The sequence below is a fragment of the Lissotriton helveticus genome, chromosome 3_2 (assembly GCF_964261635.1).
Source record: "Lissotriton helveticus chromosome 3_2, aLisHel1.1, whole genome shotgun sequence".
NCBI classification, from domain to species: domain Eukaryota; kingdom Metazoa; phylum Chordata; class Amphibia; order Caudata; family Salamandridae; genus Lissotriton; species Lissotriton helveticus.
In genome coordinates this window covers 439036881-439325238 of record NC_136062.1, presented here as the reverse complement: position 1 = coordinate 439325238, position 288358 = coordinate 439036881, and positions in this window count along the sequence as shown.

The window sequence follows — 288358 nt, the reverse complement described above, 5'->3', positions numbered from 1 at the left end:
ACATCTGAGGTCTGGTCTAGCCTTGGAAGTGATAGCAAAGCTGATTCACAGAGAGTACCGAGGTCAATATTTTTAGTGTCATGGAACCAGGAGGTAGCCCTCTTAGGTTGGCCGAGAGTCTTAGAATGTGATAGGTGAAGAGAGAATGGGATGAGGAGGTGGTCAGACCAGTCTACATGAATAGGGGCAGCGATAGTAAGTATGCATGCTTTAGAAATAACAAGGTCCAGGATTGAGCCCTTAGAGTGTGTTGTTTCTGTGCAGTATTGGATAAGATCGTTAGCAGAGAGGAAGGTGGCCAGCAGATTCACAGAAGAGTCTTGAGCCGAGCCCCAGTGGAGATTGAAGTCACCCACGAAGATCTGATTGTCAATTTGCCAGTGTTGGTCGCTACTGAAGTCAGTGAGTTCCTCCATGAACGAAGGGCCGCTACAAGGCGGGCAGTAAATGGCATGGAATCTGAGGGGTGAGCGGTGGTGCAGTTGAAGCTCAAAAGAAAGGCATTCAAAAGTGCGGAAGGAGCTGTTAGGAAACGCCTTAAGTTGAAGGGAGTTTCTAAATATAACTGCAACACCTCCCCCAACTTTGTTAATTCTGTCATTTCTAAATATAGAATAGCCTGTGGGTAATAGGAGGTCAAACATGGAGTGAGAGGTATATTTGAACCAGGTCTCTGTGAGGAAGAGTATGTCAATATTGTGAAGGATGATGGTATCGGAGATTTCAAGTTTGTGTTTTATTGCAGATCTGCAGTTGTGGAGCAGACAGCGCAGTTCTGTCAAGACTGTTTTGGTGACGGGGGCACTTGGGCTATGAGGGGTGATAGGGATATTGTACTTATACGTGGGTGCTCGGGAGGGTTTAGGTGGATGAGCGGTTCTGACAGAGGAGATGGTCGGAATAGTGTAGATAGTAGGGTTACTTGGAGGTGAAAGTGGAAGAAGGGTGGCGTTTGAGGGCTGGTGTGAATCTGCGATGTTTGCAGATGACAGGTTATGCTTGGCTATTATGGGGTGTAGGGGCGAGGTGCATCTTGTGGAAAGGTGAGTGTTTTCCAAAGGAATGGAGGTGTATGGAAAAGTGGAAATCTTGGAGCATAAAAGTGAAATGTTAGCTTCAAGTTGGGAGATGGAGGTGATTAGAGAGCCTAGCTTATTTTCCAGAGAGAGAGGTTGGGTGGCTCGATGGAGACTGGAGGGGGTGCAATTGGCAGTGGAAGGCAGGGAGAGGTGGGGGAAGGGAGTTGGGGTATAGGGTTCAGAGGTGGGGAAGGATGGTAGTTGACAGCGAGTGTTGGTGCATCAGAGGTGAAAGGAGAGTTGACTTTGTTGGCGTTGCAAGAAGGATAGGAATTAAGGACATAATTAGGGGGAGGTAAGTGAGGAGCGAGGCGGTGGGGTGGAAGGAGAGGGGAGGGATGTGCGGAGTCATAGGAATGAAGGAGATTTGGGAGGAAAAGAGGGGAGGTGGTTGAAGAGGTCCTGTCAGCTAGGAGAGGTGGCTGTGAGGGAATGGGCATCTGGCAGAGTGAGGGGGGTTGGGAGATAGAGAAGTTGAAGAAACGAAGTGGTTCTGCTGGGCCCGAAGGAGGGAAATGGAAAGGGTTTCCAAGGAGGGAAATGGGGTAGCACAGCATTGGCGGAAGGAGAGGGATGCAATGGGTTTGTAGAGAAATCGAGGTACATAGCGAGGAGGGGAGGGGGTAGAGACGAGGAGAAGAGGAGGGAATAAGGGGAACGTAAGGAAAGTTAACTAGGGGAGAAGGTTGGAGGAGGGATGGACAAAAAAGGGGGTGGCAGGTAGGGATATGGGGGAGGAGATGAGAAGTGATGAAGGGGGGGCAAACTGTGAGGGGGGAAGAATGGGAGAGGAGGGCACAGGGAAGGGGGAGGGAAGAGGGCCGAACTGTGCTTCTCGAGGGTGCAGCCTATTGGAGTGAAGGGGGGTCAGGGGAGGAGAAAGGGAGTAATGGGTGGAGCTAGATGAAGAATCAAGGGACAAACTGGTCGTAGGGGAGGGGAGTAGGGAGGGGAAGAGGTGGTCAAAGAGAGAGAGAGACAGGTGTCTTTGGCTTCGATTATGACAGCACCGTTGTTATAGAGTGAGATAGTGAGGGAGCCGTTGAAACAGAGGGGGACATTTTTAGCAGTTTCCCATGAGGGATAGAGGAGGAGGAGGTGACGTTGAGGGAATTATATAAGCTGGTGGACCAAGAGGGGAAAAAATGAAATAGTTTTTGAGCCTCCCATAACGACCGTTGTGAAATTGATCAACAAAAAGGGAATCAGGGAAACATTCAATGGTGTTATGCTTGAATCGTTTTGCAGGAGCTTTAGTCAGGTTAGGAGGATAAATGATTTTGTAGCAATTGATTCCAGACTTAACACGAGTGGTGGCCATGTTGGAAAAATGTGGAGGAGGAGGGTGGTGGGGATATGAGAAGGGGGTTACTAGGAAAGTGGTGGTGAGGAGAAGTATAAGGACAAAATGGGGGCTCATATTCCAGACGTCGGGTGAAGATATCGGAACTAATGTGCAGTCCGGGAAGTGATGCGATTAGGAACAGGTTGTTACTTCAGAGCAGGAGAAGATAGGGGCACAGATCCCAGTAGTTGAGAAAGCTATACTGCTTGGGAGTCTCTATGATTCCGCTAGTATTCGATGGGCCCTTTACCTAGGTAATCACATAATATACATGATGCCGCCTGGCACTAGATCATATTTACAAGGGAATTGTTTACACATAACAGGGCCAACTGGACCGCTGTCAGAACCATCACAAAGCGAACTTAGTAAAAGTAAAACAGATCATAAACGTACAACCAGTAACCACTGGTAATCACTGTACTTAGCATCAGCCTGAAACATAAACCACATAATGCACAGCATCACATTAGGTGGCAAACGCATTGTACGCCCATAATCTCAACAGTCTAATATTAGACCCTAACCTCCTAAGTAACAATAACATTAGGGGCATAAAGCACGGGGTGGAACATAATCTCATTAACATAAACCATAATATTGAAGACAGTCTCATACACATAAAAAACACATTTAGAGGTAACCAGGACAGGGTGCGTAAACATACTACATGAAATACATTTCCTAGCACCACATAATCACATTGGGGCCTGGCGCCTAGCAAACCTCCCAGTCCCCCTGGCCAACTGGTCATCTCAAAGGGGCTCACATGCCCTGTATCCAGAATGTCAGGGCTGCTGCCAATGCAGCGATAGTCCAGGGTGCGCACTTGCGCAAACCTAAACGTGGAAGTTGGCACTACGTGCGCAGCTGTGAAGGGATGAGGTAAAGGAGTGCATCTCACTCCTAATTCAATCAGGACTGCCCCTAAGGATTAAATGGCCTAAAAGGTGCAGCTGGCACTACTTGCTGCGCAGCTGTAAATGCGGGCAAGGCCTGGGCACTCAATGTGCCCTTTGAATAGATAGGTAAAAGTGTTGCAGATGCTCACGCTGGTATGGCGCAGCTGGGAATAGAACAAATGGGCCCTGGCACAACTGTGCCCTTTGGGCCTTGCTGGGGCTCTTAAAACAATATTGCCCCTGTTGGAGCCACACGGAGCTCTAAAATAATTATGCCCCTGCGTTGCAGCCACCTAGGCTCTAAAAACAAAGCTGTTTACTGTGGTTTTTGCTGTGGGACCTCTGTTGGGTAGGCTATGTCTGCTGCTGTTGTGGCCCACCACAAGCTCGGGGTGGAAAGCTGAAGCATAGTGCAGACTAACTGCCTCACGCTGTGTGTAGTCGGCGCCATTTTGAAGTCAGGCAGTGACCAGTCTGGGGGTCAGGTGACCTGATCAGGAGCCCTCCCACTATTCCAATCAGGGGGGGTTCTCCCCTCCTACCGATCCGACGGGCTGCAGGCTCCTGCGCTGGTTCTGTAGGCAGTATCTTCTTCGCCTGGGTGTTGAGGCTATAACTGCTGCCTGTGGGACGGCCACGTGATGCGCCGGGAAGCTGCTCCAGGGGGGCTGCTTCCAAGATGCCCCCTGTTTGCGGTCCTCTGGGTTCAAATGCAGCTTAGGCGAAGCGCTTCCTCAGCCCCTGAGCGGCCGCGGGCTCGCTCAGCAGCCGGCCGCCATTTTGGGGAAAGCTCATGGGTGAGCAGGGAATGGCCAAAGCTTGCCTACTATTCACCATTAGTATCTTTCATGGGTGTCCGGGCCGCACGTTTTGCAAGTGCACCCTCAGCTATTTGCTTACCTTGCTGCCGCTTGTTAGGGATCTCACTGCAAAGGTGCCGTATTGTCATAGGATGAGTCTGCCACTTAATACCCGTGTCCGTATCTGCTCCGGTTACCCGCTATGTTGCCTATGTGCTCATCTCCGCAGGGATCGGACGGTTCCCACAGCGTTATTTCAGCCGCTTGATGTTCCACACCGCCATCTTGACTTTTTCGGGCGAGTTCTGATCCCTGTGTGTTTCCGTTGATATTTCACCGAGAGCAGCGTCTCTGCATATCCATTGTTTGGTTAGATGCGGCATATGCATGCTCGGGGAAATGACAAACTTTCTTGCCTTATTACGGCCACCATTGGTAGGTCAGGCAAGCCAACGCTGGTATATAAATCCTTATTAATGTTGTCAAAAATGCTCTAAATACCTTCTAGGTTGTGAGGGACCTTCAGGTTCACTGTAGAGGGGTGAGTTCGATTATTTTTGACGGGCCCCATCTGCCGTTTAGATCCTTCATGTTATGTATGCCGAGCAGCCGCCATTTTGAATCACTGATCTCCCGATCACGTCGGAGAAGCAAACATCATTTTCTCCCCAATTAAGGCAGCACCGACCACTGTGAAGGCATCTCCTTGAGCGGTATATCTTCGTTAACTGCGGCCATTATGTCTGACCTTTGTTCCGTTCCTTCTTCCCTCAGGACTCCTCCTGATCGTTTTTCTCTTTTTGCTGGACGGCCTTAAATATATATGTATATGTAAATATGTATTATATAATTGTCCAAGCCTAATTGCTGTTAAAATGTAATCCTGTGTAAATTTACTATTTGTATATTTAGAACTCTAACCACTAGTATATGTAGTAGACTTTTGTACTTACTACCATTCCTATGTGATTTTAGAGTTTATCTGTTTGTATCTCTTCCTTGAGTGACTTTCAACTTGTACATGTGCTGTTTTGATTTGCGCCTAATACCTTTTGTCTATCACTGATTTCGCCTGCCACTTTGTCCACGCACTCCCATCTCCCCGACAGCCACTCCTACCTCCCAGGACTATTTATGCAAGACCGTCTGCGCCTTGATCGTACCCAGCGCCAGGGACCCTGGCTCTTCCTCCAACATAGCTACACCACCGCAGTCCACTGAGCCCTTGACCCCAGATGTGCCAACAAGAACTGCTGATGCATGTCCCCTTGCACCACCAGAAGACCTTCCTCCTGCCGACACTGCCACCTCACCATTAGCACCAAAGCTACTGACGACACTAGAAACAACACCTACACAGACACCACGCCAACCAATATCATCATGACAAAACTTCAGTGCATCCTTCTCAATGCACGATGGCTTGGCAACCATGCCAGGGAAATCTGGGACATGATCTCATCCCTCTCCCTGGACAATGTCTTCCTCACAGAGACCTGGCTGAACCCCGCTTCCACACCGGACTTTGCAACCACCATCCATGGAGGCTACAAAATAACTCACTGAGACCAAACCAACAAACATGGAGGTGGAATCGCCATATCTACAAGGACACCATCCACTACATGACATCCCCAGACAAACCAACCCCACAAATGGAACACCTCAACTTCCAACTCCACAACAGAAATTAAAAGCAGCATTATAGGCACCCATGGCTACAGACTAACTGGATCATGCACCAGCTTTTGCAATGCCATCCCGGACCTCATCACCCCGATCGCCATCGACTCCGATCACTACATCTTACTAGGGCACCTCAACTTTCACCTCAAAGAACTTAACAACGCCAACACCACTGACCTCCTGTAAAGTTTGAGCAACATCGGCCTCAAGAAACTGGTCACCGACCCCACCCACATCGCCGGACACACGCTGTTCCCCATCTTCACCTCCAGCAACAGAATTAAATACACCCACGCCACACACCTCACGTAGTCTGACCACCGAAGCATCCACTTTACCATCACAGGAGCTATAATGGCAGGCATCACATCCCCAGATTCACACGCAGAGACTGGTGAAAGATATCAGCAAAATAGTGGAACAACACTCTTTGCTCACACATACCAGAATTCACGTCTGACCCAGATCAAACAGCAAAAAGACCTCTCCCAGTAGATCACCGAAGGCACCAACAGAATCGCCCCCGCCAAGACTGCGAATGTCAGAAGATTAACAAAAAGAGGCAGCTGTTTCACCGAGGAACTGCAAGCCAACAATTCCAACTGCTGACAACTAGAAAGAAAGTGTCAGCTCAGCAGTTGGAACACCGCGTCACCTTCAGGACAGCAAAGAACGAGTACCACCTCCTCCTGAAGGAAACCAAGAAGAACACCCTGGCTGACCACATTGAAGCCAGCATGAAACAGCACGGAACTCTGATATTTTAAATGAGTTCTCCAACCCAGCAGCCACCAAGAACCATCACTCTCTCCCACGCAATAATTTTAGAGGTGCTCAAAGTCGCAACAGAGCCAAATGATTCAAAACATACACCAAAATACTCTTAATCATAATGCAATACATGTAATTTAATTTTAAAAAGTCAATGTTTAATACACTTCATTCCAAATAAATCCATTTGTACATAACATCAAATGAGACATGAACATGAATATTCACAAAAACAATAAAAAACACTTTCTCCTTGAAGTCCTCCAGGCGCTCTACCCCTCCATCACAATCATACTCATCATCCTACTGCAACTGTATCATTCACTCCACATACATCCTTTTCCTAAATACATGCTCCAGACAGCAATAAAACCAAAAGTAACAATGATTTTAAGCAAAACAAGGACCGCAAAAACAATCTCTACACTCTTAAATTCATGAGTACTTTTCAGAGATATGATAGAGTTGATATAATTCATATGTCTTGATTAATCAATATATTCATATCAGGTTATAAATGTTCTGGTCCTCATATTTCAGTTCCGAATATGCACGCGTTTCGGTGAATACCACAATTTCAATCGCACCTTCCTCATGGCGCAAAAACATTAAAAAACCAACTAACAGATGGAGGAGCTGAGGTAATTCCCAGAGCAAGTACTTAGGAAAAACATAACAAATCACATACAAAAGCTCCAAATAATTCTATAAATCTATGTGCACATGTTCACGAAGTGACATACTAGAGCAAGTAAAACCCAAAACTAATACACCACAGTGTAAAGGAAGATTATTAAATAGACCAGCTCCAGAATACACTTATACTTATTTCAAGTATCCAACAGATAAGTGAAGTGGCACAGGCCGAAAAGGACAGAGAGTGCATATCTCATCTATCACCAATAAACAAGAGAACCCAACAGACAGAAAACCCAATAGAATTGTGTGAAAATTCAAACCAAGTGCAAATTAAGACCTGACAGCATGTGAGCAGTGATTTATAACCAAGTTTCAATCAATCAATCAGGTTTGGCTAATCACCCATTAGGGTCTCAACTTGCTGGGGGGAGTGGTTCTGAAGTTCAGTCGAAGAACCAGGTCTTGAGGTCCTTCCTGAATTGAGGCAGTGAGGATGATTACCTGAGAGGAAGAGAGTTCCCGGTCTTTGTGGCAAGGCAGGAGATGGATCTTCCTCTGGCCGTGGTCTTGTGGTGCCAAGTTGGCGGAGTGGAGGTGTCTGGTGGGAGTGTAGAAGGAGAAGTAGTGGTTGAGGTATGCAGGTCCAATGTTGTGGAAGGCACTGTAGGCATGCGTGAGGAGCTTAAAGATAATTCTTTTGTTGATCAGGAGTCAGTTGAGGTTTCTCAGGTGCAAGCAATGTGGCTGAAGCGGGGCAATGTGGCTGCTGCGTTCTGGATTCTTAGCAATTTCTTTTGGAACTTCTTGGTGGTGCTGGCATGGAGTGCTTTGCAATAGTAGGATTTGCTTCTGACATGTGCCTGGGTGACCATTCTTCTGTACTCGGTTGGAATCAAATTAAAAACCTTCAAAGCGGGTTGAGCGTGTGAAAGCAGGAGCCTGAGACGGACGTTGATTTGGCAGTTAATTGAGAGAGAGGATTCAAGGATGTTGCCAAGGTTATGTGCGTGGTCGATGGGTGTGGGGGGCTCCAAGCACGGCGGGCCACCAGGAGTTGTCCCAGGCAGCCGGGTTGTTGCCAGGATGAGGACTTCAGTTTTGTCGGAGTTAATTTTGAGGCAGCTGCCCTTCATCCAGGTGGGGAAGTTGTTCTTTGCGGCTGTAGATTCATCAGTGAGGGAGAGAATCAGCTGTGTGTCGTCGGCGTAGGAGACGATGTTTCATCCGTGGTTTAGTCACTATACACTACAAAATGAGAGGTTCAGACGTCAGGGAATAATAAGGTCTGTAAACAAGAGGCATTATCCTAAAATGAGAGCAGCCAATATACTATAAGGTCAATGACCTAACTCATTGTATCCAATGGATTAAACCCAGATCGGTGACTGGGGTGAGTGTCTGAAAAGTTTCAGCGCTCAGTCCATCATCTACTTGTGTTTGCTTTGTTCACCCTAAGTTGGCAGGGTATGCCCAGACATGGGTCCCTTGCTCACTTTGCCCCTGGATTCAAGCTAGCCTGGCTGATGAAGGGTTTTACCCTGAAACCGGTCCCAGGATTCTTGTTTCCAGTCCAGGGAAGACATTGCCTGGCGGTTCAGGCTGGACTGTTCCCATGAGGCACAGGGTCAAGACTGAATTGCATATAGCTGGGTCTGAACTGAGGTGGCGAAGTGAGCTAAAGAACGATGATGGATTCAACCCAGATTGGCGACTCGGGTGAGTGTCTGAAAAGTTTCAGCGCTCCGTCCATCATCTCCATGTGTTTGCTTCAATGTAAGTAGTTAACATAAGTCCCTCTCATGAAAGGGCTGCAACGAATGAAGAGCCTCATACTTTCAAAGGCTCGACTACGTCTTCATAGTGACATCAGACGTCAGCAAGTAGTAGGTCGTACAGAAGGCACAATCTCCAAAGGGTAAACAGATAGCAAAATCTCACCATAACAAAATCGTAAGTAATCTCTTAGACCTCCAGATGCAGGCTGGGTACAGTATGTTTGAGTCTGAGAGATAAAGGACACATCTAAGAATAAGAAAACAATAGGTAACCTATGTGGGGTCTAAAATATCAGAGCAATTATGTCAAAAGCGTTCAGAGAAGTGTATATATAATACCGTGCTAGCTGTCAACTTTCTCTTTAAGTTTAACTTCCGAGTCTATGTATCCCTGTATATGAAGTCCCAAACATACTATCATGTATGTAAACTTACAGCTTTCTACGAGTCAAATACTAGTCGTAGAGAATCTTGAAAAAAACAAATTTCAACCACTATCTTTGGAGGGCTCTAAGTGCTAGAAAAGCAAGGAAACCCTTTCCTCTGGAGCATAAGTCTCCCGCAGAAATCATTGCAGTGAAGCAACTCCAAAGCCGCAAATATTGTTGGGTAGGGGACTGTAGTACTACCAACTGATGCCGCAAAGAGTACCGGAGGCAATGTGTCAGTTGTCAGTAATCCGCAGAAGGCAGACTGAGTTCCACCAAATCCACCTGGCAGGATTTGAGAATGCCATCCTGGTATAACTGATCTACACATAATATCCCTTAGGCATGCCTGGATGCCAAATAGCTGGATTCATTGGAAGTGCAAAGGGCAGTGTTGTGCCATAATGGAGCTTTGCTATGCAGGAGTGGAGACACTGCTAAGTGCTTATGGTAAGCACTTCATGCAGCTGCAAACGCACTGGGAATAGGGTGCTGTGCTGTGATAGTGTGCAAAGAAAAGAGGTACACAGGGAGGTAACAATCAGGATAGCCCAGGAAGTGTCACTCAATGTGTATCCACATAGGGGTTTCCCTAGGTTTGCACATATAGAGGGCTAACTGTGATAGGTGGAAGGCCAGGCTGTACAGGCCCATGTTGGGCAGGTCAAGGCCACCTTCAGTGGTATCTCTGCACAACCTAGAGGCATGAAGTCTAAGCCTTCTCCAGAATTCTGTGAAAGGAACAATTAGAAACTAGCTTTAGTCGTGCCTCATGGAGACCGTAGGGAAGGGCGCTGGCTCTAGTCACAATTACGCCAAACCATGCCACTCGCATTCAAACCTGGATGTTCGTCCTATACGGAGACTCCTACGGTCTCCATGAGGCACGACTAAAGCTAGTTTCTAATTGTTCCTTACACAGAAGGCTGGAAGGTTGCCACACTGTAAGTACGCGGTGTGGTTCTTGATTGACCCAGAGCAGGGTGCATCTTAGCATGTGCATACCTCTCGGGCCATTGTAATAGGTCCTGATTAAAACCTGGTAATATCACGCACAGGTTGAAACATGTAGACCACCACGATCACTATTTGAGACATAGACACCACAGGTCAATTTAACCTAACTTGGTGTCCCACTTTGTTTTTAACCATTGTCTTATTGCTCCATATTAAACTTTTAGGGAGTTAAATAAAGATCATTTTTAACCCCATTTTTTCACTCACTTGCACCACTGTTGTGAATAATCCTGCTCCACTATAAACAGGTGTTGAAGCACACCCGGATAGCATTCGGCTACTCGGGTGGGACCCCGATGATGAAGCATGTCACCAACTAGGTTAGTGAGTGAGGGGTCTTTTTAGAAAAGGAACTCTTTCCTTTTCTTCCATGTTTACCTCCCCATCTCGTTGATATTCTATATCCGCGGGTTTACTCCTTTATTTGTTTTTGGTTCATATACCAGGGGGACTGGGAGAATCCCTTGTAAAAACCCTCACTCTCTATTTGTTAGACAGTAGAGAGAATAACTAAACCACTACTACCTCCTTGTTTTTGTTAGTGGTAAAACATTTTACCATGGCAAAATTGTCTCCTCAGGCCCATCCTCGTAATTATCCAGAAGAGGTAGGGCCATTCAACATAGTCAAATGTCTTTTTGGCAAGTAAAGAAAGTGCCAACATGTCTACCATGTCGTCCTTTGTATGCCATACACATGCGCTAGCGTCTGAAGGTGATTACATTAGCATCTGGCTAGGGCAAAGCCCACTTATGACATAAGAATAAGGTGTGGAATCACCCTGGTCACTCTGTTTCCAGTCCACATCGATTAGCAAGAACAGGCGGTAACTCGTACGATCCAGATTCCCATGTTCTTTGAGGAAAAGAGCGATAGTGGCCTGATTAGAAAGAAGTCATAAGAAACCAGCTGTGTTAGCTTCTTGGAAGGCCTTCATTCAAAGCGGCACCAAAAGGGGCTTCTCTGCCTTGTAACACTCCCCCCCCCCACAGGGATGCCATCCTCCCTGGGTGACTTCAGGTCGCCAAGGCTGAAATGGTTACAACCACCTCGTCTTTGTGACAGGCGCCCTCTCTATACCTCTGTCCCTCAGCATTAAGAGATGGGAGGTGTAGTGGTTTCAGGAAGGCACCTATTTGTGCTCAGGCGCGCAACACCCGTTGGACTTACCGGGCTTCAGCCCCCCCCCCCGCCCCCGTCGTGTGCGGCAGCTCTGGATGAGACAGGTCCCGGGCACACAGACAGCCACACCCGAACGTTTCACAGGTCTTTAAAAGACCATTTGAATGTTAATTAGGCCTTGCTGTTGTTTCACCGTGTTGGAGGCCCTGCAGCTCCACTCTGCCTACTGATTAAAGGTTCAACCCCCACCCGAAATGTTTTCTTAGCCCCCCCCCCCCCCGAAATTTGGCTCTAGTAGCGCCTCTGTTTGTGCTCATGAGTGGCGTGGGACTCCGAAGTATAGATTTCAGAGTAATACGAGGCAAAACGATCTGCATCATGTTTCTCCGGGATAGTCGTCTGCCATTTTCTCTAAAGCTGCGGTGCAGCCAGGAAGCTGTTCGCTTGCTCACCATGATTGTATTTATGTCTCTTGGGCATTACTAGAGGTTTGTCCCCCTCTGCGATGAAGTGCAAGTTGAGGCATATTTTTGATAATTTGAGTTTTGTCTAGATCATGGGGGATAATACATAACAGCCTTAGAGATCCTGGATCTCTCTTGTGTTATCCACGTATCTCGGCTTGTTAGTTGCTTTCACCGTGGCACATATGGTCCTATGGGATACCACCCACCTCTCCTTGTAAAGAATGCAAAATTGACACATTTACTTTACTTGTACGTCCCTAGTAAATACTACTACAGGTACCCAGGGTCTATAAATTAAATGCTACTAGTGTGCCAGAAGCACTGCTTGTGCCATCTACTAAAGTAGATTGAAAACATGTCTCAGGCCTGCCACTGCAGCTTGTAGTGTACTATATCATGGGCCCGCGCTGGCGGTGGGCCCCTCTCGCGACCAGGCCCGTGATATAGCCAGATTATTTATTTATTTTTTATTTATTTATTTTGTCAATTTATAGGGCGCAACAGCTACCCAAGAAGGGTTTCCCGGCGCCTAGACACAGCTAGAGATGAAAAGACAGAATCGGAGGGAGACTTTGAGGGATTATTGTTCGTACAGCCAGGTCTTTACAAGCTTTCTGAAATTGTGGTAGTTATCTTCCTTCCGAATGCTTGGAGGAAGCGTGTTCCACAGCGACGGTCCGAGATAGGCAAAAGATCTGCCCCCTGATCTTGTACGTTTAAATCTTGGTATGCAGAACCATGCTGCTGTCTGGGACCGGAGGTTTCTCTTTGGTGTATAGAGGCAAGCAAGGGATTGGAGGTATTTAGGGGCTCCTCCTGTTTTTATTTTGAACATGTAGTTCAAAGCCTTGAAACGAACTCTGTTCTCTATCCTGAGCCAATGAAGGTCCCGGCGATAGTTCGAGACTCCAGCGTTTCTGGGAATCTTACACAGGAGTCTGACCGCAGCGTTTTGTGCCACTTGTAGTCGTCCAATGACGGACTTATTTGCGCCTAAGTATAGGATGTTGCCGTAGTCAAGCCTTGATGTGATAAGGGCATTGACTACGGTCTTCTGTGTTGACATAGGCAACATCCATAGGATTTTCTTCAACCATCTAGTTATGGTGAGACATAATCCCGTAACTTTGCTGGCCTGCTTATCCATGGATAAGGCGTTGTCTAGTATAAAGCCCAGATTTCGAGCGTGGGACACCGGGGTCGGCAGGATGCCCATCTGTTCTGGCCAATGCGCGGGGTTCCAGAGTTCTTTGTCTTTTCCCAAGATCAGAATTTCCGTCTTATCCCCGTTCAGTTTTAACTGGTTTGTTGTCATCCAGTTCAGTATTTTTAGCAATCCTTCCTTGAGTAGCGACGGGGAGTGGGGACAAGAATTAGATAGGGAAAAAATGATTTGGGTGTCGTCGGCGTAGTTCATGAGTGTTAGCCCTAGTTTCTCAACAAGTTCTACCAGCGGTTTGAGATAGATATTAAAAAACAGGGGGCTCAGGATGGACCCCTGTGGCACTCCATGAGCAGCAGGTAAGGTGTCTGACTCGGCCTGTGCTGATGCGATCTGAAAGGTTCTGTTTGCCAGAAAGGATTTAATCCATTCCAGAGCCTTTCCTCTTATGCCATTTGTGTGGAGTTCTCTAAGGAGCGTTTCGTGGGAGATGGTATCGAACGCCGCACTTAGGTCCAATAGCACAAGTGCTACCGTTTGGCCTTGGTCAAGAAGTTGTCGGATATTTTCAGTGACACCTAACAGGGCGGTCTCCGTCGAGAACCCAGCCCTGAAACCAGATTGCGAAGGGTGGAGTAGGAAATTTTCTTCTGCATAAGTGGCTAGCGTGGAGTGTACGTGTCTCTCGAGGCACTTAGAAAAAGCAGGAAGCAGAGATATAGGCCTATAGTTGGCCAGTATTTCTGGGTTAGCATTTGGCTTTTTCAAGAGGGGTGTCACCATGGCATGCTTCCATAGGGCCGGGACAGTGGCGAGGTCGAGGGACAAGTTTAAGAGGTTGGCAATGATATTCAGGGACTGATCGTCCAATTGCTTTATAATTTTAATAGGGATGGGGTCCCTAGGGGAACCGGATTTGACAGATTTTAGGATTCCTTTGAGATTCTCTAATGAGAGATTCGGCCAGGATTCCAGCTGATTTTTGTCAGCAACAGTGGGTTGAGGTAGGCAGGGGTTGGATGGAGGGGGTGGATCAGCGTTTGATATTTTAGTGTTGATGTCTGAGATGATTTTGTCAATTTTCTCAGTAAAGAAGCAAGCTAATGCCTGACATTGTTTAGCGCTTAGGGGGGGTGCAGCGGCTGTAGTGTGTGCGCCCGCCAATTCCTTAACTTTAGCAAAAAGAGTTTTGGGCATGTTAGTTGCTTCGGTGATTGTTTTTGAGACGAATGCAGCTCTTGCCTTTGTACACGCTACGTGATAAAGGTTTCTGGCTTCCTGATAGCATTTTTTGGCATAGGGGTCGTACTTTTTACGCCATTTTCGTTCTAGTACTTTGCATCTTGACTTTTCGGTTTTTAGGCTGTCGTTAAACCATGGAGCCGGGGGACGAAGCCTACTCCCTTTGGTGTGTATAGGAGGCAGGCAGCTATTAGCGGCATTAGTTAGCCAAATTTGTGTCTCAATTGCTACGTTGTCCATGTTGGAGATTGGCGTTATCTCCACATCAGGAGCAACGAGCGAGGCAGCAGCTGGTTAAATGGACAACAGAGGGAAGCGGTTGGTTCTTTAACCCACTAGGGTGTTTTATTTTATTGAACTGCATTTCACCGCATTGCATTCACTGGAGCAAGCATTCAACTGTCACTACTGGGACCAGAATGCCATTGGTTTGGCTCCGCCCATTGGGGCCGTCCTAGGAATATATAGGGTGGCTATTGAGCAAGATGGTGATTGCGGGACTGAGCGGTCATTGAAGAAGTGAACCGTTGTTCGCGAAACGTGTCTGACCAAGCCCATGCATCAAGATAAAACTTACCTGCACTTCTGTATGCCACAGCTGTTGCCATAAAATTTGCTGTTCACTCGTTCCTGAGGCCTCTCTTACAAGGGTGCTCTTTGTGTTTTGAAAATTAAAGCGGCCGTGCCCGGTTGCGAGAGGGGACCACCGCCAGCGCGGGCCCGTGATATAGCCAGATTGCCGTTATCTCCACATCGGGATCAACAAGCGAGGCAGCAGCTGGTTAAATGGACAACAGAGGGAAGCAGTTGGTTCTTTAACCCACTGGGGTGTTTTATTTTATTAAACTGCATTTCATCGCATTGCGCTCACTCGAGAAAGCATCCAACTGTCACTACTGGGACTAGAATGCCATTGGTTTGGCTCCGCCCACTGGGGCCGTCCTAGGAATATATAGGGTGGCTGTTGAGCAAGATGGTGATTGCGGGACTGAGCGGTCATTGAAGAAGGGAACCGTTGTTCCCGAAACGCATCTGACCAAGCCCATGCATCAAGATAGAACTTACCTGCACTTCTGTATGCCCCAGCTGTTGCCATTAAATTTGCTGTTCACACGTTCCTGCATCCTCTCTTACAAGGGTGCTCTTTGTGTATCACACAAGCAAATAATAATTAAACACTCACAAAATAATAAAATGCATGGGATAAAACACAAGCAGATAATAATGGTAAAACACACTCAAAAATTAATAATAATGAAACACTTACAAGTCAGATAATAATGGAACATTCACGAGTGAAATACAAGGGAGGAACACCTAAGCAGATAATTATAATGGAATACTCATAAATCAAATGCAAGAGAGCAAATCAAATAATAATGGACGTTCAATGCAAGAAACAAGCATTGTCAAATGTCAGAAATAAGCACTGTCAGACGAGAGAATCAAAAAGCACTGTAAAGTCAGAAATAAGCACTGTCAAATGAGAGAATCAGTTATAAATAGCACAACATGAAACAATCACAGAGCAATGAAACTCATAACTCATGCATCACCATTTGAGTCCACATCATTCTGGTTAGCTCAACTGGGAAGCCCTTTCAGTCGTCCAGAAGCCTCAATGAAAACAAAACATTCTTGTGATGATGGAGTGAGCTTCTGTAGGTGCGCAAATCAATCAATCAATCAATCAATCATATAATTTGTAAAGCGGACTACTCACCCGTGAGGGTCTCAAGGCGCTGGGGTGGGGGATGCTGCTACTGTTCGAAAAGCCAGGTCTTGAGGAGTTTTCTGAAGGTGAACAGGTCTTGGGTCTGCCGTAGGTGGATGGGGAGGGTGTTCCAGATCTTGGTGGCGAGGTATGAGAATGATCTGCCACCGGAGGTCACTCTTTGGAAGCGGGGGACTGTGGCAAGGGCGAGGTCGGCGGAGTGGAGCTGGTGGGTGGGGCTGTAGAAGCAGAGTCGTCTGTTGAGGTACGTTGGTCCGGTGTTGTGGAGTGCCTTGTGTGCGTGGGTGAGGAGCTTGAAGGTTATCCTCTTGTTGACCGGGAGCCAGTGCAGGTCTCTCAGGTGGGGTGTGATGTGGCTGTGGTGAGGGATGTCGAGGATCAGGCGTGCACAGACGTTCTGGATGCGTTGGAACCGTCTCAGGAGTTTGGCCGAGGCTCCTGCATAGAGGGCGTTTCCGTAGTCCAACCTACTGCTGACGAGGGCCTGGGTGACTGTTATTCTCGTTTCAGTGGATCCACTTGAAGAGCCTGCGGCGCATGCGGAGGGTGTGGAAGCAGGAGGAGACGGCGTTTATCTGTTTAGTCATGGAGAGGGTGGAGTCGAGGATGACCCCTAGGTTGCGTGCGTGGTCGGTGGGTGTTGGAGCGGTTCCCAGTGCGGTCGGCCACCAGGAGTCATCCAAGGCTGAAGGGGTGGATCCGGGGATGAGGACCTCCAAGACGTCAGAGTTCAGCTTCAGTCGGCTGTTCCTCATCCATTCAGTGACAGCCTTCATTTCTGCAAAAACTTCCTGTCTTTCATACGTTTTACTAACACGGAGAGAGCCTTCTAGAAACTCCCCCTCCTTTCATCTATTGCAAAGCCGAAGCTGACCGTACTGTCAGTGCCAAAGTCAAAACTCTGTGTTTTAACTCCGCTATAGAAAAGCATATTCCACACATTTCTCTCTCATGCTTTCAAATGCACATCTCACACGTTCTGTTCCAAGCAAGGCTGTTTTGCCCTGTGCTGAAAGGAAAGTAAACAATTCTACTCTGAAGTGACAAGGAGACATGAAATGAAATCACAAGTCAAAATGCAAGAGCTCAAAAAATCATGTAGTAGATTCAAGATGGAGTAAAGTAAAACATAAAGTCAATTAAAACACTAGTGTCAAAGGTCATCACATGATCCCAATACATAGGAGTGCATATAGCACTACAATAACACAGCAAAACATAGAATAGCATAACAAAACAAACCATAGCATAGCATAACAAAGAATAGCAAAACAAAGCATAGCATAGTAAAACATAGCATAGCATAACATAACACAACAAAACAGCAGAACAAAATAGCATAACATAACAAAACATAGCATAACATAACATAAAACAAAGCATAGCATAACAAAACATAGCAAAACACAACAAAATATAGCATAGCATAACTAAACACAACAAAACATAGCATATATAACAAAACACAGCATTGCAAAGCATAGCAAAGCATAGCATAGCATAGCATAAGAAAACACAACAAAACATAGCATAGCATAACAAAACACAACATAGCACAGCATAACAAAACAAAGCTTAGCATAACAAAACATAGTATAACAAAGCATAGCATATCATAACAAAACATAGCATAGCAAAGCAAAGCATAGCATAATAAAACACAACAAAACATAGCATAGCATAACAAATCATAGCAAAACACAACAAAGCATAGCATAACAAAACAAAGCATAGGATAGCAAAACTAAACATAGCATAGCATAACATGACAAAACAAAGCATAGGATAGCAAAACAAAACATAGCATAGCATAACAAAACATAGCATAACAAAACAAAACATAGCATAACAAAACACAACACATAGCAGAACAAAACATAGCATAACATAACTTAAAACAAAGCATAGCTTAACAAAACAGCAAAACACAACAAAACATAGCATAGCATAGCATAACAACACACAACAAAGCATAGCATACATAACAAAACATCGCATTGCAAAGCATAGCAAAACCTAGCATAGCATAACAAAACACAACAAAACATAGCATAGCATAACAAAATACAACATAGCATAGCATAACAAAACAAAACATAGCATAGCCTAACAAAAAACGCTTGGCATAGCATAACAAAACATAGCATAACAAAGCATAGCATAACAAAGCATAGCATAACAAAACATAGCATAGCAAAACAAAGCATAGCATAATAAAACACAACAAAACATAGCATAGCATAAAAAAATAGCATAACAAAGCATAGCATATCAAAACACAACAAAACATAGCATAGCATAACAAAACACAACAAAACATAGCATAGCATAACAAAACAAAGCATAGGATAGCACAACTAAACAGAGCATAGCATAACAAAACAAAGCATAGCATAGCAAAACAAAACATAGCATAGCATAACAAAACATTGCTTAACATGACAAAACATAGCATAACAAAACATAGCAAAACACAACAAAACATAGCATAGCTTAACAAAACATATAATAGCATAGCAAAACATAGCATATCAAACACAACAAAACATAGCATAGCATAACAAAACATAGCATAGCAAAAAAGCATAGCATAATAAAACACAACATATAGCATAGCATAACAAAACATAGCAAAGCATAACAAAGCATAGCATAGATAAAACATAGCATAGCATAACAAAACATAGCATAACAAAACATAGCATAGCAAAACAAAGCATAGCATAGCAAAACACAACATAACATAGCATAGCATAACAAAGCATAGCATAGCATAACAAACACAACAAAACATAGCATAGCATAGTAAAACAAAGCATACCAAAACATTGCATAGCATAACAAAACATAGCATAACATAACAAGACATAGCATAGCAAAACAAAACACAACAACACATAGCATAACAAAACATAGCAAAACACAACAAAACATAGCATAGCTTAACAAAACACAACAAAGCATTGCATAGCATAACAAAACAAAGCATAGGATAGCAAAAAAACATAGCATAGCATAACAAAACAAAGCATAGAATAGCAAAACAAAACATTGCATAGCATAACAAAACATAGCATAAGATAACAAAATATAGCATAGCATAACAAAACACAACACATAGCATAACAAAACATAGCAAAACACAACAAAACATAACATAGCTTAACAAAACACAACAAAACATAGCATAACATAACAAAACAAAGCATAAGATAGCAAAACAAAACATAGCATAGCATAACAAAACATAGCATAACAAAACACAATAACACATAGCAGAACAAAACATAGCATAACATAACTTAAAACAAAGCATAGCATAACAAAACAGCAAAACACAACAAAACATAGCATAGCATAGCATAACAACACACAACAAAACAAAGCATACATAACAAAACATCACATTGCAAAGCATAGTAAAACCTAGCATAGCATAACAAAACATAGCATAGCATAACAAAATACAACATAGCATAGCATAACAAAACACAACATAGCATAGCCTAACAAAACAACGCTTGGCATAGCATAACAAAACATAGCATAACAAAGCATAGCATAACAAAGCACAGCATAACAAAGCATAGCATAACAAAACATAGTATAGCAAAACAAAGCATACCATAATAAAACACAACAAAACATAGCATAGCATAAAAAAGTAGCATAACAAAGCATAGCATATCAAAACACAACAAAACATAGCATAGCATAACAAAACACAACAAAACATAGCATAGCATAACAAAACAAAGCATAGGATAGCAAAACTAAACAGAGCATAGCATACCAAACAAAGCATAGGATAGCAGAACAAAGCATAACAAAACACAACAACACATAGCATAACAAAACATAGCAAAACACAACAAAACATAGCATAGCTTAACAAAACACAACAAAACATAGCACAGCAAAACAAAACATAATAGCGTAGCAAAACATAGCATATCGAACACAACAAAACATAGCATAGCATAACAAAACATAGCATAGCAAAACAAAGCATAGCATAATACAACACAACATATAGCATAGCATAACAAAACATAGCATAGCATAACAAAGCATAGCATAGCAAAACATAGCATAGCATAACAAAGCATAGCATAGCATAACAAAACATAGCATAACAAAACATAGCATAGCAAAACAAAGCATAGCATAGCAAAACACAACATAACATAGCATAGCATAACAAAGCATAGCATAGCATAACAAAACATAGCATAACAAAACATAGCATAGCAAAACAAAGCATAGCATAGCAAAACACAACATAACATAGCATAGCATAACAAAGCATAGCATAGCATAACAAACACAACAAAACATAACATAGCATAACAAAACAAAGCATAGGATAGCAAAACATAGCATAGCATAATAAAACAAAGCATAATAAAACATTGCATAGCATAACAAAACATAGCATAACATAACAAAACATAGCATAGCAAAACAAAACACAACACATAGCATAACAAAACATAGCAAAACACAACAAAACATAGCATAGCTTAACAAAACACAACAAAGCATTGCATAGCATACCAAAACAAAGCATAGGATAGCAAAAAAACATAGCATAGCATAACAAAACAAAGCATAGAATAGCAAAACAAAACATTGCATAGCATAACAAAACATAGCATAACATAACAAAACATAGCATAGCATAACAAAACACAACACATAGCATAACAAAACATAGCAAAACACAACAAAACATAGCATAGCTTAACAAAACACAACAAAACATAGCATAACAAAACAAAACATATCATAGCCTAGCAAAACATAGCATATCATACCAAACACAACAAAACATAGCATAGCATAACAAAACATAGCATAGCAAAACAAAGCATAACACACACAACCACACACACAACCACAACCACACACACAACCACACACACAACTATCTATCTATCTATTAATCTATCTATCTATCTATCTATTGATCTATTGCCCTCACTCTATCTATCTATCTATCTATCTATCTATCTATCTATCTATCTATCTATCTATCTATCTATCTATCTATCTATCTATCTATCTATCTGTCTATCTATCGCCCTCACTCTATCTGTTTATCTATCTATCGCCCTCACTCTATCTGTCTATCTATCGCTCTCACTCTATCTATCTATCTATCTATTGATCTATTGCCCTCACTCTATCTATCTATCTATCTATCTATCTATCTATCTATCTATCTATCTATCTATCTATCTATCTATCTATCGCCCTCACTCTATCTGTCTATCTATCGCTCTCACTCTATCTATCTATCTATCTATTGATCTATCGCCCTCACTCTATCTATCTATCGCCCTCACTCTCTCTTGCTATTGCCCTCACTCTATCTATCTATTGCCCTCACTATCTATCTATCGCCCTCACTCTATCTATCTATCTATCTCCCTCGCTCTATCTATCTATCGATCTATCTATCTTTCTATCTATCTATCGATCTATCTAACACCTTCACTCTATCTATCGCCCTCACTCTATCTATCTGTCGCCCTCACTCCATCTCCCTCACTCTATCTATCTATCTATTGCCCTCACACTATCTCCCTCACTCTATCTATCTAGCTATTGCCCTCACGCTATCTATCTATCGCCCTCACACTATCTACCTATTGGCCTCACTCTATCTATCTATCGCCCTCACTCAATCTACCTATCGCCCTCACTCTATCTGTCTATCTATCGCCCTCACTCTATCTATCTATCTATCTATCTATCTATCTATCTATCTATCTATCTATCTATCTATCTATCTATCTATCTATCGCCTTCACTCTATCTATCGCCTTCACTCTATCTATCGCCCTCACTCTATCTATCTATCTATCGCCCTCACTCTATCTATCTATCTATCGCCCTCACTCTATCTATCTATCTATCGCCCTCATTCTATCTATCTATCTATCTATCTATCTATCTATCTATCTATCTATCTATCTATCTATCTATCTATCTATCTATCTATCTATCTATCTATCTATCGGCCTCACTCTATCTATCGCCCTCACTCTATCTATCTATCGCCCTCACTCTCTCTTGCTATTGCCCTCACTCTATCTAGCTATCTATTGCCCTCACTATCTATCTATCGCCCTCACTCTATCTATCTATCTATCTCCCTCGCTCTATCTATCTATCGATCTATCTATCTATCTATCTTTCTATCTATCTATCGATCTATCTAACACCTTCACTCTATCTATCGCCCTCACTCTATCTATCTATCTATCTATCTATCTATCTATCTATCTATCTATCTATCTATCTATCTATCTATCTATCTATATATCTATCTATTTATCTATCTATCTATCTATCTATCGCCCTCACTCTATCTATCTATCTATCTATCTATCTATCTATCTATCTATCTATCTATCTATCTATCTATCTATCTATCTATCTATCTATCTATCTATCTATCTATCTATCTATCTATCTATCTATCTATCGGCCTCACTCTATCTATCAATCTATCTATTTTTTGCCCTCACTGTATCTATCGCCCTCACTCTATCTATCTATCGCCCTCACTCTATCTTGCTATCGCCCTCACTCTATCTATCTATCTATTGCCCTCACTATCTATCTATCACCCTCACTCTATCTATCTATCTATCTATCTATCTATCTATCTATCTATCTATCTATCTATCTATCGCCCTCACTCTATCGCCCTCACTCTATCTATCGCCCTCACTCTATCTATCTGTCGCCCTCACTCCATCTCCCTCACTCTATCTATCTATCTATTGCCCTCACACTATCTCCCTCACTCTATCTATCTAGCTATTGCCCTCACGCTATCTATCTATCGCCCTCACACTATCTACCTATTGGCCTCACTCTATCTATCTATCGCCCTCACTCAATCTGCCTATCGCCCTCACTCTATCTGTCTATCTATCGCCCTCACTCTATCTATCTATCTATCTATCTATCTATCTATCTATCTATCTATCTATCTATCTATCTATCTATCTATCTATCTATCTATCTATCTATCTATCTATCTATCTATCTATCTATCTATCGCCTTCACTCTATCTATCGCCCTCACTCTATCTATCGCCCTAACTCTATCTATCTATCTATCGCCCTCACTCTATCTATCTATCTATCTATCTATCTATAGCCTTCACTCTATCTATCGCCCTCACTCTATCTATCGCCCTCACTCTATCTATCGCCCTCACTCTATCTATCTATCTATCGCCCTCACTCTATCTATCAATGTATCTATCTATCTATCAGCCTCACTCTATCAATCTATCTATCGCCCTCACTCTATCTATCGCCCTCACTCTATCTATCATTCTATCTATTGCCCTCACTTTATCTATCGCCCTCTATCTATCTATCTATTGCCCTCACTATCTATCTATCTCCCTCCCTCCCTCCCTCTATCTATCTATCTATCTATCTATCTATCTATCTATCTATCTATCTATCTATCTATCTATCTATCTATCTATCTATCTATCTATCTATCTATCTATCTATCTATCTATCTATCTATCTATCGCCCGCTCTCAACCTACCGCCCTCACTCAACCTATCACCCTAACTCTATCTATCGCCCTCACTCTATCTATCGCCCTCACTCTATCTATATATCACCCTCACTCTATCGCCTTCACTCTATCTATCTATCTATCGCCCTCACTCTATCTTGCTATCGCCCTCACTCTATCTATCTATTGCACTAACTATCTATCTATCACCCTCACTCTATTCATCTATCTATTGCCCTCACTATCTATCTATCACCCTCACTCTATCTATCTATCTATTGCCCTCACTATCTATCGCCCTCACTCTATCTATCTATCTATCTATCTATCTATCTATCTATCTATCTATCTATCTATCTATCTATCTATCTATCTATCTATCTATCTATCTATCTATCTATCTATCTATCTATCTATCGCCTTCACTCTATCTATCGCCCTAAATCTATCTATCTATCTATGGCCCTCACTCTATCTAATCACCCTCACTCTATCTATCTATCTACCTATCTATCTCCCTCACTCTATCTATCTATCTATCTATCTATCTATCTATCTATCTATCTATCTATCTATCTATCTATCTATCTATCTATCTATCTATCTATCTATCGCCCTCACTCTATCTATCGCCCTCACTCTATCGCCCTCACTCTATCTCTCTTTCTATCTATCGCCCTCACTCTATCTCTCTTTCTATCTATCGCCCTCACTCTATCTATCTATCTATTGCCCTCACGCTATCTATCTATCGCCCACACTCTATCTACCTATCACCCTCACTCTATCTATCTATCTATCTATCTATCTATCTATCTATCTATCTATCTATCTATCTATCTATCTATCTATCTATCTATCTATCTATCTATCTCCCTCATTCTATCTATCTATTTATCTAGATACTGATCGCCATCACTCTATCTATCTGTCTAGCTATCTATCGCCCTCGCTCTATCTATCTATCTATCTATCTATCTATCTATCTATCTATCTATCTATCTATCTATCTATCTCGCTCACTCAATCTCCCTATCGCCCTCACTCTATCTATTGCCCTCCCTCTATCTGTCGCCCTCACTCTATCTATCTATCGCCCTCACTCTATGTATCCCACTCACTCTATCTATCGCATCACCACAGCATCACTCAGCACCACCACAGCATCACGAAGGGGCACAACAACATCACTATGCGCTACCACAGGATCATTGAATGCCACAGCATCACTAGTCGCCACCACAACATCACTCAGCGCCACCACAGCATCAATCTGTGCAACCATTCAACAGCAACTGGGTCAAATATGTTCTCTCAATGTTTCAAGCTTTATTACAAATGTCACAAAAAGAGGTTAGTATTTCACTTCTGTTCTTGGATTTTCGTCACAATAAAATACACTGAACATATTCTTCACAAAAGTTATTTACAAAAGTTTAAGCTATTGCCATTATAAATTACAATAACTTTTATTTAAGTATTAATTATTAAAAAAATTAAAAGCCATTGTTATTTTTATATCAATACATCTAAGTCACGTGAATACAACACATATTGCATTACAAATGCTATAGGTGTCACAAGTTGTAACTATTGGCATTGTAAATGACAAAGCTATTATTTTTGCTATTTTCAAAACCAACACATAAATAAAAAATGTGTCATTTACAATACCAATAGCTCAAACTTTCCTAATGCGAGACCTTATGCATTGCAAGTGCTTGTTTATAACTACTGCTCACTTTAAAGTGGGAGAAGCTTCTGGAGGCTTTGACTCCCAGAACTGTGTGTAATTTTCTGTTTCCCAGCCCTGGTGTCAGCTTGGCTACAGGCAAAATAGGCTAGTGGGAAGTCCTTTGTAGGTGCACTGAGGCAGCAGCATTAAATTGCAATGTGGCAGGTTTAGGAAGTTGGCTCTGTATACAATATACCAAAGTGAGGTATAGTGTGCATAGTGTCCAGGGAGTCCCCAGAGGTATAGCAGAGGCTAAATTAGTTATGTACTAACAGCTCTCTTTGTAGACGTTTGGGTGACTAGTTAGGCTTAGCCAGAGGGTGTGCGACAACATTTATTGTATTCATTCACCCAAGACTGATGTACACTCGGACACTGAATCTAGACTAATTAGGTAAGTATAAAAAGGTATAATTATGTTTTAGGTTAGGAACCAAGCAGTTCTTGGCACAGGTAATTAAAATATACTCTCAAATGCACAACTTCACAAGGAAATGCAGTTGTGGTTGAATTTGCAATAGTTACAGGTTGGTTTTGGTTCAAAAGGTAGTTTACATTACACAATAATTACTTTTATAATACTTTTGGATTCGTTTTGATTTCTTTGACTACTGAGAGTGGTATTCCTAGATACCACACTGAGGGATCTCACAATACAAGGTAAGTAAGACTTTTCTTGGCTTAAGTTATGCTGACATTTTTCTCCATACAAAACAACAGGTCAACACATAGAAGATGTTATTCCCAAAATCTCATAACATGGGTTCCTATGGAAGAAAAATGGTTATTGGTTTCACAGGTAAGTCAACGTCTTGCAAGTGTGAAATGATGCCCGGAACACAAATGCAGGTAGGACCTACTTTATTCAGCCATCAGTTCTCCATCTCAGGCAGCAACTGCTGCCCGCAGAATCCCCCGCTCCCAACATTTCCATTCCATTCCAAACTGAACAAACTGTGAGTTTCAGGGGGTTAGGACCAAGGTTCCCCAAGGTCTAGTGTTATATTTCCGAGCTAGGGCCATATAGCGAAGCACCTTATTCCTTACATTGTCCTAGAAAATACAATTTCAGCAGTGAACCTTTGCACACATTTGCATGCACAACAATGTTGGATTAGTTTCTCTGAAACTACTTTGTTTCCACATCCAGCTTCACCCAACATTATCGCAATGCCTTGAGCTCATGTACTAGGCCTCTCTGCCCACTAAGTACAAACGTCGTCCTATTTTCATCCACGGGGCGACAACACTATCTACATATTCATAACATAACTAATCTAGCACGTACATCGCGAAGGCTACTTTTTAAAAATAAATAATAGGCATCCCAATAGATTGGTGGAGGAGGCACTTCTACTGACACGTAAGGTCCCTGAATGCTGAGAAATCACCACTGACATTCCATGAGGGGTGTCAAACTCGAGACGAAGACGGAGTACTTCACTTTTCCTAGCAGGTAATAGGGTTGTATCGTACCTTGGGGGGATTCTTGGCTCTACACCCATACACACTTTAGGCACACTTAGTGTAGGCTTTGCACCGTAGGAGTACGTTAGATTATCATACTGCATATATACCTGCATATATTCATTACTTCAGCACCATGGTAGAAATGTATCTATTGTTCACTCTTTTGGTGCTTGCAATCTCCTTTATTTGCTTCTGTCTCCTAATCATTGCAGCACATGTATTTTATACAAGAATAACATTGGTTTTATAAACGTTTTGGAAACATCCCACTGTGTATTCTGTATACTTCTCTGGGAGAAAGTCAGCACGAGTGCCAGAGTGAAAGATTCTGTACTGATTCCATGATCCCGAGTGATCAGGGTTGACATGTTCAGTGGTTTCCAGAAACTGTGCGCTCCCTGGAAGGTTAGGGGGGTTTACAGTGGCACTGTGAGCTAGCTGGCCTATAGGCCAACATATCCTGCGGGAGTGTCTGGAACCAGTGTAGGCACTTAGGGCCAGATGTAGGTAACTTCCATTTAGCGAGTCCTTAATAGGGATTTTTACCGAAACGCTAGTAAGGACTCGCTAAATTGAATGTAGGTAGGAATCGCTAAAATATTAGCGATTACTTAATATTCCTTAATAACGAATCGGTAATTGAGATTCGTTATTAAGGAATACCTAGCCATTCATTCCTATGGGATAGGAGGCCCGTAGGAATGAATGGGAAGATATTCACTATTAGCGATTCGATATCACAGAATCGCGAATATTGGGAGCTATTTCATGGGTGCCAGGGTGTCCAAAGGACACCCTGTTGCACCCCTGAAATGTGCATTTGTGCACATGTGGCGCACATACATGCCCTAAGGGCATGGATGTGTGCCACATGGCACATTTAAAAAAGCAAAAAAGTGCTTTTTTCAAGGAAATCGCTACTTACCACCAACTTAAAGTTGGTGGTAATTAGCGTTTCCTTAAGGCTGAAGTGTACTTTTTTTAGTGCTACATACATTGCATTTAAGGAATCGGTATTTCTATTCCTTAAATGCAAGAGCAAAATAAGGAATCGCTATTTTGCGATTCCTTATTTTGCCAGTAGGTTTAAACTCACCTACATTGCACTCAGCCAAATACTGGTCGGTAAGGCATAAATTCTATGAATTTCTGCATTACCGCTCGATATTTGGCCACCTACATCTGGCCCTTAGTCCTTAGTTTATGTTGTCCAAAAAATGCGCAGATCCTACAGATTAGTAGGAACTACTCGACATGGCACCATCAACGTTGGTTAGGCACTTATTCAACAGTCAAATCTGAGTATGTTCTGTCGTGCTTTCTCAGAGACCCCTACTTACATTAAACAGGAGACGTCCGTAGTGGAAAATGGAATCTGCCTCCACTGAGTAGGTACTTCCTATGAATTGGCTGTAGGGTTTATCAAGCTTGAAGGATTAAAGACTATTCCTATATTGTACAATCTGAATCTCAATAAATTCATTTTTTCATAAAATAATTTTTCACTTTTTACATTGTCCGAACAAGGAGAGGACATTGAGCTACTCAAAATATTTCCGAAAATTGCAGACAGGTAGTTACTGTGAAATTATTACAACATGGCTTCCCGGCAATGCGTGGAGATGTGACCTTCGTGGTGGAGGCACACAAGGCATTCAGGACAGAGGTATTCTATTCTTGGGTTAGATTCCCAGATGCACGCACAACATTGTTTCAAACTTACATTGAAGAACAGACACCAGATGAATGCTTTCCATACGTGGACATAGAAGTCCACTTAACTTACCAAGAGAATATAAATTGGTTTAAAGGCGCCCTCCCCCCACACCAAAGAAAATGTGAGACCCGGTCTGCTCAGTAAGAAAGGAGTGACCTGGCCGGTCTAAGCTTCGTCTACACCACACCCAGACATTCACTGGTTACCAGCAGCAGAAATGCACACATTATACGAAGATTTAGTAAACCGTTACAGAAATCTTGGACAGTTCATTATGCAAACACTTATAATTCAACCTGTGAGGCTGTACAACCTCAATTGGTTACTACATGTATCAGCCCTCAAACGCTGAATAAGGTAATAGAAAAGATTTCCACCAGTCTGGTGCAAGTACCGTTCTGGATAGCACAAAAACAGAACAGCTTGAAGCGGTTTCTCCTCATACGGCCCCACAGGAAAACACAGGATTCTAACAATTTGTTTGCCAATGGGGATGGCTCCCCCGATAGAAGATTGTGCCAATTAGGGTACAGTCTTCGCTGCCGTTTACACCAGAACTCATGTTACTATTGAAACAAATCCAGAATGAGTACAGAACAGAACCTGCCCTGGACTTAGGGATGAAACTAATGGGCAATTTTGGCAAAGTTTGAGCAATTATGTTAAGCATCATAAAAGGGGAGGCACCCGCGATGGCTGTATGCCAATGCCGGAGGGAATTCACTCCTATACAACAGGAGAGGGAGTTACCTAAGATTATTGCAGAAACATACACTTCTCTGGGAAGAGATAATCTGGGAGCCAGGCTTAGGAAACTGGGGGTCAAGGGTAATTCTGAAAAAGGTAACTCTAAGCAAGCACCCGATTCTTCCAAAAAGAAATAGGACAATAAACCAAAAAATAATAAACAGAACAAACAACTAGCACGAAGTGGGTCTCCTCAAGAGGAACACACTGAAAAGAGATGCAATCCCAGGAATCGTGTTAATATTAGAAAGCCTGACAGATATCAGGATACTGATACACGTTCTTCTAATTCCTTTCAGGATCAATCAGAGCAAACATCAGAAGAGCTAGTCAAGCCTCAAAGGGAGACATTTCGCACTTCATACTACATCATCAAACAAGAAGATAAACGAAAATCGACGAAACCCCAATTAAAAAATAAAAAGGTTGCAGGGATTAAGATCAGAAATGCACTGGTTGCCGAGGACACTGCTTCTGAATGGAGACTCGGCGATGACGATGCTGGAAAGCACAGCAGAAATCACAATAGCTCGCAAGAGCATGATGGATTTTCTGGAAGTAGTAGCGCTGAGTGCGTAGATTACGGTGGAAACACCTGTTACAAGAGTAATTGTCCCACATCTTTTATACAAAATAACGCTCAAAATAGAAGGGCACATACAAAGACAAGTGAAGGGTCTTTTGACAGATGGTTATGAGATTCTTTTGGCTGAAAAGGATTGGTCAGCTGAGTTCGTAATAGATTGCCCAATGGGGGTAGAAGTAATTTAACTGTTTTCACCGACCTCATAGCAGAATCAGTTGAAAACGTATACGTGCAGGAGTGGGCATCAGCTTTAGCACCTGCTCTACACCATAATGATGTTGGGTGGGATGATGAGTCTCCTCATCACAGATCCCGTTAAGAATGATCCTTCAACCACAGAGACAGTACTCAATGAAACATAAAGCAAAGGAACAAGTAAGAAAGATCTTAGATCAACTTGTGTACCAAGGTGTAATAGAGAATTACACCTCATCTATGAACAAACCTTTGTTTCCCGTAATGAAACCTGGCAAGTCATATGGTTTAGTCTTAGATTACAGACATTTAAATGCATCCACATGCACATTTGCAGTACAGAATGCACAGTGCTGCACTGATAAATAACATTGTGTGGAAGAAATACAAAGCACTAGACATCTCAAATGTTTTTTTCTGCCGTAATAGAGCACCTGGAAGTAGATATTTGACTGCATTCTTGGCACTAGGGCCTCACCGGCAATGTTATCGTTTACCACAAGTGTATAAGAATAGCCCTGCACTGTTTTCAGACAGAGTAACAGAGTTACTTCAAAGTATTAATGAGGAGGCAGTGTCCTATGTAGATGATATTTATCTGACGGATGATGAATTAATGGAACATTTGGCTAGAGTGAACAACATAATAGTGGGGTTTGCTTACCTGGGCTACAAATTTAATTTCAAGAAATCAAAAATAGCCCAACACAGTGTCCTGTTTCTGGGATATGAGTTATCAAGTGAATGCAAAAGCCTGGCAACACATGTGCACTGCTCCATCCTCCAAGAACTCTGAAGAGGCTACAATCCATTTTTAGGATTTTTGAATGTTGGCAGAACTTACATTTTTGATAACGCAGAAAGAGTAAAACCATTCTACGACTTAATTAGACCCGACTTTCAGTGCAACACTGGACAAGAACACACTGATATTTTGCATTCCGTACAAGCTGACATGCTAGCTTTCAGGTATTTACAACCATGTCAACACAACTCTCTGGATGATCTCCGTAGTCTGTGGACCAACCGGGTACACCTACATCACGTTCAATGAAGGTGATATGGTGCCTATAGCATACAAATCACATTTGTGCACAAAAGATGAAATTCGTTTTGTACCCACTGAGAAAATTCTCACAGCTGTACAGACTGCTGTAATGAGAGAGAGAGAGAGAGCGCTAGCTCAGGGAAAACGCATAATTGTTGTTACCCCAGTACCGACCCTAGAGGCCGTTTCAAAAGCAAGCATGCTAAGTCTCTACATCTGAGATGGATTCAATGGGCTAACTCTATCATTGCAACAGATGTAGACTAGAGATTTGCCACTACATTACAAACACAAACGTTACTGCAGTACGAACAAGAATATACTCTGCCGAATTAACTTATGCCTCCAGATCAATATGAATGTATCATTTACATTGATGGGTTTGCTGAGGGATTGAAACAGCAGTATTCCGCGGCATGCACAATAGTAAAAGGATACATGCAAGATGGAAAGTTTCTATCTGAAAAAACACACACACAGTCCTTAAGTGAATGTACAGCGCAGCAAGCATAACTAAAAGCCCTGATACTGGCACTACGGATCGTGAATTCCCCACACTTATTGTGTGTGATTCATTTTACTGTGTTCAGTCTTACAATAAATACCTTCGCTATTGGGGCCAAAATGGGTTTCGATATTCGAAGGGTTGCACAATCAAGAACAAGATGCTTTGAGAACAAGTGGCAAAGCTGAAAGGCGTCCTGCCACGGGCTCATGTTATCCATACTTTGAGTCATCAGTGTGTTGGCGTTCACGTTGAAGGGAATTCGATGGCAAATGAAGCCGCAAAGGCAACAGTTAGTACTGCTGCTGTTGCTGCAATCACTTGTTCTAGTATGAGGATAGAAGGAACAACTATGATAGCTGTCAATCCCACGTGCAACAGCTCAGCACCGCCGAAAGGCTTTCCCCTCAAGTACTCCTACAAGTTAAATGCACAAAACAGTCTGTATGCTCATATTCCAGTATTGGAGGATAGAGTAATACCAAACAGATCACAGATTGGGATTGATACTAGCTGAACATGAGGGTTTGAGTTCAATTCATGCAGGGATTACTGCTACAGTTTCACTACTAAAGCAGCGCTACTGGGGCCAGGTCTCTCTAAACAGACCAAGGACTTCGTCCCTAAATGCAAAATATACCAGCAGATGAAAGGCTCCACCGTAGCACGTCCACCACAAACCCCTTTATTGATCTCAGACAGACCTCTCTCATGTGTCTATTTGGATCACTGCGGCTCCATACATTCTGATAGGCTTACAAGTACATCTCCATAACAGTGGATTCATGCTCTAGATTCATATGCTTTTAGCTCCAGCTCTCGGCTGACGCCCAAACTGTTATAAAAGATTTGTGAGTCTTTATCAGGACATACACAATTGGCACACTACATTCCGACCACAGTCTGGTGTTTAGCTCTCGAGCTTACAAAGGAGCCATGGGAAGTTTGGGTTTGGCTTTAGGGTACTCCTCCCCCACCATCCAGTGGAAAATTTGGTAGTAGAAAGGAAAAAACGGGCTTTAAGGTAATCCTTAACAGCTCGGGTACTGGGCTCAGGTGGCTGTTGGGTCAATCACCTATACGTGATCCAGAGAGCACTTAATAACATGCTAAGTAAATCCATTGGGAGTCGTACACCCTATGAGCTCCTATTTGGGGTGAGAATGTGGATACCAGTCTTCGATAGTGTCAGCGCAGTGACGGCTGAAATACCATTTGACCTCAATGGTAGTTGGGATGTTTTACAGGACCTGAAAGAATTCACAGCTTCAAGAAACAAAGTCAGAGTGAAAAGCATCTCCACTGGGGAAGTGAAAGCAGTATCAGCAAGACGTGCCTGGATCCTGAAGATTAGGGACCTGGTCAGAGGATAAAAAGGGGACAAGAAAGAATTTGGACCATCTTACAGACAGCCTGTACCTATCCTGGCTGTTTAAGGTACCAGAATTATACTTCTTCTGCCTCTTGCCCCGCCTCTTGCCGGTCGCTGAGACAAAAGGTTTGTATCCATCGATCTGATCAAACGACACTATGTGACCGATTCTCAACAGTAGGCTGTGTGGGCTCCTGGATAGCTGCTGATCTCTTCTCGCTACCATACAGGAAGTACAAATGGAAGCTTTAATATCAAAGGAAGACTCCTCTTTCCAAAGAGAAGCAGTAAACAACAATGAATACTTCTCCCTATTGAAACAACTATAGCTGTACGGTCAACAAGAACAGAAATTTCAATCCAAAAAATTGACGACGTCTTTGTGAACATGCCACATCTCCCAGTTCTACAAAACCTGCTGAGCTGCCATAAATAGACCAAAAGTCATTGGTATACATGGTGCATTATGACGACTTTCATCGGATCCAGGTGAACCTGAATTGCCAACACCACCACTCTATCTTTGGCTAAAAAAGACATACCTTCTTGCTCCCTGGATACATCTCTGGGTTACAATTGGATTATTTTTCCTGATACTGTGAATTGGTTTGGTGACTGTCTTTTTTCTACTTCTGGATGGACATTATCTACCAGAATGCTCTGCAGTCCAACATGTAAACTTGGTTCTAAAACCACATGCATCATCGCATCGTGAATTGAGAGAGCTGTCCCTGATGAACATTACAGCAACTCTAGTTCTGGAAGGAATAGTGTGGGAAAGGGTATCGTATGATGTGTATGGTTATACTGAACCATTTCAAATTCCATATTCGTTTAAAATTTCTTTAAATTATATCATCACTTCTAGTACATCCTCTGATGAATGGGACATTGAAACAGTGCATAATTTGCTTTCAGACCTTGAGCAATCAGCAGCATTCTCTAATGATGAATTGTATGATGTTACGAGTAATTTTGGAGACATGTTCTGTATGGTCAACTTTTTTTTTTACACAAAGCTAGTATCACACGTGCTGTTTACAATTACTGCCCAACACTGGCGAAAGGTAGTTCAAATACATTTGCAAGAAAGTTTACATATTCTTCTTGTTTTGACACATCACACGGAACCTCTTATTACTATAGGCGTGCATCTACATCTGCAAAGAAGAATATGCTCACAAACACGAAGCTGATTTACTCTGCTTCCTTTATTTATCTATACAGGGTTTCGACTTTTGGAAAGACACGATAGACACAAAATCTGTTTGGGGAACAAGAGATTCGCAGGTTCAGGGACAAGAGACATTATTTAGAGCATAATACCACAACAAATGATGACAACAAATGATGTTCCAGAATAAAACAGTGCAACAGACTTCCTGTCTTGGTTTAGTTAAGGCAAAAGATTGGAACACACCGCACATTCCCACATTTGCATGCTTTGAACATTGGCAACTATACACAAAGAATAGTGAGCATACATTAGATGCCATGCTCCGCAGTGTATAATACAATACATCAGACCCCAATCAGCAGGTTTGGCCCCTATACATAGATGCATGTCAGTATAGATTACTGGGTAACTCAGGAGGGTTTAAGATCAACAGGCCTGTCCTACGCTATGTACAAACAGAACATGTGACATCATATAATGTTGGAAAGTTATGCCTAGATTGTCAAAAGACCTCAACACTTTTCCAGATGAACCTACACTTGTCTCTTCTTTCTGATGACCTGGATCTCTGGGATTTTTTACTAGGTCCCAGAAATCCTCGTCAAAAGTGTTTTTTGTATGGAATATACAACAAGCTATGGAAGATTTCTCAGCAGGAAACTAGGGAGAGATTGAGCGAGATTGACAGTGTAAATATGGAAAATTGCTTTGGCTGTGGTTGACAATGGTATGACCACATTATCATCTAGAATGTATTTACTGGGCAACAATGTGTCTTCTGCAATCAACTTAATTTAGCAGGACATGTCTTTTTTACAACATGGACAGTCATATTCCATCGTAATACTGAGCTGGACATTACAAACACTACTTTCTGGCCACGTGCCGTGGCGTTACATCCACACTACCAGTCTGTTTTCTGAATATGATCTGACGGAAAGACAGATAACAATGGCATGCAGAGATGTGAAAAACACCATGTTGCACATTGAAAAATTAGACCAATTACCTTTTACTGTGGCAGAGACACCATCCAAAGACAGGATTACCCATGGATATTTCACCCTACTGTTCACAACTTTCCAATTCCAATATTGTCTCCAATACCAACAGGTAGGCAGATACGAAGCGTTAGGGGAAGGTTATGTACATGAGTATTGGGAATTACCTTTCAGGGTTCAATGCAAGAAAGGGGACACAGAAGTTTTTCTGAGTGGTTCTGACTGTGAAGAAGCCTTAAGCGGGTCCTCAGTTTGCAAAGACCTTTCTCTTCACGGGGCATGCAATGCTTCTGTTGCAAACTTATCCTGTTATCTGAGGGGTTCCCCAGCTGCCGTGATACGTTCGTTGTTCAAACTGCTCTCGAATGGGAGCTACATGTTGCTGAATGATCAAGGATGCTGTGGAATGGAACCGGGCATCGCTCATCTGGGGACGGTTAATTCCTTAGTCACTTGATGTACACAAGTACTGTTTCCACCTGCCCGCAAAATTAGGGAGGCAATGCTGCGGCCTTCAATAAATGTTTCCCACATATGCTCTGATTCCCTTAGCAGACTGACAACCATGCTTTTTCAACAGGATGCGGCCTTAACTTCGGCCAGCGAGACGTTTGATCTCCAGTTTGCAAGGTCATCATCTGGGAAATGGACACTTCTCCACACTAACTTCCTGCTGCATTTTGGGAAGCTAGTCCATCGTATCTTTAATATTTCTGATACTAGAGGAATAGTGCATTTTTTTAATGTATCGCTCTGAACCGATTAGCACCTTTCAAACAATCTTCTGAGTTATTCCTTAATTCATACACTCCGTGCTGGAAAGCATTTTTGGAAGGCTCCCGCTTGTCCTGCTACTTTTGGCAGGAATCCTGATTTAAATTTTTCTGATCTGCAATGGACATCCAAGTTCGATTCGGAATTGGGACAGTATTGCTTGTGCTGCGAAGCTGTGAGCACATGTTCACACATTTGGCACACTTCAACTTCGAGAACTGGACAAGCACTGGCTCTTGTCATTCAGGCCTGTTTGGCTTAACTGAACACAACCTGTATTCAACTGCCTGCTTTGCGGCTATGAATGCGTATTGGACTTATACCTAGGATCACAATTGGTTGTGCTATTGGACATTGATGTACTGCTGGACCCGTTAACGGCCCATAGGTATTTTTGTCCCCAGCGTCTTCCATTGCTAATGAATGCATTTCTTGAGCCACCCTGGGATGCTTCAGCTCCTTGTGACTTCGACAACTGCTCTATGATGCGCATGCAGGATGCAGTCATTCCATCATCGGCTGCTGTGGGAATTGGATGGATTCACCTCTACTCCATAAATCTGCTTTGAGGTGCCCAGCTGGGATCGTTGTCTGCGGTCATTGACAACAATTATGCTGGGTCGGCCACTCGAAACACATGAACTAACTGGCCTTTTTCCATGTGGGAACAATTAGGCTTGTTTTTATAAACAAAATTTGTCCTAAACAGTTTTGTTTTATTTTCATTTTTCTATGCACCATGGCTTTCGGAGTCCTTAGGATTTCAGAAAGTATAATCACTTTAAGGCTTTTTATAAATATTTTAAAGGGAAGCTTGCTTTTTGATGATGTTAAGAGTATTTTTTACCTCTTATTTCATTTTTATGATATGCTAATATATTGGCTTTTTAGATAGCTTTTGTATATCGACCCTCAGGATGAGGAGTGGGTGCTATATTCCCGAGCTAGGCCCATGTAGCGAAACAGTTTATACCTTACATTGTCCTAGAAAATAACATTTCAGTGGTGTACTTTTGCCCACATTTGTATGCACAACAATGGTGAATCAGTTTCTCTGAAACTACTTTGTTCACACATCCAGCTGCGCACAACATTATCACGACGCCTTGAGCATCATGTACTAGGCCTCTCTATGCACTAGGTACAAAAGTCATCCTATCTTCATCCATAGGGCGATAGCACTAGCTACATATCCATAAAATCACTAATCTAGCATGCACATCGTGAAGGCTGCTTTTTGTCATAAATAATAAGCATCTCAATAGATTGGTACAAGAGGCACTTCTGCTGACACTGAAGGTCCCTGCATGCTGAGAAATCACAGCACACCGGTCTGACATTCCGTGAGAGGTGTCCAACTTGAGACCAAGATGGGGTCCTTAACTCTCTCCTATTAGGTAATGGGGTTGGAGTGTCTCTTGGGGGGATTCTTGGCTCGACACCCATACAAACTCTATCTAGGTACACTTAGTGTAGGGTTCACATTGTGAGCAAATTTGCTCTCAGTAGACAGAGTCAGTAAGGTGAGTGCAGTGCAGGTCCTCCGGTCTCTGGTGGGCTGCTGGACACACTGGTTTTATCACGGTATGCAGGTCGTAGTCGGGACAGGCGGGTAGGGCTGGGGCCAAAGCAGGAGGTGTCCTCTTCTTCCTGGGTCAGACGAGCTCTCCGGTCCTCCTTTCTTCCATGAATCTGAGTAGGCAAGGTTCGAGGTTGCCCCTAGATTCTAGATTTAGGGGTGTTTAAACGGGTGTGCAGGTCGGGACCACGGGGTCCCTTCCTTGGGGTGAGTACACCCCCTATTATGCCCACCCCCTTATTATGCCACAGTGCAGTGGGGGGGCATGAGCCTCTCCCTAATTGGCTGAGTCCCTTCATCTTCAAGATGGAGAAACTGAAACGTGTGCTTCACCTCGCCTCCCCACCTGAGGGGTGGGGTTGGCAGAGAAGGGCACACCTCTCTTCCTATCTCAGCGTTCCCGCCGACTCTCCTACCCAAAGTGGGGAGCAGAACAGGTGGGAGCCAGTTTCTAGGGGGCAGCAAAAGGCATGGACAGCTTCCAAAGTGGCAGGCCTTTGAAGCTTCCTCTTCATGGACCCAGCCCATCCTGGAGAGGAGGTATGACACCTCTGCCCAGGATGGGATTTGTCTCTGGACCCAGAGAACGGAGGCTCTCTACCCAGGGGTCCAGAAACATGTCTGGTGGTGGCAAATGGCAGGCAGCCATTCAGGAACCGCACTAGGGCTGGGCAATTCGCACAAGCTGGCTGGACCTATAGATACTAAACGAGTGTCAACGTATCGGGTTTCAGTTAGCATATTGCTGTTTACAAATGTGTATTCCTGAATGACAAATTGTACTGTCTTTTCTTCTCTCTCTTATTATTTGTGTTATTAATATTTATCATGTTTCACTTATTAGTATAATGGTAGAGTGTTTATGAATTGTTTTTCTTGTTATAATTTTTTTAATGAAATGTCTTATACTGTTAAGAACTTTGAATTGTTTTTGACAGTTTAAAAAAAACATATTTTTATTCATAAACAATTGTACAAATTTCTACTCCTGACGTATTTTTAGTTTACTGTTTTGGGCCTTTTGAAATATTCTCACCTGGTGTATTTGAGATGATGCGTGTGAGAGAGTAGAGGTGCATGTTGTTGATCTTGCAGAACCAATGGAAAAACTTTTTTTTTACTTGTCAAAAGGTTTTTACTATACATCATAAATTCGGACTTTTGATTGGTGAAATGACGTACTAGGCCCTCCTTTTGCACTTTTGTACCTCCCATACGGAATGCCCCGTTACATGTGCTCTTATGCTTCATGTTATTTATGATACTTTCAAAGAGCTCTATTTTTTTGGGCTCACCTCTCCTTGTGTAGTGAGACGGGTTTGTGTTCCTGTTCCGACAAAGCCCTGCCTCCTGCCACTGGTTGGTTCATGGAAACAACCCTCTGCTCTATTTACAATCACTTTTTTGCAGTTGTTTCCTATTTCGAAGATAATCAGCTTAAAAAAATACAAGCACTAGCAAAAAGCATTAAAAAAGCATTCAAACACTCTGATCGAGTGCTGACTCAGCAGCCCCGCCTGGGCACAAGTGCTGCCTCGTAACTACAAAAAGCATGTGTGAATTATGTGTCACTAGGGCTGAGAGGTTTATTTTTGTACCTAATAATAGTAATGCACACAATGTTCCTTATTTAACAAGCGTTTACATTTTTTTATGTGGGGTTTTGAAAAATGCTACAAGCAATAAAAAAAGCATTAAAAAAGCATTCATATGCTCCGATTGAGCATGCACTCAGCAGTCCCCTCGGGGCACAACCAAGCATCCACTTCTGTACTGCCTCATAATTTCAAAAAGCATGTGTGAATTATTTGTCACTAGAGCAAAAGAGGTTTAATTTTGTACCCACGAATGGAAATGCACACAATTTTAAAACAATGGGGCATATTATCAAGAAACAGCATTAAGATTATCGCCACTTTAGCAGCAGGAAACTGCTGCCAAAGCGGCAATAATGGGCTTGATAATATGCCCTTTTGAATTTCTATAGAAGCCCATGTTCTGGTGTGAACATGGGCTTCTATTGGAATTCTCTACAGCATATTATCAAGCCCATTATCGCCGCTTTTGCAGCAGTTTCCTGCTGCTAAAGCGGGGTCGTATGAATGAAGAGAACTCTATGCAAATATGATCGCTCCACTGCAAACAAAACAACAAAAGTAAAAAACATTGTCATTTACAATGCCAATAGGTCTAGGTTTCACAAATGTAAGACCTATTGCATTACAAGTGCTTGTTCTTACTTCTATGTCACCAAGAAGATAGGCCCTAAAGTCTCATAGGGCAGGGTACTGTATTTAAAAAGTAGGACATGGTATACATGTCCTGGTAGTGAAAAACTCCTAAAACATTTATTCACTGTTGTAAGGCCAATCTTTTCTATTGACTAACACTGGGTGACTATGCTTTACATTTAATAAGCGCTAACCTTGGATTGGTAGCAGATAGAGATATGATTTTTACACTTCTGTGAAATGTAATTGAAAATCTTCTTTAATGTTAAAGTTTGGGTATTAAGTCACAATTCCAAAAATGCCACTTTTAGAAGGTTTGCATTTTGTTGTCCCAACCATTTGTGCCTTCAGTCAGCGTCTTGGGTCACATAACTGGTAATGGCTCTGCTGTTGGTGTTTGTGTATTGCTTCCTGACAGTAACAGAAAAGGGTCATAGTTGTGGACAGGATGGGCCATCTTGGCAGATTGACTAGTGAGGTCTGCACTCAGCCCCACTTACATTTCAAAGGACATTGCATCCTGCACACACAAATAAACTTGACACCAGGCCTGCCATGCTTTTTGTCACCCCAGATAGTATGAAGCCTTGACAGGGGAAGGGAAATAATTTTCCAGAACCAAATATGGGAGTAGGACAGAGAGTCCCCCCACACAAAGGCTGGCACCAGGTATAATATTGGACCTCTAGAGCAACATTAGAACACTCCTGGACTTGTGCCATTTACATATGAAGGACTGCCCTGCTACCTGGGGACTGGCCTGCTGCGTGAAGTATTTACTTTGTCTCTGAGAAGGATAACTGGCTCTGCTTGCCTTCATCCCAGGCTAACTAGAATGACTTCACAGGGCATTGAATTAACTCTGTGCGAGCTACAGGAGCACACCAAACGTCAGAGGCCTTAATGCAACCGCCCAGCTGACCTGCTGCAACTGAACTTGCTTGGACATGCCTAGCCTTGCAGTGGAGGACAGTTCGCGTCAAGACTCTGCTGCCCACGATAAAAAGCAATGCGAAGCTCTGGTGAGACCAACTATTTATGGTGACAGCAACCTCTAGCGATGACCGGCAATGTGAGACCTGCACCTCGCACTACATGACTACCACTGAAAAGCTACAGCAACAACTATTCATGGCACTCGACCGGCTCTTCGCACTACAGCGACGACCGTTTGTAGAATCAGCCTCCTCCCTGCGGCCTCCTCCAACGCAAGTAGGACCCTTTGTGCCGGACTTTGTAACTTTTCAGCGGGACTAACCTAGTTCCTTTACACGGCATTCTTCAACCAGATGACCGCGAGTGGCACTTTGTACTTTTTAAGCGTTATTTTTACTAAAAACGTTTAAACAGAATATCTCCAGTCTATTTTTTTGTTCTGGTTTCATTATATTTATTAAAATAAACTCTATTTTTCGAAATTGGTTTGAGATTTTTCTTGTGTTGTATTTTCAGTCTATTATTGTTGTTGTACCGCATAAATACTTTACACATTGCCTCTAAGTTAAGCCCAATTACTTTGTGCTACATTAGCAAGGGGATATGCACAGGGTAATTTAGTGGCTTTTGTGGTTCACCTTGAAAAGCATTGTGGTTGTTGCCTTAGTGGGGCTTTCAATCCCTTCAACCAATAACTTAACTTCTTACAAGAACTAGGTTGTTCCTTCTTCTAAGTCAGTTTGTTCGTGAATGCCTTCATCCTCCATTGGAGAGGTGGAGGAGCCACCAGACCCTCTCTAAGGTTTGCAAACCTCCAATACATCACAGCCTTCGACATTCAGCAGTAGCCGACACTGCATGAGGTACAAATTATGCTGTGGGGCAGGAGAAGGATAAGTCTTTCAGCGAAGGATGAAGAAGGTGCCACACAACTAAAAGTTGCAGTCAGTCAAAAAGTCATATGAAAAGGACATCTGCCCTCTCCCTAAGAGCTCGAGTTATATGGAAACCAGACAGTCAAAAATTATTGGTGCCTACAGGTTCTTCTTGCGACGCAGCTGCCACTCGCCTACCCATTCAACTGTCGCTTGATATTACTCGTACTTTAAATGTCGGCTAACTCCGCCCGTCTATCCCCCTAGCTCGTGGACACAGCAGGCTATACTGTGTGACTATAGTCCCCCAAGTCGACAACGAAGGAAGAAATACTTTTACCACAGAGGCCACCTGACCCCAAAATGGCCGCTCCGCCCGGACATCTACCCTGCCCTAAGGAGCGCGAAACCTATTGAGGCCCTTCACAAAGGTGGAGGCCTGGAGCAACCCCCTCCCCCGGACTGGGGCAGCCCCCTCTCGTGGGATCGGAATCCCCCCCCCCTCCCACCACCCCCCCCAGGACCTAAAAAGAATAGCCCAACCGAGCCTACGTCCCGGCTAGAAGGGAGCCTGACCCTAAAATAACCGATGCGCCCAGTCACCAGCAGAATCAACTATGAGTCAAATATGAAGCTCTTGAAGCCCACGGAGATCCAGCATGCCTAGGTCAGAGAAGCCCAGCACCTTGCGTCTCTCCCTCATTTGAATAGAACCAAGGGTTCGACACCGCATGCTCCCTAGCACCTTGCCCTTGGAGAGGCCTCTTCCTAGCACTTGATCTAACTGCACGCCCCTCCCTTCACCCCTCCCTCTCCCCCTCCCCTCAGAGCATACAGATCGCGCCATTAGAGAGTTCTCTGAGCGCTCGAACACACTAAACACCCCCGAAGAACCCTTCCACCACCTGTCCCATTATTCCCCAACCCCCATTCCTGACTACCGCCTCTTCCCCCTGTCCTATAAAGATGCCTCCGGCCTCGCATTTGGTCATGCACACATGCCCCACCCCCAACTTCCTGACACCTCACGGACCAAACTCCTTTGCGATATCTTTCCCCCACACTCTCTCCTTTAAAGTAAAAAAACTAATCAAGTTCAAACTAATTAGACGACATCCCGAAACACTAGTTGTTGACATCTATCACTGCTCATCTAAAGGGCAGCGAAAAATGGACTTCATCTTCCACACTGACAGGATTAACATCTGGGTCACTATCTTCAACTCTCACCTCCCCATCTCTAAAACTACCATCACATCCCACAGCCGCAAACTAACCTTCTCCCTATTAAAACACCAGTCCCTAAGTGGAGACATCTCGATTACCATCTTTGAGAACGGCACCATACTAATTCAGGCCAAGGACGAAAACCTTGAATTCTTCGACTCCATCTTCCCTGCTCTAAAGAAAGCAACATCACAAAACGCACAACAGGCAAGGCTCACCCCCTCAAGCAACCCAATTCAAGCACTAAACCTCCTGCTCCCGCACGGGCCCGACCCAAAGACCACCCCTTCTTGGTACGAGATCTCCCTAGCCTAGCCTCCTCCACAACCGCAGCCCCTCTGACCACCTTCCCCTGCCCCCTCACCCTCCCAACCCAACCTCCAGAGCCCCCCTCTCATCCACTACTGCTCCACAGCCCCTCTCCCCCCACTAACTAGTTTGCGCCCAGTTCTCTTCACCCGCCTAAGGGGGAATCCGACCTCTAAGCCATCCCTCCTCCCAACCCGTCCCCCCGCCAACCCCTAATCAATCAGAACAGAAGGGGACCTTGTCCCACATCCTCAACTAGGCCTCCTCCCCCTCCCCCTTGTCTCACCGCAGTTGGGCGACTTCCCAGAATCAGCTCCCCAGCCACCTCCGAACCCCCCTAGAATCGACACGGTCAGCAGCCTCTCGACCACAGGGCTCAACCCCTCCCTCCCCCTCCCCCCGCCCCTCCAGACAAGCTGATGCAACGCCTTGACTTGCTAGAAGCACAGCTAGGGATCCTAGTTCACGGCCTAAAGGAAACTCTTTCCACCCTAGGTAAAATACAGCTGTCAACCCCAGTCTTGGCTACCCCCCCTCTCCTTCGCTAACAAACAGAATTGACTCACCACCCACCACCCAGACCATGGCTCATGAAGGCCCCCGGCCCCCACTTACAAAACCCTGGGTGGATTCACGAACAGAGAGACCCAGAAGAACTAATCCCAACCTTTCCCACCAGGAAGCGACCATACTCGCCTCATCTTACGACCACCCTACCATCCCCCTCCACAAGCTAGCTCCCGACCTACAGATACCGACTTCGCCCACCTTAGTGCAAACCCTGTCTCTAATATCTTCACCCAAATCCGCAATCCAAGTTATTACTCGTATGGGTAGGGACCCTCCCCAATGTAGACCCCCCAGACCGCCAGAGCACCTAACCTCTATACCCAGGGCCCTCCCTGACACTCAGAAGCCAAAAGAAGAACCACACATTAACTGTATGCTCATCAACAGCAGATCCGCTGCCAAACACGCTACTGAAATAGCGGAAGCCATCATCTCACATGACCTGGATGTAGCCTTCATCACTGAAACCTGGTTTAATACCCTGTCTCTCCCCAACATGGATATGCTGGTGCCTCCAGGTTTCTCAATCATCCATAAAGACAGACCTGAGCACAGAGGGGGTGGTGTAGCCATCATTCACAAGAGCGACCTCTCCATTTCAGAACATCCCTCGTGCCTTTATAATTCCTTCGAATGCCTATCGGTCATCATCAAATCGCGTACTAATAGCCCACTACACTGCCATCTCCTGTACCACCCTTGTGAGAAATTGGCCTGATATACGATGTTTCCAATTCTGGAACCACCTTGTATCAGTCCAAGCTTTCCCTTATGGTGTCTGGTTGTAAGTCAACCTTGTATACAAGCTATCTTAATGGTAGCATAGACTAAGCAGCCTTAAAGGCTTAACTCAAGAGGTCGTGTTAAGCGAGCTGTTTTACCAATCACAGTCCTGTAATATCAAATGAAAGGACACCACACAAGTATATATTATAAAAATATATGTATTTATTACTCAAAATAATCCCCAGTATTCTTTATGAACAAAGGGGCACAAGCGTTAAATCAAAAGCACAGTATAACATACAAAGTTGCACAATTATGGATGAGGGCGGGTGGCCACTCAAACCATATATTAAGAAAGTGGTATAAGAGATACCAATCGAACTGTGGTTAGGCCTAGGGCCTAGGGAATCGCTGGGAGCAGTCGGGACAAGCAATGCTGAAGTCGGGAAAAGCCTGCGGGATTCGGGTGCAGTGCTGAAAGCACACGCATGCACCAATGCAAGTCAATGGTGCGTAAAAGTTACAGAAATAGAGTTTAGGGATACTTCCGCTGAACCTAGAAGGACACAGACCCTAGAGGTGTGTACCAGTATGGGAACACCGGCATTGCAATGTTACCTCACCCACAGGAAGCGGGTGCATAGGGTCGAAGTGGCGTCGGGTTTCGTCGTGCAGGTTCTGTGCGCTTGGAGCTGAAGATGCTGCAGGCGATGGGAAAAAGAAGTGTCCGGTGGGATCCAAGGGTGGATCCGGATAGAAAAGTACCTGAAAGCAGAGGGGACAGAGTCTGGGTCACTCAGCAGTGACCAGGGTGGAACCAGGACGGAACCAGGCAATGTCGGGCGCAATCAGGTCGTTGTCGAGGAGCTTCTCTCTGCTGTCACGTGGGCTCTGGGGCATCTGTGACGTCCAGGAGCGGGTCACGATCTGTCCCACAAAGGTTCTTGCCGTCGGCGCTGTCGGCTTCAAGATTGGAGCAAACAACACTTGGCAAAAGCAATCCACTCGGAACTGGGAGATTGCTTCTCACTCGGACCAGGAAGGTCAGAGTGGGGGCTCCTTTTCAGGGGAGCTGGTGCACATCTGGAGCAACCAGAATCACAAGTCGTATTTTGGGTTTCATCGGCACAGGGGCCACAAGCCAGCTAGCAAGTGACCAGGCCAACGCGTTGAGCCAAAAGAAGCAGAAGGGCCCCACGCAGCACTCGTTGAGTGTGGAGGGCTGAACTTCAGTGCAAGAGTGGCTCAGGGTTGGGGCTTCTCAAACCCCGGTGTACAGCTTCGAGGGTCACTCGTGGGCTGCACGGTCAGCGTCTCGTGGTCTTTCCAAGATGGCGTGCCCCACGCTTCCGGTCGCCTCCACGGGTCTCAGCTCTGCAGGGACTATGGATCAGGCTGTTAGAAGGCAGGCAAGCTTGATCTCGTCAATCTCTGTTGCTCGAGTTCCAGCGGGAACTGCAACAAAGCAGATGTCGAGGTGCTGGATGGTGCCTGTTTGCACAGGGTGGTCACTCCTTGACCACAAGGGAGATTCTTCAGTCTTCTACGTTGAGTAGGATGTCGAAGGGTCCAGAGTTACGTTTCTTATGTTTCATCAGGATAATCTGAGGTGCATTGGCACTGCTCCCACTCTTATTCGAATCTGGGGGGCTGGATTACCTGCTAGGTCCCCTCCTATGGGTGGGACCCATCAAGGGGGTGGATACACCCCTTTCCTTTGATCCAGGTGGGACTGGGGCTTTTCTGCCCCAGAACCGGTTTGACCGGATTATGCAAGGGGCAGCCTTGTGCTCCCCATGCAGTGTCTGGTTTCTTTCAAACCTCCCTGCTACAATCCACTATCTCCTGTCTGGGGGTGTGTGACACCTCCCTGCGACAGGAAAACCCTTTGTCCAGGCCCCCTTGGCTGAGTTTCGGTCAGCTTCAGGGGGTCAGACTTGTGTCGGTGACAGAAGCATCCATTTTGTGGATCTGAGGCCCTTTTAGAAATTAACCGCATTTCAGTAAAGTAACATGTCTTTCCCCTCTAGAGGGGTGGAATGCTATCCCCGTCGCCAGAACTGGCGAGGGGATAGTATTCCAAATCGTATGACACCTTACATGACATGTTTTGATAAAGCCAAACCAAAGTTGCTATATAACCGCGAGGATTATAATGCACTTAATAGTATATGGTATGGCATTATTCTGAAACAGCTTAGGGATTTGTTCCCGACGGCTGCAGACAGGCTCAGCTCATGCTAGAGCTCCATCTCACATTAAACCACGCACTCTGCCTCCAGGATTGATAAGGCCTTCCATAGGAGTGACTCACAGGTTTATATGTGTCCAGATATAGGTTTAGATATAGGTATACTATATCTAAGCAAGAGGTGATTACACCATCTTGCCCCAGCTGAGTGATCAGCCAGTTGTGTCAATTTAAGAACCAGCCAGGGGTGGCAAAAGATATGCTGCAGCCCCTGGTAGGCCTTGCTGGCACCTATGCCCTGAGCACCTATAGTGCATGGTACAGGGGCTAACAAGGAGTCCATTTCCAATTGTGGTATGTACCTATAGCACATGTATTAATAATTTAGAGAGAGAACAGCAGGCTGGGGGTCTGATTAGCAGGCCCACAGCCTCAGTAGTCGAAAACCAGTGAAGCAAAAAGCAAATATTTGGGGTGACCATAGGATAGCAGACCCTACTCTCCTACACAACCCCCACCCAACGCAGGGACATTAAACTAACCTTGACCAGATAAGTCTTCATGTTCTAAGTGGAAGTACCTGGAGAGACCATCTGCATTACCATGGTCAGTCCCTGGGCAGTGCTCCACTGTAAAGTCCATCCCCTGTAGGGAAATGGACCACCTGAGCAGTTTGGGATTTTCACCCTTCATCTGATTTAGCCACAAGAGGGGCTTATGGTCTGCCTTAATTAGGAAGTGAGTTCCAAACAAGTATTGCCTCAACTTCTTCAGGGCCCAAACCACAGCAAAGGCCTCCCTCTCAATAGCTGACCAACGTTTCTCCCTGGGGGTCAGCCTTCTGCTAATGAAAGCAATGGGCTGGTCTTGACCATCTTGATTAAGTTGTGAAAGCACAGCTCCCACCCCCAACTCAGAAGCATCTGTCTGTACAATGAACTGTTTGGAGTAGTCAGGACTCTTCAGGATAGGTGCAGAGCACATGGCCTTCTTCAGGTCATCAAATGCCTTTTGACAGCTAACTGTCTACTGAACCTTTTTTGCCATCTTCTTGGATGTCAAGTCATTTAATGGTGTCACAATGGACCTATAGTTTTTCACAAACTTTCTGTAGTACCCAGTCAGGCCCAAGAAGGCTCTGACTTGTGTCTGGGTAGTTGGAGGAGCCCAGTCCTGTATGGTCTGGATCTTGCTCTCCAGTGGCTGAACCTGACCCCCACCTACTAGGTGGCCCAGGTATACAACCTTGCTCTGCCTTATCTGGCACTTGGTAGCCTTGATAGTCAGGCCTGCCTTTTGCAGGGCCTCCAGAACTTTCTTCAGGTGGATCAGGTGATCCTCCCAGGTGGAGCTAAAGACAGCAATATCATCTAGATATGCTGCACAAAAGTCATCCAACCCAGCAAGGACTTGGTTCATCAACCTTTGGAAAGTGGCAGGTGCATTCTTCAGACCAAAGGGCATTACCACAACTGATAATGTTCACTAGGGGTAGAGAATGCTGTCTTGGCTTTTGACTCTTCAGCTAGTCTGATCTGCCAGTAGCCAGCTGTCAAATCAAATGTGCTCAGAAACTTGGCAGAAGCCAATTTATCAATGAGCTCATCTGCTCTTGGAATGGAATGTGCATCTGTCCTAGTGACAGCATTGAGACCTCTGTAGTCCACACAAAATCTCATTTCTCTCTTTCCATCCTGGGTATGAGGTTTTGGCAAAAGGACCACTGGGCTAGCCCATGGGCTCTCTGATGGCTCAATCACTCCAAGTTCCAACATCTTTTGCACCTCAGCCTTTATACAATCCCTGACATGGTCAGGTTGCCTGTAGATCTTATTCTTCACAGGCAGACTGTCACCAGTGTCCACCTCATGGGTGCACCAGTTAGTTTGACTGGGTGTGAGTGAAAACAAGTGTCTGTGGGCTTGCAAAACTTGTCTGCAGTCCATCTGCTGCTGGTCAGTGAGGCTGCCTGCCAAGGCTACTCCATCAACTGAACCATCATCAGGGTTCTGGGAAAGCAGGTCTGGGAGATGGTCACTCTCTTCCTCCTGTTCCCCATCTGTGGCCATGAGCAAGCTCATGTCCTCCCTGTCCACAAATGCTTTCAAACGATTTACATGAAGCACCCTGTGGGGGCTCCTAGGGGTTCCAAAGTCAACCAAGTAGGTGACTTCTCCCTTTTTCTCAATGATAGGGTAGGGTCCAGTCCATTTGTCCTGGAGTGCTGCTGGGGCCACTGGCTCCAACACCCACACCTTCTGCCCTGGCTGGAACTCGACCAGAACAGCCTTTTGGTCATGCCAAGCTTTCTGCAGTTCTTGACTTGCCTCCAGGTTTTTGGATGCTATCTCCATATACTCAGCCATCCTGGAGCGGAGACCAAGTACATAGTCCACAACATCTAGCTTAGGCTTTTTGAGAGGTAACTCCCATCCTTCCTTCACCAAACATAGTGGACCCCTCACAGGGTGGCCAAACAAAAGTTCAAAAGGGCTGTAGCCAACCCCCTTCTGTGGGACCTCTCTGTAAGCAAAGAGCAAGCAGGGTAAAAGGATGTCCCATTTCCGCCTAAGCTTCTCTGGTAACCCTTTTATCATTCCCTTGAGGGTCTTGTTGAATCTCTCCACAAGCCCATTGCACTGTGGGTGATAGGGTGTGGTAAACTTGTAGTTTACTCAACACTCCTTCCACATTGCTTTTAAATATCCAGACATGAAGTTTGTACCTCTGTCTGAAAGTACCTCCCTTGGAAAGCCCACTCTTGAGAAAACTGCAATGAGGGCGTTTGCCACCACAGGTGCTGTGGTGGTCCTTAGGGGAATTGCCTCTGGGTACCTGGTGGCATGATCCACTACCACCAGTATAAATCTGTGCCAAGATGCTGTTTGAGGATCCATGGGACCCACAATATCTATTCCAACTCTTTCAAAGGGTACCCCCACCACAGGTAGTGGTATGAGGGGGGCCTTTGTTGTGCCACCTGACTTACCACTGGCTTGGCAAGTGACACAGGAGCGACAAAACTCCTTGACATTTTCTGACATATGAGGCCAGTGAAAGTGTGGAACAAGCCTGTCCCAAGTCTTGTTCTGGCCTAAGTGTCCTGCAAGGGGAATATCATGGGCCAAGGTGAGAAGGAAACCCCTAAACTGCAAAGGTATGACCAACCTCCTGGTTGTACCAGGCTTGGGGTCTCTAGCCTCTGAGTAAAGGAGTCCATCATCCCAATAAACTTTATGGGCACCTTGGGCATTCCCTGCAGCCTCAGCAGCAGCTTGCTGTCTGAGGGGTTCAAGTGAAGGGCAATCTAATTGGGCCTGCCCCAGGTCTGCCCTTGAGGGTCCCCCTGTCCCCAGAAACTGAACCTGGTCAGGTTCAAGTTCCTCAGAGACAGTCTCCTCTTGGACTGCAGAATCAGCTTCCTGTGAAATCTGATCCTCAACCTGGGGCAAGGGGGAAGACATAGCCTTTACCCTCTTGCTCCTTCTCTTGGGTTGTGGTTGGTCTATTGTTCCAAGATCCACCACTGGTTCAGGAAGGCACTTCTTAGCCTGAGTCCTTGTCACTGCAAGGACATGTGCTGAAATCCCTAGCATTTCTGCATGAGTCCTCTACTCCACTTCTGACCAAACTGAGCTTTCAAGATCATTGCCTAACAGACAGTCTACTGGGAGATCTGCACTCACAACAACTTTCTTTAGGCCATCTACCCCTCCCCAGGAGAAGTTCACAACAGCCACACTATGGGAAGTAGTGGAGTTGCTTGCATTGGTCACTAGGTAACTTTCACCTAGTACAATCTGCCCAGGGTCCACAAAGTCAGGTGTCACTATAGTGACACTGGCACATGTGTCCCTGTAGGCCTGAGCCAGTTTCTCATTTATCAAAGGCGTCTGCCTATATTTGCCCAGGTTACTGGGACTCACTGTAGTGGACAAAGCTAAGTCCACATCATATAGGAGAACTGCCTGAGTAGGGATTCTGACTAGGCCAGATTCCATCTCAGTACCCAAGGTTAACCCTACTATACCCTTTGGTTGTGTACCACCACTGTTAACTGTACTAGGGGGTGCAGGTGCTTTAGGAGCTACAGTGGTGGGGACTGGATTTTTCTTGGTGCATTCACTGCCCCAGTGTGAAACTGATTTGCAGGTATTACACCAAGGTTTCTTTGGGCCATCATTCTTCTTTTTCTTGTTTCCATTTTGGGAACCACCCTCCTTATTATTAGTTTGGGGGCCTGAAGACTTCTGGTCCTTTTCTTTATCTTTCTGATTCCCACCCTTCTGGTCTGTTTTCTTCTGGTCACCACCTTGGTTCTGGGGTGTCTGCTTAATCCTTGTTCTGACCCATTTGTCTGCCTTTTTTCCCAATTCTTAGGGAGAGGTCAGATCAGAGTCAATAAGGTATTGATGCAACAGCTGGTTCTGACAGTTATTAAGGATCTGCTCTCTCATTATAAGATTGTACAATCCTGTATAGTCTGAGACTTTACTTCCCTGCAGCCAACCCTCCAGAGCCTTAGTGGCACAATCAACAAAATCAGTCCAGTCCTGAGTCTGTGCTTTTTGGGTGTCTCTGAACAACAACCTGTATTGCTCAGTGGTTAGGCCAAACCCTTCAATAAGAGCACTCTTCAGGACAGAGTAGTGTCATATAGCTACTATATATCTTTATAATGCGTTAAGTTAGCATAGGAACATTACATGTTTAAACGCGATTTTTCCTTTTGCTGCTTCTGCACACGACACTTAATTGTTGATTTAGCTTTCAACCTAGTAGTTCGTTGTGATTTACATGAGAATAATATGTTATTACTCTGATATCAGCTTTGCTCAATAAACTATGTCTGTACAGAGAGTGCTGAAGCTTCAGGAACAACAAGATACTGAATTGTTATGAGGTCTGATCTTCGCGCCTTCATAGACATAACATAAGTGCAGCTTCTGCCAACTTTGGCTTTAAGGCGGGTTTTATATTGCTTTGCTGGACACACACAAACACACTTGATGCTGTTCGCATGCAGAGAGAGCTGTTGTATGCTGATGTGATCTCTTCATTCTAGGATCCTGAGGTATGGGCCCGCCCTAATTCAACCCAAAGAGACCTTCTTAGCTATTAATATAATATGTGAGTTAGGGAGGGTGAGAAATAAGTGTTGTTAACTCTTATTCATTTACAGCATGTTAACATGCTGTCACCATTCACTTTTTATGGACTAGTAACTATGCTGATAGCTTTGCTTTTGATAATATGTTTCCTTGTATTATCTAAGATACTGCGCCTGAGAAGACGACATTAGTAAATAAATATTTCAAATGTTCACGTGTTCTTCTTTACTCCACGTTCTGGTTTGAAATGATTGTATAACGAAAGAGTGCTCATGTGTTCCACGTAACCTGAGGTATTGTAAGCTCATGTTCTGGTTTGTCTAAACATTGGGAGTTTGTTATGACCAATGAGACACTGTAGCTAGCTCGGTAAGGGGTTTGTTGGGTACTAAGGTGAGTTTTGGGTCACCCTAATTCGCTGAGGTTCCAATCCTCTGTGCACAGTTCTTTGGGAGAACAGAAACCCTGCTACATGGCGCCTGTACGTTGGTGGTCTTATATCATGACACTCGAGTAGTATATCGTTCAAACCTTAAACCCTTCACTATCGTGTCCGGAAAACGGTGGTGTCGGTGAAACCTACCTATTTTTTGAAATAGGTCTTTTCAAGCTTGAATCTATCTAAAACGGTTTCCTTGACTTACTACCCAGTTGTGCTACACAGTTTTCTTTGCTATTCAGTAGTTCTGGCGATATCATGGCTGTGGCCATTACGCAGCATAGTCGCATTGCGGTGCGCAACCATTTACAAACTTACCAAGTCCCTTTGGAAGGCATGGCTGTGATTTTGGTGGTGTGTGCAGATCCGGCGTACCCTTTCGAGCTATTTTACTCGTGGGTCACATTTCCGGAGGTGGACGCGAATTCTCAAGTGTTCCTCCACTACACATCCTCCCCTGTACCGGCTGAATATACACCGTACAGGGCACTGGAAATACCTATTGATCATTGGCAGCATCGGGTTTGGTTTGATGGCGCCCTCCCCCACTCTTTGTCAGCTGCGAGGTTAGGTCCACTTTCATTCCAGGTACAAATTGGCCTGCTTTGGGTGGATTAACCCCGCACCCGAATCACGGCGCTTGTCCCCTTGTGGATATTCGTAGACTACACGTTGTCTCGATTGCTGTGATTCGTGCATTAGTGCAATACATAGGTCGTCATCTCCCGGGTGGTCCCCCCGGGGGTGCGGGCGTTCAAACGGAACGTGGCGGTTTACGCCTAAATCCGGTTATGGTCAATTCGGTTTTTGGTCAGCGTCCCATTGATAACGATGACTTCCCTTTCTGGCTTGCCGAGAAGTTTGACCAACTGGAGGCTGTGTTTCCGAATTCTACTCCTGCTGATAAACATAAAATGTTGACGATCACTTTACCAAAGGATTTAACTCCTGAACTTGTTGACTGTGAAAGCTGGGGAAAAACTTTTGCGGCCGTTTATACGAGGTGTTTCGGCACCCCGTCTATGACCGCACTGCCTGAGATCGTTAAACGTGTTCAGGATGATCACGGACCGGAGGCAGCGGTTGAATTGGGTATGCGCCTGTGTGGTTCGTTTGAGATAGTAAGCGATCTCATACTCTCCAATATTAAAGGAGATGCGGTGAACTTTCAGGTGTCAAATGCTTTGGCTGCTCTGCCCGATGCCGATAAACCCCGACAGTTAGCGAAGATAGTTGTGGCCGCATATAAGACGATTGGCCGCACAAGTAGAGGTCTGAAATATTTTCCTGTCAAGGAGAAAAAACAACCACAAGGACAGTCTGCTGCGGCAGATGTCCAACCCAAGTCCAAAAAACAAAATTGGCCTAAAAGACAGACACAGGGGAAGCAACAAAAGCAGACTCAGGATTCTTATCCTGCAACACAAGTTCCTGCGCCGACTGAAAAAGTTTATGATTTGCGCGATCGCGCGATGATTAAATCGCCTGATCGATTTCAGGTTTCTGATCAACGCTCTCCTTGTTCCTTTCAGGACTCATCGGCCCCGAAAACCGGTGAAGGAGGAGGCGGTAGGGGACGTGGTGGCCAACAGGGACGTGGCCAGCCCCGCCAGATTGAAGGCGCAGCGAAGCAGGAGGATTCTACGCCGAAAAGACCGCAGTTTGCGAAAAAGAGAGTCGCAGCCTTAACAGCGCATCGATATGCCACAGATAGTGAGAACGCGGCTTCGGAATCTGACGTGGGCTCTGACCTTGCTGGACAGCGCGGCGGAGATTACCATAGTCAGAGAGGCGCTGCGTCCACTACTGAGGGTGACAGCGACTGATGTCTACGTTGTGATTAAAACAGCCGATACGAGACTTGCTCCCCCTGAAAGACTTTATGAAATTGTCCTGTATATTGAAGGTGACATACAGCGTACCGTAAAAGGGGTGTTGTGGGAAAATCTGTCTTCTACGTATGATATTTTGCTTTCGGAGGGTGACTGGCCCCCACCTTTTGTGCTCGCGGCGCCGCGAGGGGAGGAGGTAATCCTCCCCAGTTTCACGAACACTGTCTCGAAAGAGCATGCGCAGCATTTTGCAGAAGAGTGGGCTCGGGCTCTCGCACCGGCTCTGTACCGTAACCAATGTGGTTGGGACAAATTATCCCCTTGCCACGGAATTCCGTTGCGGTCTCAGCCGCAGCCTCAACCTCAATATCCCATTCGGCGTGAAGCCAAAGCTTCCGTCGCGGAAATCCTTGAACAATTAGAATATCAGGGAGTTATTGAAACGTGTGTGTCACCGATGAATAATCCTCTTTTTACTGTGACCAAGTCTGACGGATCATATCGTTTGGTATTGGATTACCGGCATTTGAACTCGCATTGCCGTAACTGTGCAGTACAGAATACTCACGGCTCTGCCCTAGTGGATAGTCTCGTGCGTAAGCGTTTTAAGACAACGCTTGACATATCCAACGGTTTCTATGCCCACAGATTGGACAGCTTTAGCTCCCAATGGACCAGTTTTACATGCGCTGGGGTCCAAAAACAATTCCGGCGTCTCCCAATGGGCTATAAAAATAGTCCTGGTATATTTACCGCACGCATTGTCTCTATTCTGGAGGCACTCGACCCAGATGCTTGTTCGTATGTGGATGACATATATCTCACAGACGACGATATTTGGGAGCATCTGTGTCGTGTAAATTCTGTTATTTGTAACTTTGCAGACATGGGTTACAAATTTTACTTCGCTAAATCGCACATTGCTGAACACACGGTGTTGTTTCTGGGCTATGAGCTCAACAATGAAGGTAGAGGTTTGGCTCCTCACTTCTTGGAGAAATGCGCACAGCTGCGCGCTCCAACTACACTGAAAAAATTACAGTCTTTGCTGGGCTTTTTAAATTTCGGGAGGACATACATTCCGGAATATGCCCAGCGTATCAAGCCTTTGTATGCTTTGATACAACCAAATTTTTCAAAATCATGCTGGCTGCCTGAGCATTCAGCCATTTTGCAATCCTTGCAGGTTGATCTGCTCGCTTCTAAGTTCTTACTGACTCGTGACAACCATACCAACCTGGTGATAAGAATAATACCAGGGACGGTGGGTTTCACGTACCTCACTTTTAATGAAGGAGACACAGTTCCTATTGCTTACAAGTCACACTTGTACACTTCGGCTGAGATGCGGTTTCCCACTGTGGAAAAGGTTTTAACAGCTGTGCAGATGGCTATTCTTAAGGAACGAGCTCTGTCACAGGGGAAACGCATGTTGGTTGTAACACCCTGTCCTCATTTGGAGGCAGTCACGAAAGCCAGTGTACCAAATTCAAAAGCTTTGCACCCTCGGTGGATTCAGTGGGCTGCGTCCTTGACGTCCACGGATGTCACGTTTATTTTTTACGCCTCGTTGCGGTCGCAGGAGTACTTGCAGTATGAGTTTGTTCATCCTGCTCCTCTAGCTATGCGACCTTTGGAGGACTTCCATTGCATCATTTACACTGATGGTTCGGCGCAGGTTGCGCATGGCTCTAAACATGCCTACGTTTCCGCATGCGCCATTGTGGTAGGTGCTATGTTGAACGATGAGTTCAGATCCAGGGAAGTGCACACGTTGCCACTGGGAGATTGCACCGCACAATTGGCAGAGCTTCGTGCTCTCTTACTAGCGTTGGAGTACGCAGATCCTAGTGTTACTACTCTTATTGTAAGTGATTCTTTCTACTGTGTCCAGTCTTACAATGAAAACTTGTTCTTTTGGATTCAGAATGACTTTCGTGATTCCAAGGGTAGCACAATAAAACATAAAATGATCTGGGTTCGAGTGGCAGAGCTTAAGGCTTCGTTGCCGCTCGTTTTTGTAATTCATACTCTTGGCCACCAGCGTGTGGGAGTCCGCGCTGTCGGTAACTCGCTTGCTGATGAAGCAGCGAAATCAGCAGTGTCTACATACTTAGTTGCAGCAGTTACACGGTCCAAAAGTAAGATTGATAGTGACATCTTGGCAGCTGTTGCTGCCACTGAGAAGGGAGGTAAACATCCTTCGGGGTTCCCTTCGAAGTACACATACCACTTAAGTCCCGAAAAGGTTCCTTTTGTGAAAATTCCTGATGTTGGTGAACGTTTGATTCCCAACACGGATCGCAGGGCAGACTTGATTACTGCGGCTCATGAAGGTGTGGAGTCTGCGCATGCGGGCGTCTCAGCCACTGTAACTCAATTACAACAACGTTTCTGGTGGCGGGGACTGTACAAACAGACGCGTGATTATGTCCTTCTTTGTGACATATGTCAGCAGATTAAACCTTCGACTGCTGCGCGTCCTCCACAGACTCAGTTGTACATATCTAATAAACCACTAGGTTGTGTTTATTTAGATCACTGCGGTCCTTTTTCATCTGACACTGCGTATAAGTACATCTTAGTTGCAGTTGATTCATGCACACGCTTTGTGTGGGTCTGGCCCCATCGCAGCGCTGATTCACGGACTGTCATTAGAGATTTGCGCATCTTTGTAGGGATTTTTGCCTGTGGTACCTTCCATTCAGATCAGGGTCCGGCTTTCGCCTCTAAGGCGTATAAGGATGCCATGCATTCGATGGGGGTCCAAGTCAAGTTTTCGTCTCCCTACAGACCTGAGGGTAGCAGTGTAGTGGAGCGAATGAACCGTGATTTAAAGCAATCTTTGACAGCCCGAGTTATAGGCACTGGCAGAAACTGGCTAGCCCACCTCTATGGCGTGCAGCGTGCTCTTAATAATCTCCCTAGAAGGTCTCTGGGTGGGCGGACCCCATACGAAATGCTCTTTGGCATCAAGATGTTCGTCCCTGACCTTGACGGTGTAGACTACGTGGCTCGCGCCACGACCTTTGACGTAGATGAACATTGTACTGTTTTACAGAATCTACAAAAGACCAGAGACAGTCTTGCAAAGGAACATTTGCCCTCCACGTCGGATGTTGTGTTGCAGATCCCGGTAGTCGGCTGGCTACCCCAAGTTGGAGAACTGGTTTGAGTGAAGATCGATAACAAGAAAGAATTTGGTCCTTTCTATCGAGCTCCGGTTCCAGTCCTTGGAGTGAAGGGCACAAGAACAGTAATTTTACCACCACTTCCTGGTCGTAAGGAAAACAGGTTTATCTCAATTGACAATGTCAAGATACACAGAGTGGCCGATTCTTCTTAGCATGACACCGGCTGTTTCCTGTCCTTCCATTGTGAGAAATTCAGTTTTGCCCACTGCTTCTAATCATGAAACTGAAGTGGCAATCGAGTTGCCTGCTATTTCCAGTCCTTTATTAAGTACTTTGCCTGGTACAGACCTTGCTGAAATAGACTATACTTACCCCACTGACTTGTCCATGCCTGACCTGCAAGCCCGTTTGGCCACAGAATCCAGATTTTCATTTGACTCTGTTTCCATTGCCTCGAAGAAACCCTCACGTTTTGCAGTTTATGCCAGCTTGTTTAAAAAACATTTTTAATTCCGCCTTGGACATATATTTGGCTGGTGCTTTTTTCAATTTACCTTTTTATGTCAATTGGGTTTGTGTTTTATTTTTTCCGTCTTATGAATGGACACTATGTCGAAGAAAGAACTTGCATTCGACATCTAAATGGAACTTTGGCCCCCCTTTCCTCATCGCATTCTGCACACAGATTGAAAAGAGACTTGACATTTGTTAACATCACTGCTTGGCCTGTCCTTGATGGGATAGTGTGGGATGCCGTTAGGTTTCAAATTCATGGCCCTACCGAGGTTGTTAATGTCCCCAATGTGCTTAGGGTTAACATGGGGGATGTTGTGAAACAAAACATTCGTTCTGATGATTGGGATGTTCAGGCCGTAGAGTCTTTGTTTTCTGAATTGAAATACTATGCTGCCTTTGATGCGGAAGATTTGTACTTAGAATCTGCTAATTATGGTGATTTGTTTTGCTTTCAACATTTTGGCAATCACTTCTTACATAAAACAGCGTCCAGAAGGAATACTGTAAATTATACACAATGGGAGCATTGCCCAGCTCCTAAACAAGGCAGTTCGAGTACTTTTCTGAAAAGGTACACTTATTTTACTGACTTCAATCAGTCTAATCCCGAGTCCTTTTATTTTAAAATGACACAGAAGCCTATGTCCAAGGTTAGACTTACCGATACAAAATTGTTGTATTCGAGATCCTTTCTTGATCAGCTGGCTGTAGGTGGCTATGAATTATGGAAGGAGACTATTGACTTAAAATCAGTTTGGGGTTCTAGGAACTGGCAGGTACAAGGCACTGAGGCTTTGCACCGTGCTTGTCTCATCCCGAATCAGATGTTGTTTTTGAATTCTTCTATTTCACAGACAACTTGCTTTGGATTGGCTACATCTAAAAAATTTAATTCTCCGACCATCCCAGAGTTAGAAGAATATTCTGGCTGGAGTAATTATACTCAGTTTTCGATTAGGGACTTACAAACCCTATTGCTGAATTCATCATTTAACATATCCAGTATGGATCCTAAAGGTTGGCTAGTGTGGCACAGAAGTGCAGATTCATGCCAGCACCGTTTTCTGGGTTTATCTGATGGCTTTACACAGGTCAGACCTGATCCACGTTTTGAAACTGAGCATTCTGTCACAACTTACTCTGTGGGCAAATTGTGTCAGAATTGGCTGAAACATTCAACATTGTCTGCAGTTAAATTACATCTTGCAAAGCTGAATGATGATATAGATTTAAATGATTTCATAAAGGGCCCGGCTAGTGGTAGATCAAAAAGATGGATATATGCTGTTTACAATGAAATCTGGAAGACATCACAGATTGAGGCTGCGACACGCCTTAGAGCTATAGATCAGGCAAATTTAGAAAAGGTGCTTGCTGTGGTAGATAATAGTATTAACATGCTTTCTTCCCGCATTTACACTTTGGATAATATTGTGTCTTCTGTAGTGGATATTGTGCATGATGAAGTGTCTGTGTTGTACCATGGTCAAAATCAATTACGTTCTGTCATGTAATTTGCATGGACCCTTCAAACGTTGAAGGCTGGCAAGGTGCCATGGACCTACATGAATGTTTCTTCTCTCTTTGCTCCCTTTAATTTGACTGACAAGCAGCGCTTGCTTTCCATGCAAGATGCTTCATTTTCTATGTTACATATTGAGAAATTGGAGTCCTTGCCTTTCTCTGTGGCAGAGGCCAACGATGCAACGTGGCTTATCCACGGTTTAATAACTTTGCCTTTTGCACTGTATAAATTTACAAATTGTATGCGATATGTTGCCATAGGTCGCTATGAGCCCTTAGGTAGTGCATTTCTCCATGAAGTCTGGTCCCTTCCTTTCACTTATAGATGTTTGAAAGACGGCCAGGAAGTTTATCTAAATGGGGAGGAGTGTACAGAAACACCAGATCATTCGCTAATGTGTAGGCATATACAATTGCACGGTTCCTGTAACCAAGACCGGCCGAACTTGGCCTGTGTTTTAAAAGGGACTCCGGTTCCTGCAATCACACAGACTTTTACCTTACTAGGGAACGGAAGTTATTTACTTTTAAATAATGAAGATTGTTGCGGGTTAATTAAAGGTGTAGCTTATGTGGTAACCGTAACTGAGCGTGTCGTTTGCTGCAGGAATGTCCTGTACCCACCCACACATGAGAATAGGGAGGTTTCCATTTGGCCACGCATCCCAACCTTGAAAGCAGAATTCAGCGGCATGAACAGAATAAGGGCGCTATTGTCCCAGAAAGAAGTGGCCTTGAATTCGGCTAGGGAAACTTTCGTTCTTCACATTGCTAATACACGGACAGAAGTTCAGGCCCTTTTAAATACTGATTTACCGTTACATTTCAGCGAGATGGTACATTCTATCTTCAACGCGTCCTCCACAAATGGGCTGGCGCATTTTTTTAAGTCTGTTAGCAGTGGTCTTGTAACTTCATTTGAAAAAATCTTTGGAGTCATCCCTGCTTTCTTCCATTCCATTTTTTCGAGTTTATTTGGTGGATTCCCGGTTATCCTGGCACTAGCGGCAGCCGTTCTAGTGGTTGTTTGCTTCCTTAAATATGGATGCCCCACGTGTGGAAGGAGCAGCCCAGCCCCTCCTAGCGCTTTTTCGTGACCGAATGCTTGAATATTATGGCACGCTGCCGCTTGCGATTTTAAGCACGGCATATGGATTATCGTTTTGATTTTCCTACTTCACCTGTGTCCAGCCTGTATTTCACTGCCTAAGCTGTGACTTCGATTGGGCCATTGATTTGTGTCGCTGCGGACCGGTTTCTCCTGAAGTCGACTTTAATCAGCTGATGAGTCCCATCGTTACTCACGAGTTGGTTTGCACTGGCGACAGGATTATGGCCTTAGCAGCGATGCATGGACTAATGGGTCCTTGGAACGTTCTTACAGCAGCGCAGGATTTCTTGGCAATGAGCTTTCTTGAAAACCCTCCGAGTTGTCCTCTGATGGTAATAGAGGCTCCAGTGTTGGGAGAACACGTTTGCTCTTTTCCTCTTTTGAATTGGATGGCTGAACTGTTTTCGGATGAAGACGGTGATTTCCTGTTGGAAGCTGTAGCTGCATATTTTGCATATTCGGTCTTGCCTTGAAAAGACTTCCTGGTTTTTGATGATGCCCGATTTTTTTGCATTTTTTCACCTCCCAGTCCTATTGGCTTGAGTGCTTGTGACATTTTTTATATTTTGATTTGGTTACTGCAGTTTTTTATACTTATAAGGTTGTTCATGGTTGTTTAACTCTGCTTTCATGAAGTTGCCCTTATCTTATCTTATCTTATCCGTCCTCGGATCATGGGGGGGTGTCATATAGCTACTATATATCTTTATAATGCGTTAAGTTAGCATAGGCACATTACATGTTTAAACGCCATTTTTCCTTTTGCTGCTTCTGCACACGACACTTAATTGTTGATTTAGCTTTCAACCTAGTAGTTCGTTGTGATTTACATGAGAATAATATGTTATTACTCTGATATCAGCTTTGCTCAATAAACTATGTCTGTACAGAGAGTGCTGAAGCTTCAGGAACAACAAGATACTGAATTGTTATGAGGTCTGATCTTCGCGCCTTCATAGACATAACATAAGTGCAGCTTCTGCCAACTTTGGCTTTAAGGCGAGTTTTATATTGCTTTGCTGGACACACACAAACACACTTGATGCTGTTCGCATGCAGAGAGAGCTGTTGTATGCTGATGTGATCTCTTCATTCTAGGATCCTGAGGTATGGGCCCGCAAAGAGACCTTCTTAGCTATTAATATAATATGTGAGTTAGGGAGGGTGAGAAATAAGTGTTGTTAACTCTTATTCATTTACAGCATGTTAACATGCTGTCACCATTCGCTTTTTATGGACTAGTAACTATGCTGATAGCTTTGCTTTTGATAATATGTTTCCTTGTATTATCTAAGATACTGCGCCTGAGAAGACGACATTAGTAAATAAATATTTCAAATGTTCACGTGTTCTTCTTTACTCCACGTTCTGGTTTGAAATGATTGTATAACGAAAGAGTGCTCATGTGTTCCACGTAACCTGAGGTATTGTAAGCTCATGTTCTGGTTTGTCTAAACATTGGGAGTTTGTTATGACCAATGAGACACTGTAGCTAGCTCGGTAAGGGGTTTGTTGGGTACTAAGGTGAGTTTTGGGTCACCCTAATTCGCTGAGGTTCCAATCCTCTGTGCACAGTTCTGTGGGAGAACAGAAACCCTGCTACAGTAGTTTTTGGCATCCTCAGGTCTAACTGTGAGGAGCCTGTCCCTCCCTTTCTCAGAAAAGGAGTACCATAAAATTGCAGCCCACTGATCCTGAGGAACCTGATGTACCATGCAGGCTCTCTCAAGAGCAGTCATCCATTTGTGGATGTCATCCCCTTCCTTGTAGGGGGGCACAATTTTTGTCAGGTTTCTATTATCATAGCTCCTGTCTTTCTCTCTAGGAATTATGCTGCCACCAGTGGCATCTAAGCCAAGCAATTTCTGCTCTCTTGCCAAAGCAAGTCTAGCTTGAGCCAGGGCTACCTCCTCTCTCTCTATCTGGAGTTTGACAGCCCTCATCCTGGCTCTATGCTCTATCTTCTGAGAGGAAGTCACCCCTCTCTGAGATTCTCTTGAGGCACTAGAAATATGAGAGTCCCCTGATGGAGATCTCACTCTTCTGTTGCCTGGGAGAATGATATTTTGGGATCTGGGGAGGTGCTGGCCCTCTCCATTCCCCAGTAGGTTTAAGTTGGCCTGTTTAAGCCTGGCAACTATAACCTGGCTACCCCTCCGATCCTGATTTTCAGGGTCCTCTACATCTGAGTCCTCCTCCTCTTCCTCCTCTTATTCTTCCTCCTCTTCTTCTTCCTCCTCTGGAGTGGTATCAGTTACAGGGGGTTCACTCCATCTCCTGAATCTAGGGGAGCTGCACTCGCCTTAGCTAAGTCATCCTGTTATAGAATGGCTATCAGGGTAGGAATGGTGGGACCTCTGCCTTTTTTTAGCCCTCTTGATATGCACAAGGCACACAAGTCTTTGTGGCTAAGTTTGTCATAGCTGGAAGTTGCCTGGGTAAGGTCAACTGTCACAGGCAGAGAGCTTGGAGCTTCACCTGTGCCAGACATGACTGCTAGTGAGGTGTAAGTGGTGCACTTACCTACACTAAGTGTTTTCCTACTGTACCTTGCTAGTGAGTTGTAGTCAGGGTGTGCTAATCCCTTTTATCTACAACTACTAAGTTCAGTAGAACTTAATATGCTAAGCTTTTGACTTATATGTACCTAAGGTACTTGATGTGATCTTTCAATTTGATAAAAAGTTTGCAATGGTAAAACAACAGCAAGCTCAAATCCGCACCGCTGCTCACCAATGTGAGAAGTTGGCCTGATATATGATGTTTCCAATTCTGGAAACACCTTGTATCAGTCCAAGCTTTCCCTTATGGTGTCTGGTTGTAAGTCAACCTTGTAGACAAGCTATCTTAATGGTAGCATAGACTAAGCAGCCTTAAAGGCTTAACTCAAGAGGTCGTGTTAAGCGAGCTGTTTTACCAATCACAGTCCTGTAATATCAAATGAAAGGACACCACACAAGTATATATTATAAAAATATATGTATTTATCACTCAAAATAATCCCCAGTATTCTTTATGAACAAAGGGGCACAAGCGTTAAATCAAAAGCACAGTATAACATACAAAGTTGCACAATTATGGATGAGGGCGGGTGGCCACTCAAACCATATATTAAGAAAGTGGTATAAGAGATACCAATCGAACAGTGGTTAGGCCTAGGGCCTAGGGAATCGCTGGGAGCAGTCGGGACAAGCAATGCTGAAGTTGGGAAAAGCCCGCGGGATTCGGGTGCAGTGCTGAAAGCACACGCATGCACCAATGCAAGTCAATGGTGCGTAAAAGTTACAGAAATAGAGTTTAAGGATACTTCCGCTGAACCTAGAAGGACAAAACTTTAGACAGAGACCCTAGAGGTGTGTACCAGTGTGGGAACACCGGCGTTGCAATGTTACCTCACCCACAGGAAGCGGGTGCATAGGGTCAAAGTGGCGTCGGGTTTCGTCGTGCAGGTTCTGTGCGCTTGGAGCTGAAGATGCTGCAGGCGATGGGAAAAAGAAGTGTCCGGTGGGATCCAAGGGTGGATCCGGATAGAAAAGTACCTGAAAGCAGAGGGGACAGAGTCTGGGTCACTCAGCAGTGACCAGGGTGGAACCAGGACGGAACCAGGCAATGTCGGGCGCAATCAGGTCGTTGTCGAGGAGCTTCTCTCCGCTGTCACGTGGGCTCTGGGGCATCTGCGACATCCAGGAGCGGGTCACAATCTGTCCCACAAAGGCTCTCGCCGTCGGCGCTGTCGGCTTCAAGATTGGAGCAAACAACACTTGGCAAAAGCAATCCACGCGGAACTGGGAGATTGCTTTTCACTCGGGTCAGAGTGGGGGCTCCTTTTTAGGGGAGCTGGTGCAAATCTGGAGCAACCAGAATCACAAGTCGTATTTTGGTTTTCATTGGCACAGGGGCCACAAGCCAGCTAGCAAGTGACCGGGCCAATGCGTTGAGCCAAAAGAAGCAGAAGGGCCCCACGCAGCACTCGTTAAGTGTGGAGGGCTGAACTTCGGTGCAAGAGTGGCTCAGGGTTGGGGCTTCTTAAACCCCGGTGTACAGCTTCGAGGGTCACTTGTGGGCTGCACGGTCAGCATCTCGTGGTCTTTCCAAGATGGTGTGCCCCACGCTTCCGGTCACCTCCACGGGTCTCAGCTCTGCAGGGACTGTGGATCGGGCTGTTAGAAGGCAGGCAAGATTGATCTCGTTGATCTCTGTCGCTTGAGTTCCGGCGGGAACGGCAACAAAGCAGACGTCGAGGTGCTGGATGGTGCCTGTTTGCACAGGGTGGTCACTCCTTGACCACAAGGGAGATTCTTCAGTCTTCTACATTGAGTAGGATGTCGAAGGGTCCAGAGTTTTATTTCTTATGTTTCATCAGGATAATCTGAAGTGCATTGGCACAGCTCCCACTCTTATTCGAATCTGGGGGGCTGGATTACCTGCTAGGTCCCCTCCTATGGGTGGGACCCAGGAAGGGGGTGGATAAACCCCTTTCCTTTGATCCAGGCCGCGCTGGGACTGGGGCTGGTGTGCCCCAGAATTGGTTTGACCGGATTATGCAAGGGGCAGCCTTGTGCTCCCCATGCAGTGTCTGGTTTCTTTCAAACCTCCCTGCTACAATCCACTATCTCCTGTCTGGGGGGTTGTGACACCTCCCTGCGACAGGAAACCCTTTGTCCAGGCCCCCTTGGCTGAGTTTCGGTCAGCTTCAGGGGGTCAGACTTGTGTCGGTGGCAGAAATATCCATTTTGTGGATCTGAGGCCCTTTTAGAAATTACCCGCATTTCAGTAAAGTAACATGTCTTCCCCCTCTAGAGGGGTGGAATGCTATCCCCGTCGCCAGGACTGGCAAGGGGATAGTATTCCAAATCGTATGACACCTTACACGACATGTTTTGATAAAGCCAAACCAAAGTTGCTATATAACCGCAAGGATTATAATGCACTTAATAGTATATGGTATGGCATTATCCTGAAACAGCTTAGGGATTGGTTCCCGATGGCTGCAGACAGGCTCAGCTCATGCTAGAGCTCCATCTCACATTAAACCACGCACTCTGCCTCCAGGATTGATAAAGCCTTCCATAGGAGTGACTCACAGGTTTATATGTGTCCAGATATAGGTTTAGATATAGGTATACTATATCTAAGCAAGAGGTGATTACACTATCTTGCCCCAGCTGAGTGATCAGCCAGTTGTGTCAATTTAAGAACCAGCCAGGGGTGGCAAAAGATATGCTGCAGCCCCTGGTAGGCCTTGGTGGCACCTATGCCGTGAGCACCTATAGTGCATGGTACAGGGGCTAACAAGGAGTCCATTTCCAATTGTGGTATGTACCTATAGCACATGTATTAATAGTTTAGAGAGAGAACAGCAGGCTGGGGGTCTGATTAGCAGGCCCACAGCCTCAGTAGTCGAAAACCAGTGAAGCAAAAAGCAAACATTTGGGGTGACCATAGGATAGCAGACCCTACTCTCCTACAACCCTCCTGGTAACCACAACGAATTTGGAACACAGCTCTCGGACTTGATCACCCAATGCGCTCTCAGCAACGATAGTAGCTTAATTCTGGGGGACCTCAACCTAAGATGCAACGAATCAAAAAACCCACTCATCCAATCTCTGAATGGACTCCTGCTAGATAACGGTCTGTTCCAACACTGCCTAGAAGAAACACACCACAGAGGAGCGATCCTAGATGCAATCATCTCGGACAAGAAATCAATCACTATTGACTACATCATTCCTGTCGACTGGTCCGACCACCACATTATTCTTTTTCATATCAACCATCCGACCCTTCCCAAACCCCCCACTCTGGCTCCTCCGAAATGGGCCAGGAATACATCCAGAGTCCCTCGAGACAAACTAGAAGAAGGGCTTAGCTCGCTCCTTCCAATCGAAGTTGAGCACCTCTCAACCTCTGAACTAACCTCACTCTACCACTCTAACCTGACACTCTCCTTGGACAGGCTGGCTCCCCTGAAACAAAAAAAACCCAGAAAACCCCCTCAAGGACTTGGTTCACCACTGACATCAATGAGGAAAGAAGACACCTTAGAACTATTGAAAGAACCTGGAGGAATAATCCCTCCTCCCTCCATCGCCATCAACTCAAGGCAGCACGCAGAAACTACAATAAGCACATCATGAACAAAAAGTAATCGTTCTTCTGCCTTGCCCTAAACAACGCTAAAAATCACCCCAACGAACTCTTTAACATCATTAGGAGCCAAACATCCAAACCGTCAACATCCAATATGACGGCGTAAAAATCGCTTTGTAACAACTTTGCTAGCTTTTTCACGGATAAAATCGCCAAAATTGATCTGGCTCTCAGCACGGACCCCCTGTCTCTCCCATGGGGACCTCGACACTAGCAACATTAAGCAACCCCCTAGTGAGTCCTCCTACGCTTTGGTCCTCCTTCCGCCCCATCCAGGAAGACGAGATAATCAAGCTGATAGCCGCCACTAAACCCTCATCCCACTCCCTAGACCAGCTATCCTCGAACCTGATGAAAGACATGAAGCTCACCCTAGCCCCAATTTGGTGCAAGATAATCAATAGTTCACTGAGCACGGGACTCATTCCTGACTGCCTCAAAGTAGGCCAAGTCACGCCGTTACTAAAAAAACCTGGTCTGGACATTGAGGACATGAACAACTTCAGACCGGTCTAACCTTCCGCTCCTATCTAAAATTCTCGAAAGATGTGTTCTCCCTCAGTTAACCCAACACCTAGAGAACATCAATCTACTTGACCCTCTCCAATCAGGATTCAGAAAAGGATGAAGCACCGAAACCGCAATCTTAAACGTCCTAGACGATCTTCACATGTCTCTCGACTCGGACCAATGCAGCCTTCTCATCCTACTTGACCTATCAGCCGCGTTCGATACAGTTGACCACTCCCTGCTCCTCAAAGCCCTCCTAGAGCGAGCTGGCATCGAAAGGACGGAACTTAAATGGTTCTCCTCCTTCTTTCACAACCGCTCACGAAGAATAAAAATCAACAACTTCGAGTCCGACCCCCGACCCGTCAGTAGAGGAGTCCCACAAGGGTCAGTTCTCTCTCCTCAACTCTTCAACGTATATATGGAACACCTTACCACACTTCTAAGGAAATCTAACATTCCCTTCCACCTCTACGCGGATGATACACAACTCTACCTGAAAACCACCTCAATTGAAGACATCCACAGACTAAACGCCACGCTCAAAGAGGTCCAGCAATGGCTCTCAATGAACCACCTCAAACTCAACCAAGAGAAAACAGAAGTTCTCCTCATCTCAAACAGAGACAAAAACCCTCACATCGAAGAATAGCTCAAAGCCTTAGACACCCTTAATGGGGCTCTCACGCCAACGGACTCTGTGAAATCCCTAGGGATTACCCTCGACTCCAAGCTGGACATGAAAAAACACAACTCAAAAGCCACAAAATCTGCATTCCTAAACCTGAAGCTCCTGTACAGAATAACACCCTTCCTACCTCCAAAAGATCTCAAAAAGGCCACACAGGCGTTGGTGCTTTCCAGAATCGATTATGGAATCGCAACCATGACCAGTTCTGCAAGATCTCACTTAGGTCCCCTGTCCACGACCCTCAATGCAGCAGCAAGAATGGTCACAGGAACGAAAAAGTTTGAGCACATCTCTCTGGTACTTAGGGAACTGAAGTGGCTTCCTATTGACCAACGAGCCAGCTTTCGCACAGCCTGTCTCACCCATAAAGCCCTGCACACAGGCAAACCTGAATATCTGGCCGCCAAACTCAAAAGGGCCGGTCAGTCCAGGAGCCTCAGAAGCTCCAACACGCTCCTACTCATCCCACTAAGAGCTCAGAAACAAAAAAACTGAACTAAATCCTTCGCGGGTAATGCGTCCAAAATTTGGAACTCCATCCCTCCCCATATCAGACTGACCCCCTCCTTCCCGAAATTCAAGATACTTCTAAAAGCCCTCTTCCTAGAGCGCTATCGACCGTAAAGGGGAACCCAGAAAGGACTGAAGAAGGCTTCTATCGAAATCCCACCACCGGGAGTCATGCTCCGTTACTGTTGTCATTCTGCCGCTGAGTTGGTTGACTAAAGATGTTCTGTTTGTATTTTCTTCTTTGCTCTCATTTTCCGTTCAGATCTTGTTTGCGCACAATTTGTACATGTTGTGAAGCGCTCTGATACCTTTGGGTCCCGCTAGCGTTATACAAAACTTCAATAAATAAATAAATAAATAAAAGGTTCCTCTAACCTGTTATGACAATCAGATCATGTAGTATGACCCGGAATAGAATCTGGGAAGAGATTCCAGTACCCACCCAATAGTAAGGGTGTATGGCCACAGGAGAGCGAGAGTCGGGAGAGGTGGGCCTGGAAGTGTGTCTTATCTGCATTAAGAATCAGGTAAGTATGCCTACAAGAGAATTTATTTTTCACTATATCTTAATCATTCTTATATTTGCGAAGTCCAGAATAGTGACTTCAAAGTAACAAATCTTTAAAATCAATCATATTTTTTCAACATGAATGTATCTCAGAAGAAAACAAGGCGGGTGTATACTTTTTTTGAAAAATATAAATTTATATAGAAAAATTCATTCATGGTACAAAAAAACCAAATCACAAGTATACAAACGTGAATGAGAAAAACACAGTAGATAAACACAGCAGTTTGTTTCTCATTAACACTTTTGTTGACACCAATTCCAGATCTTTAACAGCATGGAAGACATTTTTGGAGATACCATGAACAGTGTTTAGCAATTAATGTGTATGCGTTTCGGTCTATTTGTTTTCATCTCTTACACCATCTTCAGGACGAGATGTTCTTGTTGTGAACTGAAGACCCCTAAGTTAAATGAATAATCTAATGAATTATGTGTGACAATTGAGTACTATTAGTAAAAAAAGTTCTACACCTGTGAAAAGGAAAGAGTATAAGTGAAGGTAAGTATTTCCCAGATTTGAATCTGAACAACTTGATGATAGGAATTTAGGAATTTAGATAATAGTTTTAATCAAAGGAGATTTCCATTTTTCGGCTAAAACAGGATATGCACCAGCCTCCGTGTTAAGTGCAAAAAATGTGGTCAAGGGCTAGTAGATAACTTAATATCCATAAGATAGTGGACTTACTGGATTCATAGCACAAATATATTCTGATGCTGTTTAAAATTGTAAAGCGATCAATTTTATCGAGTCTGTTGAAAAAAAACAGATAAACTCTTCATGCCTAGACTTTCATTTTAAAAACATGTACAATTTAAGAGTCGATTATGATATGCTGCCTAAATTCGAATAAATCTAATATAAGTATTGACATTGAAAACTTCCCAACACATCCATCCGTGTTGAGTTGGATCAGATTGATAGAAAACGTCTATTCTAAATCTGACAATTACTATTCTTGCTTCTTTGGTGATGCTAACCACAGGAGCAGAAAATGAATAGTTATTAATGACTTGATAAGTATCAATATTGTAGTTAATTTTAGGGAAAGTCTACTTTTGTGAAATCTCACTTGAATTTTCAGAGTTGCACACTCATGCCATGCAAAGGTGGTACATCAACTCACCAATTTGGTATACGCTGCACTCGTAATGACTTGCATTTAACAAGTCATGACATAACCACACTACAGAGTTCTCGGATGTGGTGTCAGGGCTGGTTAATGGACTGCACTAGAAATAAAGAGGGAGGTTTTTGCCCAAAAATTAATTCATTAATAAAATATAACAATCTAGCATTGGTCCAAAGGCCTGGACTCTCGCTGGTACTTACTTTGTTGTTTAGAATATTTTTGCCAAATGGAGAAACCGTTACGGATCGCGCCTAGCTAATGAGAGCAGACGTTTGGACGCATTTTTATGACATCACTGCGTGTGTGCGTCGATTAGAAAGGTTATCCGAACACTGAGACTCAACAACTTTTTTGCTTCTCGCTAAACCCTACGACATACTGACACTACAGGATTACACGCTCCATCGACGTTTTTTCCTGTTAATTCTATGATATCTAAGGAAATTGTTACCTTTGAAAGTGCAACAATGACAGAAATTGACAATCTATTTAAGGAATCACAGTTCGTGAAATATAATTTCTCGAGAGATGAACATAAACATTACAAAATCTGCAAGCACTTGATAATACCATTATAAAGCCTGCAGACAAAGGAGGGGGAATTGTCCTTTGGGACAAAGATTCATACAGATCTGAAGTACTAAAACAACTTTCAGTAGAGGATCATTATAAAAAAAACTCTCTAATTACCCTACACCTGATTTAGTGAAAATCATTTCTGAATTTAGCAAGGAAAGTTTTGATGGAGGCAGGCTTAGTGAAAAAGAAGCAGCTTTTCTAGTGAACAAAACACCTATGATCCCGGTGATATATGTTCTACCAAAGATTCATAAGGACTCAACTACACCACCAGGGCGTCTTATAGTTTCTGGATGCAATTCAATTTTAAAAACTCTTGCACAGTATGCAGACTTTTTTATACGACCGTTTGCTAGTGATAATCCAACCTATATTAGAGGCACCACTGCGGTTATCAATTTAGTAGAAAGACATCCATTTGAACCTACACAAGATTGGTTGTTGATATTGAGAGCTTATATACCAACATACCTCAAAACGAGGTGCTTGAAATCCTTACTGAACTTTTAGAATCCAGACCAAGACCCCACAACGTACCCACATTGTTTGCCATGACGTGTTGAGATAGCGTTATGTTACAATTTCTTTACATTCATTTTATCAGCGAATAAAGGGAGTGGCCATGGGCGCCGTTCATGCCCTCAATATAGCGAATATTTATGTCATAAGTTGGGAGAAAAAACACATAGAAAGTATGACTAATCCATTAATTTTGCACATTGTTAAATGGCTCAGGTACATCGACGATGTTTTTATAATCTGGAAGGGTAACGGAGAATGTTTGGATGTTTTTCACCAATGGATAAATTCTTTGAACCCGAACTTTAGATCCACTATTGAATGTGACCAGCATGCTATGAACTTTTTAGATATAACAGTTAAAGTAGACAATGGCAATCACCTCTACACCACACTGTTTACAAAACCCACAGCAAGGCACACACTGTTCAATATAAGAATCACCATCCGCAGGCATTAAAAGATTGCTTTGGGCAGTTTTTTGCGACTTCGTAGAAACTTCTCCAAGAAGGAGTGTTTCACCGGTGTATAACTTTTTCACTAATAGTACTCAATTGTCACACATAATTTATTAGATTATTCAATTAACTTAGGGGTCTTCACAACATGAACATCTTGTCCTGAAGATGGTCTAAGAGATGAGAACAAATTGACCGAAACGTTGACAAGCTCACCCAATTCCATTTACAAATGAATTGCTAAACAATGTTTATGGTATCTCCAACAATGTCTTCCATGCTGTTAATGATCTGAAATTGGTGTCAACAAAAGTGTTAATGAGAAAAAAACTAGTGTGTAAAGAATTTCTCATTCACAATTTATATTTTTCTAAAAAAGTATACACCCGCCTTCTTTTCTTTTGAGATATATATTCATGTTGAAAAAATATGTTTGATTCTAAAGATTTATTACTTTGAAGTCCCTATTAAGAACTTCACAAATATAAGAATGATTAAGATTTAGTGAAATAAAATCCCTGTAGGCATACTTACCTGATTCTGAGATCTACCCAAGCCTTCAAGTGTATATTGGGTTGCCCAATCTTGTTGTATTGTCTGCATTTAGGGCATAGATGGAACCAAATATCAGCATCCTTCCCTTAAGGCAAAGTTTGGCAAAGACCCTTCTGCAATCCTCGTCTGTCCAGGTCTTAAGAACCCAACAGGGAAGCCTCTGTCCGATCAGAATAGCCACCCCAAATTTCTTGGATACTCTACGGACGAGGAAGGTTACAGTATTAGCTCCCTCAGTTCTACTCCTACTCGTCTGGGGAGAGATAAGATTTTTGAACGAGGACGAAGTCTATATGTTTTGTGTAGAGGTAATGCAGGATCGTCTTGCATTTAATATAATTTGACAGGACATTGACATTCAAGTGAGTAGTGATAGAGGTCTGGGCATCCTCAGGATGTGGTCAGAGGGCAACTCAGTAGTCCCAGAGAAGACCTCAGGCAATGAATAAAAAAAGGTGAAGGAAGACATCTGGTTGTCATACACCAGGCATCCTGTACCGTCGCTGACTCTCACATTAACCCGCATCTAGCAACATTATAAAGTGTAGGTACATTTAGCCTGCTTTCCAGTACCATAGCACTTACTATTCGTTGTGTCCCCAAAAACTCCTCAAATGGCTTGTTTCTGGCACTAAATTAATTCTCCTGCAGTAGAAAGCAATAAGCGTCAGCAGTGCAGAGGAGGAGTTTGCCTGCCGTATAGGGTTGGAGGACCACACCCCCGTATTACGTCAAACAAGTCAATTACTGATCTTAGCTCCGCTCCAGCTGGGAGGCAGACAACCCTTTTCCCTGCAGTGTTCTTCTGGAGACATGTTTCCTGATTGTCACCCCTTCATTTTTCAAGAGAGGCTGTTGCCTCTACCTGGTTTCGTCCTCAGTTTACTGGAGTGCGCTCGCCTGCTGAGACTTTACGTCGCTTCACCGGTGAGAGGTGGGTGCCTCTACTTCAGCTCAGCTAATTATCGAGCACATACGCTTGTTTAGAGTTTCTTTTCCTTTACTTACCAGTAAGAGGCAGCTGCCTCAAATGGACTCTTCAGCGGAGTACCGAGCGCAAACGCTCGTCCTGATTTTCGATGCCTCTTTCTTTCTACTTGTCATAATTGGTGTATTTCATCATCTCTACACAAAACAGCATCAATATGCGGTTACAGTGAGCCGGTGCTACAAAGCCACATAGCTTTAAAGTGGCTCAATTATGTTTTCTATATATGTTATTTAACCCTAATGTTTCTGATTAACTACAACTATAACAATTACTGTGATTCAGGGTTTAAGAGCCTCACAGGTTCATGACTTTGTGTTGTCATTTATTAATAGTCCTGGATGGACGAAGAATACATTTTGAATCCCTTTAGTTTCTCTGAAGAGGAAGGGCCTTATCCTTTGATTTCTTTTCTGGGTTTCAAACTGATTTTGTGTGCATTAATAGCATCATTGAGACACAAAGAATGTTTCACTACTCCTGTTTTGTATACACCATATGATAGAAAGGTTAAAACGCCATTTCTTATCTTTCCTTTTCTCTCTTTTTGTAATTTTTATAAATCCGTTATGGACCCTAATGCACCACAACACATCAGGCTGGGTCAATACTGTATCTTGAGCCATCCCAAGTGAGAGATACTTCAGGACCTAACGTCTCTTCAAAGCTGTGGTGGTCTTTCCAAAATCTGCTTCCTTCTGGCTCCCCTGGGGGAATCGCTGGTGCTGGTATATTATTCCCTTGACCTCACAGACGATCCTCTTTGAGAGACAAGAGGGCCATCTTCGCTCCCGTGGATCATAGGAAAACCGCGCTGGAATTTATCAACTCTGTGGTTGGATTAGATGAGACTGGTCACTCTCACAAATAGGGAAAAACCCTGCAGGCAGTCACAGGGGGCAGGAACACCCTTGCAGTAGCCGACCACCAGAAAATAAACACCCAGAACGGAAAGAGGTGCCAAGGAAGAGGAAAAAAAAAGAAAGGGAAAATTACATTTGAATGAATGAGCTAGTCCTTGCTCTGTTAAGATAGGCTCAAACGAAACCCGGCCTGAATATAGGGGGGACAATAAGCCCCAGAGTGAGTAAACAACATTTCTTGGGACAAACACCTACAGCAGGGAGGCCACCCATATAGAGCACTACAGGATAGGGAGTCAGAGGATGCAAGAGCGATAGCGGGGGATCAGAGAGTGCATATCGATATAGCCATTCTCTGAAAGTGTGTCCAGAAGGCCAGAGGGACACAGGGAAATTTCTATGCAGTGGGCAATTTTTTGGTTGTTGTTGTTTATTTAGAGTTTTCTATAGTGCGAACAAGACCCAGCGTAGGGTGTCAGAGCGCTTTACAGTAGAGTTTCATCAGTTGTTAATGTTTCATACTTCAGTTTAGCATATAGCCATATATACATTCAATAATACAGTTGTCGGGCACAGTTAAAATACATGAACATCTTTATTCATGATCCAGTGTGGAGTGACATAGCTTATACAATATTGTTTAATCCGTCATAACGAAAGCACTTCGGTATAGTATATAGATATATATACATTCAGTAATAACTTTGGCAGTTAGGGATAGCAGGCCTCCCCTAAGGTCCTTATGGAAGAAATGTGCTCATATAGAACGATTTTGCTTCCTTTTTGAAGGTTGCAATGGATGTAATTCTTCTGATGTTTGGTGGGAGTGCATTCCAGATTCTCGGTGCTGCTCCTGAGAATGCTCGGTCATATGTCTTTTTCTAGCAGAAGCGAGCTGGTTTCAAAAGAAAGTCTGATTTGCTCCTGCTCCTGGAAGGTCTGTTACCTCCTGATGGTATAAGTTTCTGGGCCAGGTAACCTGGACTTTTGTGGTGAATTGCATTGTGAGTGATACAAGCCAATTTGAATTGTATTCTTGCTTCTAATGGGAACCAGTTTAGCATTTTCAGGTGAGGTGAGATGTGGTCGAATTTTTTTGAACCTGCTATCAGTCTTGTGGCTGCCTTAAGACAAGCTTTAAATGGAGCAGTAGCGATCTTCCGGAGACCAGCCAGGGTCGTGCACCCATATTCGATCCTTGAAATGACCAGTGCTTGTACTGCTGTTTTAAGATCTGTTTTGCTCAGGAAAGGTTTAAGTTTTCGCAAGTAGCTCAGGTGGAACCTGGCGGTTTTTGCCATTGCATTAATATGTGCTAACATATTCAGGTTTTTATTTGGGGTTATTCCCAGTGACTTGGTGGAATCTACAATCTTTGGGGTACAGTTTAGAGCAGTGATAAGTTTGGTCCATTCTGTTACGTTTTGATTGCTTTTATGTGGTGTTATTAGTAAGAATTCTGTTTTCTGTGGGTTTAGTTTCAGATGATTCTTGGTTAGCCATTTGAGGGTTCTTGATAGTGCATGGTTCATGGTCTTAATTTCTTCTGTTGAAGCCACCTTGATGTACAGCTGGGTGTCATCTGCATACATGTGGAAAGCTATGTTTGCTTTTTGTAGTATTTCTGTTAGTGGTTCCATGTAAAGATTAAATTATGGAAGGGGTGCATGGCTAAGTCCAGGAGCCCATCAAACTAAGGGCAGGGCACAGACAATAAAGCAGGAGAAGGAGGGGGGAGCACCCTCCCCAGTCACAGAGGTGTAAGGGAGTAGAGAGCAAAGCACATACCAACCTCAAAAAACAGAATTATTGATATTTCCATCCTGCTTCTCCCTTAAAACAACAAGACTTGGTCAGGTGCAATCAGTCCTCCTGTGTATCAAATGTGCTGTCCAATGGAGGTGGCTTGAGAGATGATCTAGACATGTCCCTATATCTGTCCTTGTGAAGAGAGTCCACCACCAGTTGAAGACCTGCTCGGCCTAATTCTCTAAGTGGCCAAGGCAGTGATCTCTGTAGTTTGGGCTGGTGCCGGGGATCGTCCAGAGGGCAGCTGGCAACCATAGCAGAGAAATTGTTCCTAGAATCATTCAGAGCAGAGGCATCCACATTGGATCCAGCGAGTAAGTCCAGAAATTCCATGGCTTAGAAAAGCCTCTGGTCTTGCAGTCCAAGGTCACAAGAGTCCAGGAGGCCGAGATCCCAGCGGAGGGCCAGATATTTCTTTTCATCTAATGCTAGTAACAGAGGGGTCGTCAGTGAAGAAGGAGGTGCGATTCCCCTAGAGGACCAGTAGGTCCTTGAAACTCCACGCCCCTGTGAATAGCCGGAGTATATAAATATCGAAGAACGCAGGCAAAGATCAGCTGTGGAGAGGCAAGGTGGGTGAAAGAATGGATGTGAACACAGTGGGCTCTTGAGACTTAAGTGGTTCAGAGACGTTGAGACTGAGACATTTTGGGAGCATGTCCAGTAGAAAAAGTGCCATGTCCTCCTCCTCCAGCCCCTCTAGCATTTTGAAGACAAAGAAATTATTATGCCGCGATCTGTCTTTGAGGCTAGCAACCTTGTTTAGTAGAAAGGCAATATCACTACCAAGGTCACGCAGTGCTTCGCAGCGAGACTCCATGTCACTGAGTCGCTGAACCACAGCATCCAGCCATGACTGGAAGCCCAGAGCTGACAGTGTTGATTCAGTCACCTAGATATCCTTTGAAAATGCATCCATTTCCAAGTTTGTCAGTGTAACTGCAGGTGCCGCCTGAGCTGGTTGACTGTGGCTGACCACTTCAGAAAATAACAGTTATCAGACTGCGGTTTTGCAGGAAGACATAGGGTATCCACAAGCAACGTCTGGGTGGCGGTATAGAGGGTGGGTAGTTGGCTGAGGAATGAGGTTGCCAATATCAACTGGAGCTGTAAGAGCGAATAGTCCTGAAAAGGAAAGGACGTAGGACCAGGACCTGGTACTCACTTGGGGGAGGCCCAACAAAATGTATGAGTGATGATCAGTGAGGTCTCATCAGTATAGAGGTCATTGCCTCTGGATCCGACCACCAGTGAGTGATAGGGCATTCGCAAACAGGAAACAAAATCCAGAGTCCATAAAATCCTCTAAATTGCTGTGAATGTATGGCAGGAGCCTTGTTGGCCCAGGAAGGCCGCAGTGGCAGGACAGATGCCCAACACTGGGTATGGAATGAGGCAGGCAAGTGGCAGCGGGAGGTAGTTAGGTAGTAATTGCAAATTTGTATCTAAATGGTGGACACGTACACCAATAAGGCTATGAAAGGCTACCTGAAAAACTATTTTTCAAGACACAATGCAGGCTGTTTTGATGTGGGTGGACTATGCGGAACATGGAAACACCATTGAACTTATCAGGCATGATGGTTCTGCACCTATTACAGAGAGTTGTTAGCCAATATCGTCTATGTCTGGCCCGCTTTGAAGCAGAAAGTAGTCAGCGTCTCCCATTGACGTTTCAAGAAGCAAATGCTGAAACTTGCCCCAGTAAAATTTCTCTGTGTTTTTGTAACAAAGACGTCTCGCTTATCAGCAGATTTATAAAGTTTATGAATATTTCCTTGAAACACACAGGCTGCTGTCAGTAAACATAGTACTAGATAGAAACTTCCACCATGGCCACCCATTGTAGCGACAGATTTGCATGACACCAAATGGTTATTTTTGATAGAACATTCTCCACCGCTTGTAAATGAATTGGAACTGGCTGGAACTGGTGGAATTTGGCAACTGTAGTTCATGTCCAGCTGTGGTTCCTTTTTTATAGTGAATGGTTTTGATTAACTGGCAATAAAGCATTTTCATATCAAATTAACCCAGCGTATTTCACATTTCATGTAATTTCTCTCTCACTATCTATAGTCTTCCTTATTCCCGCCCTTCTAATTTTTACTGTCCCTCGATTTTTTTTTTTTTTTCTTTTATATTATTTTACTCATTCATTTCTCATAGTATTTCTCTTTTTGCTGGCCAGAGCTTTGTTTCTTACTTTTCACCTTCTCTTCCTTGCTTTTTGTCTTCATCCTCCCTCAAATCCTCCACTTGTCTTTCTCTCTCTACTTTCTTGCATTCTAGTTCCTCTCTTCCTCCACTCCCCGCTCTGTAGTCTTTTTTGTTGGTACACTCTTTTTTATCTCACTCATGTCTCCAGTGGCTCACATTATCAGTCTTATGTTGCCAATATGAATATTGTTTCTTACCCTCTCCGGTATCACCTTTTCTTGACCCATATCCACCATGCCTTTCTTCTCCTCTCTCTGGTGTGTCTCTTTCTCACTTCTTTTCCGTACCTCTTTTTTTGTGTTTTCCTATCTTCAGTAATTTTTCCTTAAGCTTCAGAGTGTGGTGAAGAGCTTGATGTGAGATATAGAGGGTTCCCACAGTAAAGGAATTTGCACTGATTAAATGTGGCCTCCCCAATTAGTTACCCTTTTCTTCAAACTCATCTATAACAATTCTGGGGATTATGGAACACGTGTAAGCAAGATTTGTGTGTCTGGAGTTAAAAAAGAAATAACTACTGATGCTCACTGTCTGACAAATGAACATTTCAGTATCCAATCCAATCCAAAAAGCTTTTTTCGACAGTTAAGCCATAAAAGCACAATACACAGGGTAAAAATATTTCATAACACACTACACAGTAGGCAAAATGTTTAAAACCTTCTTAAATATACACAATAACTGTCGTAGCAAATATTATCAAGCAGTCCTGTGGGTTAAAAACCGGGAGAAATTAGATTGATAATATTATTACGGAACATAGGAATGAATATGGAACTATTACATATGTTACTTTCAAGGTCCATACATATTGTCAAAGAGCCAGACTTTGATTTGTTACGAAATAAGGAAATAGCCAGCTTCATTTATACAGTCACCAGGATGACTTTTAAAACATTCTTCAGATTGCGAGGGTTAATCATGATCTAATAATCCATGGCCAGCTCAAGAATTTAGCAATTGCAATAGAAATACACTGTGATGTTTCTGTGCCCAATATTCTTAATGCATTGGGGCACCTTCTGAATCCCAGAGACCTAAAAATTGGCTTAAGCCACACATGACGGGGGCAGCATATGCTGAACAAAGAAACAATAGATGAGCCAGGGTCTCCTGCTGGTCCAGACACAAGGGGCACTTGCTGTTTCCAGATGGGACCCATTCTGCAGTATACAATCTCATTGGCAGTGTGCCAACCCTGAATTGAAAGTACAACTTCCGATCAGACGGTTTGGTTATTAAATCCCACAATACTCTAGATTTGGCCGGAATTTGACTTCCCAAAAACTTCCTGTTGGCGTGCATGTATCACTGTTTCGGCGGATATTGAGGAACACCATTTCCCAATATTTTTCTTTCAAAAACTCCTTAGGAGGGAAAGTAGCGTTGGAGGGATTTTCCCACCACGTGACCATACTAATCTTGACTAGTAAGGTTCTTATCTCCCGTAACCACTTAATTTTGTGATAGCAATCTGCCCGGAGAAGATCATTGTGGCCAGAAGTATAAGATGCCAGTTCTGGCGTGCAGCAAATTGTTCGCCAGTAGAGTAATGGGCGTAATCTGGCAATATCAACCAGGGTTTTTCTGCCCAATTCGTACAGCAATGGACACACTGGGGTGCTTTGCGGGAGACAGGTAATTCTGCGTAGGAACCTGTTTTCTGCAACGGCTAGCTGGGATAAGTTCTCGAAACCCCAGAGCTTGGCCAAGTATAAGGCAGAGCTCACAACTTTCATACGATAAATCTGAAGTACAGGGCTAATTGGCTATGTAAGGGAGGTTTTAAGCTCAGTTAGCGCCCCAGATAGTTGCCGATGTTTTAAAGTAGCCGTGTCAAGTTGGCAATTCCACCTCAGGTCATTCTGCAAGGTAACCCCCTGATAGGTAAAAGCCCTAACTTGTTCCAGGTGACGGTTATTCATGCATACGCCACCTTTAAATGTTTTATGCTGATTAAAGGTCATACATTTTGTTTTGGCTACATTAATTTTCAAGGAGAGAGGTGTGGCGCCGCGACCAGGGCGACTGACGCTGGAATCTGGGGACCACGGTTCGATCCCCGGCTCCGGCGGCAGGTTAGCCCAGCACCATGCGACTCTGGGCAATAGCTTGCTTAATCTTCCCGACGGCCCCCAGCGCCTAGAGACCCTAACGGGTGATTGTGCGCTATACAAATGTGGATTATTATTATAACCCCAAAGGTGGCAAAACTCCTCAAAAAGTAACAAGGCACTCTGGAGACCGCTGGGAGTGTTTGAGATGTGCAACGTGTCATCCGTGAACATTAAAATGGGATATGAGTTCTCACTAATACTGGGGCATCCGTGGGAGTACAAAATAAAAACTTGCCGATCCCATTGATAAAGAGAGAGAATAATGTAGGAACTGTAACACAGCCTTGGCGCACACCGTTATCAATGGCAAAAGGTTTGGTGACATTGCTCTGCGACCTCCGCCGTATTTGGGTGAAATTACCCTCATGCAAGTGAGTGATGAGAGATAGCAACTCTGGTGCCAACCCTAGCTCCTGTAGCACTGCCCAGAGTTTACTGCGGGAAACAAGATCGAATGCTGACTAAAGGTCAACGAAGGCAGCATACAAGCAACCCTTACCTAGAACCACTGTCCGCTAGTATATTAGTGTAAACCAAAAAACCTGATCAATAGTGCTGGTATGGGCCCGGTAGCCTGCCTGTAATGGTGAAAGAATGTCATACTCATCAATCCAATATTGGGCCTTGTTCAATACTAACCGGCCCATCACCTTTTACAGGGAGTCTTTGAGGCTTATGGGCCTATAATTTCCTGGGTGGGATTTATCCACTTTTTTATATACCGGGATGATCTTGGCCCCTATCCAGGAATCAGGCACTGGTGCTCCTAGGGCAACGGCATAAGCCAGTAATGTAATATACCAGCACCATTTGGGTTTATCATACAAAAAAATGTCGGCCGGAATGCCATCTAAACCAGTGCTCTACCCCCTGTTACGGCTCTGAGGGCAATATTGATGTCAGCCAGTGTGAAGGCAGTGTCTTGATAGAACATGTGTAAAGGCGCGACAGGGTCCCCCTCGTCAGCACTATGAGCATATTAGGGTTTGAAATGGTTGACCCATTGATCCTGGGCTACATGGTTGTGTGACTGTACTGGCTGTCCCCCGATGTCCCATTTAACAAAGTTCCAAAACTGTTTGGAACTATTGCTGGTGTATGCCAGTCTCAAGTCCTGCCATCTACTGTTGCCCCATTGCTTCTTAACCTTCTTCTTGATCTTCCTGTAGTTACTCCTGGCTGCCCGTACTTAGTCTGGTGCCCCTGATTTAAGTGCATCACCCAGTATTCTACGTGCCATCCTACAATCCTCGTTAAACCATAAGCTTAGTTTCTTTCTTTGGATATTCTTATCTGTATGCTGATTGAAGAAATATGATCTTCAATGAGAAAAAAATGTGTTATGAGTGGCAGTAATTATCTTGGAAAACTCTGGGTGGTCAAGACAGGCCTCTAGGTCGACTATAGTGAGGTTGATATCCCTAGTATTAGTGTCTAGGAGATCGGGGTTCTCTACTAGCTTAGCCCATTTTAGTCAACGCATATCGTTAGTCGGAATCAGATCAAGGGTATGTAATCCTAGAGCTGGCTGAACCAATGCTCTCTGTACTTGGAGATCTTGAGTTGAGCATAAAGGATTATGATCACTCTCTAGGCGATTCCTCACAGTCATATCCCCTAAGGGGTGCCATAGCTTTATGGTAGGCTATACTGCTAGCGCTATTGCCGTTATCAAAAGTATTAGCCCCATGCCTATCAGAGGCAGTATGCCCATTTGCTGCCCCCAACCGTTTTTTTGAGGCAGAATGCTTTGATTTGAATTGCTACATCCGTCCCTTTTTTAAGGGGGACTAGTTCCAATTTTGGGATGCCCCACCGAGCATCTTCCTCTCCTGTAAGGTTGTGGTCCTCAATGGCAGGGGCTCAAAGGTCGAGGTAAAATCTTCAGCCATCATCGAGGGCCGCTATAACCTCTGACTTCTTCCCCCACTTAGAACCCTCGAATAAACATTATAAATGTTGATGCTACATTGGGGACTTATTTTCACCTGTATTGCGAGGACATCATTACTTTGGGTTGGGAGTATCTGGAATTTACAGCTGATCTCTTGGCGCCCTTAGATGGTGAGGACCCCTGCAGGTTGACCTTTACCCCCTTAATGGCTGGAATGTTGTAGTTCAAATAACCTACTCGATAGGGAGGGTCCACCAACCATGTCTCCTGAAAAAGGCAGATGTCATACTGCTCAATAAATGTTAGCCAATCAGGCGATGTTCCATGACAATACGGCTAACCTAAGTGGAGTAGGACCATATGAAATCCCCCAGACACACCCGTTGGTAGGTATTATTTTGCTATCCCTCTCTCCTGCTAGTGACGGGACTGCGTCAGATGTCTTTCTCGGTACTATAGATGATGAATTTAGCATCTCGGGGACTTCACACACACTGGAAGATAGTTGTGTTATGTTTGCTGGAAGTTCACAAGCGAGTGGGAATAACCTTCAATCTATCTCCCTTGGTGGTGACATGCTGGGGGTCGGGACCAGCTCAGGGGGGTTGTATTTTAATCTGATATTAGAACGGGTGAGATGTTGCGTGCGTATGTCAAAGTGTACGAGGATTTTCAACAGGTAGTGGTGAGAAAGTGTCAGGGCAATGTAGTCTGATGTAGCATGGGGGCATGAGTGTCTTTTAGCTGCAACAATGTTGTCCCTTATTAGGGACCAACAGCTCCTGCCATGACGAATCCACAGGGTACACTTATTTATAAGCGATCCCTCGTCTTCTCTGAAGGATACACCCGAAAGTTTAGGGACGTTTATCGTATATACCTTATTTATTGTGCCTGGCGTGCTACTCCTTTTTCTTACCACTCTCTGACCATCATATCTGTTAGAATTAGCGATGGAGCGTGAGGCAATAGCCTTGGCAAGGGGCAACATAGATCTAAGGGTGGGCGTCTAATAACCTCTCCTCACAGGGTGCACAGAATTCTTACTAATAGTATCCATGTTTGGGGACCGAGTAACTCCACTAGCTCTTAAACTTTGGGATGTCTGGACTACGCTTTCTACCAATGGATGATTGCTAGCACCCCTTTCCTTTTGTGTAGGTGGAGTGCGACCCAGGTATGTTCCCATTGACGATTTAACCAGCTCCACAGCTAGGTGCACCTTGCTTAGGGAGTCACTAAGATTGCAAACTGACACTTTGAGGGCTCTAATTTTGTTCATCAGTGTTACCTATTGTGCTAACAACAGATGCTGTGCTATCCTTGTAACTACATTTTGGTCACACAAGCCCCTGGAATTATTGCTACTCACTGTGTTTTTCATGCCCATGATACGTCCCTCAAACCCATTATAGGGGGTGATTGCTAGCGACTCAGACAGGTCAGCCAGGGTAGAAAATCTATTACTGCATGAAAAAATGGCAAGAGCTTCTCGAGTGTCTGGCTGGCACTGGGGGGGCCTCTACTGTGATGTTTACTTCAGATGCACTCAGAGAATCTGGTAATAGTGAGTTTTTAGCTGACTTGTTAAACTTATCAGGTAGGCGCCCCTTTGGATGGTTTACTACTCTGGATTTGTTGAATAAATGAATTTATACTTGTAAAGCGCACTGCTGCCCCAGCAACGGGGCGTCCTGGTGCTGTTCTCATACCGCTGTGGAACCCTTCCTGGCTTTTCCCTGTGAAATGTCTACTCCTGGGCTCCCCCAAGGTGAAGCCAGGCATCCCAGCGCTGTTGGGGCTGTTGTGGAGATTAGGCAAGCTATTGCCCAGAGTTGCAGAGTGGGACCCATGATTAGAATAGGCACCGAGGCGAGAATTATCAGGTCCGGGGAAATTGAGCCCAAGACCCGTCGAGGCAGGAATTGAACCCTGGTCCCGGGCCAGACCTCTGCATCAGGGTCTCCCGCTCTAACCATTGAGCCACACTTCTCCACATATACTACATGAAAACACATAAACTGAGAGAGGCATTGTTACAAAGACAAAAATTCATAAGGGTTTAAATCCCACAGATGATGAAGGACAGCAATGAGGGAAATGGTCAGTCGTTCACTAAATGGTTTAGTAGATCCTGTTATTCATTATTAAATACACAACAGCCAACGCGTTTCCTCTTGCGGGCATCTTCAGGGCAAATAAATAGTCCACACAGTCCAGAAAGGGAATTCCCACGGTGTAAGCCCAATTCGGTCGGCACTTTCTTAAGTGTTTTATCTCAATCGCAGAGTCTGAAGTTTTTTTTTCCCTGTGTGCAATGGTCCTTAATCACTATCCCATTCAGGGACCAGGGTGTATGAGGTATTGCGTGCTCAATCGCCGGCCATTTCACGCGGCCATCGGGCAGACTCGTGTCACTTCAAATGTTTCAGGAAAGTTTGGGATAGTTATGGGGAGCGCATGATCACTGTGTGTACTGTGTGTGCTGTGCTCTGATTGTCTGAGTGTGCCTAACTTCATTTGGCATCTAACTTTATGGTGTTTTAGGAATGTGCGCAAAGCATCTTGCCATATGTGCCAGTCTCCTAGGAGCATTGTGGTTTTGCTGCCTATCTGTGGGACTAATCTGGGTCGTGTGTTCATCTGGCTGGTTACATACCACCCCACCCGCAATCTGTCAATCAGTAGCCTAAGGCCTAGGCCACAGGGCATGCCTGACCATGTATTTCTTACTCTGGGATGATGGAGAGGCCATCTTAGGAGATTTCACCAACAGTGACTTGTTATTGTTTTTAAATATACAAGTATTATTGCATAGATTGACATCAATACTAACATTCCTCCCTTTAGTTGAATTTTCAACTAAATCATTTATACCACACTTCATGACAGTCCCATTGTGTGGGGCTTGTTGTGTTACAGTTTTGATTACTTCTACTTCTCTATTTATTTGCATTCCACCCACTTTGAAGACAGTGTTTTTACATCAGGAAACCCCCAATTGAAGGAAACCATACAAAAACACTACAAGAATAAGAACCGGCAGCAATGATGTACACAGTCCTGCAAACCACCGGGGAAGCCAGGCAAACCAGCCTTCATACCATTCCTGCTATGGGGCACCTCCTCCCTCCTTATGCATGTCCATTTGCAATTGATGCAGTGTTTGGATTTTCAAGAGTGATATTTCAGTTATCCATGTTTGCTTTGAATGAAAGTGCAGCAGGATTCACCAATCTTGGCACATACTTCTCAGTCCATTGTGGGCATAAAGTCCAATACATATCAGTGTTGCATCACCATGAGGCGGGTGGATCTTAGCTCATCTGTGATTGTATTAAGACCGAGCTCAGTACTGTTCATAATTCTCAGCAGCTCCCAGCTCGTTATTTGTAACCAGAAGGTGTTTACTTTTGTCTGCGCGGTGAAAAAGGGTAGAGACCTTCCTGCATTTACTTGTCAGTAAACAGTCTGAATTCTTCCAGAATGTCCTTGTACTGAGCCCAACCAAAATAATCGGCAGTTCTTTTTTCACAAGTCTGATGCAATAGAGTTGTTTTCTTCTATAGCGGATGTTGATACAACTCTGATAGATCTTCTCCAGAGATGCACAGGATCAGGGTGTGTATGGTGATGAGGGAGCAAAGGCCATGCCATCTGGGGATGAGCTGAGCATATGAAAATTCTCTACACTGCCAGTACAGATCCATCAGCGTAGAGGTGCCCCATTGCATGTCCGGTATGTGCCTCTGAAACACAAGGAATACAGTGGAAGTTTCTGTACAACTTGCCGTTGCTCCTTCCCCTCATTCCCCTCTAACCATGTGTACCTATCTACATCAGTGTCCCAAATTTCCCGACAGGGGTTAGCTAAGCTGGAATATAGCCCTCCCCTGTGTGACTCATTTCCCTTGGTATCATCGAGGTGGATGGCCCTACTGTAGTGTAGTTCCTATATTCCCAATAGGCTCTGCGCATTGGAATAATATATCCTATAGATTTGAGGTAGGTCTTAGGTCAGTAGGTCTCTATTGAGTATACTAAACTTAATTGTGAGTGCCAGCTAGCTCAGAGGTCACTAGAAGCTTTCTCGAATTCACAAGAAGGCATTAGTTACTGGCAACTGCATAAACATGACAACTTTGTTTCCCTAGGACTGGAAAATATCTTCAGAGTCGTAGAAACAATAGATAAGTATTTCACCTAGTCAATCGTGCATGCTTTGTTTCTACAGAGTTGCAGAGACGTAGTGAAATGGACGTTTTCAATAAAAGGTTTATTGAACAGTCTTCTTTCTCATGCAAGAGAGGTTAATTGCTGCAATCGATAGACAGAATGCAAAGTATAATGCGTACAGCAAGAATAGTATTATAAAATAATACTGTAATAGCATTGTATGGTTTCTAAGCCATATAAAAATACATACATAAATAACACGGTTAAAACTCAACTGGTGTTTCTAAAATACGCCTACTCCAATGTACCTAACCTAGGTCTAATGCGAGGGAAGAAGTAAGTATGGTCTTTAGCATAGGTTTAGTTTTTGCCAAGAATCTACCAAAGGTTTCTCTAGGTTCTAATTAGCTCCATACCTTAGAATGAAGGAGGTCTGGTATCTCTGTCTCGGGACTCGATTTCCCAAAACCCCGCAAGGAAAGTCAGAAACACTGGAGCTGGATTTCTCAGCAGAGGAGGGCAGCTTCCTGATCAGTTCGTCAGCTGGAGAGTCGGCTTCCTTCGGCACTTGCTGTAGTGAGCTGCGTCGGGCAAGTAGGTCGCCAAACTGCTCCAAACCACCGTGCTTTAACATAGCAAGTGAAGGTATATTTATACCTTGAAGGTGTTTAGGAATGCCATTTTTGAAGTAAAGTCGGGCATATGAACGTCATGAATGAACCCTTAAGGAATAGATGTTCATTGTAAAACTAACTGAGTTCTTGGAGAAATCAATATTCAAGCAAGGGGAAGTCCTCAACGGCTTAAGCTGGTTTTCCAAGAAATCGTTGTGACGTTTGGTGAATGGTGTATTTGGGTTGCATGGGCTATGCCTAAATAAGGGCTTGATTTCTATGCCTATATAAGGGCAACGTGAATTGTACCTATATAAGGGCATGAATTGGGGAAATCCAGTCGGAATCTAAAACGTCATACAACACTACACCGGAACTTCATGTTTGGTGTCTATTTATTATTGACAAAGACTGCCGCTCGTAGTCGGTTTCAAGGACTTTGTATCTTTGCCTTGTTGTTCGTCGCTGGAGTTGAGCTGCCCTTGTTCTTAAAAGCCTAATTGCACGTGAGGACTCTGCCAGCAGGAGACCGGGACTGCGAGGCCCATCAGGCAGTGCGTTCCTTCCATCGCGCACACCTGCCACCTCTTCCCGAGTCCCCTCCCCTCTACTGTTCCTGTTACCTGGCGCTTTAAAAGACAACTCGCGGCCCCCGCTCCGCGGGAGCCGCTCGTAGTCAGTTTCAAGGACTTTGGATCTTTGCCTTGTTGTTCGTCGCTGGAGTTGAGCTGCCCTTGTTCTTAAAAGCTTGATTGCACGTGAGGACTCTGCCAGCAGGAGACCGGGACTGCGAGGCCCATCAGGCAGTGCGTTCCTTCCATCGCGCACACCTGCCGCCTCTTCCCGAGTCCCCTCCCCTCTACTGTTCCTGTTACCTGGCGCTTTAAAAGACGACTCGCGGCCCCCGCTCCGCGGGAGCCGCTCGTAGTCAGTTTCAAGGACTTTGGATCTTTGCCTTGTTGTTCGTCGCTGGAGTTGAGCTGCCCTTGTTCTTAAAAGCCTGATTGCACGTGAGGACTCTGCCAGCAGGAGACCGGGACTACGAGGCCCATCAGGCAGTGCGTTCCTTCCATCGCGCACACCTGCCGCCTCTTCCCGAGTCCCCTCCCCTCTACTGTTCCTGTTACCTGGCGCTTTAAAAGACGACTCGCGGCCCCCGCTCCGCGGGTGCTGCTCGTAGTCAGTTTCAAGGACTTTGGATCTTTGCCTTGTTGTTCGTCGCTGAAGTTGAGCTGCCCTTGTTCTTAAAAGCCTGATTGCACATGAGGACTCTGCCAGCAGGAGACCGGGACTGCGAGGCCCATCAGGCAGTGCGTTCCTTCCATCGCGCACACCTGCCACCTCTTCCCGAGTCCCCTCCCCTCTACTGTTCCTGTTACCTGGCGCTTTAAAAGACGACTCGCGGCCCCCGCTCTGCGGGAGCCGCTCGTAGTCAGTTTCAAGGACTTTGGATCTTTGCCTTGTTGTTCGTCGCTGGAGTTGAGCTGCCCTTGTTCTTAAAAGCCTGATTGCACGTGAGGACTCTGCCAGCAGGAGACCGGGACTGCGAGGCCCATCAGGCAGTGCGTTCCTTCCATCGTGCACACCTGCCACCTCTTCCCGTGTCCCCTCCCCTTCAGACCACATCCTGCATAATAGGTGGGCCCATTGCGCGTAAGCGGGACGCGTGTGCGGGACGTAGCGCGGGACGAAGCCCGTACAAAGGGCGGACAGTCTAAGACAGTCCGAGACAGAACGAGACTGGACTGGGCACGACATACTGCCCGTGCTGCCGCCAAGAAACCTCCGTTAAAGTAAGACATTCTGTGTATGGATATTGCTGATCCGAGTAATAACATTTAGCTTTAATTCTCCATATTGCATATTACTACTGTTTGGACTAGAAATCGTGCTATAACAAACATCATATAGCATGCCAAAAAAGATACCGGCCATAGTGTCTAACACTATGGATAACTATCTGGTCCAAGTAGTATCCCAAATCAACAGTGAAAGAAGACAGTCATTAGGACTAAGTCATTCCCCCACTCTTCATCCCTTATGCCAACAACCAAACTCCCCATGGGTTGATATTCCATTCCAGATCGTTGAAAATGAAACTCCTGACACTGAGTTACGTGATAGTGAGATCCATAATCACAGTGTACTTGTAGAGATCGATCAAGAAGCCGATGATGAATATGACCCCGAGTTCCAGGTTACTGCTACAGCAGAGGTTTCCTCTATACAGGTGGATTCACAGATTGTTACAACTGCAGAGAAACCTCCTATTCTCGTGCCCGTCACTCGGGCGGTCAGAACTTGTAGAAAAGTTCAGTCAAATCGTGGAGGGTCACGACCCGGGAGAAAAAGGGCTACATCACCAGTGAAAACAAGGGAAAAAAATAGGGGGTATGAGGAAGATGGTGGAAAACAAAATATGGATGAAGAGCTATTTAATAGGATAGCGGCCATGATTGATAGTAAGTTTAAGGCCATCATTAAACCATTGGTGGCTAAACTAGACAAACTTACCGCCGAAGTAAAGAAATTGGGTGGGACACAGAATAAGATAGCGGATGAGGTGGCAAACACATTAACCATGGTAACTAATTTATCCAATATAAACGAAGAGTCCACCCTAAATAGGGCAGGAGGAGGTGAAAATGAAGTACTGATTATTCCCCCTGAACAGATACCAACAATAGAACATAGCCAGCTAGAGACAAGAAATGACCCTATACAAAGACCACCTTTAGCGACCACACTATGTGTAGAAAAAGAACCACTACAATTTATAGAGGAAGCTTCCCCCCTAGTGTTGGTATTAGCAAATGTACCCCCTCTGACTCCTGGTCAATCAGAATCTCCAACATCTTTGACAAGTAAGGCCCTGCATTGGCTGTCTGGTAATATGCAGATGGCTCCCTGGGGGGAAACAACAATTAGCAGGAGAGGTCAAGTCGGCTAGAAGGGTACCATGGATAGGGCACACCCCAAAAAAATTTAAAGGAGACTGTATAGTCCTAAATTTCTCCAACTCAGCTGTACTTCCCAACGTCCTGTCAAATATACTACCCCCACAACGTAGAAGTGGTACTATCGTTCCACTCACCTTAGAATTCTTTAATGGAAAACATCGAAGTATGTCATATCCCAAATCATTCCCTAATCTTACAAGACCAGAGTGGAATGTAATGACAAATGGATGGGGTATGGGTGCCCCTGTAAACGATTGGGGGAGTAGACTAGAGAGGCAAATAGGACCAAATCACTTATACCAATACAAGCATCATTATCCAACCCATTTTAATAACCAGTACAGTGTTCCAATTTCAAATAGGTTTGATGCTCTTTACGGTCAGGGAGGTTTGGAAGGGGTAGAATGACTACCTAGAACAATTTTCCAGCTTGATTACACTGATTACATAGACTTAGGTGTCGATGATAATATAAAGGTGTTATATGGATCTACCTCGGCTGAAAATTCCGAATTAAACAACTTCACAGCTGAGGTAATGGGATATTTAACTGTGGTAGAGGCGTCATCAGCCCGGACAAACCAACCCACTAACTTAATAAATGAGTATAATTCTGTCCCAACACAAGTTGATCAAATATATAATACTCTAGAAGAGCTGGCTTTAAGAGGTACAGAGTTATCGAACGCTACCCCATTTGAAATGGTTAATATAGATACAGACAGTAACAGTTTGTGTTCACAAACTCTTTGCAGTGCAAGCCTAGTATCTTGGAACACCGCAGGGCTGGTTGATAAAGCTTGTGACATTACTTGGCTGTCCTTTGTTAAACAGTATGCAGTGATATGCCTTCAAGAAACTTGGATGGTGGAAACAAATGTTCATATTGAGGGGTACCAAAGTTTTTTTATTCCAGCTGAACCATCGAATAGTGGAAGAGCAAAGGGGGGCCTGGCCATTTATGTTAATTTGGCTTTTATATGTCATAAAGTTACGCGCGATTCTGGAAATAGAAACATTCAGGTTTTAGAGCTAAAGAGGGGAAAAACTACTTTCGCCCTGATTAACTTTTATAACGCAGTGAAGCAGAATGGTGATTGTAATATACTATCTCTGGGTGATTTTTTGAGAGAAAACGCGAGGAGCTTGCCGCGACAAATGTTGATTGCAGGGGATTTTAATACCCGTCCATGTGGAAGCCCAGGAGAGACTGTTATTGATCAATTGGGATGTAACAGCTTGGAAGGCTTCCACTTTGATCACTCATGGCGTGGAACACAATTAAACGCGCTAATGAATGAAAATAATCTAATCACAGCTATGACCATGGTGGCGGGCCAAACTCTTTTCTCCGTTCCCACGTACAAGGGTCACACAAACGGATCGTACATAGATCACATACTATTGTCAGCAGACCTTGCCAACACAGTCCTGGATTTCTCCATACAAATGAGCATATATAGTGATTATAATCCTATTTGTATTAAAATGGATGGGGGAATCTTCGAACAGCGAAAGCCACGTGGATCTATAAAATGTATAAATGGAAAACGTCGCGTAAAATGGACAATGGTGAATAGTGAAGATTTGTATACCTCTATTAATAATCTGTGTAGCTCTGAACTTTCCTTATGCATGTCATCAGTTTCATCATCACAACAAATCTTGGCAGCTTTTGAGGGTGTTGTATCAACAGTAGGAGCATTGTTAATGGTGCCAGTCAAAGGGAATACCAGTAATAATCCAAGGTGGTTTGACAGCTCGTGCTCCAAGGCTAGCCGAGATCTTAAGTTGGCATTGAAAACCAAACCCAGAGACCCGAATCACATTAAGGCCATGCGTGGCAGGTACAAAAAATCCCTCGCTACACGAAAGAAAAAGGTAAAGAAAAGTGTATCGGAGACCCTTTTAGATCCCAAAAGTTTGAAAAATAGTGCCAAGTTTTGGGAAATTATAAATAAACCCTTATTTGATCACCCAAATAACTCCACCATTGGTACAAATATCCCAGAGGAAGAGTGGGTTAATCACTTTAGCTCAATTTTTAAATGTAATGAGTCCCAAGCAGAATACAGTCCGGGCATATTTAGGGAAAATTCTCTCCTCTTCTATAGTAAGTGAAGTTGAAAAAGGAATTGAAGGGCTAACAAGTAACAAGGCCCCAGGCCCGGATGGTATTCCACCGGACCTTTTTAAATCTTGCATATTGCTATGGGCGCCTGTCCTCACAGCCGTACTTAACGCGGCTGTAGCTTCTGGTTGCCCAAAGTCGTGGGGGGAGTCTACCATCGTACCCGTCTTCAAGAAGGGTGAACGTAACAGCCCCCTCTGCTACAGACCAATATCTTTAATTAATTCGGTGGCCAAAGTAGTGGTGGGAGTAATTTTAAATAGGATAGTTGAATGGGCAGACGAAAATAAAGTAATATCCCCAATTCAATACGGCTTTAGGCCCGGTCACTCAACGATCACCCAGTGTTTGAATTTGTACATGATTATAGGGAAATATACCATGGCCCGACAAGGTACAATTCACATGGAGTTCATGGACCTATCGTCGGCATTCGATTGTGTAAGCCGAAGAAGGCTCTGGGACGCCATGGCGAAAATGGGTGTAGAGCAGAATTTAATCAATTTATTAGCAGATATGCATTCTGACACGAGAGCAAATGTCCGGTACACACAAGATCTAAAGGTGACAAGAGATTTTGGTGTGCAGCGGGGTGTCAGACAAGGCTGTATTTTAGCCCCGTTCCTCTTCAACCTATATATAAATGATTTGGAAGAGCATCTTTTAAGTACAGGTGCAGATTATCCTTATGTTGGATGGAAGGGACTGCCGGTTCTGCTTTATGCGGATGACACAGTCCTTTTATCCAGGACTGCAATTGGCCTTCAAACACTGTTAAACTCCTTCTTTGCTTTTATGAAATCCCGAGACCTGAGCATAAATAACTCCAAATCTTTCGTAATGAAGGTAGGCCAAGGTAATAAAAAGCCAAACTACCTAAATTTTAATGGGGAAACAATCCCAATAACAAAAACATTCTCTTACCTCGGAGTCCTGTTCGACCACCAACTGAACTGGGGCCCCGCGGTACAGAAGAAAAAGGGAGATGTAACCCGGACAAATGCAGCAATACTTGATTTTGCAAGAAAAATGGGTAATAGCCCAGTGGCTGCATTGCTTCAACTTTACCAGGCCAAGAGTTTTGCCATCGCATGTTATGGCAGTGAGTTATGGGGATATGCCTCAATAGGTGCCCTGGAGGTGGTAGAAAACAACTTCTTAAAACAGATATTGAGGGTACCTAGGGGAACAGCCAACTTCTCTGTACATGAAGAGCTGGGTATGTCATACTTAAGTGATAAGATAGCAGTAAATCCCTTACTGTGTTGGCTAAACTGTTGGTTAAACAGTGATGTACCCCTTACTCAGCTCATATTGAGGGAAGCGCTAACGTGGGAAAACAGGTTAAAGGTACCATGGATAAAATACCTAAGCACTTGCTTCAATGAATTAGGGCGCCCCAAACTCTTTTTAACTCCTGAATCCATTACGAAATTGGATGTTATTACAGTAAAGAAGGTTTTTATCTCCTCTAGGTACTCAGCCAGGGAGGATAGTGAACTTATGAAAGGAAGTGTACGGAAATATGTGCTATTAAAAACATCTATGCTCATGGAACCGTACCTGTCATGGCCCATGTCAAATTACGATCGCTTCCTATTGACGAGGTTCCGTATGGATTTATTCCACTTACTACTGGCCGTGCCTAGGGGGACTTACCGCAGTCAAGTGTTGCCGGCTTGCGGCTGCGACGAAAAGTCTCCGCAAGACCTGGCACACTTTTTCTTTATTTGCCCTTTTTATATTATACCACGGAGGCAATTCTTAAAACCTTGCCTCAAAAAACTGAACTTCACACAAATTAGACCAGCACTTTACTACCTCCAGTTATTAAGTTGCGATTGCACTTTATTTGTATGTAACTTTTTAAAATTAGCTCCAAGTTCAGGAAAAGTATGGAGGGGTAATAGTGCTACTGACAGTCAGATATATTTTTAGCCAATAACAAAAAAAAAATTAATATCCCGAGAGAATGTTCTGCTTGTGACTTTTTTTTGATTAATGTTGTCTTTTAACAATTTTTCTGCAAATATGAGTGGCCAGAGACTTCCAATCCAGGGACACGCTACCTTTGATGTTTTGGAGGGACATGACAAGACGAGCAGGCTTTGGGTGTTTTGGAAAACTTTGAGGGAAAGAAGAAGGCAGAATGTTGCTTAATGGAGAGTCTGGTGCAAGGCCCGAACTTCATCAGATTTCACCCGATGTGGGTAATGGATTAGGATAATCAATTGTTCTGAAAAGCTACCTACTGACTTGGCGCCATGCAGTGGTTTGTGATTGGTTGAAGTTTTTATAGCTGGCACTCTTATCCCAAGCGCGTGGAAAATCTGACACCCGCCACTGGAACATTGCCTCGTTTTGGACCAGAAATGGGCTTCCATTGGCCCGGAGGCAGTTGAAAGTGGTCGCAACTGCATGCTAGGAGGGAATTTTGGTCCCAGGCCAGAGGCCCGAATATGGGGACCCATTGATCTCGTGATAGGAACACGTCCCAGCTGGACTTGGATGAGGGGACCTGGGTGCCTGTTTTTGTGCGCTGGTCTGGGGAGCTGCGCTGTCCCCTCATCAGACTGCCCTCACCCCAGGCATGGCCAACCAATACCACCCTAGGGGGATCAGCAGCAGAGTGGAGCCTAGGCCCCACAGGTACCCGAATGGCAGACTCTAGCACGGAGGCTACCATTATGCATATTTCTTTTAATGCTAACTCCAAGCAGCCACTTAGAAGCAATACATCATGAAGTGAAACGGTTCTAGAATAGAATCTTCCAGATGTACAATAGCCATGCACACAGGATAGTCTGCCTCTTTTAAATGCGGCTCCAGGCAAGTAAGTACATTTTCTCTTCACTTTCATGTATGACCTGTATCTTCCAGAATGGGCAACTACATGTGCCTGCATGTTTTCTCAACTTAGTTTGTAAACCTTTCTGAATATACGTGTGCCCTTTTCAACTTAATTTGTATACCTTTCTGAATAAATATGTGCCTCTTTGACCCCAAATTCATCCTAAATCTTGACTCACACCTAACCGATTCCCAATTTACAGAAATCCTGCTTCCGCCCCCACTACGCCCTCACCCTGGATGTCACCCTGTATTTCCACCCTATCATGGGCTACCCCGAATTACAGACAAGTCCGGAACTCCAATAACAAAAATCAATAATTGAAATAAAAAAAATTAAAAACCTTTACCCCTGTTGCGGGTCAGAGTACTTGTTCTGGTTCAGCAAACAGCATTTAACCGGGTCACGTCCCAGCATTTCAACAACGATAAGTCAGGAGGAAACCTGAGGAAAGTACCTTAGCAATAGTCACACATGCAGCGCATGGAGAACGCTGCTGTCAAAGCCGACGCAAGCAACATCTTGGGACACTGAAAAAAGACCCTCATCAATGCCCTAATTTCACTACTGACGCAGCCCGAGGAGACCACAACATAAAAGTGTCCCAGGCAACGCCTCTATCACTACAAGGCTTCCCTGGGCGTGAATTAAATCCATTCCCGGGCAACCCCCTAGAGTTGAGGAGCTACCTGAGCAACGCAGTGAATCATCAGCTGATCGCTCGTGATTATATCCGATGTCAATTAGTTTGGTAGTTGGAAGCTCCTATGATCAGCTGCTGACTGCGACCGCAAGTATCCAAATGCTATTTTTACACCAGAACATCACTTTACAGTAAAGGAGCATAAAATGTAAAAGATCTGATGTAACAAAGTCTTGATTTACATAAGCTCCTCTAACAAAGCCTTAATTTACATAAGCTCCTCTGAACCTTACTAATAAGCGAGGTTGCCTTCCTTCTGAGCCATCTATATATATATATTAATAAGTACTACCACCCTTAAAGGAATGTAAAAAAGGGGGCAAAGGATAAACAAAAAACAACAACATTGAAAGAACAAGCTCCATAATCACATTGGGAGGTCTAAGCACCCCAATAATTTGGCAGGTCTATGCACCTCATCATATAAAGGAGGTTTAAGCACATCACACTTTAATGGGACGACTAAGCACCTCAAAAGTATCAGGTCTTCTAAGGGACACAACTTATCAAGGTGTCCAAAGTGGCACATAATATCTGAGTGCCTGTCATGATACATAAGATCTTGAAATTAAACCACAAGGGGAACAAAACATGAACCCGTTGGATGAATATATCCTTGACCTAGACCAAGATGATCTAGACTTCGAGTTTCCCCCATCAGAGGAAGAGTTCCCTTCATCCTTTAAAGAAATTATAACCAACCCACTGGGTGAGGAGATGTTCTCTCCACATAATATCAGACATCTGAGGAGCTCAGAATGGTGGCCCCAATATCACGTAGCCAAATTCATAAAAAGATGGATTAGGAATCCCCTAGAAAGAGAAACACAAAATATCCTAAGGGCAGAATGTCCCAGACCAGTGGTTCAAGAAAAGGTATGCCTGACACCCAACCGTGACCCATATTTGAACAAATTCCTATTCAAACTGAGTAGAGACCACAGGAAGGACATGGAAAGGTCACTGAAGGCCTGCCAGGATCGAATGCTATATATTTCAGGCCGTTTTACTAGAATAATTGATATGGCAGAAGACAGCCACATTAACGGTACACCGTTAGATTTAGATCTACTAAGAGGATGGAGTCAGAGAACCCTGATCCTATTAGGGAACGTGAATGCAGGGATAAATGCAAGCGAGGAAGAGTAGTCCGTACCAAGATGAACCCTAAGCTGAGTGATACGGCTGACAAAAAACCCTCAGTAAGCCCCAAAGGATCCCTATTTGGAGAGGACATGATAAAGACCTTAGGCTAATACGTTGCAACCTTCACAGCCCTAGACAAGGCTCAGAACAACATGAGTCGAGTATTCAACCCTAGTGTTTTTGCCTGGTTTTGCTACCGGCCGTGCCTTCCAAAGGCCCCACTACTGACAATGAGGATTAGGTTGACTCAGATTCTTTTTTCAGACTTGGAAAACAATTAAACAAGACCCCTGGTTTTAGAAACCATTCAAGGCTTTAAAATATAAATTTCAAAAACACCAACACAATCCTCACCCCTAAGAAACCTAGTACTTACAGCAGAACAACAGAAAATAGTGGAGGAAAAAGTAATGTCCATGATAGAGAAAGGAGCAATTATAGAAGTACTATGGGTTCATATGATAATAGAGAAAAAAGAAAGGGTTGAAGACCAGTCATAAACCTGAGAGAATTAAACAAATCTCTCATCTACAGACACTTCAAAATGGAGGGTATCCACCTCCCGAGAGACATGCTTCTAGAAAAGGACTGGCTAGTGAAGTTGGACTAGAAAGATGCCTACTTCACAATCCCCATGGCCCCGGAGTTCCAACCATACCTCAAAGTTACATGGAACTGTTGTCTATTCCAATTCCAAGTGTTCCCCTTGGGCTTTCCCCTGCTCCCTGGTGTTTCACCAAGGTAATGAGAGCTATAGCATCCTTCTTGAGAGAAAGAGGGATACGACTGATTGTCAATCTCAACGACATTCTTATTATGTCCCAGCACCACTCTCAGATTCTTCAAGACCTAAATACAGCAGTAAATCTTTTAGAGAGCCTAGACTTCATAATAAACAAGACACATCTATCATGACTCCCTTACAATCTCTGGAATTAATGGGATTTATTTTCAGTAGACACAGTAAAATCACTTTTGCTTCTACCCAAGAAGAAAATCAAGAAAACATCCAAAGAAATATGACTTGTAATAAAACGAGAACTCTTTTCCCTAAGAGAATGAGCAGGACTCCTGGGCCTCCTATCTTCCTCTATCCAAACGATCTTTCTGGGACCTTTACATTATCGAGCCCTTCAAAGAGCGAAGGAGAAAGCCCTTCATGATGGACCATGGTATAAAGACAAAATAACACAAGACCACAAAGCCAAATCGGAACTGGTGGTTAGAGAATCTCGTTGCCTGGAATGGCTAAGCTATTTTCGGAATCACCCCAGAATTCATTCTAGAGTCAGATGCGAGCCTTCATGGCTGGGGAGGGTACCTACAGAATAAGAACACGGGCGGTCTATGGTCCTATACATAGAGCTTGCACCACATAAAGTACCTAGAATTAACTATTGCCCTTTGCACTCAGATGAGCCTTAAACAATCCTTACAAAGCAGATCAGTTATTCTTAAAATGGACAACATATCAGCTGTGGCATAAATAAATCGCTTAGTGGGTATAAAATCCTCAGACCTATCAAACTTAGCCAAGAAACTCTGGATGTTCTGTCTAGAACACAAGATAGCCCTAAAAGCAGAATACTTACTGGGAAAAAGCAGCATCACTGCAATACTGGAATTTGAGATTCCTCCTAGCCACAGGGACTGGAAACTCAATGTGAAAGCCTTCAGAACTATAAATCAGTTCAGGGACACTCTGGAAGTAGATCTTTTCACAAGCAACAACAGAAATATTTGAGCTGGATGCCAGAACATGGTGCTTAAGCAGTCAATGTATTTCTCCAATGATGAAAAGGAATTTGAGCATACACATTTCCCCCATATGCAATGATCCAGACAGTACTCCAGAAAGAGCTTGGAATTAGCCTGGAAAATACCCTTTCTACTTCCAACCGTGGAAGGCCTTTCAAGAGACATAGACGGAAGGGAACATCGCCTAGTCCAGACAGGGACTTTGAACGTCTTGCCTGGAAAGTGTCAGGAAATCAAATGAAATCACAGATCTTTCAAGACAAGATACTAAACTCTTCCAAGAGTCATGGGCTCCTGGAAACCACTATAGATGCAATGGCATCTGGAGAGCTTGGGTACGCTGGGGCTTGGAGAGGAACCTGGATTCCGTGGATGTAGCAAACATTTTAGTGCAACAATATGAGAGAGGGCTTACTTAGATATCAATTAATTGCAACAGATCAGCTATTTCAATTGGCCACGCTCTAATAAATGGCAAAACCATAGGGAAAATGCCATAATATGTAGAATTATGAAAAGTATCAGACTAAGGAGACCACCTAAATCTAAATACGAAACCCTATGGGTAATAAGTTACTACTAGACCCTTTCACTACCTGGCATGAGAACAGACAGCTAGATAAGAAGAGACTTTCCATAAAACTAGCCTCTCTACTCTGCCTAATCTCCTGCGGTAGAGTATCAGACATTAATGCACTAGAAGTAACTAATAGAGTCTATGACACCTTTGGTGTCAACATCGAGATTATTAAGAGAACTAAGACTATGTCAGATACAATTTTCTACCCAAAATTAATGCATGCCAAAAACTTTGTGTGGCAGATTGTATGAAAGAATATGATGCAAGAATGAGCGAACATCGTGTGAATGGTGTTAACCAATTACTTATCTCTTTTGTGAAACCCTTCAAACCCATTACATCAGCTTGTATAGCAAGATCGGTTAAATATGCAATTCAATCGGCTGATATTGACCTAAAAAGGTTACAGGAGGACTCAATAAGGGCTCTATGACCAGCGAATCATTTTGCAAAAGGGGGTAAACTAGATGACATTCTTAAAGCAACTGATTAGTCAAATTCTAACACTTTTGCTAAACACTATTGTGAACCTATTGAACATATGTCAGATGTAGTGTTACTAAACTACCGACATGCATAATGGTAGCCTCTGGTCTTGTAATGAAATTGCGATTCTCCTAATAACATGACAAGAGAATCTGGATTTCATTAAAAACACAGAGGCTAACATTATCCCACCCTTCCCCTCCTGTGGGTGGATAAATAAATTACTGAACAATAGATGCATAATTTATGATACAACCTCTATTCAATGTAGTGTTGAAAATTTCATACAACCTTTATTCAATGTATTGTTGAAAGTTTTTTCAATGGATTGGTAAAAATGACATATAACTTGCCAGCTCTGATATTACACCTTTCTCAGTTACATGACAACAGAGCACTTATACTCTTTCTTATTTCAGCTAACTCAACATAACTGACTCATCTATACTGCTGTTTCCGCAAGGAAGATGTTCAGAAAGAACTAACTCTGTGTCCCCTTCATTCAATCTTCATTGTTTCTATCCATTTGGAATGCATACAAATAGAAACAGAAAAAAAAGAAAATGTTATACAGAAGAAGACTTACCTTATTACCACGCTTTTAAAAGAGGCAGACTATACTATGTGCATTGCTATTGTACATATGGAAGCTTCTATTCTAGATCAGTTTCACTTTATGAAGTATTGCTTCGAAGTGGCTACTTGGAGTTAGCATTAAAAGAAATATACATAATGCTAACCTCCGTGTCTTTTATGAAATCCAGTTTCTCTTGTCATGTTATTAGGAGAATCGGAATTCCCTATCGACACAACATATGGCATCCTTGAGTTTCCCGAACGCAAGTAAAGACTTGAAATTCCTAATTTTGTCTTACTAGTCTTTATTCTGAAATGTGTATTGAGGTGTGGTGAAGTGAATGTTCTGCATTGGGGGTTTGAATCTATTGTGTACTTGAGTTTTGTGTTGTTGCTAAGGTATTGCCTCCCCAGACAGTTACCACTACCTTTGTGGTTGCGGCCCCTCTATCTGTTGGGCCGGGTTCCCTACCTGATGCTGCTCTGTTCGGCCAACTACCCGGTTCTTGCTGCGGTGGTCTGTTCGCTTACTGATTTTGCTGTGACTGAATGTAAGGTGTATTCGGTTTGGTCTGGGCTTGATTGCGTGGATAGGGATTTTGCAGAGACTTGCCTAGACTTATTGATCGTAGTTGATGATACGCCTTTAACTGGCATCGGTGTGCCATGTGGCCCATTCTGCGGCAATAGAAACATTCTCTGAGGTCGGGCTGCTGCCCGCCTCCCTGACCTCTGTCATTAGGACGGGGTTGAAATCATCTGGGGTTCTGAAGTGGTGCTCCCTTCAAGACCGGTGCCATTTCATGCTTGTGGCCAAAGCGGTCCCTCCAGGGTGGTCATTTTCATTTTGTGTTGGACCAGCTTAGTGGTGGCTCGTTGGGCTTGATCCTTATTTCCCTGTCCTTTTCCTGTTTCTTTCTGTCGTATTGCAATGCGTAGGTCTGTATTTCTCACCAGGGTTGGGTGTCTAATCCTACTACGGTGTCCAGCCCACTCTGAATTTCGGTGGGCAGCCCCCTTTTGAGAATGTTATAGAAGAATGTGACCTGGGGGCCTGTGTCTGCCCATGGCTGTCCTTCTCCTGTTCCCACCGTTCCCTCATTCTGTCCAAAAAGGCAGTTACGGTCTCCCCATGTTTCATGCTTTTTGCCATCAAATTTACATTCAAATTCAATTTGTCTTTATTCGATCATAATCAATCATAAAAGACACATATAAACAGTACAACCTGATATAAAAGACATAAAATATCATACAAAAATATTTTTTTAAAAGAGCATATCATTTTGAAATCCCAAATCTATTTAAAACCATGATTATGTTTAAAAAGGGAGACTTCAAAATCAAAGGGTGTTAAGGCAGAATTACACAGGGCTTAATTATAGTCTCCAGTATTAAAAATTCAATTCAATTCAAAAAGACTTTATTTCGGTCAGATTGACCTAAAAAGTACAAGACACAACAAACAATCATTTCTAAAATTACATCGTACAGCCACTCAGAATTAAAAAAGGATAGGATTATTTTACACATATTGTACAAGTTAAAATGCATTAAATTTTTGGTGTGATGTTTCTAGGCGAAAGTTACACAATTAATTCCGGAAAGTGCATAGTGCAAGAATAAATACATAAATTAGCTAAAAAATACTTGTTAAGAGAAAGAAGCGCAAGCTCTTACATATAAAACTGAACAAAACAGTGCAAATTAATTAAGCCAAAGTACTATGCTAACACTATTGATTCACCATGGCAGGATCGATACCTCATTTCATGATTTCATCAGAACCCGTCTAGTGCACCACATGGAGAACAGGAACTCTGCGACAGAATAAACTATTGGGATACTAGAATCAGACTTCAGTATCCTGAATGCTTCCAGACAGCGCCTATTACCAAGATTCCTACAAATCTGGACCAACCATCGTTTACTTGCTTTATAATCAGCTGGGCAGCTAAAAAAAACATGAAGCTCTGTTTTTTCAGGGTGGTCACACACCGGGAACCGAATAATTTGCTGGTCTCTCCACTTAGATGTAAAATAGCGGAGAGGGAGTACCCCATATCTAAACTGTAGATAGAGCTTCCTTGCCGCCGGCGGGTTAATAAGATCTATTACCAACTCAAAGCAAGGAATGTCTTTTATTTCTAGAAAGGCTCTAGTCAGTTTCCCTATTCTATGAGAAGTGTGAAGTTGGGCCAGTCTATGCTCTTTATAGAGTATCTTCATTTGATTCCTGGATATTAGAGGACAGGCTGACTCAGGTTCAGACCAACAATCCCCTAAACCCATACTAATTAGCAAGGATTTAATATGGTCGAACCATGGGAACCCTACAGCACCCCGAACCCTCATTACCTCTAACAATTCCTCCCTGTAGGATAAAAGTTCTGGGGTAGTCCACAGGCAGCACCAATACAATTATAGGTTTGAGGCTCGCCACTCCGGCAATTGATGTTATTCCCATATCCAAACGTAGTGGGATTAACGGAGTGCCGCGTGGCAATCTAAATAATTGTCTTAAGTATTGGTTCTCCACCTGCGTTAGATTCTCAAGCTTATAGAGCCCGGCCTCTAGCCTGTGCCCTATAGATTTCTAGCGCAGGGCTAACTTTTCTTTTGCTAGACTTGTTGAAAATCTTCATGATGCCACCTGAAGATTGCGTTAATTTTAACGTAGATTTCGTAATATGAGCCTCCCATTCCATAGACTCGGTAATGGTTATATCTAAATGCACAAAAGATGACACTCTCTCAAGAGGTTTACCATTGAGAGACGGGTTTGGGCGAGTACTTTTTGGACAATTGACCGCCATAAATTTGGTTTTCTGTAGATTTATTTCTTACCCCCTTTCCCTACAGAATATCTTAAATTTATCCAACACCCTTTGTAACCCTATAGGTGATTTAGCTACCAGTAGAGTGTCATCCGCGAACATCATTGCCGATATCCTACGGGAGGCTAACTTAGGGGCATCTAGATCTTTTTCTAGTAGCAGGGCATCAATCAAACCATTAAAGTAAAGGCTGAATAAGGTTGGCGCAAGCACACATCCCTGGCGTACGCCACGATTAATGGATATAGATGCTGTGAGATTACCATCCTTACCATGCCTAATTTGTGCATAGTTGCACTCATGTAAGCGTTTAAAAAGACAAATTAAATATTCAGGGACCCCCATCTCTCCAAGGACCTGCCACAGTTTTTCCCTAGTGACTAAATCAAATGCAGACCGCAGGTCTACAAAGATTAAGTAGAAGCTTCCCCCCTGCAGGCTAACGTATTTCTAGTACAGCAATTGTAATCTTAGTACTTGGGCCAGGGTTGACAGCTTTTCCCTGAACCCGCCTGCAGGGAGGACAATACCCCCCTCACTTCCATCCATGACTGAAGCCTGAGGACTAAAACCTGTGCAAATATTTTTTGCGAGATATCAATTAAGCTAATAGGTCAATAGTTAATTGGGAGAAGTGGGGAGCCTTTTTTAAAAATCGGAATTAATTCAGCACCAAGCCAACTTGATGGGATCTTCATGCCTTGCATTATTGCATTGAAAAACATCCAAAAGTATGGGGCCCAGATAACTGGTTCACTCCTAAAGAGATCCCCAGGTAGCTTATCAATGCCTGGAGCTTTACCCGGGGCTATTTTTGCCAGCACGACCTTAATTTCATTTAAACTTATGCTTGGTCCCACAGCGTCATCAGGTAAAGGGGTAGGAACCCGAATTATTGTGGGACAAACCACTGGTGAATCACAGCCCAAAATAGAACCAACACCAGGCGATCGCTCTTTTGTATAGAGGGTTTCAAAGTGTTCCCGCCAGACCTCTTCATCCAGGTTTGGATCGGCCGTACTTTGGGGGGTAGACGTTCCTATATTTACCACTCCCCAAAAGGTCCTCATATCTCTATCCCCTAGTGCAATTTTCAGAGTGGCCCAATTTTCCTCTTCCCACCTTTTCTTTGCTTTTAGAATGACCGATTTGTAATCTGCTCTTGCTGTCCTTATTAAGAGGCGGTCATTAGCTTTTATAGATGTTACTAGTGCCTTTTTGGCCTTACTGCAAGAGGCATTATACCAGGGGCGGGAGGGCGGTCTATCCTGCTTTATAGTTTAGTTTGAATAGAAGAAATCAAGAGTTGCTTTTCCTAGTTTGCATGATTCATCTCGGCCAACTGTAGATCTATACCATCCGTACTTTGGCCACATAAAGTAGACGCCTCTACAAGAACAGGTAACAAGGCGTCATATAAGCTGCCCAGTTTGTCCTCTGACTAAAATGTGTCCATCTCACTCTCCTCCTGCAATTGGAGACCACTCCCTGGGATCAATAGGGTTATCTGGGAGGGACGTGCTTCCCATGTTTAAAGTTTTAAGTTCTACTACTAGCGCTTGATGATCGCTATCTAAACGTGGGATAATTTTAAAATCCATCATCCTGTCCCAGGAGTGAGAATTAATAAAAATGTAGTCTAATTTAAAGTAAATATTTTGGGGGAGACTTGGGAACACCAACATATAAGCAAACAGGTTACATGCTGCTTCGCAAATTCTTTCTTCTAAGGACCCAAGTCCAGCTCAGGAACTTAGCCATGGCAATGACCATGACTTCAGTAGTTCCGGTTTTATGAATACGCAGAGCTGTTGGACAAGATCTTGTACCAAGCATTCTACAAACCGGCTTGAGCCATTTCTGTTGAGGGCCCTTGTAAGCAGGGCACACAAACAGGACATGCAATAAAGTCTCATCCTCTGTTAAACAAGTATAACATTTTGTATCCCTGGCATCCCCCTACTTATTAGTGAAAGATTTTAGGGGGAGTGTTCCCACTCTAAATTGGTGGAAGAGTTTTCTATCACCAGGACATGTGATGATGTCCCAATAGGCCTCAAACGTATACTCACACTTAAAATCTAGAAAGAGACATGTTAGGGAACCACTAGCAACTGTGGACAGAGACTTTACATAAACCTTGTCCTTATATAAGGCTTTCAAATCTTTTTTGGACAGGAATAAATTCCCTTCCGGGTCCTCCCACAGGTGAATGAGGCCCATATCTAATAACAATGCCTTAATCTTTAATAACCAAGAGATGTTATTTGACTTGTCCGCTTCTCTAGTAAACTTAACAGCTCTTGCATAGGGTGCAAGCTTCGGGGTAGTCCAAAGTCTTCGCCAATAGGCAAGTGATCTAAAACCCGCAGCCTCCTCAAAGGAAATACATCCTAAATCTAAAAGTAGGGGCCTAAGAGGCAAAGATTGAGGAAGGCCGGTCAGTGCCCTCAGAAACTTATTCTGGGCTAAGACTAATATAGCTAGATTTTCAAACCCCCAGAGTTCTGCCCCATAAATTATTGAAGCTCTAACCTTCCCTTGGTAAATGGATAGAGCCGGTCCCACTGGTTTGGCTTGCGACAAACCGGAATTCTTTTAAGAGGGCCCCTGCTGATTGATTATGCCTTAAGACTAATAAATCTACCTGTGGCTTCCAGTTCAAACATTTGCCCAAAGTAACGCCCAAATATGCAAAGGAGTCAGTTTGTTCCAGGGGCACAATATTAATTTCCACTCTAGCTTTCACTACTTTGTGTTTGTGCAAGACCAAGAACTTCTTTATCGACGTTAACTACAAAATCACGGTCATTGCAGAACAAGATGAATCGATCAAGGGCACGTTGCAGACCAGATTGCGTCTTGGACAAAATTAGATTGTCGTCTGCAAACATTAAAAGCGGAACCCTGGGTCCAGCAAGAGTAGGTGCGTCCGTGGGCTATTCAGTGTAGTATGAGATAACATTATTTATGAACAAAGAGAAAAGGGTAGGGGCCAAAACTCACCCCTGCCTTACTCCCTTGCTCACAGAAAAGTGGTCTGTTAACAAACCCTGCTGACCCCAACGTACTTGGGCGTATGTTGATTCATGTAGTTTTACAATAAAAGATAAGATCTCAGCAGGCATCCCTGCTTCCCTCAGGGTATCCCACATCTTAGGGCGGGGAACTAAGTCAAAAGCAGATTTAAGATCTACGAATGCTGCATAGAGTATCCCCCCTGCTAAGACCACTGTGTTCCAGTATATCAACATGAATCTAAAGACTTGGTCGATAGAGCTAACATGGGAACGAAATCCTGCTTGATAAGTGGATAGTATTTTGTTCTCATTTATCCACCTGTTTACCCTACTTAGCACTAATCTCGCCACAATTTTTTGAAGAGTGTCTATAAGGCTTATGGGCCTGTAATCAGATGGACAGGCGTGATACCCCTTTTTATAAATGGGGATTATTTCAGCCCCACGCCAGGATTCTGGAATGGGGGAGCATCTAGCCAGACCATTTACAAGGACATGGATATATTTTAGCCAGTTCTCCCGATCTGAATATATATATCCGCCGGAATAGGTGCTCTGCCTGCAGCTACTCTATCAAGAGCTTTCTCAATTTCCCCTAGTGTAAAGGATAGGACTGAGTCCGTCTCTGCACAGGGCTGGTGCCCAGTACTTTCTTCGGGCGATGAAAATTGGGCCTGATAGTGTGCGACCCATACTTCTGGGGGAACGTTATTAACAGGAGCCGGGCCAGCACTACCATTGCCCCATTTTATTAAGTGCCAGAACCGATACCAATTTTTCCCATTGGTTGCGTCTAGGAGGTCCCTCAATCTATTTTCATCATAGGCCTTCTTTGCCCTTAATTGAGTGGCCTTGTAATCTGCCCTAAGTTCCCTTATCTCCTGCGTAGATTCCACCCTTATTGCTTGGGACAATTGTCTGAAACAAACCTGAATGCCCCATCATACCATTTTGCGGTTTTATGGATGAGGAGCACACTAGATCTTTTTATATTTTTTGTGAAATAGCTTTTCAGCTTAATAAACAGGGACTCATGGGCTTCTGTAAGGGTTGTAAGGCTATCCTCACTGGAGTCTAGAAGGGATAGGGCTACAAGAGACTCTTCAAGAGTGGACCTTATCTGTGCCATAGTGCCCTCATCCTCAGATACCCGTGCCCATTTTAGTCTTCGGCAGTCGAGAGACATAACAACATCTGCCGTAGCAATCTCCGAAACCGCCCCTCCCCAGTGGGGGACCCTTATCCTCTAGAGTCAATGACAATGGGTCGTGATCACTCTCTGGTCTATTTAAAACCTCCATATCCTTTAATCTAAAGTTAATAAGAAATAACTCAATCCTGCTGCTACTTCTCGCATAATTAAAGGTGGGATTACCTTTACCATCCGATTTGGCTCTCCCATTGACAGCCCGGAGCCCACCCTCCATTGTCAAACTTTTTAATTCTAATACTGCCTCCGTCCATTTATTGATTGGGGGGAGTGTTAAAGACGGAACACCCCAACTCGCATCCTCATCGCTAATAAGACTAGCGTCTTCAAGACCAAGGGGCTGAAACGTACAATTAAAATCCCCCACAATAACCCAGTTACTTGTCCCTTCCATTGACTTAATAAAATGATCTAGGCTAGAGATGGTCGGTGAGGCTTTCCCTCTGGCCATGCCGCAGGTGTAGACATTAACCTGTATAAGACCAGGGTCATATTCACATTTTTTTAAAGAACCTGGTTGTCTGGGTTATCAATCCCAAGTTCTTCAACCTGGAGGCCCACCTGCTGTCTTACCCAAACTGTTAATCCTCCCAAAGGGCGCCCCTTAGAGTTTGCAATAATGGGTTTACCGAAGGCCAAATAACCTGGTCGAAAAATAGTACTCAAGGACCAGGTCTCCTGAAAGGCAATAATATCATAAAACTCAATAAAAGTGGACCAATCAGAAGAAGTAGTCTTCGGTAATAAGCCAGCAATGTTCCATGATAACATGCTTAGTGTACTTGTATCAATACCTTCTCCCCGATCTAACAGTATCAGGGCCTCAGAATGCTCAGATCCCCCGGATGTACCCAGCTGAGGGCTTAAGGCGATCACAGGAGGGGGTGCAGGTAGGCTAGTTTGAGCCTCTGTCACAGGTAAGACTACAGGAGACAGTCAATCGCAGGGAGCAAATCTATTAGCAAGGTTTAGATCAAAGTGGCCACCTATGGGTCTTTGTGGTGCGAAGCTGCTTCCGCCCCCTTGTGGAAAAAGGTGATTCGGTCTATAGAAAAAACCCAAAGGCAAAAGAGAAGTTTTCCCGGATGGACGCCATTGATTTCTACTCCCCAAGTGACCCAATAGGAATCTAACGACATGGGCGTTATTGAAGTTGGCAACTACACAGTCACCCCACCCTTCCTTGGTGGAGTGTCCAACCCAGGATGCATGTCTAGCCATAATCATTTGGTTGCAGATATCCCACCCCGGTAACCCATCTACCTTCAATTGAGCACTAAGCCCTTGCATAGTTTTAGCCATTAACTGCTCAGTGGATTCTGTTTGCCCCTCTTGTAGAAGCGGTACATTCTCTAGGACCACCACCAGGGGAGCAGCGGCCGGTGGGAGGTGTAAAATCTTACAGCCATCGCTGCGACCCAAAGAATTATGTACTGCTAGGAGGGCACGATTAGTATGCCCATAGCCGGGGTTGGGCTGGTTTCCAGTCCCACAGTTAGAATGATGTTGGTTGGGGTTACTTGGGGGCCTGCCCTGAGATCTACTATACTCGGAATAAGCTGAGCAAATTCACTTGACAGGTTTCCTATCTCTGCCTCCTGTCCACCCAATGGAACAAGATCATCCTTAGGGACACTGCCCTCCCAACCGTGCCTACAAATCGAGCAGAGGATTAGATGAAAGAGGTATGACGGGAGGGGATATGTGATTAACAGGGACACACAAGCCATTTGTTACAGTTTCGGATGGCCGATTAATTTTCCAAAAAATGTCCTCAGTGGTAGAAAAATTAGATGCTACACGCATTTCAAAGTTGATTAGTCTTTCCTCTATCAAGGACAGTCTATCGAGGATTGGCAATAAAGATGATGTAAGAAGAGCACCAACTTTAGCCAACAAAACCTCATGGGCATTGGACAGGGGGACACCCAATAAGTCGGCATCCATAACAGCAGAAGTAGAGGTTACAGGCAAAGACCCTGGTGACAATGGGGGTACTGTCCTGCCATTCCTATTAGTCTTTTGCATTTTAGGATTTTTCTGACTTTGAGGACCTCCTCCCCTCTTCCTCTTTGTGGCCGACTCCGGTGTTGGGACCGTGGTCAAAGTAGATAGTTTAGGCGCTGATCTTGTGGCAATGCGTGGATATATACCACTGGGCGTGCCTTCTAAGGCCGTCTCCACAGGTAGTGAGCTAGTTGGAGCCTCCATTATTGAGGAATCTTCCGGTCGCGCCTGCAAAGACTGGCTAGTGTCTCTTGTTGGATCAGGGGAGTCAATCACTGTAGCCAAGGGGCGTTCCGGGAAGCGTGCGGATACCAAGCCACCTAACGACAAACTTTGGTTTGGAGGGGATCTAGGGAGAGTTGACGCTCAGTCAGAGCAATCTCATGAGCTAAGAAAGAGCTGGCTCTAATTAGAAATTGATCCAAGGTCCCAACAACACTTCCCCCAGTCAATGCTGATCTGCCTTTCCCCTCACGAATATTCATTTTGGCAGGAAGCAGAAAAATGTCTTGCTGCCATCAATCCTCCTACATCTGGGCAGTCGGGGAATATTTCCCTCAGAGCTATCCATATCTGGTGCCTGAAAGAATTGAATGTGGCCCGTCATGCTCAGTGTTGGGCAGCGTGACTGCTGGGATGCGGGCAACTGTGTTGGTCTGCCCCCGATGAGGCTGCTGAGCAAACTCTTGACATCGCCTAGTGCTAGATTAATTCCTGCTGTGTTTTTTCAAAACACAATATCCATTTTCCTGCTCCGTCCATCAATTGGGGCAGTTTAGCCCTGAGCCCTGCTTTCTCCATCTGACCCCATGGCACATAGATGGCTCCTGATATGCCTTTCTGCAATAACTGTCATATTTTGGCTTCGGCTGGCTTCTCCCCAATTGAGCTCTCCCTTCTTTGCAGGCAATCCTACATGTAGGGGAAAGTTTCATTTGGGATACCCCTTCCATGCTTGATGCAATCGTTCACAATGGCCATGTCCTCTGGTTCTAGGATCCCTCCTCCAGACAGGGTCTATCATATTGACCCTTCATTTTGGTTCAATGGGCTAGCAGGTGTCAAAATGATCACACAAAGACCTCGCCTTATTCTCTAGTCACTATCTCTCTGGGGGTCTGTTTGTCTGACCAGCAGGTTCAGGGGGAGTGGCGGACGTCTTCGTTGCTGTTCTCCTGGAGTGCATGTAGAGGGGCCATGTTCCTTCTCCTACGTCTTAATTGGGTTTGAACTAGGCTACCTTAATCTCTTTTTTCCTGGACGAACCCTCTCTTACGCTGACTATCTGATGAGATTCGGGTTACCATTAGGGGCCTCCCTTAGGTTCTACTTCTGACTCCTTTCCACGTGGAACCCAGGGGCCGGCCCCACTCTCCCCTAGTGGGGGGTTTCCTGCACTGTTCTCTCTTGGCGCTCCCACAATGAGAGCTCTCTATCTTCTATCCCTTAACTTGCCCCTCTCCTCTAACTCACGCCTGGGCTGTCTCCTTCGTTTTGTACCGTGCACTGTTCTTCTTGGTAGGAATCTGCCCTCATACTCCATGATTTTGTTGGGAACTTTTCAAGGAAACGGTATACTGTAACTTATCGGGTCAAAATACTCCTAAATTTCCACTCTGATGGTGGGAAAATATGTACCAAGAATTGTGCTGGCAATAACTACATACCATGATCTTAGCTCTAGACAAAGATGCATCAAAGATGCAACAGACTTTTCACAAAAAACAAAACAACAATGTGTATTAAGGGTCACAACCTGAAAGAAAGTGCAATGGTTACATTCAAAACACTGTGAATTTTTAGCAGTGGAATAGCAGATATGAAACAACAGTTTACGGGAATGGCAACTTCTTCATACGTACATTAAGTCATTAACAAGAGACAACGTTCAACATAAAACATAGTTGCAATAATTTACCAGCAACACTACATAAAGAATATCCAAAACATCGAGAATGTAACCTCTGAACACTGAAATGATAAAAAAGAGCGAGAGAGAGAGAGAGAGAGAGAGCAATAGAGAAATCAAAGAAAAAAATGGTGACTTTAAAAAGGAAAACCTTAGCCCGCTCCTACCGCACGCTGCCCGATGTCGAGGGGAGACTCTGTGCAGTACAAGGGACTAAGTAAGCCCAACAGTCTGTCGATATTGGCTCTTGGACAACGATATCAACAATTTACACAGAGAAGAAGGTACAACTTGACAATCACAGGTCCTCCTTGGCCAAACACAAGCTACACCTAGTCTTCAGGATCCACATTTTCCCTAACGTTTGAATCATCCTGTGTCACACCCAGTATCTTGCAACCTTCTGTGGCATGTTCAGTGGTCCAAGCGAATAACGCCTCTCACTTCTTTCAGATACTACAGCACTAAGAAAACCCTTTAGACAAAAAAATAGGATTATGATGTTGGCCCTATATCACACCCAGAGCCTATGCGTACCTTCTGTGTTATGCCCAGTGGTCCAAGCGGTGAGGTCTCAACTCGTAATCACACCCAGGGGACAAGCGTTCTATCTGTGTCACGCTCAGCGGCCAAAGCGACTAACAACCTTCAGCTTTCCTAGGGTGCTGACTATCGAAAAAAGGTGACCTCCATGGGATCGCCTCCGAGGCCGCCTTGCAACTATTCAGTTCTGACACATGAAGTGGGCAACATGTCAGATTTATGTTAGTGGCAGGTTGCTCAGATTACGTTATTGCACTTCTTTCTAGTTTGCCGGGACTAAGGATCAGATTATGGTGCACATGCATCAAACTCCCCATTTGCGATGACCAAAAAGCGTTTTTTAAGGAATCGCTATTTTGTAATCGCAAATGCGTATGCATGTAGGAATCGCAAACATTTTGTGATTCCTTATCATTAGCTAATAGTGATTGTGAAATTGCGAATCGCTATTAGCTAATGTGACTCCATTCACCATAGGAATGAATAGTAATGCATTTGTAATTTGCGATTACCAAATCAGTAATCGCAAATTGCAAATGCAAATCCAAAGGTTGCCAGGGGCCGAAGACCCCCCTGAAGCATCCGCCCAAAAAAGGTAAGTGTGCACATGTGTAGCACACATATGCCCTAAGGGCACTACATGGCACTTTGAATAATGCATGTTTGTGTATTTTACAAAGCATGCACAAATTACCATCAGGTTCAAGTTGATGGTAATTAACGTTTCCTAAATGTACATTCGCATTTAGGAAAGGCTACATGCATCGGCAATTACGGAATCGCAAATTGCGATTCCCTAAATGCATTTGCAATTTAGGTTCTCACAAATAATTGTGATGACCTGAATTGTGAATGTCAAGCCATTGATGCATTACAAAATAGCCTCTTTCCGTTCGTAAATGGGTCTATTCGCAACAGAAAATGGCTTGATGCATGTGCCCCATAGTCTCTTACCCACTGCAGGAGGCGTCAGGAGGAATCTCCATCCTCCAGATTCAGCAGAACTTTCAATCAATTGCGGTGTCTGCTCACCTTCCCTGCTGCGCATATGTGAACAATCCCTCCTGGCAATCTCAACATGTTTTGCTGGAATATGAACTAACCTTGAAAAAACAAAAGACAAAAGGCATTTGGCAAAACAGGAACAGTTATATTATTTAAATGTATAAGGCGCACAGCTACCCCAATGGGTTTCCGGGTGCCAGCCTGGTAGGAAAGGGAGAAACAAGGAAATTACTGATTAAATAGCCAAGTCTTAAATCTTCTACGAAAGCTGCCGTAAATGGTTTCCTCCCTTAGTGCGATAGGAAGAGAGTTCCATAGGGATTGACCAAGAAAAGAGAAGGACCTACCACGCATCCGAGTGGGTTTAACTCTAGGAATAGTGAATTTCGATTGTCCGGCAGAGGCCGATAAAGTATATAGAGTTGGGCTAAAGATTGCAAGTATTGTGGGGCCGTTCCAGATTTAATTTTGAACATATAGCTCAAGGCTATGAATTTGACTCGATTCTCCACTTTTAGCCAATGAAGATCACGAAAGCCGGAAACTGACAAAGCCTTCGGGACCTGACAAAACAGCCAGGCAGCCCCATTTTGCCCCACCTGCAGTCTTTGCACCGTAGCTTTGTTAGAGTCTAAATATAGAACATTGCCGTAGTCTAGCCTGGATGTAATCAGGGCATGGAATACCGTTCTTTGAGCAAAGAGGGGAATCATCCACAGAATTTTCTTTAACCATTTTAGAATGGTAAAACAGGTTGAGGCCACCTTAGGGACTTGTTGTTTCATAGACAATTGGTCATCAATGATGAATCCCAGGTTGCAAACTTGATATACAGGCTGAGGTAAGGCACCCATTTCAGAGGGCCAGTGTTGAGATCCCCAGAGATCTTGTTCTTTCCCAAGGATCATGACTTCGGTTTTGTCACCATTTAATTTGAGCAAGTTATTTTGCATCCAAGACGCGATTTTTCTCAGACCAGCCTGAAGAACAGATGAATCAGATCCCTTAGATGATGTGAGGGAAAAATGATCTGCATGTCATCAGTGTAGGAAAACAGGGACCACCCCGCCTCTTCGGTAACATCTGCCAGAGAACAAACGTAAAACATTAAACAACAGAGGACTCAACACCGAGCCTTGAGGAACTCCATAGGGTGATAGATGGATTTAGAACTTGCCGAGGTAGAAAAAACCTGATAAGTACGGTCAGTTAAAAAAGAGCAGAGCCACTGTAGGGCTGAGCCCCCAAGGCCCAAGGACTGCAGGACTCTAAGCAGAACAGTGTGAGACACAGTACCAAAAGCGGCGCTGAAGTCGAGTAAGATGAGGGCCATTGTGTCGCCTTGGTCCAACCGATGCCTCACCATTTTGATAACTCCAAATAGAGTAGATTTAGTAAGAAATCCAGCTCTGAATCCCGACTGAGAGGTGGGAAGAAAGTTCTGAGACTCGACAAATGATGTAGGCTGGGAATTAACATGTTTTTTGAGGATCTTAGAATGGGCCAGAAGTTTGATGGCGTAGTTGGATCAGCTTTGGATTTCTTTAAAAGAGGGAGCACCATGGCATGCTTCCATTTCGAAGGAACAAAACCTTCCTGTAAAGAGGCATTGAGGAGGTCCATGATCACCAAGAGAGTGGAGGTGTCGAGTTGTTTCATCACAGAAATAGGAAGAAGGTCACAAAGGGAGCCCGATTTGATGCTTGCCAGAAATCGGTTGAAAGCGCTAACTTCCATGAGCGACCACGCTACAAGCTTATCGGTGAATTTGACATTACTGTGGATTTGAGTCACCCTGACACTGGTAGCAGAAAGGGTGGTATCGATAGTGTGTAAAGTATTTAGCAAATTTTCACTGGCCAATGCAGAATATATTTTTTCGACTTTATCCCCATGAAGAGGGCAAGGTTCTCACATTGTGTTCTAGTTAGAGCAAGAGGGGTGGTCTGAGTATTAGACCTAGATAGTTCTTTAACCACCTTAAAAAGAGTTTATGAACAGTTTTGAGCTTAAGAAATGCTTTGCACAGAATATGATAGTCACTTTTTATAGGCCTTCTTGGCATCTGTCTGGTAGTGTTTCCTCCATTGCCTTTCCAGGGTTTTGCATCTTGGTTTTTCAGTCTTGAGCCTCTCAGTAAACCAAGGAGCTGGCGACCGATGGTTATCGAAACATTTGTTTGAAAAAGAAAGGCAGATATCTACTGCCTGTGAGATCCAGCTTTGAATAGAGCCAAGATCTGAAGTAGCAATATGTTTAATAGCTGGTCTGGTGTCGGCTCAAAGATTTTTTAAACCTCCTACATCAAGCTTCGCCCCAATGTCAGACTTTTGGTTTTCGGTCCAGTGGCAACTACCGGGGGGCAGGCTGCAACTGTCAACAGAAGGGTAACAGCAAAAGATCGGACCAGCACAGGGGGAAGTAGGGGCACAGCTAAGATCTGACAAATTAGAGAAAATAGGGTCAAGCAAGTGACCTTCTGCATGGGTGAGACCTGAATTACACAGTTGTATATTCATTGCTTCAAGGTCAGCAATGGATGCCACACTTTTAGTACCCGCAGAATCGTCTAAGTGAAGGTTCAGGTTACCCAAGATGGTAAAATTGGCAGCATTCAAAACATGAGGGGTTATTAGGTCGGGGAAGGACAGTGCCCAAGGTCCAGCCGGGGCTAGTATACCAGAAAAAGTGAACTTAGGTGTGAGCGTAATTTTAAATAATAAGGCTTCGCAGTCATTGGCAGATAAAGCTTCATAATTGCATTCAATAGAGCTTTTGTGGATAATAGCAATGCCACCCCCCAGCTTTAATTTTCTATCCTTTCTGGAGATAGAGTGATTAGTAGAGAGTGCTACTGCCACGTCAAGCCCTGAACTAACATGTAGCCAGGTCTCTGTTAGAAAGACGCATCAGGTTGGGTATTGAATAAGAGATCAAAGATGTCAGCTTTATGCTTTGGGAGCGATCGACAATTAATGCTGTAGAATGTAAAGTCTTGCTGTAAGTTTAAGTTTAAAATATTTATCAAGCGCAACGTACACCTGGGCGGTTTCTTGGCGCTAAAGTAGGAGGCAACCAACTGAGCTAGAACGGTAACTAAGGCGACAACTGGAAGACAGGCAATTTACTAAAGAAGAGCCTGAGAAAATAAAAAGGTCTTCAGGGCTTTGCGGAAACTGGAGTACTCGGTGAGGGACCTAAGATGAAAGGGGAGAGAGTTCCAGAACATGGGGGCAAGAGTGGAAAATTTTGAGCCACCCTGTTTTTTTTTCCGGTAACGGGGTACAGCTAAAAGGAGTTGTGCCGAAGAGCGGAGGTCTCTGCCAGGGACGTAAGCCTTGATGGCTGAAGATATGAATAGGGGGGCCAGGCCAGTCCTGGCCTGAAACGCCATGCAGCCTAGTTTAAACAGGGCGCGTTCCCGCACAGGGAGCCAGTGAAGAGTTTTCAGGAGGGGGGAAGTGTGATGGAATTTAGGAAGACCGAAAGCAAGGCGGGCAGCCTGGTTCTGCACTAATTGCAGTTTACGGAGGCTGTACTGAGGGATGCCATTGTACAAAATGTTCCCGTAGTCCAGGCGGGACAGGACCAGTGCGGACATAATTAGCTTAAGTGCAGGGAAAGAAAAGAAACGGGAGATAGAACAGATAGTACGGAGAGTAAGAAAGCAAGAGGAAACCACAGAACCAATCTGGGAGTGCATAGTAAGTTGATTATTTAGCTTAATACCAAGAGTCTTAACAGAGGAAACAGGGGTAGGAGGAGAACCAAAGGAGGGGGGCCAGAAGAGAGAATTCCAGGGACTGGAGCAACCACCCGTCACCACAAGTTCTGTTTTATCGGGATTGAGTTTCAGGTGGTTGAAGTTCATCCAGTCCCTGATGAAAGATAGAATGGATTGGAAATTAGAAATAGAGTCAGGAGTAGAAGAAAGATTAAAGATGAGCTGTAATAAGGGTGTACCTTTGTGCATAGTCTTCCCTGATAAATGAGTGCGCTTGGAAATCCCTGGTTCATTGCTTATGGGTCGGATCCTACCATTGTAGTCAATGCTTGATGGGTAGGTGAGTGAAAGAGAACCTGCAGTGCTGGCAGACCAAGGGGGTCTTTGTCTAATTCAATCATTTGACATTTGGGAGAGGGGGTACGACGAAGTTCTAGCAATTGTTTTGCGGCATAGGTTAGTCTCATTGTATTAGATTGTTCAGGGCTCGTGGCCCCTGGTCCCTGTTGGGCGCGGACGGGCACAAACAGGCTTGCATTTGGCACGCCATCGGTGCGCCCGCTGCGCGCCTGCTCCCGGGCCATTAAGTAGTGGTCGGAGGCGAAACACCGTGTAAAAGCTGGTTCGCTAACTGGCGAGGAACGTGAGGCCCAACAACATGGCCTCCTAGGGGGAGGAGCCCCGTCATCTAAAGTGTGAGTGCAAAAAGTTTAAAATATACACACAGATCAATTCACAATTAAAAAACATCGAGTATAACACACTTAGAAGCAGGACATAATAAAAACAAGGATTAAAACATAAAAACTAGATAGTCAGATTTCCAGTCGATTCAATCGCTTCAAATGAGCAAAGAAAGCAGTCAGATAGGAGAGAAGTCTACCAAGCGCAGCGCGTCCGCTCCCGTGCCATTAAGTAGTGGTCTGAGGCGAGATGCCGCGTAAAATCCGTACCTCAAACTGGTGAGGAGCGTGAGGCACAACAACATGGCCTCCTAGGGGGAGAAGCCCCATTGTCTAAAGTGCAAGGACAAAAAGTTTATAATATACATACAGATCAAGTCACAATTAAAAAATATGAAGCATAACACACTGAGAAGCAGTACATAGTAAAAACAAGGTTTAAAACATAAAACAAGATAGTCAGAACAGTTGATTTAATTAAACACATCGGCCGGGAAACATCCACAGAAACAGGTCTGACGACTGGCTCAACAAGCATTTGTTCTGAGTGCCAATATATATAATCTTTGGAGCATCATAAAATACTTAAGATCTTATTTTAGAGAAAGGAATGCGTGCCTAGTCATGGGGTTTTAAATTCGGCCACCTGATAGTGATCGCAGGCGGGTATTCACAAAGAGAGCCAGTGGGTGAAGTGTCCAGATGTCTGGTATGGGGAGCGCGTGATCGCTGCATGTACTGTGTGTGCTCTGCTCTGATTGGGTAGGTGTTCCAAACTTCATGTGGCATCTAACGTTATGGTGTTTTTGGAACACGCACACTACTCCGGCCGTATGTGCTTTATCCTGGGGCCATTGTGGTGTTGCTGCCTATCTGTGGGACTAATCTGGGTTTTCCCTGTTCGTGTGTTTCTCTGGCTGTTTACCTGCCATCCCACCCATGATCTGTCAATCAGTAGCCTCATGCCTAGGCCACAGGGCCTGCCTGACCACATATTTCTTGCTCTGGGTTGATGGAGAGGTCATTTTTGGGAGATTTCGACAACAGAGACTTGATCTCGTTTTAGAATATATATGTATTGTTGCAGTGATTGACAACAATGTTAACAGCCAACCACAGATATTTGGTTGGCCTAGACCAGGTCAAAGTCAAACGTAAAGGCTGACAGGGCAAGATTTGGTCCAGTGGTAGTTTTACTTCTGTATTTGAAACGTTTTTGGAAGTAAAAAATCCTCAGGGGGGCAAGTTAGCAGGCAGTGGTCGAGATCGGTTCTAAGAACCTGAATGGCCATCGAAAGAAGTCCCAGTGAAGCAATTGACTATTGGCGGAAAGCTAGAAGCAGGTGAAATTTGAAATTTGTGCCCAGGAAAGGTCCTTGCTGGCTGAATTCTTTCAAAATACTACAACGAACAGAGGAAGGAGGGCCGTAAGGAAAATTAAAGACCTGCCCTGATTCACATCCCCTTGTACAACATGTAAACCAAAAAATGAATCGGGGGTCTATAGGCCACACAGTCTAGCCAGCTATCCTTAACTTCACTGTATTTAAGGAAATGCCCAAGTCAATATAAGAAGAAACTAAAGAAAAGAAGAAACTAGTGTATGAGAACAGAAAGGTGCCGTGCAAGAAACAAGATCCAAACCACCAATATGTGGATTGCCATCAAATGGACTCAGTGATCAGTCATATCATATGGTCCTCCAGCTCATGATATGGTAAGTCCCTTGATCATCGGGACCAATAACCATTCAGTTGTATATGGACTGGATCTTGTCCACTAGCACATATGGACCGCCATAAAACAGCTAATCATTGATGGCTATATAGAGTAAAAAAGCTGTGCAAAAGAAAAAGACAATGTGGTGAATTAATAAAATAGAGTGATGTGTCCAAAAGCTACTATTTTTATTCAGGAAATAGACACCTCCCCTAACTAAAAACAGAACAGTGCAAGTGACAGTCAAACCAAATAGCTGTCGGAAAAGAAGGCCAACATGTTTCTGCCTAACGGGCTATCAGTCCCTCGGCTTTCGTCTGGGCCTCTGCTCTCAAAGTGCTGCTACTGCCAAAAATGTGATAAATAATAAAATAATGGTTGGAATAAATACAACCTTAGAAATGTTACTCCTCCGAATCGGTGGATGTAGAGTGACATCTACAACAAATGTAATGTAATGTAAAAATTATTTATATAGCGCACAGACACCAAACGGTTTCATGGCGCTGTGGACGGATGGGCAAAAGGGGGAGACGGTATGCAGATGTTATTCATAGGCTTGACGGAACAGATGAGTTTTTAAAGTTTTCCTAAAGGAGGAGTAGCAGGAAATAGACCTGAGTCCAAGTGGAAAAGAATTCCATAGTTTAGGTGCCAGAAATGAAAACCTGAGGCCACCATGTTTTTTCCGTTTAAAAGAAGGGATGGAAAGAAGGTTGTGGTGTAAGGAGCGGAGGTTACGAGATGGAGCGTAACGATGAATCCTAGATGGAATAAAAGCAGAACCATGGCCGGTTAGTGACTTGAAGATGGTACAGCCAAGTTTGAAAATACAGCGTTTTGCCACTGGGAGCCAATGAAGTCTCTCCATCAAAGGGGTGACATGTTGATGTTTAGGTTGATGGAAAATAAGTCTTGCTGCTTGATTCTGAACCAGTTGAAGCTGGCGAAGCTGGTAGGCTGGAATGCCAACTTAGAGAACGTTGGCATAGTCAAGGTGGGAGGTTACCAATGCCATGATGACTAATATGAGGGCCTCAGTGGTCAGGAATCTGCAAATTTTTCAGATTCTCCGGAGATGAAAGAAACATGAGGAAGTGACTGCGTTAATCTGAGGTTTTAAGGAAAGATCCTTGCTGATGATCACCCCTAGACTCTTCACGGAGTCTGCAGGGGAGGGGGGGGAGCCCCAGGAAGATGGCCAAAAACTGGGGTTCCAGGGATTGAGAGACCCTCCAGTTAAAACAAGCTCCGTTTTGTCAGGGTTAAGTTTCAATTGGCTTTGACACATCCATTTGCCAATGAAGATCATAATGGACTGGAAATTGGTGATAGATGTTGGAGAGGAGTCAAGATTAAAAACCATTTGAATATCATCAGCGTATTTGAGGATAGCGGCTGGGCTATTGCATAGGGAACGGATCAGGGGTTGCATATACAAATTAAATAAAAGTGGCGATAGGGCAGATCCCTGGGGAACCCCACAGGTCAGTTTCCTGGGTGTGGCTGAGAAGGTGGATAGATGGACAGCCTGGGAACGATGATGTAAGAAGGATCTAATCCATTCGAGAGCCCCGCCTTGGATGCCGGCGCCGTTGACACGGTCGATCAGAAGATCATGATCAACCGTATCAAAAGCAGCCGATAAATCCAAAAGCACAAGTGCCTGGGCGATGTTATTATCGGCTCCCCTCCTGAGCTCGTCCATCACAGCCACAATGACCGCCTCAGTGGAATGTGCCGGCCTGAAACCTGCCTGCTGGGGTCTAAGAATTGGGATGATTCAATGAATGAACTGAGACAGTTAGTCACATGAGCCTCCAAAATTTTACTGAGGAACAGGAGCAAGGTAATAGGGCGGAAATTACTCAACACCAGGGGATCGGCAATGGGTTTTTTCAAAATGGGTACCAATCCAATCCAAAATTCTTTATTTCGGCCATATAGACCATAAAAGATGCAGTACAAAACACAATACATACATTTAAAATACAATTTTTTTTTTGTTGAAAAGTACAATATGTATAAGTCTCTTCTCATCCAGCGAGGAATAGGGAGTGACATGACAGTACCATGGTTCAGAGGGCTGTTTTCTTTCTGATTAGCCATACTGCCATTAGAAATTTGGATAAGGCGAACACAATGTGACCCGAAGTGCTAGTTTTCATTACTCTGAATGCCTGTGTATACTTCCTAAACCCCAGGTTTCTACAGAGCGGCGCTATCCAATATTTTCTTGGTCTATAGTAGGCAGAGCATACAAACATGATGTGGAGGTCATCTTCCTCATAGATGTTACAACATGGACACATTTTGTCACCCCCCTTGGTCCATTTACAAGTAAAAGTTTTGGTAGGGAGTGTACCTAGCCTCCATTGTACAAACAATTTCCTCGCCAGGATAGGAAAAATAAAATCCATAAAAGGTTCAAATACATAAGAATTTTTGGATTCCAGAAATCGCGCAGTAAGGGTGCCGCTATTTTGAGCATTCATCAAAAGTGAAAGGCTCCTGTCTTTGTAGATTTGGGTCAAAGCTTTGCGTGAGATCCTTTGGCAACCTCGCGCGGGATCTTCCCATAGCTCCGACAGGTTCATAGTGAGCAGTTCGTTTTTTACGAAAGCAAGCCAGGGGATTTTACTATTGCGGTTCAGGCTCATGACATGGATACGGTCCTGCCTGTAATGGTGTAGTTCGTTTGTGGACCAGAGCCTGTGCCAAAACTTCACTGGCTTTGACACAAGCTCCTCAGCAATAGAGGGGAGACCCATGTCTAATCTCAGTGGCAGGAGTGGCGTGCCTTGTGGAAGACCTAGTAGGCGCCTTAAAAAGCTGTTTTCCACTCTTGCCAAGTCTTTACCTGCTTTATACCCCCATAGCTCACTGCCATACATGGCCGCTGCCTTAGCTTGGGTCCTATAAGTTTCAAGGGCCGGGCTTATGGGCTTGAAGGTGGAAGTATTTACCACCTTCAGAATTGCACCCGAGAGCTGGGACAGTTTGACCCTTGATCTAGCTATCTGACGGTCCCATGATAGGTTTTCCTGCAATGTTACCCCCAGATATATAAAGGTAGAAACCCTCTTGAGGCTAACAGTACCCAGGGTGGGATTGGGTCTGGCTTTGTTTGGTGGATTAAAAATCATAAACTTAGTCTTCTCTGTGTTCACCTCCAACCCGTGCTGTCGACAGAAGAGACCAAATCGGATTTAATTTTCCTACAAGAGGAGGTGTACCAAGTAGAGGTACGAGTCTTTTTCCTTCGTGATTGTACCACCGGATGGAAAACCTCTGCAAGGTCCCTCACTAGTTCCTGGTGAATGCTGGCTAATCTCTCATTATAATCCGGGGGTCTTGATTGATTTATGAGAGCATCCACCTCCTTGAACCTGGGGAGTGCTAGGCCATATAACTTGTTTATGGCATCTTCTGTGTTGAGCAGCTTTCCCCATTTAACACGGCGCCTATTTGTAGAGAGAAGCATGTCTCCCTGATCATCACCGCAGGCGGCAGCAGGCGACCCTGCTGGGGGAACGGGATGCTGGATCTCCAATTGGAGAGCATTATGGTCACTATCTGACCTTTGTAACACCCTGAAGTCGAGAACTTTGGGCCACATAGTGATATCTATTAGAATGTAATCCAGCCTTGACTCATGGTCCCTTCTATTGAAAGTACACAGCGAGGGGGTATCAGATGGGGTACGTCCATTGCATGCCCTCAATGCGAAGTTCAAGGTAAGGGACGTGAGTTGTACTGCCAGCGGGGACCAAGCTTTGGGGTGAGGTGAAGACGGGGGAGGGACTCCCCAATAATCATCCTCAGCGGTAAGAACACCCTCCTTTAGTCCTTCTAGGGGTTCGAAGTGGCAGTTAAGTCCCCTCCCATCACTATCTTGTGGTCACCTGACAATTGACCTAGGAAGGAAGACAATTCATCTAAGGTGGGGGGCAGCGCATTTAAAGGTATCAGGGACAATGCCTATAATTAAAGAGTTGTTGAGAAATGAGAGTGGAGGATCGGGACAGGCTAGAAAAGCTTCTTTTAAAATGTGGGGAGGGAAGCAATCATTTGGGGAGCCTGAGCTTACTCTGTTCAGGAGGGTCAGGAACTCTGCCTTAGAAATCAAAGGAATGTGGTCTAACAGAAAGGAATTTTTACAGATAGTGATGGGAGTCATAGAGGGAGAGGGGAGAGAGATGTTGTTTTTAATAGTCGTAATTTTGTCATTAAAAAAAGTATTCAATGAGTCACACAAGGTCTGTGAGGGGATCGGTTTGGCCAGTACCCGATCTGGGTGTGTGAGCTCATTACCGATAGAGAAAACATCTTTAGATTTAGACAATGAGTTAATAATTTTTTGAGAGAAGTATGCCGTTTTAGTTTGGAGAATGGAATTTTTGTAGTGTTTTATCAGGGTGACATAAGTGGTTTTCTCCTCACAGGTATACTGACGCCGCCAGCGGCGTTCAGCCTTCCGAAGGGCTAGTTTTTCCCTTTTTAATTCTTCCGTGGACCACTGCTGAGCATCGTGAAGGCGCTTAGTTTTAATTATTTTCAAGGGAGCGACCTTGTCGCTGGCTGATTCCAACCAGCCAGCTATGCTGGATGCTTGGTCAGGGATGGAAGCCTGTTCCTTGGGAGCGGAGGAGATCAGAAGCCTATGAAATTCGTCCTGGTCAGGCTGCTTCTTGTTTCGGGCTAAAAGATTATTAACAGGAATCGGTGGAACATAGGGGGTCTGAGTGATGGTAAAAAAGATGAAAGAATGATCAGACCAAGGACAAGGGGAAATTGTGGGAGGAGTAATTGCGGTATTGGTAGTCCAAACTTGATCCAGGATGTGCCCCTTGATGTGAGTAGCTTTATTAATATGTTGGGAGAAATTCAGGCCAGTTAGGAGGTCCGAGAATTCAACCGACTAGTTGCTTTCGCATGGGTCTGAAGTCCAGTAATTAAAGTCGCCAATGATAATGACCCTGGCATGATTGATGACGAGTTTGGAAATCAATTCTCCAAAGAGCTTCAGCACGTAAGCATGAAAGTAGTTCCCGGAGGCATATATGGTGATTGATGCCGTAACCCAAGCGAACTACGGAATGTGTTCTCCGCATATCAGTTAATTCCAAAAAAGGGCAACTCATTATCAAAGAGACTGATTAGGTGTGTATATGTTCCCTCATGTAAGTAAGATGGTCAATACTATTGTGTTTGTGGAAGCTGTCGAAACTGTGGGACAGTAAATGCTCCGCATAAGAATCCTACTTGATAGACCAAAAAGGGCAGGTAGCCTGTTAGTAAGTCAAAAGATGATTTAACTAGATTCAAAATGCTCACTCTTGATATGCCAAATGATTTTTAAGGGGGACGCACAATCTGTGTATTCATCTTTATGCCTGTTCAATGTGTAATACAGAGACCCACAAGGTGTAGGATGTGCAGCTCCCTACCCGGAACATAGCTGTGAGCTTGGAAGTACATACCATAAGCATATTACACCTCACTATGAGATGTAGAAAATGCCAGCTGGCATTTGATGTACAACCTCTCATAGTGTAAGAGATTGGTTACCCTAATCAATAGGTACCTCTCAACAGACATATATAAGGACCTGGAAACCAAGGCGGCATCCTACAGAGATACCCATGGTATATCATCGTTGAGCCCTGAAATATTGGTTTGGAGCTTATAGATCCATTTCTGTTCTTTAACGAACAGGTATCTGAAAACATTGGTGATGTGTGATGGTATGTATGGTTTCTCTAAAACTGTCCATTGAAAATCATCTGGCCCATGTTGTCTGTCTACAAAGTGTTTTGTCAAACCAGTGATTGTTTTTTTGCAACGAAATGAGGTCTTATGCTCCAGCATTCGTGTGCGCACCTTACGGGTCGTCATACCCACATATCGGGTCAAACACGGACAGGTGAGGAGATAAATCAAGTTCTCACTGTTGCAATTGGTGAATTGCACTTGTTCCCAGGGGCGATCTGTCCCTATGTCTACAAAAGTCGAATGTTTCGTCTGAGGACAGATCGAGCAGCTACCACAAGGATGGTGTCCTCCTATTGGTGGTAAATTCCACAGTGTGCCTATCGCTCTATTTGGTGGGTCTTTGGGGCGTGTATGCACCAGACAGTCACGAATACTACATGACCTTTTGAACGCAAAGAGAGGTAGATTGATTTTGTCATTGCTGTGAATCAAAATGCACCAATTACGACGGACTATTTTCTGGATGTTGTTGCTTCTGGTGTTAAATGCGATTACGAAAGTCAATCTATCCAGTGAAGGTTTTGGGACTGGAGGTTCCAAAAGAGCTTCCCGATTGTTGTTAGCTGCTCGTTTACAGGATTTTTAACATGGTTCTCAAAATCTCCTGTAGTGGAACAGTTTCTCCGCAAACGGAGAAACTGGCCATAGGGTAAATTGTCCATTAGTGCCTTTGGGTGTTGGCTATCATACTGGAGCAATGAATTCCTCGCTATTGGCTTCCGATAAAGTTCACTCTGTAAACCTACTGGAGTAACATAGATCGAAAGGTCCAGGAATGCCAGTCTCTCTTTGTGAGATTCCAAAAATGTATTTCTTGTGTTCAACCATCTGTGGAATTCCATGATGGATTCATGGTCAATCAATCAATCAATCAATCAAGGACATTTATAGAGCGCACTACTTACCCGGAGGGTCTCAAGGCGCTTGGGGGGGGGGGGTGCTGCTACTGCTCGAACAGCCAGGTCTTGAGCTTCTTCCTGAAGGAGAGGTGGTCTTGGGTCAGGCGCAGGTCGGTCGGGAGGGAGTTCCAGGTCTTGGCGGCCAGGTGGGAGAAGGACCTTCCTCCTGTTGTCGTTCTTCGGATGCGGGGGACGGCGGCGAGGGCGTGACTGGCTGATCGGAGGTGGCGTTTGGGAGCGTAGAAGTTGATGCGGTTGTTGAGGTAGCTCGGGCCTTGATCGTGTAGGGCTTTGTGTGCGTGGGTGAGGAGATGGAAGGTGATTCTCTTGTTGACGGGGAGCCAGTGCAGGTCTCTCAGATGTCCGGAGATGTGGCTGCGTCGGGGGATGTCGAGGATGAGTCTGGCTGAGGCGTTCTGGATCCGCTGGAGTCTCTTCTGGAGCTTGGCGGTGGTTCCGGCGTAGAGGGCGTTGCCGTAGTCCAGTCGGCTGGTGACGAGGGCCTAGTTGACCGTCTTCCTGGTCTCGGTGGGGATCCACCGGAAGATCTTCCGTAGCATGCGCAGGATGTTGAAGCATGACGAGGAGACGGCGTTGACTTGTCTGGTCATGGAGAGGGAGGAGTCCAGGATGAAGCCCAGGTTGCGTGCGTGGTCTGTCGGTGTGGGTGCGGTGCCCAGGGCGGGGGGCCACCAGGAGTCGTCCCAGGCGGAGGGCGAGGAGCCCAGGATGAGGACTTCCGTCTTGTCTGAGTTCAGTTTCAGGCGGCTGGTCGTCATCCACTCGGCTACATCTTTCATCCCTTCGTGAAGGTTGGCTCTGGAAGCGGCGGGGTCGTTGGTCAGTGAGAGGATCAGCTGGGTGTCATCGGCGTAGGAGATGATGTTCAGGTTGTGTTGGCGTGCGATGGGCGCGAGGGGGCTCATGTAGACGTTGAAGAGGGTGGGGCTCAGCGAGGATCCTTGAGGGACGCCGCAGATGACTTCGGTGGCCTCTGACTTGTACGGTGGTAGACGGACTCTCTGTGTTCTTCCGTCGAGGAAGGAGACGATCCATTCCAGTGCCTTCTCCTGAATTCCGACGTTGCTGAGGCGCTGCACTAGGGTGCGGTGGCAGACAGTGTCGAATGCCGCGGAGAGGTCTAGGAGGATGAGGGCCGCTGTTTCTCCGTTGTCCATCAGGGCTCGGATGTCATCGGTGGCAGCGATGAGGGCGGTCTCGGTGCTGTGGTTGGCTCGGAAGCCAGACTGTGAGGGGTCGAGGGATCCATTCGTCTCGAGGAAGGCGGCCAGCTGTTTGTTGACGGTCTTCTCGATGACTTTGGCTGGAAACGGGAGGAGCGAGATGGGGCGGTAGTTCTTGAGTTCGGTGGGGTCCGCTGTTGGTTTCTTTAGTAGAGCGCTGAGTTCGGCGTGCTTCCAGCTCTCCGGGAAGGTGGCGGTGTCGAAGGAGGTGTTGACGATGTCCCGCAGGTGGGGTGCGATGACAGCGTCGGCCTTGTTGAAGACGTGGTGAGGGCAGGGGTCGGTCGGAGATCCGGAGTGGATGGAGTTCATCATGCGGACGGTGTCATCGGTGCTGATCGGAGTCCAGGCGCGGAGGGTGGTGGTGGGCGGCGTTGCTGCGGTCGTTGTGTGCGATGGTTGAATGCTGAAGCTGTTGTGTATGTCCGCGATCTTGTTGTGGAAGTAGGAGGCGAGGGAGTTGCAGAGGTCTTGCGATGGGGTGATGTCGTTGTTTCCGGCGTTGGGGTTGGAGAGCTCTTTCACGATGTTGAAGAGTTCCTTGCAGTTGTGTGCGTTGTTGTCCAGTCGGTCCTTGAATGCAGTTTTCTTGGTGGCGCGGATCAGTTGGTGGTGCTTCCGGGTGGCAAGCTTGAGGGTGGTCATGTTGTCCGGTGTTGGTTCCCTTCTCCAGACTTTCTCGAGGGCTCGGCAGTTCTTCTTGGAGCTCTTGAGTTCGTCGGTGAACCATGGGGCTTTCTTGCTGCCGGGTCTGCTGGGCGGGGTCCTCAGAGGGGCGAGTTCGTCCGCGCAGTTGCTGATCCACTTCGTGAGGTTGTCGGCGGCCTGGCTGGGGTTCGCTGAGCTGGCGGGAGGGTGCTGACTCAGGGAAGCGGCGAGCTGGTCGGCTGTGATCTTGTTCCAGCTTCTTCGGGCAACCCCTCCAAACTACTAATACATCATCGATGTATCTTTTCCACCATCTGATGGACATATAGAACGGATTAGTTGGTGTCAATACTTGCTGCTGTTCGAACTGATGTACGTACAGGTTAACTAGGCTAGGCGCAAAAATGCTGCCCATGCTAGTCCCTGATACTTGAAGATAGATAGTGTCTTCGAATTGAAAGAAATTATCTTTCATAGCCAAACTAGCTAAAGCCATTATAAAGGGTACCGGTGTGATAGTATCCAAAGTTGTCTCCCCCAGGATGGATGTCACGACTTCAAGAGTCTCATCCTGGGGGATGGAAGTGTACAACGACTCCATATCGAAAGAGACTAACAAGTCTCTTTCGGCATTGAATTCAATCTCTGGTAGGACTCTCAGCACATCCTTGGTGTCCTGCAGATATGTGGGCATCTTCTGCACAATCTGCCTTAAAAAGTGATCTACAAAGGTAGATAGAGGCTCGAGACCAGACCCTTGTCCCGAGATGATAGGTCTCCCTGGTTGAGGCCTCTGTGGCTTGTGTACTTTGGGAAGGATGTAAAAGTATGGCATGACTGGATGTTCCGTTTGTAAGAATAATGCCTCTTTGTTAGTGATCCATCCTTCCGCAAGGGCCTCCTCCACTAGGTTACTGATTTGTCTCTGGAGACCCTCTGTGGGATCTTGTTCAAGTGGCATGTACGCACCTCTGTCGCTTAGCTGCCGCAAACACTCTGTTCTACAGTCACTGGAATCTAAAATGACAATAGAGACGCCCTTGTCGGCTGGCTTTATTATGATGGAATGATCTTTGGATAGAGAGTTCAATGCCTGGTGTTCCTCTCTCGATAGGTTTTTATAAGTACCGTGCTGTGTCTCTCACAATTTTGAGATGTCATCTACTACTGCTTTCTCGAAAGCCAGGACCTGTGGAGGAACCACATTAGCAGGGGGAAGAAACTTGGATTTAGGTTTCAATCCTGTATTATCATCCAAGGTGGGTTCCAAATCCGTCTCTTTGTCTTTAAAAAACTAGTGAAGCCTCAGTTTCCGGAACAATTGGCTTAATTCACAGTGAAACGTGAAGGGATCTCCATTGTCAGTCATTACAAACCTGAGACCTCTGTTCAAAACACTCTCTTCCATCCGACTGAGTGTTCTAGTCGATAGATTGACTATGAGGGTTGATTCCTTGGAGGTTCTTGCTGGTTTGACTGCAAGTTCCTGCATGAGGGCCCGTTTGATCCTCCCAGTGAACCCCTGTTTGTTGTGGTTGTCTTCTGCCTCGCGACCTGCGCGGGCAAAATCCTAAAAAAGTCTGCTGTTGGAAATCATTCGGGAAACCTTGATAAGGACTAGAATGGGCAGCGTTTTTGCGCCTAGCCTAGCTAACCTGTACGTACATCAGTTCGAACAGCAACAAGTGTTGACACCGACTAATCCGTTCTATATTTCCATAAGATGGTGGAAAAGATACATCGATGATGTATTAGTAGTTTGGAGGGGGGACCATGAATCCATCATGGAATTCCACAGATGGTTGAACATAAGAAATCAATTTTTGAAATTCACTGTGGAATCTCACAAATCTCACAAAGGTTTACAGAGTGAACTTTATTTGAAGCCAATGGCGAGGAATTCATTGCTCCAGTATGATAGCCAACACCCAAAGGCACTAAGGGACAATTTACCCTATGGTCAGTTTCTCCGTTTGCGGAGAAACTGTTCCACCACAGGAAATTTTGAGAACCATGCTAAAAATCTAACTGGACAATTGCTAGAAAGACACTATCCTCACTCACTCATTAAGAGATCTTGTAAACAGGCAGCTAACAACAATCGGGAAGGTCTTTTGGAACCTCCAGTCCCAAAACCTTCACTGGATAGATTGACTATGTAACACATTTAACACCAGAAGCAACAACATCCAGAAAATAGTCTGTCGTCATTGGTGCATTTTGAATCACAGCAATGACAAAATCAATCTACCTCTCTTTGCATTCAAAAGGTCATGTAGTATTTGTCACCGTCTGGTGCATACACGCCCCAAAGACCCACCTAGAAGAGCGCTAGGCACACTGTGGAATTTACCACCAATAGGAGGACACCATCCTTGCGGTAGCTGCTCGATCTGTCCTCAGACGAAACATTCGACTTTTGTAGACATAGGGACAGATCGCCCCTGGGAACAAGTGCAATTCACCAATTGCAACAGTGAGAATATGATTTATCTCCTCACCTGCCCGTGTTTGACCCGATATGTGGGTATGACGACCCGTAAGGTGCGCACCCGAATGCTGGAGCATAAGAGCTAATTTCGTTGCAAAAAAACAATCACTGGTTTGACAAAACACTTTGTAGACAGACAACATGGGGCAGATGTTTTTCAATGGACGGTTTTAGAGAAACCATACATACCATCACACATCAAACCATACATACCATCACACATCTCCAATGTTTCCAGATACCTGTTTGTTAAAGAACAGAAATGGATCTATAAGCTCCAAACCAATATTTCAGGGCTCAACAATGATATACCATGGGTATCTCTGTAGGATGACACCTTGGTTTCCAGGTCCTTATATATGTCTGTTAAGAGGAACCTATTGATTAGGGTTACCAATCTCTTACACTATGGGAGGTTTTACATCGAATGCCAGCTGGCATTTTCTACATCGCATAGTGAGGTGTAATATGCTTATGGTATGTACTTCCAAGCTCACAGCTATGTTCCGGGTTGGGAGCTGCACATCCTACACCTTGTGGGTCTCTGTATTACACATTGAACAGGCATAAAGATGAATACACAGATTGTGCGTCCCCCTTAAAATCATTTGGAATATCAAGAGTGAGCATTTTGAATCTAGTTAAATCATCTTTTGACTTACTTACAGGCTACCTGCCCTTTTTGGTCTATCAAGTAGGATTCTTATGCGGAGCATTTACTGTCCCACAGATTCGACAGCTTCCACAAACACGATAGTATTGACCATCTTACTTAAATGAGGGAACATATACACACCTAATAAGTCTCTTTGATAAAGAGTTGCCCTTTTTTGGAACTAACTGATATGTGGAGAACACATTCCGTAGTTCGCTTGGGTTACGGCATCAATCACCATATATGCATCCCGGACCTACTTTGAGGCTTACGCGCTGAAGCTAATCTTTATTGTTAAATACTAAGCGCGCTTGAGATACAGCCGATTTTGCATCTATATGAATCTGGGGAGAACTATATTGAGGGGCTTCTCAGTTTGTAATAAACAATATCGCAATAAGGGGAGCTGTTTGTTACTTTACATTCTCTTGGGCTATCACTGAATGTTTGTGGTGAGGCTCCTTTGAGAACTACAGATTAGCTCGTGCTTACGTCATTCTGTAGTTTGATACTACAAGCGTGCACGTGACGGAGTGTTTTTTTGTTGCCCTAGACGACCTCTGACTTATGTGCCACAATAATTCTGCAAACTTCAACATGAACGAGTGGCTCTACGAATTCTGTATACTTTAACATGAACGAGTGGCTCTACGAATTCTGTATACTTTAACATGAACGAGTGGCTCTACGAATTCTGTATACTTTAACATGAACGAGTGGCTCTACGAATTCTGTATACTTTAACATGAACAAGTGGCTCGATGACTGGGTGCCTGTATTCGAGAACTACAAACAAGCGTGAGTTGACGCCATTCTGTAGTTTGGAACTACAAGTGTACACGTGATTATGTATTTTGGTAGTTTAAGATGAGCTCCGACAAAAGTACAACGGTCATTCAGTTCCTTAAATTTAGGCGATTTGAGATGGTTATATTTAATAAACCAAGCCTGGGTCACACTTTTTTTCAGTTTCTGAGCAATTGTGAAGGGTTTTTGCAGGCTGAAAACGTGCAAGGATTTAGAGTGTGACAAAAAGTCCCAGTGCTTGTATGGTATAAATACGCTTTACGGACAATGGCAGGTGCCTCCCCCAAGACTCAGATGCAGTCTTGAGGCACCGACGGATAGGTAAGGGGACATTCAGAATTCTGTAAACCTTAACACAAACGAGTGGCTCTACTACTGGGTGCCTGTATTTTATCTTTCCTATACCTAGTATACTGTGCGATCTAGAGTAACATTAGGTGCTTATGAGGGCTCAGGAGCGTTGTTAGCTTTGTGGCACATATTGAACATGCCTAAAATCAGATACATATGAGCGCCAAGGTTGCTTGTCTGCTTTACAGTATAAACAGATCGTGCATATTTAATAAGCTGGTGCTCTCCATGTAACTGCACTTTCTTCACTAGTCTGTAGGCTTAAGTTAACAGAATGTTTGTCTATTATTTTATTATTATTTTTATTATAGAGTTTTGTATAGCGCGAACAAGACCCGTGGGTATCAGAGCGCTTAACATCGAGGTAGGTTACATATTAACAGTCCAATATCAGATTCTAAAAACAAACAGATGTAAGGTAAAAGGCGCAGTGGCTATAAGGGGTGCCTAAATAAACCTTTTACAAACATATGTGCAGTTAGTAATACAAGGTGAGAGAGGCCTAGTACATAACTTGGTCCATATCAGTAGATAAGGTGGGCCTTGCGAGACCCCGATTGCATGAGGACAAGGGGTTGAGATTGCTTAGTAACTTGGACTCGTTGAGTTCTATTGCATAGGAATGGCTTAAACCATCTCCGCACATTACATCACAATTACATCGAGGTAGGTTACACATTGACAGTCATATATCCATTCTAACAACCAACAGATATAAGGTAGAAGAGGTTGTGGCTATAACGGATGCCTAAATAAATAAGTATATATCAAATACATGTGCAAATAGTAATAAAGGTGAGAGAGGCTTAGCTTATAGCACCGTCCATATCAGTAGCTAAGGTGAGGTAGAGGTTATATAGTTTGGCTCAGAGACCAGCAATTGGTTCACACACAGGGCTGTGGTATTGATAAGGGTACAGCCGAGGCTAGTGAGTGGAGTCAGTTTCTTGATAAAGATAGTAATCATGAAGAGGGATCACTCTTCAGCTGATGTAGTAGATCATACTGGCGATCCGTCGGCTTCCCTATGCCAAGTATTTACTCATCATATAGCTTTTCAATTCCCGTTTGAATGTTGCGATATTTTGGATCTTCCTAATGCTAGGAGGGAGTGAGTTCCAAAATCTGGGGGCAGCTCCAGTGAATGCTCGATCATATTTCTTTTTCTTTCGAAAAAAGGCCGGCCTCAACAGCAGCTCCTTGGTGCTTCTCGTTGGTCTGTTTCCTCCCGATAGCTTTATTTTCTTGCTTAGGTATCTTGGCGTGTTATAGTGCACCGCTTTGTGAGTGATACATGCTGTCTTCATTTGAATTCTGGCCTCATAAGGTAGCCAGTTTAGTGCTTTCAGGTGAGGAGATATATGATCAAATTTCCTCGATCCAGTGATAAGTCTTGCCGCAGCATTGAGACAGGCTTTTAGCGGTGCTGTAGATGTTTTAGGTAGACCAGTTAATGTAGAGCAACCATATTCGATCCTGGATATGACTAGGGACTGTATAGCCAATTTTAAGTCTGCTTTTGAGATGAATGGTTTTAATTTTCTAAGGTAGCTCAGATGGAAGCGGGCACTTTTGGCCATTGAATTGATGTGGGCTTTCATGTCGAGGTTCTCATCTAATATGATTCCCAATGATTTCGCTGAGTTGACGAGGGTTGGTGTGCAGTTAAGCGCAGTCACCAATTTGGTCCATTCCTTTACTTCCGGGTGGCTCCTTGGAGGTGCAATTAGCATGAATTCTGTTTTCTGGGCATTTAATTTCAGATGGTTCGTCGTTAACCATTGCATAGACATCTTTAGTGTCTTATTCATTAGATCAATGTCATCAAGGGAGGCGATCTTTAAGTATATTTGCGTGTCGTCAGCATACATGTGGTAGGATATCGTTGATTTCCGAAGGATGTCTGTAAGAGGTTCGACATACAAGTTGAATAGATCTGGGGATAGAGTTGAGCCTTGCGGGACCCCAATTGCATTAGGACACGGGGTTGAAATTGCTTGGTTAACCCGGAATCGTTGAGTTCTGTTGCTTAAGAACGATTGGAACCATCTCAGTACATTGCCTGTCAATCCCATCCTGTCCTGTAGCCTGCAGAGTAGAGTTTCGTGGTTTACCGTGTCAAAAGCAGATGACAGATCTAGGAGAATCAATAGGCATGCTTGATTTTGGTCTAGTGCTTGAAGCGCGTCATCAACGATATGCAGGATCGCTGTTTCTGTGCTGTGCCCAGCTCTGAACCCTGATTGGCATTCGTCTAGTAGGGAGAACTTGGTGATGTGTTGCTTCAGTTGGCTCTGCACGCATTTCTCAATTAGTTTGGCCAGTAAAGGGATGTTGGTTACTGGTCGATAGTTATTCGGATCTGATGCGTCCGCTGTCGGTTTTTTGATTATTGGCACTACTTGTCCTGTTTTTAGGCAGTCAGGGAGGATCCCTTGAGTAAGTGAAGCGTTTATGATTTCGGTCCATATTGGAACCACAATGTGGCTGATTCCTCTTACACATTTTGCAGGTAAAGGGTCTTGATAGTGGTTGTTTGGTCTGATTTCTGACAGTGTTTTGGCGATCTTGACCTGGTCGTATAATTCAAATGTGTCCCAGATTGCTTCATTCTTTGTTTTAATACTCTCTGTTGACACACCGGCCTCGCTCCTCGGCAGGGTTTGGGTCGGGAGGATAACCGCAGCGCTAGAGAGCTCAACCTCTAGTGATTTTGTTTTCTCGCAGAAGAATGTAGAGAATTCCTCACAGCTTAGAGGAGTTTTTGAGTTTTCTTGGGTTGATTTGGCTAGTTTATCTGATTGCTGTTTTAGTATCTCGAAGAGTTTTCGTGGTCTATTTTTGGCATTGTCTAGTTCTGCTCTTATAAATTCTTTTTTGGAGTTGATTACCTTTTTGTTATAATCGTTTCTGATTTTTCTGAGGGCTTCCAACTCAGGTGAGGAAGGGTGTTGTCTCCATTTTCTTTCAGCTGTTCTCAGTTTGCGCCTGTCCTCATTCAGTGATCCGCTAAACCACGGATTCTTTGGCTTGTCGGTAACTTTTTTCATTCTTAGAGGCATGGTGTCATTGACTATATTTCCTATTGAGGTTATGTAGTGCTCGGTCAGCTCATTTACATCCTGCATGCAGTTAGGTGGCTTTAAGTCTCTCTCACAGCTCTCAACCAGTAGCTCAATGTTCGCCTCTTTTATTTTTCTGACCAATTTTGTGGACTTGGGGGGTTGTACGGTTCTACCTTTTTTCACTGTGGGAATCATATATGTTATAGCGTGATGGTCAGACCAGTCGCATGGATCTATGGCGCAGATCACTGTCTCTTTGTTTCTGGAGATGATCCAATCTAAGGTCGCTCCTTGCACATGGGTAGGTTGGGTACATGCTTGTATGAGGTTTATTTCGGCGAGGAACTCTTTTAGCGAATTAACCAGTTTGTCATTGTCGTCGTCCCAGTGTAGGTTAAAGTCCCCCAGGAATATGTTGTTGGCATCCGGATTGGAGTTGGCAGTTATGATCTCTATTAGTTGCTCTGAGAACTTTGTGTTATCTCCTGGTGGATGGTAGAATGCATGTAAATTGCATTTTTGTTTATTTGAAGATCTTATATTCAGACCGAGGTATTCACAAGATTCCATGGGGTCGGCTTGAATCATGTTGACCTCTATCTCTGATCGATGAATACATGCTATACCTCCTCCTGTTTTCCTTGGCCTATCTAATCTCATAATGTTATAATGAGGTGGTACCAAGAGATCAATGGCGGGGGAGGATGATTCCTTTAGCCACGTTTCCGTAAGGATTGCCAGGTCGATTTCGTTATTGATGATGAGTGCTGCTATGCCTGATGCATGTTTGGATGCCGAACGACAATTGAGAAGAAGGCATTTTAAGGGATTATCAGGGTTAAGGATGTTCCCTATTTCGGATTCATATGCTGATAACTGAATATGTTGTAGGTTGAGGTGACTTGCTTTCCTGTCATTCTTTCTGGAAGTTCTATTGGAATCAATTGGTACTGTTCTGATTCTCTCCACCCTCTCCTGGGCCGGTTGTTCATAGGTTCGGAGTAAGGCCTGAGTATCTTCGTTTGACAAAGGATTTATCCTGTCTGGTCTATTGGGCCTATTTCTTAGGGACAGGGCCATCTCGTCATTCCTTTTTTGTGCGGCGAGTACTAGATTCTGGATATCAGAGACCTTGGAGTGTGTGCTTGCCGTCAACTCCCACATTTTTTCGAATGCCTGCGAAATTATCATCGAGCCTTGTGCTAGGTTGCCTACTATTTTCTGGAGCTTCTTAATTTCTTTCTGGCTTCGCTGTGTTTTCTTAGGGAGGATTGCCCTGCCACTTCGGGTTGTGCATTTTGCTCTCTTCCGTAGTTGTTCTGTTCTCATTTTCAAAGTTCTATCCTTTGTTTGCTTGGGTGGGTTGTCGCTTCCAAATTTGTTTGGGATGTCGAGTGTGTTATTTGTGTTGTGTAGTGCAGGTATTGAGTTTGTGGGTGGTGATCTTTCCCACTCTGGTATGCAATTCGGGAGAGGTATCGAGTCATTTGGTGACTCGCTAGGAGCTGAGGTATTCACTTCAAGTAGATTCGCACTGACTGGTGGGACCTGCTCTTCATTTGTCAGATTGGAAGATCTCTCTGTTCTTTCCGGCTCTTTCTCAGGGGTTGCCATCTCCCTTTCTGGCTCGTACTCTGGGGTTGCCATCTCCCTTTCAGTTATGTCTCCCGAGCTGGAAGTTTGGCTGTTATGGTCATTGGTTCGGTTGGAATCTCTGGTTGTAGTATCAGTGTTGACGAGAGTGACTATATGTGAGGTCATGGGTAGTTGGTGTCTTGGTCTCTCCAGAGTTTCTTTTATTGTTAGGAAAGACTTTTCAAACTCTTCCAGGTCCCTATTAGGTGCTTGTATCGGCACTATTCCTGTTTTATATAGCGTGATGCATAATTCTGCATTGCATCTCATTGTCGGGGAGGACATTATTTTTGTGCCATGAGGGATGTTCCTCATACTTTTTATGAGTAACCTTTCTGTGAGGGCATTGCGCCATTTCGCTGTTTTATTTGTGTAGAAAATCAAGTCATTCATTATGGTGCCTTTGACTCCATCAAAGAATGGGTCTGCGAACAGTATGTCTGGGTTCTTTCTCAGTGTGTTATGTTTAAACTTTTTGGCAGCATTTTTAGATAGCGAAGGAGGATATTTTATACTCTCTGCTTTGAAGCTGGCCATCGTCTGGTATCTATTATCCATATTCATTTCCCGTTGTAAATCTTCTGTTGATTAGTTCTGAATTGATCGTTTGCAATTGTGCAGTGGTAGTCGGTGGATTAGAAATAGTTCTGGTACCAATATTTGTGGTAAGTAAATTTCCTCTGCTGTCCTCTAATTATATCCTATGGCTGGGTTACCAAGCAGTAGGAGTTAGTTTAGCTGTCCCTTATTAAGTTGAGTTAATTTACGATAAGTTGAGAGAGGACTCGAGTTGAGCTAGCCATTGCAAGATGTCCCCGGTTCATTCCCTGTTGTTCTGGGGAGATTGCACTTCCTTACTTTCCACTCCTGTAGTTGGTCCTTTTTTTTTTTTTCCTTTGGTCCTTTTTTCCTTTTCACTTACAAGATGTCCGCCGTTTCTTTTTGCTTGCATTCAAGAATGTGTCTGGATGATTGCAAGTAGTAACAAGGGTGGTGGTGTATGGTACAGTCATACACAGTTATCAATATATTTGAATTGTTAAGTTTAAGTTTTGCCAGTGGGTTCTAGGCGCAGAGGGCTCCGGACAGGTATTGTCAAGTTCAACCTGAGAATGAAGGGAATTGAGTTACATGATTTAAGGTTGTTCTGGGATAATGGATTTAATGAGTAGTAGCCCCGCAACTCTCCTTTGTCTGCCTTTTCCCTTCACAGAGCGGGGCCTCGATATCCTGAGCACGGTCCAGGTGAGGTGAGGTCCAGTCCCCCGCACAGCTGGGTGAGAAGAATTTAGATTTAATTTTGGAATTGACAGGATGCATTCAGGAGACAGTGGTGTTTTGGGCAGATTGGTTCAGTGCATTGTGTTAATTATGTTTTGCTTTACATTTGTTGTAGATGTCACTCTACATCCACTGATTCGGAGGAGTAGCATTTCTAAGGTTGTATTTATTCCAACCATTATTTTATTATTTATCACATTTTTGGCAGTAGCAGCACTTTGAGAGCAGAGGCCCTGACGAAATCCGAGGGACTGATAGCCCGTTAGGCAGAAACATGTTGGCCTTCTTTTCCGACAGCTATTTGGTTTGACTGTCGCTTGCACTGTTCTGTTTTTAGTTAGGGGAGGTGTCTATTTCCTGAATAAAAATAGTAGCTTTTGACACCTCACTCTATTTTAATTCACCACATTATCTTTTTCTTTTGCACTGCTTTTTCACTCAATATAGCCATCAATGATTAGCTGTTTTATGGTGGTCCATATGTGCTAGTGGACAAGATCCAGTCCATATACAACTGAATGGTTATTAGTCCCGATGATCAAGGAACTTACCATATCATGAGCTGGAGGAGCATATGATATGACTGATCACTGAGTCCATTTGATGGCAATCCACATATTGGTAGTTTGGATCTTGTTTAACTTGCACGGCACCTTTTTGTTCTCATACACTAGTTTATTCTTTTCTTTGGTTTCTTCTTATATTGACTTGGGCATTTCCTTAAATACAGTGAAGTTAAGGATAGCTGGCTAGACTGTGTGGCCTATAGACCCCCGGTTCATTTTGTGGTTTACATGGATTCTTTCAAAACCTTCTCTCAGTGAAGAGTTCAACCTTTGGACTTAGAAACTTGTTTTGGAAGTCAAGCTTGTTTCAATGGGGCAAACCAGCAAGTTGCACCTGACCGGCGATGCTTTGTTAGTGGCTCCAGCTCAGTGGCAGGCTGGTGGTAGCCTCTGGTTCTGTTAGGGAAAAGCTTTGAAAATGTTTTTAAGTGTCCACTTTTTCAGTTCTTGGTGGGGAAAGAGTCTAATCTTCACCAGCCAAGGGACCAGGAACATGTGAACACCACTTGAGGGTTAGGACTTAATCTCCCAGTAGCCACCTGCAGGGTCTAGAGCAAATTGAGTTGGAACTGATCATGTGGATTCACCAGAGTTTTGGGCTTATTGCAACTTTTGTGTTCCTGGAGCGTAACAGGAGGCTAGCCAACCAGCTCTTTGAGGCCACTCTACAGCCCTGAGTACAAGGGGAAGCAGGTTCAGCCCCAAAGGTCTCTCTCCACTGGTTACAGTAGGTGTAATCCTCTCTCTGAAGTAGGAGTCTAGCAGGTCCTTTGTCTTTTATTTTCCACAGATCCAGATGTGTGCTGAAGAAGGTATCCAGGGTGCCGCTTTTATGCTTGGCACTCGTTTGGAGATGGGGGAACTGCGTGACTAATAGGTGAAAAATTCCCAAGTGTAACCCTACCCAAATTTTCCATCATTTTCTGGGGGTATGTCCCTAAACAATCCTTCAGTGGCCTGCTCTGCCAAAATCCAATATTCCAGAATCTTTCTTCCCTTAGTTGGAGCTCTTGGCACACCCCAGAGGTATGTCTAGGTAAACGAGGAACCCCCCGACTCCTGCAAAAACAGTTCTGGGACAGGTTTTCCCACCTCGGGGATTGGTGTCACTCGGGTTACTGAGCAATGGCAGGGATTGGCTGACGTGTGAGTTAAAGCAGACTGTGACTGGCGCCTGCCCCTCTGAAGCTTGCACAGTTGGTGGCCACCTCCCTTAGGCCATCCAAACAGAAGGACGCCTCACCTCCTCTCTGCAAAGGCCCTTCTGTTCCCTTTCCTGAGAGCAATTCACACCTACCAGCAGGCTGCCAGGTGACAACTGGGGATTATCTCTGAAAGGGGTACTAGAGGCTTTAGGCAGGAAATCCCAACTTTCTGAAAGTGACATTTTAAAAATAATCATTTAATCCCACTGTACCATCAGGTTGGATTTTAAATTCCTATTAATTTGAGTCCTTGAATCATGGTTCTCGCTTTTCACAAACTGAAGTTATATATTATAGGGTGTTCTAATGGAACCCAGTGCTGTTCTATGGGAAAACCTGCCTTGCCACAGTGAAAAACAACGTTAGAGACATGAAAAACGTAAGTACATATGTCTGTGATTTGTAAATACATGCACCCTGCCCTATGGTCCTTTAGGCCATCCTTTAGAGGTGACCTATAAATATTAAAAAGGAAGGTGTGTGCCTGGCAAAGTGTTTATTTTGAAACAATGTTGCCTGTGCGCACTCGAAGCTTGGTGAGATAATCACAAGTTAAATCGAATGTTATTGTAATATTGTGTGCATCCACGCTGGGTGTCTGGTCCCTGGACACCTGATACAGTACTATATACAAGGCTGTGAGAGGAGCACCTTCTCACTGGCGGGAGCACAACTTTAGCAACAGAAAGTTGCTTTCCTCCAATTATGATCCAATGTTGACACTCAATAAATCCTGTTCAATAATGATAAATCTTGATTCTTTTCATGAATTATTTTACTCTTGATCTCCATTCCTTAGTCATAGCAGTAAATGATAGATCAGTTCCATAAACATTCAATCATGTTGAATCCGCAACCCAATGCATTTCGGGTCGATATCACGACCCTTCATCAGGGCTCCCGATTCAAGTTCGTATCAACAGCGGTTCCTCTCCCGAACCATCTGTGGATTCAACATGATCGAATGTTTATGGAACTGATCTATCATTTACTGCTATGACCAAGGAATGGAGATCAAGAATAAAATAATTAATGAAAAGAATCAAGATTTATCAATATTGAACAGGATTTATTGAGTGTTCAACATTGGATCATAATTGGAGAAAAGCAACTTTCGGTTCCTAAAGTTGTGCTCCCGCCAGTGAGAAGGTGCTCCTTTCACAGCCTTGTATATAAAGTGTTTATTTTACCAGATCAAACTGGCATTTTTAAACCTGCACACTCCGGCTGCTGGGCAGGCTTGAAGGTATGCTTTGCATTGCCACTTGGTAAACAAATGACATTTAATTTAGAGGCACTAGGTAGCATGGACTAGTGACTTATAGGTAAGTTAAATATACCAATCAGAGATTAGCCAATTGTACATACACTGGGTGCCGGACGGCAGCGCCCCAGTGTTCAGAATCCACACACCAGTAATAAAACCCAGCACAAATAGGGGGCAAAAAGTGGGCGTGACCATGCAAAAGAAGCATTTCCTTCACAGTTATAAATATTGTGCTACAAATATATTGTAGCTGGAATATCGACTTCCAAAACAGTGCCATGGTAGGTACATAAGGGTACGTATACATTTACTATTCTTAGTTCCACGCCTCCATACATTGAAGACGTCAGTAGTTTGAAGTACATATATGACATATATATGAAGCAATATCAATCAATCAATCATTAGAAAACTTTATTCTGTATTTTACAACCATAAAAGTACAAATAGGCAACATAGCAATCATTGAAATAAGTATATAAGAATTTTAAAATAATTTTCACATTCTTAAAGCCAGTAACCCTCAGGTCTTTTTTAAAAATTATTTTAAAATTTCAAAAACACACATTTTTAGTTTAATCTCAATTAACATCGTATATTTACCACATATATTTTACCCTTTTATGGCTCATTTTTCTCGTAAGCTTAACACCCAGGGCACAAGTCCTAAACAAAAAAGTGGGGGCCGCTGACGTCACAACAGGAAGTGACGTCACGAAAGGTGGCTTGCACAATCAGACTCATCGCCTCCCCTCGCTCACCCCTTGTATGCGATTGAATTACAGAAGCCAGCGATTGAGCAGCGTTCTGAATAAGATCCGATCTCGCCCCAAAGAGGCCAAATAGTGAAGGTGTGGCTCCATTTGCTTCACTTATCGAGCTCGCGGTAAAATAAGTGGGTGGACGCCGTCCACCCCCGTGGTACCCCGACTCGAGCCCTGTTACACCAGATCACTCAGTACTCATTACAATTAAGGAACTCTAACTTTCACATATATTTTCCCATGGCGCAAACTATGTCTAAATTATTCGAATTAATATGAAGCAGTATAGTAAACCCATTCTTATGTTTTACAGACTTACAATGACGACATGTTGATACTCACTGTTTGACTGCAATATTCTGAAGCCCGGTCTTCATTCCACGGTATCCTGGCGCTGCGCCTCCTTTCTTGTCCCTCGTGCTCTCAGCTCGCCCGTGGTGCACCCAGCAGGGCTGTGGCGGAGAGGCCAGAGCCTGGGAGTGCACCTTTTAAGACCATATCCGGGCCGGGATGGAGCGGCTTGGAGAGAATCAGGCAGATGGAGAGAGGAGAGGCCAGAGGGCGAAAGGAAGAGCGCGGAGTGAAAAGAGAGCACACAGGGAAAGTGATAGGAGACAGGGGGAAATGAAGATAGATAGATAGATAGGAAAAGAGCAGAGAGTGAAGGAGAAGACAGATAAAAAGGAGTGAGATGGAAGTGGGTCAGACAAACTAAGGAAAGGGATAGAGGTGCGAGAGAGGAAGGCGTCCCGCTCATGACCCCGGCCGCATATGCGAATCGTAGAGTTATAGCAGCAAGTTTACTGCAGCATCAGGACCTTCCGTCATCTGAGACACTACTTCTGGGGCAGAGCACATCCCCCTCGGCAGTTAGGGAAAGGACTGGGCAGTGAGGGCGATCAAGACATGTCTTAGCATCACTTTGACTGCAGCATCAGGACCCCCGGCGCGTCAGCACCACTGTTCACGTAGGGCCCACCCTCGTCGCCAGTGGGGGCATCAGGTTTATATCAGCATCAGGACCCCCGGCGCATCAGCACCACTGTTGACGTAGGGCCCACCCTCGTCGTCAGTGGGGGCATCAGGTTTATATCAGCATCAGGACCCCCGGCGCATCAGCACCACTGTTGACGTAGGGCCCACCCTCGTCGTCAGTGGGGGCATCAGGTTTATATCAGCATCAGGACCCCCGCCGCATCAACCCCACTGTTGACGTAGGCCACATCCTCGTCGCCAGTGGGGGCATCAGGTTTATATCAGCATCAGGACCCCCGCACATCACCTCCACTTCACACAAAGGGCACAACCTCGTGACCAGTGGGGTGAAACATTGCGCAAGGTGCGGTGAAGACAAGTCTTAGCATCAGGTTTACGGTACACCAGGCTGTCCCGTGCATCGCCGCCGTTTCTTAGATTGGGCACCATCTCGTGGCCAGTGAGGGGAAACATTGCGCGGTGAGTGCGGTGAAGACAGCCTTAGCGTCCAGGGCAGCAGCGCGAGATCTGCAGCGGAGAAGAGGGGTTCGTACGGGCCTCCCCCATAACCTTCCAGATCCCAGAGTGGAGCTGCACCCCCACACCAACACTCTAACTTAATTCAGACAAACAAAGGGAGGGCGAAAGGAAGAGGGCGGAGTGAAAAGAGAGGACACAGGGAAAGAGTTAGGAGACAGAGGGAAAACAATAAAGAAGAAAGACAGTGGGGAAAAGAGCAGAGAGAGAAGGAGAAGACAGAAAAAAGCCAGATAAAAAGGAGTGAGGTGGAAGTGGGTCAGACAAACAAAGGAAAGGGATAGAGGTGAGAGAGAGGAAGGCGTCCTGATCATGACCCCGGCCGCATATGCGAATCGTAGAGTTATAGCAGCCAGTTTACTGCAGCATCGGGACCTTCCGTCATCTGAGACACTACTTCTGGGGCAGAGCACATCCCCCTCGGCAGTTAGGGAAAGGACTGGGCAGTGAGGGCGATCAAGACATGTCTTAGCATCACTTTGACTGCAGCATCAGGACCCCCGGCGCGTCAGCACCACTGTTCACGTAGGGCCCACCCTCGTCGCCAGTGGGGGCATCAGGTTTATATCAGCATCAGGACCCCCGCCGCATCAACCCCACTGTTGACGTAGGCCGCATCCTCGTCGCCAGTGGGGGCATCAGGTTTATATCAGCATCAGGACCCCCGCCGCATCAACCCCACTGTTGACGTAGGCCACATCCTCGTCGCCAGTGGGGGCATCAGGTTTATATCAGCATCAGGACCCCCGCCGCATCAACCCCACTGTTGACGTAGGCCACATCCTCGTCGCCAGTGGGGGCATCAGGTTTATATCAGCATCAGGACCCCCGCACATCACCTCCACTTCACACAAAGGGCACAACCTCGTGACCAGTGGGGTGAAACATTGCGCAAGGTGCGGTGAAGACAAGTCTTAGCATCAGGTTTACGGTACACCAGGCTGTCCCGTGCATCGCCGCCGTTTCTCAGATTGGGCGCCATCTCGTGGCCAGTGAGGGGAAGGGGTGCGCAGGGAGGCGACGAAGACATATCTTAGCGTCCAGGGCAGCAGCGCTATATCTGGTGCAAGAGGAGCAGCGCAGAAGAGGTGTTCGTACCGGCGCCCCTCGTCACCCTCCAGGCCCCAGCGGGGAGCTGCACCCCCACACCAACACTCTAACTTTATTCAGATGATCCCCAAATTCCAGATATCGAGGACAGCAGAGAGGGGACAGCAGGACACCGCAACAAACAAAAACTCTACGACAGGGCTTTAAGTGGGCCGGGTCCTGCCGGTAGTCACCACCAGCAGTTCTTAAAAGCAGGTGCAGAGAAGCGTCTCTCTATTTTTACCTTCAGGGTGGGAAGAAAAAAAAAGTTTAACTTTGCAATAGGACCATCCATGACGTCTACTGAAGAAGAGGCCCGGCCGAGCAGGACAAGGAGCGGTGACCTCGACCAAAGGAAGCCTGCCTCCACTGTTAGAGAAGCACGGCAGAGCAGGGTAAGGAGCGGTGGCCTCGACCAAAGGAAGCCGGCCACCCCTGAGAGAAGCACGGCTGAGCAGGGTAAGAGCGGTGGCCTCGACCAAAGGAAGCCTGCCTCCACTGATAGAGAAGCACGGCAGAGCAGGGTAAGGAGCGGTGGCCTCCCTCCACTGTTAGAGAAGCACGGCTGAGCAGGGTAAGGAGCGGTAATAAGGGTGAGATAACTCTGGCAGTTAAAGTTAATGCACTTGATCTGTGTTTTGTGATTTGAATCAAAGTAGCAGAGAAGGTAAATGTGTCTCCTGCAAAGCACGTCATCTAACACGCAGATGACAGCTCTTTATTTTATGTAGATAGTAAAGTGGGTTACTGCTTTTAACACAGAGATCCTTTTGTAATCTGCAGTTCATTCATAGTAATCCTTGTAATAGACCACAGTGAGGTATGAAGGACATGTGACTCCTACACCTTGTAACCCTCACTGTCTCATGTAACTCATCTCGTACATTGATTTACAACTGTACATGATTTATTGTCAACATATAATGTGTATGTTACGTAGAGCTCTGACAGCCTGCACTGAGCTGCATAACACCATAAAAGAAATAAAATAGTGCTATTGAAATGGTCATTTGTGTAAATTCTGGGACAGACTAACACACCTGACATTCTTACTGTGCATGCCTCTCTTATATACAGGGGCTGAACAAAGGTAAAAGCTGCCTCTCTTAAGTACTTGTGAAGATATAAAAAGCTGTGTGTCTTTGTTTCTCCTCTGTGGTATTTACATTTAGGTGTGAGGTTCGAGGAGGCCTGACGGCCCCTTACCTTCAGCCCCGCCCTCGCTGCCTGCACGTTACTGCTGGGAATGGAAAGCAGACAACGTGTAGGCGCTGTTGATCATGTCCGGTGTCTGAAAATTACACCAGGACATGGTCAGCATATTTCTTTGGGCCCCAACTTCTTGGCTGGGGGGGACGGCGTCCACCCTGTAAAAAGAGTGGGTGGACGCCGTGTACCTGTGTGTACACCTGACTTATGCCCTGCTGAGGGGGGTCATGAGCAGTGGCCTTGACCACAGGGGGCCTGCCTCCACTGATGGAGAGGCACGGCTCAGCGGTGGCCTCGATCAAAGGTGACCTCCCTTTATTGATGGACAGGCATGAGCGGGGTAAGTTTGGCCGGCCTTGACCAAAGGAAGCCTGCCTTCACTAATGGAGGGGCACGGATGAGCAGGGTAATGAGCGGTGGCCTCGTCCACAGAGGGCCTGCCTCCACTGATGGAGAGGCACTGCTGAGCGGGGTAAGACGCGGTGGCCTCGATCAAAGGGGGCCTGCCTCCACTGATAGAGAGGCACGGCTGAGCGGGGTAAGAACCAAAGGCCTCGAACAGAGGTGACCTGCTTCCACTGATGGAGAGGCATGGCTAAGCAAAGTAATGCTGGTGGCTTCGACCCAAGAGGCCTTCCTCCACTGATAGAGAGGCACTGCTGAGTGGGATAAGGAGCATTGACCTTGACCATAGGTGGCCTGCCTCTACTGACACAATGGGTCTCCCTGCAGGTGGTAGGGTGCCCTTGTGAATTTTTGGCAAGGTGTAGAAGTACGGGATACGGGGGTTGTCGGTTATGAGGAATTCTGATTCATTTTTTGTTATCCATCCTTGTGTGATTAATCAGAATCAGAATTCCTCATGAACGACAACTCCCGTATCCCGTACTTCTAAACCTTGCCAACAATTCACAAGGGCACCCTACCACCTCCAGGGAGACCCATTGTGTCGGGGATCGGGTCGGGGTTGGAGCGCCTGTCGCGGTTCTGCAACCATTTCCTCAGGCCTCTAGTAAAGAAGACGCCAACATTTTTACACGATACAAGAGATGTTCTAAACATCATAGAACTTCAAAACAAAGAGGGCCCCCATCTGGATGCTTTAGTCACTCTGGATGTGGAGGCCTTCTACACTAACATCCCACAACTGGCCACATTAGAGGTAGTAGAAGATACACTATGCTCTACCGAATGGACAGCCCCAACACCTATCTCCTTCTTTATGGAATATGCACATGTTGCACTTACTGAAAACTACTTTCAATTTGAGGAAACAAAATACCATCCAGCCCAAGGGACTTCCATGGGGAGCACGTTCACCCCCAGTCTGGCATGTCTCTACATGTCGGACTTTGAGGCCAATTACATTTAGCCTGCGACCAACATGTACAAAGACCATGTTATCCTCTGGCGACACTATGTTGACAAAATCTTGGTCTTCTGGAGAGGAGACCTAAATATAATACCCTTGTTCGTGCATTGGGTCAACAGCTTGAACCCCTTCTTACACTTCACTGCCAATATCTCAGAACAAGAAATACCCTTTTTGGATCTCTTAATAAGTCGCTCCACAACAGGGTTGGAAACAAAGACTTATAAAAACCCACTGACAGTCACAGTCCGATACTTTTCAGTAGTTTTCATCCCACAGCACTATGTGACAACCTGCCCTATGGGCAATATTAGAGACTCAGACGCAACTGTAGTAAATTGAAAGATTTCAAAACACAGGCCTCTGGAGCTCACAACACACTTGGAAAAACGAGAATATCCCAGCAACACCATAAAAACTGCATGCAAGAGGGCTCGCAATACAAACAGGGAGACACTGTTACAGACGAGAGAGAAAACTGACACTAAACTAATAACACGTGTCACAACTTATACTCCTGAGTCTAATATGATCATGAAGATCTTAAAAAACAAGCATTGGAAAATCCTTAACATGGCCGACTCCACAGTAGAACCCCCCAGATTCTCCTTCAAGAGAACTCACAATCTAAAAGACCTTCTAATCAGAACCAGACCAAAAAAAGAGCCCCCGTGAGGAACCAACTCTGGGGTTTACCACCGGTCACTGGCCATTATCCATGTGGTCAATGCACCGCCTGCGCTTTTACAAAAACAAGTAAACCCGTCATTCTAATTGACACAGTCACCTGGTCTCAAAGGACTCAAACTAATTGCAACACTCGCAATTGTGTATATTTAATCACCTGTCCTTGTAACCTCATTGATGTGGCCATGACTATTCAACCTGCAAAAATCAGAATCTCGGAGCATTGTAGCAATATTTGGTGCAAAAAACAAAATACTAAGATGTGCACCCACTGTACAAAGGCTGAAAACACAGCCAACGACATCTGTTGGACCATTCTTGAATCATACCCCCTGATCAGCAAGGAAGCCCTATTCAGGAAGGAGCAAAAATTGATTTTTAGAATTCCCAGCAACACTAGGGGCCTTAACAATGACATCCATTGGGTCTTATTGAATAACCCTTAATAACCATGAGCCTCCCTACCCTTCACTATACTGAGTGGGTCTGGATTTCAATTGATGTATATAGTTGGGGTCTATTACATCTAGCTAGACTGCACCACAATTTTGTTCATGCCAGAACCCAATTTTTCCAGACCTTAAAGTTATGTAAAAAAACTCTACCTTACAGATACCCAGCGATCTGTCTACCGTCATAAGCAACCCTATATAGTTGTTGGCAAAGAGATGCATTAATGTATAATCGACTTGCACTTCAGCTTCAGAAGAACCACGACCCACCACCGCCCGCAACAGGTTCCTCGCCGGAGCTGGAGCAAGATCACCGCCGAGCAGCTCACCGCCTCCCTCAGCCAGAACCCTCCCACCAGCACAACGGACCCCAACGAAGCAGCCAGCAACCTCACCAAGTGGCTGACCGCCTGCGCCGATGACCTCGCACCACTAAAGAACCCTCCCAGCAGACCCGGCAGCAAGAAAAACCCCTGGTTCATCGACGAACTCAAGGACTCCAAGAAAAACTGCTGCACCCTCGAGAAAGCCTGGCGGCTCGACCAGACCACAGACAACAGGACCGCCCTCAAGCACGCCACCCGCAAACACCAGCAGCTGATCCGCGCTACCAAGAAGACAGCACTCAAAGAACGACTGCACAACAATGCCCACGACAGCAAGGAACTCTTCAGCATCGTCAAAGAGTTCTCCAACCCCAGCGCCGGAAAGAATGACATCACTCCCTCGCAAGACCTCTGCAACTCACTCGCCTCGTTCTTCCACCGCAAGATCGCCGACATACACAACAGCTTCGACGCACAGACCACGCACCCTACCACCGAACCAACGCCTGCCACCACCACCCTCTGCAACTGGACCCCGATCAGCACCGAAGACGCCACCCGCACGATGAACACCATCCACTCCGGATTCCACACCGACCCCTGCCCCCACCACGTCTTCAACAAGGCCGACGCCATCATCACACCCCATCTCCGGGACATCATCAATCAATCAATCAATCAATCATAACACTTGTATAGCGCGCTACTCACCCGGAAGGGTCTCAAGGCGCTTGGGGAGGGGGTCCGCTACTGCTCGAACAGCCAGGTCTTGAGTTGTTTCCTGAAGGCGAGGTGGTCCTGGGTCAGCCGAAGGTGGATGGGGAGGGAGTTCCATGTCTTAGGTAGGAGAAGGATCTGCCTCCGGTGGTGGCTCTTCGGATACGTGGTACGGCGGCGAGGGCGAGGCTGGCAGACCGTAGCTGGCGGGTGGCCGTGTGGAAGGTCAGGCGGTCGTTGAGGTACTTGGGGCCCAGGTCGTGGAGAGACTTGTGTGCATGGGTGAGGAGCCTGAACGTGATCCTCTTGTTGACGGGGAGCCAGTGCAGGTCCCTCAGGTGGCCGGAGATGTGGATGCGTCGGGGGATGTCCAGGATGAGTCGGGCGGAGGCGTTCTGGATGCGTTGGAGTCTTTTCTGTAGCTTGGCTGTGGTTCCGGCGTAGAGGGTGTTTCCGTAGTCCAGTCGGCTGGTGACGAGGGCCTGGGTGACCGTATTCCTGGTTTTGGTCGGGATCCATCGGAAGATCTTGCGGAGCATGCGGAGGGTGTGAAAGCATGAAGAGCAGACGGCGTTGACTTGTCTGGTCATCGAGAGGGAGGAGTCCAGGATGAAGCCCAGGTTGCGTGCGTGGTCTGTAGGCTTGGGGGCGGTGCCCAGGGCTGGAGGCCACCAGGAGTCGTCCCAGGCGGAGGGTGATGGTCCCAGGATGAGGACTTCCATCTTGTCTGAGTTCAGTTTCAGGCGGCTGTTCTTCATCCATTCGGCGATGTCTTTCATCCCTTTGTGGAGGCTGGTTCTGGCGGTGTTGGGGTCTCTGGTGAGGGAGAGGATCAGCTGGGTGTCGTCGGCGTAGGAGATGATGTTGAGGTTGTGTTGGCGTGCGATGGTGGCGAGAGGTCTCATGTAGACGTTGAAGAGGGTGGGGCTGAGTGATGATCCTTGCGGGACACCGCAGATGACTTCGGTGGCCTCGGATCGAAACGGGGGGAGGCGGACTGTCTGTGTTCTTCCGGCGAGGAACGAGATGATCCACTCCAGTGCCTTCTCTTGGACGCCGGGTTTTGCTGAGGCGTTGGGCTAGGGTGCGGTGGCAGACAGTGTCGAACGCTGCGGAGAGGTCCAGGAGGATGAGTGCCGCTGTTTCCCCGTTGTCGAGGAGGGCACGGATGTCGTCGGTGGCTGCGATGAGGGCGGTCTCGGTGCTGTGGTTGGCTCTGAAACCGGACTGCGAGGGGTCGAGGGATCCATTCGTCTCGAGGAAGGCGGCAAGTTGTTTGTTGACGGTCTTCTCGATGACCTTGGCAGGAAAAGGAAGGAGCGAGATGGGACGGTAGTTCTTGAGGTCGGTGGGGTCCGCTGTTGGTTTCTTCAGTAGGGCGCTGAGCTCGGCGTGTTTCCAGCTCTCCGGGAAGGTGGCGGTGTCGAAGGAGGTGTTGATGACGTCTCGGAGTTGGGGCGCAATGGTGGAGTTGGCCTTGTTGAAGATGTGGTGGGGGCAGGGGTCAGTCGGAGATCCGGAGTGGATGGTGTTCATCACGCGGGCTGTGCCTTCGGTGGTCACAGTGGTCCAGGTGCGGAGGGTGGCGGTGGGGTGCGTTGGTTCAACGGTTGGGTGCGTGGAAGGGGCGCCAACGCTGTTGTGGATGTCGGCAATCTTGCGGTGGAAGAATGAGGTGAGGGAGTCGCAGAGATCTTGTGAAGGGGTGATGTCGTTGTCGAGACCGCCCTGATCGCAGCCACCGACGACATCAGATTCCTGATCGACAACGGGGAAACAGCGGCCCTCATCCTCCTAGAACTCTCTGCTGCGTTCGACACTGTCTGCCACCGCACCCTAGTGCAGCGCCTCAGCAACATCGGAATCCAAGAGAAGACACTGGAGTGGATCATCTCGTTCCTCGCTGGAAGAACCCATAGAGTACGCCTCCCCCCGTTCAGATCCGAGGCCATCGAAGTCATCTGCGGCGTACCACAAGGATCATCACTCAGCCCAACCCTCTTCAACGTCTACATGAGCCCCCTGCCAGCCATCGCACGCCAACACAACCTCAACATCATCTCCTACGCCGACGACACCCAACTGATCCTCTCCCTCACCAACGACCCCGCCACCGCCAGAGCCAGCCTACACGAAGGGATGAAAGACGTCGCCGAGTGGATGAAGAACAGCCGCCTGAAACTGAACTCAGACAAGATGGAAGTCTTCATCCTGTGATCATCCCCCACCGCCTGGGACGATTCCTGGTGGCCCCCTGCCCTGGGCACCACTCCCAAACCAACGGATCACGCACGGAACCTGGGCTTCATCCTGGACTCCTCCCTCTCGATGACCAGACAAGTCAACGCCGTCTCCTCATCATGCTTCAACACCCTGCGCATGCTCCGCAAGATCTTCAGATGGATCCCCACCGAAACCAGGAAGACCGTTACCCAGGCACTCGTCACCAGCCGACTGGACTATGGGAACACCCTCTACGCCGGAACCACAGCCAAACTTCAAAAAAGACTCCAACGCATCCAGAACGCCTGCGCACGACTCATCCTGGACATCCCCCGACACAGCCACATAACCGGCACCTAAGAGACCTGCACTGGCTCCCCGTCAGCAAGAGAATCACGTTCAGACTCCTCACCCACGCACACAAGGCTCTCCACGACCTGGGCCCCAAGTACCTCAACGACCGCCTGACCTTCTACACGCCCACCCGCCAGCTACGATCGACCAGCCACGCCCTCGCCCCTGTAGCACGCATCCGCAGAGCCACCGCCAGAGGAAGATCCTTCTCCTACCTGGCAGCCAAGACTTGGAACTCCCTCCCCATCCACCTTCGGCTGACCCAAGACCACCTCTCCTTCAGGAAGCAGCTCAAGACCTGGCTGTTCGAGCAGTAACGTACCCCTCCCCCAGCGCCTTGAGACCCTTCCGGGTGCGTAGCGCGCTATACAAATGTCATGATTGATTGATTGATATTAGCAGCTCTCCTTTGTATGCATTAGCAACTAACACCTCCTAAAGAAAAACATACCACCATTCCCATATTTGATAACCTTTTATGCGATAGGACAGGCATCTCACAAGGTTACAATAAAGTTTTATTGAAAACGAAAATCCGCTTGAAATTACTCCCAAAATGCCCGCCGGCACCCGCGGTCGAGTTTTTTGAACCACACGTATGACACATCACTTTTAAACACCACGCGCTAAAGGGTAGAGCCACGGGAGCCAGAGCAGGGGTAGGAGACTCGCAAGTTGCGCGTCCACCATTGTGAGTAGTTTTCCAGCGCCACGCGAAATGACCAAAAGCCCTGTCAAGATACCGGTAAGACTTTAACTTGGTTCTAAATACTTGCGGCCACCCGCCAGTATCTTTTATTTGTTCTTTCAGATTGGAGCAATAAAGTGCTCTTAAGGCATCAACGTCCGTGGGTACGTTCCTTACCAGGGGTGAGTTATTGTAATACACTTGGGCATGTAAGTGAAATGTATACTTGACATGAACATGGATAACCCTATACCCAGGGGCGATTCACTACACAAAAAATGTTAATATGCACTTAAAACCTTTACTTTGTAAAGAATACGTTATTGAAATTTAGCCACAACGTCCCTGAACGCACAGGAGGGTTAACAACAGTGAAATATCAGGCACCGATTATGCTGGAAGCTCATAGCATTCTACAACGAACACCTTAAGCAATGAGAAACTTTATTAATTAGCTGCTAGACTATGGCTATGTTGTAAAAAAAAAAGCTAGATCGTGTCTCATCAACTTATTACCATCACTTTATGTCCACATCAAGCTTGGATGGTGTGTTCCCTTTTAATGTGACTTGATGTGCACTGAGTCAAAAGTGGTGTTGTTTTTATCTTTACCACAATTATGATCCCACTTGGCATATTAAGCTCTTGCATGTAAATCACTGCATCACAGGTGGTGATTATAGGCTTCCAGACCAAGTTCTGGAACTGATTTGTTTGTATCTCTTTCAGGTCTCTCATATCTAGGACATACCCCCTGGAACTTGGCATACTACGCTGGTGACAAAATACAGTATTCAGTGTGAGAAGGTGGCCTGGCATATGCTGTCCAATATTCTAGTGGGCACCTTGCACCAGTCCAAATGACCCTTATTGATGGTAGGTTTAAAGACAACCTATATAGAATGCTGTCCTAGTGGTAGCTGTGGAGAGCAGCCTTCAGGCTAAGTCTTGAAGGAATGTAAAGCAGCTTGTTTTACCAGTCCATAATCTCATGAATGACCAATTGAAAGGAGAAACACACCAGGTATATATATAAAATACATGTATTTATTCTAAAAACATCCCTCTAGTCTCTTTATGAGGCTATAGGCAAAAGTACATAAAGTAAACTTATTTAGCACACAGTAAATTAGCACAATATACGTTGAGCCTTAGGTGCGTACCAAACCATATATTAAGAAAGTGGTATAAGAACCACGACTGTCATAGATACAAAGTCTAGAGCCTTTAGAACCGCTAGGGCCACCAGGAACCACCCAAGGTAGTGACACAGGGGACCCACGGGGACGCGTGCAGTGTCTAAACACAGCCGCAAATCACCATTAACTTCTATGGGGAAAGTCGTGGTTGGAAAATTACAGATTAAGGACACTTGGAAGAGGACTTGGAGCAAACCCCTTTAGAACTAGGAGGTTCTAGAGTCATCATCCACGGGAGCACCGGAGTACTTGAGTTACCTCAGCCAGGGAAGCTGGGTGCATAGGTGTCTTTTCGTGTCAGGTTTTGTCGTCGATGTCAATGAAGAGCTGCTGCAGAATGCTGTTGGCGTCCAAGTGGAATGTGTCGGGTGGATCCAAGCCTGGATCGGAGTAGTGAAGACCCTGAAAGCAGAGGGGGGCAGAGTCTGTGTCACTAGCCAGTGACCAGGAAGACGATGAGCAGATGCCCACAGGTGTTGGGTGATTTCAGGTGAAGCTTGACTCTTAGCTACGAGGACCAGGAGGCGTCGATGACAACCTCAGGAGCTGGATTCGAGCTGTCCCACAAAGGATGTTGAGTGCTGCAGGGTCAGTATCCGGATTGGACCCAACAAGCCCTGGCAACAGCAACCCACGCAGAAAGCAAAGATTGACTTCAGTGCAGACCAGCAAGGCCTGAGGGACTCACCCTTTGGAGGGGAGTCAGGGCACGTCTGGACAACCAGGAAAACCCAAGAAACAGAAGAGTTACCTTCAAAGGAACCCATCAGTCAACAGAATTGGGATCGCAAAGAGCCTCAAGCGGAAATGCAAGAAGCAGGCCAACGGAACACTCGTGGAGTCTTCGGTGCAGATGATGCTCGAGGTTGGGCTACATGTAACCTAAAGCACAACTTCAGAAAATCTTGGGAAGTCAATGCAATTAGAAAATGTGCACGGTGCTAGGAGTTCCAGTTTTATGTCATTTGTTCGGGCAGCGGGTCTTAGGGCTGCTGGTACTTCGGGATCCGGCGGGAGCGTCAAAGATGCAGATCGGCAATTGCTTTGTTGATGCCTGTTTGAACAGGGGAGTCACTCCTTGACCCCAAGGGTGATTCTTCCATCTTCTAGTCGAAATAGAATGTCGAAGTTCCAGGATATATGTTGCAGAGTTTCATCTAGGTGTAATCCGTTGGACATACTCTAGGGACCCACCTATTGGAGGATCCAGGGAGGGGTGGTTACACCCCTTTCCCTTTGTTTGAGCACCCCTGCAATCGGTTTGAACTGGGGTATGCACAGGGACACCAAGTGTGCCCCCAGCACTGTCTGAAAAGCATTCTATGAATGTCCCCACCCTGCCCCAATACACTAAAGCCTGTCTGGGAGGTGGTTACACCTCCCTGTGACAGGAAACCTATTGTTCAGGCCTCCCCTGCCGGAGTTTCATCCAGCAGCAGGAGGTCAGACTCGTGTCTGTGGCTGCAGCATCCATTTTGTGATGCTGGGGCTCTTTTAAACTATTACCGGTTAGGTAGTGTGTACATGTCTTCTCCCTCTAGAAGGGTGGAATTCTACCCTCGCTGCCAGGACTGGCAGGGGGGAAGGAGGGGGGGGGGGATTCCAAAGTGTTTGACACCAAACACGACATGTTTCCATGCAGTCATTCCAAATTAACCATTTACCGCGAGGTTATAATGCACTTCAGAGTATATGGTCTGGCTGCATCACAGAACAGCATCACAGAATAGATTCCGAACACTGCAGAGGGGTCCTGCTCAAGCATGGGCACCCTCTCACACAAAACCAAGCACTCAGCCTTCAGGATTGATAAGGCCTGTCAAAGGAGTGACTTATAGGTTTATATGTGTCAGTGATTAAAGGTAGATGTAGGTAACCTATTTCTTAGTAAGGGGTGCATGCACCACCTTACCCAGGCTGCAGTAGCAGACCTGTGGTGGCATTTTGGAAGGCTTCCCAGGGGTGGCATAATACATGCTTCAGCCCCTGGTAGGCCTCTGGGGTACCTATGCCCTTAGTACATAAGGTACTATATGCTAGGGACTCACAAGGGTAACCCAGTAACCAATCTGGATTGTACCTAAAGTACATGCAATCAATTTAGAGAGAAAGCAGCTAGGCTGGGGTCCTGGATAGCAGGGCCCCGGCCAGACTAAAGTCGAAAAACAGTGAAACACCAGCAAAAAGTGGGGGTAACCATAGTAAGCAGATCCTACTCTCCTACCTTCAGCACCTGTGCTTGGTAGTATGTGAGTTAGGAGAATCTACTCCTGAAAACATAGGTCCTGAAGAATTACCGTTTGACCAGTTAGGGGCTGCAGGCAAGAAACATGTCGACCGCATATACACACCAGACTCTGTAAGATCATCAAATCCAGACAGGGCTCACGTATTTTAGCTAGGTCAGTACACCCCTGAATAAAATTGGTTCTATTGGGCAGTACACAACCTATTTTAACTCACAGCTCTCACTCACACCACTACCTTGACCACTCACCCTCACTCACCATGCTGTCTCTATAAAGATCTCCGGCAAAGAGCCCCTCAGCGGGAACCCGTCAGGCATTGCAGCGCCGGCCCGACGAGGAGCACAGCCCAAATGATGAAGCATGACATCCTTCGGGGTGTGTGAGGGCAATCAATAGGAGACCTGTTCACTCTCCCACCCTAGTTTCTCCCCCCCAGGAACTGCACATTTCTTTGATTTACTTAATGTTTAGGAGCATTATGCAGGACCTCATCAAAAGCTCCTGGTTCCCCCTTTGTTAAAAGTACTTGACCAAAGGAGGCCTGCTTACACTGATAGACAGGTCCGGCTCTGCACAGAAAAGAGCGGTGGCCTTGGTCGAGCCTCGACCAAAGGAGGTCTGTCTCTATTCATGTAGAGGCACAGTTGATCGGGATAAGAAGCAACAGCTTTGATTAAAAGAGGCCTGCCTCCACTGATAGAGAGGCACTGCTGAGCGGGGTAAGGCTTGTAGCTTCCACTGTAGGAGGCCTTCCTCCGTGATGGGGGCAAAGTTTAGCGGGGTAAGGGATCAGGGGATAGAGGGACAATAGTTTGGGGACATAGCTTCTGTTGGATCCACCCAACTCCACGCTTGTATTTCATCTTCCCTTCCTCAGCCCCCACCAGGTGACTGTTGTACACCACTTGAACTCAGATTTGCATATCTCACAGAAATTAAAAAGACCTAGAGCCACCTTAGAGATGGGCCCTTGGGTGTGCCTATCTGTTAGTCCAATGTTATCCTATGGAGAGATAAGGCAGCCTTTAGGCATTAGTTTCTGGAAACGCAAAATGACTGCAAAAGGCCTTAAAATGTATTTTTTAGGCATCTAGTGTATAGGCGTTTGCGCCATTCATGGCGAGCATATTGTGTAGTATATATATTCTAAGGGGTCTTGGTTCAGCCTTCTTCTGCCATTCAGCCAGACACTTCAGCCATAGGCTTGAGATATGTCAATCACAAACCACAGGAGTAATGTTGTCACCTTCTTTCTATTGGCTGTTTGAGGGTATACTGAAAAATGGCCTACTTAATATGAAGGAAAGTTTCAATCATATTAAGGATGCGGAGGCAATGATTATGCATATCTTTCCTCACTCTTTATTACTAGCAAGTTTAAAGGTAAAAATAACACAACACCTTCACAATACTACAACTCCGATGAACCATAGGGAGCAACCATGGTAACCAATAGTCAAATCCAATACCAGTCCAACAGTCTATAAATCACATCATGTAACGTAGTCCTTCCTCATCTTCACTGACGGAAGTTAAGCCTGTTGTCCTTCATTCCGTCTTTGATTCCGAGCCTAAGAGGATACGGGGAGAAAGTGTTAGAGTTCCACGAATATACACCAAAAAATCAGGTATGGGTAACATGTTACAGTGTTACAATGTATATAAGAACATACCTACAGTAATCATAACAGTAGTTAAGTAACTTCTACAAACAAAGTATTGTAGTCAAAAAACATTTACATATTGCAACAGATGCCATATAAATGGAATGCATTACATTTCATGTCATAATATCAGGTATTACATTTGTAGTTAAGTAAGATCCAGAATACTTCTCTGTACAACAGTCTCCAGTTCATTAGGAAGCAGCCTTGTGTTGTATTTTTTTTTTAAATGATATTTGTTGAGCGCACGAATACCCGGGAGTGTCTTGGTGCTGTTGATGCTTGTAAATCCTCCTGTTTACTCAGCTCTGGAAAAGCCAGGTTTTCAACTTTCTCCTGAAAATTGTAAGAGAGAAACTACTGCTCTCAACTCGGCTGGAAGTGTGCTCCACAGCTTTGCAGTGCCATAAGAGAGACTCCGACCACCCAAACCCGAAGTGCGTATTCTAGGTACATTCATCATTTCGGTCCCTGAGGTCTGCATCTGTCTGGCCAGATGATACCAAACAAATAGCTTTTTGAGCAACAAAGGTCCTGTGTCGTTCAAAGCCTTGAACGCTAAACATAGGGCCTTAAACTTAACTCGTTTGGCCACTGGAAGCTAATGAAGTCGGCGAATTTCCTTGGTAATAGAATCATATTTGGGGATATTGCTCAACAATCGAGCAGCCGTGTTTTGGATAGATTGAAGTTTTTTGAGAAAATGCTTACACATTCCAAAATAAAGACTATTACAATAGTCCAATTTGGTCTGTACCAGCGCGGTAACCACCAACTTTCTAGAATCGGTAGGGATATAAGGAATGATTTTCCTAAAATTTTTAATCATGAAATGGGAGGCGGTGACAATAGCATTGGTCTGATGAGATAATGCTAAATTGTTGTCAATCCACACACCTACATTTTTTGCCCTTGTTGCAGGTTTAGGTGCCTCACCCATCTCTGCTGGCCACCAGAGATGGTACCATCCGGGTTCTAACTCCCCAAAGATAATGACATCGTTCTTTTGGGAGTTAGAGTGTAGAGTTAAACACCCTTTTTTATATCTCAGGCTGGGAAGCATGGAAATGCATGCCAGGGGTGGATAATCCTCACCTCCGCGTCCTTAATAGTATTGAAACGTTCCTTCATGTTAAGTAGGACATTTTTCATTCTATGTCAGGACCGGAGTGAGCATTATGCATGTTCAAGCTTACTTACCACCAGTGTGGTGTTAAGTAAGCTGTGTGGCTGTGTCATGGATTGGTTTGAAATAAAACCTCTTAAAGGTAGAATCCGAGGACAAATCTGCTGCAGTCATGATATCCTTTAGTCTGTCCCCTGCCTGGACAGCTTTGGAGGCCATAGCTCCACTGGAGGAGTAAGATCCAAAATTACTGATATCAATACGGGCTTCTGCTATAACCCATATCACCCATATAGAAATGATCGGATATGACAAGGCCAAGTAAAGCTTTTTGATGGCAATCAGGAGTTTCCGTTCTCCTAGAGGGCGAACCTCCAATGTCATATCTTCATATGCCTTAAGGCATCTGACCACACACAGTTTTTGGGTTATCAAGAGAGGCTGGATAAGATATCGACCTGGTACTTGTCTTTGTTCTCCTGGAGGTGCTGAAGGTGACCCCTTCAGGGGTAAATATTCTAGCTGAGAGGTCTAGAGCTTTTACGTCCGAAGCTCTCTTGCAAGAGATGAGGCAGAGTAACATTGCCAGTTTCGCTGAGACCTCCTTCCTAGATAGGTATTGATTGTACTGCCAGGAGTTTACTTCCCCATGGGTGTTCACCCACTAGAACATTGTTCACTGGAGAATGGCCCGCCAAGATAGCCGACCTGAAGGAATTGATGGTACAATATGCCAAGCCTTCGTGAAATTGTTCTGCCAGGAAGTTCACGACATCGGTAACACTGGTGCCCACGGGATCCAAGTGTTTCACCACACACCAACGAACCCATCGTCTGCAAGCCGATTTGTACCTCTTGGTAGTTCCTAGGGCCCACGTCTGCTAGATGAGGAATTCAGCTCCTTGCAAAAGCCTGAGGTCTTGTCAGCGTCGCCTGAAATCCACCATGCCATGAGGTGAAGATGGCCCTGGAGGACCAGGGGATGGGGCTGGCCCAAGGGGTCTGTCAAGATCTCGGCAAAGATTGGGAGCCATATTGGTAAGGTGCATGCAAGTTCTAGAAGAGAAGGGAACCACGCTTGTGATTGCCAGATTGGGTTGGGTAGCACTAAGGAGGCCAGTTGACACCAGACTTGGGCCGCCACTCACTCGATAAACAGGACAGGGGAAAAGCATAGGCCTGATTTTCTGAGCAGTCTTGTAGGAAGGCGTCCATTGCTTCCTCCCCCGGATCCGGTATCCAGCTCACATAGCGCGGGAGCCGAGAGTTCCATCTGGATGCAAAGAGGTCGATCTTGCAAGAACCCCAAAGTGACATGAGAGCTTGAAATACTCTCGGACACAGCCTCCAATCGCAGGCGTACCTGAGGAATCTGGAGTTCCAGTCTGCCACCGAGTTCATCATCCCTGGGAGATATTCCACCATCCCCAATATCTGTCGTTGGAGGCAATAGCACTGGAAGTCTTTGGCCTGTTCCTGCAGGACTCGAGAGCGGGTCCCCCAACTGGTTGACATACTACACTGCTGTGGTGTTGCCCATCCTCAATAGAACACAGTAGAAGATCCTGTCGCTTGTAAGTGCTCGAATAGCAAACAAGCCCGACAAGAAGTTCCAGTCAGTTGATGTGCAGAGAGAGGTCCTCTTCTGTCCACCTTTTTCCCATGGAGATCGAGCCGCAGCTGCCTCTCTAGCCCAGATGGCTGTTGTGTGACTCTATCACCAGATTTGGACTGGGTCCCAATATTGCTCTCCCGTGCCATGCCTCCATGTGGTCTATCCACCATTTAATCTCTGTCTTGGCTTCCGATGTCAGAGTCACAAGCACTGAATAGGCAAGGCCCCTGCAAAGGTGGGCTGCCTTCAGTCTCTGGAGATCATGGTAGTGCAATAGGCCCAGGAAGATAGCTTTTATTGAGGACAATAATAAGCCAACAATCCTGGCTATCTGGCACAGAGATATCCTGTCCTTCCGAAGGACCTTCCTCAATTCTTTTTTGATATTGTTGGTCTTCTGTCCTGGTAAGCTCAGGGTCGCTGGCCTGGAGTCTATACTGAAGCCCAGAAAGGTAATGGTTTGTTGAGGCGTCAAATTCGACTTTTGTTGATTTATGACAAATCCCAAGTCTTGAAGGAGGTGTATGGTGGTGTTCAGATGGGCCAATAGGTGACTCAGTGACTGATTCATCAGCAGGATATCGTCCAGATAGTTGATCAACCTGATGCTCAGATTCCAAAGGTACACCACTACTGACTTGAGTAGCTTCGTGAAGCACCACGGTGCCGAAGACAGGCCAAATGGGAGATTTCGGAACTTGAACATTTTCCCTCTCCATTCAAACTGGAGGTACCTGTGGTGAGGTGCAAAGATGGGGACTGTCAGGTAGGCACCCTGGAGAGCTAGGCACGCCAGCCAGTCGTCCAGAAGCAGCATTTCCCTGAGGAGGTGAATGCCCTCCATCTTGAAGTGGCTATACACCAGCCACTCGTTGAAGGACCTGAGGTTGATCACTGGGCGGAAGCCCCCCGTCCCTCTTCTCTACCAGAAACAAGTTCCTGAGGAAACCCCTGGGTGAAGATCGGAGAGGCATAACACATTGTTGGCAATAAGGTCCTGTAACTCCTGGCCAATTAGGGACATCTCTCGTGAGGAAAAAATTAGAGGACGGGGCCTTACCACTTGTGACGGGGTTCTGTAGAATTCTATGTGGAACCCTTGGACGGTCTCCATTACCCATGGGTCTGCCGTTATCTCTGCCCATTTGTTAGTGAAAAAGCGTAACCTCCAACCAAAATGGAGAGGTGTTGACAGAACAGGTGTTACTGTTATATCCATTGCTGTTGGATCCTCGTCGAGGACGGTTGTGTTATCCTCGACCGCTGCTGCGGTAGGGATAGAAGGATCAGTGATGGCCGCCGTGCTAGCCATTATTCCTCCTCACCTGTGCTCTGTAAGCGCCTTGGTAAGACTGGCGGCAGGAAGTGTGACCCCTGCCTCTTCTGGCCTCTCCAAAAATCATCCCAGGGAATATCTTTTTCACGGACGACTGGGCCTTGTCAAGAGCTGAGAATTTGGCGACAAACTTCCTGAGTTCTTTAGCAAAAGGTTCGCCGAATAGGGAACCTTGGGCTACTGGGCCTGTCTCCGAGGAGGAGAGTTCCCCCAGCTTGGGTTCGAGTTTGATCAATAGAGATCGCCAATACTCTGCCGAGAGGACGCAGTTGACGTTACCGAGAAGGCAGATCACCCTCTGTGGCCAGCCAGCGATGTCATTCGTGGGGAGGGAAGTCCCTGACTGTCTGGCCTGCTCCGCTAACTCGATGATCTTAGTCAATGGGCCTACCACATCCAGGAGTTTTTCCTGGCACTCTCGACAAGACCCGTCTTCCCTTTTTTGGGTCTGTCATGTACTGAGAGAAGAATGTACATAACTTAGGGTCGTTCTCTGTGGTCACTGTCATTCTTTTGCCAGGGGAAGGTCGGGGGCATTCCACCCATAGGTATGCTCTAACATCTTTACTGAAGGTCTGATGGATCTTGCTCGCCATGCATTCCACCACCTTCTTATCCGGTATCCACTCTGCGGAGCATGGGCGATAGATTCCCTTTGGGCCGAACATGTCACTAGGGGAAGGGTCTCCCTCAAATGAGTCTGAACCATTGGACCAGAATCTGCCTGAGTCTTGGGCCTCATCGGAGGAGGCTTTATCATCCTCAACATCACCCTCCCCCAGGTCAGGGAACTCCTCTTTGGGGTCGAAGTTCGTCGCAATGTCATCGCCCATTAGCCCAGGTGTATCCTCCTCCCGGTAGGGTGCATCTTTTAACATGCGCGCACTCTTATGGAAGACTGCAGCCGGATGGCTAAAGCCTTCCAGGTATGTGTGAGGACTGAAGTCACCCCACTAGGCCCAGCCCCCCATCCTCCAGTATACCAGTGCCCTTGTATACGTGGGCCGACAGCTTGTCCACACTCTTCTGCTGAGGGCAAGCGCCTCGGATATGGCTTGGTTAAGGAACTTGTCAACCTCTGCAGGAAAGCGTCGATGGCGGGGGCCAAACCTCCTCAAAGGTACAAGAGGGTGCTTAGTCATGGTACTTTTGTGACTGCAAGGGTGAGGGCACCAGAAAAAACGCCCGAGATAATATAAAATTGGGCAGCCTCCTCGCTGGTGCTCTGAATTGGTTGTCAAGGCAGTACACCTGAAGGAGTGAATTCACTCGCTAAACCGCACTCACATGTTTCTCATGCCAGGAAGAAAAAAATCCTAGTTGACTTACCGCTGTTGCGGTGCCAGGCAAGGGTTGGAGAGAGGAAGCACACAGCGGGAGACCGCTAATCTTCTCTTCGGCGCACATGGCTCAAGGAGCTGCTCCATAGCATGAGGATTGCGTTAAAAGGCGCAAAAGAGTGCCATGTCGTGCACCTGTACGGAACACAAAAGACGTGCTTGGGGGTTTGCCTGCCGTGCGGGGAGCATGAAACATGCCAGCCAGATAGAGTAGACAGCAATTAATATCAAGCTCTAATATCTAGGCAATAACAATATCGCAAATATCAAGAATAGTACGTCAGAAAAACTCCCACTATCCCACTAACTATGTCAGGAAGGAAAAGTACGGTGACCTAACTGACGGAGTAGCAGTGAAGAAAGAGGAAGGACTAAGTTACATGATGTGATTTATAGACTGTCGGACTGTTATTGGGTTGGACTATTGGTTACCATGGTTGCTCTCTACGTTTGAACTTGCTAGTAATAAGGAGTGAAGAAAGAAATGCATAATCCTCGCCTCTGGTCATGACATCGAATTTTACCTCCAGTGGAATACATAAGGACTATTTTACATTTGTAAAAGCACACTTTCATCCTACATTTAATATTTTGTGTCATGTCTGCATTGTATACACAAAGAAGGCTTATTTTGCTAACTCGAACTATAGAAGGTATTTTTCCATTGCTGTGCTGGAGTGCCGGCGCCAAAGCAGTTGGCTTTCCCAATGCTCGTTTAAATGTTTGGTAACCAAGTTGATCCTGCAGTACTGAAAATCTTTGCAGAAATCTTTGCACTTTTCGTGTTGTCTCTGCTCTTTCATGTAAGATAGGAGCAAACTGACCTGTAGAGCTATCGGGGCAGTTGTGTCTCTGAAATGGCCGGCGCAGATTCAGTGACGTCGAGCACAAAGCACGTGTCAGGCCTGAAGGATGCTGGGTGTTTTCGAGGCATGCTGGTGCCTCTGAGAAAGCAAGCAGGTCTGCTGAAGAGTGTGTCACATGCAAGGGCAGATAAGTGTCCGACTTAAAAGTGATACAAAGAGGTTTCACAGCAGGTCAGCAACTCTCAATGGTCAGTTGGAGTCTGCAGGTCAGGTCGAGAGAGATATGAAGAGTGTCCCACAGGCCTACACCTCTGAAAGCACAGTAGGGCTGGAGAGATAATCATATGTCAATCCTGGGCTGTTTCTTGCGACTAGTTTTATTTGAGGCATGCCTAGTGCCACATTAGGGCAGTAGTGGTCAGTCGCCTTAGGGTACCACAATATCAGAGTGCAAATTCTCAAGTACAATATAGCCGCGTTGCTAGGGCAGGGGAAAGGACCAAAACTGCGAAATATAATTTTTCATGTGCTTCGAAATGCCATAAGCTTTATTATTGTGACCCCCAGAAGGTCCTGATCTGGAAACTAGTACTACCTGGGTTGTTTTTAGAGACATGTCCACCTCTCTTGTGATGATGAACTTAAAAAGGTACCTAGCACTGTATTGTGAATGATGGTAAATCACAACAGCGGCCTTATGTCTAGCGCAAAACACAAGCTGCGATGTACCTTGGCGTTCACATTACCGGTCTCATGATCACCCACTTAATACTAGGCATAAGCTGGGTTTTCTATAGTGCCAACCTAGGAGTCAAAGGGGACGAGGCTCGTCAATACATTGTATACAGGCACACCAGTAGGGAAGGAAGGGGATGCTAATCCATGGTGGATGAGGCGCTCCTTAAAAAGATGCATTTTCAGGTCAAATCTGAAATTAAAAATCAAAGGACTGAAATATTCCGTAGACTTGGGGGCCTATTTACAAGCCCATGAGCGCGGACGGAATGCAACTTTTCTTTAACGCTTCGGCGGGGCATAGTGCAGACCCATATCTACGAGGCCATGAAAAGCCCCATTCACTGTGTTGCCTCACACTGCCTCAGGGAGGCGTGCCATGGACATTGCGGTGGGTGTACAGTCCCACATTTACAACATAGCAGAAATCTGGGATGCGTCAAGACCCTGAGCCTCCCCAGAGGTAGGGTAACAGTTGTTTTTGTGAAGGAAGGTGTCCCTTCCTGGACAAAAACAACATGATTTCAATGCAGGGACCCTGGAAGGGTGTCTGCATTAGTGCTGGGCTGCCATTTGTGCACCAGTGCACTGTAAGAGGACAGGAATGCTCTGTATGTCAGAGGTACAGCGCATTTCTGCCCTTTTCTTTTGATGCAGGGCAGAGCAGCCAAGTGATTTGAAGTGCTGCCATGTGACAAAAGTTGTAAATGATGCCCTTGTGTTTTTATTTATTGCACTTTATGATCTCCAGCCTGGAGAGTTGGAGTCTCGAGAGCCTGAGTTTTTCAGCCAGGTAGGTTAGTGTCCGCTGTCACAACTTTGTTTGTGATGACGGAAATAGTGACCTTTCCTAGGCTTTTAATGAGTTGGCATGTGGTGTGCACAACAATATTCAATGGAGTAAGGTGGGTATTGTAGGTTAAAGCAAATAGTATTTTCCCATATTAAAGTTAGGGGAAGACCACTGCAGTGCTCAATTTGTGCCATTGTTTACCGACGCTGAGCTTCAGCACTTCTTAGTGAACACTGGACACTTGTGCTCATATTTACTAAAATTAGCATCGTGTTTACACCACACAAGTGATGCAAATTGACACAAGCCTCTCACAAGCTCAGGTGGAGCCAGCCTATCGTTACATAGAGAGTGCCCATGGATAAAAAAACTTCTAGATAACGCGTCAAGAATTTTCAATTCTATTAAGGACTCAGAGGTGAGGATTATGCTTCTTTTTCTTTACTGAAGCATAACAGCAGCCAATAAAACTTTAAACTCCTTAACCCATCAAGCATAGCTTGCCATCTCTCCACCAATCAACTTTCGCCTTGCTGTGTATATACAGTAAGGCAACCATGGTCCGTCCTCTTTCTTTGCCAGATAATCCATAATCATGAACATAAACTCCACAACTTCTGGTCTTCCAACTGCTCTTCTTCACCGCGTCCTCCAACCAAAGGAGTCTTCCCATCTTCTCCGAAACTAGGTTTCTTCTTCCTCAAGACCTCTCAGGTCGTCTTGCTCTCTCTGTACCTGAAACTAAATGAACTGAAAGCCATAATATCTGCTGTCTAACAAGATGTGACCCACATTGGGTGAGAAGGACAGGCGATGCCACTTGTGACAACACTTCTGCTGAGGAACTGAATGAAGGTCTCTCACGGGCAAAGCCCTGCTCACCCAACCCAACAGTGCATTCTGAACTGAGGATTCCCCTAAAGGGGTTCCCAATACGCCCTTACCATAATTTATGTAGGGTTTGGTAAAGGTTTGTTGTCGCACTTCGCCTGAGAATTCAAATAGGCTCATGGACACCGGGGTGCTTGGCAAAGCGGGTTTTATTAATTTGTACAAACGCCTCTTCTGCGCTGGTAGGCGGTAGAATGGGAGGGGGTCTTCGATCTCCTCTGTCACGCTTTTCGAGGTTCCCAGTCTCCGCTCCCGGTGTCTCCTGGGAATCGTAGGCCGATCTTCCGCCGTTGTCCTCGCCGGTTCAGCAGCCGCCAGGAAGAAAAAGGACACCAGCGTTAGTGTGGCGCCCTCTTGCCGGTTGAAAAGGGAAGGGGTAGTGAGGACACACACGTGCTATTTACGAACCCTGTCTCAGTGCCGGTACCTGAAGGGGGGGGGGGGGTTTAACACTAGGTGTGCCGATTTCACCTCAGGGAGGCTTACTCCACCTCCGTCCCGCCCAGCCCGTGAAGCGAGCCCGTACCTGTTCTAGCCACACTTCTCGGGATGTGTGGCTGGGTGCTGCACCGTCCCGTTGGCCTCCCGGCTTGTCGTTGGAGTCTCGGTCTCCGCCTCCAGCTCCTTCCGGGCTCCGCTCTTCCTCGCTTGATGTCTCCGTCCTCCGCTCTCCCGGAGTCGCCTCCTCCGTCCTCGGCTCTCGTCGCGCCTCCTCCGACCGTCGCTCTTCCTGACTCTCCTCCGCAGTCCACCAGTCTCCCTCTCTCCTCAATCTCCAGTCCGCTCCTTCCGCTCCGTCTTCTCGCCAACACTCTCCTTCTCCGCCTCCGGGTGTATCACACACCTGAGCAGAGTCTGGGTTGGGCTTTACCTGCAGTAGGTGGGCGGTGTCTGGCTCCAGCTCCGCCCAATTAAAGAAACATGGGTCCGTTGTATACATCCCTGGGTCATAGGTCGTGTCCACTGGCTTCTTCCAGGTGTCTGTATGCTGCGCAAAAAGAGGGGAGATATGAACAGGTAGGCCAGGAGGGCCCGAGTCCGGGTCCTCCTCGTCACACCTGTAAAGCCCTAATCAATGCCCTGTTGAGTGAATCCTGCACATGTGAGTCCAGGACTTCTACAAGTTGCTCCTCTATTTGGTGCTCGTAAGGCACCCCTTCGAATTCTGAATAATCATTGTTCTCACCAACCTCCTTCGTGAAGTACACCATCTGTCTAGTGAAGGTGCAGAGGAGCTTCAGGGGGAGTGAAACCCAGGGGTGATTGACAGGGACTATCACAGGCCTAGAACCTCCAGTCAGCAGGCCCTTTTAATACATCTTAACACTGCAACCAATTATATTTATTTATTTACTGTGGAGAGAGCCACCCCAAAGTCTCCTATGGCAGGGCGCTATGCCATTATTTGCGCCCCATTGGATGTTCCAGGTACCAAGGAGATACCAGCAGGCGTGCACTATAGCGAGGAGCTGATTAGAGAATAAGTACCTCCAATTGCCTACCCGCGCATGCACACGCCGATCAGCAGTGAAAAGGGACTGCCTCCTCTCTGCCGCGCAAATTGCGCGTCTGTCCCGCTCCTGCTCCACTTACTGAAAGTCTCAATAACAATGGCTTACCTTGCGCGAACCTAAGCTCAGCGGCAATAAAGTCTGTTTTCCTCACCATGCGCAGTAAATGGATATCGTAATTAAAATAAATGTGTACTTATCTTACTGCTGCAGCAGCAAAGAAAGAGGACGGACTCTGATGAACTTATGTTATACACCCAGCAGGGTGCATGTTGATTGGTGGAGAGATAGCAAGCTATGCCTGATGGGTCATGTAGTTTAAAGTTTAATTGGTAGCTGTTTTGCTTGAGTAAAGAAAGAGAAGCATAATCATAAGCCTCCATTTCCTGACATAGAACCCCAGCGGCACTGAACTAACTCGCCCATGCCCGCCTGAGAGCCTTTGACTGGCGGATACATTTAGCTAGTTGGGCTCACTTGTGATGAGCCACGCATGCGCTTCTCTATGTTCACCTATCCCCCTGCCTAGTTTACCCTCCACCCTAATGAACATCCTGCACCCCAAATTGGTTCCCGATGGTGTGCTCTACTACGTCCCCTTAAAACAGCAGTGTGCCCAAGCAGTACACAGCAGCGGGCTGCAACCGCCTTGCCCAGAAGCAACACTGCAAGCAGATGGCAACTGCAGAACCCAAGCACAGATGGGCAGGCAGTGTGACCCAGTATACTGCTGAGTCACCACACCAATCACGATTCAGGTCAGGCAGAGTGGCAATTAGCCATGGCACCCAACTTCATCCACATGCTGACTAGGCTCTTGTGAAACCCCAACCAGAGTGTTGTTACCATTACTAGGTAGAGGACAGACTTCCTTATTCACAATGTAAGACAATACACAGATTTATTTCCACTAAGAAGAAAGTTCCTCCTTACGCTGCCTGTCTCTTTGCTGAACATTCTCTCGGGTGCACATTTTATCTCTCAGAAGAATGAACAATTATAAATCAGATGCACAGATTTGCCCTAGTATGGGCCAGGAGAGAACGCCACTGGAACACATTTTGATAGTGCTTGTCAATAGCCTACAAAATCCGAATTGCAACACACATTACCAACCTCGTCCGCCTCCCTCGTCACAGTAACCATGGAGCACCCCGTGATCCGGACACAGCATTCACCCAATCAAAAAGGTCCTCACCCAAGATGGTCACCCGGCAGGAAGTATATGTCACCTGACCTATAAGGGTTCATTGTCTACAATGTGGTAATAATGTGACAATGTTAAATAGGCCTGCATAGCCAGATAACAGAAAACAAGGCACACAGCAAAGTCCAAAAGATATAGATGTAGATATAAATGTAGATACAACTATAGAAAAGACAATCAATTTGTTCTCAGATGGTGCTTGCCATGTGCAAGAGGTTCAGCAAGTCCTGGGCTGGCTGCCATCATCTACTCTGCCACTTACAGGGCTATACTTTGGATGAAAAAAGCAAAACTGCAAATCTGGGATGCAAAGTGCAGGTGGCTTAAATCCTGGTAAGTTTGATGTCCCACTTTACATAGGGCTGAAGTCACAAATGTCTGTGTGGACAGGGCTGTCACAAGTGGAGGGAAGGCAGGGCTCTTTTTGCTTTTTTGAGGCCCGCGCTCTTTTGTTGCAAGATGTTTTAAAATAAAAAAGAAGCAGACATGACATGGCTTTTATAAGGCACCTATGGCGGCCAAATCACTAGCTGGTGTCAAATAGTTTCTTTCCGTAGCTAGCCTTTTGTTCTAAATATAAGGTGGGAGAACTAACCAGAGTGGGTCCACACAGAGTTCGATCAATGCTTCTGATAAGCCTGTGTGTGGCAGGTGTTATGTGGTGTCAGAGGTAATCTACAGGCACTGGAGGGTCCAATGTATTGGCAAGCAGTGCAGTACAAAGTGCACAATCATACACACAACATCTAGTGTTTGCTCTTCACATTTTGGTCTTGTTTTTGCTGTACTGCAAAGGTGCCCACTGGTTTTTGTTGGTTTGGTGAGATCAGGCACTTTTACTGGGTGTCTAAAGAGGGAGCAGCGATAACGTTAAGCAATGCAAAGTGTAGGCTGTAATAACCACAACACTTTTAACAGCGTGCAATAAGCACTGAACCAGTTTGGGGAGCTTACAGCATATAATGATGCATTCGGCTGTGTTTAATATTTCAGAGTGACCAACAGTGTAAGATGCATTTGTTTACATTCATGTCAGCTTTTTGGTCATAATAATAAAAGAAAGTAAATGGAGATTATACGGAGAGGAACTTTGTAATGTTGATTACCATTTTTACAGGAGCTGTTGATTTGATTGGCCATTAGTTGTAAGAGGTCACCGAAGAAGTGAGGCTAGCTTTTTTGGTCTTGCTGAAGACAAATTTGGCTGACTGCCAGTATTTGAAAATGGCCCTCTCTAAAGGGTCACTACAAACTTTCTGCCTTCCTCCTCTTTTTATGACCTTTTTTTTGGCTTTAGGGCTCTAAGCACTTTACCACTGTTGACCAATGCTAACGTGTATGTGCTTCTCCCCTAAAACATGGTGACATTGGTGTATACATGATTGGCATATTTGGTTTACCTGTAGGTCCCTTGTAAAGCGGTATACCATGTACCCAGGACCTGTAATCTAAATGCTACTAGTGGGCCTGCAGCACTGAGTGAGCCACTCACATGAGTAGCCTTTCAAACCTGTTTCAGGTCTGCCATTGAAGGCCCTGTGTGTGCAGTTTACTTCCACTTCGACTTTACATTTAGAACCACTTGCCAAGCCCTAAACTCCCTTTTTATTAAGCTTAGGTCACCCCTAAGGTAGGCCCTAGGTAACCCTGTGGGCAAGGTGCTGTGCGACTAAAAGGTAGGACATGTACTTTTATGTTTTACGTGTCCTGGTAGTGAAAGACAGCTAAATCAATTTTTCACTGCTATGAACCTTACTTCTCTTATAGGATTGCATTGAGAATTACTCGAAGCACCTGTAAGCTGTAATTCCTGATTAGAAAGGAGTAGCTAAATCATTTTTCTTATCTTTGGAATGGTAATGATAAGTCCTCTTTAGTTGTAAAGTTGGATTTGGCATTACTATTTTAGGAATGCCACTTTTAGAAAGTGTACATTTCTCTGCTCTTCACTTTGCTCTGTGTGCCTACAGCCTGTCTCCAATATGGGCTGGGTGACAGCTACACTTTGTACATTCCCTCTAGACAGGCACAAACATAGGAAGGGTGGGTGTGACAGAGGACTCATCTGCATTCTGAAAGCCTTCCTTCCTGAGGAAATGGAGCTTACACGTACATCTGAATGCGCAGTGTCCTGTCCCCACACAAAGGACTTATTACCCCCCACAGATAGCCTGGCAGACAGGCTGAAAGGCTGGGATGGAAGGGACTCGTACACTTCAAGGACCTGCTATGAAGTCACCCCCCACCCCACTTCAAAGGAATATTTGCGTATAAGTACTGGGTCTCTGACCCTACCAAGTCAGTACACTACTGTACCTGGGAAGAACTCTGCTGGAGTAAAGACTGCTGTGCTCTAGGGATTGCCACTTTGCTTTGACGGACTGTTCTGAGGAACTGCTTCTCTTATCTCTGCCCTGATGACAAGGATTGGGGTAACAGTCAAAAACACACGAGGGTCCCTGAAAATAATTGTTAGGGGGAGGAGGCAGGGAAAATACTGTAGTCAAACACAAGAGAACCCCCCCTAAAACTAATTCTATTAAGAGGCGCACACTCTAATCCATAAAAAGCATCATTGTAGTCCCACACAGAGAGTATTTATTTGAAAAACATATCTATTTATTATTGTTTTCTGAAGTTTTCATTTATAGATCCAACAGCAAAAGAGACATAATTGTATATACAAAACCTATTTACATATCAAAATATATGCGACATATGCCCTCTCACAACTTCATAGCAACCACCAATCACACCCATACAAGCCATCATCAGTCATACCAATCAACAGTATATACAAAAAATACAAACAATTTACAAAACTGTACACCATTAGAAACTAACATAGAAAAATAAAACACAACAAAACAGAGGCGCCAAAGGACAAGTATTGGACCAGTCTCGCTTGAATCCAGAGTGAGTCCAAGGGCTTGCCTTCTGTTTTCTGAAGTCTCAGTGCCATAACAGACTACCTGCAATGCTGCTGCTGCTTTGCTCTGCCATCTGTGAGTACTCCCATGCATGAGGTACCTATCCAGTCCTGGGCCTCAGATGTTGGTTTTCTGTGCCGCAGCTCCTTGAATCACTATTGCGGGCTCTTTGCGACCACAAACTGGTCCGTTTGCTCTAGGACTGTGTGGCTCACTCGAAGGATCAGCGCAAGCAGGCACAACTTTGTTTCTTTGCACAGCAGCATCATCGCCCGCGACCACGAGGCCCCTGCCCATTTGTCTGCAATGCCCGGTGGCTCTTTGCGCCCCGTGGACCACTGTCAATGATGCTCACCCTACTTCCGGTGAACCTCTTACCTGCGAACATGACTCTTGGCTCAACTTGAGAAGGTAAAACTTCAGCGGGGCCTGTGCTCCATCGGGGTCAGCTTCACTACAGATTTATCCTGGTTGAGCGTGACCTCAAGCTCCCTTTTAGTGCTACTGACTTTTAAGTACCGTTTTTGCATTTATTCTTTAAAAATACATATCTCAACTTCTATTGATAGTATTTAAGTTTCTGTGATCTTGTTTTACTCATTGTGCTACAGTGTGTGTGTTTCACAAATACTTAACACATTGCATCTTATGTAAAGACTTCCTGCTCTGTGCCAATATACCAGAGGGTGAGCACAGTTTATTTTAAAGTGTGTATCTGGCTAACCCTAACTGGGATTGTGTTCCCTACTTGGACATGGTGCAAAGCTCTGCCAAGTAGAGAAATAGACTGAACATGTCTTGTGGTCAGCCTCTTTCACCCTCACAGCAGCACCCATAGTTGCAATTACAGCATAGAAGAAAAGCAGTGGCCACAGTTAGTTGCTACCACAGCAGAGACCAGAGAAGTAACTACAATGCCAGCCACAGCAGAGTCCACAGTAGTGACCGTACCTTCCACAAAAATAGGGACAATATCAGTGCCCACAACAGGGATCACAGCAGTGAAGTGATCACAACTGCAACCACATCAAGAAAAACAGCAGTGACAATAGATTATATTTAATCAGGAACCACAAGAATAGGTGATCCAATAGAAGCATCAGAAGCTGCAACCTCAGTCACCACACAATGGCTACAACAGTATCAACAAGCAGAACAGGGGGTACAGAAGCAACACTTCCACCACAGCTGTAACCACATCAGGGAGCACAGTAGTCAAAATAGTATACATCATCAGCAAGCACAGGAATAGGTGCTCCAATAGAAGCATCAGAAGCTGCAACCTCAGTCACCACACCATGGCTACAACAGTTTCAACTGGCAGAACAGGCGGTACTGAATCAACACTTCCACCACAGCTGTAACCACATCAGGGAGCACAGTAGTGAACATAGTATACATCATCAGCAACCACAGGAATAGGTGCTCCAATAGAAGCATCAGAAGCTGAAACATCAACTACCACCACCACAATCATAGCTACAACAGTTTCAACAAGCAGAACAGATGCCACAGAAGCAACACTTCCAACACCTCTGTAACCAGATCAGGGAGCACAGTAGTGACCAATCTGCTATCAAAAAAGGCACAACAGCAGGAACTTTTCTCATAACAATCTGAAACAACAATCCCAACTAAAGCTGCCCACAACCCCTGTCACATTAGGTCCAATAGCAGTACCAAAGCAATGACCAACACTTTCACCACTGTGGCCACGAGGGAGCCTAAAAAATGTAACCCCAAAATTTTACCTCAGCAGAACTCCCATGGGATGACTAACCGGAGACGGTGTTAAACTCTGTTTTATGAGGCAATGTGTCTCCAAGTTAGGGCACCTCCTGATTAATCAAAATACAGTCAATAAAATAAAGGGCCACTCTATTATTGAGTTCTAGATCAGGAAAATACATTAAAAAGTTTTATTTCAAAACTCAAAAGATGCGGTACAGTCATCAATAAGGCTTTCAGCAAAAAAGACATAACAGAGTAGTGCACAATCAAAAACATATTCTAAGCCCAAGTGAGCAGAAAAACTAATAGAGAAACGTCTAGCAGCATCCCTAGCAATATCGAAAGGTCTTGGGAGTCTTCGGGCTCACGACCAAAATCGAGGGTTTTTTATACACAATGATTGCATATTAAATTACGAAAACTGCAAGCAACACTTTGGTATGATTAAAAGTGTTACTTCCTTAGCAAATAACAGTTTTATTAAATGTCATATTGCCTTAGCACCTGAGCATAATCCCACTTCATGAATATTGATTCTGCCCACTCTTTGCTAAAGAAATCCGGAGATGGCAGGGAAAATTAGTTACATGGACAACAGCAAATGCAATGAATTAATAGGGTACAGTGAGCTAGCTGAAGGACCTTGAGAAAGTAAAGGTTTGTGATCAAGCTAGGAAAGTTTTTTTATTGAGAACAGTAAGAGCATCAGTCATTGGAAATAAACAAACATGCCTCTGCTTGACTCTGTGCTGCATAAATAATGAACAGTGAAACGTGCAGGGAGAAGACATCCATTTTGGTGACTGGGCCTAAATTGAGGCTTATTTAACAAGAGCTAAGAAAACACACTTCTACATGACATAGGAAATTTGTTTCAAAGACAATAGCAGTTTATCAGTGTATACATATCAGTGTAAGAGTAAAATTACATTCTGCATTTTGATAAAGATACACAAAAACACCAACACCACATCAGGGATGACAGAATTGACCACAGGTGCCACTGCAATAGAGATAACAAGAGTAACAGTTGCCAGCATTACAGGGATACAAGTGCAGAAAAGACCACAACAGCAGGTACAAGAGCAGCAAACTTAGCCATAACCATAGCAGAAACACAGCAGTGACGACAGGTGCTACAACAGCAGGAACCACGTGAGAAACAACAGCTCTCAGCTAGGCAGTAACCACAGCTTTTGGAACAGAAGAAACCACAGCAGCAACCATATCTACAATCACTACACCGGCAATAGCAACCACAGCGGTCACAACAGCAATGAATACAGCTAAAGTGGCAGGGGCTGTAGTGAATCTCCAAAGTCCAGATTACTTTAAAACAGGATTTATTTCAAGTAATATAAAACCCAGCAGAGGAAGCAGCATCATACATGGACCATTACAGCCACCAGCATCAGCATGAATGACAAGTTCACATTGCATACACATCATGCAGTTGTAATCAATTATTGTGCTATGGAAAACCAAGAGGGACAAACTATGGTAAAAGGCACACTAACCCTAATATATAATATAGCATACTAAGGGCAACACAATACAACACATCTTTCTCCTTCAAAACAACAAAACAAAATTTAAAAAAGCAATAAGAATAAAGGAAAAAAATGACACAAATATTAATACAGTAATAATAAACGTTCAATTGCATATGTACTCTTGAAACCTCTTTGGTTTCTTGATCATGCGCCGAGATGTTCCCCTTCTGGCCTCACCATGTACGGACAGGAAAGCTGAGGAACTTTGGCCAAGTATTCAACACTGTTCGCGTCCATTGACCCCAGCAACTTCAATTTCACCAACCACACCACTTCCAGTGACACCAGAACACTCTCCCTATAACCAATCTGACTTATTTTTATATAGTTTTGAGGGCACACTCCAAAAGTATTATAAGGATTTTTCTTCTATTCCTTGTATAGCGAAAAGCTGCTCAAATGCCACACCTTGCCATCACTCAGCTGGACTGAGTTACATAAGAGTGTAACCACTTGTAAAGGATGAAATGTTTCCTATAAACACCTGGTTTTGTAACTCTCACCCAATCACCTATTCCCAACTCTACCTGCTTGAATCTATGCTTTTTGTCGTGGTATTTCTTACTCTAGTCTTGAGTCTTGCCAACCCTTTGCTTAACCTCATCAGGAGTCCACTCGCTCCTCTTGGAACAATGCATCCATACTACATTGCCCTTCATAGTTGGCACTCTGCCCTTCATAATTTCAAAAGGGCTAAACCCAATAGAACAGCAGGTGTGGCCCTGTAAGCCCAAACTGTGCGCCATATATCCTTAACCCAGAATAATTTGGCTCTTTAGCTAACTGGATGGTGTTTGTCAGCTCTCTGTTAAAGCGCTGCACAGAACCATTATCAGCAGATGGTAAATAGAAGTTGTTTTGTGCATTATGCTGTTCCTTTTCAGGAAAGCATTAAATGCTTCTGAACAAAATTAGGGGCCCATTATCACTCAAAATAACTTTGGGCAAACGTTCAATCAAAAATACTTTGCCTAACAAGCATGCTATGGATTAGGTATCCACTTTACTAACTAACTTTTTATCAGACCATCTAAAGGCCTCCACCAAAAGTGCTTTGGATTCCACACCCTTCTCACTAATTCCATGGCCTAAATACGTGACTGACTTTTTTGCAAACTTACACTTGGAATATTGGGCTGTTAGACTTTTTTCACATTGAATATACAGGACCTCCCTAAGTTTTTTATCGTGCTGCCTCTTTGTCTCACCCAGGATATCATCCTGGAAAAATACCACTTTTTAACTTTTTGAAAAGTTTAAACATTAATCGCTGGAAAATGGCAGCTGCAGATGCTAACCCAAACGGAACTCTCAAAAACTGAAAGTACCCAAAGGATGTAATAAATGCTGTCAATCTGTGACTGTCAGAATGCAAAAGGACTTGGTGGTACAAGGACGTGAGATCAATTGTGGTGCACCATTTGGCACCCTTTGTGATAGACAACCTTTGGTTAATTTTGGGAAGGGGAAATTGATCCACCAGTAAGCTTTTTTCATTAATCTCTAAGGTTTTCACACAACCTGAGTTTACTGTTGGCTTGTCGAGTGACAACTAATGATGCAACCCAATCTGAAGCTTCCACGGATTTAATTATACCCGCTTCAAGTAGTTTGTCAAATTCCTTTGAAACATCATCTCCGATGCTCATAGGAATGCTCCTAGCTTTGTTTATGCTTTTGACAACATTGTCTTTCCGTGCGTAATCCCTCGAGTCCTCCAACTTTATCCAAAAACACAACAGGGTATGCCATTCAAATATTTGCACATTCACTTGCTACACATTGCACCCCAATGACAGGTTCCTCTTTATTGGAATTCCAAAATGATTCCAAGTTCTCCTTGGTCCCATCAACCGATAACAGATGAAGCAGCCTTTGAAATGTACAATTTGCACTCAGCCTTTTGTCCCTTAAATCTTAACTTCATTTTTCTAAAAGCAACCAGAGGTATAGGATCTCTTGTGAACCTTTTCGGAGAGATGTCTGGAAACTCCAATTCTTCACCTTCCACCCTTCTCATCTCATACAGCTTCATCTACAATAGTGCAAGGAGAACCGGAATATGCAATGAGGATTATTGATACACCACCAATCTCAATACAACCCTTGGGCTTTTTCTATTGGTGGCAATGCCCAGCATGTCCGACATTGACTCTAAACCCAATACACACGTTGTTGTTGCCTTCATCTGAGTCTTGAGTGTCTGAGTCCGACTCCTCCTCTAAAAGTTTAACAGCAGAATATCTATTACTTTTTTTCTGGCCCAGCTTAAGAAAATGGCCCGTTATACCACACCCAGAACACCTATCATTCCGGGCTGGGAATTTTTTATTGTTGGCCAAACGACCTGAAAACCCACATCTGTCACATTTTATATCTTTGTTATACTCCTGTTGCTTTTTCTGTAGCCTATTTAGAGATTCTTTTATTTGAGAATACCTGTTTCTTACCCAATTTTATTTAATTTACTACCTCACTAGTTTGCCCTTTATTGTGCAAATCATTTGTAATGTTAGTGTCAGCCAAAACCCGCTTTTGCACAGCTGACAGTAAGCTCAGCTCTTTTTACGATTTTTCGACTTCTTGAAGTTGCGCATCCCTCTTAGTCCACAGACTTCTTTTAACTTTTTTCTATGGTAAAACAAATAGCTGTCTATACCAACATAAACAGTGGGTGCATAGTATGCATCGGGATCTTCCAGGGGAGGCACGAAAACATTTACTCCAGAACGTGTTTTTGTGTAATTCGATCATAAATCCTCAAACCAATAGGACCCAAGGGATGCAGTAAGATTTTCTTTTGCTCGTCAGGTGTAAAATCGTCCTCTTCATGCAAGGTGGAAATGTAGTTCATGAAATACTCTTTCAGTTCTTGCCACTTCTTTAACACATTTACTCCAGAGGAACGCGCATAAGGTTGTGGAGGAGTAAGATTTAAAGTAGTACCCGATGCCATGCTATGTGGAATAGCAGTACCTGTAGGTAGTTAAAAAAAAAAAACAACATTTCCAGATACTTGAAAGTGTAGATTACAGATGGAATAAACAGGTATGCATATTATTGGTGTAAACGCTTAGAAGGCAATAGTTATATTGGCTAGATGGCTTATGTAAATGGAAGATAGGTAAAAGGCAATAAATACTGTTACTAATGGCACTCCCCAGATAGAAGACAAACCAACAAAAAAGTAAACATGTGCCCAATACCACACAAGAATTATCATTGTTCCGATGCTCAGCACGCTGGTATGTGTGCGTGCCACCACTAGAATCACTGCGCTGTGGACGCACCATGTGGGAATGCGTGCGTCATAGAAGAGCTCAGTGCACACACCTAGCAGAATGGCATGTGTATCGCAGAAGGATAGTTGACTGGAAAGCGTGCGTATGTGCGCACTCCAATGATGCGTGCGTCTGTGCGCACTCCAATGATGCGTGCGTCTGTGCGCACTCCACTGATGCGTGCGTATGGCATTGAACATTAGGATGCAGCCCAATCAAAGATGCGCTTGTGTCTGAAGTCAGGGCGCTGGTGTCCGAGTGGCCGCCAGGTAAAGTTCCGGTCCTGGAATGCCTCCAGAATGCGGTGAAGGCCGCCGCTGCAGCACTTCAATGGAATCCAGGCACTTTAAACAATGCGGTAAGAGGGATTCCGCATAATTGAAAAGATGCGGACGGCGCTTACAGAGCTAAGACAAGTCTGAGCAGCGCCCTTTACATAAAAATCTCACCTCGAAATACTGGTGTCGAGATTTGCTCCTGGAAGTTCGTCTGTGCAGCACACAAGTAAGAGGAGCACTTTAACGAACTACAACTTCAAAGTAGAGCGAAATGGCAATAGACGTTGCCAGCGTAGGTGGTTCTGCTGGCGCTAATCGTCGCTACAAATTGTAGTAAATCTCCAGAGTCTAGATTAGTTTAAAACTGGATGTATTCCAAGTCATATAAGCCCCAGCAGCAGAAGCAGCATCATACATGGAGCAGTACAGCCGCCAGCATCTGTATGAATGTCAGGGTTTCATTCCATCCACATCATGCAGTTCTAATTCCATTAATGCACTAAGGAAAACTAAGAGGGACAAACTATGGGAAAAGGCACACTAACCCTAATACATAATATAACATACTAAGGGCAATACAGAATGGACAATAACCAACACGATGCTTTCAACAAGGCAGGAAAGACAGCAGTCACAACAAGAGCTGCCAGAACAGCAGGAAGCACAGCACTGAGGACAGTTGCCCCTATTGCAGGGACTATGGGGGAACAATAGCTGTCGTCAGCACAGTCACAACAGCTGCCACAATAGTGACACCACAGGCGGAGCAGTTGCCACAGCAGCAGCAGTAGGAACAGCACAACTACCAATATAGAAGCAACAAAACTTCAACAATAGTAGGAAGTACCAAAGCAGTGACAACACTTTCCACCCCAGCTGTAACCACAGCAGTGACCATAGCTACAACCACAGCAGGGGCAACAGCAGAACCACAACTGTAATGACAGGAAGAGCCAGAGCCACAGCACGGCTGGATCAATAGTAGCATCCGCAGTAGGGACCACAGCAACAACCATGTCTAAACCTACCACAGGGACCACATCAGTTCCAGCTGTCGTGACGTCTCATCAGCAGCCACAATCACTTCCACCGTGGCAAGAACAACTGCATCAAAAGCTCCAGCAATGCCCGGGCGACCACAGTGACCACAGTTAAAGTACTTTAGTCCTTGCAAGGTGTATGGAATACCCTGTTTAAATGCCAATGCAATACAATACACAGTTGTAAATACAGCAGGGCCGACAACAGCTGCCACAATAATATCTGCCACCACTGCAGTGAACACATCAGCTTCCACAATAGCCACCATAGAAGCAGCAATAACAGCTTTCACAATGACAAAAAACAGCTGCAAGCTCAGCGTGGCCTTCAGAAGTGACCTCAGCTTTACTAATAGCAGGGAGCAAAACATTGAACACAGCTGCTATCACAACAGTGCCTGAACATTGAACGTAGCAGGGAAAACATCATAAATGTAGCTGCCATCAGTATAGTAACAAAGGAAAAAAATGTTTTTTATCACTGCAAGGTACAAGATTAACAAAAGGAGGAGACACAACTCGAGCCACAAAACTGCCACACCAGTTACCACCACTGGAGCAACAACGGTTGCAACAATAAATGCAAGTACTGCAGGGACAACAGCGGTGATGAATGCTTCCAACTCAGCTGTAAATGCAACATTAACCACAGTAGCAACTGTGTGCGCCATCACAACAGGGACAATAGCAGCAAACTCAGCTGTTACCAGTGCATGGGAAGCCACTGCTACCATGGCATGGACAACCATAGCCACAACAGCAGGGACCACAGAAGAAGCCACAGTCACTGCAGGGTCTGCAACAGTATGCACATCTACCAGGACAGCAGGGATCACAGCAGCAACAACTGCAGTCGCCCCAAAGGCAGAGAGAACAGCCACCACAAATGGTTTCTCCCAAGCAGTGACCATAGCAGCTACCAAGGCTGCCAGTATTCCATGGATTACAATAGCAAAACGAACTTCTACAATTGCATGCACCATAGCAGCAGTCACAATTATAACCTCAGCAAAGACCATGGCATATGCAACAACTATCTCCACTGCAGGAACAACAGCAACAACAGCTCCAACAACACGAGGAACCGTGCAGTGGCAACAGCAGCCACTACAGCAGAGCCAACAATCCCAACTACAGCTGCCTGGAAAATATAGACAGCAGAATGGACAACTGTAAACACAATGAAAAAAAAGTGAAATACTTGAACTAATAGGAGGCTTTGTTAATTACTCTGGGCCACATTCCAGACAACAGTTTTGTTTGACTCACTATGGTCCTTGTTAGATTTGGGGGTCTTTAGTTGGCAGAGGTAGGTACCTTTAACCAAATAGGGAACCTTGCGTCTAGTATGGGTAAGGGGCTACAGTGGCACGAGCAGACAGGCTTATCTCAGAGGCAATGAGTAAAGCATTTGTGAACACATACAGTAATACAGTGACAACACTACAGATGGACACCACACAGGTTGTATTATAACAAGCATTTGCAATGCAATAGGTCTCGCATTATTTAAATTTGAGCTATTAGCATTGTAAATGGCAATTGTTTTTTGCTTTGTGCTATAGTTTTTTTTTTACATAAAAAGCTACATATAAAATATGTTTTATTAAAGTTATTTATGCAGTATCTAAATTTTGTTTGCATAAAGGAGTACAATAATATCTTAGTAAAAAAGTCAAATATTTTAATGGTAATTCACCAAATGTTCATTTATGTGTTGGTTTTGAAAATAGCTAAATTAATAGCTTTGTCATTTACAATGCCAATAGTTATAACTTTCGCAAATGTGACACCTATAGCATTTGTAATGCAACATTTGTATTTACGTGCACATTAGGCTAAAAGTTTGCCCTGGTACCGTCTGCGCTTTTACGATTGTGTTTATTCATTGGATGTACTCATTCTGAGTAAACTTTTAAGTTTGCCTTGTATATTTTTTATTATGAATTACAAACTCACGTGTCGCCGAATGCAGTAAAACACCCACGCTGGTAACTACCACGCAGGCTGGTGGAAGCCACGCTCCGTCTGGGGTGAGACACGACCAGTACTGAGAGCCAGGTGTTCAGGTCTTCATTCTTTCTTCACCAGGGAGTGGAAGAACAGATTCTGTTAAGCACCGAGATAAAGCGGCAAACTCTGACCCATGGTGGTTGATACGTCTACTGGGAAAAGTACCGAAGATTGCTCGCCTCATCGGCGTAAATCAATTGTTGGGCTGCCAAGGTTTCAGATTGCTTATGTGTGTCATTTTCATAATTTCATCGTAATTATGAGTGACATTCAATGACTATGAGTGACATTTTCTCGCGAGCAAAATCAAGAAATGAAGAGAAGGGAAACATAAATATCAACTATCGCAACCATTTGAGCAACGAAAAACTCTAAATCCTAAAACTGCTCAAAGCACCAGAAATGAATTGGCACTAACTTAGTAAAAAACAGTAATTGACAGCTAATCCACATTAAATACAGTTTTGATAATATGCGTGGTTCATGTTCTTTCGTGAAAACTCACTAAACAAAACGTTATTCTTGCTCCAGTCAGAACTCCATTATTCACAAGAGTGATTTTGTCATTTTCATTGGTGCATGACAACTCTTGGACACACAAAGAATTCAGCCCCAGAATTGTCACACTTTGAGTGTGATGGTCAGTAGTTGCGTTGCTACTCATTGGCAGTATGGCAGGGGAACGTGTAGTGCAATATGCTGTTGTCTCCTGACGAGAGCTCTGATGCAGTACCAAAAGGGACTGTCCAGACCGAACTGCTACCCTGCGAACCCTCTCCTCTAAAAGGCAACAAAAGCAACCCCAGACCGGCTTCAATGAAGGGGCCGGCTTGAAGTGCAGAGGGGACTGGGTCCCCCCCAAAGGGCTGGAGAGCAAGCATGTTTACTAGCCTCAAATTAGTGTTAAAAAAGTTCTCCACAACAGATCTCCAGTACTGTAATAACTGCGACGGGACAGCAGCAAACAATGCGACTACTACGTCTGCATGTCCTTTACATTTAAAGAGCAAAAGGAAAGTCGTTTGCAACCTTAACTCAATTCTCTTTTAGAAGCTCAATATCATCTTTTTATGGAGTTTTTGTCAACGCGCAGTCTGTGCAAAACACAACAGAGTACTAAGAAACAAGACCGCATCGTCTATGGATTTGTACATGGATGCAGGGAAAGCGAGGCTCTGGGCTCTCGATTAGCCAAGACCCAAGGCATAGATCAGAAGTGTGTGTTTTAGAGAGCAATGTGTTGCAACAGAGGGCGATGGGTCGCATGTAGCCGTTCCCAGCAGTTTTTAGGCTGCACCTTTCGTGTAGAAACACATACAGCAATTATACGTGGGTGCCCTTCAGCAGGCATCCCTCTGGGTACACATTTGTCGGTTGGGTAACCTCGAATATCATCGGGGCCTAGTCCCTGCGTGTGAATAGGACACTCCCACCCCCTAAATACGGCTATTCAACGGCTAGAATCCGTTTCTTTAGGTCCAGTATTTTTGTTTTGTTTTTACAAAACACGTTTTTCATAATCTCCTTTACACTGGGTGCAGGGCTGGCTCTTAGTTGCTTTCGCGATTTATAGTTTTCGTTGTGATAAATGTGGACAGTCAGACGAGCCAAGCATGTAACTTATAGGGTTACAGAGTAGATATAAATAGGTTCGAGATTTGCACTAGGCGGATCCTTGTGGCGACAGACAGCGCAAGTGCCATGTTCATAGGTCAGTCACATCAGTAAACGTCTCCACCCCAAGATCGCTGTTACATATACGCTAACTCACACCTGCTATTACTGATCTCTTATCACGAATGTGTAGGCCCTTGACACATCCCCGTGGAAAACAGAGAAGTAATGCATGGAATTGGGTAAAGTCGAAAAACGAGGCCAATACAGCCAGAAGATCGACAGAGCTACGTGATAACCAAACACTCATTACTTCCAATATGGGAGGGTATGCAAAACAGAACTAGAAACCGCGTCATCACTCATAATTCGTCTGCGAATTTCAGCGGTTCTATGCAGCTTTTACTTCACCTAGAGGCAGGGTATACAATGCTTGTGCAGAAGAGGAGTGGGAGGTGCGGACAAACCTCCCCAATTTTGCTTTTTTATAGCATATCTATCAATTCTTCCACGCTGTTACTATTTGTGCCATCTAATCTACCATTTTACTTTTGGGTGACTTTTTATGGTAGCAATCCATGGTTTAGTATTTCTTCAGTTTCAGTGTAAAGAGGTTTCCTGCTCTCCTATGCTGTTTTTACTTGTAAAGTGCTCAGACACTCATTCGGAATTGAGTAGGGCTATGAACTAAATGCGGTCTAAACAAGCAGGGGGCATTGTAAGGGAGAGGGAATCAGGCACACGCAGAGAGTGGGTACAGAGATGTTAGAGGCAAAGCAAGAAAGCATTCGGGGTCAGAAAACCCCTGTGTCATTGATCTGTCCTTGCGCCTAGTTTTAGACTTTATGATGGTCTTGGCTCAACTGAGGGGTAAATGGTCCTACTGGGAAGTACTGAAGGCCAGGTACGAGTCACAAGACTCCCTTTGTCCACATAGGCTAGCACTCCCCAGATGAAGTTTTTGCCACACTTTGCCGCAGGGACCTACAGTCCTACAATGGAGAACAGAGGACATTTTCTCTTAGCTGATGAGTAGGAAGACCCAGGGAATTTAAAGACATAACCGAATGAAGTGCACTATGTATAGCTGGTTCATTCTCATTTGTCACAGACTCACCAAGTGTTGTGAAAAACAGATGGTCATGCTGATGATGTCAAATACGATGAAACTCCAATGTTGGTTGGAAGGGAGAAGACCAGCAAAATGAAAGCAATACTCACATGGGCTCCCACGTCCACACTCTACAGCTGCTCTCCTCAAAACCTGCATGCGCTTGGCGCGGGCGCACTCTGGAAGTCAGGCAGCCTTTGTTTGGACGTGGGCGGGGCTCGTCAAAGAAACAGGAAGTAACCGCCGAGGAGGACGTCGGAAACATGCAGGCTCCACGCTGAAGTCCCGGGGCGCTTCAGAGAGACCGGGCGAAAGAGCGAGGGCAGACTGCATGGCAACAGAGGCAACACGGGGCTCCCGAGTGGTGAGGAGACCCCTGCGGCGTGCCAAAAGACGGCCCAGGAACCTGCACACCGAGCCGGTAAGTGAGAGCTTGCAGGCGGGGCGGGGCGCAGGAGGGGGGGGGGGGATTGTCTGTGCGTGTACTCTCGTGTGTGGGCGGCGGCGGCGGCGGCGGCGGGGGGGGCCTGGGGAGGTGTAGTGTGTGTCTGTATGTGTGCGCTCGTGTCTGCCTGCGTGTGCATGTGTTGTGAACAGCCTGCTCTGTGTGTGTGTGTAGGTGCGGCGGCGAAGGGGGGGGGGGAGGGAGGAGGTGTGACTGTGATGTGCGCGGCTGTGATGTGCGCATGCGTGAGTGTGCGCGTGCAAGCAGCTGAATCCAGCCGGGGAGAAGCGCGTGACAGTTTTTTGTCCGTCATTCCCCCGTGTCAGCTCGCTATAAGTCTCCAGCCTGACGCATCCTTCGGATGCGATTTACAGGCCGAGACCTAAAAATAAGTATTTTTATATAGACTTAACACAAGACCAAACCACAAAAATCTACCATACTGTACTCAAGATTTGCTTAAAACTAGGTTGTTCACTTAAAATCAGCCTGTAGTCGCAGATAACTCCAATGTGAGTTATCACAACATTGTGACAGGAGAAATCCCAAAGTACGGGGCCGACCGCGAGGTGCCCGGCATCGGGCCCAGAGTCAAACAGACCCCAAAGGAACAGTACCTTGGAAAAGCGAAGAAAAACAAGGACAGCTTCGTACGCGGCGTCGGTTCCTTACGACCCCAGGGTAGGTGTAGACTCAGTTCCTTACTGCAGCGCAGGGGAGGTGAGATGATGGTTTCTGACATAATTGAACTATCAATTCAATATAAGACCACTACCGGATGGTGGAGGCCCTCACTATTCTGAGCGCCAACAATACGTTTGTTGTATATAACCCCTGAAACCGTGAATTGCGCGCATCCCTTGAGCATCAAAGCAAGTATATTTTGATCTTCAATCTTCCGACACTCTGCGGAACCAACCCTATGAAGATATATTGCCTCTGTACGAATCTATTATTTAGATTAAACATTTCTTTGTGTGTCCACTTCGCTCTTTATAGCGAAGTGGACACCCTCAGTGGACACTGATGAAGACCTGCATTGACGCTGTACACTCTGTGCTGTTCTAAGGGAAGAAATGTCAACGTTAATGTTACCCATGTCCACACAGTCTCCTCGACCCCAACTTTCTAATCCGCATTGGGTTTAGGACTCATGACAATAATTGTATACATTAGACAGGATGCCTGAACTAATGTAAATTCATGTCACTTATGTTTGTCCTGTATATCATCCACTAATGATATTACTTGTCACACTTTTTTCACTATACGTCACAACAATCACTGTTTGGTTATTGCAATACTTCTATGCAATTTGACAGCCATATTTGTTTCTCTTTTTGTAAAAAGAAGGAAAGGAGTAAATAACATATGTTTTGGAAAATCTTTTATTCTTGTTGTGTTCTTATTGTCTGTTTTCAAAAAGTCTTTGTAAAACTTTTGATAGCATTTTGATTACTTCAGTTGCTTTGATATAGATTTTTCACTGCAGTAATCATGCGATCGATACATTACAAATGTTGTGGACTACTAAGAAGCCAGATCCATAATATGGCCACATCTTATAAGTGGATCAACATACTGCAAGCTCCCAAGATAAATTCTGATGATTGAAGAGTTAGAATCCTCACACTGACATAATCCATTCACACAAGTATACAAGACAAAGGTAGACAACACAGCAGATCAGGAGAGGCTTCTACAAGTGTGGTGACTGTAGCGTGTGTCAGTATACAGAAACTGACATTTCAATATAATACAACCATCACAAACAAAATACCCACAATGATAGCTAGTTCTACCAAATATGTTGTGTACATTACTATATGCAAGTGTGGCCTTGTGTATATTGGTAGAACCATTAGGTCATTGTATGAATAGATTTTGGAAAATATCAGGGCAATTAGATGCAAGCATTACAGTATTGTGTCTGCAAAGGTAACACACAAAACCTGGAAAAATATTATGGTATACAGTATATTCCAATTTACCCAGGGCATGGGAATAGGGAACTTGCCCTCCGTAGAGCAGAAACTATGTGGATTTCGAGACTGAAAGAGATTAAGAAAGGTTTTAACAGTGACCATGAATTACAGGCCTTTTGTGTGACTGAAATATTTCATTTTATCTAGTTGAAAGCATATATTGTATTAGATCTTACAAGTATTAATTAGAGACCTCATTATTTGCAGTTGTTTGTGAACATGTACTGTGGTAATTGGTATGTCTTGCTGTTAGAGGTATCTGATCATCAGGATCCTGTAGACACACAAATAGGTGCTGTTGGCAGGGAGACAACATTGATGAATGTGTGACTACTTGGCTCCCTTCGTTCCAGTCCACCTTAAAGTTTATCTGTACCAAAATTAGGAACCCTATCATTGACAGTGACCAGCCTTTAGGAACTGGTACAGTATGTAAGCAAGTGCACTGAGTGTGTCTTGACGCTTGTGACAAGGAATTAAAAAGAGATATACAGTATCCTAATCCTGAAGAAATCCCCAGACCCATCTGTCGGCCCTTGATGGGCTGAACTATGTCGATCTAGATAGGACACAAGTCGCATAATGGTGTCTCACGTGCCCAATACTTATTTTTAATCACCCCACCACCACCCGTTAATAAATGATGTAATTTAAAAGATGGGTAGGTGTACGGGGTTTTTAGCTATTAGGATCCCACACTCTTCACGAACATCCTTGAACAGTCCTTCTTTTTACAATGAGGGCCGACTGCCACTAGAGAATCCCCTGGTGAGCCTGGGATGGCCAATGATGAATATGACACCTAGGGGGTATGTGAGGCCATCCTGTTCTTTTTTGGGAAATCCCTACTCCAGTTATTAGGATGCAGATCATCCTAAAAGTAGTAAAATGGCTCATTAATGTAGATGCCTGGTTCCCATATTTGAGAGCCTTTCCAGGGTACACATGCTTGATTGTGGTCACGTATATGATAACATGTCACTTATAGGCAAATGCCATGATAATCCAGTTTATTTTTAAGTCTGGGTGGAGTTCGCTGAGTTCCGCGCAGCAGAATTCCACGAAGTGCAAAAGAAACCCGTGCCGTGCTATGCGGAGCTCTGCCAGCGGCGGAGTGCATTAGATAAATGCCTTTTGCAGTGATTTTCAGCGCTGGGTGTTTTTCCATCTTGTGCAATCAACGCAAACGGCACCATGCACAGTGTAAGTGTGTGCTGCTTCCTTTCTGCTGCTCAAGTAAATTTTTCACTTGAGCTGTAGCTTTCTCAATGTGAACGGACAGTTTTCAACATGAGCGGTCGCAATCATACTTGAGCACTCGCAATTAGAAATCCGACCGCCTACGTTGAGAAACCTCGCCGGGAGGTTGACTTTCCACGCTCCCCAACTTGATGTTGACAATCGCGAATGAGGAAACATTTTGCCAGGAGGTGAATTTTCCTCCCTTTCCAACTTGACGTTAATGAGTGCAAGCACTCCACGTGCTCCGCGTAACGTGGAGTGTGGAAAATTCTGCAAACTCCGCGAGCGGAGCGGGGTTCACCACCCAGACTTATTTATTTTGTTATGAGTCATTGTTGGCCATGCTTGTTATGCTTGATCTGTCGGCGGCCTTTGACACCGTCACCCATGAGGTATTCCTCGCCAGACTTTATGACATCGGTCTGAGGGGGACGGTGTTCAATTGGTTTTCATCTTTTCTTGAGGGCCGCCGACAAACGGTCTGGGCTTCCCCGAGCTCCGCCGAGATGCCGCCTTTGGGAGTCGGAGTTCCACAGGGCTCTGTGTTGAGCCCGACTCTTTTTAACATCTTTATGACACCTCTGGCGGCACTGGTGGAGTCCTTTGGGGCCCAGATCGTGTCCTACACTGATGACACTCAACTGCTCTTCACGTGTAGGAAAGATCAGGCTTTTGATGGAGAGAGCATCCGGGGCTGTTTGGGGATGGTCTTCAGCTGGTTTCAGCAGAACAGCTTCAAGGCCAATTCCAACAAATCGGAGGTACTTTTTTTTGGTTGCTCCTTGGACCCTGACTGGCTGGCCTGGTGGCCAATGGATATGTGTCCCCCTGCTCAGGCATCCCAGGTGGCAAAAAACCTGGGAGTCAAGATTGACAATAATCTGACCCTGAGATCACATATTCTTGGCTTGACGGGCACCTGCTTTGGCATTCTCAAGATGCTCCGGAAGTTCCTACCTTTGCTCACAGAAGAGCATAGAAAGATCACTGTGCAAGCCTTAATTGGCTCCAGATTGGACTATGCTAACGTCCTTTATCTAGGTCTTCCGGACTATCTTGTTCAGCGGCTGCAGGTTGTGCAGAACTCTGCGGCTCGCGCCATCTTCGGCCTTCATAGGCGAGCGAGAGCATCCGGGTTGGTTCAGTCGCTTCACTGGCTGCCCATCCGGAAGCAGATTATGTTTAAAGCGTTGACCCTCGCTCACAAAGCGCTCTTTGGCTCTGGAGCAAGGTATTTACAGCGCAGGCTCGTCTTTTACCGCCCGGCTAGATCTCTGCTGTCGGAATCTGTTTTTGGCCGTGGTCCCCCGAGTGAGGAAGGCCCGTACCGGGGGTCGCTCCTTTAGTTTGAGGGCCCCTCAGTTGTGGAACACCTTGCCTTTGGCCCTGCGGCGCACTCCTAATCTGCTCCTGTTCAGGAAGAGCCTAAAGACCTGGCTTTTTAACCTTTAGTAGGTCTTTCTTTCTCTTGTTTGTTTCTGGTTTTATGGTGTTATGTTTTTTTACACTGAGCTGCCTAAGTAAAGCGCCGGGACACTCCTATCGAGTAGCCGTGCGCTATAGAAATAAAATTTAACATAACATAACATAACAACATAACTTGGCCCTTTTTGCAGGGTCATCCCTGAACATTTTGCCTTCCTCCTATATTTTTTCTGACCTGTTGTTGGCTGTTTTACGACTCTGGGCACTTTACCACTGCTGATCAGTGCTAAAGTGCATATGCTCTCCCTATTATAAATTGATGTATGGATTAGTGATTCCATGATTGGCTGGTTTGGTTTACTTGTCAGATCCTAGTACAGTGCACTGAGTGTGCCCAGGGCTTGTACACCAAATGTTGCTAGTGGGCTTGCAGTACTGGTTGTGCCACCCACAGAAGCAGCCTGTAAAAGTGTATTTAAGGCCTGCCATTACAGAGCCTGGGGAGCTGTGTGCAGTTTGGTACTGTCATGCTGACTGGGCAAGTGCACCCACTTGCCAGTCCCTAAACCTTCCCTTTTCTTCATATCAGACACCCCTATGGTAGGCCCAAGGCCAGGGTGCATTCTAAGTATAAGGTAGGACCTGCCCTGGTGTGTGTGGCATGTCCTAATAGTGAATTACAGCCATTTTCGTTTTTCACTATTGCAAGGATACTTGTTCTCCATGGGCCAGAATGGGCAGTTAGATTATTACAATTTATAATCCTAACTGATTCAGGGAACTTGGTAGAAATTCGAGTTTAGTATGCCTGAACTAAGAATGATAAAATACATCTTTTAGTGAAGTTGGTTTTAACATTCTGCGTTTGAAAATACCACTTTTAGAAAGTAGGTATTTTCTTGTCTAACTATCCAAACCTGCCTCTGCTAGGTTGTGTATTCCTTGTCTGGAGTTTGCGTGACAGGGCTGGGGGATTCCAAGAGACAGGACGAGTCAGCCCAGTGGTGAATCGAGAGATCTGCATCTAGATGGGAGGGAGGAGTTGCACCTGGGACCTGAATAGGACTGTGCCTGCCCCCCACAGAGCTGGCTCCACCCCTTGTGGTGCGTCTGATGTCTCTGCCCTGCACTGTGACAGGAGAGAAGGAATCATGTCAACAAAGTGCTCCAGGGCTGTGCTTTCCCTCCACAAGGCTGGCTCCACCTCCTGTTGGGTGTTTGATGTTTCTGCCCTGCACTGTGAAAGGAAAGAAGGAGTCATGTCAACAGAGTGCTCCAGAACTGATTTGTACAGGGCAAAGGCCCCTCTGCCCTCAGCGGACAAAGGATTTTGGGGTATAAATATTGGGACCCTGATCCCAAGAAATTAGACCCCTTTTGGACTACAAGAAGAAACCTTTACTGAGGAGAGGAACCTGAAGAAACCGAGGAGAGACTATCGCTAAGCTGAAGTGCTGCTTGGGGGATTGTCCTGCAGTGGTTGCCTGACTGCCAAAGAAAGGAGAAAGGACTTTGTGTGCACTTTATTCAACTTGTGAAGGATCTCCAAGGGCTTGGAAAAGAACTTGCCCCCTGACTGAAGACTCAGGAACAGTAGACTTCACCAGCCTTTGTGGATTGCTGCTGGAAACGCTGATTCAGTGGCTACAGAGGCAGGGAGCTGTGACCGACTCTCAGGACTGGCCAGGTGTCCTGTAGGCACCGCATTGAACAACGTCCGCATCTTTCAACATAAGCTCTGAGCTCACCGACTCCCTCCTGATGTTGTCACCGAGCCGTTGCCTGCACCGTAACCTGTGGACACTGCGACGTGCAACGCCTCACTACACCGACTCGTAATGGTCGGACCGACGCGGTCACTGTTGCTGGCTTCGAGTCCTGTGAACGCATCTGAGTTGGGCACCGCCTCGCACGCTTCACGACGCACCGCCTGACTCGTACCGCTGTCCGGACTGATCGACGCCAGCTCCCGAACTTCAGCTCTGTCGCCGCACCGCAAGCTGCAAGCACCGCAACGAAGCACCGTCTCGCCCTGCATCGTACGCCTTGGACCCACCGACTCCATCAACGGGCCGCTGCCTGCGCCGCATCGAGGGACAACGCCTTCCGCAACGCTTTCTTTTCTGCAACTCGATGAACGCCGAACCCAGCTCGCACGACCGTGCCGGCCGCATCAAGTAAAGATACTGTGACCGAGTATGTCTACCCTTGAGTGGGCCCATATCAACGCAGTACGCTGCAATTGTTAGACTCTCTGCTATTTTTATCAACGCTGTAGCTGGACAGGGCTCCCGACTCGCACAGAACTTTGATTTAAGCCTTTTTATTATTTTCTTTTCATTTTTTTGTTATTTTGACAGTTTTGTGTAGCGCGGACAAGACCCTTGCGGGTATCAGAGTGCTTTCCAAGGCACATAAAGGTGATTTGACAAATACATAAGAATACGATGACTTAAGCAAATACATTCCTGGTAAAAGTAATCGACTAGCACATATCAGCAGGTATTTATAACAAAGTTCAGGTGAATCTAGCTAAGAGGATCGCTTTCACATCTTTTTTGAAGAGAGCAGCGGATGGATTCAGTCTTGTTTCTGTGGGTAAGGCGTTCCAAATCCTTGGGGCCATTCCTGAGAAGTTACGGTTGTACGTTTTTTTCTTGCAGAAACGTTGTGGTTTAAGTAGAAGATTATCAGAACTCCTAGTTGTTCTGCTACCACCCGATAGTACTAGTTTCTCCGCAAGGTATCTTGGTGTTTTTTGGTGCAATGCCTTGTGAGTCATACTGGCGATTTTCAAATGGATTCTGGCCTCAAAAGGTAACCAGTTAAGAGCACGAAGGTCGGGGGAAATGTGGCAGTTTCTTCTAGAGCCAGTGATGAATCTGGCAGCAGTATTGATTGAGGTTCTTAGCGGAGCAGTTGTTGATCTGGGAAGGCCGCAGCGAGCGACACTCCCATGAGGTTCTTAGCGGAGCAGTTGTTGATCTGGGAAGGCCGCAGCGAGCGACACTCCCATAATCCACTCTGGGGACTACTAGGTCTTGGACTGCCTGTTTAAAGTCATTCACGGGTATGAATAGATTTTGTCTTCTCAGAGTGTTCATCTGGAAATGGGCTCCTTTAGTTGCAGCGCTTATGTGTTTCTGCATGTTTAGATTATTATCCAGAGTTATTCCTAGGGATTTCGCAGAGTCAAAAATGCTAGGTTGGCCATTGAGTGCAGTTAGGTGCTGCATCCATTCTCGGATCGTGTCTGTTTGTTTGAGGGGAGTGATGAGGAGGCATTCTGTTTTTTGTGTGTTAAGTTTTAGATGGTTATTTGCCAGCCAGATCTTTGTTTTTTGGAGCGTTGAGTTAAGGTACTTGATGTCTTCAAGAGAGTTGACCTTAATGTAGAACTGTGTGTCGTCAGCGTACATGTGGTATTGGATGTTTGAGGAGTTGAGAAGCTTAGTGAGTGGTTCCATAAACAGATTGAAGAGTGTAGGGGAGAAGGAAGATCCCTGGGGTACTCCCAAGGTGACTGGGGTGGGGTTAGATAAAGATTGGTGGATCTTGAATCTTTGCGTTCTGTCTTGGAGGAAGGAAGTGAACCAGTTTAACACTGTTCCAGATAAACCCATTCTATGTTTTAAGAGTTCTAGTAGGTTGCTGTGTTTGACTGTATCGAACGCTGAGGATAAGTTAAGTAGGATTAGCAAACAGGCTTTATTTTGATCCAGTATTTGTAGAGCATCGTCTATGATGTGGGTCATGGCTGATTCGGTACTATGCCCAGATCGAAAGCCTGATTGGAATTGATCTAACAGATTGAAGTGGTCGATATGGTTGCTAAGCTGTGTGTGGACACATTTCTCGAGCGTTTTGCCAGGGTCGAAATGTTGGATATGGGGCGATAGTTGTTCAAGTCTGATGGGTCAGCTGAAATTTTCTTTAGGATGGGGGTACATGACCTGCTTTGAGGATGTCGGGGATAATTCCTTGCACAAGAGTGATGTTTATAATCCTGGTCCATAAGGGCACTAACTGTGGCATGAAGGTCTTTAAGTGGGTAGCAGGGAGAGGATCTGTAAATGGTTAGAGGGATTCAAAGCCACGAGCGTATTCAAGTTAGCTTCTTCACTGTAAAAGTTGAAGTTGGTCCCAGAAGCGTTCCTGAGCTTTGAAGGACAGTTTGGCGGAATCACTGGTGTAGTCGGCGTGGTAATAGTGTGTATGTGTGTGTATGGTATAGTTGGTCGTTCCATAGGTCTGTCTTTAAATTCTCAGTCTTTGTAGTGAAAAAGGCGGCAAGCTCCTCACAATTGGGGAGTGATTCTGGACTAACTTGGGGGGAGTGGGAGACCCCCTTTGATTGAGTTTTGATTATATCAAAAAGTTTTTGGGGGAGATTCTTGGCTTGGTCTAATTGTTTACATATGAAGTCAGCTTTTGAGCATCTAATCTTTCTGTAATATGACTTTCGGGTGCTCCTTACTAGTTTGAGGTGGGCAGCGGATGGAGCGGATCTCCATTGTCTTTCAATTGCTCTCAGTGATCTTCTGTCTTCATTTAGCGTACCATCATACCAAGGGTTTGAATCTTTTCAATTGTAGGGGTGCTATGTTGTCGAGTACCATGTTCATAGAATTGAAGTAGTGATCGGTCAAGTCCTGTACATTATCTAATCCGTCCAGCGGTGTCGTGAAGATGTGGCTGGTGGTTGCGAGTGTGGAAGGATTGAGGTTATCTAGGTTTCTCCTCCAGATTTTTGTTCTCTTGGGTTGGATGGAGAGTAATTCCACTACTTCATTGATATGGAAAGTGATTATGTGATGGTCGGACCAGTCGCAAGGTAGAATCGATTCAAGCTGAATAGAGTCTGCTTTGGAGATCACTAGATCCAGGGTTGAGCCCTTATCATGGGTGGGGCTATCACAAATTAGAGACAGGTTGATATCGGACAGGAAAGCTTTGAGGCTATTGACCTCTGGGTCGTTTAAATTGTTCCAGCGGAGGTTGAAGTCCCCAAGGAAGATCTGGGTAATCTGTTGACCTACATTTGTAGCAAAAATATCCATGATGTGCTCGATGAAGGTAGGGTTGTTGCCTGGAGGATGGTAGAAAGAGTGGAGTGAGCATATTGGTTTGTTACTGCTTGAGATGTCAAGGCAGAGGTATTCACATGAAGAGAATACTGGGGAGTTAGAGCGGTTCACAGAGAGGTTGTTCCTATGAATGGAGGCAATGCCACCCTCTAGCTTATCAGGTCGATCAAGCCTTGTGATGTAACAGTTTGGGGGAACTAAAATGTCTAAGATGGGTGAGGATGAGTCATTTAACCAAGTTTCCGTCAGGATGATAAGGTCAGGTCCATTGGTTATAATGAGGTCAGCTATCTCGACGGCATGACACAATGCCGATCTACAGTTTAGTAGGATACATTTAAGCTGGGCCTTGTTCAAGGTGGTGTTCTTGTCCTGGGAGATGGGTATTCTCTTGAGATTATTTTCGTCAATACCTCTGGGGATGCATTGGGTTGAATGGGTTGGATTAGGGACTGTGTCTATGTGTCGCCTGTGTGTGCTGGTATAGAGGGAAGGGAAGGGAGTTTGTAGGAATGAAGTAGGGAAGTGAGCTCACTTGTAGATAGGGCTTGCTTTTCACTGGTCGGGCGGGATGAGGCACTAGGGTAGGGGACTGTAGTCCGCTAAGGGACAGTGACCTGGGAAATAGTGTGAGGTAGGAGCACCGGGCATAGGGCTCCTGAGCTGTATTGTCTATTTGCCAACTTGCTGAACTGCCTCTACTCACCCATGGTTTCAGTGCACTATCATCTCAACTGAGGATACATCGAGCTAATACTTTGCACACTCTCAGGCTGTGATTCTCTTTATTTTTAAAAAGCGCCGCATTTATTTTAGTTTGTTTTAAAACTCACTCACCTCCTGCTGCTACCACACAGGCACTAGGCTGTGCTTCCGGGTCCACCACGGAGTGTCCTGGTTGAGTGGAGGGAAGGCCACGCAGACCGGAAGTGCTCATGTGCAACGAGATTAACGCTCTAGTCTCTAGTGCTACTGCTTAAAATGCCATGCCCACCGCAACGCGCAGCCGACGTGCTAAGGGACAGTGACCTGGGAAATAGTGTGAGGTAGGAGCACCGGGCATAGGGCTTCTGAGCCGTATTGACTATTTGCCAACTTGCTGAACTGCCTCTACTCACCCATGCTTTCAGTGCACTATCATCTCTTCTGAGGATACATTAAGCTAATACTTTGCTCACTCTCACGCTGTGATTCTCTTTATTTTTAAAAAGCGCCGCATTGATTTTAGTTTGTTTTACAACACACTCACCTCCTGCTGCTACCACACGGACACTCGGTTGCGCTTCCCCGGTCCACCACAGAGTGTTCCGGTTGAGTGGAGGAAAGGCCACAAAGACCGGAAGAGCTCGTGTGCAAAAGGCAAGCCCGTCTATGCCGTCCGCACCAGACCGGGCCCAGGGCCAGGAATCTCTGCCCCCCTTCTCTTAGCCCCAAAACCTACACACGGTATGTAGTACTTTAATTGAGGCAGGCTACAAATCCATCATGCCTCCACTCACTTTTCCCAGAGGAACCACAAAGCTACTGCACACATTGCCGGTATACTCTGCTATCAAAGAAAACCCCACCTCATACTGAAACCTCAGTCGGCATGGCCTGTTGAACTGCAGATCTCTGCCCAAACACTTCCTGGAAATCGCCATACTCCTTCAGGACACAAAATTAGATATGCTGTTCTTAACAGAAACCTGGTTGTCCCCTAGCTCTGACCCTGACGCTGTCCAGGCCCTTCCCCCGGGATACCTAATTCAGCACCTCGACAGAGCAAGCTGCAAGGGTGGGGTTATTGCGATCATCCACAAAAACAACCTTTCCTGCTGCATTCTGGACAGCCCCATCCTAGACTGCGAGAATGCCCACTTTATTATTCAACCCTCCCCCTAAAATCATTCTCGGGTATTCTCTTGTACCGACCCCCGGGAGCACTGGGACAATTCGGTAGTTCACTGTGGGAAACCATCATCTCTTGAGCCAGCACTTCCTCCAACTTTACTCTGCTGGGAGATTTAAACCTCCACTTCGACGATTCTTCGGACAAAGTTGCAAGTGAATTGGCACTCGACCTGGCCACCTACCATCTCCACCTTAAGAGCCTTCAAGCCACTCACATAAAAGGTCATTTATTAGATCCGATCTTTTCAAACATCACCAAATTAAATATCAGTGAGCCCCTACCTATCGCGTGGTCAGACCACTTCCTAGTCCCATTCACATGGCAAACCATTACTGAGATCCCCCAAGCACCGGCCCCACGCATTCCAGAACGACCTTGGTCTAAACTTCTCCTTGATGACTGGAGATGCGAACTAGAACTCACCGTCCCCACATATGATTCTGACCCTTCGGTAGCAGACAAGAAATTCTCAACCTGGATAGAAAACTCACTGGACCTAGTATTGCCTAGAATAATCTTATAAAAAAAAGCGGACCCCTGGTTCACCCCAGAACTTTGCGACTTGAAAAAACAATGCAAAAATTAGAGCGTATATGGAGGAAAGACTGGGCCACTAATAAAAAAACAGAATACAAAACAGCCATAAGGTCCTATAAAGCCTCCCTTAAAACAACCCAGGCAGCCTTCTTCGAAGGAAAAATTTAAGCCTTCGTCAACTCATATAGGGAAACATTCTGCATAGTTAAAGAACTTTTGAAAGTCCCAGGCCCGCCCCCCCACCCCCGACCTCTCAGGTCGTAGATGTAACAAACTGGCGGAATTCTTTTCAACGAAAATTCAAAATATCCTAAAAACTCTCCCAACCAATGATCAGCCACCAGAACACATTCCCCCAGTTCCTTCAAATAACACTCTCCACTTAGATTCCTTCTCCCCCCTCACAGTGGAGATGCTCCCCCCAATCTTACAATCAATAAAAAGTGGCTCCCCTTTAGATCCTGCACCCCTCAATATTCTGAAGCTAGTGACACCCACTATTGCCTCCCCTATCACTAACTTAATCAATGCCTCTCTAACACATGGCACTGTCCCCCCTAACTGGAAAAGAGCCATAGTAAGAGCACTGCTAAAAAAAAACCTCATCTAGACCCCCTGGAGATGGCTAACTACTGGCCCATCTCGCCTACTACGAGGAATCAGCAAGGTGGCGGAATAATTCATCAACCAACACCTCTCCGCCTTCCTGGAGGCCAGTGGACTCCTACTCTGCTCCCAGACAGGCTTTCATCCCGGCCAGGGCACGGACATCGCTCTGGTGACAGTTGTAGAAGAGGCGAGGAAGATCCTGGACTCAGGAGGCTCAGCAGCTGTGATCCTCCTGGATTTAAGCGCAGCCTTTGATACGGTAGATCACCGTATCCTGACTCACCGTCTCAGCAGATTGGGAGTCACAGGGTCGTCTCTAGCCTGGCTTAAATCATTCATTGAAAACAGAACCTACCAGGTTTCTGAAGGCAACGTCCGCTCCAGAGCCATCCTTCTCCAATGCAGAGTGCCTCAGGGCTCGTCCCTGAGCTCTACACTATTTAATGTGTATATGTCCCCATTGGAGGAAATTGTTGCCCCCTTCGGTATTAAACTGATCATGTACACAGATGACACCCAACTGGTTGTCTCACTAAACCAGACGGATCACTCCCCTGAAAACATACGGTCCTGCCTCACAGAAATCTTCGGCTCGATGAATAATTCCCTCCTCACACTCCACGGAGATAAAACAAAGCTTCTGGTGCTGGTCGACAAATCTAAATACACCCCCAGCTCCATGTGGCCGACCTGTAGGGGGCCAGCCCCCCTCCCAAAAAAAGAAATAAAAAGTCTGGGTGTCTGGCTTGACCAGGACCTCACCTTCCAAACCCAGGCCAGGAAAACCGCTGGAGTCTGCTTTGGCCTGCTTCGCACCACACGGAATATCCTCCCCATTCTACCTCCCATTCTAGGAAACTCCTCATTCAAGGTCTCATCCTCTCTAGACTGGATTAGGGTAATGCCCTCAATTTAGGCGCCCTCGAAACAGTCATAAAAAAACTCCAACTTGTCCAGAATTCGGCAGCCAGACTGCTCACAGGTACTAAAAAACGATTCTCAGCCAAACCTGCCCTAAGCTCCCTCCATTGGCTTCCAATTCAGGAGTGAATCAAAATGAAGTCCCTCTGTATAATTCACAAAATCCTCCAGGGCAAGGTCCCCCCCTATTCTAAGAGCATTGATTACTCCTTACAAAGCCAATAGAAAGCTAAGATCCGACTACCTCTTCCTCGCAAACACTCACAGAATCAAGAAGGCACGATCAGGTGGACTCCTCTTCTCCTATAACGCCTCCAAGCTCTGGATCTCCCTCTCCCTCAACATTCGGAAAGAACTTAAGCCAACCTACTGAAATTCCGTAAACTCCTGAAAACTTGCCTTTTCCTCTAGATCCCCTCTGTTCCTTAACCAGCTCCACAGACTCAGCGCTGGGACGCCCCCGGGTAGCCACCTGCTCTACAAATCCAATTCCATTCCATTCCTATTCCATTTGGGGAGTTGAGGAGGGGGACTAGAGCATTGCCGGTGTGTTGGATTCGTTAGTGAAATGGGTTGATGCCGGATCAGGTCGTGTAGCGTTTGGATGTCCTCTTTTATTTGTTGAAGGGATAGAAGTATCTCATCGAGTCTAGGGTCAGGTGTTGAAGTTATCATGTTGGTAGCCTGCAGTGTGTTAAGATGAGGAGGCGTTATTGCTAGAGTGGTGTCCCGGGGCAAGAGGTGAGCTGGTTCGACGCATGTTGGTTTTTCAGTGTGGGAGTCCATAGAGGAGGGGTGGGTGGAGAGTGGAAGTAAAGGGGTGTTGTTGTGTACTTTAGTGGGATCTAATTTAATGTGTGACATATTTGTAGAGTGGTGAAGACTACGGCGAGGGGAGGTGAGGAGGGGATGTGAGGGGTTGTTGGTATGAGCTATGGGAGGAGGGACGGTGAGATTTGTAGTGCGGGGAAGGGGAGAAGATAGTCCTGCGGACGGATCTGGAGTAAGTGTGTAAGCAGAAGAGATTGTGGTAAGTGTGTTAGCAGAAGAGATTGGGCCGGTGCCCATAATGGGGTGGTTGAAGGTGCGGTTGTGAGGATGGGTAGGGATGGTGGTGGACGCGGGGGCGTGAGTGAGATCAGGGGGCAAGGTGATGCGAGTGAAAGGCGAGGTGGATGTGGTAGAGATTGTGGAAGGGGAATGAGGCATCAGGTGAGGAATCTGACAGAGGGTTCGGAGAATGGTTTGAGGGGGAGTGGAATAGGATCTAGCAACCTTCGCTTTGATGCAAGGGAAGATGTTGTCCAGTAGATTCAAGTTATGGTCTGCTGCCTGCATGAGGATAATTCCTTTATGATAAGTGGTGAATGTAGCCATTGCGTTGTAGAACGGGGAGGGGGTGATAGTTAGTGTGAGACAGTGTGCGTTTTTTTTGGTTGATGCAATTGAGAATAGGGCTAGAAAGGCTTTCCGCCATTGTGCCCTCCTTTTGGTGTAGAACATGATGTCGTTAGTTATGTGTTATGTGTCCTGTGTTATTTGAAAAATAAGGGTCGGAGATTGGGGTTTCTGGGTGTGATTTTAGTAGACGATGTTTGCAGCTTTTGGCCGCCTTTTTTGTGAGGCTGGGGGGGTATTTGATGGAATAGGTGTGAGGGCCCATAGGCTCCATCCTATGGTATGAGAGTTATGGAACAGAGAGGAGACTGGGGGAGATCAATATTTGGGGAGTATGAGAGGTTGAAGGCCACCCTGTTTATTCCAGGTAATGAGTCTATGTGGTAGGACCTCAATGGACCTTGTTGTTAGTGTGGGTCGGATTACCTTGTCTCACTATGTCCCAGTTTTAGGTAGTGTCCCAGGATCCTTAACCATGCTGTGTCCTAGTGTATGGAGTGTCTCAGAATCCTTATCCATTAGCGATTACTGTTATTTATAGTGAATGGTATAACTGATATGTGGGTTAGAGTGTTGGATGTTGAAAGTAGTAGATACGCTCTGTGGGGGTTACATAGTGTAATGATCGTTCCACGGATGGCTGCTTCTTTATCACAAGAACTCTTGATTTCTAATAGTATTGTGGATTATTTTTGTTGATTATGTTCTTGTGGTAAATCTATATAAAAGATACTTATTTTTATAAATATACAACCTGTGTGATGTCCATTTGTAATGTTGTCTCTTGATTACTGTATGTGTTCACAAATGTTTACACACTGCCTCTGAGATAAGCCTGTCTGCTCCTGCCAAGCTACCAAGGGGGTGAGCAGGGGTTACTTTAGGAGGGTACCCCCTTACCCTGACTAGAGGAGAGGTTCCCTATTTGTCACAAGTACCTACCTGTGCCAACTAGAGACCCCCAATGCTAACAGTCATGCTTAATGCTTCTTATTTTTCACCCCAGTGACAGTATTGGGGGTGGATGAAACACATATGTTGAGTTGTCAGTACCCCTGATTTTGTATGACTGTCCCTTTTGCATGATAGACTTTACATTGACCTTTGCTACAATTTTCAGTGGCTTCTGTGTAAACGTAGACACATAAGTACTCCCTTTTTACATGAGTTAGTTGATCAAAATTATTTTTGGTGAACCTTTGTTTACTGTTGGAGTGGTGAGGTTTGATCCTCCCTCTTGATGGACTAAATTATTTTTAATGCCAAGCTGAACGGGTGCCAGTTTAACTCAACTTAAACAATGACCACTTTAGAGACATTCATTTACATTGCTTTTTACACGCAGTTAGTATGATTTAAATGCTTTAGAGTGGTAACCCTATATTATTTAATTTATCTTTGCCTTACAAGTATTTTAGGGAGTTTCGGCCTCACCCGTTGGCCTTTTAATGTTTACTTATTGATAATATTAAGCTGGACATGTTCCAGCTATACTTCATCTTTGAACACTGACCAAACCAGGATGTTAGCCGTGTTTTCTGTCTACTGGAAGCAGATAGTTTCATTTCTAAGATGATGCTTGTCTCCATAAAATGGCATCTGAGTAGAACGCCAGTATACTCAGTATCATGAGACGTAGACCAAGGGCTCAGGCATTTTGAGTAACATTGTATAGGAATTATGTTTAGTACCTTATCTGCTCTGTAATACTCTTACCAAAATATATTTCACTATGGTAAATATGTCATTACAGTGATACTTTATATCTCGCCTACAGTATGGCCGTTTGCTTACTGAACAGAAACGGTCTTTGGAAATATTTTAGTACGTGTGGCTTTGTTGATTTTGTCACTTGGCCATTGTGCAATGCTCATCTTTGATATAAGTACAGGTTTGGAGGCAGTACACACAGTTCTAATTTATTCCTGTATCCCATTGCTCACTGGGTGAGCTGTGTTGGTTTCTGTGGTCTTGTAGATTTGTGTGATTGGAAGATGTCGCTATGTGAGGACTCTAACTCTTCAGTAACCAGAATTTATCCTGGGAGCTTGCAGTATGTTGTTCTATTTCTAAGATGTGGCCAAATTGTTGTAATATTGGGGATAGCAGTCTAGTGTTCGGGGGTGGAGTCGTGGGAGGAGTAGGAAAGGGAGGAGCAGGGGACAGGAACAAGGGCAGTTAGAGTAAGGACAGGGATCTGGATAGACGTTAATACATAGTTGTAGCCACTACTCTAGTTCAGCGTCGTTATTGTGGAGCAAGACACTACAGCTGGCGACGAGGGTGGGATCGAGCACACTGTGCACTCGGCGCCGATCCCGTGAAGCTGCAATACCCTGTCCCGGTGGCGCGAGTGGGAATTTGTTATCGCGACTACTGCGACCCGAAGGAACGCCGCGGCAGAGACTGAGCCACCGGAAGTACTGCGTGTCCTGAAACTCCGTGGCTGGGAAAGCTGCGAGGAGCGTGAAGCAAGCGCGATCGCGTGCAGAAGAATCAGGAACTCACCCCGAAGCGTGAGTCATTGGACGGGAGGACGTGACGTCGAGAGCTCACCCCAGTCACTCCCGTGCCATCCGCCGCAGTTGTGGGAATGGTGACGGCCTCTGTGCCCAGGAAGGGGCCCCTGCACCTGGTGAGTGCTGTGAATAGGTGCCGAATGACTGCAGAATAGAGAAAGAGTCAAATCTCATGGAAAACGAGATCTCAGAGCGGCGGCCATCTTGAAGTCAGGCGGTCAGACATTCCCTATCCAAAGACAGTGAGTGGCCATTTTAGAGTCAGGCACACAGACTTTTAGACATCAAGCACTAGCAAAGACAGCGAGAAACACAAGCACTGGTAAGTGCATGAATTACAGCGCAACAAGCCCAAGAAAATACCAGAAACAAGCGAAGACTACGCTGACTACAAATAAGCACAAGTACAAACAACGTGAAGTGAAGGGAACAAAAGTGACAATAGACACAACAAGCACTGGTGAAACGAGCACAAGCAAATACAAGCTTCAAGTATAAACAAGCCCGAGCAAATGCAAGTATTGACGTAAACTAGCATAAGCAAATGCAAGCTCCAAGCACAAACAAACACAGACAAATGCAAACTCCAAATGCAAACAAGCCTGGACAAATACAAGTCCCGAAGTCAGCGAGCACAAGCAAGTGCAAGTCCTGAATGCACCAAGCAAATGCAGATCCCGAACGTAACAAGCACGAGCAAAGGCAAGTAACAAAGTAAACTTTCAGCACCATGTGAAGATAAATAATTAAAGGTAAAAGAAGCTAAGAAAATAAATAATCCAGAAGCATGAATAAATGAATATCAAGGAAGCCTTCTCTCATCCGCTTAATGACTAGATAACCTGCACTAGTCCGGAAAGAGACGCAAGAACAAGATGTCAACTTGCCACGAATCATCGCGTAAGAGCCCCAATCCACCTGCAACTAGCACTTGACACTAAAGAAAGCGGGAAGTCGCTGAGCCACGAGTTACGCATGATGCAGCTGAGTGGTGGTCATTTCGAACTCAGGAAATCCAAGCTTAACTCACCGAAGCATACCGAGACAGTCGCGCTAGGGGCGGACAAAATACAGTAATCACCCGGGAGCGGCGAACCTTCCCAAAATCAAAAGAAACGACCAGACACAGGATCACGGACGAAGAGGGCCAGCGAATGATGACGGGAAGCAAAGTAAACAGTCCTGTGACAGTAGCAGACTAAAACCTTCCTCCCTAATGGCGGTGGGAAAAGCAACACAGCGGTCCAATCCCTGCATTGAAGTACCACCCCCAGTGACGCAGACCGACAGTCAGAATGTGGGTCCCCAATGGAACAGGTGGCTGGAATCACTGGATGATTTTCTTGAAACAACCGGAGAGCGAAGAGATGGCAAACGTCTACTATTGCTACTCCAGCTGGTGGGTCATGAAGGCCGACGCCTAATCAGAACATTCCCAGCAAAAGACAGAGAAACATATGGAAAACTCAAAAAGACGCTACGCGCTCATTTCAACACAAAGGAGGACATGGACCATGAATGTATCAACTTCAACGCAACCTGACAGGAACCAGGGGAATCATTACTAAACTTCATAACAAGGTTACGAAAGTTGGTACAATACTGCCAATTCAATACATTAACTAATGAGGAAGCAATTCGACTCCGAATAATTGAGGGATGTTCAAAACCAGACACAAAGCGCAAGATCCTTCAAAGGCAGTTCTCGCTAAAGGAAATCATCAGGAGGGCCAAAGCCCGAGAGCGGGCCAAAGCGAGAGAATTATCAAGAGAACTGTGCCTTAATGCCAGAAAGGAAGACAAGAGAAAGGAAACATCTCTCATGTCTGAGCATAAAGCCCAAGAAACCAAGAACACTAGAAAGTGGGAGGGCAAAGGCAAGTCAGAGACAGGACATCATGAGAGACAAAGTGACAGGAAACACTCTAATTCAACTGTACATCAGACAAAGGAGGATGGCAAATAAAAGACCGGGACGATCCAGGATTATCTATCTGACATAACCTCAAGGAGTCAGTCAAAATATGCTACAAACTACTCTGAAGCAGTATCAAGTGGGACAGACCACACAAGTGGAACAGATGACAGCCTGCTCAACCAGTCAGTAGGAAAGACAAGTTACAGAAAGCGGGGCCAGTCATGTCAACCCTGGAAACCGATACCCGAACACACCCGAGCAACCCAGTCTTCATCAAATTTCGTGGACGAGTCAGAGAAAAGATCAAGCCGTAGGACACATCACTCCCATAGCACAGATGTCAGTGCACCCAACAAACGAGAAGACAAAACAAACCACATGAGGCGTGGTAAGCCACTCAGATGCCGAAAAGAGATAGGCAAGTGCACTCAAGACAGCCATGACAATGAGAAAACAGAGAAGAGACAATTAATGTCACGTGAGAGGGGCAGAGACCAAAAGCTCCAGGACCAAACTAAAGAAGTAAACGCGTGGTTAGCAAACAACCTCTCCTTAGCAATAACACAGAAGACATTTAAAGAGATGTACTCAAAGAAATGTCCCGCAGACGGCTCCGACTCCAGGAGCATGTCATCACAGACTACCAGCTCAATAAACTTACCAGTCAAGACACTCCCAAAGGAACATTCTCGAAGGAAACCGGCGAACGACTCCTCCAATTCGGAAAGCATGTCTGTACGATCACTCGAGTCAACAAAGTCATGGTCCCGAAAACGTCCATGGGATGAATCACCCAAACGCAAGAGAACCAAAGGACGTTCCTCCCGTCCAGAGCAATATATCTCATACCAATGTCTCAGAATACTCGATCACCCCACAAGACAACATATCATGCCAGTCACAGTTACATCAAGACATAAATAATATACCGTCACCCCTGATGGGGTCAGCGAGGCTGACTCAAAGGGCCTACAGAAGGAAAACAAATAGGTGGGACATTATCTACCGGGTAGGAAGGGACTATCCTGTCACTCTGCATGGAAGACCAAATGTGTTGACAGAGGTAGATCGTCATCGGATGAGAGAGAAACATGTACATGTCTGGATGGTCAAGGAGTTCACTGGTCTCCAACGTGAGTCAGAGCGGGTGAGACAAACCGAGACAGCAAATGAGTCTCAGAACCAAACCAGGACGCCCATTTCAGATAGTGCCTTAACATCTGGTATACATTACTTTGAACAGGAGGACAGTGCTGTCCCGGACCGGACAAGACAAAAAGAAGCAAAATTACATGCGGGTGCTCGGAAGAAAACCAGAACAACATCCACTCATGAAGGAGATCGAGCGTCAATCGAACAAGAGCCACAAAGAAAGACAGACTGCCGCTATCATGCTGAGCTCTCCACAGTCACCTCACAAGGGGCAACCACGATCGCCTCAGAATCTGAAGATGAGTGGATAACTCAGAAGCTTATTGGAAACCGCAACGAATCTGAGAACAAGAAGATCACACGAGATATCTCGCAATTTCAAAGATGCACTCCTGTAGTCAAAGACGCTTTTGTCAAGGCGACAGAAAAGCCACATAAAGAAGTGTCTCCAACAGACTATATATCGCCGACGCCTGAGGAGCAGACTGAATAGGAGCCTGAAAATGGAGATGCGTCTCTATGGCTCAAACGACGGCCCGCAGACCTGTGTGACGGAGTGAGGAACTATAAACATGTTGGACGCTAAGTTTATTTTGTTAAGAAGTTAAGATTTGGGGATAGCAGTTTAGTGTTCGGGGGGTGGAGTCGTGGGAGGAGTAGGAAAGGGAGGAGCAGGGGACAGGAACAAGGGCAGTTAGAGTAGGGACAGGGACCTGGATAGACGTTAATAAATAGTTGTAGACACTACTCTAGTTCAGCGTCGTTATTGTGGAGCAAGACACCACAATTATGAACTTGGGTCTCCTACTACTCTGCAGCATTATAAAGGCATCAATAGCGTGATTACTGCAGTGAAGAATCTATGACTTATGGATAAAAATGATACTAAGGTAGGGATTTTGACCTTTAAAGGTTGGTATGACTACCTGTGTGCATCATAACTAAAGGGTACCCCTTTTCTAATGTGTCAATTAATGGATGTGGTGTGGACAAATGTTGGTGGTATTATTTTTGGGATCTCTCTCACATAATGGATGGTCCCCAGACGTTTTACTGAGGCCCTAAATGGGATTGACTTTCAGCTTAATGTGATACACGTATAAGACAGATATTTACTTTCACTAATCATGTATATAGTTTTTTGCACAAACAAATGCATATATTCACATATTGTGTCTGAAGTACTTATTGTGAGGATCTTGGAGATAGAATCACTATGGGGTTTCTGGTGATGGTTATGTGAATTTTGGAAATGGATGAATTTATCTGTGATACACATTGTATATGTTTTCCTATCCCTGAAGAAGACTAGGCGAAAGAACCTGGTGAAACATGTGTTGACTTAAAGATTTTGATCATAGAAAATAAAAGAACAGTTCACGAAAACTTAATGCAAGACTTGCCGTTTGTCTCTTAGGTGTGCTCACAGTGACTAAACAGGATTTTTTGTAGGGTTGGATGGTTGTCTGGGTGCAGTGCTGTGGAGAGTCCCGTAGGGCTTGAAGACAAAGGCTGCTCTCATCTGCCAAGTGCATCATATACAACATGACTAGTTATGGATTTTGTGCCGCAGCACCTTGTGCAGCCTGGCGGTAATTATGAAGAATGGAGTTGTTGTTTATTCAGTTTTGTAGTTGGATTGTGACTGCTTTCTTAGTTTTGCACAGGAGGGGTAGGTGTGTGTTTGTCTGTGAGTTCTTCAGGTGATTGCAGGAGACATTGGCTTGTTTCAGCACTGGGATTTTCTCTGGCTTTGAGTGTACTGGAATAAACACTTTGAGCAAAGTAAGCATTGATTTAGTTTAGCAGGGGTGTAAATGTTTACCTAGTGAGAATTTTCATGATAATGGATGGGAGACGGTCAAACACAAACACTGTAGTTTTGAGGGGTGCAAGCCTGACCACAAAGTCTGGGCATGTGGGAATTCGTAATATGGTGCAGTTTGGAATGTTTTGAAGAGGTAAGTTGGTTCTTTCTTTGATGCTGTGGATGAGTTATTGAGTCAAGAATTGAGACAATGTAATATTTAACAGTCTTGAGGTAGCTTTTCTTCAATTGAATGGTGTCATAATGTTTGACTGATGATATATGTGAATAGCCTTTATGTTGATGACAGTGATCTGTATATGAAAGATCCTCTCCATATGGCATTGTCTTCCTACCACAAATTCTCCAAATAATTGTTTCCTGGATGACTCATCATCTCAAATTGAATCAACCTTGTTATCACTGACAAGGCACCCAATTGAGGTACCATACACTCAAGCTTACTGTCATTAACAAGTGTTTCCACTCTGGGACACAAAATATAGAAATACAGTAACTCTTAAGCATTCTTTCTCTTGGAGTGCATTCAAGCTGTTGAACTCCATCATGTCTGATATCAGAACAAACTGTTCTTTTGAAGCCAATAGTGGTAAGAAACATTTTCTTTTCCAACATAACTTTCATATTTGATCTGTGTCAGGAGAGCGGATTGTCAGTCTGGTGGACAGTGTATAAGTTTGTGGTGGAATATTCTCTCCAACAAACTCTAAATCAGGCTTTTGGCCTCCATTTGCTAAAAAAGGTCTTTCTGGACAGTAATGCAGCCCCTTGCTCTGCAGAGCAGGCTCCTGGGCACCAACGCTCTCTTCAGTCCGGTCTCTTGCAGGGCACAGTCCTCTGTGGTCACCTGGGCCCTCTTGGAGTGAGGAGTCCTGCTACATTTCGATTTACTGAAGCATGTAAACAGGACCCATCCACGGGACCTTTGTCGAGCAGTTCTAGCAGGAGTCCTTGTGTGAGTTCTCTTCTTTCAGCTGCAGTCAGGAGTCACAAATCTTCTTCAGATGGAGTGTTCCCGGGTCCATGAATGATCTGGGGATGTGATGTTTGAGGTGCCAACTTTACATGTGCAATAGCCAGTGACTAGAGAAATTCTACTACCCAAAACTATTTTCTGACAGTCCCTCCATTTTCTATTGTATCACTTCCTCTTTGCCTTTCTTTAAAATTACCTAGACGCCTGTTTTAATAGGGCAGGTCCCAGCTGACAGTAGGCAGGCCTTTCTACAGCTCCTCAGCCACTCCCCTATTTAGATGCACTCTCCTCCCATCTAATAAAGGCAAAACTGGTCCAGGGTCCTCTGAATGAACTGGAGAAGACCCCCTTGGAATATCTAGGTTAAAAGAGGCAGTGCTAAAGCTTCATTTCGTTCTTCCAACTGTTCCTATCCATTCCCCCATGGCTAATGCCTGCTATGTGATCAGCAGTTAACACTCATTTACTCCTCCTCAGCTTAGAGACACAGGGGCATATTAGCAAGAACCTTGTTAAAATTATTGCCATTTTAGCGGCAGGAAACTTTGGCTAAAACGGTGATTATGGACTTGCTAATATGCGTTATAGGATTCTAATAGAAGCCCAGGCAGAGATAGGCAATACGGGCTTCAATCCCATCTAGGCCTGTTCAACAAAGGACTAGCAAGGCCTACACAAAGAAGTAGTTGTGCTTTATTTAACAATGAGAGCCCGCTAGCTACAATATGCAGTGTGCCCTATTTGTATATTTTAGCCCTCTGCCCTGTGGGCCTACAAGGCAAATGTGGGGTGTGGGGGGATATATAAAAGAGGCTCTGCCTATCTGGCTGATTCATTTTTTTCTTGTCATGTATCACTGCAGTTCTTTTAAACTGCAGCCCAGCCAGAGCACAGCCGCACTCCTTGCAGACATATATATGTCATGTAAGTCGGGGTGTAAATGCACATCGGGGGCCTACATCTGACATTAAACATACTGTGCTATACGTGTACTTTTGGAGCCATTTAAAATGGACTTCATGGAAGTTAAATAGACCAAACAGTGAGTTTCATTTCACAGCTCATTTTAGGCAGGAAGCACAGGCGCTTTACCACTGTTTTCGCTACTTATTGTGAACCCCCATGTGTACCACCCTCCGTAGCTTTGTAGCAGCTAAATTTGCTCTATACAAGTGAGGTACATACGCCTTTCCTCCTGTGAAGGCAGCCAATAGCGGCAGTCGATTCCAACTTCCCGGTCTTCATAGAAATCCCACTAGACCGCCTCATCAGCCTTTCCAAAAATGCATGTGTTTAATTGCCCTTATATGGTGTTTATGTGGTTAGCGCCTTAATCCGCTCCCAGCTGCAAATTATATTTGTTTGTCACAACAAGGAATAAAAATGACCTTCATTTATGAGCTGTCTGGCAGAGCATCTCCTCCATCCTTTCTGATTAGGAGCTCCCAAGGCCTGGATCGAAGCACGCTTCATGCTCGACCAGGCTCCAGCGAGGCAGCCCAAGAGCCTGCCTGAGGAAATGGGATTACTATCCCTTATGAGGCTTTTTTTTTCAAATCTTCACTTTGATCCATTGAAATTTAGCACAAACACAGAATAACTGCAGATGTTAGGCGAGCACGCATTACAATACATGGTAATACATTGCTTTACGTATGGTGCTTTGCACTGCTTTTCTGCCATTTCTAAAAACTGACTATAAATATTAGGTTCCACAGCAGGCTTCTCCAATGAATAGCTTGTGAGCTACTGGTTGCTCTCCAGCCACCTGCAAGTAGATCTCCTGTGTGCAACCCAGCCTACTAAATTATAAGCTTTTTGTGTAGTTTTAGAACTCATTTTGAGAAAAATACTGTTTCCAAAATATATTTAGAGTTGATATTTGAGTGATAAGTCATGTGGCTTTGGGAAGACTTATAATTAATATCTTGGTGCCAGGGGCATTGGTTATGTATTACCCATGTACAGGAATTTGAAATTGACAACGTCTTTTTACCTTTCTGCTGGATACTCTGCACTGCTACTGATCTTGCATATGGTTCTCACTTATGTAGCCTTTGGTGTGGTTGTTATTACATCACTAATAATACTAGCAGCTCTGGATGGTTTTCATTGGACATAAGTAGCTCTTGTTACAGGAAATGTTGGAGACCCCTGCTCTACAGATGCCCAATCTAATGGTTCTCAATTTACTAACCTCAGAAAGATTAAACGCTAAGCTGGCCATGCTACAAATGGATGAGCTGCAGATCACAGACACAAACTATTAACTCACTCCTAAAGCCTGGATCGTTTTGCTCATCAGAGCCTCCACCTCAACTCTTGAATTCTGCAAGAAACTGAAGACCTAGCTCTTCACCAAGCCACGACCCTGGCTCGGCTCAGTGCCAGGAGATCCTCCTGTGGTGCCTTGAGTGCTATTCTAATACACATAACTTAACATTTCATCTTCTGGGGAGTGAAAAATGTCAAGGAAAAGGTTTAAGAACCCTTTCCTCCATTCCGATACATTATAAATAAGACTCCTGGTTTTATGGTATTTATTTTTTAAACATTTCCATCTGTATGTATCTATATTTATTTTTGTCCTTCTTATTGGTATTAATCCATATTTATTTTGCGAACAGATGAGGCGATAACTCATATGTCCTGACTCCTTCAGAAGCGGTCGCTCCCCACGCTCCCTGGCTCCAGCTGGTATTGTAGCGCTTCAACGCAATTGCTTGTACTCTGCTTGGCCAGTTGCCCCCATTACTCAGTGTGCTCCGTTTTTAATATTTAAAATTGCAGCTTTGCCTGATTTTAGCGTAACGCTATTTTATATATCCCACATCCCGCATATTGCATTGTGTGCATATTGGTCATCGTAGCGCTTGCAGGTTGCATTGTTTAATCATTTATTCTGTGCCTGATTGTGCCTGCGCCTCTGCCCACCCCAATCTCGTCCTGTTTGCTTTCGTTTTTGCTGCCATCTTGTTGTTGTGCCGACCCAGCCCGCGTCTCCACCCCGCTCCCGCCTCCCAGCTGACCCTCCCTCGCTCCGGCCCCCTCCACTATCTACATATGTCAGAACAGCTGACGCGCAGAGGTCGCGCCCCATGCGCGCCGAAGGCGCGCCAAAGGTAAGCCCGTCTACGCCCGTCCGCGCCTGGACCGCGCCCAGCGCCAGACCCCCTGGTCCCCGCAAAACCCACTCCACCCGCATAACGTACGACGCCGCAACCCTCTTAGCCCTTAACCCCGGCCGACCACCAAACTGCTACCAAGCCGCCCCAGGACACACCCATGGACCCTTCACCTGCCACTCCTGCAAGTTCGACTGCATCAAGACCCACACCAAATCCACAAACTCCAAAAAGAGCTCCGAAACTAATCACCTGAAGTGCATCCTGCTCAACACCCGCTAGGTCCACAGTCACGCCATTGAACTCTGGAACCTACTCGACACCACATCGCCGGATGTCGCCTTTCTTACAGAAACCTGGATGAACATCTCATCAACGCCCGACATCGCCATAGCCATCCCTGACGGCTATAAAATTATCCGTAAGGACTGCATCAACCAAACAGGAGGAGGCATCGCCATTGTTCATAAGAACACCATCCGCATCACAACCAATTCCGACGATCACCTCGCAGCCGCCGAACACCTCCACTTCCAGATCCACACCGACCCCAAGACCACACTCAGAGGCACCCTCATCTACAGGCCACCAGGACCCCGCACACAATTCAGCGAAGACATCACTGACTTCATCAGCCCACACACCCTCCCCTCCGAGGACTACATTTTTCTGGGAGACCTCAACTTCCACATTGAAAAGAACAACGACAGCAACACCACCACCCTTCTGGACAACCTCGCCAATCTCGGACTCAAACAACTTGTTGACACCCCCACCCACTATGCCGGGCACACGCTCGACCCAATCTTCACCTCCAGCAAGCACATCTCCTTCAATCACACCACAGGTCTCCATTGGACAGACCACAGCTGCGTTCACTTCAACTACAAAAAGACTACGACCCACAACCACCCACAACCAATTCCCCGCAGAAACTGGAACAAAATTACCACCGACCAGCTCTTCACATCGCTTCACCAAAACCCTCCTGCAAAATCATCGGACCCAAACCTTGCAGCCACCAACCTCACACTATGGATCACCCACAGCGCTGACGAACTAGCACCCTTGAAAAAACATCAAATCAAACAAGGCAGCAAAAAAGCCCCCTGGTTCAACGATGACCTTAAGAAATCCAAGAAGATCTGTCGAACCCTCGAGAAAGCCTGGAGAAAAAACCCAACCACTGACAACCTGGCCACCTTCAAGAACGCCACCCGCAAACACCACCAACTGATCCAATCCACCAAGAAATCAGCATTCAAGGATCGACTCGACAACAACGCCCACAACAGCAAGGAACTATTCAACATTGTCAAAGAATTTACCAACCCTACCGCCGGCACCAACGACATCACTCCCTCCCAATACCTCTGCGACTCCTTAGCCTCATTCTTCCACAACAAAATCGCTGACATACATAACAGCTTTGAAAACCAGTCCGGAGACCAGTCCACCCCACCCACCTCCGAACTAAAACCCCCTCCAACAACCTTTGCGCCTGGAACCCAATCACCACTGAAGACACCATCCGCCTGATGAACTCCATCCACTCAGGATCGCCAACCGACCCATGTCCCCACCACATTTTCAATAAAGCAGACTCCATTATCGCACCCCATCTCCGAGACGTCATCAACTGCTCCCTCAACTCCGCTACCTTCCCGGAAAGCTGGAAACATGCCGAACTCAGCGCCCTCCTGAAAAAACCCACAGCAGACCCCACTGAACTTAAGAACTACCGCCCCATCTCGCTCCTCCCATTCCCTGCCAAAGTCATTGAGAAAGCCATCAACAATCAGCTCGCCGCCTTCCTCGAATCCAACAAATCCCTCGACCCTTCACAGTCCGGCTTCCGAGCCAAACACAGCACCGAGACCGTCCTCATCGCAGCAACAGACGACATTCGAACTCTACTGGACAACGGAGAAACAGCTGCCCTCATCCTACTTGACCTCTCCGCAGCCTTCGACACAGTCTGTCATAGCACCCTTATACAACGCCTCAGCAACGCCGGAATACAAGGAAAAGCATTGGACTGGATCATCTCGTTCCTCGCCGGTAGAACCCAGAGAGTCCGCCTTCCCCCTTTTAGATCAGAGGCCACCGAAGTCATCTGCGGCGTACCACAAGGATCATCACTCAGTCCCACCCTCTTCAACGTATACATGAGTCCCCTCGCATCCATCGCGCGCCAACACAACCTCAACATCATATCTTACGCAGACGACACCCAGCTGATCCTCTCCCTCACCAAAGGCCCAAACACCGCCAAAACCAACCTACACGAAGGGATGAAAGAAGTAGCCGAATGGATGAAGAACAGCCGTTTAAAACTGAACTCGGACAAAACGGAAGTCCTCATCTTAGGATCATCCCCCTCCGCCTGGGACGACTCATGGTGGCCACCGGCCCTAGGAAACGTACCCATACCTACAGACCACGCACATAACCTGGGCTTCATCCTGGACTCCTCCCTCTCGAAGACCAGACAAGTCAACGCCGTCTCATCATCATGCTTCAACATCCTACGTATGCTCAAAAAAATCTTCCGTTGGATCCCCACCGAAACAAGAAAGACGGTCACCCGCGCACTGGTCACAAGCCGACTGGACTACGGAAACACCCTTTACGCCGGAACCACAGCCAAACTTCAGAAAAAACTCCAACGCATCCAAAACGCCTCAGCCAGACTCCTACTAGACATCCCCCGCCAAGCTCACATTTCCGGTCACCTAAAAGACCTCCACTGGCTCCCCGTCAACAAGAGAATAACGTTCCGTCTCCTCACCCACGCACACAAAGCCCTCTACAACCTTGGACCCGAATTCCTTAACAAGCGCCTGTCCTTTTACACCCCCACCCGCCAACTATGATCTTCCAATCAAGCCCTCGCCTCAATTCCACGCATCCATAGATCCACCATGGGGGGAAGATCCTTCTCCTACTTAGCGGCCAAAACCTGTAATTCTCTCCCCACCCACCTCCGCCTTACACAGGACCACCTCTCCTTCAGAAAACAACTAAAAACTTGGATATTCAATAAGTAAAGTACCCCCCTCCCTCAAGCGCCTTGAGACCCTCTGGGTGAGTAGTGCACTATACAAATGATAAACTTGAAGTTGAACTATATGTTTCCACATTTATTCAAAAGATAAACATGCACTCATACATTGATGCGTGTCAAGTTTTAGCACATTACACAGCCAAAAATATTAATCTCACATAAAAAAAATTGCATAATAGCACGAATACATATTGAGATATGCATTAATTTAAGCAAAGTTCGTCGAGCTTTGTAACTCCCCATGCTGCCAATATTTGCATATTTGCAGCTAAGGCTTTAATCTTAGCAAAGAGAAACACTCAAAAGAAAATAAATGATCTGTATTTTTGAACTTATAAAAATTAATACAGACATGAAACACAATATTTTCCGTTATTATTACCTGTAGAAATCAGTAAAAACGGAAAACAGGGAGCCCTAATTATAAACATTTCCAGTGATTACCTGTACCTGCAGTGCTAATGCCGGGAGAGTTAAGCAATGTCTCTCCCCTTCAGCTGTCTATAAGCATACAAGACCTCTTGTAATGACCTGTGCAGACTACGTTTCTTTCTGCCTGTTAGTTCTCAAACTCTCTAGACAAATTACAAATATTGTAGAACTGGCTGCAGGTAACGTTAAAAAATTGTGTCGGCCTTTCCACACTTTCACAACCAAATGTCACAGCATCCAAGTATAAATGAGTGCACATCTAATTAAACCCTGGTAAGTGTTAGAATAATGCAATCCTTTCATCAAACTCAAACTCACCTCTGGGCAACAAGGGCCCAAAATGTATGGGTTAGGTGCAGCAACCTGGTAGCACCTCTTGGGGCAGCATCATTTCTAGTAAGGGATTTCTAGATGAGGACCAAATGGTGTGTCACATCCCGGCACTGGATGTGATGAAGCTTCTTGGTAATGACTTCCTGGACATGATACTTGGCACTTTTGAGTTTGATGAAAGGCGGACGCGGCAGCTTTGAACGAACATAGATGCTGCTAGCTGCCTGTTTGTACAGGTCTTTTTAATGCCATTCTCTTTGCATACAATTGTATTTTAATCTTTGTTAGCCCTGAAATCTCACTTATCTCCATCCAGTTGCCTATACCCCCTTAGCCCCGGTCCGACACGGCTTGTGCCGATTGTTCGGAGGGCTTATTGAGGGTTTCACACCACTTCCGGCGGATGCTGGGGTCAGCACTCTAGCTCTCGGCGCCACCACCAGCATATAGGGCCCACAGACCACGCACGTGCAGCAGGCACGCCGGCGGCGCGCCAAAGGCAAGCCGGTCTGCGCCCGTCCGTGCCTGGACCGGGCCCAGGGCCATACCCCCTGGTCAGCAGCGATCAGCCCAGAGAAAATGTTTTTCAGGAATGGAACTGCTACAACTTTGCCCGTCAGCAAGCCGCTTTTGCACCCCGCTGATACTAGATGGTCCGCCTAAATTACGAACAAAAGCCTGCACTCACTGTCACTTTAAAGCAGGCACTGACCCTAGACTAAAAACTAATACCCTCCTCAATATCAACAACAAAAAGAGTATTAACATAGTAGCTGCTCTCATAAATGCCCGTTCACTGGGCAAACATAAAGAGGAGATTGCAGATTTAATCACCAACCATAAAATAGATCTTCTGCTTATCACCGAAACGTGGACCAATCCTGCATCCGAACCAGACCTGATAGTGGCCACCCCAGAGGGATATAACGTTATAAGACAGGACAGAGTAAATAAAAAAGGGGGTGGGCTAGCAATAATTTACCGCAGAAACTTCATGACTACTACACGCTATGTCCCACTTACAACCTGTGAAGCAATTTACTTTTCCATCGCACTGACCCCCTTCCAAAGCTTTAAGGGTGTCTTACTCTATCGACCCCCGGGCAGCAGGATGGAATTTCTGACTATACTTAGTGATGTACTGGAGTCCATAGCAGTCGAACGCACCTTTACAATTTTAGGCGATTTCAATTTTCCCCTAGAAGAATTTACATGATAAGGATACTAAAACACTACTATCAGACCTAGAGTGGCTGGGCCTCTTACAGCTGGTCTCTGACAGCTCTATAAAAGAAATCTTACCCTTAGCAAGGTCTGATCATCATGCAGTAATATTCGATATACTACTTGCTAATACACTACCTACTAACACTTCGATGAATGGAACAGCTGCATTTAAGGCTTGGAAAAATCTAGACAATCAAAAGCTTTCGAAACATCTGTCCTCCTCACAACCTGAGGTTTCGGTCAACCCAAACATAGCCTCAACAGCCCATACTGGTTTTCTAATGCCATGAATAAGTTAGTGCCAACTAAATTGATATCCAAAAATCTAAGCTCTCCATCTGCGCCCTGGTTCACCAATGCACTTAGAGATCCAAAGCAAAAATGCAGAAATCAGGTAAGACACTGAAGAAGGTCGTACACAAATGAAGAAAAACTTCTCTATAAAAACGAACTAGCAAAATATAAAGAAATGATCACTCAAGAAAAAAGTATATATTTCACCGCTCAGATCGAACTTGCAAAAAAATCAAAAAAACAACTTTTTCAAGTAGTAACTAAGATTTCACAACAAGTGTCACAAACCACCCCGGCACCCTCACAAGCACTCTGCAATACTCTAGCAGACTATTTCTATGACAAAGTCAATAACATCTACTCCAACTTTTCTGTTCAAAGAAATTTGTCTGCTCAACTTTCATTTGCAAACAATCCTGAGCCTCTCAATTCCAAAAAGTTAGCATAGGTCGAACAACATGGCCGAGTAATACGTGAGCCTCTGTAGCTCTGCCGAGCCGACTCGATCCGACGTGCAAACTGGTGTCCAGCAGTCCCGTTTTCGCCACTGAAGCTACTATAAAGGTCCTTCCATGACCTAGCCACAAACAGAAGCGAGCAACGCAGCCCACAAGCACCTAAATTCTGAGGAAGCCGGGGCCGGCCCGGGGAAGCGCGAGGACAGTCCTAAAATGGCGGTATACCTGCACAGAACGGGGAGCAGACGGAGCCGAGGACGCCGGTGGAAGGGCACAGTGAAAGGTGCGTGAGATGTGCTCCTAACCTCCTGGCAGGGACCTGGTGCTGAGCAGAGCAACTCTGAAGCGTGTGCGGGGCCCTGAGCAGCCGAGCCGGCTGAGGGAGAAGTCGCGGCAGCAAGGGCCTAACGTCCGGAACGGGCATCCAGCGTGGTGAGTCCACCCGCCGGTGGGGAGGAGCGTCTTCGCCCGCTCTGTCATCCGGAGCGCCTACGAGAAAAGGTGACTGCGGGGGCTGGTGGCGGCGCTGCACGACGGAAGGGGAACGCCGTCGAAGCGCTGGACCTGGTGACACTGGTGAGCGACCCCCCACCGCCTGATGGGCCTACAGCGCTAAGAAGGCCTCCTCTTCGGTCTTGAAAAGGGGGAGAGCGGTGGGGGTCTGGAGCCCCTGCAGGGAGAATCGGAGTACCGGCGGCACTTGGGGATTGGAAAGTGACGGGACCTGGGGCGTACCGGGGGCCGGAATTCCCTCGAGCGTGGCCGCAATGGAGGAACTGCTGATAAGCGACGCTCTGGGAAGCCACAACAGGCCCGGCCACGTTGGACACGGGGCGGTGGACTGGGTTCCTCCCCGCCGCTCGACCGGCCTGCGGGGACCAGAGGAACAGAAGAGAGAAGGAGTGGGCGGTGCCCGGGGGGTCTCTGGCTATTTGTGGGCCAAAGGTGGGTACACTATGGGCAAGAAAGAAACGAACCCCAGACCCCCATGCCAGGGGACCCTGGACCGCTATGCTACGCCCCCCCCTTAGAGACTGATCGGCCTGAAGCGCGCTCTGATAAGGCCCTATTGATGGGGCCATACAGGCGTCCTGGGAGGATATACAAGCGTCTCGTGCGGCCCTGGAGGTCAAGATAAGAGAAGTGGGCTCAGAGGTCACGCTATTGCGGCAAGACTTTCGCAACTTGACAGAGCGGGTGACCACGGCGGACACTAGACTGGGGGAGGCCGAGGATACCATTCAAGTCCTGAAGAAAGATGTGGCGGAGCTCCAGGCCTCACACAAGCAACTCCAGTGGAAAGTTGATGATGCAGAAAACAGGGCCCGTCGCAACAACCTTCGTTTTGTGGGCTTTAGAGAGGGAATTGAAGGGGCCAATATGGCGGAACCAATATACTTATATGTATTATAAAGGAAGGTTTAGGCCTGCCAAAAGGTTTATTTTGCCATTTCAAAATTGCAGTTTAAAAAGTCACACACAGGCTGCAAAGGCAAGTCAGAGGCATGTTTGAAAGTCTTCTTAGGAGGGTGGCACAATAAGTGCTGCAGACCCACTAATATCATACAATTTACAGGCCCTGGGTACATGTAGTAGTAATTTGCTAGGGACTTACATGTAAATTACATGTGCCATTTGAGTGTAAGCCAATTGTATCATGTTTAAATGAGAGAGCACAAGAACTTTAGCACTGGTTATCATTTGTCAAGTGTGCACACTCCTAAAGGCAAACAAAAACGGATTCAGAAAATAGAAAGGTGAAGGCAAAACGTTTGAGGATGACCCTGCAGAGAAGACCAAGTCCATCATCCTCAATTTTGAAGTGATGGTACAAAATCCAGGCATTGCAGTCTCGAAGGTTACGAACCAACCAGAATCCGCCACCTTCCTTTTGCACCAAAATGTTTGTGCTGATGAAACTCTTTGGATGAGAGGTAGATTATCAAGTGGCCTTTGCCGAGTACTTCTGAGTCCTTAGATATATGAAGGATTTCTCCTGAAGGGAAAAAGACAAGAGAATGCGTTCCCCTAACATCACCTCTTCGAGGAGAATCAATCTTACCTGGAAAATTTGCTTCTGCTCCGGAGGTCGGGCCATGATATCCTCCCACTGGAAGCGTCCTCTACCGCTTCTGGCTTTTGGTGGGAAGAAGGTAGTACCTCTCACCGGCTCGTCTACGGTGACCATTACCCCTCTGAGGTCTTTGTAACAAAGCTTGACTGAATGCTCGACCTCTGTAGCATCCTGCCCTGCCAAAAACGCCCACATAAGAACCTCCTTAAAGGAGGTTTGAGCCTTATCCAGGGTACTGAAGGTGGACATGAATTTGTTGAGGTTCTTGACTAGGGGGCCCCTTATAACAAACCCTCAACTTCAGGGCCAGCTTCAATGCTTGCCAGGTCATTAGATTTGGGATCAATCCGAAGCAGGATAGATCTCCCCTCTGAGACGTTTGCACAATTTGCGTTGCTTAGTTGGCGGATTGCACATTGTGTCCTGCCCGGCAAGACATCCAGATCCACAGGTTCTAAGTTATCTTTGACCCGATAGACCATTTGCAGGATCTATGCTTAAGGGACTTACCAGGTCTACAACTTTATCTTTGGCAGCTGCGCCAAGCTCTATTCAAACCCTTTTTGGGGTCTTTTGAATTCTTCATTAATGTCACCAAGCTTGAGTGTACTTCCGGGGTTGTCGGTGACCTTGTCTGGAAATTTGGGTCGAGGGCATTCCACACTGAGGCAAGTACAGACATCCCTTTCAAATCTTTTTCTGATTCTTCTCTGGACATAACTGAATCCATTCTGATGATCTGAGGTGGATGATATCATCCGGGTCAAAATCCAAAACTCTAGGGCCAGAATATTGGGCTTGAGCCTTCATTTTGTGCTTCTTTTTGCTAGGATTTGGGGCCCGTCACTCTTGGAGGAACTCGAGTGGGAAGAATGGTCAGAGTCTGGGCCAGTTTCTGATCCCTGATCTTCAGAGGCCATGTTATGAGGCGTAGGTGTTAGTCCATAGACATTGTCCCTCAGATAGGCCTCAGACATTTTCTCCAGGGCCTCAGTACAGAGACATTTCTTTGCTTTTCCTTTGCCTTTTAGAGAGCTGGTTCCGTCATCGTTTTGGGGTTTAGAGTAATGCTGGCCCATATCCTGCTGTGCATATCGTTGTACCTGCTTGGTGGAAGGCTGCAGGGCCAGCATTAAAGCTTGGTTCACTGAATGCTGGATGCGATTGTCTAAACGTGTCAACCAGCTTTTCGTACACTGAGTACTCAGGTTCCCCCTGATACTCCTTATAGCCTTCCATATCAAGCTGGAACTGGAAGTAAGCCATATACTTAACATATTAGGTGCACCAAATACACACCAAATCTAATTAGGGGGGAGCTAAACCCTGCCAAGCCAGGATATACATGTTCCTATTTGGAGGGAGTGCCTAGCTAAGTCCTAGGCAGGGTCAAAGGGCCTATTCACAGAACTAACTTAAGACAAAATCCTAAACTTACTACCATTTTGGTATTCAAAGAAGGCGCTTACTCATTTTGGTATTCACAGAATGCACTTACTCATTTCGGTATTCACAGTAGTTAGGAGTCCTAACTTTAGGACTCCTAAATGCTTTCTGTGAATACCGAAGGTCTTAAAGTTAGGATTTTTCTGAATTTAGGAGTAGTAAAGTGACGACTCCTAACTTTAGGACTCCCAAATGCCTTCTGTGAATACCGAAAGTCTTAAAGATAAGATTTTTCTCATTTTAGCAGTAGTAAAGTTAGGACTACTAACTTTAGGACACCTAAATGCCTTCTGTGAATACCAAAAATCTTAAAGTTAGGATTTTTCGCAGTTAGGAGTAGTAAAGTGAGGACTCCTAGGTTTAGGACTCCTAAACTGAGAAAAATCCTAACTTTAAGACTTTCGGTATTCACAGAAGGCATTTAGGAGTCCTAAAGTTAGGACTCCTAACTTCTGTGAATACTGAAATGAGTAAGTGCCTTCTGTGAATTCCAAAATGAGTAAATGCCTTCTGTGAATACAAAAATGGTAGTAAGTTTAGGATTTTGTCTTAGGTTAGTTCTGTGAATCGGGCCCAAAGCAATTTGTACAATTCACCACCAATCCTGATGACAGAGGTGTGAAGGGTGGTGCAATAAGCTGCACCTATATCAATCACTTATTTACTCCACGTGTCTGGACACGAAGCAAGGCTCCAATGAGTATGCGGTGGATGAGCACACACCGCTGTCCGACCCTGTCAAACACTGCAGGGGCTGGTGTGTCGCACGTTTGAAAGGCAGCACGGAAGGCTCGGGCATGCACGAGCAACCTGGAAAGATAGAAATGGGACTGAGGGCAAGCTGATCATCCTCGTCTGCTCCCCCAAACAGGAGCCAATCAGGCAACCATGCTCCTTGTGCATGCAACTCAAACTTAAGGAAAATCAAGGATTTTCTTTAGTGCAAAACCCGCTACATGATTATTGACCATGTGTGCGCATGCATCCTGGTGCATGTGCATCCATACAACTGGCAAAATGTATTGATAAAGTCATTAGCTCAGCCTTTTAGAGGTAAGATCTACTTGCTTTGCTAATGATTGCTTCAAAGTATTGTCTGTAAATACAGTGAATAGGTCAAAAAATGTTCTGCATGAAGCACAAACTAATTTGTTATTTGCATTGTAACTCGCTTTAAGCTGCTGAAGCAGTTCGTCTATTACAGCAAACAAATAAGCTCTTTATTTTTAGCTTCAGCATACACTCCATCCTTTAAATACAGTGCATAGATCTCAGTGTATCTGTGAAGGTTCAATAGTGTTATGAATTCTATGTGAACTCTACCCTTGATTGTTTTAAGTCCTCTTTTAGCCAGAGAGAGAGCACACCTCTTCCAAGGTATCATCTGCTCTTGGTCAATGGGGGCAATATGATAAACTCCCTCATGTTAAATGGTGTTCAAGAGGTACGTTTGTGCTGGATAGAAGGCTGCTACTTATAACTCGATCACAAAGCATTAGCAATGCTCATCTTAGCTCCATTTTCTCTTACTCGTTGACTTTATGGTTGTCTTTGACCATATACAGTCCTCCGCTGCCTTTTGGTTAGGTTTGTTCTGTACAGACCAGGAGAGATTCCCCACAACCAGATGGAAGCAGAGGGCATGAGAGAGCCAGTACTGCAGAGGAAGGGAGGAAGTGAAGACAGCACAGCACAACAAATGCCCGGTGATGAACTAAAGAAGCATCAGAAAATCACAGCGCACAGTTGCCAGACAGTAAGAAATTGTATTAGATGCCTTCTTCTGCAGATGGAGCAATGCTGACCTGGAAGCAGGAACTAAAGAGACAGAACACTTTTCCTAAGGATTTTGAACACTAGACCACTACTCCAGGCTTCCTGTCTTACATCAGCTACATTTCAACTATGTTATATGTAGGTGGCTAGGTGCACAGCTGTGATGATGGGTCTTCTCTAGCATGTTTTCGGCTAAACATTCTCGCAGAATCACCCAAAATATAATTTCTGAAGATCAACATAGTATACCCGCATACCTCCAGATTGTGCAAATACCGAGGCTTTCTGCACCGCTTCAACCGCTCCCGAGCCCAATCACAGTTAAAGATGGTAGTAACCGCCTAAACTTATAGCGGTCCCCCACCCTCGATCCCCTCCACGGCATCAGGCGGAGACGGAGACCTTCTCCGACTGCGGAGACATGCTGTGAGGGGCCTGTAACCGGACCCACTTCGCTGTGTGCCCGATGATGTTCCCTCCCTACTGACTCTTCATAGCTGCCGCAGCCAACACCATGGCAGTCAACGGTGCACCTCCTTGCTGACCATAAGCGGAAGACCCTGCCACAGCGCTGCGCCAACACCCGATACCATGTGTAAATAAAGATGGTGTAGTCCACCTTCCTCATGGTGCTCCTACAGTGGTCCTCCGCACCCTGATCACCTCTGTGGTGCCAGATGGGGACAGATTTCTTTGTGATTGTGGCGAGATGCAGTGAGTGGCCTGCACCCGGACATACTGCGCTGAACACCCATTCACATTTGTTCCCTCCTACTGTCTTCAAGGCAGAAATAACACTCAGGGTGGTCTGCAAACGAGACCATGCTGCTCATCCCTTAATCAGATGCCCTTGATGCTGAATAGAGGGTCCCTTAAGTAAGACAGGGGGAAGACACATGTACTGATAACTGCTGAGTGGGTTTTGAGAAGTGACCACAGATCGATCACCAGGCCTGCCTAATTAAAGGATATGAAGCTGATCAAGGATCAATAAAGGGGCAATACTCATCACCATAGAACAATTTGCATCATCAAAGGGTCGCGACTGCACCACAACAATAACACCACACTACTCAAGCCGCTAAATAGCCTCAAGACTCGGACAACAAACCTTCGCTATTAATCAAGCTTCACTTAAGCTCTTAGTCAGGATATGCACATTTTGCCTCTATTTTCATTTATTTTTTATTTTTAAAAGACCTTTATTGTCCGACATTCAGTATACACAGCATTGTAGCTTACAACCCAGCCGGGCCAGCCGCAGTTAATGAACATTGTTTTGGGTGGGATAATTGAACACAGCTTCAAGGCCGACAACCCTGGGGTCCGGCAGCGTATAACTATATGTCACATATCACTGCAATCTTGCAGACATTTGGTGTTATATAAGTGTGTGGTCTATGGGTTTTCCTTATATATTAAGCGAACCAGGGTAGCTGCGCCGAGCCAACCCTCATCAATAGCAATTGCGTCGTTCGGACCCATTATATCTTACGTGCGTCATTGGTACGTGTCTCAGTGTGGGTCGACATTCAGATGGGTATGGGTGTATATGAACGAGTGATGAGGGTGTGCGGTGCCTAATCGTGTTTGGGGCGCATAACCGCCTTGTTCGCCCATTCCCATGAATATAATTGCTCTGCATCTCAGCGCCCAGGAGAGGTGTCTAAGTCCTAGCTGTCACATCCGAGGAAGCCATGAGATTCAAAATGGTGTGGATCATGTAGTGGTACGTGTACGGACATGGTCTAAAAGGAGATAAAAGCAAATCTCTGTTGAACTATGAAACAGGAACATGTGTGGTATAGGATGCAGGTAGGGGTAAGTGTGGGCAGAATTCGCCACAACTTTGTGAGGGGGGGGATCGGAATCAGCGTGTCAGCCGTGTCTCACGGGGTAGGTGCGCGGGAGATCGGGGGGGGGGCATGGAAATATGCAGGCTGTCCATGAGGTAGCGTTATTGGGGGGGGGGGGATTCCCAATTGGTCATTCGGCGCGGTCGTCCGGTGCAGTGCCCGGGCTCCCGTTGCCGCGTCTCTCGCGGTGGCGCGCGTTCGGGAGTGTGGCAGGTAGTCGTCATTGTGAATCAGCTAGGTTCGTGTCAGACGTTGGGCAGTGCATACTGGTCAGGTGGGTGGCGTACGGTGCAGCGTGCATGGTGCGCAGGGATGTAGATCGGGGAGTGGGGGGAGGCGACGTACAATACCTCACGTAATTCCCTGCTCCACACATTTCTGCAGGAAAGAATGTAGTATGTCTTCCCATTGCTGTGCGATGGGGAACTTTCTAAGCCCTGCTGTCTCTTCCCGCTTCAGGACGGAGCTCTCAGCTCGTGCCCAGTTTGTCAGCGACAGACACCAGTGCCGGAGGTGCGGGGGCGTGGCCGCTTTCCACCGCTTGGTAAGTAGTCTTTTAGCCGTGATAAGTCCGAGATCCCAGTACCTAGTCTGGACCTTATTTAGTCTCGTGCGCTTGTACAAACCCAATATACAGGCCTCCCAAGTGTGTGGTACTCGTTCCTTGGTGCAATGCCGTAGCATCATGGTCACTCCGTCCCAGTACTGCTGGAGGGCAGGACAGAGCCAGAGCATGTGGAGGAGGTCTGCACCTAGAAGGGAGCAACGGCCGCATGCAGTGTCTGTGACTGAAAAATACTTATTTATCTTGTCCGGGGTGAGGTACGCGCGGTGCAATATGTAAAACTGTATGGTTTTGAAGCGAGGGCTGCGGGGGAGGTTCACTGGGCCAGCTAGGATCATAGCCCACTCTTTGTCTGTCCAGTCCCTCCCCCTGTCAGTCGCCCATTTATCCCTCAGGCGTGTAGTCGTCGGGTGCGTGTGTAGAAGCAGTGCTTGCGTTAACCAATGGATAATGTGTGTGCCGTTGCTCATGACATGAAGGTACTGTATGAAATGATGTGTTGGTGGCTCATTGGACACGTTGCCCCAAGCAGTAGTCAATGCATGAACAAGGGACGCGTGAGTTAGGAACTGTCCAGCCGGGAGGGAGGTATCCCCTGCGAGGGCTGCAAAGGGCAAGAGGGCGCCATCAGAGTACAGGTCGCCCAGCGTTTCCACCTCTGCGGTGATCCAGCTATCCAACCTCACAGCGGTCAGGGCCCCTGACGCTGTCGGAGTACCTAACAGTGGCAATACCGGCGCATATGGTGTCGTCGCTCGTGTTAGACGCAAGCAGCGCAGGAAGCATCTGCGTGCCACCGCGAGTAGCAGTTACGGCGGCCGGGGAGTCCGTGTCAGCGGATGGAACAGTACGTGGATTTGGAATAGGGACCAGACTGTAGTATCTGTGGCCGTATCACCCAGGTTCTTACCACCCAGCCAGCCTGACACCCACTGCATTTGTGCTGCCAGATAGTAGAGCTCCATGTTGGGAACCGCTAGTCCGCCCTCTTCAGTTGGCATGTAGAGTTTAGTCAATGCAACTCGAGGCCGACCCCTATTCCAAATTAGGTTTCGCAGCATGAGCTCTAGATCTCGGAACACCCGGGTGGGTACATACGTCGGCATATTTGCAAAATAATATAACCATCGTGGTAGCACTATCATTTTTGCTAAGGCTATGCGGCTTGGGACATTCAGCGGCAATGTGTTCCAGAACCCCACCTGTGCTCGGGTAGAAGCGATCGCCCTCATCAGGTTCCCTTCCAGGATGTCTATGGGGTCTCGGTAGATGTGTATTCCGAGGTATCTGAACGTGTTGGGATACCACTGCAACCTCTCACCTCCGATGTGTATGTCACATTCGGGTACGTTCGGGTTGAAGGAGTAAACCCCCGATTTGGCCCAGTTTAAACGCAATCCCGATATTCCCTCAAAGGTTCCGAAAATGGCAGTGAGGGACTCCGGGACGTTACTCAGGTCCCTGACGTACAAGAGAAGGTCATCAGCATACAATGACACTACATGCAGGCCATCCGCCAACGGTATGCCCCAGTCATTTCCTTGTGACCGGAGTGTCGTGGCCAAGGGTTCTACTGCTAAGGAGAACAGTAGGGGTGACAGTGGGCAACCCTGTCTGGTGCCTCTTCGTACATGGATGGGGTCAGAGAGTAACGCGCCAGTGCGTTGCCTCTCTTTTCATGACCAAACAAGGCAGAATAAATCGGAGGGCCACGTGCAGACCATAAATTTGCTATAGAATTTTCAGAAGTAGTGTTTGGCAATCTTAATCTCTGAGGGATACCTAGACAACTATTGGTACAGGCAACCACCTATTAGGATACCATCACCCTGTCTTATAACCTCAATCATGTCAGATCTTAGAGAAACCAATATGAAAGAGAGAGAAAAGAAATCTAGCCTGAAAGGCTTAAATCTATACCCTCCAGTTGCGCAGTCCCCAGTGAACAAAAAAACAGGTTTTTCCTCCACACTAGTTGCCATTTTACAAAAACTGAACACGGTGCATTAAATAGCCCAAAGCACCAAACAAACACTGATCTGCTTCAGGTTGCGGTTTCTGGGTTCCATAAAGACCTAAGAGACTTAACGATTAATGCCAAATTGAGAATAAGCTCCATCGAAGATTACATTAATGCCCAATCCCAATGTCTACAAGGCTTACAACAATCAGTGGCCTTCCTTAAACATGAAATTACAGATGTCGAAGATAGAAATCGGAGGAGCAACCTTCATATCTTTGGACTACCAGAGGGAATCGAAAACACTTCTAAGTCTGTGGTTGACTTCTTAAACTCTTGGATCCCCGAAATGCTTCAAATTTCTTTCAACAAAGACTTTGATATCTAAAGAGCCTGCAAGGTTCCATCCTTTAAACCTAAGAATATGTAATCCTCACGACCCTTGATCCTGGAACCGCTACAACACCAACACACTGAGAAAATTGTAGCTCAAATGAGAAGAATCACAGCGATAAACCTGCAGGGCCACAACATTGCCATATCTCAAGACTATGCAAAAGAAGCTGTCATCTACCGAAAAGGCTTTTTAGCCCTACGAAAAATACTGATGGAATGGAGATCCCATTTGCATAATCCGGCCACACCAAGTTTCGAATCATGTTCAAAGGGCAGACTAAAATCTTTTCGGATCCAAAAGAATTATGTGCCTTCCTAGAAAACAAATCCGAACCACAGATGGAAGCAAATTTCTCAAAAGAAAACCCAACAAGACCTAGTCTCTCTTGATGTTCAATGTTATACAGTTGGTCCATCACAGACGGTATCTAAAGTGTCTCCTACAAATGAGACCTGAATCGGTATAGAGACTTAGGGGCATATTTACAAAGAAACTGTTGGAGTGCGATGTTGAGCCAAAGTTTCTAACCCCGCGCTCTGACTTTCAAAAACGCAGGGATGCTTCGTAGTTACAAGAATGCGACACACCCCTTCATTTCCCTAGTGCTGGCACCATAGTGGCGCTGGCACCATGGTGCAAATGTGCCTACGTTGCATGGAATGATTGTTCATGTGCAGGAAGGTATCCCTTCCTGCACATAAACGATCAACAATTGCTATTTGTAACTTCTATGTGTACTGCAGAATGCAGCACATATAGAAGTTGCAAAACGTCTTTTTTTAATGATTATGTGCAGGAAGGGGCACCGTCTGGCACAAGAACAATCACTAATGGCAATTTGCTGTATTTATGTGTGCTGCAGAATGTAGAACACATAGACACAGCAAAAACGAGGAGAAATTATTCATTTCTCCTAGTTACCCCAGTTTAAAACCAGGTTTTCCCTGGTCTTATTATTGCCACTGCCCCATATTTACCTCATCCTTGTAAATAGGAGAGTAGCATAAAAAATCAATGGGTGTTGTGGTGGAACACCCACAACAACACCTATTGCACACCCCTTTTTCGCAGCACACTGCAGCAGTAAGTGTCATATTTACAAGGTGGTGTTAAGCCACGTTTAATGGCTTAATGCCACCTTGTAAAAATGGATGAACATCGTTAAAAGTGACGCTCCTGTGGCTCAATGCCCTTGTAAATATGCACCTTAATGTTGGATGTTAATTATGCATAGTTACAATCTCACATTTGACCTCATAGAGCCTTTACGTGTTGATTCTGAGTCCTCTAACTACTGTTATCCTCTTAAAATCTTTATTTCCAATATCTAAATCACACTGGTTAAGATACTGATGTAGATCATTAAGACAGCCTTGTAGATGTAATCTACATATATATTTAACTTTATATCTATGTTTATAGGCTAATTTGCTCGACTCAAAACTGCTTTATAGTGTTTCTGTATGTAGATGTTATGGTCATGACACATATACTTATATCCAAAATATCTGCAAGGCCTCCTTGTGTGTCCTCCAGGCCTCATTTCGTCACACTTTTCATCACATTGGGCAGCCAACTTCCTGTCTCAAGATACCCTTACTCTGCCCGCATCCTTCCAACATGAGGCGCACACTGCTCGGGTAACACACAGAACCATCACTATACTCCTACCCACCCACCCCTTCTTGTCTGAATGATTGCTTCGTTTGCTCGCCCTTCCTGCTGGTTACTGCCATTCCGGATGCTCTCCAATAAAAACTCCCTATCGCACTGCGTCGTCCACCCCCAGGTGGAAGGGGTAGTAGATATCAGCCAGGTACGTTTTCATAGTTGGTTGTTAGCAACCCTAACGTTTACTTCTCCTGGACCTACCCCACCTACTGACCCAGTTAACAAACATGTTGGTTTCACTCAGGCCCCTTCTATCCATAACACTAACCATTAACCCCAAAGTCTACCAATGTCATTGCTAAACATTATCTTCCTGAAAACCAAGGGTTTGAACCACCCACTCAAAAGAACTAAGATATTAGATTAATGCAAAGACCAGTCTGACTACATAGTCCTCCTTCAGGAAACAAAAATTGGATTTAAAGGGATAGGTTGCAGAGGTTCCCTGTTCCAACACATGCAGGAAAAAACTGGGATACGCACCCCTACTCTCTAAAAGATCTTGCCTATCTGTAATCTCCTCAGAACATGACATTATTGGTAGGCGGCTACTCACCATGTGTAGTACATGTAGTATACTTGTAAAGCGCACAGCTGCCCCAGCAACGGGGCGTCCCGGCGCTGTATAACTCTGGGGAACCCGTCCTGGCTTTCCCTGTGGGATGGTCCCTTGCTGGGAGTCCCCAAGGTGGAGCCAGGCATCCCCGGAATTGGTGGGGCCGTTGTGGAGATTAGGCAAGCTAATGCCCAGAGTTGCCGAGTGGAACCCCTGATTAGAGTAAGCACCGAAGCAAGAATTATCGAGTCCGCTGACCAAGGTCCACGACCCTGCCGCGTCGGGAATTGAACCCTGGTCCCAGGCTGACTTCTGCTCTCAGGCCTGCCGCCTCTAACCAGTGAGCCACACTACTCCACTACTCCACTACTCCACCAGGCTTAATAATAGGGAACACAACCTCTACGTAATAAACCTCTGTCACCCAACCTAAAAAGCTTTATTCAAATGCACGCTTAACAAGAAACTAGCATTCAATCCGGCACTTAAATACTGAGGGGCAGATTTACAAGTCCCTTGCACTGCCAGTACGTCACTTTTGCTGGCACACTGGAAGCCATTTCTCTGCCCCATATTTACAAGGACAGGAAAAGCCACCCTGCGTGGCTTTTCCTGTCCTTGTAAATATGTCCCCTTAATATGCAGCACTTTGCGTGAAAGGGGCGTTCAATGAGTGTTGCTGTGGGTGTTTCCACGCAACACCCATGGAGCGAGACACATTTCCCAGATTTATGAGGAATCGTAAACCTGGGTATACGTCAGTATGGTGGCGTAGCGAGGCGCAACGAGGAGAACATTTTACATTTCTCCTCGTTTTTTTCCTCTTTCTATGCGTGCTACATTCTACAGCATGCACTGAAATAGGAAAATACCTGTAGGAATTGTTTTCATGCAGGAAGGTACCCCTTCCTGCACAAAACAATCTCCCCATGATGCAGCATGGTGCAAGGGCGCCGGCGCTTGGCAGCAGTTTGTGCGCCATCGCAGGGGAGAGCACAGGAATGTGACATATTATTGTAAATATGTCACGTTCCTGTGCTCTGAAAGTGCTGCAGCGTGGCACAGCCAAAGAGCTTGGGGTGCCGCGCTGCGGCACTTTCTTGTAGATCTGCCTCTGAGACTCTAGATTAGTAATCTGAAATATTGGCTCTACAAAATGTAATTGAACTATTTTTTTGAAGAAAACAAACAGCTCCACAGATGTCATCTGGGACGCAGTTAAATGTGCCAATAGAGGCCAGTTTCTTAAACGCATGCCCACAAGAAACAGACACATTAAAGAGACTTAAAAAAACAACTAGAAGACAAAACTAAAAAGAAAAAGATGTTGTTCAGACATTCCAAAGATTATAATCTCCTAAATGAAATAAAAAATCTAAAATATGACTATAACTCCATGGTAGGTAGAGGGCATACTTGACGGTGCATGCTCAAAAATCAAATAGATTGCTATTCCTCAACAGGGCCGGTAAGGCCCTAGTGGCCATTCACAAATTCAAAAATTTTAACAACCAAGTTACACATATTAAAGCACAGGACGGCTCTCAAAAATTCACAAATAAGGACATTTTAGAGGTATTTAAAGACTTTCATGGAAACTTATACAGCCCACAGACTATGTGCAACAAGGAAGATTGCATAGTGGTCCTCCGATCTCTCCCAAATAGGCAGCCTCCGATTCACAGCCGGCCTCAACAAACCTATAGACACTGAGGAAATTGTCAATGCAGTAAAATCAATTCGCTCAGCGGCTTTCTCTTCATCTTCTATAAATAAAGTAAGGAATTCATTTATTAACCCCTCCCATGCTCATGACGAGGTCAGCTCATCATGAGCCATGGTGGCTGTGTGCTGAGCTCGTCATATCGGCCGCAACGATCGCACATGGGGCTAATTCCCCCGCTGTGCTGAGTATTCTAAAGAAACAGGTTTGGCCGTGACAAGCTCAGCTCGTCATGAGTACAGCGCCACCGTGCTGCATGACGAGCTGAGCTCGTCACGAGTACTGGTGCGCTGTGCGGGCCCCCCCAGCACATCGGGGGAATCAGCCCAGCAGGCAAGGGGGTTAAACCCCGATTGGATTCTCCTGATCACTTTTTCACTCAAGGCATGGTCTCTGGCACTGCTGCCAAGGCCACGATTGTGGTGATTCGTGAAGAGGGCAAAGAACCCAAAACCATCCGACCAATCTCCCTCCTAAATATTGAAGCCAAAATATCCACACAAATATTAGCCAAAAGATTACAAACATGCAACCCTAAACTTAATCACAATTCCCAAAACTGGATTTGTTAAAGGGAGATTGGCCAGAGACAATTCTGCCATATAATAGAAAAGGCCAGATGTTTCACCTGCAGCGACTATTTCACTAGATATATAAAAGGCCTTCAATAAAGTCTAATGGCTATTTCTTCATTCAGTCTCTAAGTCGCACACCCTTGGAGATTCATTCATTAATATGACCATGGACCTATATGCCAAACCCAAAGCAATTATCAGAGTAACAGGCGCACTATCTATCTTCTTTGACCTACACCAAGGTACACAAAAAGGCTGCCCCATTCTTCCCCCTTAACTTCTAACTATCTATCAACACCTTACTCCAAATAATCAACTGCTCTCCTAAAATTATTGGGTTTCAATATGGCACAAAGTCATACAACACTGCTGCATATTTTCTCTGATGACATTTGAAAAGCTATTCCAGCGATCAGTAATATTTTATTTATTTTACTGAGTTTTTTACAGTCCGAACTTGACCCAAATCGGTTATCAGAGCAATTTACATAGCACCAGTTGCTATTACATGAGGTCACATACATTTTTGCTAGGCACGGGGAGATTAAGTGATTTGCCCAGAATCACAGTATAGTCAGCGTCATTGCCGAGACTCGAACCCAGTTCCCCTCTCTCAGTACGTAGAACCCTAGTTCAGGCTCTGATAATAGGTCGCCTTGACTATTGTAATGCTTTACTGGCCTCTGCGAACGAGGCTTTCCTTAGCAGATTGCAGATTTTTCAGAATGTGGCCGCATGCTTAGTCCTTAATAAATGACCTTGCACCTCCCCTGGGCCACTATTGAAATCTCTCCATTGGCTTCCTATCCAGCTGAAAATAAAGTTCAAGCTCTGTTGCTTTGCTCACAGAGCCGTTTTTGGCACAAGCCCGAGCTATATGGCGGATAAGTTCAAACTATATTATCCAAACCGCTGTCTCAGATCGGTAGGCAAAGGGCTGCTGGTGGTACCTCGTTTTTAAAAAAATTGATCTGGGGAGAAATGGTTGCCTATCTGGCCCCAAAACATTGGAATCCCTTTCCAGAGGAGTTACATAAATGTTCTAGTTTTGCTTGCTTCAGAAAACTGCTGAAAACGAAATTATTCAAGGCTTGAGCTATGGAAGTCTGTGCCTGGCTGATCTGTTTTCTATGCTAGCGCGGAGAAACCCATGTGGCGGTGATTCCTGCGCTCTACAAATTCCGTACATACATACATACATCCCCAGACTCGAGATCGACAGCCCTAGCCGTTAGGCCAACTCCCTCCCCAATAATGTCATGCATGATTTCTCCCGGGTCTCTGGATACACCCTAAACAAAGATAAACTTAGTTTTTCCCCCTCAACCCACACTGCTTACCCACACACTGTCGCGGTTCGCGGCGAAGCCGCGGCCGCCCATCCCCGCATTCACACACAGAGCGCCGGAATACTCACTTCCGGCCGGAAGTTGAGTCCCCGGTCTAGTCCCGGGCAGCAACCTGGGAGCACAGAAGCACTTCTGGGGGAATCGCTTAAACATCGCGTTTCCCGCCGGCTCTGTGCTTCGGATTCCTTGCTGGAGGTTTCTATGAGGCGGACTTCTTTCGCCTTTGCTGAGACCTGCCAGTCTCTTACGGAGTCAAGCCGCGCTGGAGCGCTGCTCTGCTGTCATGTCAGCCACACACGCTGGAGCGCTTGCTGAGGCTCGTCTGTCACCATAGAGTCACGCCGCGCTGGAGCGCTGTTCTGTCTTCACATCGGCGCTACTCAGGAGCGCTTGCTGGTTCTTCCTCCTGGGTGATCCAGGGACGTGCCTGTTTTTGTTTCTTTAAACCCTTGACGCGCAGGAGTGCCTTGAGGGTGTTTGTAGACCTTGCACAGGTGTGTTTTGTTTTGGTTTTGTACATTTCGGTTTCCCACCGCGCAGGAGCGCTACTAGGAAAACAGCTCAGCCAACAGGCTTGTGTTACTTATTGGGGATGCCACAGGTTGAGTGACTACGCACTATTTCCTGCTACCTGTTTTTGACTTAGTTTGTTTTGCCCCTGCGCAGGAGCGTTTCTTTTGATTTGAGCTTGGGTGAAACGCGCAGGAGCGCCTTACCTTAGCTATTCGTATCCGGAGCTGAACCTGTCTGGGGACCTTATTTCCTGGAAGCATTGGTGAGTCCTCAGAGGGTTACTAGGTCTGTGTGTGCATGTGTGGGGTGGTTCTTTTTCTGGTCTGACTCATTTTCTGATCTAGCTCTTTATTGGTTTCTAGTTGACACCGGGACGCCCCGCCAGCTCCACGTATATCATTTAGCCCTACACCCTGGCTCCCATCCCTGCGTCCATCTCATCCCTGCTGGGTATTGCCTTCCACAAGGGTCAGGTGGGTACAGGGACGGGTGCTCTTGTCGTCTCTGCGGAATTGCGTCACAAGCAAAGGTAAGACTTGTGGGGCACCTGACAGAATCCGAAGCCCACGGTAACCATTCCGCCCAGACGACATGGGCGACCCGGAGGTCACTCTGCAAGATATCGCAGTCATGCTGGCTGCCATGCAGACAGAGAACCTTGCTTTGCACCATGACATAACGGCCCTACAGGGCCAAATGGCAGCCGGGGTCACCAGTCCTTGGGGTACTACTCCCAGCCCTAGAGTCAGACAAGACGGCCTGTTGAGACAACCTACGTTTACCTTTGGGGGACCCTCTGCTGCCACCAACCAAGACACAGCCATCCAGGTTGTCACTCCCCACCGTGTGCAGTTGGCACCACCCGAACGCTTCTACGGTGATAGCACTAAGTACGGAATATTCATCCATCAATGTCAGCTGCATTTCATGGCTAGGATCGCGGCCTTTCCCGATGATGCTTCCAAGGTCGCCTACATACTGTCTTACATGGGCGGAGATGCGGCTCAGTGGTCCATTTCCTTGGTAGAGAACGACGATCCCATGCTTAACCACCTGCCAACATTTAAGGAAGCCATGCGGGGTATGTTCGCTCGCCATACCTTCGTGCAAGCCGTAGACAACGAGTTGCTCGGCCTCAGACAAAGCAACCAGGACTTGCTCCATTACATCACCATGTTCAGCAGGCTTGTCATCGAGGCCCACTGGCCAGAGAATAAGAAAGTATCGGTGTTCTATCGGGGGTTACGGGATGACCTGAAGGACCTTATCTCGCAGTATCCCGATCCGCCAGACGCTATAGGTCCTTTCATAGACATGGTGGTGAAAATGAACTTCCGACTACAAGAAAGAAAGACCGACAGGGGAAAAGGCAGCGACAACCGTCTCTTGCCCTTTGGGGACAAGGGCGTCGAGAAAGCCAAAGAGGAATCAACTCCCCAGGGTGAAGCGTCCAAACCCATGCAGATCAGCGGCATAAGAGGACTCTTGACCAGTCAAGAAAGGGAAAAAAGGAGGAAGCAGAACCAGTGCCTATATTGCGGCAAAAGCGGACACTTCGTGAGGGAATGCCCTGCGAAACCATCAAAACCGCAAGGCAGAAGGCCGTATGCGTTGCCCATCAGCAAGGGCGACAAGACGGGAAACAAGACAACCCAGTAGACATGGGGATCCGTCCTCTGGGTTCTTCGTCTTGTACATCAGCAATCCCTGCAGTATACGACGGTAGTCATCACGTCGGCATGGACGTGTCCTTACGGAATCTGGCGGGCAGAACTTGGGTGGCGACTGCCATGTTGGATTCCGGGGCAACAGGCTGCTTTATTGATACAGCGTTTTCCCGTGCCTTGGGCATTGACACAGTGACGAAGGCCCAACCAGAACCCGTCAAGGCCGTTGATGGAACGGACCTGACTTCCGGCCCTATCAGACACCGAACAGAGAACACGACGATGTCCTTCTCAAACAACCACACCGAGTCCATTTGTTTCGACGTCATCGATGCCCCTCAGTTTAAGGTGATTTTAGGTTTGCCGTGGTTGGTGAAGCACAATCCTCGCATCGATTGGGTGACCAGAACCATCCACCTTGAGTCGGAAGACTGCTGCAGCACCTGTTACGCAAAGGACGACCGGCCAGGCCCTCGTTTCATACAAGCACACTCGTTGCCTGTAGTAGGCATGGGAATGGTTTCCCAAGGAACCATACCGAAGGAATATCTGGACCTAGCAGAAGTGTTCGACAAGAAGGGAGCCAACACCCTGCCACCCCATCGGTCATTCGACTGCCGTATTGACCTGATCCCCGGCTCCACGTTGCCATGCAGCAGGATTTACTTGCTCACGGAAAAGGAGAACATCCACCTCCGCTCCTATCTGGACGAATACCTAGACAACGGGTTTATTTGTCACTCCAGATCTCTGGTTTCCTCTCCTCTGTTCTTCGTATCGAAGAAGGAAGGGGATCTGAGGACCTGCATAGACTTTCGCGCGATGAACACAATCACCGTGAAAAACCGGTACCCGCTAGCGTTGATCTCCAATCTCTTGGACCAGGTCAAAAACTCCTCCATCTACACGAAACTGGACCTATGGGGTGCTTACCATCTTGTCAGAGTCCGGAAGGGAGACGAATGGAAGACCACCTTCCGGACGAAGTTCGGCCTGTTCGAATACCAGGTCATGCCTTTGGGACTCTGCAACGCCCCCGCCGCGTTCCAGTTCTTCATCGATGAAGTGTTGAGGGACTACATCGACGCCTTTTGTATCGTTTACATAGACGACATCTTAATTTACTCTCAGACCACCGGAGAGCACGTTCAACACGTGGGTTCCGTCCTACAACAGTTGGAAAAACACCGTCTGTACGTGAAGTTGGAGAAGAGCGTGTTTCACGTCACATCTGTTGAGTTCCTGGGGCACATCATCACTCCGGCAGGTATCCAAATGGACAACAAAAAAGGAGAAGCCATTCTGTCTTGGCCTACCCCGGAGTCCGTGAAAGGGGTCCAAAGATTCCTCGGTTTTTCCAACTATTACCGTCGATTTATCACCGGATTCTCCGAGATGGTGGCCCCCATCACAGGCTTGTTGCGCAAGGGGGTACGTTTTGGTTGGGACCAAAAAGCAGACGACGCCTTCCAGGAACTAAAGAGACGGTTTACCGTAGCCCCGATCCTGGTGCACCCCGACACTGAGCAACCGTTCATAGTGGAGACAGACGCCTCTAAGGACGCCATAGGCGGAGTGCTATCACAAAGAAGCATCAGCACAGGACAGCTGCATCCTGTGGCCTTTTACTCCAAGAAGCTCCAACCCGCTGAACGCAACTACACCGTGTCTGATCGGGAGCTCCTAGCCATCAAGACCGCGTTCGAGGAATGGCGCCACTTCCTGAAAGACTCAAAACACACAGTAACCATCTACACAGACCACAGAAACCTACAGTTCCTACGATCAGCACGTGCCCTCACAGCCCGACAGCTTCAATGGACCCTGTTCTTCAATGAGTACGACTTCGTGATCACGCTCCGGCCAGGAAAAGACAACGCCAAAGCAGATGCGCTTTCACGACTGGCCGAATCCGCCGAAGACGCCGAAGACCACGAGCCTGTCTCCATCCTACTGGAGAAACACTTCCAGGGCATAGTCGCTTCTATGGATCCCGTCTGCCAGGCGGAACCAGACAGGAAACGGTCCGATCCAGTGGTCCCGACAGAAGACAAAGAAGGCGGGACATGTGTGAACGGTTCACGGCATATAGGAGACCAGAAACACCTTCCAGGGGTGCCTGAACAGAAGAAGGCCCTTTACTCATGTCACGATCATGTCCTCTCCGGCCATCCTGGTTACCACAAAACGCTCGATCTCGTGCGAAGGCGGTTTTGGTGGCCAACGATGGTGAAAGACAAAAAAAAACATGTGACGAACTGCGCTGTTTGCCTGCTAGGCAAGAACAGATCAGAACCATTGGTTGGCCTTTTGCGTTCCATTCCTGTACCGCCGTTTCCATGGCATACCATCTCCATGGATTTCGTGGTTGAGCTCCCGCTCACCAAGACTGGTCACACCACTGTTCTCACCATAGTGGACCACCTCACCAAGATGGCGCATTTCGTACCCTTGACGAAACTGCCCACCGCGGCCGAACTGGCCTTGATCTTCGTACAAGAGGTGGTTCGCCTCCATGGCATCCCGTCTGTGGTCATAACGGACTGGGGATCGCAATTCGTGTCCCGCTTCTGGAAGGAGGTATGCAGGATACTCGAGATGGTTGCACGCCTCTCCTCAGCGTACCACCCCCAGACCGATGGTCAAGCCGAACGAACAAACCACACCATGGAGCAGTTCCTCCCCTGTTTGCTGCTTACAGTCGAGAAGGAATGGTCCGAAGTGCTATAGATGGCGGAGTATGCGTACAATAACAGGAAGCATTCAGCCATCGGCATGTCCACGTTCTTTTGCCTCCAAGGACGTCATCCCCGCACATCTGCCTGGGAGGTGCCTCTGGATAGCCAACTGCCCACTGTACGGTCTTATCATGAGTCACTGCGCGGACTCTGGCAACAGGCACGGTTCGAGCTGGCCAAGGCGAAGGACTCCTACAAGGCGCATGCTGATGCTCACAGACAGAAGGAACCCGCTTATCGCACGGGTGATAGGGTGTGGCTTTCCATTCGACATCTGAACGTGCACGGGCCCAAGAAGCTGTTGCCTCGTTTTGTGGGTCCCTCTGTTATCGAGAAGGTGGTCAACCCTGTGGCCATGAGGCTGTCGCTTCCTCCGCACATGAAAATCCATCCGGTCTTCCATGTCTCCCTTCTGCGTGCAGTCCAGTCTGGCGGCTCTGTTCCGTCTCCCCCTTCTCCGGTGGTGGTGGAGGGCCATGTTGAGTATGAGGTCAGGGCTATCTTGGGGTCCCGTCGTACCAGGGGCAAGCTATTTTACCTAGTGGACTGGAAAGGGTACGGTCCCGATGAACGGTCCTGGGAATCCTTGTCCCATGTGCGCCACGCTCCTGTTCTGGTTCATGCTTTCCAACTGAGTCATCCCCTGAGCCCTTGCCCTGTCTCTCTTTTCTGATTTCTGGGGGTGTTGGGGGGGGGTTCTGTCCTAGGGGGGGGGTGCTGTCACGGTTCGCGGCGATGCCGCGGCCGGCCATCCCCGCATTCACACACAGAACGCCGGAATACTCACTTCCGGCCGGAAGTTGAGTCCCCGGTCTAGTCCCGGGCAGCAACCTGGGAGCACAGAAGCACTTCCGGGGGAATCGCTTAAACATCGCGTTTCCCGCCGGCTCTGTGCTTCGGATTCCTTGCTGGAGGTTCCTATGAGGCGGACTTCTTTCGCCTTTGCTGAGACCTGCCAGTCTCTTACGGAGTCAAGCCGCGCTGGAGCGCTGCTCTGCTGTCATGTCAGCCACACGTGCTGGAGCGCTTGCTGAGGCTCGTCTGTCACCATAGAGTCACGCCGCGCTGGAGCGCTGCTCTGTCTTCACGACGGCGCTACTCAGGAGCGCTTGCTGGTTCTTCCTCCTGGGTGATCCAGGGACGTGCCTGTTTTTGTTTCTTTAAACCCTTGACGCGCAGGAGCGCCTTGAGGGTGTTGGTAGATCTTGCACAGGTGTGTTTTGTTTTTGTTTTGTACATTTCGGTTTCCCACCGCGCAGGAGCGCTACTAGGGAAACAGCTCAGCCAACAGGCTTGTGTTACTTATTGGGGATGCCACAGGTTGAGTGACTACACACTATTTCCTGCTACACGCGCCGGAGCGCTTGCTTACCTGTTTTTGACTTAGTTCGTTTTGCCCCTGCGCAGGAGCGCTTCTTTTGAGTTGAGCTTGGGTGAAACGCGCAGGAGCGCCTTACCTTAGCTATTCGTAGCCGGAGCTGAACCTGTCTGGGGACCTTATTTCCCAGAAGCATTGGTGAGTCCTCAGAGGGTTACTAGGTCTGTGTGTGCATGTGTGGGGTGGTTCTTTTTCTGGTCTGACTCATTTTCTGATCTAGCTCTTTATTGGTTTCTAGTTGACACCGGGACGCCCCGCCAGCTCCACGCTATCATTTAGCCCTACACCCTGGCTCCCATCCCTGCGTCCATCTCATCCCTGCTGGGTATTGCCTTCCACGAGGGTCAGGTGGGTACAGGGACGGGTGCTCTTGTCGTCTCTGCGGAATTGCGTCACAAGCAAAGGTAAGACTTGTGGGGCACCTGACACACACCAGGGAGATTCAGTACTCAAAAGGCAACCCAAACTCCTCAAATACTTGGGGATCAGCGACTTAGCTGAAACAGTATGACACAATGAAACCCAAACCATCTCTAAAGTCAGAAATATGCTCTCTTGCTGGTCTCCTAAGCACATTTCATGATGGGACACACTCCAAACACTTAAAATGATGGTTACAACAATAGTAAACTTTGTATCATCCACGTTACCGCCCCTTTTTCCTTTTGTACCCGCTTCCCCTACGCCCATTCGCCGCCCCGCTCTCGCCTCCCAGCTGCTCCTTCCTCCCACTTGGCCATATATGGAGGAGACCGCGCGGTGGTGAGCTGTGACCTTCGACCCTGCTCACAGGGCCGGCCGCTCCACGCACCGCACGGCTCCCCATGTGTTCCCAGGACTTCACCGCTGCTTCCGCTAGTTTGACGCTGCCCCTGCGCCATAAGTATTTTGTGTTTACTGTTCTGTGCCCCTGCATCTGTTTGGGCCCACTGTTTCTTTGCCTGTTTCTTATCTTCATTTCGCTCTGTCCGTAATTGTATTTTTCCCGTTTTGTGCCCCCCGCTCCCTGCCCCTGCTCCCCTGCGGCCCGCCCCTTTTTCCTTCTGTACCCGCTTCTCCTACGCCCATTCGCCGCCCCGCTCCCGCCTCCCAGCTGCTCCTCCCTCCCACTTCGCCATATATGGAGGAGTCCAGGCGGAAGCGCAGCGAACGCACGCAGAGCGTGCCAAAGGCAAGCCCGTCTACGCCCGTCTGCGCCTGGACCGCGCCCAGCACCAGAACTCCTGGACCCCGCCGAACCCAGACCAACCGACTGACATACGACAGCGCCGCCCTCAACGCACTTAACACTAAACGACCGCCCGCCTGCTACCAAGCCACCCCTAGACGCACCCACGGACCCTTCACCTGTCAAGCCTGCAAATTCACCTGCCTCGGACCCCGTACCCCGCCCGCCAAAGCAAACAGCAACAACAACCACCTCAAGTGCATCCTTCTCAACACCCGCTCCGTCCACAAGCACGCCATCGAACTCTGGGACCTCCTCGACGCAACAACACCTGACGTCGCCTTCCTCACGGAAACCTGGATGAACGCCTCCTCAGCCCCCGACATCTCAATAGCCATCCCGGACTGCTACAAAATCACCCGGAAGGACCGCATCAACAAAACAGGAGGAGGGATCGCCATCATCTACAGGAACACCATCAGCGTCATGACCAACTCTGAAGACACCATCTCCTCCGCCGAGCACCTACACTTCCAGATCCACACCGACCCCCAGACCACCCTCAGAGGAACAATCATCTACAGACCCCCGGGCCCACGCACACAATTTAGTGAAACCATCGCCGACCTCATCAGCCCGCACGCCCTAGCCTCACCGGAATACGTCCTCCTAGGAGGATTGCGGTGAGTAGGCGGCTGCCGACCCCACCAACATTCTTTTGAGACAATTAGTTCCTGGTGTCCTACTGTTTAAATCGAGCAGCACAATTTATTAATTCATCAACTGAGCAATGTTTTTAGAATGAAATGCTATTTTGAAAACATGTAATATTGCCGATTTTGCACACTCCGATTCCTTTTTGCTAATATTAATCTTTTTACCGAGTAATGTTTTTAGAATGAAATGCGATTTTAAAAACAGATAATATTGCCGACTTTGCACATTTATACTTTGTTACCTTGCTCCCGCCTCGGTCCCCGCAGCTGTGTGCTGTTTGAGTGGAGCGCGTGGAGACCGGGCACTAGAACGCGCAGGGCGTCCCCGGCAGCACATGGGGCGGAGCTGATCACGAGCTCCGCTCATTATTTAAGCTGAGTAATTATCACAGCACACTGAGGATTGCGGTGAGTAGGCGGCTGCCGACCCCACCAACATTCTTTTGAGACAATTAGTTCCTGGTGTCCTACTGTTTAAATCGAGCAGCACAATTTATTAATTCATCAACTGAGCAATGTTTTTAGAATGAAATGCTATTTTGAAAACATGTAATATTGCCGATTTTGCACACTCGATTCCTTTTTGCTAATATTAATCTTTTTACTGAGTAATGTTTTTAGAATGAATGCGATTTTAAAAACAGATAATATTGCCGACTTTGCACATTTATACTTTGTTACCTTGCTCCCGCCTCGGTCCCCGCAGCTGTGTGCTGTTTGAGTGGAGGGCATGGAGACCGGGAACTAGAACGCGCAGGGCGTCCCCGGCAGCACATGGGGCGGAGCTGATCACGAGCTCCGCTCTCTACATAAACAATATGTCAGCGCCCGCGCGCCGAAGGCGCGCCTAAGGCAAGCCCGTCTGCGCCCGTCTGCGCGTGTCCTGCGCCTGTCCTGCGCCTGGTGCCGGTTACTCTGCCCCAACTGACCTGATAGTTTGTCGTAGATGGTCTAGAGACAGTCTCCTAGACCTAAGACCCTCTACAGCTGATAAGCACCCTAGATTTAACCCTGCACTACCCCCTGACAGCTTCACCTGCTCTAACTGTCACTTCTCTCTCCATCTCCATGCGCCCCGCTCCCTTAAGTACACAAGAGAGAGACACCCCCCAGCCCCATTGCATGAACTAAAAGCCTGCCTAGTCAATTGTCGTTCTCTGCCCAAACATGCCAGTGACATCTGGCTCGATATTACATCGAACGCCTGGGATCTAATGTTCCTGACGGAAACTTGGACGAAAGAAGCCTCCAACCCAGATATTACGTTGGCAGTCCCCCCTGACTATGATTTTGTCAGGCTAAATAGACCCGGTAGAAAGACGGGGGGAGGAATAGCTATTATCCTGAGATCCCATTGGAAAGTCTCGTACAGAAAACTAGCTAACTTGGGACCTATTGAGGCTATGTATTTTAGCATCTTTGAGGCCTCTCTCCTAATTTGCGCCGGGGTGCTAATCTATAATCCCCCAACACCCTTCCCATTCATACTACGGATTTAGTTACAATCTTGTCTGACCTTTCCTTAAAACATCCCCACTTTACAGTCCTCAGGGACTTTAATCTTCATATAGATGACAGCAACTGCGCAAAGGCATGCTCTCTAGTAGAGACTTTGGCGGGCATTAATCTTTTTCAGAAAGTGGTAGGCCCCACACACACTGCTGGTCACACTTTGGACCTTATCTTCACGAACCTACCTACCCTCTCTACTCTCGCCCACTTTATGATTCCTTTTAAAATCATCTCCCCTCCTACCGTGACTCCCATCTGTAGAACAGAGAAGGTTGGAAGAAAATGGTTTAAAGTAACGATGGAAGCCATGGAGCCGGCACTTGCCGAGCTCAATTGGCAACCCTCTGCAAATATAAATGAGGACGTAGTAAACCTGGATCACTGCTTTACCACGGCTATTAACAGTATTGCTCCCCTCACTGCTCTCTCCTCAGCCAGAACCAAACCTTCTGCACCTTGGTTTTCTCAGCTGCTCAGGGAAGAAAAGAGCAAAAGTAAAAGGCTAGAACGCCTGTGGCGCCACACATACGATTTAGCGGCTAAAACAAATTACAGAATGGCGCTAAAAAAAATTCAATAAAATCAAACAAAATGTCATGAAAGAATATTTCGCTAGAAAAATCAAATTAGCAGACAATTCAGCCAAGGTGCTCTTTCAAATTGTGAAAGATTTTACTAAACCTGCGGCCCTCTCCCACAAGACTGAGCCCTGTCAAGAACTCTGTGACGGACTGTCGGATTTTTTTCCATGAAAAAATTAATCTCATCTATGATTCTTTTAATGCAGCTAATAGACTTGACACGGAGGTCACACCTGGGCATACTCCCAATAAAGGCATTGGGTTAAGTGCATTTAAAACTATCACCTTAGACGCAGCACTGAAGAAACTTCAGCTTTGTAAATCGGGTTCACCTTTAGATTCCATGCCAGCCCAAGTCTTTTCTGCAGTGGCCCCGGCGGTGGTACAACCCCTAGTAACAATATGGAACACCTCTCTGCTACCTGGTCAGTTCCCGGAAACTTGGAAACAGGCCATTCTCATTCCTCTCCTGAAAAAACCAGAAGCGGACCCCACAGTACTCGGTAACTATCGCCCGATATCATTGCTTCCTAAACCAGCTAAAATCTTAGAAAAATTAGTCCAAGAACAACTCTCTGACTATCTAGAAAGTAATGATCTCCTTCATGATTCACAATCCGGTTTCAGGAGAGGGTATAGTACCGAGACAGCACTTTTAGAGGTCTCAGAAACCGTGCGGGAGAGTGTGGACAGGGGCGAGGCAGCCATGTTGGTGCTCCTCGACCTGTCCGCAGCTTTCGACACGGTCTCCCATGCCATCCTTCTCAACAGACTCCGCGAGCTGGGGATTTGTGACACCCCTCTAGCCTGGATCACGTCCTTTTTATCGGGTTGTACACAACAAGTATGGTGCCGGCCTTTCTGGTCCAAAGACAAAAAAACACTGGGCTGTGGGGTACCCCAAGGATCTGCTCTCAGTCCCCTCTTTTTTAACGTATATATCGCTCCCCTAGCAAAGGTGATTGAGACAACTGGGGTTAGAGTGATCTCCTATGCTGATGATACTCAGCTTATCTTTTCCATCAGAGACCCCTCACCCCTTGGTTTTATAAATCTTAAAACCTGTCTCTCGATTATTGTAGCGTGGATGACTCGCTAAAACTTAACACGGATAAAACAGAGGTACTGTTTTTTAATCAAGCAAACCCTTTGCCACCCACCACCTGGTGGCCAGCAGAACTTAATCCACCACCCTCCCCGGTAAAGACAGCTCGCAACCTTGGAGTTCAATTCGACAATGAATTATCCTTCAAAACTCAAATCCAGAAAGTCACCTCATCATGCTTTGGTAAATTATACATGCTAAAAAAGATCTCCCCCTTGCTCTCCGCTGAGGCTATGAAGACAGTGACCCACGCCTTGATCACGTCACACCTGGACTACGCAAACAGTCTTTATCTTGGACTCCCTGCCTACCTACTACACAGGCTGCAGATGGTGCAGAACGCTGCAGCCAGGCTGATCTGTAGAGTCCCTTACCGCCAATCCATTTCACCCCATCTTAGGAAGTTGCATTGGCTCCCAATCTCTGCTCGCGTCAGATTTAAGGCCCTCATACTAGTCTTTAGGGCCCTGAATGGCAAAGGCCCCCTTTATCTGAGACGACGACTGAAACCGGTCCATTCATCCCTTAACCTCAGATCGAACCATCTCCGGCTCCTACTCCCCCCAGATTCCGCCTTGCAAGGAAGGGTGGCAGAGCATTTGCAGTAGTTGCATCAAAAATATGGCACTCCCTACCCATCAGTCTCCGTCTCGTTGACACTGAATCTCAATTCAGGGGCAAACTAAAGATCTTTCTATTTTCTGGCTGCTAATTCCTCCTCCTGTTCATTCGCAATCCTTAGCGCCGGGACACTCCCGTTGGGGGTAGCCGTGCGCTCAATAAATGTCAATAAATAAATAGGAGACCTGAACTTTCACCTGGAGAAAAGCAACGACAACGCTACCACCACCCTGCTCGCCAACTTCGGACTCGAGCAACTGGTGGACACCCCACACACCTCGTTGGCCACACCCTCGATGCCATCTTCTCCACCAGTAACCACTCCACAGGACTACATTGGACCGACCACAGCTGCATACACTTCACTTTCAAGAAGACCACATCTCACCACGAGACACACCGGATCCTCCGCAGATGCTGGAGCAAAATCACCACTGGCCAGTTCACCACGTCACTAAGCCAGAACCCACCTGCCGACACTAATATACCAGACACCAACCACGCAGCTCTTAACCTCGCACAGTGGATCACCAACTGCGCCGATAACCTCGCTCCTTTGAAAACCCCCCACAGCAAGACCACCACCAGAAGACCCACTTGGTTCAGAGACGCCCTCAAAGCCGCAAAGGGATCCTCCTGAACACTCGAAAAGACCTGGCGCCAAGAACGGACGACTGAAAACTTGACAACCCTCAAAGCCGCCACCCGCGAATACCATCAGCAGATCCGGACCACCAAGAGGACATCGTTCAAAGAGCGACTGGACAACAACACCAATAACAGCAAGGAACTCTTCAGCATCGTAAAAGAGCTCTCCAACCCCAACGCCAGCAACAACGACATCACCCCTTCGCAAGACCTATGCAACTCCCTCGCCACGTTCTTCCACCGAAAAATCACAGACATATACAACAGCTTCGGACCCCAAACTCCACTTCCGGACACCAAACCAGCGACCCCCAGCATCACCATCAACTCCTGGACCCTCATCAGCAGTGAAGACACCATCCACGTCATGAGCACCATCCACTCCGGCTCCCCCACTGACCCATGCCCCCATCACATCTTCAACAAAGCCGGCACCACCATCGCACCCCACCTGCGGAACATAATAAACAGCTCCTTCACATCAGCAACCTTCCCTGAGAGCTGTAAGCACGCAGAGATCAACGCCCTCTTGAAGAAACCCACAGCAGACCCCAAGGACCTCAAGAACCTCCGTCCCATCTCTCTTCTCCCATTCCCGGCTAAAGTCATCGAGAAGACCGCCAACAAACAGCTGACTGCTTTCCTCAAGGACAACAACTCGCTCGACCCCTCCCAGTCCGGATTCCGAGCTAACCACAGCACAAGACCGCCCTCATCGCAGCCACCGACGACATCAGAACCCTGATACACCGCATCAGCAACACTGGAATCCAAGGAAAGGCCCTGGAATGGATCACCTCGTTCCTCTCTGACAGAACCCAAAGAGTCCGCCTCCTTCCCTTCTGGTCCGCGGCCACCGAGATCATCTGCGGCGTACCTCAAGGATCCTCACTCAGTCCAACACTCTTCAATATCTACATGAGCCCCCTTGCCACCATCGCACGAAAACACAACATCAACATCATCTCCTAAGCCGACGACACCCAGCTGATACTCTCCCTCACCAAGGACCCAGCCACCGCCAAAACCAACTTCCAGGAAGGAATGAAAGAGGTAGCAGACTGGATGAAGCGCAGCCGTCTCGGACTCAACTCAGACAAGACGGAGGTCCTCATCCTCGGACAATCCCCATCTGCCTGGGACGACTCATGGTGGCCCTCAGTGCTGGGAACCGCACCAACACCCACGGACCACGCACGCAACCTGGGTTTCATCCTGGACTCCTCCCTCTCGATGACTAAACAAGTAAACGCTGTCTCATCCTCATGCTTCAACACCCTGCGAATGCTCCGAAAGATCTTCCGATGGATCCCCACTGAAACCAGAAGAACTGTCACCCAGGCCCTTGTCACCAGCCGACTGGACTACGGGAATGGCCTATACACAGGAACCACCGCCAAACTTCAGACTCTGCTCCAGCGCATACAAAACGCATCCGCACGTCTCATCCTCAACATCCCTCGTCACAGCCACATATCCACCCACCTAAGAAATCTCCACTGGCTCCCCATCAACAAAAGGATAAAGTTCAGACTGCTCACCCACGCACACAAAGCGCTCCACAACATGGGTCCCGACTACCTCAACAGCCGACTCTCGTTCTACACCCCCACCCGCCAGCTTCGGTCCACCAGCCTCACCCTCGTCCCACTAAGCCGCAGAACCACCTCCGGAGGAAGATCATTCTCCTACCTGGCAGCAAAGATCTGGAACTCCCTCCCCACTCACCTACGACTGACCCAGGACCATCTCAGCTTCAAGAAGCACCTCAAGACCTGGCTATTCGAGCAGTAGCAGCGCCCCCCCTAGCGCCTTAAGACCCTCACGGGTGAGTAGCGCGCTTTATAAATGCCTTGATTGATTGATTGATGGATACAAATTCAGTAGAGCCTTGCTATTCAATCACATAGGACACTCAAAAAGGACACACACGAAAGTCCCAAGTTAAAGGGTTACTTCTAATATATTCAAAGTACAAAGGCACAACTCGCAATTAGTCAAATAGAAATTAATCAGTAAGCATACTAAGCCCAAACGTTACAGGGAACCAAGAAATTAGGAAGGTTTCTCGAATATAACTGACATAGGTTATCCTTCTAAGAGTGGGAAATTGGTTTTCTTCTTTTCTCCTAACATCATGTTCTTTTATAGTATTTTAGACAACAGGTTCATGCATTCACCGCATTTGTACATGGCTCTCATGCTTCTGACCAAAAAAGATGAAGTATAAAGAAACATTTTGTAGTGAAGAAGGTCCACTCAGGAAGGTAGTATATCAAGATGATTTATTTCATGAAGATAACAGGTTGTAAAGTACAGGACATCATGTAAATATGTGGTAGATCAGAGCCCCACCAGGAGCTGCCTCTCGGCTGCTCAGCCCATGACCAACTGTCACTCTGCCTCCCTCAGTCCCAACATTCCGAGGCATCATCAGACTCCAACATTCTAATGAGTCAGAGCACAGGCATTGGCAGAGCAGGGCTGGTAAACCACCTTACAGTATAATATGCAGGATACTACATATCCCCTTTCGTTCTAACAGAAACATTAAACCACTACGTTAATAACAACTAGCGAGAGAGAACCAAGGATGAGATAACAAGGAAGAATAGCAGAGGAACAGAAACAACGACAAGGAGAGGTGTAAGCAAAGCAACGTGAAGAGACAGGTGGAAGAATATGAGGAGGAGGAAGAGAAGAGTAATGCGGAAACCAATAGAGATAACCCAGACTCACGGACATAGAAAAGATGAGGAAAAAACAAGTAATCAGAAAATGGAAACATCATGGGGCAGAAGAACTCACACACACCAAGGACTGACCCCCGACGCACGCACTGGCCAGGCAGGCAAGAAGGGAAGAAAAAACAAGGCACAACGGAGAATGGATACCAGCCTCCACACAGACACAGGAAAATAGGGTAACAGATTTTCTCTAGGACAGGGAAGAAAAGAATAAAAAAAAGAACAAAATAGGGCTGGAGATAAACGATGACAAGAAGAGTAAATCCAGAAACCAGGGATGACAAAGAGAATGACACCACGAGGAAAGCTGGATGAATAGGAAAACAGAGAAGAGGCAAAGTAGATACATACAGGATGACTACAACTTCTCTCTGTTTCAATAAACAGAATAAATACAATGTAAATGTAGCATTGCGTTATTCAAAACAGCAAAATTACAAAATATAAATAGACAATATCAGTCATAAGGACTAAAACCCATGACCGTCCTCTACTCCTATGTAAGAGTGTGAGGAGCACTGTAAATGGGACTGAAACCCATGTGACGCCCTATGTAGGGTGACCATGTAAATGTAAATGGGGCTGTAACCCATAATAAGCCCTGTGTGAGGGTAAAATGTAAATGGGACTGTAACCCATAACACTGTTCCCTGTGTGAGGATACTTGTGTAAAAGTAGATAGGGCTGTGACCCTAGCTACGGTGCCCTTGTAAGGCTAAAATTTGTATGTTACCTATGTAGGCAAATGTATATGGGCAAATGGGGCTAGAACCCATTCCCATCCCTTTGTAGGGTAAAAATAATGTGAACAGGCACATATATGTGGGCAAACGGGGAAACACCCATTCCCACCCCTGTGTAGGGAAATATCTTTTGACATAAATAAAGATGCAAATAATGCATATTTTTTTTCCTCTTATTTTTTTGGGAGGATGCAAATGGGGCTAGAACCCATAGCTATAATCTTTCAATATAAAATAATGTGCCATCGTTTTTCACTAAACAATTTTTTTAACTTTTTATTGAAATAGGTGTGTGTGTGTGTCACCATCATCTTATGACACTAACTGGAGTACATATGTTACCCAGACTTGCAGAGGTTTTAAAAAAACAGTAAACATTGTAATGTGAAAGGCTCATAGGCAGGAAGATAAATTTGAAATAAATAGAATTGTGGAATGTAAACTCGTAAAAGAAGTCCGAGTTGCAAAAGGAATCTGCCAGTCTATGAGCTCAAAGTCACATGCATAATAGAATTTAACCGTGTGTAAAACATCTTTTTTTTTTGCTCCTTGAATGTGCCAGAGTAAGAACAGCACTCTTAGAAAAATCCCCATGTTCAATAGTTAATCGCGCAAAATTAAACAGCTCACCAATGCTCCTAAAGTGTCTCTGAATCTGAAATGAAGCATGAATACACCGACGAGTTACACGGTGATCTGCCAAAGTCCACTGCATGTAAAGATGATGCCACAGCAGGAGATTATATGCATATATCAATAAGGACTAGCTAGTTAAGAAGGATATAGGTATAGCTTTTAAATACTTCACCTCTCTCACCCTTTTCACTGCACACTCAGCAATATACCAGCTCCGCAGTCACCTGGCGTTGAAGCACACCCGGGGCACACTCGGTGCCACTGTGGTGGGCCCGATGATGAAGCATGCCACCGACTAGGTCGGTGGGTGAGGGCTTTATAAGGAAAACAGTGCTTTTTCGTATCCTTTGTTGTTTTTTGACGTACCTACCTGAGTCTCCTATATCCTTCTTAACTAGCAAGTCCTTATTGATATATGCATATATAATCCAGGGGATTCGGTCTAGCCTATCTAGTCCTCTCTCTCTTATTGATCTAAGCACAGCAGGAGATTAATCATTGTGCCATCTGTAGCTTGAAGTGCACAAGGAATTAGGCTATTATTTCATTCCGGCAAGAGCAGACAATGCCATTCCTCAGAAAAGTTAAAATGAGCTCTAGGACTTGAGGTGAAATATTCTTCAAAGATGAAAATGGCGGCACGCACTGCACGTAGCTCCGGATGGCTCCCTGCACGTTCCTGCACTCACATTGTGCCTTAGAAGCACGGATGACGTCACAGAGGCTTCACTGAGATGAAGAGATCTGCCAGCTCTTCTGAGAGAGGTGAGAAGCGCGGGAAATGAAAACTAACTTTTATGACAGTTGAACTGTCGCAGAGCAGGCTGCAAAGAATGTCACTGATTAAAAATAAACTGTAGAGAGACTGAACTCGGCATATTTATTTTTCGTTGGCAATGTGAGAAAAAGTGTATAGTGCGCACTGGGGGCACAAGTGTAAAAAAAACACATTTTATTTTGAAGAGGCAGTTAAACCGTCGAATGGACATTTTGTGAAGTTGTAGGCCGTCCATCACAGCAAATGTCAAGAACAGATAACCTCAAATGTTGACCCTAACAGTATTCCACAGAGATGCGTTTACAAGCACAAGGCCAACACGATGGATGAGGTGAAAAGTTAATCTTTTAAATGTAGATGTAGCCACCCAGCGCTTCGATGTGCACAGGATCACACCATGCAGGAATAATGTGCAGAGAATCACACAGTGTAATGAATTAAAAAGGCAAATAGTTCAGTAGCCACCTTTTATCACTTTTGGTAATCAAAATGAAAGAAAAAGGTGTCTGTAATTTGTAAAAATGCGCGTGGTAGTGTAGCAGACTGATATGGTAAAGCCAAAGTACAAGAAGAGTAGGGATGATTAGCACAACATGCCTGGGCTAGGGCTGGCCGGTGGTGAGGCCACTGGTGGGGCTAAAAGGTGTAATATTTTGTGCTTACTTGTTTCTTGTTGTCTTCTTTTTCTTTTCTTTGAAGTTCTTGTTTCTTCCTTGCAGATGTCTTCATTGTACTGTGTAGAAAACACTTTTTTCTTCTTTGCAGTTTTTACCTTCTTGTGGATACCTCCTCTTCTGTAAATTGTGGTTGTTTCCACTGTAGTTTCTTTATTTGCGCCATCTCCAGGTCCACCTGTGTTCGCCAGGTACCTTAGATCCGCTTGTAGCTGTAGGTTCGTCACCGCGTCGCCAAAATATGTAGTGAAGAAGGTCCACTCAGGAAGGTAGTATATCAGGATGATTTATTTCATGAAGATAACATGTTGTAAAGTACAGGACATCATGTAGATATGTGGTAGATCAGAGCCCCACCAGGAGCTGCCTCTCGGCTGCTCAGCCCATGACCAACTGTCACTCTGCCTCCCTCAGTCCCAACATTCCGAGGCATCATCAGACTCTAACATTCTAATGAGTCAGAGCACAGGCACTGGCAGAGCAGGGCTGGTAAAACACCTTACAGTAAAATATGTAGGATACTACACATTTTAATAGAATACATTCGAAGATTTACCACTATTACATTACATGGGATTCTACGTTGACATAGTCTACTGCATGGGGACACAATGGTTACATAGTATGGTATTCAGTCTGAGTCAAATAAATTCAACCTTGAGAAAATGACATTTCGCTCAGAGCATTTTTCCACTTGCTTTGTGGAGCATAATAAGTTGTTCTGTAGAGAATAAGATAGTAAAGTTAATCATGTGATATAGTACAACATCACATCAAAGATGGACGACGGACGCTAAGTTAGCAAATTCACTTAAAGCATGATTTCTGCAGTTATCAACATTGATCCTGGTTTGGCTATGGTGACACTCCACATTGCTCTACTTTGATAAATTGCATGGATGTAATTGTCAGTATGATAAATAAAAAGATGCAGGAAGCTAAGAATAAGAGCTGTTTTTGCTGGCTAAGTGACAAACATGTGTGATAGCAGACATTGTGGGAAGTAACGTGCGGTAGACACCAAATGTAAATATAACACTGTAAAATAAGTCAAATGCGTTTATAATTGTCTTTTGAAAAGCCAAGACTCATTTAATTGGTTTTAAAGCAGAAATATAAAGGTAACTAACTTGCTCAGGGTACGCTGGGTATCATATTTTGCTCCTCGTCTTTCTTTTAGCAAATCAGTTATTCCTGCAGTTGTAATCTTCATTTGCTTCAATTAACCAATTCATTTGATAACATCATTGACATAGAGGGAAGGAATGTAGCGTAATGGCCAGAGCTTCTAACTTTGGAATCATAGTACCAGGTTCGAGTCCTGGCGGCAGCTCAACATCCTGTGATTCAAGTCATATTACTCATTCTCCCTGTGCCTAAAATAACTAAAAATGAATCTAACTCGGTCTAATGTAATATAATGCTATGATTACGTACGGTAATCCCCATTACTCTTAGTCCTACTCGTCCTCGACCCAGTCATCACTCATTAGTATTCCACAGACAGGAAACAAAACAGGAAACGCTTTTAGGCTCCACCCCCCCCTCCTGTCAGGTGCTATATCAGACCTAACCACCAGAAGCACATCCTGACACACCAAGCAACAAAGGCCTGGACAGGGAGGGAGGGTGGGAAGTATGACTTGGTCGAGGACGAGTAGGACTAAGAGTAATGGGGAATACCGTACGTAATCATAGCATTACCTCCACGTCCCTCGTCCTCGACCCAGTCATCACTCATGAGGCATACCAAAGCAACGCCCAAACAGGCCTTTGGCAACCCAAACACAGCAAAACACAGACCAGACACAAAGGAGTGCAGCAAGAGAAAAAGTGCAACACACAAACAGAACACAGAGCGGAGGGGGAACCCCCACAGCTTGCAACACCCCACGACCAAAAATGGTCCGGACACACAGGGCACAATACAACCTGAAGTGCCTCACAAACGTGGACTCGGAGGCCCAGGTCCCAGCACGACAAATCTCATCAAGAGACACACCACGGTAAGCAGCCCAGGAGGCAGACACGCCCCGAGCGGAACACGCCTGAACCCCCGCTGGACAAAGCAAACCAGCACCACGATAGGCAAGAGTGAGGACAGCCATAATCCAACGACCCAAGGTGAGCCCGGAAGCAGCCTCACCCACACCAGCCAAACCAAAGGCGACAAAGAGAGAGCCAGTAGAGAAAAACTATGAAACAGACGAGAAACCAACAGGCCATCTGAAGGAAGAAAAGAATCCGGGTCCCGGAAGTCCCGGATAGCAGCCCACAGGCCCCTCAAGGCAGACACAGCAAAGCGCCTCTGAAAGCCATCCAGAAAAAAACTGAAGGACAGAAGACACAGGGCAAGAGGTAGGAGACAAACCAGAAGAGGAACACCACCCCAAGAAAGAAGACCAGCGCCCCGAGTAGGAAGACAAAGTAGACGGCCTACGAGAGGCCAGAATCACAGAAATGATGTGGTCAGGCAGACCACGGACCCCAAGAGACAACCGTCCAACCTCCAGACCTCCAAGGAGAGGGGACGGGGACTACAGAGGAGAGTGGTAGCGGGGCAGAAGCCAAGGAGGCCCCACCGCCAGGCCCAGCAGCAGAGGAAACCAGGACCCTCTCGGCCAGTGCGGAAGAACAGCCACCACCTGAGCCCCCTCCCGCAGAACCTTCAGCAAGAAGGTCGGAATCAGAGGAAAGGGAGGAAAGGCATAAAGAAGCCAAGGAGGCCACCGGAGAGACAAGGCAACCACTCCCCAGGCGCCCACCTCCGGAGACCAGGAGCAGAACAGGGGAACCCAGGGCATTGGACCGGGAGGCAAACAAGTCCAGACCCGGAGTCCCGAACCTCAGGCAAAGCAAGCGAAAAAGTCCGGGGAGCCAGGCACAGGGACAGAGACGAAGGAAAACCTCCGGCTCAACGAATCCACCACCACGTTGGCCACACCTCGAAATGCTGAGCCAACAGGGCCAGAAGATTCTTCCCCGCCCAGTCCGAAATGGAGCAGGCCACCAGATTCAGGGAAGAACTGCGGGACCTCCCCTGGAGATTGATATAGGCCACAGATACGGTGTTGTCCGATCTCACCAGGACATGGCAACCCCTCAGATGAAGTTGGAAAAAACGGAGCACCCTCTCCACCGCAAACAACTCCCTCCAGGTGGACGGCCAGCGAGACTCCAATGGGAGCCAACGAGCCGGAACAGCTCAATGGGCCAGAGCCGCCCCCCAAGCCGGAAGCACTGGCATCCGTGGACACAACCAGAGGAGGAGGCAGACGGAACAACATCCCCACGGAAGGGGGGAAGGGATCCAGCCACCACTGAAGAGCAGACACAATGCCCAGAGTCACAGGCACAGGAACTGCAAAATCCAGGACAGGAAAGGGGACCCACCGCTGCACACACCACAGCAGAGGGCGCAGATGAACCCTGGCCCAGGGCACGGTGAAGACAGAAGCAGCCATGTGGCCCTGAACCTCCAGCCACAGAAGGAGGGGAGCCGAGGTCCGCGACAACAACTCCCTCAGCAAAGACTGAAGGCGGCAAATCCGGGCCTCCGGCAGGAACACTTTGCCCCACACAGAATCGAACACAGCACCGATGAAGGTCCACCGAGTGGCAGGCTCCAGGTGGCACTACGGCAAGTAGATCAAGAACCCGTGTTCCCTGAGCATAGACATGGACAAGAGAAGGTGGCGAGACATGATCCCCAGGGACGGAGCCTGAACCATCCAGTCGTCGAGATACGGGAACACCGACACCCCCAGGAGATGGAGACGGGCCACCAAGGGAGCCGCCACCTTGGCAAACACCCAGGGGGCGGACCGAAGACCAAAGGGAAGGACGCAGAACAGCCAGTGCTGGCCCTCCAGGCAGAAGCGCAGGAAACGCTGATCCCTCACAGCCACCGGAATGAGTAGGTACGCATCCTGGAGGTCCAGAGCGGAGAACACCCAACCGGACAGGAACAGCGGGATAACCTTCTGGAGAGCCTCCATCTGGAACGGGATCTTCCTCACGAACAAGTTCAGACCCCAAAGGTTGATGACCACCCGGAAGCCTCCCGTTAACATCGGCACCACAAAGAAGATGGAGTAGACGCCCAACCCCCTCTCCGCCACAAGAACAGGTACAACTGCAAGCTTGCTGACCAAAGAACGAACCCCGTCCGACAATGCCAGACGGCGGGAGGCATCCCGAGGAGAAGGGACACCACCACCCCAGAGGGAGATGGGGGGGGACAGGAACTCGATCCGGTAGCCCCTCGACAAGACATCCAGCACACATCTGTCGGAGGTCGTCAGGCGTCAAGCAGGAAGGGACTGGCGAAGCCTCCCACCAACCAGAGGCGGACCACCAGCGAGAACGTCCCCTAGGCTGGCATAGTCAGGAACGCTGCGGACCAGACCCGGCACCCCCCGAGAATTGTACTGAAACTTCCGGGGAAAAGACCAGCCAGTGCCACGCTGAATCCGAAAGGAGGAAAGTTGAAAACTGGAAGGATGGCGGAAAGTCCTGGCACCAGAGAAGGAGGAACCCCCTCGGGGCGGAAGATCACGAAAAGACAAAGAATGCTTGCGTCCCTCGAAGACCTCGTGCAGCTTCACCTCCAGCGAGACACCAAACAGACGGGCACTAGTGAAAGGCAGCCTCAAAGCCATGAAACGCAGGGCCGCGTCCATCTTCCAATCCTGCAGCAACAGGCAACGACGGGCAGCAACAGAGGAACCACAGGACATCGCAGAAGCCCGCACAGAAACAAAAGCAAAGTCCGACAGGAATCCCGCCAGGCCCTCCAAAGACTCCAGCAAATCCGGACAACTGCCACCCACCTGAATAGCAGAAAACAGGGACTCGAAACCGGTTCAGCAAAGACTGGGTAACATAGGCTCCATAAATCCCAGAACGAAGATCCAGGTGAGAGGCGGCGCAAGACACCAACAGAGCCGAAGCCAACTAGGAACAACACCGTCCATCAGAATGACATCAGCCGTCATGGAAGGACGACCCACAAGATTGGCCACAACGGAAACCATAGAAATGGAAGCAGGCAAAGAGTCCGCCAAATCCTACAATGGAGAAAGCATGGACACAAACCTGGGCATGGAGAAATGATCTGTGTCCTTCCACTCCCACAACAGAACCACGGAGACAAAAGGATGCACCGGCAGAGAAGAGGCAATTGGCCACTAGGATTGCGGCAAGAGAACATCCAGAGAAGAGTTGGGCACAGAATCCTCAGGAAACCCCATGCCAACCCACATTGTATAGGAGTCGAACCTACAATCTTCTGATCCATAGTCAGACGTGTTATCCATAGCGCCACCGGCCCTATCATGGGAAAGGACGTCAGGCAAGAGCTCCCTGGAAAACGATATGGATATGCCCTGCAGCGCAACCGCAGCAAGCGAAGACCCATCGGAAACATCAGAGGAGGAAACATCCGAAGAAAGGCAGAAATCCCAACAGCAAGCCACAGATGAGCCTCAATACCAGAAAAGTCTCCAGAATAAGGCGCCCAATCCGGGCATCGGCACCCTTCCAGGCATGCATCACAGGAGGGAAGGGGGAGGCCCCACCGGAATCAGGGGAAGAGGCAGGGACTGGAGAATGCACATGACCAACGCCCCCAAGTGAGAACCACAAAGAAAAGAAAAACAGCGGCCAAACAGCCGGCGTGCAACTACCCCAGTAAGAACATCAGAGGGCAGGAGAGGGGACATAGCACAGTATTTTAAGAAGCACTTTCAAGTGAAAAAACGTCTGAGGGTCAGGCGAGGCTTGAACCTTGAACCCCAGCACCAAAGGTGGCAGAGCTAACCGTATGGCCACAACCTCACCCATGGAAGAGCGCAGACTGCGCATGGATGAGGCCCCGGGTCAATCCCCGACAGCTCCAGGAGTCACCGTACAGTTAGATGGCACAGGCACATCCCTCAATAATATTACAAATGTATTAAATATTGTAGACACGCAACCGTGTATGAACACGGAACAGGCATGTCCCAGCCCAGCGAGGAAATGGCCCCAAGAACCGGAGCGCCCGGAGCCCACCCGGGCGCCTGCCTACACCAGCACTCGGCACCGAACACGGCCGACGGGTGTAACAGAGGACAATGCGCATGCGCGCAAACCCAGGAAGACGCCGCCGAGACAGCCGGCAAAGCACCGCCGCCGGCCGCCCCAGTGCAGCAGGGTGAACAACGCGTCCCGGAGGCACACTCAGGAGCCGACACCAGGGCCCCCACAAGACAAAGAGGCACTGGCTAGATCGGGGAATCCAAAGGGGAGGAGCGCGCTCCACAACAGCCCAGCGCTCACAGCCCCAAACCCCTACCTTCACTTCTGGATCCAGCAGGAAAGAACATCGAGTAGCAGGAGGACTGGAAGATCCACAGCACACCAGCAACGGGAACAGAGACCAGGGCAGGAAACGAAACAGGAAGACCCACAAAGCCAAGCAGCATAGGTCACCTGAGCCCAGGAGGAGAAAGGGAAGCCCAGCAGCCCCACTCCAAGGAATCCCACGACGGTCCATGGGAGTCCCCCCAGAGCCCAGCAAAGGAGGATCCACAGGACAAACGAAGCAGGTAAGCGCCCGGCACTCACCCCAGCGTCTCCCATCAAGTAAACCAGCGACAGGAAACAAAACAGGATGTGCTTCTGGTGGTTAGGTCTGATATAGCACCTGGCAGGAGGGGGGGTGGAGCCTAAAAGCGTTTCCTGTTTTGTTTCCTGTCTGTGGAATACCTCATGAGTGATGACTGGGTCGAGGACGAGGGACGTAGAGGTAATGCTCATGTAAAGCACTCTTATGCCCCTGGGTCACATTGTTGCTATATAAACTGCAAAGAAAATACAATAAACCTTGGCAAAGACAAAGGTCTGGCATTGTCCACTAGCCCTTTGGCAATTTTGTTTTGTCATTGTTTTTGCAAAACTATATTGTTTGTGAAGCTGCCAATACCTCACTGATGTAAAATATAACATTAGCTGAAGGCAAAAATGTTTGGGTCTAAAAAAAGCACATATTACCATAGTACTCCCTGGCACTGAAGCAAACTACTTTGTCTGTGGATGTGCTCCTCCAGAAAGGGGAGCATGCTGTAGCTCGTAGTGAAGCCAGACAACGGCTTAAGTAGCCTGACACATTGAAAGAAAATGGAAAAGAAAGAAGGCAAGAAAGAAACACAGAGGTAAAGGAAATAAGAAGGAAAGGCAGAAAGAAGAAAAAGTGAAACAATAAAGAGAGCCAGGACAGGCAGCAAGAAAGACAGAAGGATAAGAAAGAAAGAATGCAAGAAAGAAGGCAGGAAATAATGAAAGAAGAAAGAAAGAAAGAAAGAAAGAAAGCAACCAAGAAAGACAGAAGTCAAGAAAGATGAAAGGCAAGAAGAAAGGCAAGAAAGAAAGAAGGCAAAAAGCAAGAAAGAAGGAATGACTGAAGTCAAGAAAGTAAGAAAAGATGAAGGAAAAGGGAAAGAAAGAGAGAAAGACACCAAGCAAAAAGCAAGGAAAGAAAGAACAAAGACAACAAAGAAGGCAAAAAAGAAAGAAGGAGTAAAAGAAAGGAGTAAAATGGAAAAAGAAAAACAAAGAAGTCAAGAAAGAAGAAAAAAAGAAGGAAATAAATGAACGAATGCAAGAACGAAGACAAGAAAGAAGGAAAGAAAGAAGAAAGGAAAGACATCTAAAAGATGAACAAAAGGCTCTCCACAAGTAATTTACAACAGCATAGGCAGGAGACGGAAAGTGATAACCCTGGATTGTGCCTTAGTTACATCAAACTTGTCCTGCTGTAACATTAAGCCCTAAACGCAAAGGCAGCACTGAAGTATTTTTTAAGTAAAAAAACAAAAACACTGAAGGGAACTACCTTGTGTGAGGATATCCTCATTGTGAAGGAGCAACATGCAGTCACTCTAGATGAAGTTAACTAGAGGCTTAAGTAGGATAACCCTCTGCCCCATGCTGTATGCTTTAGTGGGCAGAAGCAAACCATGAATGAAACAACAGACCAAAGGATCAAGAGAGCTAGTTGATAGCCCATAAGTAGGTTTATTACACATATAATTTCAGTACATTCAAAAGGTCTTGGCTAGTGCCAGAACTGCAGGTTTCATGCTGAATATACAAGGTGTATCCATAAAGCCATTTTTTCAAATAACTTTTAGTTAGATGAACCAATAACTTTATGTATGAGTCAAACTTTACTCATGCAATTTACCAAGAGTGAATTTGCACTTCTAATTCTATCCACTCACATGTTTTATCACCTCAGTATTGTGTAATGTTACGTACTAGTAAATCTGCATGCATGGGTGGAAAGTGACTAAACCAGAGCGGGACTACCTTGGAATGTTGTCCACATCCACACAACTTTTTAATCCCCTTTTCTCATCCTATAAGAGGACTGTCAAGGGCAAGATTAAATGTGTTCACAGGGTGGGAATAGGCAAAGAACACCCCTAAAATGTGTCAGGGTTTCTCTAGAAGGAAAAACTACTTCACTGTAGAGGAATACAATTGTATTAATGGGAACATATTTTTGTAGGCATAGTTTTACACTGTGTACAATTATGCATGCAGACATGGTAATGGAAATTAACAAAAGCTTTAAAGGAAAGTTGCGACTGATGCAGCTTTTAAGGCGCAGATTTTGACATTACTTAGAGAATTAGGACCAACATGGTTGGTATAGAAGGAGATATCAGGCAGAATTACATAAGCAACAGAAAATAAGGTATTGAGTAGCAATACCATTATAACAAAATGACCTTGAAAGGAATGGACATGCGGATAGCACTGCTTTATTGTGACAGGTGAACGTTCTGAAGAGGGCAATGACTGGAAATTGAATGAAAATGTTTTCTCCAAGGAGAGGTCATGAGTTGATCAGCTAGAGACTCCATTATTTACTCTACCTCAACATTTGATTTGGTCAGGATGGAAAGGTTTTCTTAAATTTGGCCATGAACCCTGCATCTATATTTCCGACTTTCTTCCGGTCTCTTGACCCCTCTGTCCTTTTATGTGTGTCTTTCTGTTAGACCTATCAGTATTAGGGTGGTCTTCCTGCAAAGGTTTTGTATTCCGCTTCCATTTCTGCTGATCTTGTTTCTGTTGGCTTTAGGACTCTGTGCACTTTACCACTGCTGACCAGTGGTAAAGTGCATGTGCTCACTTCCTAAAACATGGTAATATTGGCTTCCACCATATTGACGCATTTAATTTACTTCTCAGTCCCTAATAAAGTGCAACTACATGTACCCAGGGCCTGTAAATTAAATTCTCCTAGTGGGCCTGTAGCACCCACTTAAGTAGCCCTTTATACGCATTTCTCAGGACTGCAATGGCAACCAGTGTGTGCACTTTTACACTGCAATTTACCCCTGGCTACTTTTAAGGTTTACATGTTTTGATAGTGGAAAACCCCAAAATTCGTTTTTCACTCCTGCAAGGTATACCTCTCAATAGGGAAAACTTTGCGTTAACTGAGTGGTTCATAGCCTGTAGTCCGAGGACACCTGGGGGGGCCTGCAAGACCTACCCAAGGGGTTCGCGGCTGGTGCACAAAATATCAAAATGAATGGTGGCGTCCCCGGATCTGAAATCAGCCCAGGGAGGGGGGCTGTGTGCCTCCCCCTCTCCCGTAAATATACTTGTGGGACCTGGGGTCCCTGGAGCCAAATGTGGCCTGAGGTGGGGACCCCGTGACCCCATCCCTCTTAAAAAATGCACTGAGCCCTGGGGGATGGAGTCCCTGGGCCCAATAGCGGCCCATGCTTGGCTGCCTTTGGAGGGGTTGCCTACAGGGCTTACTGCAGGCCAGGGCTTGTGGCTACCCCCCAGCTGAAGGCCATGCATAGTGTAGGGTTGGATGCATGAGGCCTTTTGCAGCGTGGGGTTGGCTGCATGCGGCTGGGCACTGCTTGGGGTTGGCTGCTTGTGGGGGATTTTCCCAGGCCCTGTAGCCAGCCCCCTGTTGCAGGTCATCCATGGCAGTGGTTAATTTAATGTATGGTAATTAAATATTACTGTACAATTTTAAAAAAAACTAGAAATTCACTGAAAAAACCCAAAGGTAACAGGAACGATATAGTTAGGAAATAACTTTATAAAACTATAGAAATTCACTGAATAAAAACAAAGGTTACAGGTACGTTATAGCTAGGAAATATAATTTAAAAAACCTTAGAAATAAACAAAAAATCGAAGGGGCTTATTTATGAGCCCTCGCGTCACTTTTGCCCCGCCGGTGCATCACTTTTTGTGACGCACCAGTGGCGTAAAAGATGAGCCTTGTTGCGCCATATTTACAAAGTGACGCATCTAGGTAGATGCATCACTTTGTAAACCCCTGCGCCACATTATATCTGCGCCAGGTATAATATATGCAGGGGCGTTCCGACGCAAGAAAGGGTTGTAGAATTGACGCAGTGAAATCTGTAAGATTTCACTGCCCCACTTCAAGGACGCAAATGCGTCAATATCTTACGCCTAAATCATGGCAGGCGTAAGACTGACACAGGCACATTTGACAAGGGACTTGCCCATTTGTGATGACCCATTGCAGGAGTTGCATCACTTTTGTGACACACTCCAGCAATGCGTCATTTTAGCGCCTACAGATACGTGAGAAATACTGACGTATCTGTAACTCCTTGTGACATGATGCGTCATACGGTAAATATGATGCCTAATTGGTGTTGCAAGGAGGGCGCAGTGAAAATTGATGCATCGCTGTTTTCTTGCAGCGTTGCATCACTTTTCATAAACGAAGCCCTAAAGGTTACAGGGACGTTCTAGTTAGTTTCAAATTTTACACACACAAAACCATAGAAATGCATCAGTGATATCTAGAGTTATCTCAAGTAACTGTAACCTGTGCCCTAGGGTATGCGCTGCTAATTACACCCCACATTACATCACTCATGACATTTTTTATGATATCATTGATAATATCACAGCAATCTTTGCAGTGAAATTATTGATGAGAAAACTGTGCATTAAGTCTTAAGTGGGGACAGGCAACAGGCTGTAGACGAGGAGGGCTCCATGTCATCTAATAGCGGCTGGATGAGGTCTTGGTGGAGCCGTTGAGGTTTTGCGGGAAAGATCCTAGCTGGAGAAATTTCAATTTTGCGCCCAAGGAAGGTGCTCATCAGCCGATACTTCTTGCACCTTCACCTAGTCGAGATTTCTACTGTCGCCCTTTTCTGTACTAGAAAAACGTTCAGCGGGGCACACCGAAGAGATCTCTGCAAGGACAGATACCATCTTTGCAAGATGCAGCTGAATCAGATTTATTGCTGCAGAAAAGCTTGGAGCGGAAGCAACCTGAATCTTTGGACCAGCGACAATGCACCTTTGTTGGATAGGCTTAGTAGGTTGTTCCTGGTCCACAAGAGCTCTTTGAAGCCAAAACATGTCAAAATTTCAGGTTTCAGGATTTATTAGGAGTAGTATACCTTGATACCAATTAGAGTTCCAGGATCTTAGGGTCAGCACCTCGGGGTCAAGACTCACATCAGCAGAGTCCTGAGTAGGTCTAGCTGGAACTGGTCAGCTGGCAGTTGTGTCTTGCTGTGTCCCTGTAGCTTGAAAAGGAGGTCAGTAATATGACATTTGGACTCCTCTGCTTTGGGCTGGGTAGAAGAGGGACAGCAGGTCTAGGCTTCTCTGCTGTTTTTAGGCCATTGTGTTGTGTAGTTTCTATATAGCCTATACAGGATCTGCGCCTGTGGATAACATAGAATATGGGATTGGTGGCAGACTGATTCCATGCACCCTGACCGGGTATGTTAGCCTGGCTGTATCAGTTAGCTCATAGTGTCACTAGAATCTCCTCTTATCGGGGAGAGAATAGTTCTTGGCAACCTCAGAACATGACAAACCTGATCCCTCAGAATCGTGGAAACAATATACTACCTTTTCGTTCAGTCACTTGTGCTCACTTAGTTTGTCTCAGAGATACATAGAATAAACATACTGGGCGTTTTGTAAATAAGAATTTATTGAAAAGTTGTTATTCTAGTGTAGAATAGATGACCTGCAACAACCATTAGACAGTCGCAGAGATATATGATTAGAAGTACTATGAAAGTACAATGATGGTACAGATCTACCATGTTGCAGTAATCATGAATATATACAAGTACATAGAATACATGATAACAAGTGCATACTCCTACGATGCCTCCCTAACTAGATGTACCTAGCATCTGTTAAGGATGGGCGAATTTTGCGGATCTGCGGTCCGCGAATTTGCGCAAAATCGCAAAGAAGTCCACAAATTCACAGATTTTCCTGCGAACTCGCGGATTTTTTTGCGATTTCCATCTACTCAACTGGAGTACTTTCTACTGGTTAATCAGTAAGGTCTACTTCGTTGGGTAAATGTATATTGCTTTTCCTACACTGCAGCTGCGAAAAGGGCCAGAAGATTTGTCTCCACTGACCATGTATGCCTGTAACTTTGCCACCGCGCCAAAAGGCGCCGAGGTCCCTTGAGTGAGCTGTCCATCATAGTTGGAAAAGGGCAGAAAGACGTTTGATACAACTAGTGTGTGGTGCGGGGCTTCTATGCGTGTTCACATGCCTGTTGTGTATAAGGTCAGAGAGCAAGCAGGGCAGCAGGTGAGGAGAAAGAAGCCTCCTGGTCACAGGAACTACACGGCGGTTGCGCTCAAGAAACTCAGGGATTCAAAGACCCCCCTCGAGTATTACTGCTAATTTTCGACAGCAGATATGGGGTTAAAGCACACTTGTCCAGCCTCGACCGTGCTCACTAATGTTTTGGGCTGATTAAAACGTTACTGAATTTGAGCTTCAACTCATGCACCTGCTTTATTTATATCTGTAAGTGCTTCCTGTTGAGGTTTAATTTTTGTGACAGGAGACTCGTGCCAGAATGAATCCTGCCCTGCATAGTTATCCACGAAGATGCCACCGTGTTGTGCAATACCTCTACTCAACTGGAGTACTTTCTACTGGCTAATCCAGTAAATGCTACCTCGTTGGGTAAATGTAAAGTGCTTTTCCTACACTGCAGCTGCGTAAAGGACCAAAAGATTTGTCTCCACTGACCATGTGTGCCTGTAACTTGCCACCGTGCCAAAAGGTGCCGAGGTCCCTTGAGTGAGCTATCCATCATAGTTGGGATTGGGAAAGGACGGGAAGACGTTTGATACCGCTAGTGTGTGGTGCGGGGCTTCTATGCATGTTCACATGCCTCTTGTGTATAAAGGGTCAGAGAGTGAGCAGGGCAGCAGGTGAGGAGAAAGCAGCCTCCTGGTCACAGGAACTACACGGGGATTGCGCTCGAGAAACTCTGGGATTCAAAGACCTCCCTCGAGTATTACTGCTAATTTTCGACAGCAGATATGGGGTTGAAGCACACTTGCCCAGCCTCGACCGTGCTCACTAATGTTTTGGGATGATTAAAACGTTACTGAATTTGAGCTTCAACTCGGGCACCTGCTTTATTTATATCTGTAAGTGCTTCCTGTTGAGGTTTAATTTTTGGCCCACAGGAAGCACTTACAGAGTTAAGGCAGGTGCCCGAGTTGAAGAAAGCTAACTTTGTAACCATTTTGGAATAGCGCCGGCAAGCTGCCAGAGTTGCTTACTAGCAAGTTGCAACTCTGGCAGCTTGCCGGCGCCATTCTAAAATGGTTACAAAGTTAGCTTTCTTCAACTCGAGCACCTGCCTTAACTGAAATCCGCCCGCGAAATTGCCAATAATCCGTAAATTCTATGAGCGGAACGGATTTTTTGCCCATAGTTACTGTGTAGGTGTTATATCAAGAATCCCTCTAGGATCTAGTCAACCCCATTACCTGAGAATGAGAGAATATGAGACTCCATCCTGGTCTCGAGTTGGACACCCCATGAAGGAAGTTAGACCACTGCGAGCTGGAGTGTCTGCATGCTGGAACCTCAGCGTCTCTGGTCAGTGTGTCAGCCGGGAAGTCTCGGTCTCCTCTTTCCTTCTGAGCAATATGTGATGTATATATACCCATAGGTCTCCCCAGGGGTCCTACCTTGCTGTGTTACTGTGTCGGCCTAAAGGATTACGACCGGCCTGAACTTTATACAGAGATATTATGCAGGAGATGGTAGTCCTGCTGTGCTTCCAAGAAACCTCATGCATAATGTATGAAATGCGAAATTCCGAATGTAGTGTCGTATCTAGGTAAAAGATCAGTCCCTAAGAACCGTTATGTATGTAATGTAGGGAAGAATAGAGGTGAAAGGTTGCAATGTTACCTGTGCGTATATAGGGTACCTATATGGAATATAACAACTGACTGTAGGTCTTGATATCTTTTGTCCTTCCACAAGTCCAGAAAGTGTTTTGAGGAGGGTACTTGGGATGCATCATTTATGCATGGCACCAGCCCGTGGGTAGGGGCAACTCCCTAAGCAAAGGGCTAAAACTTCGCAGGGATGACACTCCCACTTTTGCAGCATTTTCTGTGTTCTACTGCAAACAATCTCACACTTCCACTCTCTACCTAAAACCAAGGTGTCAAAACCTGTCTTCCCCTGTGCAGAACTCTGATGCCCGTGCTAGAGGTGTGGCCATATAAATGAGTAGCTACTCCCTTGTGGTTACTCTAAACCAGTCCGGGGGCGGCTCCCCTCCCTCTGAGATTGGTGACTGATTAGCTTGGAGGATAATAGGAGGGGGTAGGCCTAGGTATTAGCTACATTTGCCTGGCACGGGGTAGGCTCATTTGAAGTTAATCATGTTCTTGATTACAGCGTCCAGACCAACCTGTCAAGAGAAACACAGCACCTCCCCACTCCCAATACTTTAGTCTCTGGGACCAAGTTTGCATCTCATCAAGGGTGCTATTCCGCTGGTGGGTGACAGTTGAGCTCATTCACATTGACATCCAGAGGTTTTAGGAAGGGAAAGTTTGACTTTCCAAAAATACAATTTCTAAACTATTTACTAGAAATCCAAGGACTTTACCAGTGAATTTGGCTTGTAATAAATATTTCAAAAATTCCCAAAAACTAAATTGTAGCTGCTTCCTTGCTGGAGAAGGCATTATTATGTTTAATAAAGGATCTGAATACTTTGCAATGGAAAGCCTAATCCTCCTGCAGTGAAAATAACTTTTAGGGCCTTTTCTCTGTAAGGTAATGTTTCACATTAAACTTTTACATGTCCTACTTTCAAATACCATGTACTCTGCCTTATGAGCAGTAAGGCCCAGGGCAGCTGCTGATGCCTCTTTTACTTTGACCCATTCCTTGAGGTTAATTTCATCAGGCACTGGGACTTCAAGAGAGAGAGAGAGGGGGAAGGAAAGGAAGAGAGACAGTGATCAGAGAGAGAAGATAGAGAGGAGAGAAACAGAGCAAGAGCATGGATAAATGGAGAAAGAGAGCGAGCACAAGCAGACAATAGTAGCAGGGTGGGTATGAGCATTTTTGCAAGGGCTGTTGTTGGTTAGCCACTCCAGCCCTGAAAGAAGGGTGAAGTGAAAATAGGAAAACAGTGATAAAGAGAAAAAGCAGACACCAAATCAAGAGGCCCCTCCCATTGACTTCCACTATCTGAGTGAGGAAAGCAGCAGAGATGCCTCTCCACCCAAAAGAACAACTAGCACTCTCCAGTCTACAGCTGTGCTAAGTTTCTCCAGAGGCCAAAATAGTAACAGAAAGGAGTTGCAAGCTGGGCGAGTGAGGCACGGTTGAGAATATGCAGGGAGTAGGGAACATTGACGCCCATGAGTTCATGACCATGGGTAGATCCTCATGGTTGGCAGCATCCTCAGCTGAAGATAAAATACAGAGGGCCTGATTATGAGTTTGGTGGATGGGAAACTCCATCATAAGCATGACGGGTATCCCTTCCGCTGTATTACAAGTTCCATAGGAAATAATGGAATTGTAATTTCGTGGACTGGATATCAGTAACGTTTGAGACTGAGTAACCCAGCCTGCAAAACTTGTAATCAGGCCCAGAGTTTGCTGTTCAAAGTGCGGAGGTATACTGAGTTTTGACTCAAATTATAACTATTCCTTCACACAATGAGCATTAATCCCTTGACTTCTCTGATAAGATAGGGAAGGGGGTCAAAAGACAATTGCCCCAGTGATACCCTTTCAAGTGAACCAGAAACATATCACCTTGAGGGGGAGGAGAGGACCTAGCGCTTCTTTTGCGTAGTCCTTCATGTTTTGCTCTCACAGAGAGTCTGTTTGTTGCTCTTGCAAGTAGGTGGTAATGAGGTCTGAGGAATGTGTCCTCCTCTTTCTCCTGAAGAGCAGTTCACCTGGGGATTTGCCAGTGGTATTGTGAGATGTGTTTATAAAGTCTGTCAGAATTTGGCATCATACATTTCTATAGTGTTGCCATGAAATGATCCATAACAGCCTTCCCTTATATCCACAGTGGAGTTATTTCGTTGAGTTGAAAGTCAAGTCACAGAAGACTTGCATACTAAACAGAGGACGACCAGTGACTCCTGTTCCGCTGCCTGCGCTCAAATAAGTACGTAGAAGAAACTTAGTGACCTCTTGTTTAGCGAACTTGGAGAAAAGAGAGCCACAAAGCAAAGGGAACTGGCGTCACTGCCTGATGTAGAGGGCACCTCACATGACGACCCCACATGCTACTCATCTTCCTTCCTGTGATGACTTGGAAGGTACCGCCGCCATCTTGGTTTGGGTTAACACAGCATTGCTGTACCTATTCAGCCATATTCCCTTGGAAAGACAAAAATGCTCCTGTCAGTAGGCGTCCGTAGAATGTGTTGTCATACCTGCAAGGCCCGAAGAAATAGCTGTCCAGCAAGAGTGCCTGTCCGTGTGATGGCGAGCTCTCACAAGAGCTTCTTTATGGACCTACGCACCAGCAGCACCAATATACCCCTGGACACAGGAGTCAGAGATAGACATAAGAAGAAACGGCTAAAGAGTGACAACCATAGAGAAAACAATGTGAAGATATAAACAAGAGGAGACATATAGTGCAGATAAAGAGGGAAACCGGAGTGACGTACTAAATTAAGCATAACGCAGGCTGATGCGGAGTAGACACAGAAGAGGGACTCGTAGACTTCAAGTAAATCTGAGGAAGCACGGGAGACACAAGGAAGAGACGAATGTTAGGCTGATACTGAGTAGACACAGAAGAGGGACTCATAGACTTCAGGTAAATCTGAGGAAGCACGGGAGACACAAGGAAGAGACGAATGTGAGAGACACAGGGCAACCGACGGAATATACCGTGGAGAAGATAGAAAATAAATGTAAGAAGCCACCCTCACACACCATCCAATCACTGTGTCTAGTAAAATGCGTTACTAAGAAGGTGCCTGACTAGAAACAGCATAGGCCCTCATATAATACGTGTCCTCGGGAATTACTCTTATTTGGGGTCTTGGTAATTCAAGGGGAATGAAAAGCTTCAAGGGATTATGAGATTTTGGGGAATTTGCCGTGTCAAATCATTCATGTTTCTACCGGGTATTTCACCCAGAGGATGCCTGCTTGCCACAGGTGAAATCTGTGCTTGAAATAGGCCAACATGTGATGTTGCCACAGAGTTTATAATTCCGACAGGGACAAATACTCCTATTAGTCGCTTTATTATGATTGACTTCCCACTGATAACAAAGAAGTTGGAATGTATACATTTGAGCCCCTTAACTTGTTGGTAGTATTTTTTTTTATCTCGTTCCAGGAGTATTGAAGCATGTTACAAAAGCACCAGTTACATTATACAAGGTCAGATTAATTCTTTTTAAGCAAAGTGGGATTTAGGCCCTGATTGTAAGTTTGACGGTCCAATGGACCGCTAAACCCATGGTGGTGGTATGGCTACCGCCGCAGCAGCGGTCCGACCGCCCTAATTCGAGTTGGGCTGTTGGACCGTCATGGGAACGCAGCTACTGCCAGGGATCTGCGATCCAAGGCGGTCAGAGGCTTGCAATATGCTGGCGGTGCGGCTTCAGCACCGCCAGCATATAACGAGTTTCCTCACTGCCACAGGTTTCAGAAAAGTGTGGTGGTGAGGAAACACCTGTTGAATCAAGGCCTACCCTCCTTCAGTCCGGTTGCTCCCCCACGCTCCAGCTGACCTGCACGCTGGTATCGTTTGTTCTCCTACTTTTCAGTTCCTAGCGCTGCATTGACTCATTTATTTATTTAATTGATAGCGCTGCACGGTCGCTCTATAGTGCTGCACTGTGGAATTTATTTATTTAATTGCGCTGCACTGTCGCTTTATTTATTTAAATAGTAGCGCGACGTCGCTGAGGCAGTAACTCTGATTTTGGCTACTTTATAGCTGGTTTGTGCGTGTAAGGCTCTTTTCCCTACAACACGCTGTGCATTTGCTGCCCCTGGCTGTGCTCGCCTTTGACCCTCCATTTTGTGTTGTTGTTTTCCCCTGGTCCGCCCCTCCTCCCGCCACCGCCTCCCAGCTGCTGCCCCTCCCACCCACGATTAATATCCTTCCTCGCGCCCGAGCTCTCTGTGACCGCCTGGACCCTCCTTCAGTCCGGTTGCTCCCCCACGCTCCAGCTGACCTGCACGCTGGTATCGTTTGTTCTCCTGCTTTTCAGTTCCTAGCGCTGCATTGACTCATTTATTTATTTAATTGATAGCGCTGCACGGTCGCTCTATAGCGCTGCACTGTGGAATTTATTTATTTAATTGCGCTGCACTGTCGCTTCATTTATTTAAATAGTAGCGCGACGTCGCTGAGGCAGTAACTCTGATTTTGGCTACTTTATAGCTGGTTTGTGCGTGTAAGGCTCTTTTCCCTACAACACGCTGTGCATTTGCTGCCCCTGGCTGTGCTCGCCTTTGACCCTCCATTTTGTGTTGTTGTTTTCCCCTGGTCCGCCCCTCCTCCCGCCACCGCCTCCCAGCTGCTGCCCCTCCCACCCACGATTAATATCCTTCCTCGCGCCCGAGCTCTCTGTGACCGCCTGGACCCTCCTTCAGTCCGGTTGCTCCCCCACACTCCAGCTGACCTGCACGCTGGTATCATTTGTTCTCCTGCTTTTCAGTTCCTAGCGCTGCATTGACTCATTTATTTATTTAATTGATAGCGCTGCACGGTCGCTCTATAGCGCTGCACTGTGGAATTTATTTATTTCATTGCGCTGCACTGTCGCTTTATTTATTTAAATAGTAGCGCGACGTCGCTGAGGCAGTAACTCTGATTTTGGCTACTTTATAGCTGGTTTGTGCGTGTAAGGCTCTTTTCCCTACAACACGCTGTGCATTTGCTGCCCCTGGCTGTGCTCGCCTTTGACCCTCCATTTTGTGTTGTTGTTTTCCCCTGGTCCGCCCCTCCTCCCGCCACCGCCTCCCAGCTGCTGCCCCTCCCACCCACGATTAATATCCTTCCTCGCGCCCGAGCTCTCCGTGACCGCCTGGACCCTCCTTCAGTCCGGTTGCTCCCCCACGCTCCAGCTGACCTGCACGCTGGTATCGTTTGTTCTCCTGCTTTTCAGTTCCTAGCGCTGCATTGACTCATTTATTTATTTAATTGATAGCGCTGCACGGTCGCTCTATAGCGCTGCACTGTGGAATTTATTTATTTAATTGCGCTGCACTGTCGCTTTATTTATTTAAATAGTAGCGCGACGTCGCTGAGGCAGTAACTCTGATTTTGGCTACTTTATAGCTGGTTTGTGCGTGTAAGGCTCTTTTCCCTACAACACGCTGTGCATTTGCTGCCCCTGGCTGTGCTCGCCTTTGACCCTCCATTTTGTGTTGTTGTTTTCCCCTGGTCCGCCCCTCCTCCCGCCACCGCCTCCCAGCTGCTGCCCCTCCCACGCTCCGCCCCCTCCACCAACCATTTATGACCAATGACCTAACGCGCAGCGTCCACGCGCAGCGATCGCGCCCCAGTCGCGCCGAAGGTGCGCCAAAGGTAAGCCCGTCTACGCCCGTCCGCGCCTGGACCTGTCGTGTATTTCTATAGGTTCTGAATCAGTCCCCCTATTCCTGACCCTATTCTGGTTAAACTAACTATCAAGTTAACTAACAGTCAGCCCATGAGGCAAGAAAACCCCCATGATGCAGATACCGTTATCTGACGCAGTCACACTACGGCACAGGAACGTGTTATCTGATTAGGTCATAACGCTTGAGATCTAATTAGACAAGCGACATTCATCCAGCCCCTGATAAGGCATACGACGTTCTCATAACAAATCAAACCTATGACAACCTGGAAAATCCGTGCGGCCATTGTTTTGATTTCACAGAGAACTTTTGCAAAAGAATGTGCTAACGAGCAAGTCGTATGACATCTTTATTGACGTACCTATGTCCATCCTTACGTCAATCTCGGCACCTTTAAGGTATAAATATTGCCGACCTTGCCCTATGCAAACACACGCGTGGTGACAAGACGGAGCAGCCATACTTGCCGAAGCCGAGAGCAGAAGCAGACCCCGCAGGCAGCAGCCCCGCCTTCCTGACGTGCTGAGAGACGCGCTGCTATCTCAAACCGAGAGACCCAGCACCGGCGCTTCTGGGCAGCCCTCGCAGGCAGCCTGGAATATCGAGAGCAGAGAAAGAGATACCATTCCTCATCCATCCTAAATTCCAGGTACAGAACTGAATAACCCCTCACAGAGAATTCTTTAGTTATTCACTTGGCAAAAACAAACTTAACTTAAAACTGTAACTTTCTATTCCCGCCCACGCATTAGACTTAGGTCAGGTACACGGGGTAGGCGTATTTAGAAACACCAGTTGAGTACGTTTAGTCAAATGTAGATGTGTATGTAAATATATTTTAATCATTTTAAAACATCATATGGCTCAGAAACCATATCAATGTTTTTACAGTATTATTTTATACTATTGCTTCTAATGTATGCACTTTACTTAACTATAAGTATTGCAATAATATCGATCCATTTCTCTTGTACGAGAAAAGAGACTGATCAATAAATAACATCTTTTATTGAACACGCCCGTCTCTTCCTTTTCTCTACATTCTGATGAGACTAAGAATGCACGTACTGACTGAGTAAAATAATTGCCTTGTGCTCACACGACTCATGAGATTGACTCTTGATTAGGGGAGAGCAAAGTTGTCATGTTCTATGGTTGTCAGAAACTAAATCCCTTCTTGTCTAATCAGGGGAGTTAATTCCTTCCTTGAACATTCGAGAAAGTTTCTAGCGAACTCTGAGCTTAGCTGGCAAACCCAAAAATTAAGTCTAGTATCGACAGTAGTAGACCTAGTTAACGTCTGGTCTAGGCCTTTACTGCTGTAGGTACTATTCCAATGCGCAGAGCCTATTGGGAAAATAGGAGCTACACTACAGACCGCGCCCAGCGCCAGAGCCCCTGGTCCTCGTAATGTCCACCCTTCCCGCATTACTTACGATGCCACCACCCTCCTAGCCCTTAACCCTGGCCGTTCCCCCAACTGCGTCCAAACCGCCCCTGGACACACCCATGGACCCTTTTCCTGCAACTCCTGCAAGTTCGACGGCACCAAGAACAACTCCTCATCTACGAACACACAACAGATATCCGACCCCAACCACCTACAATGCATCCTGCTCAACACCCGCTCGGTCCACAGGCACGCCATTGACCTCTGGAATCTACTAGACACCATCTCTCCGGACGTCGCCTTCCTAACAGAAACATGGATGAACGCCACATCAGCCCCAGACATCACCATTGCCATCCCGGAAGGCTATAAGATCATTCGCAAGGACCGTACCGGCCACACAGTAAAGTAAAGTCCACATTTGTAAAGCGCACAATCACCCGTAAGGGTCTCTAGGCGCTGGGGGCCGTCGGGAAGATTAAGCGAGCTATTGCCCAGAGTCACATGGTGCTGGGCTAACCTGCCGCCGGAGCCGGGGATCGAACCGTGGTCCCCAGATTCCAGCGTCAGTCACCCTGGCCGCGGCGCCACACCTCTCCCACATCGCTATCGTCCATAAGAAATCCATCCGCATCTCAACCAGCTCAGATGTCAATCTCGCCAACTCTGAACACCTTCACTTCCAGATCCACACCGACCCCAAGACCACACTCAGAGGCACCCTCCTTTACAGGCCACCAGGACCCCGCGCACAATTTAGTGAAGACATCACGGACTTCATCACTCCACACGCGCTCCCCTCCGAGGATTACATCCTTTTGGGAGACCTCAACTTTCACCTTGAAAAGAACAACGACCGCAACACCTCCACCCTTTTGGACAACCTCGCCAACCTCGGACTTAAACAACTGGTCACTACCCCCACCCACATCGCAGGTCACACACTCGACCCTATCTTCACCTCCAGCAAACATGTCTCCTTCAGCCACACCTCAGCTCTCCTTTGGACTGACCACAGCTGCGTTCACTTTACCTACAACAAGCCCACATCCAACAACCACCCCCAACCCACTCTGCAAAGGAACTGGAACAAAATCACCATCGACCAGATCTCCTCATCGCTTCTTCAAAACCCCCCAGCCCACTCCTCAATCCCAGACCAAGCAGCCACCTACCTCACCCAATGGTTATCCAACAGCGCCGACATCCTAGCACCACTGAAAAAACGACAAATCAAACTAGGCAGCAAGAAGGCCTCCTGGTTCAACGATGATCTTAAGAAATCCAAGAAACTCTGTCGCTCCCTTGAGAAGGCCTGGAAAAAAGACCCAACCACCAGCACCAAGGACGCCTTCAAAAACGCCACCCGCATACACCACCAATTGATCCGAAATGCCAAAAAAGCCGCTTTCAAGGACCGACTAGATAACAACGCCCATAACAGCAAGGAATTATTCAACATCGTCAAGAAATTTACCAACCCCTCAGCCAACTCCAACGACATCACCCCCTCTCAAGCCCTCTGCGACTCCCTAGCCTCATTCTTCCACAACAAAATTGCAGACATCCACAACAGCTTCGACAACCGACCCAAAGACCAACCCACCCAACCCCCTGCAGGACCCCCACCCCCACTGAACATCCTCAATGACTGGAAGCCAATCTCCACTGAGGACACCATCCGTCTGATGAACTCTATCCACTCCGGATCCCCCACAGACCCATGCCCTCACCACATCTTTAACAAAGCAGACTCCATTATAGCACCGCACCTCCGAGACGTCATCAACTGCTCCCTCAACTCCGCAACCTTCCCGGAAAGCTGGAAACATGCCAAACTCAGCGCCCTCCTGAAGAAACCCACAGCTGACCCCACCGAACTCAAAAACTACCGCCCTATCTCACTCCTTCCATTCCCGGCCAAAGTCATCGAGAAAGCGGTCAACAGCCAGCTCGCCGCATTCCTCGAAACCAACAAATCCCTCGACTCCTCACAATCCGGCTTCCGAGCCAAGCACAGCACTGAAACCGCACTCATCGCAGCAACAGACGACATTCGAACTCTACTGGACAATGGAGACACAGTCGCCCTCATCCTCCTCGACCTCTCCGCAGCCTTCGACACGGTCTGTCATAGCACCCTCTTACAACGCCTCAGAAACGTCGGAATCCAAGGAAAAGCACTGGAATGGATCACCTCGTTCCTCACCGGAAGAACCCAGAGAGTCCGCCTTCCACCATTCAAGTCAGAGGCCACTGAAGTCATCTGCGGCGTACCACAAGGATCTTCACTCAGCCCCACCCTCTTCAACGTATACATGAGCCCCCTTGCGGCCATCGCACGCCAACACAACCTCAACATCATCTCCTACGCTGATGACACTCAACTGATCCTATCACTCACCAGAGACCCTAACACTGCCAAAACCAACCTGCATGAAGGAATGAAAGAAGTAGCCGAATGGATGAAGCACAGCCGTCTGAAACTGAACTCAGACAAAACAGAAGTCCTCATCCTAGGCACCTCCCCCTCCGCCTGGGATGACTCTTGGTGGCCAGAGGCCCTTGGAAAAGCTCCCATCCCAACGGACCACGCACGGAACCTGGGCGTCATCCTGGATTCCTCACTCTCGATGAACAGACAAGTCAACGCCGTTTCTTCATCTTGCTTCAACATTCTTCGCATGCTCAAAAAAACATTCCGCCGGATCCCCACCGAAACTAGAAAAACAGTCACCACGCTCTGGTCACGAGCCGACTGGACTACGGAAACACCCTCTACGCCGGTACCACCGCAAAACTCCAGAAAAAACTCCAACGCATCCAGAACGCTTCAGCCAGGCTCATATTAGACATCCCGCGTAAAGAACACATCTCTGGTCACCTGAAAAACCTCCACTGGCTCCCCGTCAATAAGAGGATTACTTTCCGGCTCCTAACCCACGCACACAAAGCACTCTACGAAATCGGACCCGAATGCCTCAACACACGACTGTCCTTCTACTCCCCCTCCCACCAGCTACGATCCTCCAACCAAGCCCTTGCCACTGTACCTCGCATCAACAAAACCACCATGGGAGGTAGATCCTTCTCCTACCTGGCAGCTAAAACCTGGAACTCACTTCCCACTCACCTTCGCCTTACTCAGAACCACCTAGCATTCAGAAAGCAACTCAAAACGTGGATATTTGACAAGTAATTCCCCACTCCTCTCCAAGCGCCTTGAGACCCTCTGGGTATGTAGCGCGCTATATAAATTTATTGACTTGACTTGACTTGACTAGGGATACTTGCAAGGGGGCACATGGTGTGCCACTCTGTGTGCATACACCCCCTGTTTCTGCAAGGAGTGGACTTCACAGTCAATATGGTGAAAGATTGGGCTTTAACAGTCCCTCGGTGTTCTCTTTCTAATGCTCACTTGTGTAAACCTTAGAACAGCAGTTCTGCTGGACTGCCGCTGGAACACCTGCCAGACCAGGAGTAAAGGCCTAATCTGGCGGGGGGTCGACTTTGGTAGTGTGGGAGAGAAGTGGTGGCGTGGTGGCCTGCTCCCACGGTCTACAACCTTTACACCGCGGTCAAAACACCGCGGTGCCATTACGACGCGTCTTTTACAATGCAAGTCGTTACCACGACTTGCGCTGGAGGGCGCTCTAGACTAAAGAATAGTAGATTTACTATTCCAACACCTTCCCTACTGTACGTAGGCTGGAGTTGGAATAATAAATCTTACTATTCCTAAGTCCAGCACCCTACAGCGCAAGTCGTGGTAAAGACTTGCGTTGTGAAAGATGCGTTGTGATGTACCGCGATCATTTTGATCGCGTTGTAACATCGTACATCTGCTCCCACAAGGCCAACACCGACACCAACCTGGTTTCCCAGTTCCAAAGCTGCAAGGCCACATACTCTCCCAACTTTTCCTAAACAAGTCAAGCTAAAACTTTGTTCTAAGTAAAAAGGCCATCTGCGCTCAATACACAACCATCGGAACTTAAAACACTAGGTGCCTAAAATGCTTTAAGTTAGCAACTAAACCACTCACCTGGTCCACTGAGCGCCTAAAGGTCATTCTTTTCACTGTGCTTTACTGTATAATAACTGCCACCGACTCAGCAAAGAATGTAAACAAGCCACTACAGTTAATGAATAGTTCTGCGAATTGTGTGAAAGTTTATCCCCTGTTGAGATCCAGAACTCTAAGAGACACACCTAGCCCTGGACCAGGGGGATGAAGCCAGAAACTGCACCGCATAATTGTCAATTGAAACACGTACAGTGGTGAGATTTATAGCTTCCATTTCTCGTCAAGAGATTAAAGTCCTTTACCGGTCCTGTAAATGCTGCCTCCATGTGTAAGGATTGCTAAATACCTCTTGTTCAACATATTTCAGCAGAGGAGGGCGGGAGGGGGCCATTAGCAGATGCTTTTTTTCATTAATGTCTCCCTGGTAATGCGAAATACACAATATGTATGGGAAATGCTAATCGGCCCGCATCGCTAATGATAATGATTTCGGAACTCTTCGTTCTGATACTTAGGATGAAATATGGAGTCCCTCGGAAGGCGCCTGTTTCATCATGTTACATCTGACAGAAGGGCCTGCGGCCTTTATGTGAGCTGAGAAGCCCCTTGCCTGCAGCATCTTTAAGGGGCACTTTGGGCCCAATTTTGGAAGGTAACTCCCCATGCACAAGAGAGTAAACAAGGCTGGACTTGGGAAACAAAGGGGCAAATTTACAAGGGAAGTGGCGGAGTGAGGCGTTATCCTTCCTGGCTTAACACCTCACTCCGCCACTTCAGAAACGCAGGACTGCACCATATTTACAAGAATATGATGCAGCCCCGCGTTTCCCCCGGCACTGGCGCTACACTTAGCAGCCTGGCGCCAACACAGGCACCCTTGCACCATAGTGCAAGGGTGTCTGCGTGCAGGGGAAGATTGTTTATGTACAGTACGGTCCCCCTTCCTGCACATAAACAATCTTTAAATGATGTTTTGTAACCTCTATATGTGCTGCTTAATGCAGCACACACAATAGTTGCAAAACAGCATTTTTGTTAAATTATTGTTCATGTGCAGGAAATCATTGGCCTTTTGCTGTTTTCACGTGTGCTGCACAACTCAGCACTAATGAAAACAGCAAAGACAAGGAGAAATTAAACATTTCTCCTTGTGCCAGGGTAAGACCAGGTTTTCCCTAGTTTTAATTCTGGAGCTGCCTCCTATTTACGCCTCCCTTGTAAATAGGGGCAGCGTCAGAATCAATGGGTGTTGTGGGTGTTGTGGTGAAATGTCCACAGCAACACCCATTGCCCTCCCCTTTCATGCTAAGCATAGCATGAAACAGGGCCTTATTTACAAGGCAGCCTTAAGCCACATTAAGTGGCTTGATGCTGCCTTGTAAAAAAGGCGAAGCCCCTATTGCCACAGGAACGTCATAAAAATTGACGTTCCCGTGGCAACAGGGGATTGTAAATATGCCCCTTAGTGCCGGCAGCCTGTCACTGGGTCGCATAACTGGGTGCAGCTGACAATAGGGCTTTGTGCACTCCACCTAAACAGCCACACAGAAGAATGAGCTTAGGTGGGCCTAGATTTGCTGTTACTGGCAGGACGAGAGGACGAAGCTGGGCACAACCCAACTTACACTCGAATAAGATGTGTCTTGCTTACACTCAAAAGGCTGCATACTCCCTCTAGTTAGTGTGGAGTCAGAGCAGGGGAGGCAAGAAACCTGTGCACTTCATAGGGAAATCTCTAGAAGCTTCTCTCACTTCAAAGGAGGCCCGTAGTAAAATTATTGGAACTCAGACACTAACTCTTCAGTACACTTCTGGACCTGCAGATACTCTGCCACTAAGAAGGACTACTCTGCTGCTGAAAGGACTGCCACTCTGCTGGACTGCTGCCCTGTATGACTACTGCCTTGCTGGTCTCCTGCCTTTCTGTGTTGACCTGCTGCCCTCTTGCCTGGGTGAGAAGACTGTACCGGCATCAGTTGAATCCAGGACTCCAAATTAACTCCAATGGTTAGTTAGCTGGCCTCCTAACTAGAGCCTCAGGGACAGAAGGCTGCAACAACCTTAAACCCAACATCTGGACTTTGTGATTTCTCCCCTGCCAAGTTGTGCCGCCCCTGTCCTGGACCCTTGGAAGTGGGCCTGAAGGGGCTCTACTAGTTCCACTATGAAGCCAGCAGAAACAACGCAATTCCTTTGCAATCGGTGCACACCGGAGCAGAACCAACGGATCTCCTTTGCTGCAAGGATTTTCCAGACGCAAGGACTCCACATTGACCCAGCAATCCGCATTAGAACCACTGCATGTGCAAAGCTTTCCTGACGCAGGCCCTTGCATCGCAAATCCCTCTGTGGCAGCCTAGACAATGGTGCAGGTTCTCGCATCGCAGCTTCACAGCTCCTCGGAACAACACTTCACCTCGACTGCGCGATGCATCCTTGACACAGGCTTAGCATTGTAAGCTCTCATCAACAGGATCCTTGACGATGACACAGGACCTCGCATCTCAGCTCTGCAGGACTTGGAACTGACGCATCGCCTCAGCTGCGTGAGGCATCCTAGACGTGGAACCGACCAATGCTCCGCAACCAGTAATTTAGGTATGCTTGTTTAGTTGACCTAACAGGGTCCCTGTAGCTGGCCCGCACTTCATCGCAGTCAAACTGAACTTGTAACTTTGTCCCGGTCTGGTGCGGCCAGATAGCCACAATCGGTGCTTTATGCTTTTTGGGGCTATTTTCACTCAAACCTTAAAAGTTGCATATTTCCTATTTTACTGATTGGATGTTAGTTGTTTTGGTCTTCTTATATTTAATAAAATGTACTCTATTTTTCTACTCTGGTGTGGGATCCTTTTTGTGGTGTATTTTAAGCTCCCTGGCAGATCCCTGTCCCCCGCTATCTACATGGCTTCGTATAGGGTTACCACCTATTTGGTCCCACTCCTGAACAACATTCTTACGTCAGGTACCTTCCCCTCTTCCTGGAAATAATCTTGTATAAGCCCCATTTTGAAGAGACCCTCATTAGATCCAATTGAAGTTAAAAACTACCGGAAAATATCCTGCCTACCGCTTGCGGATAAAATTCTAGAAAAATCCATCAATCAAGATCTAGCATGCTGCCTAGAATCCAACGGCCTCTTAGACTCCACCCAACATGGCTTCAAACCACATCATTTCACAGAATCAGCCTTAGTCAAGGCCACCGAGGAGATACGTAAACAGCTGGACAGTGGGGGAAGAGCGATCCTCATCCTACTGGACCTCTCAGCAGCGTTTGATACTGTTAACCACCTGGTACTAACACAGAGGCTGAAGTCAATCGGAATCAAGGGGATGGCTTGAACCCTACTCACTTTTTATCTTACCTCCAGGGAACAGAGTTTGTGCTGGGGTGACCTTACATCAGAGGCCTCTTTTCTCCGGTATGGAGTTCCTCAAGGTTCAGCATTGTCACCGACACTGTTCAACATCTACGTTACTCCTCTGGCTAAGCTGATCAAAGCACACGGTTTCTCGTTGGTCTCTTATGCTGTCGACACACAGATCCATATCTTCGAGTGTAGAAACAATGGCTGGGATGTTTTATAATTGTCTGAAGCACATCATTGGGTGGATGCATCTGAATTATCTTCAATTAAACACAGATAAAATGGAGGTGGTGGAGTTCGAAAAGAGACCATCACTCTGGAATCACTTGTGGTGGCCAGCTGAGGCAGGACAGTGTCCTGATCCCATTGAAAATGTCAGAAGCCCAGGAGCTATGATCAATGATCAGCTCAATTGTGCAGGTCAGATCATTCTCCTGACTCTCTCATGCATCTTCCTCCTAAAGATGCTGCGCAAAATTCTTTAGTTAATTCCCCAAGATCTCAGAAAGACTGTGGTAGTGGCCTTAATTCTTTCTAGAATTGATTACTGCATTGCGCTCTTTCTTGGCATTGACAAACACTAACTATTAAAACTTCAGTGTCTGCAGAGCGCTGCAGCGCGGGTGCTGATTACCATCCCAAAATTCCATCCCATCTCCAACAGTATTAGGGAGCTCCATTGGCTTCCGCTCCAGCAACACATTGACTCCATGGCTTTGTGTCTGGTGCATAAAGCATTATATGGAGGGGGACCTTAGGATCTTCAGAAACTTTTTTCATGGCACTTCCCACGGCGTGACCTAAGATCAGCAAATAAAGAATTAGTTCAGGCCCCAAAAATTCAAAGGGCTTGGTGGGGGGAAGAAGCCTCTCCCATCAGGCAGCTAAGGGGGGCCTCACTTTTCCTATCTTCATAATCTTATGATCTCCATGACTGACGCTCCTGCCTCACTTTTCGTACCTTCAAGGTCTTATGATTTCTAGGGCCCATATTCCAACCATGGAGAGGCCTCTGTGTTCCTATATTCACGGTCTTGTAGTCTCTCTGACCGATGTCCTACTGTGGAGAGGACTCACTTGTTCTATCTCTGTTCAGGGTCTTATGATCACTGTCACCTCTGCTCCTGCTGTGTATATGCCTCACTGGTTCTAACTTCACTGAACTGGTATTTTTCTGACCCCATGCTCCTGCAGTGGAGATGCCTCAGTGTTCTCATCTTCTCAGTCTTATGATCTCTGTGACCCATGCTCCTGCAGTGGAGATGCCTCACTGTTCTCATCTTCTCAGTCTTATGTTATCTCTTTCCCATGCTCCTGCAGTGGAGATGCCTCCGTGTTCCCATCTTCTCAGTCTTATGATCTCTGTGACCCATGCTCCTGCAGTGGAGATGCCTCACTGTTCTCATCTTCTCAGTCTTATGTTATCTCTTTCCCATGGTCCTACAGTGGAGATGCCTCACTGTTCTCATCTTCTCAGTCTTATGATCTCTCTGACCCATGCTCCTGCTGTGGAGATGCCTCAGTGTTCCCATCTTCTCAGTCTTATGATCTCTGTGACCCATGCTCCTGATGTGGAGATCCCTCAGTGTTCCCATCTTCTCAGTCTTATGATATCTCTTTCCCATGCTCCTGCAGTGGAGATGCCTCAGTGTTCCCATCTTCTCAGTCTTATGATCTCTGTGACCCATGCTCCTGCAGTGGAGATGCCTCACTGTTCTCATCTTCTCAGTCTTATGTTATCTCTTTCCCATGGTCCTACAGTGGAGATGCCTCACTGTTCTCATCTTCTCAGTCTTATGATCTCTGTGACCCATGCTCCTGCAGTGGAGATGCCTCAGTGTTCCCATCTTTTCAGTCCCATGAGCTCTCTGACCATTGGTCTTGCCGTGGAAATGCCTCACTGTTCCATGATCTCTCTGACCCACAGTGCTGATGTGGGGATGCTTCATTTATCTTCTTTTCATGGTCTTGCGATCTCTCTGATCCATGCTCCTGCTGTGAAGATGCCTCGCTGTTCCCATCTTCTCAGTCCTATGATCTCTCACCCACCCTCCTGCTGTGGAGGTGCTTCATTTAAAAAAAAAAATGTTTATTGAATTTTAAAAGTAATATTGAAATGCTGCTTGGATATGATTTTACCTTAAAAAAATGAAAAGACAAGAGGCATTTGGCAGAACAGGAACAAGGTGGTTTAATTAAACGCAGTGGCTGGGAGAGCATCAACAGAGTCGCGTCTGGAGAGAGTCTCAATGTACAGAAGTTTTGGCCGATCATATATACAGTTCATGAGGTACAATAAAATGATTTCACATTCTTAGACAGCATGTGGGTCCGGGCCTAGACATAAATTATAAGTACAACCATCTGATAATGGGGACAGCTAGTGTGGACCAGTGTGTATGTGTCCAGATCTCCCGCATGGGGAACTCATGATCACTGCGTGTGGTGTGCATGCTGTGTCCTGATTGCTCCTAACTACATGTGGCATCTACCTTTGTGGTATTTTGGGAACGTAAGCCTTTGGCCTAACGTGTTATTGGGGCCAGTTTCCTCCAACCTGAATGTGGTGTAGCTGCCTATGTGTGAAATTGATCAGGGTTTTCCCTGGTTGCGCGTATGTCTTTAAGCTGAGTGTAACCCCACTAGTGAACTGTCAATCGGTAGGCCTTGGCTTGGGTTGCAGGGCCTGTCTGACCATGTATCTCTAGCTCAGGGCTAGACACCAGGTCTGGTGGCTTAGTGGACTAATGCATCCACTGTAGGGGCCTATGTTTGACCTCATGGTCACAGGTTCAAATCCCGGCGGGTCCACTCAGCCTTTTGTCCTTGTGAGGTCAATGAAATGAGTACCACTGAGTTGGGTAACAATAAATATCTGTTATTCAGCAACAAGATACCCTAAGGTGAATGTGTGCTTTACAAACACTTGTTATGTTAGTTGAATTCTCAACAACATACTTTTTCTTGTATGTCAAGGCAGTCACATTCTTTTAAACTGTATGTGCTGCTGTAGTGTCTGCTATTTTTTAACTAGCTATCTGCATACTATCTAATTTAGGGACTGCATTTTCACACAGGAAGCCCCCATTTGTAGGAAACCACACAACAGTAGTACAAAATTGAAAACTAGAAGTAATGACGTGAAAAGTTTGGTCAGCCAAAGAGGGATCCGAGAAAAAGACCATGAAACCAGTCCTGCTCCGGGGCACCTCCTTCCATCTTCATGTCAATCTTGTAGACAATGTAGTGCTTGGATAGCAAGAGCGAGAGTTCAGTTTTCAAGATTGTTACAAGGAATAAAAGTACAACAGGAAACACTAATCTTGGCACAAACCCCACCCTCCATTGCAGTTATCAAGTCTGACACGCACCGATATTGCATCATCAAGTGGCTCTCAGTTCTTCTTTGATCGTGTTTAAGCCGAGCTCAGTGTCATTGATCATCTTCAACATTTTGCACCTGGTTCTTTGTAACCAGCAGGCGTTCGCCTTAGTTTGCAAGGTGAGGAGTTGCATCGAAACTCTGGCATTTACTTGAGTTTCAGAAAACAGTCTAAATTCTTCCGGAGTGGCCTTGTACCGAGCAAGGCTAAAATATGTAGCTGTTCTTCTTCTATGAGCCCGATGCAACACTGTTATTTTCTTTTATAGCGGACGTTGGGACTATTCTGACAGATCTTCACCAGGGAGGACCAGTGCTGGGGTGTGTATGGTCTTGAGGATGCAGAGGCCCCACCATCTGGGGACAAGTTGGGTGTAAGCAAGATCACCGCACTGCCAATACATTTCCATCAACTTAGAGGTGCCCCATTGCAGGTCTGGTATATGCAGTATTACTTCACAGTTCTCATTGGAAACAAGCGGTATGGTTTCCTTGCCTCAGAAGCAGAAAGAATACAGTGCTTACACTGCACAATTAGAGGTTGTCCCTTTCCCTCCAACCATATGTACCTATTAATCTTGGTATCTCAGATTTCCTGGCACAGGTTGTCTATGCTGGTGTTTGACCCCCTTCCCATAGAACTCATTTCCCCTAGGGTGGTCGAGGTGAGCGGACCTGCACTGGAATTCCATGTCCAGGGTCCACTTGTTAAAAATGGTGGGCCACACTCGAACCACAGAGGGACGCAGGACCGGACCTATTTGTGCACTGGTGCAGTGGTCTTGCTACTTCCAGGAATCTCTTTTCTACGAAGTCCTCAGTCCAAACAGTGCCCTCCCTTATAGCTTCCATCCTACGCATCCTGTCTAGTTCCATCTGAATGTCGCTAGGTTTGTTAAAAAGGTACAGTGAGGTAGGGTTGGTCTCATATCGGGCGATGTTTACTGCTGCCCTATGGGGATCTACTCTATTAGGTTGAATTTTAGCCCAAATCTGACATAGGTATAGGTGGATAAGACATTTTGCTTTCTCCGGGGCTATCTCTTGGGATAAGTGAATCCTGTCTGTGCCTACAGCGTGGGGTGTGGGTGAACAGATGTAGCACAACCTGTTCATGGTTTGAGTGCCCACGGTGGTCATGTGCTGTTACCAGGTGTGGGTGTAGGAGTGCGCTGTGGAGTGCATGCATATGTGTAAGTGAGGTGAATGAATGAAAGACATTTGTAAAGCTTGTGGTTACCCGAGGGCATCCCAGCGCTATCAATGGCGCCCTTAAGCTATAAGCAAATCAAGGGAAAAGAAAAGTTTTAAGATATTTTCTAAAAATCAGATAATTGGGTTCGAGCCGTGTCTGGTCAGGCATGTGATTCCAGAGCTTGTCAGTGGTGTATGAAAACAGACGTCCTCCAGTTGTGATCTCCTAATCTTCAGAACTAAGATTAGACCTTTTTTGTCATATCTAGGTGCCCTACTTGGTCGGTAGACCTGAATCACAGAATTAATCAATACTGATCCCTTGCCAGTAAATGCTTCATGTGCAATGCACAGCGACTTAAATTGAATTCTTTCTTGCATTGGCAGCCAATGCAGAGTGGCAAGAGCAGGTTTAGCTGAGAGGCATCTAGGGATGTTCAATAGGAGGCAAGCTGCACCATTCCGCACAGTTTGCAATCTTTTTTTTTAGATCTGAGGGCCTCCAAAATAGAGGGCATTGGCATAGTCAAGCTGCGATAAAATTAGAGCTTGTACTAGTAGCCATCTAGCCACAAAAGGGAGCAGGGGCAGGATCCCTCTGATCATTCTTAGAAGGCCATACCAACTAGCTGCAACTTTTTGCGCTTGTTCCTTAAAGTTAAGATTACCGTTGAGCCAAACACCCAGGCTCTTGATCTGTTCAGGCGGTGTACCTAGACCGCTGGGCCAAAAGAGGTCTATGTTTGATGGGGCAGAGTGGCCCAGGAGCATAAGCTCAGTCTTCGCTCCATTAAGTTTTAAAACTGAGTTATCCATCCACCTGGATACCTTCTCGAGACATGAAGCAAGACCAGGCCCGGAGTTTTCCTGCTGATTAAGGGAGACAACTAGCTGGGTGTCATCGGCATACGTGACTATCTGTACCCCATCTGAGCATACGATTCCTGCCAAGGAGCTAATATAGATATTAAACATTGTTGGACTAAGAGAAGATCCCTGGGGGACTCTACATGTCAGAGGCATTTGCTTCAAGATAAATTCCTATTCGAAGACTGTAAAGACTCAATTTTTCAGGAAGTACTGTAACCATTTCAATGCTATTCTGGTTACTCCCACCTCCCCAAGTCTTTGAATCGTCAATTGATGGTTCACCATATCGTAGGCAGCACTGAAGTCTAATAAAATTAGGGCAGCGCAGCCTCCGTCATCGAGAATTGTTCTCGTTCCTTCTATCACGGCTAGGAGAGCGGTCTCCATGCCCTGTTGGGATCTGAATCCTGTCTGCGAGGGATGGAGGCAGTTATTTTCTTCCAGGAATCTAGAAATCGCAGAATTCACATGTTTTTCTGCTAATTTACTGATTTCAGGTCGCAGGGAGATGGGTCGATAATTTACTCACTCATCGGGGCTCAGATTCGTTTTTTTCAGGAGTGCTTTCACCCTGGCTTGTTTCCATAAGGGGGGTACAATTCCAGTGCAGAGTGAGGTGTTTATCACTTCAAGTATGACTGGGGATACAATCTCAGTGATTTGACTTAAGATGGTGGGGGGAGCGGGATCAGCAGGGGAACCCGATTTTAGCTGTCTCAGATAGTTTTGGAGGTACATTAGGTCCAGAGGCGGGAATTCCTCCATCAATGATTGTGCTTTTGGGGTTGTAATATCTGCTGGTGGGATGGTTTGTGGCCTGCGGAAACGACTTATAAATGTTTAAAATTTTGGCAGAAAAAAAGTTCTTCTATCTCATTGCACCGATGTTGAGGGTTGTCGGAGATAGTGGGGGGCCGGGGGTGTGAGAAGAGATTTGGCAATTTTAAAAATTTCGTAGGGGGAGTTTGCCGCTGAAGTAATTTTTTCTTGGTAATAAAAGGCTTTGGCAGCTTTTATTTCAGCTTTGTAAAGTTTTAATGCCACTTTGTAATTGGTTTTACTAGTAGCAAAAAAGTCCTTCCTCCAATTTCTTTCCTGTCTTTTGCAAGTTTGTTTTAATACTCTGAGTTTGGGAATATACCAGGCATTTCTTTTTGCTACAACTTTTTTTTGGGTCACTTTCCTTGGGAGGACGGTGTTAAGTGAAAACTCGATCCAGTTGTTGTAATTATCGTTTGCAATAATGGGGTTTGGATGAGAGATTGGAGTGGTGTTCTTTAAAAGTGTCCCCCAAGATTTCAATGGAAGTTTGGACCAGATGCGAGCCAGTTGCTTGGTCCTCGCAACTGGTAAACTGGATTCCTGTAGAATCCAAGTAAATGAGATGAAGTGGTGGTCCGTCCAAGGCAGTGGAGTGGGTTCCTCTACCAAAAGGTTATGTATGGCTGAAAAAATGGGGTCCAACAGGTGACCTTTCACATGGGTGGGACCACCCACTTTTGGATTAAGTTCAAAAGTTGCCAAATCATCAATCAGTTCGGACAAGGAGGGGGATTGAGTAACATCAAAATGCATTTTAAAATCTCCCAAAATTGTGAAATTGCCTGAGGTGCTTGCAAAGTTGGCTCCAATCTCAGGGAGATTTTGTACAGAATTGGCCAAAAGGGCCTGGGGAGCGGTATAGTAAAACCCCTGAAAATGTACAAGTGAGTGATAAACTGATTGCAAAAGCCAGATTTTCGCAGTCCGGGATAGGATTTAAGGTTACCCGGCATCTGCAGTCGCTTTTATAAATAAATGGCGATGCCGCCTCCTCGGCCTGTATTGCGGTCAAGCCTTTGGATTCCGAAATTAGGGGGTAGGGCTTGAACAATGGAAGAATCAATATCCATATTCAGCCATGTTTCTGTTAAAAAAGTACATCAGGGTTTTTCTCCTCTAAAAGAAGGTAGATTTCAGTAGAGTGCTTAGGGAGTGAGCGGCCCTTCAATAAAAGCATTGTAACAGTTTTTTATCAGGTGTGTTTCTGGGGGAAAGGAGGACAGGGAGGAATTTAAAATCACAGTGGGAACATTGAGTGGAGCTACTATCTGGCCACATTGCGTGTAAACACTTGCTTCCCACCTCACCTCTAAGCCTGTTGAGCGACTTGCTGTCATAATGAAGAATGTCTCTAGTGAAACCAGCAGGGGTTCTGGCCCCTGGGCCCGGTTGGGCGTGGACGGGTGCAGACGGGCTTGCCTTAGGCGCACCAAAGGTGTGCCAGCGGCGCGCCGGCTGCGCGCCCGCTGCGCGCATCCGGTGCGCGGTCTCGCCATCGGCTGTTATAAAGCCGGTGTCAGCGTCAAGCATCTAAAAACTAGAACGCTGACCAACAAAAGAGTGTAGCCCCTCTGAGCTATGACACAGCTTGTGTGTGCAAAGAGCAAATCAATATAAAACATTACAAAAGGTCAATTTCAAAAACAGAATCACAATTTAAAAATCCTCAACATGTTCAGTGTGAATTCCCTCTAGAACAGCTAACTATTTGCGAGGCTGCCTTTACCTGTTATGGCAAAAGCGTGCCGCTGCGCGGTCGGGTCATCGGCTGTTATAAAGGCGATGTCAGCGTCAAGCGTCTAAAAGCTAGAACGCTGACCGACAAAAGAGTGTAGCCCCCCTCAGCTTTAACACAGCTTGTGTGTGCAAAGAGCAAATCAATATAAAACGTTACAAAAGGTCAATTTTAAAAACAGAATCACAATTTAAAAATCCTCAAAGCGTTCAGTGTGAATTCCCTCTAGAGCAGCAAACGAATTGCGAGGCTGCCGTTACTCGTTATGGCAAAACCGCCCCACTTTTGCCATAACCGTCTCTAAACATGCGTTGCTAGAATGATGAAGTAGGTTTCATGAAACTAGGCATATTTCTGGCTCCAGAGTGGTACGAGAGCCCCCATGGTAAATAGACGGTATACAAGAATACAAAAATAAATACATAACTTGGATAACATAGGTGTTGGGATGGTCTTTAGGGCTGCTTTCTGTCATCTGGGGTCCCAGGGGTGTCTTGGTGTAGTGCAAAATAGAGTCTCTTCTTTAGAAAAAAGTGTTTGTAAAGTCAATTTGCAGTGTGTTTTTTTACCGGTATGGTGGCATCCTTTTGATCTGCGCAGGCTGCGTGCGATATGAGGGGAAGTGAATTGCTTAATTTTTTTATGGGTTATGGTGATGTTCTAGTTATCACTTGCATGTCCCTCTGGTCTCTGTA